Below are 281,202 nucleotides of genomic sequence, written 5' to 3' on the forward strand. Positions count from 1 at the left end.
ATGGTTTAATTCCCTAAATCGATTGCATGGTCCACACTAATGAGTGTTGAGGAAGTATGAAAAACACTTTAGGAACTTTTTTCTTTTTTTTTTTTTGAGATGGAGTCTTGCTCTGTCGCCCAGGCTGGAGTGCAGTGGTGCAATATCGGCTCACTGTAACCTCCGCTTCTTGGGTTCAAGTGATTCTCCTGCCTCAGCCTCCTGAGTAGCTGGCATTACAGGCACCCACCACCATGCCTGGCTAATTTTTGTATTTTTAATAGAGATGAGATTTCACCATGTTGGTCGGGCTGGTCTCGAACTCCTGGCCTCATGATCCACCCACTTCGGTCTCCCAAAGTGCTGGGATTACAGGCGTGAGCCACTGTGCCCAGCTGGCACTGTTTTCTTAAACAGGGAGTAGTGAGAGATAAAACCAATCGCATGCTTTGGAATGATAAAATTAAGTGGCAGCAAAAATGTTTAGGAAATAGACTGGGTAGCAGAAGGCAATAATGATGAATAGAGTGAATGGGAATGGAGAGATCATTTCAGAAGCTTTTTTTTTGAGACGGTGTCTTGCTCTGTCACCAGGCTAGAGTACAGTGGTGCAACCATAGCTCACTGTAGCCTTGAACTCTTGGGCTCAAAGGATCCTCCTGTCTCAGCCTTCTGAGTAGGTGGGACTACAAGTATGAGCCACCTTGCCCGACTTTCAGGCACGTTTTTAAAAGACAGAATATTCTGAACTGAGTGACCAGATATGCAGAGATGGAAAGAGCAGAACTAGAGAACACTGTGGTTTCCAGCCCAGGTGGCTGAGTAGATGAAGTGCCTGTTTTTAAAAAGGAATGGGTAAGTTAGGGAAGAGAGGCAAGTATATGTGTATGTAAGATTATCAATTCTATTTTAGACAAAAATAGTTGGTGGGATTTGGAGGGAACTGGTAGCAGGTAACCTGACTATGCACAGAAGTTGGGATTAGAACCAAAAGAAACAGTTTAACACCAGAAGGTGTAATTCAAGTTGTGAAGGAGGATAAGATGCCCCAGAAAAAAACAGAGAAGAAAAAGAATGAAGGTAGAACATCTGTGTAGTTCAAAAGAAAAAGGACCCAAGAGGGAGAGAAGTTCCACAAATGGGTGAATTAAGAGTTGCAGGCTGAGCCGGGCGCGGTGGCTCAAGCCTGTAATCCCAGCACTTTGGGAGGCCGAGACGGGCGGATCACGAGGTCAGGAGATCGAGACCATCCTGGCGAACACGGTGAAACCCCGTCTCTACTAAAAAATACAAAAACTAGCCGGGCGTGGTGGTGGGTGCCTGTAGTCCCAGCTACTTGGGAGGCTGAGGCGGGAGAATGGCGTAAACCCGGGAGGCGGAGCTTGCAGTGAGCTGAGATCCGGCCACTGCACTCCAGCCTGGGCGACAGAGGGAGACTCCACCTCAAAAAAAAAAAAAAAAAAAAAAAAAAAAGAGTTGCAGGCTGAGCGCAGTGGCTCATGCCTGTAATCCCAGCACTTTGGGAAGCTGAGGGGGGCAGATCACCTGAGGTCAGGAGTTTGAGGCCAGCCTGGCTGACATGTCAAAATCCCATCTCTACTAAAAATACAAAAATCAGCCAGGAGTGGTGGCACATGCCTGTAATCTCAGCCACCCAGGAGGCTGAAACAGGAGAATCACTGGAACCTGGGAGACGGAGGCTGCAGTGAGCCAAGGTCACACCACTGCACTCCAGCCTGGGTGACAGTGAGACTGTCTCAAAAACAAACAAAAGAGTTGTAGATGTGGCCAGGCATTGGTGGCACACGCCTGTAATCCCAGGGCTTTGGGAAGCTAAGGCAGGAGGGTCACTTGTGTCCAAGAGCTAGAGACCAGCCCATGGAACAGGACAAAACCTCCCCCAAAAAAAGTGACAGATGGAACTGGGATAGAAAGACGAGAGCTGAAAAAACAACACTCTGTCAGTGTGTGTGTGCGTGTGTGTGTGTTTTGAGACAGAGTCTCACTGTTGTCCAGGCTGGAGTGCAGTGGTGTGACCTCAGCTCACTTCAACCTCCACCTCCTGGATTTGAGTGATTTTCTTGCCTCGTTCGGCCTCCCGAGTAGCTGGGATTACAGACTTGTGCCACCACACCCAGATAATTTTTTTGTATTTTCTAGTAGAGGTGTGGTTTCTCCAAGCAGGTGATCTGCTGGCCTCAGCCTCCTAAAGTGCTGCGATTACAGATGTGAGCCACCGCGCTCAGCCTATCAGTGTTCTTTCACACTGGATTTGGTAAAAGTAAGAGGGCTGGGCACAGTGGCCCATGCCCAACACTTTGGTAGGCCAAGGTGGGAGGATCACTTGAGCCCAGGACTTCAAGACCAGCCTGGGAAACACAGAGAAAATCCTTCTCTACAAAAAAACTTAAAATTAACTAAACCTGGTGGCGCGTGCCTGTAGTCCCAGCTTCCCAGCTACTTGAGAGGCTCGACTAAGCCCAGGTTACAGTGAGCTATGATTATGCCACTGCACTCCAGCCTGAGTGACAGAAACAGACCTGTCTCGAAAAAAAAAAAAAAAAAAAAAAAGTACCTTGAGTGAGTGGTAGGAGAAGCCAGAAGCCAAATTCAAAAGGGTTAAGCAGTAAGTGATGATAGTAAGAAAGTGAAATAAATACAGGTTCATCCAGACACCTCCCTGATCTAGTCTTGTTCCAGAAACATTGTGGTAGCAGGGTTTTACATTTTATTTTGCGCTCCGTGGCCCTCCAGATAGTGATTTGAATGATTAAGTGAAACTCTTCTTAGGTTAAGTGTCCTAGTCCACGCTAAAATCATCTTGTTGGTCTCTCTGACGCTGTCAGCAACCAGTACCAGCGCCCGGCTTGTCCCGGCTGCCCGCCGCGTCCCTGGCCCGGATGTGGGAAGCGAAGGCAGTGAGCATTTCCACAGCGGTGAGATGAGCGCCGCGCATAATCAGGCGATGCCCGTCTCCTGGGGAAGAAACAAACGAGTCAGATAGGGAGGGACGGCAGGGCTGGGGCTTAGGGGCGCGCGGGCTGTTTGCTGTCCCCTCCTGCCCGTCTCTCCACCAAGCCCACCGAACAGCACGTCCACGCAGGGCTCGGAGCCGTCGTGCCTCACGTCCGCAATCACTGAGCAGTTGAGATTAGTGGAGCGGACCTTCTCGCTGCTCACCGCCTGGAGGAAGGTCCTACGGTGGAAAAACAGAGTGAGCGCCAGGCTGAGGGCTTAAAGCCCTGGCTGAAGGAAGGCGCACCACTTCCCGCTTCTACCCACTTCCCCTTCGTACCTCGTCGATTCCACGTTTTTCTCGAAGGGGCAGAATTGAACCCGAACCTGCTTTACAGGCCACAGACCAAGCCGAGCCAAGGCAGCTGCCATGGTGACCTCCACCCCGGAAGAGCTCGTGCAGGCGGAAGTGTCGCATAGCGTTAGGCCGTGAATGGCTGTGCTTCTGCTGGATAGAGACTTCCGGCCGTCGGCAGGCAAGCCGGCCTGCGAACCGCAGCTCAGGGCTCCCCAGCCCAGGCGGAGGAAGTCAGGAAGGAGAGAGGTGGTTTCGGCACAATGCATGGGGGAGCCCAAAGTAGGCGGTCAGCAAATACAACCTATCATTAATAGTCCTCTCATACGATGGTGAAAGCCATAAATAAATGGCGCCAAAAACCTTTTGGCACGAATATACGCCTGTTTTCTTCAGCTTTTCTCCTTCTGTACCCTGCTGGGCCAGATCTAGGCTAACTCGATCTGAAGTCCTGGCTCCTTCCCAAGAGAGAGAACTAACACAAGCCAGGATGACCCACACCAGAAGGTGAACACCATTCAGGTAACTGAAGATTAAACACAGTGAGCTCTGAATAGCCAAAGCTTCAGCGTGAAAGTACTACAGCCTAATATTCGTAAATGACTGAAAATAGTAATAGGAAGGGCAGTACAGGGTAATACAGTCCTTGGGGCTGATCCAGGTGTAGAAATGCCTATTACACCTCTGTGGTTCCCCATGAATTAGCCTGGCTCCGAGGACTTAAGTTGAAGTGCATTCTAGCCTGTTTTCTTTTTCTTTTTCATTTTTTTGAGACAAAGTTTTGCTTTTGTCGCCCAGGCTGGAATGCAATGGCGAGATCTCGGCTCACTGCAATCTCTGCCTCCAGGATTCAAGCGATTCTTCTGCCTCAGCCTCCTGAGTAGCTGGGACTACAGGCGCGTGCCACCACGCCCGGCTAATTTTTTGTATTTTTAGTAGAGGCAGGATTTCACTGCGTTAGCCAGGATGGTCTTGATCGGACCTAGTGATCGGCCTCCCAAATTGCTGGGATTACAGGCGTGAGCCACCGTGTGCGGCCGAGCACTCAACTCTTTATCCCTGAGATGTCTTCAGTGATGGAGAACTAGGCCTGAACCTCCCAAGGGTGCTGACCTTCAGGTTCCAGGCTGTGGTCTTGCTCTTTATTCTGGATTCCAGATGCTGGAGTGATCTTGTTTTTTTTTTTTTGGAGACAGAGTTTCACCCTTGTTGCCCCGGCTGGAGTGCAATGGCACAATCTCAGCTCACTGCAACCTCTGCCTCCCAGGTTCAAGCGATTCTCCTGCCTCAGCCTCCTGAGTAGCTGGGATTACAGGCATGCGCCACCACGCCTGGCTAATTTTGTATTTTCAGTAAAGACAGGGTTTCTCCACGTTGGTCAGGCTGGTCTCGAATTCCCGACCTCAGGTGATCCACCCGCCTCAGCCTCCCAAAGTGCTGGGATTACAGGCATGAGCCACCATGCCCTGCCTAATCTTGGATTCTTTTTTTTCTTTTTTTTTTTTTTGAGACAGAGTCTCTCGCTGTCACCCAGGCTGGAGTGCAGTGGCTCAGTCTGGGCTCACTGCAAGCTCCATCTCCCAGGTTCACATCATTCTCCTGCCTCAGCCTCCTGAGTAGCTGGGACTACAGGCGCCCACCACCGCGCCCGGCTACTTTTTTGTATGTTTAGTGGAGACTGGGTTTCACTGTGTTAGCCAGGATGGTCTTGATCTCCTGACCTCATGATCCGCCTGCCTTGGCCTCCCAAAGTGCTGGGATTACAGGTGTGAGCCACTGTGCCCAGCCCCTAATCTTGGATACTTAAGCCCAGGCTCTTTGTAGCTTATTCTCCAGTATGCTTTCCTCCAAGCTTCCAGTTCTAGGCTTCCTTAATATGTAATTCCAAATGTCTGGATTTTTCCAGCTAGAGATGGGGCGCTCTTAACTTTCTGGCTCCTGGTCCCAGGCTCCTTAGGATTCAGGACTAGTTCGCAGGCAGGAAAAAAATGGCAGGTGCCAACGGGGTCGCTGGTGTTGCCTGAGGGCAAGCCAGGCCTGCTGATTTCCCACTAGGTAGCCCTCCAGGCTAGGTCCCCCTCCCCCTAGTGTGCTTTGCAGCTGAGCTGTCTGGGCTGGAGATGTTCCAGGCTGGAGAGGGGGCTCCAAGCTCTCCAGGCTATTGAGGCAGCTGCTGGGCAATTCCATGGTCTGGACCTCCTGACAAGCACCTGGTAAGGCAGAAGCAGAAGGCAGGTGGCTGGTGGGGATATACCGAAGCCAGATCAATGGTGAGAATAGGGTTTGGGACACACAAAGCGGTGAGCGAAGGGGAGTGACTCACAGCAACAGGGGGGCCTCCTGTGGACTTGAGACTTGCTCAGGGGCTGCTGCAACAGACACAGCAGGGCTCCATCCAGCTGCTGGAAGATGCTGAGCATAAGAAGCGTCTGGCGGAGATCAGGGGAGAGGCTCCACTGCTCCTCTTCCAGCAACTCCCTGACCACTCCAAAGTCTTGTCTGAGCTGCAACGCTCCCTGCAGGCTGAAGGCAGAGGTACAGTATGGCCACTTGACCCTCCTGCCTCTCCCACTTATCCCCTTCCTTTTCCCTGTTCCATTCACCCCCTGCCACTTCCGCCTTTACTCCTGACCTGAACCGAATCCCATGGGTAAGAATGTGGTCCAGCCAGGCACCCACGATGGCTGTCAGTGCCTGACCGAGGGCAGGGGCCTGGGCTTGGGGTGGCAACCCTTGCAATCCTTGTAACACAGGCTCCAGTATGGTGCGGACCACTAAACCAGCATACTCACTAGGAGCACTGGGAAGTTCTGGAGTAGAGAAGACAGAATATAAGGCTGTGGAGATCCACTGAACTCCTAAATGGAGTGTTTGGGAGAAGAGGGTAGGATTTCAGGAGGGAAGGGAACAGAAGCTGAGGACAAGGATGGAGACAGTGGAGGGGAACTGGGATTTGGCAGGGCTGAGACACTATTACCCCCTTGGAACCCTGGAAGGAGAAGCTGGGATGAGGAGTTACCAGGACAGAGATGAAGCCGCCAGTACCGACCCCGTGGCATGTAGAGCTTGAAACCTTGCATGGCTTGTTTATGACATTCTTGAGAAAAGAGACGTAGTGACTCTTCAGGCAGGAGCTGTAGGGATAGGGAGAAAGTAAAAGGGGCTTGTCAAATTATGATGAACCTGCATATCTAAGGAGCTCTATGTCCAACTTGACATCCATAAAACCCCAGAATTGTTGCATAGTTGTGTATGCCTGGCCATTTTTTGAGGAGCAATGCCATAGTTGTCATTGGGTTTTCCAAGAGGTCTGGACTCAAATTATCAACAATTGTCCTAGGGTTACCTTGCTCTCCCCAGCTTGGTTCAAAAGATGGAAAATCCTTGAGGTTAATTTTATTATACAGGAGCTTTAAGGAAAAAGACATACCCTGCCCCAACCCCCACAACACACAGAGTACATGCCAGAGAGAGGGATTGTATGATCTGCAATGGGCCAGAGGTTGAGGGAAGAAAGGGGAATTACAATGACCTTTTATTTTTGAGATAGAGTCTTGCTCTGTTGCCCAGACTGAAGTGCAGTGGCGTGATCTTGGCTCATTGCAACCTCTGCCTCCCAGGTTCAAGTGATTCTCCTGCCTCAGGCTCCCAAGTAGGTGGGACTACAGGAGTGCACCACTGCACCCAGCTAATTTTTGTATTTTTAGTAGAGACAAGGTTTTGCCATGTTGGTCAGGCTGTTCTTGAACTCCTGATCTCAGGTGATCTGCCTGCCTCTGCCTCCCAAAGTGCTGGGATTACAGATGTTAGCCACTACACCCAGCCTACAATGATCTTTTGGTTATCACCTACAAAAGGAAGACAATAACTGTATGTAGACCAGAAGCAATGACTATTTGAATGTTCTGAGACTCAGGAAGTTTTGGAATGTCCTTACATTGAAGGGCATTATTATTATATATTATTATTCTTGACAGCCCACTCCAGAGCAATATAGCAAGAAAAGACCTATATGCCGGTTTTGTTTCTTTGGTTTGATAGATTGTTTTTGGAGGGAAAGAACACAGCAATAAAGCTGGTTTCTGCTCTACAGCCCATCTTGAGGGAGAGGAACCCTAATAAATGTGGTTAATGACAGCTGCTCTGTAAAGAAATGGTAGATGCCAGGGAGCCTGAAGACAGGATAGACCTGGGTGGGGGGTAGACATGGAGTGGAGCCCATATGGCTCCTGGCACATCTGACAACCTGTCTAAATCCAAAATCTTCTTCTCTTCTCCAGTAAATGCAAATCCCCTTCTCCTTCCTTATTTATGTCAAGGAAATTACCCTTTTGTCAATGGACTTTTGTTAGGAGCCTCTGTACTCAACACTAAGGGAATACAAGGTGCAGAGTATGTGACAGTCTCTCCCCGAACCACTGGGATCTTACAGTCCAAACAGGGAGAAAACTTATAATGCCTCTTTTTTTATTGAGACGGAGTTTCACTCTTGTTGCCCAAGCTGGAGTGGAGTTGTGCAATCTCAGCTCGCTGCAACCTCTGCCTCCCAGGTTCAACTGATTCTCATGCCTCAGCCTCTGAGCAGCTGGGGTTACAGGCACCCGTTACCATGCCCGGCTAATTTTTGTATTTTTAGTAGAGATGGGGTTTCACTATGTTGGCCAGGCTGGTCACAAACTCATCTCAAATGATCCGCCCATCTTGGCCTCCCAAAATGCTGGGATTACTGCCCTTCTGCTCTTACAATGTCACCCCATCACTCATGAGGTAAAGCCCAAATTCTTGGGCCTGGTGTTCATGCCTTCCACAATTTGATGCCAAATTGCTTACTACTTTACCCACACACCCAACCCCGGTGAACATACCCACAAAAGGAACCTCTGCTCTGGTAAGGCCACCTCTCTGCTACTCCCCCAAGGATTGACAAACTGCCCACTTCCAGTAACCCCAGCCACTCCTCTGAGGCTTCCCAGCCACCATTTCCAGCAGTAGGCCATGTATGGAGCCTTCTGTAAACCACATGCCCACTATAGCCTTCCTTCCTCAGGGCTCTATGACCGTCACTGTGTGCAGTACTCATGATGAGCCAGCTCTAGGGCATGTTGAGTTTAAGTAGATAGCAGTAAATTGAGGTAGAAATGCCCAACAGGCAAATGCAGATGTTTGACTAGAACTCTGGGAGCAGGCTAGGCGCGGTGGCTCATGCCTGTAATCCCAGCACTTTGGGAGGCCAAGGAGGTGGATTGCTTGAGCTCAAGAGTTCAAGAACAGGGCACATGTTTTCAGGATCTCCTGAGGCTGTGTCACAAGCCAAACTTTTAATTTAAACAAATATATATATTTTTTGAGTCTCACTCTGTTGCCCAGGCTGGAGTGCAATGGCATGCTCTCGGCTCACTGCAACCTCCACCTCCCAGATTTAAGTGATTCTCCTGCCTCAGCCTCCAAAGTAGCTGGGGTTACAGGCGTGCACCACAATGTCCAGCTAATTTTTGTATTTTTAGAAGAGACAGGGTTTCACCATGTTGGCCAGGCCAGTCTTGATCTCCTAACCTCAGATGATCTGCCTGCCTCGGCTTCCCAAAGTGCTGGGATTACAGGTGTGAGCCACTGCACCTGGCCAAAAAAGTTTCCTGTTTTGTTTTCTTTGAGACAGAGTTTTTGTTCTTGTTGCCCAGGCTGGAGTGCAATGGCACTATCTCGGCTCACTGCAACCTCTGCCTCCTGGGTTCAGGCAATTCTCCTGCATCAACCTCCCGAGTAGCTGGGATTACAGGCCCCCACTACCATACCATTACTTTTTTGTATTTTTAGTAGAGATGGGGTTTCACTATGTTGGTCAGGCTGGTCTTAAACTCCTGACCTCAGGCGATCCACCCACCTCGGCCTCCCAAAAAAGTTTTTTAAAAAAGTTCAAGACCAGCCTGGGCAACACGGCAAAACCTTGTCTCTACAAAAAAAAAAAAAAAAAAAAAAAAAAAAAAAAAAAAAAAAGTAGCTGGGCATTGGTTGGGCAGGGTGGCTCACACCTATAATCCCAGAACTTTGGGAGGCTGAGGCGGGTGGATCACCTGAGGCCAGGGGTTCGAGACCAGCTTGGCCAACATGGTGAAACCCATCTCTACTAAAAATACAAAAATTAGCCGGGCGTGGTGGTGGGTGCCTGTAATCCCAGCCACTCAGGAGGCTGAGGCAGGAGAATCACTTGAACCCAAGAGGTGAAGATTGCAGTGAGTGGTGATCATGCCACTGCACTCCAGCCTGGGTGACAGAGTGAGACTCCTTCTCAAAAAAAAAAAAAAAAAAGTAGCTAGGCATTGTGGCTTACATCTGTGATCCCAGCTACTCAGGAGGCTGAGGTGGGAGGATTGCTTGAGCCCAGGAGGTGGAGGTTGCAGTGAGCCAAGATCACATAACTGCACTTCAGCCTGGGTGACAGTGAGACCCTGTCTTAGAAAAAAAAAGAACTCTGGGACCCAAGACACTGTGGGTAAGCAGGAATACAGAGAGAAAAGCAGAGAGTTAAGGACTGAACCCTAGAGCCATGCCCCTATTCAGGGCAAAGAGGAGAAAACTGAGCAGGGAAACAAAAACCAGACATCTTTGACATAGGAACAGATAAATGTACAAAATGGGGAAGAAAAACTATAATGGCTTTATTCATAAATATATAAGAAAATGTTAGGAGAAACAGGCAAACATGGATGAAGGTTACTACTGTGAAACAGAAATCAGAGGTGAGTGAGGGGAAACAAAGTGCTATTTTTTCATTAGTTTTATAAAATAATATTCTGTTTCACTTTTTAAACTACAGACATGCATTATTTTATTTTTTGAGACAGGATCTCTCACTGTATTGCCTAGGCTGGCTGGAATGCAGTGGCTATCACAGCTTACTGCAGCCTCAGCCTCCTGGGCTCAAACGATCCTCTTGCCTCAGCCTCCCAAGTAGCTGGGACTACAGGTGCATGCCACCATGCTCAGCTAAATTTTTAAATTTTTGTAGAGATAGGGGTCTGTGTTGCTTAGGGTGGTCTCGCTATGTTGCCCCTGGTGGTCTCAAACTCCTGGCCTCAAGCAGTCCTCTTGCCTTGGTCTCCCAAAGCATTAATAAAAATACAAATTAAACTTCTAAGAGAGGAGAAATGTGCCGATAACTGGTAAGTAAAGAGAAAGATGCAATCATGTATCCTGAATTTTCTCTTTAAAATATACCTAAGAGGAACCAAATCATTCATGAAGGCAAGTTTTTCTTCATAGGAGTAATCCAACTCATAAATGAAGTAGGAATGATGAGAATTGAAATGTTACCCCTTTACAACCTCTAATGAAATAATGAATCGAGGCAATGATCTGCTGATGCCATCACAAAACGAGAGTCTGGCATTACTGGGGAGAGGGTAGGGGATACACAGATGAAATTGACCATGAGTTGATAATTGTTAAATGCTTGGTGATAGACATATGGGAGTCTATTATATACCTCTCTCTACATTTGTACATGTTTGAAATTTTCCATAGTAAAATGTTAAAGGGGCCAGGCATGGTGGCGCATGCCTGTAATCCCAGCGCTTTGGGAGACCAAGGTAGGTGGATCACTTGAGCTCAGGGGTCCAAGACCAGATGGGGCAACATGGTGAAACCCTATCTCTACCAAAAAAAAAATACAAAAGTTAGCCAGGTGTGGTGGCACAAGCCTGTAGTCTCAGCTACTAGGGAGGCTGAGGTGGGAGGACCATTTGAGCCCAGAAGGTAGAGGCTGCAGTGAGCTGAGATTGTGCCACTGCACTCCAGCCTGGGTGACAAAGTGAGACCCTGTCTCAGAGAAAAAAAAAAAGTTAAAGAGAACAAAAAATAAAAAATGAACAGAGCAAAAAAAGATAAACTTAGCAGAGACTCCAAGGAGATTCCAAGTTACTGAGATGCTCTACTCTTCCCACCCCTGATACTTGGCACAGAACACAGGGTCTTAAACTGCCCCTGTTAAGGCCCCTGTTCTCACCTGGATCTGTGCAGTCAGCTTCTGGATCTCCAGGCCCAGCTGCTGCTCCACTTCCAGAGCTAAGCTTTCCTCTGAGGCCAGGTGAGACAAAGCTTCTGCCTCATGCAATAGAGGCTTTGGGTGGAAACAGGAAGTGAGGGCTCAGCCTAGCTCAGGCTGCTCCCCTCCCTACTCCCCAGGCACTCACAGGTAAGTCCTTTTGGATCAGGAGCAGGAAGGAAGCTGGGTCCCATGCTGCCAAGTACTGCTGAGCTCTGCCCAGGAACCAAAGCAAGGTGGTCTGCAGGGTACAGAGACCTAGGGCGACAGGCGCAGGATCTGGGGATTTGAGCAGCAGAGTGAGTATCTTAGGGGTCATTGAGTACCTTTGGGAAGAGGCAGATTTCAGAACAAAGAAAAGAGATATCCTCAACTGCTTTGTCTCCCCAGCCCCAGCCCCTTGTCTCACCTGCAGGCTGGCAGAAAATCACTCGTAACCTGGGCTCTCGAAGGGCATCCAAGAGAGGAGGAAAGAGCTGCTGCAAAAGTTCAGCAGTGCGAGAGGATGTGGGAAGGCTGCTCTGACCCCCAAGAGCTGATCGCAAGGCCTGGCAGAAACCTGAGGATGAGAGAGTATAGTGTGGTGGGAAAGTGGTAACCTGGGACTTATGTCACCCCCAGTGCCCCTTTCTTCTCACCTTGGTCCCAGCTCCAGATAAGCGACTGATGAAGTAAGCTGTGACACAAGGAAGCCAGCTCCCTCTCACACTCCTGAGGCAGGGATGCTAGTGGGAGAAATGACTCTGGAGCCTGAAAACAAGGTCTCACTTTCCACAACCCCTGCCCACTCAATGATGAGGGAAGAAGGCATGCTTCCTCCAAGACCAGGACTGGGGTGGAAAGCAAGACTTCGCCTTGAAAGTTCAGAAGATACAGTCTGAACCCAGGGATGTTCATTCTAAAGGGTCTGCTTTTGCCTTCAGGATGGAAGGTGAGTGAGTTTGCCAGGGGGAAGGAAGAGACCCCAGCCTTCCCAAACGCCCACCCAAGCCCATCACTCACCCTGACCCAGTGCCTGACTCAGCTGTTGCGCTGTTGCCCTGAGGTCCCTCCAAGGTCCCAGATTTAGGTCCAGACTCTGAGCACAGGCTGCCCACAGCAGGGTCCAATATTGGCTCCACAAGGCTCCAGCCCCTCCAAGCCGTAGTTCACAGCTGGCTGAACCCGCCACGCCCCCCACCAGGCCCAGCAGCCCTGGTAGCAGATCCTGCTCCTCATGGCACTGCCTGCGGAGCTGGTCCCTCAATCCCGATCCCCGGAGCGCCTCGTCCAGCCGACTTGCCACCTGGCAACCCCGCTCCCCCGTCAAGAGGCGGAGCACACGGGACGTGGGGAAAGGACGTGCAGCCCCCGGGACGTGGCTCAAGGTTTTTCCCTGTAGCGTGTGATAGGCGGGAAGTGCCAGGAGAAGTTCGGCAAGTTGGGATGACAGGCCTGGGCTGGCGGGCTCCCGGCCGAGAGCGCGAAGCTGCATCTCGATGACAGCCTCCAGGCACTGGGCGGCTAGTCCGATGGGGCGCGCTAGCAGCAGCGGCTCGAGAGTCTCCCCAAGGCCGATTTGCAGGACTGCCCCTTGGGAAGGGTGCAGCTGCAGGTCGCGGCACCACTGGGGTAAGGGGCTAGGGCCGCCGGATGGCGAGCCAGGACTCAGGGTCTTCATGAGGCGCACAGCCGCCTGTAGGTGGCAGGCGCAGTCTCGGGCCTGGAGGAGCTGCTCCCGCTCGCGAAGCAGCCGCAGCAACACGGCCCGGAGACGCTGCAGCGCGGGAGGGATCGGGCCGCCACCTGCGGGCCCTCGCCTCCAGCCCGCAGCATCAGCCTCATAATCCTCGCTCACACCCGCCGGCGTCGGCCACCACGGCGTCCCTCCAGAAGTTCCGCCCGGCCAACCGTGAACCTCCCCGCGAAGAGCGCCTGTTTGCCTTCTCTCCCACTGCTCCTCCCCAGTGCCCCCGGGTTGCGCCCTCAGTGGGGTCACGATAACAAGTGGAGGCAGGCTACCAGAGCGAGACGCCCGAGCCATGGGGCGGCGGGTCCGGAACGAACCTAGCGATTCCCACTTCCCCGCACGAACCAACGCCCACGGTAGCTCGGACTTCGCCCCATTCCAAGAGCCGTTTTCTCCAGTCCAGGAGTCGCGGGGACCTTCATGGACCCTCTCGTACTCCGTAATGGGAGGCTTCTGCCCCTAACAAAGATGGCCGCCTTCTCTGTCCCACCCCGCCCTTTGGCTGATATCAAATACTAGACTATCTTTCACTTCCGGGTCACTGTAGACGCGATGGCGCCGATTCCGAAGGCTGTGGAGAGGATCAAGCTAGGTGAGCAGTATGACAAGACCAGAGAGGGTCTAGGACGGCACAGGTAGCCCCTCTTCGGTCCACCTGTGGTTTGAACGTTTCGAGTAGGATTTTATGCAGAGGGCAGAGGGCGGAGAGTCGAGGGTGGAGTAGGGAGGACTCAAGCCCATCTATCCCAAGCCCGCTGACGAGGCTCCGCCTTCCTTTCCTGTAGACTGCCCTCTGCGGCCCAGTTGCCCACTGGAGGTCGCTGCTGTACCCAAACTTTGCAAGGAATTTGGTCCAGAGGATTACCGCGAAGAGGTAAAAGCGACCCCCAGTTTCCCCCAGTCCTGCTCAATTTGGTCACGCCTTTTTAAAATCAGCTGTGCAGAAACCGGCGACGGGTGAGCGCCAGACGGGGCCCTGGAGGCTTTGGGGAGTTGTAGTCTCCGGCCATGCCCTTGAGGATCGTAGGCAAGTGAGGGGCAGGGGACCAGGAGGATGATCCTGCTGTAACAGATGCTCCAAGTGGATAGAATTGAGCAGGCAAGGGTCTCTGAGGTGAGGATTAGGGAGTGGGTACGAGTTCGTTGGGGAAAGATGTTATGGAGGCCGGGCGCGGTGGCTTGTGCCGGTAATCTCAACACTTCGGGAGACTGAGATGGGAGGATTGCTATTACCCACGAGTTCGAGACCAGCCTGGGCAACATAGTGAGACCCCCGTCTCTACAAAAATGTTTTTAAAAAATTTAGCCGCATGGTGGGTGGGGGATATCTGGAGCGCGAGAGGTCGAGGTTGCAGTGAACCGTGATCATGCCACTGCACTCCAGCCTGGGGAACAGTGAGAGTCTGTCTAAAAAAATTTTTAAAAAGTCAGGCCCAGTGGCTCACACCTGTAATCCCAGCACTTTGGGAGGCTTAGGCGGGCAGATCACTTGAGGTCCGTGTTTCCAGACCATCCTGGCCAACATAGTGAAACCCCATCTCTACCAAAAATACAAAAAACTAGCTGGGCGTGGTGGTGTTCACCTGTAATCCCAGCCACTCGGGTGGCTGAGGCAGGAGGATCACTTGAACCTGGGAGGCAGAGGTTACAGTGAGCTGAGATCACACCACTGTACTCCAGCCTGGGCAACAGAGGGAGAATCCATCTCAAAGAAAAGAAAAAATATTTTTTTATAGATGGAGGGGACGGTGTGAGCAAAGACAGTAAAACAAGGAAAAGTTGAGAGAACTTTACTAAAGTGAGACCAGAGTGGAGAATTTGGTTGGAACAGTAAAAGATGGGGCGGACAGATGGTTTGAAAGGCTTTGACTTAGCACAGGGATTTGGATGTTCTCAGTAGGCAACAGGGTTTTTTTGTTTTTTGGTTTTTTTGAGATGGAGTCTCACTCTGTCACCCAGGCTGGAGTGCAGTGGTGTGAACTTGGCTCACTGCAACCTCCACCTCCCTGGTTCAAGCAATTTTTCTGCCTCAGCCTCCTGAGTAGCTGGGACTACAGGCACATGCCACCACTCCCAGCTAATTTTTGTATTTTTAGTAGAGACCGGGTTTCACTATGTTGGCCAGCATAGTCTCGATCTCTTGACCTCGTGATCCGCCCGCCTTGGCCTCCCAAAGTGATGGGATTACAGGCGTGAGCCACCATGCCCGGTAGACAGCAGGGTTTCTGAAGGAGGGACAGGATCAGATTTGGAAGCCTGATGCGCTATACTCCCTAGAATCTCAAACTCAAGCCCAAAAGTTAATTTAATTAACTTTTGTTAACTTAATTTATCATGTTTGCAAATTGGTTGCTTTTCTTCTAATTCCAGTTTTGGTTAATAACACAAACTTTCATTTAGTTGTTTAATCTAGAAATCTGATAATCATTTTATATCCCTTTCCTTTACCTCACACATTTAGTCAGTCACTAAAATCTAGTTTTTGTTTTTGTTTTTGTTTTGTTTTTTTTTGAGATGGGGTCTCCCTGTGTCTCCCAGGGTGGAGTGCAGTGGCGCGATCTTGGCTCACTGCAAGCTCCACCTCCCGGGTTCACGCCATTCTCCTGCCTCAGCCTCCCTAGTAGCTGGAACTACAGGCGCCCGCCACCATGCCCGGCTAATTTTTTGTATTTTTAGTAGAGACAGGGTTTCACCGTGTTAGCCAGGATGGTCTCGATCTCCTGACCTCGTGATCCACCCTCCTCGGCCTCCCAAAGTGCTGGGATTACAGGCATGAGCCACCACGCCCAGCCTTTTTTTTTTTTTTTTTTTTGAGACGGAGTCTCACTCTGTCGCCCAGACTGGAGTGCAGTGGCGCCATCTCCACTCACTGCAACCTCCGCCTCCTGGATTCAGGCAAATCTGCCTCAGCCTACTGAGTAGCTGAGATGACAGACGCCTCCCACCACGCCCAGCTAATTTTTGTATTTTTAGTAGAGAGGGGTTTCACCATATTGGCCAGGCTGGTCTCAAACTCCTGACATTGTGATCCACCCGTCTCGGCCTCCCAGAGTGCTGGGATTACAGACGTGAGCCACCGTGCCAGCCACTAAAATCTACTTCTGAAATGTCTCTTGACAGAAGCCCCTCATTTCCGTTCCTGGTCTCACTGCCACTCCTTTAGATCAAGACTCCTTATATCTGGCCTGAACTAAACATTACATCCATAGCCTCATCTTCCCTCAGCAGTATTTCTTTTTCTTTTTCTTTTCTTTTTTCTTTTTTTTTTTTTTTGAGATGGAGTTTTGCTCTTGTTGTCCAGGCTGGAGTGCAATGGTGCAATCTTGGCTCACAGCAACCTCCGCCTCCCAGGTTCAAGCAATTCTCCTGCCTCAGCCTCCCGAGTAGCTGGGATTACAGGCATGCGCCACCATGCCTGGATAATTTTGTATTTTTGTAGAGACTGCGTTTCTCCATGTTGGTCATGCTGATCTCAAACTCCAGACCTCAGGTGATCCGCCTGCCTTGACTTCCCAAAGTGCTGGGATTACAGGCGTGAGCCACCGTGCCCGGCCACTGCGCCCAGCTGTCTCAACACTATTTCATTTGATTGTTTCATTCCCCAGATCAAGTCCACTGCTATCACTGACAAGATGAAGTCCACACTCACGGTCAGGCGCGGTGGCTCACACCTGTAATCCCAGCACTTTGGGAGGTTGGTGCAGGCGGATCATGAGGTCAGGAGACGGAGACCATCCTGGCCAACATGGTGAAACACCATCTCTACTAAAATACAAAAAATTAGCCGGGTGTGGTGGTGGGTGCCTGTAGTCCCAGCTACTCAGGAGGCTGAGGCAAGAGAATCGCTTGAACCCAGGAGATGGAGGTTGCAGTGAGTTGAGATTGTGCCATTGCACTCCAGCCTGGCGACAGGGTGAGACTCTGTCTCAAAAAAAAAAAAATTTACACTCACTGTCTCACACGTGTTTCTTCACACACAGTTCCTGGCTCTGTCTCTATTGGAATAGCCTCCTGACCAATCTCTTTGTTTACTCAGCACACACACAATACCACCTATGTACTGGACACTGTTGTAGGTACTGGGAGACAGCAGTAAACCAAACAGACAAAAATCTTTCTATTCAACAAATTAGGAGCATCTAATGAGGGCAGCCAGTAAACAAATAAATAAGCAACATAGTATGTTAAATATGAGAAGTACAAAGAAAAAGCAAGAAGGAGGATAGGGAATGCTAGTGGAGTTGGGAAGTTTCTCCTTCTAAAAGGAGTGGTCAGACCAAGTGTGGTGGCTCACGCCTGTAATCCCAGCACTTTGGGAGGCTGAGGCAGGCGGATCACCTGAGGTCAGGAGTTCGAGACCAGTCTGACCAACATGGAGAAACCCCGTCTCTACTAAAAAATAACAAAATTAGCTGGGCATGGTGGCGCATGCCTGTAACCCCAGCTACTCCAGAGGCTGAGGCAGGAGAATCACTTGAACCCTGGAGGCGGAGGTTGCAGTGAGCCGAGTTCATGCCATTCACTCCAGCCTGGGCAACAAGGGCAAAACTCCACCTCAAAAAAAAAAAAAAAAAAGGAGTGGTCAGAGAAGGCCTCTCTGAGAAAGTGACATTTACATAGAGATCTAAAAAGGACAAAGGGGTGAGCTGTTCACTGGGGAAAGAGCATTCCAGGCAAAGTAAAGTGCAAAGCCCTAAGATGGTAGCACAGTTGGTATGTTGTGGGAACTTCCAAGGACACTACTGTGGCTGGAGGAGAGTGACAAGATAGCAGAAGATTCACAGTGATATTGGGGGACCAGATCATATGTGGGGGCCATGTAGTGAATTCAAAGAGTAGCACAGACTGTGGTTTGGGGACAGGTAGTAGAAGGTCAAGGAAATACCTGTTTGTTTTTTTGAGACAGTCTCGCTCTGTTGCCCAGGCTGGAGTGCAGTGGCACGATCTCGGCTCACCACAACCTCCACCTCCCAGTTTCAAGCAATTCTCCTACCTCAGCCTCCCAAGTAGGTAGGATTACAGATGCGTGCCACCACGCCTGGCTGATTTTTGTATTTTTAGCAGAGACGGGTTTCACCATGTTGGTCAGGCTGGTCTCAAACTCCTGACCTCAAGTGATCCGCTTGCCTCAGCCTCCCAAAGTGCTGAGATTACAGGCGTGAGCCACTGCACCCAGCTTTTTTTTTAAATTTTATTTTTATTTTTTATTTTTAATGATGACTACACTGGTTTGAGAAAGAAGAGAGAGGAAATACAGTATATATTTGAGTGGCACATCCTGAGGAGGCTGCCTAACATGGGGCAGAGAACATACTTTATTGATTTATTTATTATTTATTTATTTATTTATGTTTATGAGACAGAGTCTCGCTGTGTCACCCAGGCTGGTGTGCAGTGGTGTGATCTTGGCTACTGCAACATCTGCCTCCCAGGTTCAAGCAATTCTCATGCTTAAGCCTCCTGAGTAGCTGGGACTACAGGCGTGTGCCACCATGCCCGGCTCATTTTTGTATCTTTAGTATAGGTGGGGTTTTGCCGTGTTGGCCAGGCTGGTCTAAAACTCTTGACCTCAAGTGATCCACCCGTCTTGGCCTCCCAAAGTGCTGGGATTATAGGCGTGAGCCACCGTGCCCAGCCATATTTATTTATGGAGACAGGGTCTCCCTCTGTTACCCAGGCTTCAGTGCAGTGGCATGATCATAGTTCACTGCAGTCTTGAACTCCTGGGCTCAAACAGTCCTTCGACTTCAGCCTCCCAAGTAGCTGGGACTATAGGCGTGTGCCACCACACCTGGCTTATTATTTATGCTTATGTTGCAGTTAGGAAGGCAAAACAAACCCACCAGGAAATTGAATTTAAGTATAGGACTGATGAAGGTGCCTAGCCGTATAAGTGGAGATGCTGTTAAGCCAGGACTGTCTTCGGAGGGAAGCCTTGGATCTAAAATTGTTTAGAAAATTGAGTATACCTCAATCATCTGAAGTCCTGCCTACAGCTTTTTTTTTTTTTTTTTTTTAGCATGCTGGAGTTTCTAAGTTTGTGGCTTCTAAATCAATAAATCCAAAAGATCATTGACTTCTAAGCTTCTCAGTCAGTCCTGCTCTGTTTAGGCCTGATTAGGCAAATAGGAATGTGATCATTCCTGTCTTTGAAGCTTATACTCCCTGAGGAAATGACTCTCATCAGAACCACAGAATGTGTGGGCCAGGTCTTAAAGAGTCTTGCCTTATTTTGTGAATGAGGGAGAGGTCCAAAGAAGTTAAATGACTTCTCCAGAATCAAACAGCCAGGAAGTGGCAGAGTGAAACTTGGACAAGCTGGGCATGATGGTGCACACCTGAAGTCCCATCTACTCAGGAGGCTCAGGCAGGAGGATCGCTTGAGCCTAGGTGTTTGGGTCTAGCCTGGGCAACACAGCAAGACCCTGTCTCAGAAACAAACAAAATATAGTTGGTCGGGCACGGTGGCTCACGCCTGCAATCCCAGCACTTTGGGAGGCCGAGGCAGGTGGGTCACTTGAGGTCAGGAGTTCAAGACAACCTGGCCAATGTGGTGAAACCCCATCTCTACTAAAAATACAAATGGCATTGTGGCGCGTGTCTGTAATCCCAGCTACTTGGGAGGGTGAGACAGGAGAATTGCTTGAACACGGGAGGCAGAGATTGCAGTGAGCTGAGATTGTGCCATTGCACTCCAGCCTGGGTGACAGAACAAGACTCCGCCTCAAAAGAAAAAATAACCTCAGATGCAGGTGGCTCCACTCCAGCACAATGCCCTTTGCAATTCCATGCTGCTTGGCCAATGAGGAGAGCAATAGAAAGCAATCAATAACAAGGTTCTAAATTGTGTAACACAGACCACGCAGGTGTAGATTAGTTGGAGGGGGCAGAGGTAATTGGAGATGAAAGGATCTGGGAAGGTTTGAAGGGAGATAGAATTTGAACTGGACCTTGCAGGTAAGGCACGATGTGGTGAGAAAGAAGCTCAGAGTTAGGAGGGATTGGAGAGCAGCTGGGGGAAGGCCCCAAGGCTGGAGGGAGCCTGGTGGTGGGAGGGAGGACAGCAGTGAAGCAGGGGAGGATTAAAAGGAGGGCTAGAAAGGTCAGTCTGGGAGCCTTTTGGAAGGCTCTGAATCCTAGGCCGAGGAACTAGGTTCAACGCTGCCTATGGCCTTGGCAGTGGAGGATTATTGGATGTCCCTGAGTAGGGAAGTAATTTCTTAGAGCTTAGTTTTGTGGAGAAACAGATGAGGTTCAGAGGAGCGGCCAGCCAGGAGCTGCTGTACTTGTTTAGGTGTGAGCTAACCTCAGGGTGGGTTACGTGGGGCTGTTCATACTGCAGATATGACAGGGCGCCTAGCTTAAAGAGCAGGTGGGAGAGCTTCATTCCAGGGGCTTCAGTGTGGCTAACTCAGGTTGAGGAGAGAAGATCCTGGATGGTGGAGAAGGCCAGGCTGAATACCATACTCAACCCTTGGGAAGGCGGGAGAGCAGCGAGGGGAGGTGATTCACTACAAAAGCCAGGGGCAGCAGATTTTGTGGTGCTGAGGAGGGAGAGGTCAGAGCCAGTGAGAGTCTTGGGCTGGATGGCTGGTTGGTGGCTGCCATGGTGGAGAGATCATGCCAGCGAAGCCCTCGCTCTCTCCAGGAACTGCCCCCAACACCAGCCTCCCCTCCCCTCCCCCTCCCAGGACATAGTGGATTTTCTTCGACGGCTTGTGGAGAGTGATCCCCAGGGCCTGCACCGGATCCATGTGGATGGGAGCAGCGGGCGGCTGCAGCTGTGGCACCATGGTGGGGAGTGCAGGGGCTGGGCCCAGGGATCGAGGCTGGTACCCTGGGAGGGCTGACCCTCAGATGCACCCCTGTCTCATGTTCTTTCTTTCCTGTCTCTTTCTCCCTCCTGACAGATTACCTCCTGGGCCACTTGGATGATGAAGGGAAATCAACTCGACAGAGTGACAGGGGCAAGGGGGCTGAGGGACTGGGCACCTACTGTGGTCTCCGCAAGTCCTTTCTGTATCCTCCCCAAGAGTCTGAGCCCTGCCCTCAAAGCCCTTCTGCCTCTGCCACCTTCCCCAGTGTCTCAGACAGCCTGCTTCAGGTGGCCATGCCCCAGAAGCTCCTGGTGACAGAAGAGGTGAGATTCTCAGGAGAGGGCTTTGCCGTCCCTCAGGGTTCTTTCAATCCCCATATTCCCATCCCTATATTCTCCCCTAATTGGTACCTTTCAAGATCCTTCTGCACTGCCTGCCCCCTTTCATGTTTGCTTTCCATTTCTCTGTTTCTCCCTTTTTCTGTCACCTGCCCTTCGTCCTTCAGGAAGCCAACCGCCTGGCTGAGGAGCTGGTGGCTGAGGAGGAGCGCATGAAACAGAAAGCAGAGAAGAAGCGACTTAAGAAGAAGGTGGCTAGAGCATAGCTGGAGGGTGCAGGGGAGCCAAAGGGATTTGGGAGAGGGAAAGAGGAAGCTTTGTGGGAACAGGAGAGAGCTCAAGATGGCCTGCAGTGGACTGTCTTGCCAGGAGGACACAAGGGGCCCAGGGACTGGGGGGTCTCTCACAGGCTGTCTGGTGCAGTGGTTCTGGAATCCTACTGTGCTGCCCAGGTAGGAATCTGCCTCCTTACATGAGGCTTCTGGCTGGTGTCTCTCTTGTCTGCTTTTTCACCTGCAAAATGAGGATAATAACGATGCCTGTCTCATAAAGCTGCAAAGATGGAATGAGAAATCTTAGCCCAACAGATGACGTACAGTAAGTGTTCAAAATACATCATTATTACCATTACTATTGCAGCGTCAAAAGGAACGAAAGCGACAGGAGCGTTTGGAGCAGTACTGTGGGGAGCCCAAGGTGAGTATCTATGTCAGGTACTAAGAGCACCAAATGCCAGGAAGGTGAGGGCCAAGAAAGCAGACAGCTCCAGGTGATCCCAGCTCTGTACCTGTCCACCTTTCTTCCAGGCCAGCACTACCTCAGATGGGGATGAGAGCCCCCCATCCAGCCCTGGAAACCCAGTTCAGGGACAGTGTGGTGAAGAAGAGGTGAGAACCCCTTTTTTCCCTTCTTGGTCTTTGCTTATTTTCCTCCTCCTCCTCCAGAATGTACTTTATCCCCACCCCCTCCCTAACTTTCCATTTTGTTCACAGGACTCACTGGATCTGTCTAGCACTTTTGTGTCTCTGGCTTTGCGCAAGGTTGGCGATTGGCCCCTCAGTGCCCGCAGAGAGAAGGGACTGAATCAGGAGCCCCAAGGCAGGGGCCTGCCCCTCCAGAAGATGGGTCAAAAGGAAGAGAGCCCTCCAAGAAAGGAGAGGCCCCAGCAGAGTCCAAAAGCACAGGTGAGGTAGCTGAAGAACCTTTTTCAGCTGGAACCATGGAAGGGGCACAAGGATCTGCTGGGGAGGCACAGGATCTAAGGATTGACGCAGGGTCCAGTGGGAGTTCTCTGGCCCTAGGGTCAAGAGACCTGGAGTCAGGCCCCGTCACTGTCACCATGACCCCGGGTGGTTTCCTCTCTAGGAAGATAGGGCTGATACAATCTTGTAGGGCTGTCATGAGGATTACATGAGTTGTGTAATGCTAATTATAGTGTTATCTGTTTAAACAAAGGAGAAGGATTTGGGGAGGCTGAGACCTCAAGGCCTGCTTGACTTTGCACCCTATCCCCAGGCATCTCCGGGACTGCTGGCAGCTGCCTTACAACAGAGCCAGGAATTGGCAAGTGAGATCCTTTCTCTCTCCCTCCTTACCCCATCCTCCCTGGGGTAGCCCCTTCTGAACCTTCTCACCCTCTTTCCTTTCCAGAGTTGGGTACCAGCTTTGCTCAAAATGGTTTCTACCATGAGGCCGTGGTCCTCTTCACCCAGGCCTTGAAGCTCAACCCCCAGGACCACCGGTAGGTGGAGGCTTGGCCAGGGCAGGGCAGTGTTGAGGACTCAGACATTTGACCACCTTCTATCTTTATCAGGTTATTTGGAAATCGTTCCTTTTGCCATGAGCGGCTGGGTCAGCCAGTGTGGGCCCTGGCTGATGCCCAGGTGGCCCTTACCCTACGGCCTGGCTGGCCCCGGGGCCTCTTCCGCCTGGGCAAGGCCTTGATGGGACTACAGGTAATAGGTCTGGGACTGGAAACAGGAGAGATTTGGGTGGGATGGAGTGGGGAGAGGGTCTATGTTGACTTTCTAGATAAGCTTCTAGTACCAAAATGTCACAATGGTTGTGGTACTAGGAACAGGGGCCAGTTTTGGAAAAGGTACTTTTAAGCTCCTTGACACCTTGACACCGAATCTTTTCTTTCTGATCCCTCTGGGACCAAAGCGCTTCAGAGAGGCAGCTGCTGTGTTTCAGGAGACTCTGAGAGGTGGGTCCCAGCCTGACGCAGCCCGAGAGCTCCGCTCTTGCCTTCTCCAACTCACACTGGTAAGGGGGCCAGTCCCACTGTCATGCTGAGGCGGGTATCAGGGAGAATTGGCTGGGATTGCAATACCAAGCCTCAGGTGGCTGAGGAGGGGGTGGGGAAGGATGGGTGGAATGAGAGGCATGGGCTGTCCTGCTTAGAAGAAGGATCTGGTGCCCTTCTCTCTCCCTTCTCAGCAGGGTCAGCGAGGAGGAATCTGTGTACCACCTCTATCACCTGGGGCCCTCCAGCCACTTCCCCATGCTGAGCTGGGAACCTCAGGCCTACCTTCCCTCAGGTGCCCTCGAAGCACTGCTCCGAGGTCCCCTGGCCTGTGTCCACTCTTGCATTATCCTCTGTGTCACCGAAGCCACCCCAGCCAGCCCCTCTCCCAGACTCAGAGTAGAAGGCCCCATCCTCTCCAGCCCCAGCATTCCTCAAAGGGCTGGGACATCCTGGGACTTGGGCTCCAGCATCTACCTCAGGCCAGATGAGGGGGCACCAGTCGCTGTATACATCCCCATGGCAGGGGACATAGTGTGGTGACAGTTCACTGCATATTTTGAGACCTTATTCTCTAGATCCGTAGTTAATGATGCCCCTGGCAGTCATTCCTCTTGCCATGGGGAAGTTTCTGATGAGAGAAAGGAGCCCCACATCCACTGAAACATCCTTTGGTTCTCAAGCAGAAGGCTTCTTCTGGGGGCAGTAAGGAAAAATAAAACCCAACAAGGCTCAAGAAGGGAACTATAGGAAAGTTCAGGTTTTTAGGCTATAGCAGAGACAGTGAGAAAGCATCTGGGCCTTGCTCTTCCTCTTGGTCCTGGGGCCCTCATTCACCAACTAGAGCTTGGTGTGCAGGAACAGGGTCACAATGCTGAGGGGTCTTGAGTCCCACCTTTCAGCTTAATGGATGCTCACCTCTTCCCAGCCCCAGTTCATGCCCTGTTTTTCTAGCCACAGCCCCCAGATTGCTCACAGCTCCTCATGCCATTTCCTGTCCAGATAGCTGTGTATGACTCTGACCTCTCTTGTTCAGTGGTCTGGTGCTCACCTCCTCTCACTGCTAGAATATTCACCAAGGGTTGCGTTCGGGAAGTCTCGTACCAGCTCCTGCTTAGAGCTGGTAGGGCCATACATGTCCGCACACCTGACTGGTGGCTGTCCTGCTGAATGGGGCCTCAGCAGGTGCCCAGGCTGCTACAACCTTGGCCACTCTATTTCTCTACCCCACCATTGGGCGTTGTAATTAGCCTTTCCCCATGTTAATTTATTCAGTTTTTCCAAGGGTCAACTGAATTCACCACTTCCTGTGTAAGAATCATGTTATTTTAATTTCACCACTAAGATCCTGGCAGCTTCCCCTAGCTGGTTCCTCCATAGTCCTACTGGGACTGTCAGCTCATTTAAATGTGGGTCTGCAGGAGGCTTTAGCTGTCCCCCAACCCCCTTGCCTTTCACAGAGGAACCATTCATCAGGATAAATGATTATTGCTGCCCTATGGGTCTTGCTCAATACTGTTCATACCTGGAGAGAGGAGGTATTGAAACATCTCCTTTGTGTGTAACTTTCCCAAATTTTAAAAAATTGTTTATGGTTTAGGCCCCTTAAATACTGTGTAGCAGGATGAAGTATACCATTACCAGCTGAGTCACCTTGGATGGGTCTGTCAACATCTAAGCCTCAGTTCCCTCGTCTATAAAAATGAGGGTAGTCCCTACCTCATAAGGGATATTGTGAGGATAGAAAGCGAAAGTGTGAGAAAATACCTCCCAAGTGCCTGGTACATAGTGGGTGCTAAATAAACCAGTTTTTGTCTGCAACTGTCCTACATAGTCATGCTTCCCACAGTAGGAAGAGAGGAGTATGGGTGAATTGGTGCTGAAATTCACAAAATCTGTAATTCTGGGACTGTGATTCTCAAAGTGTGGTTTCTAAGCTAGCAGCATCAGCATCATCCAGGAACTTACTAGAAATGCAATTTCTCAGGCTGGGCACGGTGGCTCACGCCTGTAATCCCAGCAGGAGAGATTACAGGGAGATTACTTGGGAGGCCAAGACGGGTGGATCACCTGTGGTCAGGAGTTTGAGACCAGCCTGATCAACATGGAGAAATGCCTCCTCTACTAAAAATACAAAATTAACCAGGTGTGGTGTCACGTGCCTGTAATCCCAGCTACTCGGGAGGCTGAGGCAGGAGAATCACTTGAACCCGGGAGGCAGAGGTTGCAGTGAGCCAAGATCGTGCCATTGCACTCCAGCCTGGGTAATGAGCAAAACTCCTCTCAAAAGAAAGAAAGAAAGAAATGCAATTTCTCAGGCCCCACCCTAGACCTTCTATGTCAGAAACCATGGGAGCAGAGCCCAGCAATTTGTGTTTCAATAACACTACCAAGTGATCCTGATACACACTGTTCGAGGGCTTAGCTGAGCAGACCTCGATCCAGAGGCCATTTTGGTGGGACAAGTTTGAGTTTTGTTGTCCAAGGCTTGAGTGTAAGAGGTGGCAGTGCTAGCTGAGTGAGAATTTGGGAAACCTTAACGGGGAGAGAGGTTATGACTCAAAGCCAGTTAACTTGACTGGAGCCTAACTAGAAGGATTTGCCGTGAGAGTTCTTTGCTCACCCCTGGTTGGGGAGCAGGATGGGCATAGGTTGTGTTTGTTCAAGGCGTGATTATATTATGGTGGTTCCATAAGAGGTCTGCTCATCTGGCTTTCCTGTTTTTGAGCAGGGACCTGCACGCTTTTGGGACTTCTGTAGGGCTCCTGGCCTCTCAAACAACGGCCACCCACCACTACTCAATGGTATTTTTGCCTTCCAGCTGAACTGGCTCCTTGTTCTAGCTTCTCAAGTAAATGTTCCCTCCCCAGTACCTTAGCCTGTCCTGGACTTCTAGCTTCTCCAAGAGTCATGTGACTCCTGACACTTTGTCCCACTTTCACCCTCCTAATTAATAGGGGTCTGACCCAATAGCCTGAGTTGTGAGTTCCCAGGACTGGAAAGTAGAGTGACCAACCATCCTGGTTTTCCTGGAACCGAGGGATGTCCTGGAATGAGGGACTTTCAGTGCCAAAACTTGGAAAATGCTGGGCAGATGGAAAAGAGTTGATCACTCTACTGGAAATGTTCCAGAGAGGCATTATTTAGAAGGTATGAAGGGAGTACTGAGGGGGCAATGCAGTTGCAAAGAGTTTTTTTTGCATATGCATAATGGCTGACAGATTCTTAGCTCTACACCAGTGGTCACTGTCTGTTTCCATGTTGCCATTTTTCTTCCAGTTGCCGACATTTGCTAGGTTGTCATTGACTCATGCAATCCTTAATCCCTGGGGCAATCACAGATTCCTCTTCTGTGACCACCTCCCAGCCCCACCTCAAGTCTGGCCCTGAGTTCTCTCTGCTGTTACCTTCTGCAGTGGCCAGAGATATACTCCCTTCCTCAGGTCTCTATCAGTCTCTGATCCACCCTGCGCCCACAGCCAGATTGGCCTACCCTAAACAATGGTCTCATGTCTCTCTCTCAAACCTCCAGGGACCATGCTCTAAAGTACAATGCCTAAGTTCCTACCTGTGGCCCTTTCTCCTCCCCTCTCTCTGTAAATCCTTTGCTTCTTTCCTTTAGGATCAGTCACCTTTATAGAGATCAAGAGCATGGGCTCCTGAATCGGACAAGCAAACAACTCAGTCCCTGTGCTACCACTTACAAATTGTGACCTGGCCAAGTTTCCTCAGGGTTCTGTGATTCAGTCTCCTTATCCTTAAAATGGGAAGAAAATTCTCTGTCCCGTTGGGTTATTTTAAGGATTAATACCTGCAAAGCACTTGGAACTGCTTAATAAATGGTAGTTAATTGTCTGAAAATGCCAGGTTCCCTTCTGCCTTCCAGCCTTGTTCACTCCCCAAGGAATATCCTCTCTTGGGCCCTCCACCTGCAGCTAAGGCCCTAGCTGACCCCCCTTGAACCCATGGAGCTTCCTTGAAAGTGGGGTTGTCACACTTAGGCAGAGGCAGGAGAAAGTCTGAAGAGAGCTGGAGGACTGACAGGAGAGAAGGGAAGCAGGAAAGACACCTGAGCTTGGTCTGTAGATTGGCTGGGACCATTGGGGAGGGGAAGGCTTGCAACTACTGAGCGTTCCCCCTCCTCTCCCCTCATACTGCAGGAGGGTGATTATCACCAGTGGAATTAATGAATGTCAGAAATGTCCACTGGCTGAGTTACGCTGGAATCCCTACCAGGCAAGGCCACTACTCCAAGCTTCACCCCAGGGGGCCAGGCCTTTCCATCCTCTGGCTGCTGGCACCATCATAGTGGGAACATTTCCAGCCCAGGGGCCTGGCAGAGGTCTTCCAGGTAGGGGTGTGGCCTCTCTGGGCACCCATCTCTTTGCCTGTGTCCCAGCGGAGGGTTCTTTTGGCAGGATGGGGAAAGGGTCAGGCACCCGTTAACAAATGACCTATGGGTAGGGAAGCAATGTCATCACTCTGGGGCCAACCTAGGGATTAGAATCAAGGTCCCCCAGGCACAGAGTAGGTGGGCCAAGACCCCACTGTCTTTCACTTAGGCCCGGTGACTTCCCCTTGGTAGACTGGTAAGCATCAGCTCTGAAGGCTGGCTGGATGCTGGGTCCAAAACCTGACCTTGGGGTTCTTACTTTGTAAAAATGGCGTAATTATTACCTACCTTAAGGGTTGCTATAAGGGCTAAAGGAAACATTGCATTGAAAGCCCTGGCACAGTGCCAAGTGCAGACTCTCCATAGCACTTTACAGATTTTACTGTTCTTTGCTCATGACGGGCGTCTGAATAGAGGCATGGTGCGGCAGAGTCTCGACTTTATTCTAAAATATTGGGAAAGGTAGCCTGGACAACATAGCGGGACCTACTCTCTAAAAAAAAGTTTTGAAAATTAGCTTGAGGTGGGGCTGCACGCCTGTAATCCCAGCTAGTCAGGAGGTTGAAGCAGGAGGATCGCTTGAGCCAAGGAGGTCGAGGCTGCAGTGAGTGGTGATTGCTCCACGGCACTCCAGCCTGGGCGACAGAGCGAGGCCCTGTCTCAAACAACAAAACAAACTTACAAAAAAAACCCGGGAAAAGGTGAGCGTCTGGACTGTGGGCCGGAAGAGGCCCAAGTGGACCTTCTTCCTCCACCCTGGAACTCGGGCAGGAGGCAGAGCATGAGGTGTAGAGTCCCGGACCCCAGAACCCAGGGTTGGCGGCAGCTTTGTCTTCAATCGTCCACCTGTATCTCTTCGTCTGACAGTTGGGGCCGGGAGTCAGGGCCGGCGGCTCCGAGGCAGAGGCTAGGATGTGGAGCGCCGTCGGGCAGTGCTAAGCTGCACAGGACCTCGGGGGACAGCGCGCGTAGCGAGGCGACGTCGGCGCGCATCTCCTCCACGTCGCGCTTGAGCTTGGCTCGTCGGTTCTGGAACCAAGTGACCACTTGCGCGTTGGCCAGGCCTAGTCGTGTAGCTAGCCCGTCTCGCTCGGACGGAGCCAGGTACTTCTGGAAGACGAAGCGCCGCTCCAGCTCCAGCACCTGTTGCGCGGTGAACGCCGTGCGTGACTTGCGCCGTTTGCGGCCGGCAGGGCCAGGGCCCAGCGCATCCGCGGCTGCCCGCCCTGCAGGGATAGGGAGGGGGTCAGTTTCCAGCCACCGGGAATCAGGCTGTGGCCTGGAAAGAAAAATTGGGGGTGGCGTTGTGCCGGTGGCGGTGGGGAAAGTAGAGGGAGAGCCAGGAAGGCGGATGGGGACCAGAACTGTGATCCCTTACCGGGAGTCAGGCCCAGGTGGGTATAGGGGGCGCAAAGCGGGCTGGCCACAACGGTACGAAAGGCAGCAGGCTGAGGGCGTATTGTAGGGGCAAGGAAGTGAAGGAAGGGACGGATGATTCAGAGGGGACCGGGTGCAGAGTCAAACCTTCTGGGGTGGAGCCTTTGAGGCTTTTAGGAGCCTCAGGCTGAGCAGGCTATAGGTTGAGGGTGACAACAGAGGCGAGTAAGAGTCAGGGCAGCCGACCCAGCGTGGCGGTGTTAACAGGACTTAGATCATGCCCTTCCATGGATCGGGTCCGGCATTCGGCTTACAGTTCCTTAGTGACACCAGAGCCCGCTCCTCGAGCCCAAAAGGGAAGATAATGAGGTACAGAGAGCGAGGAAAGGCAGAGTGCGGAGTCCCGCGCCCAATGCTGCGCCAAGGACTTTCTGGTCCTTGACTCCCCTCGAGAAGAGAGTGCCTTGAAGCGGAGCTTGGTCACGCGGAGAGACTCGACCCTCTTTCCAGCGCTTTCTGTGCCTCCCTTGCAGGCTCAGTCGTTTACCGCCTGCGGCTCAAGCCTTTTGTCTCTTTCTCTCCTGCCTTTCTCTATCGCGACTGCCCCGCCTACAGGGAACAGAGCAACTGGTAGCTCAGTTGGCGACAGTTTGCCCTTTCCCTGCGGTACTGGCGGCTTTCCGGAGCCGCCGCGGAAACTAGGGACTAACGGAAGAGAGGTGAGAAGTCGCAGGTGCGAGTCCTGGCATGTGGGCTGAGGACAGGGGACGGATTAGGGTGGGTGGCCTGGGGTGGGACAAAGGTTTGAGACCGGGAACCAGGAGGAGAGAGGTGGGGAAACGGCCAAGTCAGAGTCCGCGACCTTGCCGGCTCTATACCTTCAGAGGGCTGCTGGGCGCGCGCGTCAAGTCCGCGGAAAGTTTTACTAGTCAGCTCCTCCAGCGCGCACAGCGGCGACGTTGGACCCGGACCCGACTCTGGAAGCTGCGGCGCAGAGGGTGCTCGGGGGACCATGCCCGGGGCTAGGATGTCTGCGATGCTTAAGAGTGTCCGGGGTGTTCGGGGCTCGCGTCCCGAGTTCATGGTCGGCCGGGCTGGGGCGGTCCCGCTGCCCGCTGCGCTCGGCTCCGCAGCCGCCTGGGCCCCAGCGCTTGGCTCCCGATCCGGGCCCCTAGCCTCGGACCCGCCCCCGGCTCTGGGCCCGAGTCCCGTGTGCCCCTCCTCCTGCGTCCCCACCTCTCCACCCTGGGCCCTGGTGGGTTTGGAGCTCCTAGATGTCCGGGGAGGGTAATTCTACAGGCTGGGGCAGGCGCGGAGAGCAGAAGCCGACTAAACTACCCTTCAGAGCAGGGCCGCGGGGCTGCTCCGCGCTGCGGGGTGCTGCACCGTGCACAGTCAGGCCGGGCCATACCTCCAGACGCTGTATGCCGCCGACTCCCCGCCTAGCAGCCGCTCTGGCTCATAAACTCGTAGACGATAAAATTGCCTTCTCTGGCCCCAGCGGCTGGGATTTGAAAGTTCTGAGGAAGGCTATCAGGACTGACTGTGCTGGGATATCTGATCCCAGCTAGGACCTCAGTCTCCTAACCTGGCTCCCTCTTCCCCACCCCACCCCTGAGAAACGTTGTTTAAAAGGTCCTGGCGGCTGGAAGTGATTAGTGCTGCGTGGGTCGGGGGCGCAACACTTGGGAGGACCTGGCCTGGCAGAGCGACTGCAACTGGGAGTAGTGGGGATGCCACGAAGAAGCAAGCACAGGTGAATGGATTCGAGGCTGCCCCACCTGATGAAGTCAGAACACACAGAGAAGCTGCCAGGAGACCCGGCCGCAGGAGAGAAGACCCAGGGAACTCCAAACTGGTGCAACTGCCCAGGAGGGGTCTTTGTCAGTGAGGACTGGCAAAATCAGTCGATTTTGTCTGTCTTTGTCTTCTTCTTCTTAAGCTCCCATAGTTCAGGTATGTATGGTTTCCCCAGCCTGCGGAGGCTCAGAAACTGCCAACGGGAGCAAGGTGCCCTGGCCAGAGAGGGGTCACTCCCCATAGAAGAGAGACTTGAAGGGCAGACTTTGCGGACCCAACTGGATCTTGGGACAGGCATCCTGACAACGCAGGTGCTAACTCTGAGGCCTGGTGTATTCATTCCTATTTAATCTGGGTTTTATCTGCCACACTTATACTGGTTCTGGGCTCATACCTGAGTAAGCACCTGCAGCCCTCCTTTGTAGGAAGAAGGCAGCTCAGAGACAGCGATGCCTCAGCAGTGGAGACCCAGCAAGGTATGGGTTTTGTTCCTACATTCCACCCCAAACAGTTGGAGGATTCACAGCCCAGAGGCAGGGAAGCCCTGCCACTCCTGAGGAGCTTGCAGCTTTGCTGCCCAGGGAAGTTAGAAACGGATGTGCTTCTAGCTTTTTAAAACAGTGCCACGAAGAACCAGGCCAGTCCCTCCTGGACTGTCCATTATGTCACTTTCCTTGTAGACTGCTGCATCTCCCACCATCTGTGCAGTGTCCACCTGTCTATTCCCTGAGGCAACTGCAGCATGTAATTGGGGTTCCCTGAACAGGGCTTAGGAGATCCAAGGCACCTGGGCCAAAGACTCTTTGACAGAGATGGGAAGGCATCTTCATAGGGTCTTCTTGGTAAAGGGCTCACTCCAACAACCCCCCTCCCCCACGCGCAACATTCACACAATGCCCTCCTGGAAAGCTGAGCAACACACTTAAAGCCTGATGGGCCACTGCTGGATCAAAGAGCAGAGCCAGGCCATGGTGGAAAGCTGAGCTGCCTCAGGACCTTGTTAAATGGTTATTAATGGTGAGGGGCAGGGGAGGGCCTGGAGAGCTCTTCGGGCTACAGGCCTCAGCTCTGGAAACCATCCCAGTGGTTTCACTTAATGTGCAATAAAGCAGCTCTCTGGAGGCAGCAGAAACTGCCCCACTGCATCCCAGGCATGTCACCAAGCAGACGCTGCAACCTTCACGCATGCATCCTCTATGTGGCTTTTGTGTCTGTCTCTACCTCTGCTCTCAATTACTTGCGTGTGCCAGTGAGGAGTGTGGAGCTCTCCTTATGGGCCTGTGCCTTGCAGCCCCTTCCATCTCTCCCTCCTGGTTCTCCCCTCTGCAGCTGGGCTCAGGTACTGGGATTGGACAGCTCCCAAACATGAGTTTGGGGGAGGAGATGGAAGTGGAGACTAGCAAAGGGAGGAGGCCCAGGACAGCAGAGGCCCCTCTAAGGTCGTCATAGCGGCCAGGGACTAGTCCAGGGGATCGTGGGGCCACAGAAGGGGACTTTTCCCAGTACTGGAACTCGAGCTGGGGCGAAACCGGATCCACAGAGAGGGGTAGGAGGAGGGTGAGTGATTAATGAGGAAGATTAAGAGATTAAACCTTGTTCTAGGTTGGGGAGGGGACACTCACTCGGCTGTCTTATAGGCTACCCCCAACCCCAGCTTGGAAGCGCAGAAACTCCCGGGTGCTCGCCTCTTCCCGCCCGCGGGTGGAACCCTCCCTGTTCACGATCCTTCTCAAGAGATGCACGGAGGCCAGCCTTCACCAGTGGCCCCACGGGGCGGACGGTTTTCCTTCCCCGTCATCCTCAGGCAATCTTTCGTGTTTCCCACCTTCTCAGATTCCTTTTATTGTCCCTTCAGACATTTCGGGGCCCTGCACTCCATCCCCTTGTAGAGATCCCCACATTCCAAATTCACTCTCTTGGGAAGGCACCCCATTCCCACTTAAGGATGCTTCCTCACACCTCCCCTTTCAGTTTTCCCATGCTCATCCCCCAGCCCTACCCCCACCTTATCTTGCATCCACCATACCCCATCGGCGGGTTCCTCCACCCCGGGCTGGCCCTGCTCAACCCAGTTCCCCACTGGTGGCACGGAGGCCTGCTCAATAAACGACCTTTAGTCTCAGATTGCCTGGCCCGGACATTCCACTGAATTCTGTGAATGTGTAGGAGGGTTGGAGGACCCTCAGAATAACCCCCTGGGGAGGTGGACAAGGACAATCTCAGAGAAGAGCTTGCCCCTTTCCTCCCCATGCTTAGAAAACGTCCGTGAACCGGAGTGAGAGGGAAGTGGGAGTTCAGGGAGAAAAGTCCAGGCGGAGGAGCGTGAGAAGGGGCGTCCGTCCGTCCAGCGCACTTCTGGGATTGTTTTCTCTTTCAAAAAGAGCTGCTGCGGAGTGAACCCATCCTTATATTTTAGTTTTGTGACTTGGGGCGCGGCAGGCCTGTGAGTTGTTTTGCGCCCTGGACGTTGTTTTGCAAAGATCTCTGCGCGCCCACCGCCACCCTCCCGGGTGTGCGGGTGGGGAAGCAGCCAGCGGTGGGAAACTCCGACGCCCTCCCCGACATTTTTCTCCACCCAACTCCGCAATAATCACTTCTAGGGAAGTCCTTTTTCCCATCAAGCCTTGGGAATGATTGGCCAGGCTGACAGAGGGACCCGTGCTCCTCTGTGCCAAAGGCTGGAGCAAATCCTGGTGCTGTCGCCTCTGCGCGTGAGTCTTGGAAATGGCGGGGTTGAGGAAGGTGGGCAGAGGCAAGGTTTGGCCCCCAGGGGAGAACAGACGCCTTGTCCCGGAAGCGCAGCACGGCCGAGAGCGTCCGGGGGTGCAGCGCCCTGGGGTGGTCCTGCCGCCGCCTCTCCTTTGACTCCGGAGCGCCGCGCCGCGTCCGGGCGCGTTCTCAGTCGCTCGAAGCCAGAGAGGACCCTGGGCGTGATTCTCCCTCCCTAGCACAGACGGAGACCCGAGTGACCCCGGGGTCCGGGTGGGAGTGGGGAATGGACCCATGGGCCGGGGACGAGCGGCGCGGAGCCTGCAGCTGGCCAGCTTCAGCTACCTTGGGAGACGCAGTGCAGCTGCCGCTGCTGACAGACTAGACCAAGGCTCGGCGGGGCCCCACCCCAGATCCGGCCAGAGCGCCTTCCGCGCTGCTTGGCCTCAAGGCGTGAGTCACCAAGGTCCTCAAGTCCCGTGACTTGGTTCTCAGAATCTCCGGCCTCTGGCCCATTAATCTTCAAACCCGGCTTTTTCGACGCCGAGCTGCTGCCCAGCCCCAACGGCAGGGCCTTCCAGGGAGACCAAGTCGGACTGTTCCCCAATTCCCGCAGCTGCTCGGCCCCTGCAAAGCCCCCGGGAGCGTTTCTACTCTCCCTTGAGCCCATGCCACTCCCCTGTCACTCCTAGGAAACTCCTTTTTGCGCAGAAACTCCTGGAGAACAGCCCTGGCCGCCATGTACTCGCCCGGACTGCAAACCCCACAGAGCTTCAATTCGGAGGAAGAGGAGTGGGGAGCCCTGAGCTGGGGTGTTCCTGGAGGAGGTCGAGGAGGGGGCTAGTGGGGGAGAGGCATTCCCTGGAAACGTTTGGAAGCTTTGGTAATCTTGGAGACCATGTCAGGAAAGAAGCGTACCCATGCCGTCCGCGGTGTGCCCACCCGGGTCCCCATCAGTGCCCCACGCACTCGAGCTCTTCCTCGGCGTCTGCAGCCTCTTCATCCGCGCGGAGAGGCGGAGGTCTCCCGGATACCCAGTCCGACTGTGGCACCCCAGAGCGTCCAATGCGAGCTCAGGCCTTTCCCACAAGTCTGGAGTTTTCTTACCCAGTTGAGGCCGCCTTTGCTGTACTCACTCCCTACCCTCCCGCCCCATCCTCTGCCACCCTACCTCCATCTTTGATGGTTAGCGCCTTCAGCCCTCAACAGCTTCGCACAACCAACCCCCTAGAAGCCGTGAAGTCAGACCAGCCAGGGTGGGACCTAGGTTTTAACTCGGGTTCTGGCTACCCATGCTGCGCCTCCATACAGTTTGTCCCAGATTTGGCAGCAGGCCGGAACTCTTTGCTTTGGCCTCTGTTCCTGTCGCAGTTGGGCAAGTTTCTAGCTACCCCACTGAGAGGACCATAGAACAAGGACCCTGGCATGGCATACAGACAAGGAATGTTTCCTCAATTAATGGAGCTGGTGCCTTGCAGCTTCCCTCTTGTTCCCTGAAGTTGCCCTTGCTGTCCTCCACATCAGCTCCCTCTCCTCCTCAGCTACTTATTCCCCATCCTGACTTCTAGTCTCGGTCCCCAAGTACTTGTTGAATTCTGTATGGACAGCCAAGCATCCACTTCTGACAATCCCTGTGGCCCCACCCCATTTGTTTTTTAGACTTCTCCCTCCTTTTTGTCCCCATCCCCCAAGTTATAAAACTATAACACAATTCTTTGGATTTTTCTTTAAAATATCTCACTTGTTCAATCCTGCAGCAGCCACTGTCCAACTCCAGCCTTCTCACCACCGCTGAATTAGGACATCTCCTAAGAGGCCCGCACCCGCACTGTATGCTGCAGCATACAAGGACAGCTGAGAGCTTCCCTCTAGGAAGGCTTCCCATCAACCAAAAAGAGTGGTGTGGGAGGCCTGGTTTCACACATATAGGGATCCTCTACCCTTCTCCTTTGGCAAGACATTGAGGGCCCATGACCATAGAGCACAGGTCCTTCTTCACAATGAAACTCAGAGGATTTTTGAAGAAGGCAGGACACAGCATGAGTGTGAGGCAGGAAGAATAAGGAAGAGAGGTGCTTTTTAAAAGTTTTTATTTCAAAAAATAAAGCTGCAGTTCATTTCACATAAATATCTGGGGAGGGAAGGGGAGTGGGATGGGATGGGATGGGATGGGATGGGATGGGATGGGATGGGATGGGATGGGGTGGGGGCTTGGCCCCTACCTCCTCTTCTCTTTCACACTGTATTGTAAAAGCAAAGGGGATGGCTAAGGAGAGAATGAGGAAGTAGTAGTCAGTGGGGAGTATTATTATGTTATCCAAAGGGCCCCCTCAGCCTACCCTTCCCCTGGGGACTGTGGGTTGGTTGGGGGGAGTCTGAAGCGGGGTGAAGCCAGGGAGGGTGGCCTGGCTTACCTTGCCGAACCAGCGGGAGAGCCATATCTGCTTCATTGTCATGTGATCAGGGAGAACTTCATTGTCAAAAAGGAGCTGCACCTAGGAGGGAGATGGGGGTATAATTTTAGGAACTTTCTGGCAGGTCAAAAACTACCCTGGTCCACCCTAGACTCTGTCTCTCCTTTTTTAGCCCCTTCTCCCCTCCAAGAAACCAACTGTGAGACTACTCACATGCTGAGGGTTTAGCATCAAGCGGTGACACAGGACCCTCCGGAGATGGCGTACCTCAGCTCTAACAGAACATCGGACATACTTGTTCTGGGAGCAGGGAGGGGAGGGAAGAGGGCAAGGTGTGTGAGGGAAGGGCCATGGGAGGTGAGTCTCCTTAGAGAGGCCCTCCCCTCAGCCTTCTCACCTGCAGGATGCTTTTATTCTTGTCTTTGCCAGAACTGGGGGGAAATAGACACAGGTTAGGGAACCCTATCTTTCCTCCTCTCCCCTACCCAGAGCCATGATATACTCTCTTCAAGGGGATAGGCACTCACTCACTGCTTGGCCTCTCCCCCAGACCCTCCCTGGCTCTGGGTCATTGGCACTGTCACCTTCTGCAACCCCTGACCTTCTCCTACCTCAGCCGCTCCAGGCATAAGTTCAGCTGCTCATCATAGCGATAGTAGTGGGCTTTAGAGTGGTCAAAGCTGCTGAAGGGGAGGCCAAGGTTGCTCAGTGCTGGCTCTGAGAAAGATAGGGTAGTGAGGTGGCTGGTGGCACACATTCCATACTCCTCTTTCCCCAGAGAGCAAAACTGGGCAAGAAGAATGCTCTGGGGGCTTTACTCTCCCACGGCCAAGGACATACCTTCCCCACTGGGCTGGGTGACCCTGTCCAAACCTCGGGACTGGTAGAATTCCCGAATCCGTTTCTCTTCACCTAGAAGGTGAAATATGAGAATAAAGTATTAGCCCTTCCTCACTCTTTGTCCTTCCCTCATCTTTGGCCTTCTGCCTACATGATTCCTACCAAAGCCCCCCCTGTCACCTCAAGCTGCCACTCAGCAATTAGTCCTCAAGAAGCCCCTCAAAGTCAGGTTGGTCACTCACTGTCTTGCAAGCCAGGCACCAGCTTGTACACGATGTCCTGCATGACCCGGTCCAGTTTGAGGTTGAGCAGTGGCTGTGTCTCGTGGATCTTAATGTTGCACATGGGGCAGTACTTGCTAGTTTGGAGGTACTTCACAATACAACTCTTGCAGACTGCAGGAAAAGAAAAGCAGATTCTCAGGCCCTCTGGAAACTGGATTCATGGGCTGGGTGGGGTGCCTGGATTCGTGGGGCAGGCCGTACAGAAGCTGGCAGTCGGCTTGGTGAAGACTAGGGACTGGAAGAACTAGGCAGTCTCCAAGGCACTCACAAGTATGAAGACACTCTGTGATGGTGGTGGCATCCACGAAGTAGCCGGCGCATAGGCAGCAAACAATGTGTTCATTCAAGTCTTTGATCTTCACTCGAACTTCCTCCTGAAGATACACCCTCCGTCACCAACCATCCACCCTCAGCCCCCAACTCGTGCGCCTTCCCACTCTGGGGGGCGCCTCCTTCATCACACTCCACGGCCAAGCCCCGCGTCCTGCGCCATCAGCCGGGGATGAGCTCCAGGGGGCTGGCACTCCCCCTCCGCCCAGCAGAGGGCTCCGCGCACAGCGGGGGCTTCCCTCACGTGGACTCGCCTGACCCTCCTTTCCCAGGGGAGACTACACAACGTCGGCGACACAATGCGCAGGCGTCCTAAGAGGAGTTTGGCAACCCGATCGCAATCACGCAGGCGCACTGGGTACTCTGTCTCTGCGCAGGCGCACTGGGCGCCCGGCCAGCCACCGCCCGTCCTTTAGCCCGCCCCAGTTCGCACCGCTGGCCGACCACAGCAGTAACCCTGCCGCCCTTGCACCTCGTTCCGTAGCGGGTCCATCTTGTACACTGACTGGAGCTGGTTCCGAAGCCTCATCGCGATCGCAATCTGGCCCCCCTGAGGAGACGCCATCTTAAAGGCTGATCCCAGCCGGCCACTTCCGGTGCCGCCTGCAGGGCGGGACTTGTCTCCCAGCAACGAGGTTCTAGGTCTTTTCGGATTCGCTCACCCTCTGTAAGGCCCCGCCCACGTTCCTTTCTCCCCGTGTGCTCACCTGAGCCCCACCGGCCCCTCCCCTCCTCAATCCGTAATTAAGGAGTGGTGGGGGGGGGCATAGGGGAAGGGTCCTATCTCTTCAGCCTCCTGTAGAACTCATCATAATAGACCCTAAGCGACCTCAAGACTAACTTTTGGAGCCTGCGAAAGACTGCCCCCTCCTACCCCCAAAGGCCCGGCAGTCTTGTGCCTGCTACTCGCTCAGGGTAGTCGGTGTTCTGTGACGATTACCCTGCTGAAGAAGCCCCTCCTGGGTCCTCTCCTCGTAATGCCGCCCTGTCGGCGTCCGCGGAGCGGAGCTTCATCCAGATGGCGGGCCTTCTCCCCGCTCCACGGAGGGAGTTTCTCGGGCTTTGCAGAGTCTCGGAGAGGGTGCCGGGGGATGGGGAGGGAGAGACCCCCAGGGACTTGGTAGTGATCTTATCCCCCCTTTCTCCCCCTGCTGCCGGGGATGGGGGGGGCAGGCCCTGGTTAATGACGATGATTTAATCATCGGCGCCTGCGGAGGCCTGGGACAGACTAATGCAGAGCAGATGCCGAAGGAGGAGGGGAGGACGACTAGGACACTGCCACACACAGACAGGCTTAGGCAGCCAGCGCCTGTAGTAGCATAGGCCCAGCCCCGCACTTGGGGATTACGCGGGATGCTCGAGAGCTCTACACCGCCGGCCCTGGGTACTTAAAAAAGGATAAATTTCCTTTGAGGTATTAACATCAAATGTAACTGGAGATTCGAGAAGGGAGAGATTCCAATGGAGACCTCAAAAAGGCTTTCTGGAGAAAGTGGGACTTTGGGCACAATTTAGACTTGGGGGAGGGGGTGGAAGTGTGCTGAAATAGAAAGGACGTGGAGGGGAATGACCAGAGGACAGGAAGGTCAAGATGTAGATTTGAGAGTGGTAATAGAAAAAGCAGGGCCGTAAAGAGTTGCGATTTTTAGCCTGAGGGCAATTGGGAGCTAGCGGACTTTTTTGAAGGGAGGAGGTTTTCCTGTGAAAGCGACATTTTTGTTCATTTCTCTTCAGAGGGAGTTGGAGTGAATATGCAGCAAGAAGTTATGAGATTAGTGATTAATCAACTATTCATTACAGTCACTGTTTACCTACTTCCCTGGTCCAAGTCACTATCCTCTGTAGTGGCTTCTTGACTGTTTTCCTTGAGTCCCCCTTTGCGTGTTCTCAACATAACAGCTCAGTGCTATGTTTCTCAGAGCTAGTGATTCTGATAAAACATGAAACACAAAGGACAATTTTTGAGATGTGGATGTGTTTATTATTTTTATGGTGATGTTGGTTTCATGGGTATATACATATGTCAAAACTTATCAAACTGTACACTTCAAATATCTGCAGTTTATATGTCCATTATACCTCAAGAAAGCTATTAAAAATAAAGTTGAAACATTAGGTTGTTTCTTTTTTACTGTTTAAAACCTGTTGAGAGCTTCCCTTTTCAATCAGAATAAAAGTCAAAGTCTTACAGTGGTGTGCAAGGGCCTGCATATTCTCTTCAGATACACCAGGATATCCTTCCACTGTGTCCCCAACTTGAAATGCTTAGCTATCCAAAATGGCTCCCTCCTTCTTTCAGGTCTTTACTCATGAGGCTTCTGTAATCACTCTAGATGAATAACAACTCACCCACCCTTTCACTTCCTTGCTTTTTTTTTTTTGTTAGCATTTATTAGCATTCTTAGCATTTATTATTATTTAATATACATTTCTAATATATATTATAAATATTTTCTAGTTATTTTCAGAAAATATTTTCTAGAAAACATATTTCCTAATTTTTCATCTGCCTTTTCCACTAGACTATAAGCTTCTCAGTGGCAGGGATTTTTTTCCTCTGTTGTGTTCACAGATACAGCTCCAGTGCCAGCTGCATAGTTGGTGTTCAATAAAAATTTTCTGGATGAATACATGAATGAATCCAAGTGGTGGTGATGACAGCCTCGATTAGGGTTTTAGCAATGGCAATGGAAAGGAAGGGCTGTATCTGAAACATTTCAAAGGAAAGTATAATAGGAGGAAGTAGCCAGGAACCTGGCTTGGTAGGCCTGGGTAAGAGGGTGAATGAAGAGCTTTGGAGGGAAGCATGTCCTCCAGCCTGCTGGACTTAGGTGGCTCTAGGGAAGCAGGTGGAGCTTGTTAGAAGGCTAGAAGAGTGAGTGGTGGGGCTGAAGTGTCAGAACGAACTAGGGATGGAGGTCTCAGAGTTATCTGGCTGGATATGAGAGTTGGGACTTTTGGAATGGGTAAAACTTGAGCAGATGTAGAGATAAAGAAAGCTTAAGGCCTGGCGCAGTGGCTCACGCCTGTAATTCCAGCACTTTGGGAGGCTGAGGTGGATGGATACTTGAGCCCAGGAGTTGGAGACCAGTGTGGGCAACATGGTGGGACTCCGTCTCTACAAAAAGTACAAAAATTAGCCTGGCATGGTGGCGCATACCTGTAGTCCCAGCTACTTGGGAGGCTGAGGTGGGAAGATTGCTCGAGCCTGGGAGGTTGAGGCAGCAGTGAACCATGATCGTGCTACTGCACTCCAGCCTGAGCGACAGAGTGAGATCCCGTGTCTTAAAAAAAAAGAAAAAAGAAAAAAGAAAGCTTAAGTCTGAGCTCTGAAGAATACTCACAGTCTTCAGTGGAAGAAGCCAAATCAGTGGAAGAAAAACGTAAGCAGTGACTACGAAAGTCCAAAGATGTGGAATAAGATATTACAGAAGCAAAAAGAAGGGACACTTCAAAAAATAATTGATGACCAACAAAGTAAAACATGTCAGGGAAGTCCTGGAGAAGGGATACTGAACACTGGAGCTCTCTGAGAAAGGGTTACTATAATGAAGGCAGCTTGCACTGAGTTAAGAATAAATCATGATGAAATGGAGGCAGTACGCATGAAGTAAAAAGGAAAGGAAAAGCATGATCTCTTTTGAAGACTCAGGCCAAGATTCTGTCCAGATAATAAAGATCTGAGACAGTTGAGGCATAGGAAAGACTAAGTTGATGAGAGCCACGGACACACAGGACATGGTGAGAGAGATCCAAAGCAGTGTGTATGAGGGGGCACTCATTCCAGCACCTCTATCTTCAACATAAACCAGCAGGAACAATCCTTTACCTGTGAATCAGATTCAAGGAGGTAAGAAAGGACATTTCAAGCCAGGTTGGGGTGGTGGCGCACACCTGTAACTCTAGATACTCAGGAGGTCAAGGTGGGAGGATTGTTTGAGCCCAGGAGTTTGAGGCCAGTCAGCCAGCCTGGGCATCATAGTGAGACTCTGTCTCTTAAAAAAAGAGAAAGTCCTAGGACTGTGGTCTGAGTGACATAACTGGATGCCATCTGTTCTTGAAGTGGGGCACTAAAATATTTTTAAAACTCCCCAGAAGACTTGTATGAACTACTGAGTTTGTGACCATTCTTAAACGATTAGTCGGACAGTCTCTGGGTGGCAGTACCATCTGTGCTGAACTCAAAAGGCAGGGGTGTACGGGTCTGCATGATGTTGCCTTTTTTTTCATTTGTTGATTCACTCACTGACTCATTCAAGGATTTATTTAGGTTGGCTGGAGACACACTGGTTACCCTGCCCCCCTGCCCCCAGACTCACCCTTCAGAGCAGAGAAAGGGACTAGCAAACTCCTAACCTGCACACAGCTCCCCCATTCAGAGATTATATTTCTTTGCTGTCTCCCTAGGTTCCCTGTTCCCATCTGGGGGAATCCAGCCCTTGCTATCAAGGAAGATTTTTTTTTTTTTGAGATGGAGTCTTGCTCTGTCACCCCAGACTGGAATGCAGTAGTGATCTCGGCTCATTGAAACCTCTGCCTCCTGGGTTCAAGTGATTCGCCTGCCTCAGCCTCCCCAGTAGCTGGGATTACAGATGCCTGCTACCATGCCCAGCTAATTTTTTTGTATTTTTAGTAGAGACAGCGTTTCACCATGTTGGCCAGGCTGGTCTGTCTTGAACTCCTGACATCAGGTGATCCGGCCCCTCTTGGCCATCCAAAGTGCTGGGATTACAGGCATGAGTCACTGCTTCCGGCCTGAAGATTTGGACTAAACAGGTTCATGCTTCCTTGTAGCCCTCTCTACTGCTGAGAAAAGTGCATGGGTTTCTGCAAAGGGATGGGAGGTGATAATGTTGTTTGTCTTCTCCATTAAGATGAAAATACATCTGCTAAATTGGTAGGAGCCCCCACCCTCTTTCAGAACAGGCTGTGAGCAGGGGCTGAGGAGGGGCTGGACAAATTGGATAGTAGAGGTGATCAAGATGGGGGAGGTCGACACTTTTTTTTTTTTTTTGAGACGGAGTCTCGCTCTGTCGCCCAGGCTGGAGTGCAGTGGCCGGATCTCAGCTCACTGCAAGCTCTGCCTCCCGGGTTCATGCCATTCTCCTGCCTCAGCCTCCCGAGTAGCTGGGACTACAGGCGCCTGCCACCTCGCCCGGCTAGTTTTTTTGTATTTTTTAGTAGAGACGGGGTTTCACCATGTTAGCCAGGATGGTCTCGATCTCCTGACCTCGTGATCCGCCCGTCTCGGCCTCCCAAAGTGCTGGGATTACAGGCTTGAGCCACCGCGCCCAGCCAACACTTTTTTTTTTGAGACAGAGTCTTGCTCTGTCGCCCAGGCTGGAGTGCAGTGGCACCATCTCACCTCACTGCAAGCTCCCCCTCCTGGGTTCATGCCATTCTCCTGCCTCAGCCTCCCAAGTAGCTGGGACTATAGGCACCCACCACCAGGCCCGGCTAATTTCTGTATTTTTAGTAGAGACGGGGTTTCACCGTGTTAACCAGGATGGTCTCAATTTCCTGACCTCGTGATCCCCCCCCCGGGCCTCAGCCCCCCAAAATGCTGGGGTTACAGGCGTGAGCCACTGCACCCGCCAAGTTGACATTGTTCCCCCTACTGCCCTCTGTCCCATTTATGGTTCACCTTCTCTAGACATAAGGCTTTGGAGAACACTGGAGGGCTGGTAAGGCTGGTGGACAGAGCTCACTCTTCTTTCTCTTCATCTTCCTGCCCAGATGCCCAAATATCATTCCTGGTTCCCAGGGGAGAAGAGACCCCCTCACCCTGCCCCAGGCACCAGGCTGCCAGCCCATCTGCTGGGGAGAAAGGAGGGGGCAGAGTCCTTCCCAGGGGATCCTGAAGAATCAGTTTGAAGATCAGTGCTCCCAGGGAGATCCAGCTACTAGACTTACAAGGCATTTCGGTTCACACGGGAAACCAGCAGGATGGAGCTGAACAGCGGGGTGGGCTGGGGATGAGGGTAGAGGGCTGGCACAGCAGAGTAAGGTCCTTGCTACCACGTGTCAGAGGTAGGCTGAGCTGCTAGTTGGTGCCCACCCGCCATCGCCACCGCAGGATGGTAGAAGCGCCCCCCTCTCTGAGGCCAGTCTCACCGGCTCAGAGGCGCCAGGGCCCCCCCGGGGGCCGGGGCGGGCCGGGGAAGGTAATGTAATTCCGGCCCAGCTAACCCGATTACGGCGGCCTGCACCGGGCAGGGCGGCGGCGGGGGCGGGTCTAAGGCTCAGGGGCCAGTCCGGCGGGGGTCCCATCCCCGGGAAGGACGCAGAGTTCACACACTCCCAGCTCCTGGATCCACGGCCAGAGGTCACAGGGTCACCAAGCGGCTTGGGTCTTTCCCCACCTCCCTTCTCTGACAGCTCCAGGCCATTTTCTGATTTTGGGTGGGGTAAAATGTTTATGGGAAACAAGGCGGCCAGGATCCAACCAAGGCCTCAGTGAGGTCCCACGTGTCTCTTGTGGCGAGATTTCGCCCTCCCGCCGTTGAGGAGGAAGAGTGTGAGAACAGACTTCCTAGGCACAGAATGGAGGGGCAGAGTCCTGCACTGGAGACTCCCTGCACTTGGGGTCCAGGGTAGAGCGCCAGTCCCAAGAACCCGCCGGCCTGATTTGGCCGGGGTTGAGCCATGGTCCAGTTTACACGGATTTCGGAAAATCGAAATTCTAAGAAACACGGGACATCAATTACCGGTGCGCATGAACAGGGCTGGGGGGGACCTGCAGGAGAGGCCGGAAGGCGCACCACGGTCGCCGGCCCAAAGCGGCCGTTCCCCGCCCTTAGCCCCTGACGTCCCCTTCCCACACCTGTTCTCTTCCTGGGCCTGCAGCTCACCGGGCGCCGTTCCCCAGCCGCTTCTTACGCAGCCGGGAAACCACAACGAGATTTGGTCTTCGAGGGCACTTAGGCGGGGACCACAACGAATCCGGGAGTTGGCCAGCAGGATCCATCGACAGGCGAAGAGTGGGGGCTGGGGGAGGAGGCACCTGCGGAGGAAGCCGGTGAGGCGGAGGCAACCCAAAGGCGGAGGCCAGCAAGGATGGAGGCGCGGTGAGCATCTCCGCTGACTCAGCGGCCCATGCTCGGACCCCTCCCGCGCTGAGCCTGGTTCCTAACACCCTGGCCCCCTGTCCCCCGCCCCGCACATCTCCACCAGCCAGCCTTCCCCCTGCGCTTGGCGCAAACAGGCGTCCCTTCCCCTTTAACTGCTGGGCCCCGCCCCTGCCCTACCCCCAGCCCCCACTACCCACCCGGGCCGATCCTTCAGTCACTGCCCCAGCCGGAGCTGGCCAACCCTCTCCACCCGGGACTCGGGCAGCGGCCCCGGCAGCCCACCGTCTATTTGCGCTTGAGAGCCAGCAAGAAAGCTCCAGGGGCCCCAGCCGGCCTTGCTCCCCCGGGATGCAAGTCCCTGCGCGGACGCCCGGCAGCGGCTGGCACGGGCGCGGCTGCTCCGGGTGCACAGGGATGCTGCTGTTCTGGGGACCCCGGCGCCCTGCCTTGGCCAGCCCCGCGGGCCCCTGAGGCCACTGTCCGGAGCGCGCCGCCGCCGGACTTCTGGAGCTGCCTGAGGCATACTCCCCAACCACCGAACCTCCGGCGGTTCTTCTCGGCCCGGGCCGATGGAGCCGGGGATGCTGGGTCCACACAACCTCCCACACCACGAGCCAATCAGCTTCGGCATCGATCAGATCCTGAGTGGCCCCGAAACCCCTGGGGGCGGCCTAGGTCCGGGTCGCGGGGGCCAGGGTCATGGGGAGAGTGGGGCGTTCTCGGGTGGATACCACGGAGCCTCGGGCTACGGTCCCGCTGGCTCACTGGCCCCGCTGCCCGGCAGCTCCGGAGTGGGCCCGGGCGGCGTGATCCGCGTCCCTGCGCACCGCCCGCTGCCTGTGCCGCCGCCCGCGGCGGGGGCGCCTGCAGTGCCTGGGCCCTCGGGTTTGGGCGGCGCCGGAGGCCTAGCGGGACTCACCTTCCCCTGGATGGACAGCGGCCGCCGCTTTGCCAAGGACCGGCTCACGGGTGAGGTTGTCTGACCCCTCCAGCGTCACGCCCGACTCTGACCCCGTCTCCTCATCTCTTAGCTTTCTGCTCTAACTCAAGGACCCCTTTCACACCTCCCACTAAATCCTCCCAGGGGATCCTCCCCCAACTCGATCTCTGGGTCCTGCCTCCGAGAGGCGATGGGGAGGGAGCTGCCGTCGGTGCCCGCGCCCTCCTCTGCAGTCCCACTGTCCACGCGCGGGGAGGGTAGGGTGAAGTTACAGGGGACGCCTCCCTAGCATCCCAGGGGAAGGGCCTTTCTTGGCTATAGGGCTCGGCTGATGCTTAGGATCCGGGTAAGGACAGGGCGCGGGATCTCTGCGGCCTGGACAGCGGCGCGCCTTCTTAGTGGCACCTCGGGCCACCCTGCAAACCCTGCCCTGCTCTTTCTTCCTCCCGGTAGCTGCGCTCTCGCCCTTCTCTGGGACGCGCCGCATAGGCCACCCCTACCAAAACCGGACCCCTCCGAAAAGGAAGAAGCCGCGCACGTCCTTCTCCCGCTCACAAGTGCTGGAGCTGGAGCGGCGCTTCCTGCGCCAGAAGTACCTGGCCTCTGCGGAGAGGGCGGCATTGGCCAAGGCCTTGCGCATGACCGACGCACAGGTCAAAACGTGGTTCCAGAACCGACGCACCAAGTGGCGGTGAGGCGCGGTGCGGGCGAGGGCGGACGGTGTCCCCGGGCCGGGCCTGGTGAGAAGCGAGGCGGCAAGCGACCCCGCTGACCCCGCGTCTCCCTTCCCCAGGCGCCAGACAGCGGAGGAGCGCGAGGCCGAGCGGCACCGCGCGGGCCGGCTGCTCCTGCACCTGCAGCAGGACGCCTTGCCACGGCCGCTGCGGCCGCCGCTGCCCCCGGACCCTCTCTGCCTGCACAACTCGTCGCTCTTCGCGCTGCAGAACCTGCAGCCCTGGGCCGAGGACAACAAAGTGGCTTCCGTGTCCGGGCTCGCCTCGGTGGTGTGAGCGACGCCCGTCCGATCGGCGTGGAGCGCCGGGCCCGGAGCGGTGGAGCGTGCGGCTGCCTGAGCACATGGTCTGGTGGCAGCCGGGCGCGTGAGGAGCGGCAGGCCTTGAGGCTGTCGTCGAGGGCTCCCCCACCACCGGCCGACTCCCAAGCCAGCGTTGCGCAGATGCACGGTCCGCTCAGAGGCGGCCCTTCCCGCCATTTTTCACTTCACTGCCGTTAAGCCGCCGCTGGAACCTGAGGCGCCAAGAGGGCGGGACCTGCAGGACAGTAGCCAATGAGGTGCGGGGAGGGGGCCGGGCTGGCCAATGGGAGCTGCTTACTTGAGGGACTCGGAATTCTCCGGCGGGTGGTCGGGAGCTGGGGCTCTGAGGGGCGCTAGCGGCACTGCGCGCGGTGCAGGCTGGGTCCGTACCAAAGGTGTGAAGGAAGGAAGACATCTACCACGGCGAAGTCATGGAGGGGGTGCCGGAGCGCGAGAGGCTGGCTGATTGTGACCAGAACCAGAGGGTTGTCCACCCGGGGCATCTCATCCCTCAACTGTAAAATAATCGCTAAGGATTCCTTCCTGACTTTGAGCCTCACGTTGTCATGTGTGTTCAGCCTGCTGGCAACATCCTCCGGCAACACGCCTGGGCAGGAGGCGAGTAGGATACTTACACACCCAACGAAAGAGAAAATCTAGAAAGAAAATCTGGCTCTGGTGTCACATAGGGACAGAGAAGGGAGAGGAGGAAACAGTGGACAAAGTTAACGGGCCCAGTGGAGTTAGGGTGAAGAGAATTTTGAAAATAATTTGGAAGTGACAAGCTTAAGAAGAATCAAAGGTAATTCCAAGACTGGAAATGTGCAGCATCAGGAAATCAGTGGTGCTGTGGATGATGAAAGGGAAATTGGGAAGATTGGAGCAAGATTAACTATACAGGCAAAACTAAATGTTATACCTAGAGAAAATAAATCCTGGAGAAGTGCCTTTGAGGGAGATCAACTGACATCCACATAGAGGTGGACCTAGATAGAATGAATGAGAACAGATAGAATATCTGAGGGAGGGAACTCTGAGGAGAAAAGCCGAGTTCTAAGGACTAAACCTTTCCACCAAATTCGACAACCACGTTTGCAATGTGCAAGATGATGGAGAATACCTAAGTCAACAGTCCAAGGGCAGGTTGGGCACGGTGGCTCACGCCTATAATTCCAGCACTTTGGGCTGACGCGGGGGGATCACGAGGTCAGGAGATCAAGACCATCCTGGCTAACACGGTGAAACCCCCTCTCTACAAAAAATACAAAAATTAGCCGGGCATGGTGGCATGTGCCTGTAGTCCCAGCTACTCGGGAGGCTGAGGCAGGAGAATCGCTTGAACCTGGGAGGTGGAGGTTGCAGTGAGCCGAGATCACACCACTGCACTCCAGCCTGGGTGACAAAGTGAGACTTCATCCAAAAAAAAAAAAAAAAAAAAAAAAAATTCGAGGGCAGAAAAGGGGAAGGGAAGGAGGAGAACCTAGGAAGAAAGGAAAGCATGATGTCTCTGAAGTTGTTAGAAAGACTTCAGCTTGTCGGTGTGTTTGGGCTGCTGGGAAGCTTGTTACTAGAAAGTCTAGTTAGGGGATGGTTGCATTAGCCTTAAGGGTTAAAAAGGAATTGGATTTAAGTTGTATGAAGAAGGGAAGAATTTCTCTGATTCCTCTAGCACCCCCATCCTTTGTCCCCTGGAGACTGGTGCACTGTGACAGAGGGAAGAGAGGCCAGGCTAGAGACCAACTGTAGCCAGACAACTCAATGTGCTAGTGACAACTATGTTTATCATAGAATGAAGGCCTGATTGGAGATGGGAAGAGGCTGCAAACTATAGTTGGAGGAGCTGGCCCTGGTTCTTTACTGTAGTATCATCGCTGATTTATGGATGTTGTATATGGCACTGCAGGACCAAACTAAAAACTGGCATCATAGAAAAATCTTTTATAGACCACAAGGGAGTACAAGAATGGGTTTGGCAAAGTTGAGAGAATGGGGAGCATGTCAGTCCCTCTCCAATCAATAAGAGAAGGTTAAGGAAAGAATCCTTCCCTATGTAGACTGTGGTTTACCCCATTCTCTCCATTCCCAGCCTACCATTTCTTGGGACTCACTTTCCAGGGTTTATATTTAACCCTAAACTTTGGGCTTCTAAATCTATCTGGGTGCTTTGGTGCCACCCTGAGGGAGAATCTAATGTGATGAGATGAACCCAGCTCCATTCCATAGGCAGGCAGGTCACTGCAGGACACAGGGATCTCTGAACTCCTGGACTGAGGATGATTCGCTCCCTGCTGAAGAATCTGCCATTCCTTCCCTTAGCTGGTTCAGGAGGTCTCTGCTCTCACTGGGAGGCAAGTTACTCAGGAAGTATGGAGGGGCCAATTCCACCAGCCTAATAGAGAGAGTCGTAATTAGATGATCTGCATCTTCTCTTTCTCTGTCTCTCTCTTTTAGAGACAGGGTCTTGCTCTGTTGCCTGGGCTGGAGTTCAGTGGCATCATCATAACTCACTGTAGCCTTAGACTCCTGAGCTCAAGTAATCCTCCCACCTCAATCTCCGAAGTAGCTGGGACTACAGGTGCACATCACTATACCCAGCTAATCTTTTTAAAATAATTTTTGTAGAGACAGGGTCTCCGTGTGTTGCACTGGGTGGTTTCAAACTCTTAGCCTCAAGCACTCCTCCTGCCTAGGTCTCCAAAAGTGCATCTTCTCTTATGTTGCAGACTTTTAAACTTCTCACCAGCCCTTCCACAATTCATTTCTCTTCAGATCATGTTTTTACTAACCACTAAGATCCCTTCTTCTGTCTCTCTAACTCCCCAGCCATAATTTTGGCCCCAGGGAGAGGAATAGGCAGTGTAGGAGGATGTCAGGGAACTCACATCTGTGGTTCAATCTCAGAAACAATGGAAAGGCAGTTGTCTTTGGATATGGTGAAATTGTGGTAGAGCACCCACGGTGGGGGTCTGGCAGGAGCTCTACGACTTCGGTAGCAGCAGTATGAGGAGAGCTGGGCCACATGCTTATGGGTTAGGAGTAGGTAATTTCCAGTCCCGTCTGTGTCTCTGGCCACCTTATTGAAAGGCAAAAATATTGATGGAATAAATAGAAGGGAAGAGGCAGACAGTAGAAAAAAAGAAAAGGGGACTGATAAAGTAAGGGTGGTGCGAGTATTAAAAGTAAAGCATTACCTCTAGGTGTTGTCTGGTCTCTACTATACCTCATGGCATTTTCCATAGCCCCTTGTGCCCCAAATCCTCAAGGGAAAAGTCCTTTCTGGATCTAAAGAATCTTTTGAATGGCCACCTCGACGCTGATTTCAAAGTGGCTTACCAATATTTGTTCTCTTTGCCTTTTGCTCCTTTGATCATCCTCACCCCCACCCTTTCCTCTAACCTTGAGAAAGTATCCTGACACCAGTGCTTTCTGAAGGTCTCTGCGATTCTGCTCAGAGCCAAAGGCTGGTAGGGACAAGGGAAGTTCAATTCGTTGCATGAGTTCTAGGAGCTCTCCCCGAAGTTTATGGGCTTGGCACAATGCTGCCCAATTCAGACCTCGAGCCTGGCACCAAGCCTCATCTGCTCCACCTAGGAGAGGAAAGGGACCAGCTAAACTAAAGTCTTTGAGACCCCTGAAATAACCCAACCCTTAGCCAAAGGTCCTCCTCTTTCTGAGCATAGAGATCTGTCAGCTGGCTGCATAACATTTCCCATCTTTGGACAATCTGGGATTCTATAAGAGGATGCAGAGCTCACTTTGTATAAAGGCTTCATACACCTGGATCAGAGAACTGTGGTCACCATCCGTGTGTTCCAGGGCCCGACGCAGGGCAGCTTCTTCTGCACTGAGTGGAGGACGGGTAAACCCAGGGGCAGCTGGAGGCAGAAGAGCAGAAGGTAGAATCTGCCATTTGGGAAATGGGAAGGGAGAGTAGTACAGGTGGAATGCTGAAAAGGCCGAAGTGTCCCTTTGGGAACTTTATTCAAAAGACATAGGTAACTTCTAGGTGTTATGCACTTTATTAAACGTTGAGGATAAACAAATGAAATACAGTCTCTGCCATCAAGGAGCTTCAAGTCTGGTGGGAGAGACCAACAGGTAAGCAGACTTGATAAGCATGATAGGTGTTTGTGTATGGTACTGTGGAAACAAAGAGGAGGATAACTAATCAAGGCTTTAGGTGGTGAGCATGTGAGTGATGTAACAGAAAAGGATGAGGACCCTTGGGCTAGTATTTGAAATTTGAGTAGGAATTAGCAGAGAGGAGAAGGGGCAGGGAGTATGTTTTAGACTGTGGCAACAGCATGGCACATAAGTTAATAACATAGCATATTTGGGGAACTGCAAGCCATCTGGGATGGGTGGAGGGAATGAAATGACACGTTGCAGAATGGCAGGAGATAAAGCTGAAGAGGTAGATATAGGTAAGGTCATGAGAGGCTGGAGTACTGAGGAAAGGAACTATCTTCAAGGTAAAGAGTAGCTGTAGAGGAAGAGTTGTGTTTTTTTGTTGTTGTTGTTGTTTGTTTGAGACACGGTCTCACTATCTTGCCCAGGTTAGAGTGAAATGGCGTGATCATGGCCCACTGCAGCCTCAACCTCCCAGGCTTAAATGATCCTCCTACCTCAGTCTCTTCAGTAGCTGAGACTACATGCTACCACACCCGACTAATTTTTTGTTTTTATAGAGACAGGGTCTCACTATGTTGCCCAGGTTGGTCTCAAACTCCTGACCTCATATGATCTTCCCATCTCAGCCTCCCAAAGTGCTGAGATTACAGGCACAAGCCACCATGCCTGGCTGAAGAAGAGTTTTTTTTTTTTTTTTTTTTTGAGACGGAGTTTCGCTCTGTCGCCCAGGCTGGAGTGCAGTGGCCGGATCTCAGCTCACTGCAAGCTCCGCCTCCCAGGTTTACGCCATTCTCCTGCCTCAGCCTCCCGAGTAGCTGGGACTACAGGCACCCGCCACCTCGCCCGGCTAGTTTTCTGTATTTTTTAGTAGAGACGGGGTTTCACCGTGTTAGCCAGGATGGTCTCGATCTCCTGACCTCGTGATCCGCCCGTCTCGGCCTCCCAAAGTGCTGGGATTACAGGCTTGAGCCACCGCGCCCGGCCTGAAGAAGAGTTTTAAAGTAAGAGAGTCCATGTGTCTGAAAAAGTTCACATTAGTAGTTAGGAGGTTACTGAGGAAATCCAGCTGAGCAATGAGGAGGACCTACCATTGGCAGATCCTGCCTACCATATTCACTGGAAGTGAATATGGAGAAGGGCAGATGAGTGAAATAACCTGGAGAAAGACTGGTCTAGAGTGATGGTAGCAGAGCAGCAGGATAATAGTATTATCTGAATCTGAGACTCTAGAGAGAGGAAAAGATTTTGTGGTGATAGTGGCAAGGGAGTGGTTTAATAGAGCATTTGAGTTCAGTTCTGAGCTGAGGTACTATTAACTATTCTGGTAGAAATGTCCATCAGGGGCTGGGTGCTGAGGCTCAGGCCTGTAATCCCAGCAGTTCGGGAGGCTGAGGTGGGTGGATCACCTGAGGTCAGTACTTTGAGACCAGCCTGGCCAACATGGTGAAATCCCGTCTCTACTAAAAATACAAGAATCAGCTGGGTGTGGTGGTGCATGCCTGTAGTCCCAGCTACTTGGGAGGCTGAGGCACGAGAATTGCTTGAACCTGGCAGAAAAAGGTTGCAGTGAGCCGAGATCATGCCATTGCACTCCAGCCTGGGTGACAGAGTAAGACTTTGTCTCAAAAAAAAAAAAAAAAAAAAGAAAAGAAACGTCCATCAGGAATTGGGGTATACTCTCTCTCTGTCTCTCCCTCTCTCCCCCTCTCCCCCTCTCCTCATCCCTCTCTCTGTCTCTCTGTCTCTCAGATTCAGAAGAATGGTATTGGGTGAGAGATACAAGGCACAAGGTTTGGAAATGTTAAGGCTAAAGGTAGCACTTCAAACCATGGTTGTGGATAAACTTGCTCAGAGAGTTCAGGGAATGAAGACAAAAGAGGCAAGAATAGAACCCTGAGGACCAATTTACAATGGATAACAAGAGGACAAAGAGCTCAAGGAAAAGATAAAGGGGATGGCTAGAGATGTAGGATGAAAACCATGAGGAGCAGCATTACAGAGGCCTAGGGAGGAGGCAGTTTCAAGGTGAAGCGGTCAGCAATCTCAAGTATAAAAGAAGGTCATGAATAAGGGCTCAAAAGTATCCACTGGATTAGGTACCTGGGAGGTCACTGGTGAGTTGAAAGCTGTTGCACTGGCATGGTAGACCTGAAGCTGGAGTGCAGTAGGTGAGCAATACACCAGTTAGAATAGGATAGAAATCATGCTGCATAGCTGAAGGGGAGGATAGGGTTGAGGAAGAGGGGTGTGTGAGTTTTAGCAATAACAGATTAGGAGAGATTTAAGCATGCTGGGGGCAAGAACTAGCAGAGAAAAAAGGCTAAAGAGACAAGAGGGAGATAGGTGACTAAGCCCGGTTCTTTAGGCATTGTGAGGGGTGGCAACTGGAGCAGAGAGGAAAGGGCTAGCCTCAGGAGCACTGAAACCCAAGGGGAAGGGCTGAAGTGGCTGCAAGAGCTACAGATTTACAGCAGGGATTTATACCCGTGAGCATGGCAGCCAGGGTGAGCATCTCGTCCACACAGTCAAACTCGCATGAGGCCAGCAGGGCTTTGGCCAGCTCAGGGGCCAGAGGGAATTCTGATAGTATGACGCCTAGATCTGACAGGTCCCCATCATCATCCAGGGCTGCCAGATAGTCTAAATCTTCCAGGGCTTGCATCAATGCTTCTGGAGCTGGTGAGGAAACAGGGCTTACAGGATATGAAATTTCAGAACTGGGTGGTCAGATGGCAATACTTGGGCAGGAGAGGTACTCACCAGGCTGGTCCAGGAAGTGACACTCCCCTGGCTCTGCAATCTGTCTCCTTTTTAGTAGTAACACCAGGGAGCACAGATTCTCCTCACACACCCTAGGTTGGGGCAATGGTGGAGCTTCTAGTTCTAAGAAGGACTTAGGATACAGGCAGAGGCAGGATCCTGAGGGGAAGAAGACCTGGGAAAGACCACTGTAGATTTCTCAGGGCTTGCATGTTGGTGACTCTTGGGTTTTTTATTTCAGTGAGGGCAAAGGCTCTTACCTGGTGGGAACCCTCTTGCTCGCAGTCGTCTTGCCTCTGCCTGACACTTGCTGATTGGCCTCAACACTTGGAATTCTGCTCGGATCCTAGGATTGTAAACCTGTTGCCCGTGCCCCAACCAAGGCCAAGACAGATCAGAGTGGGCCATTTCTGTCTTTACTACCCCACCGCCATCTCTCTCTCACTCACACTTCGGAGCTCCAGTCCTGAGTCGATGACATGTTGGATGGAAGGGAGGGAGAAGGAGAAGTCAGCCAGCCAGTGAGTGACCACAACCTTTCGGGCATCCATGTCCTCATATACAGCCTGAACGGCTTGTCCACAGTCTGGGTGAAGGGGCAGTACTCGTGGTGGAAGCCTTTGGAGAGGCAGGGACTCTACCTCCCTGGACAAGGATTCACAGCAGAGGGAAATTTCCTGAGGAGAAGGGTGGGACATTAGGGCAGTTCTCACCTTTTTGGGGTCACAGATCCCTTTGAAAGACTGTTGAAAGTTATGGCCCTTCACTCTGAGAAAATGCAAATATTCATAAAGTTGAAGGTTTTATAATTTCAGGGGTTCACTGAATCACAAATCTCTGCATTAAAGAGAATAAAAAAGTGAGTGGTAAACCTCTTTACTCTGAAATCCTCAAGTTTTTCTCTGGGACCCCAGGGGAGAGTAAATACTGCAACTCTACTGTTCCTAACAGGCATTGCTCCCATTTGCATTCCCCAGGACTAGAAGATGATGGGTACCTCCTTTTGCAGGCTTTTTTTTTTTTTTTTTTTTTACCTCCTCACTGGGCAGGTACACTAGCACATCTCCTGGAGCCTCCTTCCGACACAACTCAAGCACTGCTTGGCAGGCAGCTTCCACTCGATCAGGGGGGATGGTGTCCCGATAGATGGGAGAAGGTCTCTCACCAGCCTCTCTGGGTATATGCACAATAGGAGGATTGCCCCAGAAAGCTCGGAGCTTAGGTTCAAGGGCTGGGTCAGTAACCACAACCACTCTGAGGTCCCCCGGAAGGTTTTCCAGCCTGGCATCTTGCAGTAGCCCCTGGAGTGAATCTGATGCCACCGACCGCTCCTGAGCCTCATCTAGTACCAGCACGCCCCAGACTCCAGTGCCCCGGGTCGAGGCCACCTCCTGCAGAAGCAGCCTGTCCCAGCAGAACCTGTTGACATTGGTAGTGGGCAGAGGAATCAGTGTGGACACTGACCAGCCACACAAGCTCAGGGGAACTTCTCCCCAAGGGACATAGATTTTGGTATTGAAGGTCAGAAAAATTTGCTGTGACTTCCTGAGTCTGTGGACCCATAACTGTGACCCCACAACCCCACTGAGAACACTTTGTTCACAAGGTATACTCCAACTGGGAAGTGACATTTTTCTGATGAGAGTTAGGCTGAATGTCTGAGGCCCCTGGCTGGGATTCAAGGGCTTAATTTAGCGATTGTACCACACACAATTTAGAGTGACTGGGAGTCAGGCATGGTGGCTCATGCCTTACACTTTGGGAGACCGAGGTGGGCGGATCACTTGAGCCCAGGAGTTTGAGACCAGCCTGGGCAACATGGCAAAAAATATAAAAATTAGCCAGGCGTGGTGGTATGCGCCTGTCATCCCAGTTACTTGGGAGGCTGAGGTGGGAGGATCACTTGAGCCCGGGAGGTTGAGGCTGCAGTGAGTTATGATTGTACCACTGCACTCCAGCCTGGGTGACAGAGTGAGACCCTGTCTCCAAAATAAATAAAATAAAATAAAAAAGAGTGAGTTGGGCTGAGGGAGGGTATGGTGAGATGCCAGAGGAATGGGTTTGTTTCTACGGAGTGAGGGGAATTAGATTTGGGAAAGGCCTGCAGAGGCCCCCACCTGAGCAGGGTGTTGGGCCCTGTGCAGTCCTCCTGAGGGATGCTGTATCCAACCTCATGACCCAGGGTCAGGTCCATCTCATCAGCAACCCTCAGAGCCAGGCTCCGGGCTGCAAGAGGGTAGGGCTGTGTGACAGTAACCTGTCCTTTCTGGAACCCTCTGGCCAGCACAAACTCTGCACACCACTGAGGGATCTGGGATAGAAGTAGGGAAGGACAACCAGTGAGGAAGATGTAGGACTTCAGTCAGAAGTGCTCAGCGAACTATGGCCACTTTAATCTTTCTATATTTGGGGAGTCCCCTGGTCTTTCACCAGCCTCCTGGGCCAGCCTAACCCATCCCATCTCTCTTTGTTCACCTTCCTCATGACCCCATGAAGCCCAGTACCCCCAGTGCCCAGGGAAAGGCCAATTCCCTAGCTCCTCCCTTTGTCCACTCCCAGAATCAGCCTGCCCCCACAACCCCCACCACACCTGGGTGCTCTTGCCAGAACCAGGCTCCCCAGACACCAGCACCACTCCAGTGGGGTTACTCTCCAACTGCTCCAAGAAGGCAAAGCGAGCAGCCCAGATGGGCAAGGCGTGGCGCTGCTCCAGCAGCTCATAGTAGCGGGAAGAGAAGGGAAGCCCATCAAAGGGGTTCACAGCCAGTTCAGATTCCCCAGCACTTGGGCCATACTCTTCTGCCAGCCTGAGAGGCTCAGAGGCCATGGTGGCTCTCTGGCAGGACCTGCAGAAGGCAGAGCAGCCAGTAAGGTCATATTTGGTGACTGACACCATCTTCCCACCTCAGCCCTGATCCTTAACCTCTACCTTCAGTTGATCATGCTCTGGGGCCCACCCTTCCCAGCATTTCCTGCGAGGAAACAGTGCTAGGTATTTTGATAAGGGGCTACTGAGAGTTAGTCGACAGTCCCTATAGTCAGGTAGTAGAGACCTACCTGATACTAGTACCCTGTCGGCAGGTAGTAGGAATCTTACTTAGGCAGGGATCCTCAAGGGCAGTAGAAATCATGTGAGACCTAGTAACCTGTGGGAAAGTCCTGAAGGGAAAAGGATAAAGAATATAGGGGGTGGGGAGAGGAACAGCAGTCCAAGTGATCCTGGATTCAAACCTGCTTGCAGCTCTAGGACGTGTCAGGACGGCAGCCAGCTCCAGACCCACGTAGTCACCACCAACTCTGACCGTGTGAAGTACAAAGGTAAATTCCGGCTCTACCTCAGGGCTAGGCTCAAACTTCAAATCCTGAAGCTTGCTTTTGGGGTGGGGCTATTTGCCCCACCTTATTTAACCTAGTCAGGAACCTATGGAAAACAGGCTTCAGCCACCACACTGAGCATGTGTGAACTCTACAGATGATGTGTAGTGTGCTTATGAAAGGCATGCTGGGACTTGTAGTTTTGCAGCAGCTTTGTCCAAAACCTGGGCTGATCACCCAAGCTGGGTCTTCAGTTCAGTTACACTTCCTTAATTTATCACTCATCGCTTGGCATGAGGAGTTGATTTTAGACAGTTGCAGTCTGACTACCCCCTTCAAATGTACAAGAAGACTCTCACCCCCATCCCCCCAAGCCAAGGAATAAGGAACCCACTCACAGGGCTTTTGAGACCCAGAGAGACAACATACACCTTGAATGAAAACCATGAATTTAATGTGATATTGGGGGAGCCTCATCCTTCCCTTTTTACCACCCACCCATCCAGCCTGTTGTGAGTTGGGTGAGGGCTGCCCCCAGTCTCCGTCCTGCGGCTCTGGGTGCTATCCTGTTCCTTTGAGCTCAGTCAGCCTCCTGGGCTTGTCTCTCTGTGAATCTCCTGTGGGACATAGGGAGAAACATTATTCAGGCTTTGCCATAGTAGCTCCATAATTCCATTCTCTCCCAACCTATTCATTGCCCTCTAACCCCCTCACCTTCTTGCGTATTCATATAGTGCTTGCTTGCGCTCCTGCAGGCTCTCCTGCCGGGCCCAGGAAGACTTGGCAAATGTTAGGGCTGTTGGCTGAGGGGTCACCGGGCCAGAGCTGGGGAACTGAGGTGATCACAATGTCAGAGGGCTTGCGGAGTCATCATCATTAAACACGCATCGAATGCCAACTTCGCAAGAGAGGCACTATGCTAGGGTCTCAGGATCAAAAAAGAAAGGTCAGGGATAAGGGAGTATGTAGCCTGCCCCCAACTCACTGCAAGACTTGGATCTGACCATTTCCTGGGTCTCACCTTGGGGGCAGAGGCTGTGGGTAGGGACTGAGTTCCCTTGGTGATGTCTTCAGGCATGAAAGCTACGGCTCCCTCAAGCAGATTAGTGATAGTCAAGTCTACACAGCCAGTCTTGGCTGAGGAGAAAAGAGAAGGGAGTCCACTCCTTGCTCACTTTCTTCCTTCACAACCCACTTTTCCTCCCTGTGCCCAATCTCCCGGCGTGGGGCCACCCTTTCCCATACCCAGGTCTCTCTGGATGACACCCAATGGCACATGGGGCAAAACTTCCTTAACTCTCTGAGCCAGAGTTGCCAGTTGCACATCAGGAGAAGGACCAGGGGAGGGAGGGAAAGAAGACTGGGCTGTAGAAAAAGAAAAAAAAAGAAATTCTGGTAAGCAGAGAACTAGGAGAGGCTAACTAGCACAGGAATAGGGGAGGAATCACAGTAGGGTGAAAAACAAAAAACTCCAAAGCTGTAATGTATAGAGACCACATACCTGACTGGGGGCGCAATCTGGGGTGTCTTTGTCGCTTCATGTGTTCTGCTTTGTCAGCTGGAGTGAGCCGTGTCCCTGTCTGGCCCAATTCCTTGGCCACCAGCTAGGGAGAATTGGAAGACTGGAAGTGTCAAGATCTCAAGCTTTCCTCCCTCTCCTCCTAAGCAGGGACCCCACCTCCACCCTGCCTGTGCACCCGACCACCTGTTGTACACGGAGTGCAAACTCCTCATTCGCTTCCCCTAGTTGGCGATGAACAGGACGAAGCCACCTGCAAAAAAACAATCCAGGGCTATGTTGTGGGCACCCAGGGTAGAGGCTGTCACCATTCCCCGCTTTGGTACCTCTTTGCATGGTGAGGGTGGGAAAATAGTAAATACTGTAAATACTTTGTGTTGCTTCTGTGGTAGAACTCTGATATAAAGATCTACAAATGGACAGGGCAGAGGCCACTAATTCCTTGACCTTGAGGTGAGCCTCTCCCCAGCGACCAAAATGTGAGGGCAGTTAATAATACCTTACTTGATACACCGTGAAAGGGACGAAAAGTGACCACAGCAGTTCTGAGACCCAGGAGGCGTCTGACACCGTCTGAGGGGAGGGCATGAAGTGAGGCCTAAGCCAGGGCCAGGGATGGGAAACTTCCCCTCCAAGCCCCAGAGATTCCTTGTTCAACACACACTCACCACAGAGACCAGGGGTCTCTGAACTTGCAGGGTAAGAGGCTGTACCACATCTTGGATAGAAAATGGCCAGGAACTACAAGAGGAAGGAGAAAGTAGGATGGGAATCCAGCCAGGCTAGTCAGCAGATCATAGGTGCCTTAAAACAGGCAACTGTCAAACTCTACAAGCACATAATTGAAAAAAGAAGGCATTCAGGAGAAAGAAGTAAAAGTGGACAGAAAGGAAATTAACTAGAGATGTTGGGGGCTAAGGGCCGAAGAAGGTTGTAAAAACTCAAGGGCCCACAAGCTTGACCACCTACCCAGTTGGCACCCGATACCTGTGCTAAACCCACCTGAAGCGCAGGAGCCCCTCCCGGCCATTGGTGGCCTCTTCCTCAGGGAATAGCAGCAGAGGAGTGGGGGGAAGCCTCGTGGAAGCACAGAATCTCTTGAGTGACTCCACCAACTCCCCCCGCCCATCCATCTCCATGAAGCCCCGAGACCAGCACACAAAGCTGGGGGGACTATTAAGTAGAGGCTGGGAACCAGAAGAGAAAGCAAGAAGAAAAAAATTGAGGAAAATGAAAAAAACTGACATGTGGGGTAGAGGATCGGGGTTAGGGGTAAGGCTCAGTATCCTCCATGGGGAACGCGAGTGGGGACAGGGGGGCCTTCAGCTGGGACCCAGGGAACCGCCCCGTGGCGCTCTCGGCCTCGTTCTCACTCACGGTGCTACAGGTGGTGAGCAAATTGACTATGTTGTGGTCGAAAGGTGTCACGTGGTTGGAAATGAGGACCCTGACACTGTGATCCCGGAGTCCGGAGTCCTCCTGCCGGGCCACGAGCCCCAGCACCGCACACATGGTCCGCACTACGAACCTGGGGACACAGGCGGTGGTGACTGTGTGGCCTCGGGCCAGGCCCTGCTTTGACACTCCCCGAACGCCCGCGTCGGAACCTGCGAAGGACGCTGTCCGGCAGCGCGCAGCTGACCAGGAAGACGTGAATCCCGAGAAAGAGGCGCAGGACGAGGAGGCAGAACCCGACCGGCGCGTAGAGCAGCAGCGCGAGCAGCAGGAAGCAGTCACCCGGGAGCCTGGGGGCGAGAGGCGAAGTGGTCGGGCGCCGAAGGCCGAGAGGACGCAGGGATAGGTCTCTTCCCGCCGGGTCTCTTACCGGTGCGAGTCAAAGAGCCGCTCCGGCCCCGGCCCTGAGGGAAGCTCCATAACTGCTGCTTCAGGAGCGCCTGGTCGTCGCCGCCGCCATCTTCGCGCCCGGCCGCAGGGGCTCCTGGGAAGGCGGAGTCTTTGGGCATCCGCCCGGGGTGACAGGACCCGAAGTCTTGAGGCGCGCCGGAAGGGCTAGCGGTCCCAGCATACCCTGCGGCCCCTTGGGCCGTCTCACAACTCGCGTCCCACGGAGACCACAATTCCCGGCATTCGCGGGACGGGGAGGAGTCGGCCTCCCGGAATCCTGGTTCCGACGTGCACTTCTGGAGGACTTCAGGTACCGGCGTGCCCCGCGTCCTACTGTCCGTCTGCTCGCGTCCTGGGTGCCGCCTCTGAGTAGGGCGGGCGAGGAGGCAGCCAAGGCGGAGCTGATGGCTGCGCCGAGGGCGGGGCGGGTTGCAGGCTGGAGCCTTCGGGCATGGCGGGCTTTGGGGGGCATTCGCTGGGGGAGGAGACCCCGGTTGACCCCTGACCTCCGGGCCCTGCTGACGTCAGGAACTTCTGACCCCCGGGCCCGAGTGACTTATGGGACCCCCAGTCTCTGGGCCCGGTTGTATGTTGGGGTCACTGAACCCCGAGCATGTCTGACGTCTGGGACCCCGGGTCCCCGGGCACAACTGACTGCGGTGACCCCAGATACCAGGACCCGGGAGGCCTCAGAGAACTCTGGAACCCGTTCGCGCGCTTGGCTGGCTGTGGCACTGGGCGCTGGGGGGGCAGTGCTGTTGTTGTTGTGGGGCGGGGGTCGGGGTCCTCCGGCCGTCCTCGCCGCCGTCCCTGGCCCGCCGCCCGCTTCTCCCCGGAGTCAGTACAACTTCATCGCAGATGTGGTGGAGAAGACAGCACCTGCCGTGGTCTATATCGAGATCCTGGACCGGTAATGGTGGGGGTAGACCGGGAGGCACTGAAGCCACGGGCCGGAGGGCGGGCGGGTAGGAGGGGACAGAGCCTCCTCTTATCCGTGCTTTCCCTCCATTCCAGGCACCCTTTCTTGGGCCGTGAAGTCCCTATCTCGAACGGCTCAGGATTCGTGGTGGCTGCCGATGGGCTCATTGTCACCAACGCCCATGTGGTGGCTGATCGGCGCAGAGTCCGTGTGAGACTGCTTAGCGGTGACACGTATGAGGCCGTGGTCACAGCTGTGGATCCCGTGGCAGACATCGCAACGCTGAGGATTCAGACTAAGGTGGGGGCTGGGGTAGGCCAGGTCTGGTTGGAGCTGCTTGTTTGCTCGCATCTCCAGATGACAGGTCTCTTATACCCATTCTCCCTTAGGAGCCTCTCCCCACGCTACCTCTGGGACGCTCAGCTGATGTCCGGCAAGGGGAGTTTGTTGTTGCCATGGGAAGTCCCTTTGCACTGCAGAACACGATCACATCCGGCATTGTTAGCTCTGCTCAGCGTCCAGCCAGAGACCTGGGACTCCCCCAAACCAATGTGGAATACATTCAGACAGATGCAGCTATTGATGTACGTCCTGATAGGAGAGAAATGACACATGATGGGGGAGTGGGGAGAGGCTGTGTGGTACAAGCACCAACTGATATATGGTAGATGAGCCTATATACAGAGCTTAGGCTGCAAAAATGTGGCCACTCATTCATGGGCTGAGAAAGAAGAGAATTTGAAGAAAGTACCTACATCCTGGTATGCCCCCAGACTTAGAATCCTCACATCTCTTTCATGTTTTCTCCTTGTCCTGCAGTTTGGGAACTCTGGAGGTCCCCTGGTTAACCTGGTGAGTGAGACATCCTTCCTTCCAAGAATCCCAGCCCCAGGTCAGTGTGGGAAGGGTAGGTTTTCCTTAATTCAAGGATGTTTGGTCAAGTTTCTGAGCAGTTCTTTGTTGGCTATCTCTCAACATCCAACCGGATCTCCCCAACACTTGCTGCAACTTTTGTTCGAGTGCCCCCATCCCCTACTATTTGTTTGGGCTAGGGAACGGGGGGATGTATCCCTGCAGGATGGAGAGGTGATTGGAGTGAACACCATGAAGGTCACAGCTGGAATCTCCTTTGCCATCCCTTCTGATCGCCTTCGAGAGTTTCTGCATCGTGGGGAAAAGAAGAGTGAGCCTGGCTTATGGGGAAATAGGTTTCTTTAAAGTGGTGGAAATAGGGGAGGGGCATTCATTGGGACTTCCTAGAGGGTGGTCTATTGGGAGAAGATGGCAGGGAAGGAAGGATGTAGCTGGGTGGGGCTTATTTGTCCCTCTGTCACAGATTCCTCCTCTGGAATCAGTGGGTCCCAGCGGCGCTACATTGGGGTGATGATGCTGACCCTGAGTCCCAGGTATGAGCTTTAGGGATAGTGACATGTAATGTGACCAGTGTAATCAGAGGTGGGCACCTCTATTGAGCTTTGTTCTCATTTCTGTCTTTATCTAAAATGAACTGTGTCACACTTGAAATAATCACAAGACCTGTCTCCCTTCATTATCTTGACTTTCTTATCCCACTCTACTTTGTATACCTGTCACCAGACTGATTTCATCCTGTTACTGCTTTGATTTCAAGCCTTCAATCCATTAACTTGGCATTTAAGGGCCATTTTCCATCTGTCCATAAATCAACTTTCTAGACCTGGCTGTAATACTTTCCTATATGAATACTCAGCCAACCTGATTTCCTACTCCCATGTTTTTTATTTATGCTGTTCTTGTTTTATATGGTTAATATCGGACCCATCCTTTTAGGCTCAGCTTAAGTTTTTTCCCCTTAAAGCTTCTTTTAGTATTCTAGAATGACATTAGTGCTATTGATTTAACACTGTTTGTCATTTGGTGCCCTCATGTGGTGTACATCTTTTATGTACATGTTACATTTTATTGCTAGAAGACAGAAAGTGAGTTGCTGTTGTATTTTGTAGTACCTAGCGCATGTCCTGTCCATATATTTGCCAATGTGTTGACGAGAGACTTGAGGTGGAACTCAGGATGGGGAGAATGCCTGGGTTTGGCTAATAGGGTGATCTGTGTACTTTCAGCATCCTTGCTGAACTACAGCTTCGAGAACCAAGCTTTCCCGATGTTCAGCATGGTGTACTCATCCATAAAGTCATCCTGGGCTCCCCTGCACACCGGTGAGGGAGAGGCTGCAGTGTGATATGGGGATGGGCGAGGTGTGCATGTGTCCTTGAACTAGGCTTTGTACTCCTTCTTTTCTCTCTGTCCATTTTTCTCTGTAGGGCTGGTCTGCGGCCTGGTGATGTGATTTTGGCCATTGGGGGGCAGATGGTACAAAATGCTGAAGATGTTTATGAAGCTGTTCGAACCCAATCCCAGCTGGCAGTGCAGATCCGGCGGGGACGAGAAACACTGACCTTATATGTGACCCCTGAGGTCACAGAATGAATAGATCACCAAGAGTATGAGGCTCCTGCTCTCATTTCCTCCTTGCCTTCCTGGCTGAGGCTCTGAGGGCGCCGGGACAGAGGGTTAAATGAACCAGTGGGGGCAGGTCCCTCCAACCACCAGCACTGATTCCGGGGCTCTAAAGAATCACAGAAACACTTTTTATATAAAATAAAATTATACCTAGCAACATATTATAGTCAAAAATGAGGTGGGAGGGCTGGATCTTTTCCCCCACCAAAAGGCTAGAGGTAAAGCTGTATCCCCCTAAGGTTAGGGGAGATACTGGAGCTGACCATCCTGACCTCCTATTAAAGAAAATGAGCTGCTGCCATCTTTTGTTGTGGGCAGTTAGTCAAGTGCTGCTCTTTGTGGTGTGGTGGGCTCTGCTCTGTTCTGCTCGGTGCTGGGCCTGGGAGCAAAGATTCCCATGCTTGGCTACAGGTACTGACAGCTGGCCTCTGAAGGAGGGCGAGAACTTCTGCTTGACAGTTCCACATCCATAGTGCATGGTCTGATGAGTGCGGTTGCTGACATGGGTTTCTTGGTAAGCTCCTGAGGTAATGGCAGCCTCAGACCCCTGCCATTAGGGGCCAGTGGTGGTTTGCAGAGGGCAATGGCACTTAGATAATCTGGTTGCTGGTCTGGCCAGGGTAGCGTTCAAACCTCCTGTTGGCCTCTTCACTGAAGGCATCACCTGCAGAGTGGACAGGCAATTTGGGAGGCGCCCTGCACAGAGGGAGGGAGACAGACCCACTGTGGAGAAGGATGGGTACAAGTGGAGGGACTGAGAGCTCCAGAGGAGGGTGGGAAGATGCAGAAACAAGTTACAGAAAAGAGAATGAACGTCTTTCCCTCCCATCCCCTAATCTTCCTGGGTTGCTCTTCCCATCAAATACCAATGTGGCAGTTGTGCACCCAGATTCGATGTCCATCATATTTGCAGTTACATTTCATTGCATTGTTGGTAAAGTCACTCTCTGCTACTTCAAAATTTGGGTTGATGACAACCTGTGAGTGAGAAAAAGGCCACTTAACCCAGCAACAATCCTCAAACTCAAAGGTGTCTTTAACGCTCCCCCCAGTCACCCATCTGGAAGCCCCAGACTCCAGGTACCTGGAGAATGTAGTTTCCTGGCTTCACATCCGTGATATCAATCCACTGACAGTCAATGTCATGCCGGTAGAGATCCCAGCAACCCACGGTGATGCCTTGCTCTCCAAAGTTGGCACACTCATATCTCTTGGAGACATCTGGAGGGATTGGCATATGTCAGTGTAAGGAGAGGCTGTGCGATGGATACCATGTGGTCCACTTCAGGCCCCAACTCACCCTCCTGACACTCAGTGTCTTCGAGACAGAAACTAGCTTTGTGGCCCTCAGCCACCTTGGTGCCATTTGGGGTGAGGATATCATAGTGAGTGAAGATGTCCATGCTGTGGTAATGCCTGTGGGGAGAAGGGAACTTCTGTTTTTTTCTCTGCCCCCAGAAGGTTTGCCCCATCCCCGTGGCCTTGCCTTTCTACTTGACTCCCTACCCTCTCACCCATGGCACTCGTGCCACACCCAGGAGTGGCGCCCAGCCTTGGGCCTGAAGTCAGCTCGTCCCAGGTTGTGGATCTGGGAGGAGAATCGGAGTAGACGCCGGTGACCATAGGGCCAGTTGGCTGAGCGGGCTGAGCTGGCCAGGCAGTTCTCTTCCGCAGCACAGTACAACATATGCAGGGGCCGGTCTTCGATATAGGCGGTTTCCTGCACCAATGCTGAGTGCAGCAGCAGATCTGATGCAGCTGCACCGATAAAGGAAGAGGGTGTTAGAAGTCACTGCTGACTTCACAGAGAGCGGTGCTTCCATCCCTCCCTAGTGTGTGAGACTGTTTTTTTTGGTTGTGGTGGTGGTGGTGGTTTTTTTTTTTTTTAAGACAGAGTCTCACTCTGTCGTCCAGGATGGAGTGCAGTGGCGTGACCTTGGCTCACTGCAACCTCTGCCGCCCGGGTTCAAGTGATTCGCCTGCCTCAGCCTCCCAAGTAGCTGGGATTACAGGCGCCTGCCACCGCACCTGGCTAATTTTTGTAGTTTTAGTAGAGACAGGGTTTCACCATCTTGGCCAGGCTGGTCTTGAACTCCTGACCTCGTGATCCATCCGCCTTGGCTTCCTAAAGTGCTGGGATTACAGGTGTAAGCCACCACGCCTGCCTGGTGAAACTGGTTCTTTTATGGGGAATGAGTGCCCCTCCAGATTACAGCCCCCGTTCCTTGCAAAGGGGGCCCAGACCCTCCCTTCCCTGGCATGCATCACTCCCTCCTTCACTCACTCTCAGAACAGATGACTCCAGCAGTGAAGCGGGTCCCTGTCCTCTTGCAGGTAATGTGGGTGCCATGATGGGCACACTGATCCAGGGTCAGCTCAGTCCCTGTGCAGCGCACTCCACTCATCACCACCTCTGTTATATTCCCAGAGTCCCAGTACCAGGTCTCCTGGGGATATATGCAGATGTTTCTGTAAGGCCCAGGATCCAGCATCTTGGGCCAAGGGACTCATTCCTCAGCCCTCTGCCCAAAACACAGGCTTTGAGACAACAGCCTCGGCTCCCCTCTCCTTCCCACTCACCTGCAGGCCGTGGTTGGCGTAGCCCAGACCCAGTTGCCTACAGGCCACCATGGCCTCCAGGGTCCCCCAGTCATCCCCACAGATGAGGCCCCAGCGAAGGGTCCCAGGTCCCCCTATTTGCACCTCGACTCGCCCCTCATGTTGGCTGCGGCCCCCACTGAGTCGGATCTGTAGTGACACAGAATGGAAGCGCTGGAGGAAGCTTTAAGGTGAGGTAGTGAGAGTCTGTAACATAGATGTAGCTGAAGCATGACTTAGAGGCACATAATGGGCTAGCAAGTGATGGGTCAGGTGGGAGCTGCAGGATGGCAGGGGCCAGTCCATGGGCTGGGGGCCATTGGACTGTAGATTGGAGGCCAGGCCTGGATAGGATGAAAGAGACCTCAACCAAGGTGGAGAGGATGACTGACCCTGGTTTCCGCCCCAGTGTAAGGTAGGTTGCACCGGACCCCGGCATCCTGGCTATGCGAACAATCCTCAGCTGTGATATTCTTGTGGGGACACTTCCAGAGGGAGAGCTCCTGTCCAGAGCAGCGAACTTCACTCAGATGGATAGCACCCATGCCTAGGACCAGATGGCAAAGATCAGGAAGTTGTAACTAAGCATATATTGTCTGCCCAGGGGACACCTAACCTTCCGAAGGAACGTGCCCCCCAGGAGCATGTACCTCCTTCCCTCTCCCTCCCACCTCCATGCCGCCTCACCCTGCCCCATGCGAGCACCACTCAGAGCTTCTCGAGCACTCCCGAAGCCCAGCTCCCGACACACCACGCTGGCTGCATGCAGGTCCCACTTGCGGTCACAGACTGTGCCCCATGTGCTGGCCTTCAGGACTTCTACCCGGCCCTCTCCAGGGTGGGCGCCGCCCTTTAGACGGACACGGGCCTACAGAACAGAGAAGTGCCCAACAGAGGCAAATGGCAACATCTGCACGGAGAGGGCACCTAGGAGATGAGTGAGACTTTGGTGGGAGGGAGTGGGTGGTATCAGGTCTGTGGCCCACCCCCTGGAAGGCTCCTCTCTGTCCTCAAAGGTCAGGGCTGTGCTTAATCAGGGGTTGCCAGGCTAGGGGTTCTCCACCTGGGGTGGGAAAGGTTATAGTCACTGTCTCACACACCTCCCCCTGAGGCTTCGACTGTTGTTGCTTCTTCTGGCCACTGGACGCTGCGTAGAGAGGGCCTGGCACACAGCTCACCACCGCAGGGCCCCCCCCAGGGCACCTGGCGGTGTCATTGGCACGATAGAACTCCAGGGAACAGAGGGAGAGGTGGGCCTCCGTGCCCACGCACGCCACCCCATGCAGACCAAAGGAGTGTTGCTGCCGCTGGGCCAGCAGCCTGGGGGGACAGGAGTGAGGTGCAGTAGGGTAAAACAATGCTCCTGCCTCTTGGCCCCACAACCATCCTCCCACTTCAAGCCTCCACCATGCCCCCCACCCTTTTGTGACCATTTATCTCCTGTTCTTCCCCCTTCTGTTTCCCTCTGGAGATACATGGGGATTGCTGCGTTTCCAGGCTGAAGGAGCCTCAACTACCTAGACAGGAGGGCCCTTGGGGACCTCCTGCAGTAGAACAACCCTAAGGGAAGGATGGCTAGTCTCGACTTGCCTGGAAGAAACTGTTCCAAGTGGTTTCAGGCTGCTGGCCCTAAAGGAGGCTGAGGCTAAGGCCTCAGGGAAGGGGAAACCAGGACTTTCCAGCTGGAAGAAATGGCCAGGAGGGAGTGGCTGACACAGGAAGCCTGAAAAGCCAGGGCGAGCAAGTCCTTCTGTGATGCTGAGACTGGAATAACTGAGTAAGTCAGGATGCAAAGGACTAAGGAAGTCTCCCATCTACATGGCTCCGCAGAGGCCAGAGACTCTGCAGGACAGATTAGGAGGGGCAGGTGCAGCAAGAACAGACCAGCAGGTAGACGCAGGAAGAACTGGGACTGGCATATGCAAGAATGAAGATGTATAAATGCAGGACAGGTCAAAGTCTGAGGGAATAAAGGACCAGAGAAAGGAAGTGGATGTGAACAACAAAATGGCAGAGACATCCCAGGACCTGTGCTGTGTAAGTCTTTAAAAAGGCAGTCCATGCTTCTGCAATTTCAACATAACAGTGTCCCAAAGCCATCTGAATAGGATAATGGGGCTGAACTATAGATGCTAAAGCTTGGAAATGCTGCGGAGATGTTTGAGAGAATGGGGGAACTTGTTTATTGATACCAATAGAATGAGAGGCTGCAGTGAGGCATGTGCCTGAGTGAAGTACACTCTGCCCAAAACAGTTGGGTCAAGCCTGCAGAAAAAGGGAAGAAGATGAGGTCTGGTGTCAGTGGAATGGGTCTGTGAGGCTGATGTGGTCATGCATTATTGCAGTAATGTGCCCTATCACCTGATGTCAGAGGAAGGATGGAATATGATGACTTGAAGCCATTGGCTAGGAAGAGACAGAAGGAGGAAAAGTTTATACACAAAACAGACAAAAGAAGCCTGGAGACTTTACAGAACACCTCTGGAAGCTCAGGATAAATGGATCCTGAAGATCTAGAGATCAGGCAGTCTCCCAGAGTCCTGTTTGGCTGAAAGTAAAAAAGAGCCCATCACAGGAAAAAGACATCTATCTTCTAAACATCCTCATCCCCGTTGTCTACAATGAACAAAATAAAAATGGCAGTGTGTACTTTAATGTGGGGGGTCAGGGAAGGCTAGAGTGTGGCCATGTTGGGCAAAGGTGACCCTAAGCTAGAAGGGCACTACAAGAACATCCCCAAATTTCTGAGATTCTTTGAAACCACCAGAGAAGCTGGGGAATGAGGGCTATGAGGGGACCACTGGGTGAGACTAGAACTTGTTGAGAACAGGAGAGGAGAAAGGGATGAATTATCAATACTTCAGTCCCTGTTGAAGTTATCAGGGAGACTTTTAATGTGCAAACTGCCTTTTGAAGACAAGTTAGATGTAATCACAGGGGTTGGAAGCTTCCCACTTCGAGTTCTAAAGGAGCCCAGGAGGAAGATTAGGGAAATGGGAGCCTAATTGTGGAAAATGAGCCAGAGAGGCAGGGGCTGTCAATCTGTCCGCATTCCTGGTAAAGGTTCCAAAGGGGACCCTGAGTTTCACTCCATCTTGAGTAAGCTGGTAGCACTTATTTTCAACAACTAATCAAATAAAGCATTTGATTTGGGAACACTGATCCTTTAGGCAAATGTAACCTCTTACAGGAGAGGCAAGTATGGCGTCTGAAAGAGAAAAGCACCAGGTTGTCTCCTGGAATTCACCAGGGGAAGATAAGTAAGCATGTAGAACGAGGTAGTCAGTGAGTGAAAAAACCAACAAATCCTGGGATGAGCATCATTCCTGAGACCAAGGTAAGGACCAGTCTTGCGTAACACTTTGGTTAAAGCCCTGGAAGGTGATTTCTAAGAGCTGCTGCTGCTCCTCTTCTTGGTCAGCTCTTTCAGCCACACAGGCCTCCTGGACCCCCTCCCTCCCTGGGCACAGCCGGGTAACTCCGTGCTCCCTCTCCTTTCCACCCAACCTGAATTTTATTTACCTCTTAGTCGGCCCCCTGCCCACTCGGGGTTTGGGTTTGACTTTAAGCTTGGTGATTGGTCTGCAAAAAGGAGAAGGAAGTTGGTAGAGGTAGTGGTTACATATGTGGCACAGGAAAGGTAGAGGGTTATTTTTCTGTTTCTGGGAAAGACCCTTTGTGGGCAGCATGGGGACAGGAAAAGTGAAGGACGGCCAGATTTTCCGCATCCACCGTCTGCCGAATACCACTAAACTGCATTTCAGAACTCATGCTGCTCTCTGGATTCAGCAACAGTAATGGGAAATCTAGCGATGTCAATCCAGGTGGCAGAGTTGGGAGGAGGAGGAAGGAAGAAGAAAGGTGGAGAGGGGAGAGAAGTGAAGTGATGGAGGGGGCAGGAAGGAGGAGGAATGAAGGTGGCTGAGGTTGGAGTCCAAGCTATTTGGGGGACATGTAAAGATGGCAGGCTTCTTAGCCGCTCCTACATTACTTCCTCCTTGTGTTCCCTAAGATCAAAGCTTGCCCAACCCCATGCCTGCTCCCTTCACCTCCCCACAGGAATAGCCATTTTCCTCACATGCCTAATCCATCAGTTTGGGTTCTGGGATGGATATGGATAGGCTGCCATCCATCCATCCATCCACCTCCTGGGGCCACAGGGTGAGCAGGAGGTCCCAGGGCTCTTGCCCCATTACCTTCCAAGGGACTTGGGGCATCGGGTTGAGACCTTGGCCGCTCGCTTCCTCAACTTTCTGTGAGGATAAGACAATAGTAGTCAGGGTCAGTGCAGAACCAAGTGGAAAAGGCTGGTGCAACTAGGACCAGGGGCAAGATTTCTCTTCTAGCAGTCAGAAGGCTTCCTGGTGGCACGACATTGTAACAGCAGACAAGACACTCCTGAGACCCGAGTTTGCTTGCTTTCTTTTTTTTTTTTGTATTTTTAGTAGAGATGGGGTTTCACTATCTTGGCCAGGCTAGTCTCAAACTCCTGACCTTGTGATCCATCCATCTTGGCCTCCGGAAGTGCTGGGATTACAGGCGTGAGTCACTGTGCCTGGCCGAGACCCGAGGTTTCATGGTTGCTTGGCCTCATCAGCACATGACCAGGTGGGTGAGCAGAAATGAAGGCCGTGGACTCAGGACAGTGTCCCCATGCCACCACCCTCAGAAATTAGCTAGGGCAGATGGCAAGTAAGGACTCCTGGGTCCAGATGTTAGTGCTAAACCTCAGTGGAGGCCTAAGGGGAGCATTGTTAGGATTGTTAGGATTGCTAGACTGACCAGGCTAGGAGGGAGAACTAGCCTGAGTCAGGCCTAGGGAGGCTACTGTGTCTTTTTTTCCTGGATGCTGTCTTTGAGAAAGAATTCTGGCATTGTCCAGGCCTGAGGCTGCTGGACCAGGACCAAGAACCAAGGCTGAATATCCAAGGGCGTTAACTTGGTTTGACTGGGGAACACAGGCCAGGCTCCTCACAATGACACCACCCTTCCTGCTGAAGTTCCAATCCCATATGCTATGGTCATTCACAAACTGAGCTCATCTCCCTAACTTCCAGGGAAATAAATCATTTTTCCTTTTTTTTTTTTTTTTTGTTTTTGAGACAGGGTCACTCTGTCACCCAGGTTGCAGTGCCATGGTGCAACCATGGCTTACTGCAGCCTTGACCTCCTGGGCTCAAGTGATTCTCCCACCTTAGCCTTCTGAATAGCTGGGACCACAGGCATGCACCATCATGACTGGCTAATATTTTTGATTATCATTTTTTTTTCTTGTAGAAGCAGGGTCTCACTATGTTGTCCAGGCTGATCTCATCTCAAACTTCTGAGCCCAAGCTATCCTCCTGCCTCGGCCCCCCAAATTGCTTGGATAACAGGCATGAGCCACTGAGCCCAGCCTTAGTTGTCCTTTCTTTGAACATGTTCCTGCTCTGCTGTTTCTCTTGAGGAGTCATATTTCAACACAGTACAGCTGGCCTTCCATATCCATGGGCTCTGCATCTGTGGATTCAACTTGCATCTGTAATGAACACGTACCAACTTTTCTTCTTGTCATTATTCCCTAAGCAATAAAATATAACAACTACTTATGTAGCATTTACATTATGTTAGGTATTATAAGTAATCTAGAGATGATTTAAAGCATACAGAGGATGTGCATAGGTTATATGTAAATACTACAGCATTTTATATCAGGGACTTGAGCATCTTTGAATTGTGGTATCCTTGGGAGGTTCTGGAACCAATCCCCCATGGGTACGGAGGGATGACTGTTTAATGTGTGAAGACACCTTGGGATTTAAATATATGTATATATTTTAAACCAGTCAGAAGCTGTTTGATATTTCCTGCCTCAGCTTCTTCGTGAGGATGTACTTAATTGGTCTCTTTGTCAAAGTGTCCAAAATGTTGGACATTCTTGGCAAAGAATATACAACTTTCAGGTCCCTTTACTGAGACATTACTAGTAGTTAGACTCCTTCATCTTATAAATATGGTGTGAAATTTTTTCTTCAAATATATTTTTCTTAAACATGTCTAAAATGTCCAAAATGAAATACACTTGGCCTCTTCACCAATCAACCTGGAGAGATCACCTTGATCTCCAGAGTAGTACTCAAACATTTTGGTATTGTCTAGAAATTTAGAAGTACCTCTTCTCTAAATTATTTAAGGAGATTATCTATATGTAATCTTATTTCATATTTATATAAAAGTTTAGACCCTTTTATCTTATAAATATTTTATATATAAAATTATATATAAGTTATGTTAAGGACTCTGTCTTATTGAGGACCAGTGCTGTTATTTGTCTTGATTTAAATTTCTTCATTCACAGATGTGTTTGTTTCCACCTACCATTTGTTCATTCCTTCAACCATCAAACATAAAAACCTATGTATAGGCCAGGGGCAGCGACTTATGCCTGTAATCCCAGCACTTTGGGAGGCTGAGACAGGAGGACTGCTTGAGCCCAGAAGTTTGAGACCAGTCTGGGCAACATAGTGAGACCTCGTCTCTACAAAAAATTTAAAAATTAGCCAGGTGTGGTGGCTCGAGCCTTTAGTTCCAGCTACTCAGGAGGCTGAGATGGGAGGATTGCTTGAGCCCAGGAAGTCGAGGTTGCAGTGAGCCATGATGGTGCCATTGCACTCCGGCCTGGTCAACACAGAGAGACTATATCTCAAAAACAAAGAATCAAACAAACAGAAAAAAACCCAAAACAAAAACCTGTCTATATTTGCATATCCTCTTCTCATTCCTTTCAACTATCTTTCTTCTCTAAGTCTACTGTCCCTAAATGTTTCTAAATTCCATCTCTTACAATTTCTGTGTCCTGCATACAATTTATTTTTCTCTACTGAATCCTTTTAAACATTCAAATCACTCCTACACACACACAGACACATATACACACACACACATACACACCCTCTACTCATCTCTCCTCCCCTTCACAGTAACATTTTTCAGGAGCTGTCCATACTTACCATCTTTATATCTTCTCTTCGCATCTTTTTTTTTTTTTTTTTTTTTTTTTAAGACAAAGTCTCGATCTGTCACTTAGGCTGGAGTGTAGTGGTGCAATCTCGGCTTACTGCAACCTCCGCCTCCTGGGCTGAGAAATTCTCCTGCCTTAGGCCTCCCAGGTACCTGGAATTACAGGCATGCACCACCACATCCAACTAATTTTTGTATTTTTAGTAGAGATGGAGTTTCACCATGTTGGCCAGGGTGGTCTCAAACTCCTGACCTTAGGTGATTCACCTGCCTCGGCCTCCCAAAGTGCTGGGATTACAGGTGTGAGCCACCACGCCCAGCCTCCTCTCACTCATTCTTTAACCCACTTCCTCTGGTTTTCCCTACCTATCACTCTGCAAACTTCTATTTTGTTAAATCCAGCAGACATTTTTCAGTCTTTATCTTACTGACCTCTTTGCAGTATCTGACTGTCCTCTCTTTCCTTGGCTGCTATAACACTACAATATCCTGGTTTTATTTCTAATTCTGCTTATTATTATTATTAAAATATTTTTAATTTCCGGAGTGGCGCCCCAGGGAGCAGGGCTGACTCCTAGGCAGTGTGCCCAGAGCCGCCTATTCCTAATTCTGGTTGCTCTTTCTTGGTCTTCTCTGCAGGCTCCTCCCCTATCTGGTCATTAAAATTTGTGGAGCTCTTATCTTAGGCATTCTGTTCTCACTTCATATAGGGCCCTCTATATGGTCTAATTCACACCATAATCTAATACACACAATATAAAGTGTATTCATAATCTTATCTATTTCATTGTCTTCTTGATGTTTCTAGGTTGAGATCTGAAAGTAATCTAAAATGTAATGTAGGTCCCCCCACCAAAAAAAAGAAGGGCCGGGCGCGGTGGCTCAAGCCTGGAATCCCAGCACTTTGGGAGGCCGAGACGGGTGGATCACGAGGTCAGGAGATCGAGACCATCCTGGCTAACATGGTGAAACCCCGTCTCTACTAAAAATACAAAAAACTAGCCGGGCGAGGTGGCGGGCGCCTGTAGTCCCAGCTACTTCGGAGGCTGAGGCAGGAGAATGGTGTAAACCCAGGAGGCGGAGCTTGCAGTGAGCTGAGGTCCGGCCACTGCACTCCAGCCCGGGCGACAGAGCAAGACTCCGTCTCAAAAAAAAAAAAAAAAAAAAGAAGAAGAAAGATAATTATCTCAGCAAAATCCACTCCAGAAACCTAGGGGTAATCCTGACTTCTCCCTTTCTTGGATCCCAAAGTCAATCAATAACCAAGTCCTGTCAATTTTACTTCCTAAATCTCTCTAATCCATATATCTTGTTCCTCTCCCGACCATTCTCAGAAATAGAGTCAAAGGCCGGGCGTGGTGGCTCACAGCTGTAATCCCAGCACTTTGGGAGGCCAGGACAGGCAGATCACTTGAGGTCAGGAGTTCAAGACCAGCCTGGGCAACATGGAGAAACCCCATCTTTACTAAAAATACAAAACAAAAACAAAAACAAAAACAAAAACAAATTAGCCGGGCACGTGGTGCGTGCCTGTAACCCCAGCTACTTGAGAGGCTGAGGCAGGAGAACTGCTTGAACCCGGGAGGCGGAGGTTGCAGTGAGCCAAGATTGCACCACTACCCTCCAGCCTGGGTGACAAAGCAAGGCTCTGTCTGAAAAGAAAAGAAAAAGAAATAGATTCAAAATGATCCTTTGGGGTCACAAACCTGATCATGCCATCTCACAGCCCTCCCCATTAAAACACTTCAATGGGCTGGGCGCGGTGGCTCAGGCCTGTAATCCCAGCACTTTGGGAGGCCGAGACGGGCGGATCACGAGGTCAGGAGATCAAGACCATCCTGGCTAACACGGTGAAACCCCGTTTCTATTAAAAATACAAAAAACTAGCCGGGAGTGGCCGCGGGTGCCTGTAGTCGCAGCTACTCCAGAGGCTGAGGCAGAAGAATGGCGTGAATCTGGGAGGTGGAGCTTGCAGTGAGCCGAGATCAAGCCACTGCACTCCAGCCTGGGTGACAGAGAGACTCTGTCTCAAAAAACAAACAAAGAAACAAACAAAAAACACTTCAATGGCCGGGAGCGGTGGCTCAAGCCGGTAATTCCGGCACTTTGGGAGGCCAAGGTAGGCTAATCAACTGAGGTGAGGAGTTCAAGACTAGCCTGGCCAACATGGTGAAACCTCGTCTCTACTAAAAATACAAAAATTAGCTGGGCGTGGTGGTGGGCACCTGTAGTCCTAGCCACTCGGGAGGCTGATGCAGAAGAATCACTTGAACCTGGGGAGGCGGAGGTTGCAGTGAGCAGAGACTGTGCCACTGTACTCCAGCTTGGGCAACAGAGCCAGACTCCCTCTCAAAACAAAAAAACAAAAGAAACCCAAACATCAATGGCTTCCCAATCCTTTTATTATAAGGACCTGAATCCTTATGATGGCCTATAAGGTCTTCTATGATGTGCAGCCTAATAACCTCTCTTGTCATTTATTCACCTTTGTATTCTCAGCACCTTGCACAGTACTTGGCAAATAGGAGTTCAATAAACATCTGTCAAGCTGAAATGAACTAGAAGAGTGACTTCTTAAATAGCACTGAAGCTCTTAGAGCCTCAATTTCATTACCTGTAAAAGAGCAGTAAATAGTTCAATTATCTGTACATTCTTTTCTTATTCTAAAGTACTACAACTTTTACATGTTCTAGGGTAGAACTACCAAAACAAATTGAAAAATGTTTAATACATCAGGTTTTGATTTTCTCATTCCCTAAATCTTACTTCCTCTAAAAGCTAGCAGATCCATCTTTTTTCCCCCTAGGGAGGGGAGAGTTGTTCACAACTATCTTGCCTATCTTTCATAATTGTATCACCTGCGAGAATGCTCCCTCTGCTGGGCCTGACCTGTGAAGGATCTAGATCATAGCCCCATCACAGAATCTCCCAGGGCTCCCCCAATCTCTTTCCTCAAGAAAAATGGCCTCTGTGCTTTAGTGTATCTCTTTCCTCAGCCTTTATATCCCAGACTTAGTATGAGATTCCAATATGTCCAACAAATATTCCTGATCTCTAAAAATTATTTCAGCTTTGCATACCTGGGGACAATTCCTGCGTCTCAAACTTTCCAAAGACGGCCCATCTCTAAAGCTAGTTCATATTAACCTGAAGCCCAGAGATGGCTGCTGGTACCATCCTTCTCTCAGGCAGTGTCGGAATCATTTTAGGTGTCTCTTCTCCCATTCTCTATGTTCTGTCAGTCATCCTACATCTATTCATTTTCCTCCATCTTTGTTGTTACCCTCCTGATAAGCTTCAATTTTAGAACAAACTCCTGACTGGTTTTACTGCATTGAGACCCTCCACTCCTCATCCACTACTATCAGGCAAACTTTCAAAAACACTGGCTTTATTCTTGTCCCATACAAATACTTTTATTTGTAATTCTTCCATAAGGCAAAGGCCAAGCTCTCCAATTTGGCACCTAAAGCATTCCATTTTCTGGCCTCCCTTTATCTAGATCTTCCACTATTTCTCAGTATAAACCTACTCTTGCTAACTTACTATCTTCCAAATACAAGCCATTCATTATCATCTCTGTTGGGGACAACAGTGACTTCCCTGTTGCTAAATCCAGCATTTGTTTCTCAGTCCTCATGTTTTTAGGTCTGGGCAGCACTGACTCAGCTGGTCTCTCTCTCCTCTTTGAAGCACTTTACTTGGCTCCCAGGCCACTACACTCCCCTGGTTTTCTTCCTACCTCACCTCACTGTTTGCATTTCATCTTATCTTCTGACTTTTAAATATTTAGTCTCCCCAAGGTTCAGTCTCTGGGCCTCTTTCTCTGTCTTTTAAATTTACATTCACTTCCTTGGTATGTTGTCCAGTTTCAGGACTTTATATGTTTTACTCAACTGAACTCCAGAGTCCTATATTAAATTGCCTAACTTAGCCTCACCACTTCAATGTCTTAAAGAATCTTAAATTTAACAGGTCTAAAACCAAGTTCCTACCCTCCACCCCCAAGCCCATCTCCCAAAAAAACATGCTCCATCCACTATTTTGCTTGTCAGGTGAGGCCAATTCCATACTTAGCTGAGGTCAAAAACCTGGAGAGCCTTAACTCCTCTCTCTCACATCACACCTATCTATAAAACTTGATCATTTTTCACCACTTTCACTGGTCATCATCACCTTTCACTTTCTTTACGTGGGTTTCAGAAGACGATAACCCCATAACTAGCCACCTGACTTCTTGCTTCTACTGCATCCCTTACAGTCTATTCCTAATAAAGCAGTGAAAGTAGTACTGAAAAAAAATGAAAGCCCAATGTCATAACCCTGCTCCAAACCCTCCAGTGGTTCCTTATCTCCCACAGAACAAAAGCCAGCCTCTCCCAGATGGCCCACAGGATCTGGCTCCCCATTCTTTTCTGATCACCACCTACACTGCATGTCCTACCATTTTCCTCTTTTTCACTCAGCTCCAGCCAGTGGCCTCCAGGAGGACAAGAATGCCTTATCTCATCACCCACTACACACACACACACACACACACACACACGCACACCCCAGAATATTTTCATTTTTGATACCTCTTCCTGGAAATGTTTATCTAGAGGTCTGCATAGCTTGTGCCCTCACCTCCTTTAAATCTTTTCTCAAGTGATGCCTTCTCCAAGAGGCCTTCCTTGACCACTTATTTATTTACTTACTTTATTTATTTTATTTTTATTTGAGACAGAGTTTCGCTGTTGTTGCCCAGGCTGGTGTGTAATGGTGCGATCTCAGCTCACTGCAACCTCCGCCTCCCGGGTTCAAGCGATTCTCCTGCCTCAGCCTCCCGAGTAGCTGGGATTACAGTCATGTGCCACCATACCCGGCTAATTTTGTATTTTTAGTAGAGACGGGGTTTCTCCATGTTGGTCAGGCTGGTCTCGAACTCCGACCTCAGGTGATCCACCTGCCTCAGCCTCCCAAAGTGCTGGGATTACAGGTGTGAGCCAAAGCGCCCGGCCTTAGTTAATTTATTTTTTGAGACAGTGTCTTGCTCTGCTACCCAGGCTGCAGTGTAGTGGCATAATCACGGCTCACTGCAGCCTTGACTTCCTGGGCTCAAGCAATCTTCCCGCCTCAGCCTCTCAAGTAGCTAGAACCACAGGTACGCACCACCATGTTCAGCTAATTTTATTTTTAAAAAATTATCTGTAGAGACAGGGTCTCACTATGTTGCCCAGGCTGGTCTCGAATTCCTGGGCTCAAATAATCCTTCCACCTTGGCCTCCCAAAGTGCTGGGATTACAGGCATGAGCCATGGCTAGCGTCTACAACAGTACCTGGCACACAGTAAGATCTCAGTAAATAAATATTGGGTGAATGGATCTCTACACCTTTGTTCATGCTATCCTCTTCACTGGAAATGTCTATTTAAATTCTATGCATCTTTCAGAACATGGGGTTTAAATTAGGGAAGGTAAGCAGCACAGAGAAGGAAATGCAGCCCCAAGATGGATGAAAGTAAAGAGGCACAGCACATGTTTGTTTTAAAGTGGTTTGAGTGTCCAAGCCAGATAAAGTACTGAAAATCCTCAGTACTGAAAGACATTTCAGATGAGCCTCAGAGCCAAGTCAAAGAAAGTGTGAGCAGGTATAGAAAAGACTGGAGACTGGATAATATCCTGACTTTCAAAAGAAAAAAAAAAGGAGAAAAAGGATTCCTCAATTCCTCAATCTACACATAAGTAATATTCTAGAATAAATTATTAAATAGAAGTTTGTGAGCATTTAGGAAAAAATAAGGTGATTCTTAGAGACCTAAAAGGATTTCAGTAAAAATAGGCTCAAACTACTATGATTTTCTTTTTTGACAGGGTTACTAAATTGGAAGGCTGGAGAATGACTGTGAACATAGCATTTCTGGATTTTTTATCAAAGACTAACAAAATCTCCCATGATTTCATTACAGATAAGAAATATATAGATAGATCAGGTGAAATGTGGGTTATGTCATTGAAGTGTTCTGTTTCTTCCCATTTGGTGGAAGGAACATATTTTACAGCTGATGATTAGAAGCTTGATGAAAATCTGCAGGAACATTTGCAAGAAGAGTTAGACTTTGGTTTAAAACATTTTCACAACAACTTTTAGCCATTTGGATGAAGCCAGAAGGCAAAGCTGCCATGTCTGTTCAGCAGAGGAGGCTGAGAGGGATAACAGATGGAAAGTCACATCAGGACTCAAGATAATCTCATGGGATCATCATGGCTTTTTTATGGCTTCTAAATTATGTATCAAAACAAATGTAATAGGGTAAACGTCACCTATACCTGGGTTGGAAAAGGCTGCTCTATCAGTAGGAAGCATAGGGAAGACCTGAACTGGTTTTAGGTGATGACAAGTTCAGTATAAGCAGTGGGAAGCTGCCGCAGTAGGAAGACAGTGTAATTCGAGCATGCTTCAGTCGGGGTTGAGGATTTCTACAGTGGCTGGCCGCATCAGACCCCATCTGAAGTAGTGTGCCCGCGGAAAGCTATCCGGACATCAAGAGGTCTTTCAGCAATACTGATCTAGGGAACCACTGAAGAAAGGGAGGATTTTTGACTTGCAAAGTAGATTACCGAGAGAGCGTGTAAAGATTTCCAAATAAATATCTGGCTGTCAATGGCAGTTTCTCAAAAAGATCAAAGTAGATGCTCCAGGGAAGGGAGACGCTAAGCACAGACAGTTCCCAGGGTGATGCGTTTCCCTGGAAGCCGGACTGGACCCCAGGGCTCCAATGCAGGTGGAGGGGTTGGGTGGGCCTCGCCAAAAGAGATTCTGGGAAACTCCAGGACTTCCAGGAGTCCCGAGGGCTCGAGCGCTCACACACGCGCCCGGGGACGGCCCAGGCAGAGAGGGGGCGCCGTGTCTCCTGGCGCCCTTCGGCCACCGTGCGCCGCCGTCCCTGGGTCCCCAGACCCTGGGCTCCCAGCCCGCGCGGGACACACCCAGGCGCCGCCTCCCAGGGGCTGCCGCGTCCTTGCTGAACTCGGAACTCGCTGGCCGGCGGCGCCAGCGTTGGAATCGCCCCAGGGCCTGGGAGTGGCCTCGCGAGGCTGGCGCGCGCCCGGGGCCAAGGAATCCGCCTACCCACCCAGGCGTTGACCACGAGAGAGCGGGACCCTCACTGGTCCCCATTTCAGGTACTCCCTTGGGGCACCTTTCGTGGTCCCACAAGATTTCCCAACTCTCCAGCTTTGCACCGGCCTCCATATTTTCCCGCACGTCTCGACCCCCGGGTCCTCTGTGCCCCGGACCTGCTCAGATGTCTCCCAAGGCTATTCATCAGGGAGCACCCCAATCCCGGCCCGCTCCGCCCGGTGCCCGCGGCCCCTCACCTGTAGAAGGCCGCGTTGACCCTCTTTTCGCTGGGGAAGCCCAGCATCCCGCAGACCACGTGGCTGTTGTGGGCGCTCCAGCCTTTGTCGCACACTTGTGACCAGCCGTCAGGAAGCCTGACTTCCACTAGCCCCTCCGTCACGGGCAGGGGTCGTCTGCCCCACCCAACGGCGGGTCGAATTCGCACCTCCTCCACTTGCAGGTGATGCTCTACCTGGGGGCGGGGCCACAAGCAGGGAAAGAATCCCAGTGGCACCTTTCCTGTGCCCTGCCACTCTTAAGGAACCCTGCTTGGTGCGCCTGCTGTAAACCCAGTGGCCAGATGGGCCCGAAGGGGCACTGAGAGAGCGGCCACAATGGCCGCAGTCCGCGGTGTGGACTCTCTTGCAGTCAGCAGCGCAGGGGATATGCTTGCTCCCAGAGAGGATTCAGGGCACTAGGAAGGAGCACCTCCCTGTGCCTGGAGCAGGAGGGCGCACTTCAGAGAGGAAATGGCTTTGAAGGATGAAAAAGTCAGAAGGAAGATGTCTCAGGAAAGCAGGAACCTTTGAGGAGAAGGAGAGCACCAGGTGTCCCGGGGTGACTAGGGATGAAGCTGGAGAGGCTCATGCCAGGTGTAGCCCCTTGAATGCGAATGCTAAAAATCCTGTTGGATTTTACAGCATCTGGGAGCTCTATCATTTGCTTTTCCAAGCCTCCCACCAATCCAAATGATCCCCCAGTGGTAACTACTTTCTAATGTCTCCCGTAACCACCCCACAGTCCTCTTGGCTATCCTGGGTGGTATATGTGTGTATGTCTAGGAACTGCAGACCTCAATGACATTGGAGTCTGAGAAGCCAGGGAGGCGCTGGTCCTTGCAGATGACCCCAGCATCCTCATCGTGCGTACAGTCACTGTTCCCCCAGCCCCGGGAGGCACACTCAGTCACACTCTGCTCGGTCCCACTGCAGCTCAGGTTGTCCAGCCAGATGCGGCCTGTGGAAGGGGAGATGAAGGGACAGAGAAGCTTGGGGAGGGAGGATGGGGGAGTAATGGGGATGCTGGAAAGAGTGAGTGCTGATGCCTCCCACTTGGCCATGATGATCCCATCTTTCTGGTATGATAAGGGGTGGAGAAGGGACAGGGGACCCTGGCAGGGAATAGGAAGGGGGCATAAGATTGAGGGAAATTTGGTGTGATCTGGGGATATTCAAGAACCTGATAGGGTGAATAAAAAACCAAGAATCAACCCTGATGTTCTGATTAGTCTCTACCCATTCAATGATAGCTACAATTAATCAGGTACCTACTGTGTGCCAGGTGTTCTGCCACGGTGTGCACATATGTGATCGTTCTTACAGCTGCCAGAACACCGTTTTATATAAAGAAACTGGAGTTTAGAGAAGCTAAGTAACTTGCTTAAGACCACACAGCCAATACATGAGGGCTTAGGAGTTTGACCTATCTGTGAGGCTTGGACATCCAAGATCCTTTCATCACATCCTTGCATTCTCTTGTGTGCCTGCCCTGTCTGTGCTGTCCTTGTTCTTCTCTCTGTCTGAAACCTGATTTTTTTTTTTTTTTTTTGAGACAGAGTCTCGCTCTGTCGCAGGGGCTGGAGTGCAGTGGCCGGATCTCAGTTCACTGCAAGCTCCACCTTCCGGGTTTACGCCGTTCTCCTGCCTCAGCCTCGCTAGTAGCTGGGACTACACGTGCCCACCACCTCGCCTGGCTAGTTTTTTGTATTTTTTAGTAGAGACGGGGTTTCACCGTGTCAGCCAGGATGGTCTCGATCTCCTGACCTCGTGATCCGCCCATCTCGGCCTCCCAAAGTGCTGGGATTACAGGCTTGAGCCACCAAAGTGCTGGGATTACAGGCTTGAGCCACCAAAGTGCTGGGATTACAGGCTTGAGCCACCAAAGTGCTGGGATTACAGGCTTGAGCCACCGCGCCCGGCTCTGATTTTGTTTTTTAAACGAAGTCTTGTCCTGTCGCCTAGGCTGAAGTGCAGTGGCATGATCTCGGCTCACTGCAACCTCCGTCTCCCAGGTTCAAGCAATTCTCCTGCCTTAGCCTCCCAAGTAGCTGGGACTATAAGCGCATGTCACCATGCCTGGCTAATTTTTATATTTTTAGTACAGACAGGGTTTCACCATGTTGGCCAGGCTGGTCTCGAAGTCCTGACCTCAGGTGATCCACCTGCCTGAGCCTCCCAAAGTGCTGGGATTACAGGCGTGAGCCACCGCGCCTGGCCTGAACCCTGTGGAGTATCACTGACTTCCTCTCAGAATTAGGCACAGCCTCAAAGGTCATCTGTCCTAGCCAATGTTCAAGGTCATCAAAGTCCTTGTGACTCTTCATGACTCTCCCCCACCACATCTGATTCAGTCCTTTGGTGCCAACTAGAAAAATCCCTCAGCCACACGACTGTCCTTCCCATATTTGAAAACAACCATTATGTCATTGCTATGCAAGGCTTTTACTTTCCATATCAATTCCCTGATTCTTCAGCAATTCCTCCTTGAAACTTGGCTTCTGAATCTTTCACATCTAGGCAGCTCTCCTGTTAAAGTATTTCCATTTTCTACTGTCCCTCTTTTTTTTTCTTTTTTTTTTGAGACGAAGTCTTGCTCTGTTGCCCAGGCTGGAGTGCAGTGGCCAGATCTCAGCTCACTGCAAGCTCTGCCTCCCGGGTTTATGCCATTCTCCTGCCTCAGCCTCCCGAGTAGCTGGGACTACAGGCGCCCGCCAACTCGCCCGGCTAGATTTTTGCATTTTTTAGTAGAGACGGGGTTTCACCGTGTTAGCCAGGATGGTCTCGATCTCCTGACCTCGTGATCCGCCCGTCTCGGCCTCCCAAAGTGCTGGGATTACAGGCTTGAGGCACCGCGCTCGGCCCTCTACTGTCCCTCTTAAAACACAGCATCTACAAATGACACTTAATTCCACAGGTGGTCTAGCCAGTGGGAACTGGGGGATCAGCTGCAGGTTGCACCTGCTTCTGTCCATCAATCCCATTGTGGGTTCATACCATGGGCACAGTCCTAGGCCTCAGCTAGGGAACTGCTCTTAAGCCTCCACCCCCCACACTCATACTTGTCCTAGATTTTATACTTCTTCCTTAGACAGTACCACCTTGTTAATTTTAGCTCTGGCCTATAGCCTGATTTTGTTAACTGCAGTGTCTGTGACCCCTTATGACTTTGGAACATCCAGATATCATTTACCTGCTCTTAGCGTCCCATGAAACCAACTGTACTTTATTTGTACAGGGCTCACCTGTATCTGGGCTGTTTTGCGGGTGGCTTTGTAGGATCATACTTTTGGAGCAGAAAAGAACTTAGACATCATCTAGTCATTTTGCACACAGGGCATCCAAGGCTCAGAGAAAGCACCAACTAGCCTAAGGTCACACAGCTCTGAGAAGTAACTATGTTGCTTGGTTTGTCACCCATGGGTTTACTCAATGCTGGCTGTTCTTGGTGTCATGCGTCCCAATGGCTGTGCCATCCTGGTGTTCCCTTTCCCTGCACTTCGGCCACACTTAGGTAATACCTAGGATATGCCTGGATCATTGCTCACCGGTTCCAGGGCCATATTTGGCACTGTGGGTCCAGCCTGTGGCCTCTGTGAAGCCCAGCTCTCGGCAGAGGACATGGGCAGCCTGCAGCGTGAAGTCATCATCGCAGATGGTGCCCCATTCACCAGCTCGCTGTATCTCCACGCGGCCCTCGTAGGGCTTCCTGGGGAAGCCAGCCAGCCGGAACCGCAGCCCCTGGCTCCCGACCCTCTTCTCAGGGTCCGTGGAAGGGGACGGAGACCCCAAGCACGAGCTGCACAGCAGGCACAGCAGGCACAGCAGCAGCCCCCAGGGGCTCCACTGCCAGACACTGACAGGTCGCATGGTAGGGAAGGCCTGGGTGCCCCAGAGACAAAGTACGTGTGAGAGAAACTGAGATTGAGTGGGTCCCAGAGTCAGAAAGAGAGGGAGAAGTTACGAAAGAAAAACGACACTGAGTAAGACAGAGACTGCGAGAGACAGCAGGAGAGAAAGAGCCCCAGGGACCAAGAGAGACAGGGAGAGAAGCACATTAAATAAGGGCAGAGGCACAGGTCATAGAGGCACAGCCTGAGAGACCCAGAGATAAGAGACAGCTATGAGAGATCAAGAGTCAGAGAAGGGTCAAGAAAAACAGAGACTGAGCAAGAGACACGCAAAGAGGAAGACCAGACAGACAGGATGTGAGAGGAAGGGAGACTGTGGGAACGAGAGAAAAACAGAAAGACACAGAGGAGAGAGACAACAGATAGAAGGTGATAGGAAAAGAACCAAGCACTCAGTATAGGGGAACGAAGCAAGCCGTGGGTGAGGAGGAGAGAGATTGACAAGAGCCAAGGGGCGGACGTGGGAGGGATCCAGATGACCCCATTTACCCAGAGGGAGGACAGACAGCTGTACTGATTGTGCAGAGAGGCACGTAAGGGGCCCTAGGCGTCCCTGGGATCACAGATCCCCTGAATGGGAGCCCAGAGTCCTAACCCAGCAGATTCCCAGGCAGGGAAGGCTGGCACCAAAGCTCACCTGGAGAGCCTGCTGCATGCCCTCCCCAGTACACAGGCTCTCAGATGCCCTGCAGGGTCAAGAGGCCCAGGAGGGCCAGGCCTTAAGGCTGGGTGGGGGATGGGGTAGGGTTGTCCAAGCCTCCTGCCAACACCACCATCGCTGTCACCGGGCAACGGGAGGCCAGGCGCTATGGCTCCTCAGCCAAGGCCTTCTCTGCCTAGGGCTGAGAACAGTCCCTCTACAGCAAGCCCCCGTCAACATGCTTCCCCCAACCCAAACAATTAATCCAACAAGGCAGCTTTGTTCTGTGGACATTTTGGCTTGGGAACCCAAGGGTAGGGCCTCCCAGAGGAGCCCCCTCCCTTAGGGCGCGCCTGGTGGCCCTGTTCCGAACACCCGGAGCCCCCGCCTCCGGTATGTGCCTCCTCTCTGTACTCTGTCTCACATGCCCTTAGACAAGAATCAAATTCTCAGTTTGGTGGCTTCCCCTCGACTCCATCCCTCCCACACCACCCGTTTTCTCTGGTCCCTCCACATCCTCTCCATCCCCTACTCTCTCCCTCTGCGATTAGCGTGACTCCCCCTACCTTGGCCGAGCAGGACCCTAAGGGCTGGGAGAAGAGTGCTGATCCTGGAGATCAGTCCTAGGACTTCCAAAAAAAAAAAAAAAAAAAAAGATCGGCCAGGGGAGACTGGACCCCCCTCTCTCCCCCTTCTCAGTTCTTCCCTCCCACATCCCCCTGAGCCCTCCCACATTCCGCCTTCTCCCTCCATTCCTCCCGGCCAGTTCCCTCCTCTCCTCCTCTGGGTCCTCCCTCCCCGTGGAGCTGGCCACTGCCGCGCCCCCTCCCCCTCCCCGGCCCTCCCGGCCTGCTCAATGAAGCTTTCTCTTCCCGCGGCATGGAGGCCAGGCCTCTGCGGTCAGGGAGCTGACATGCAAGCGGCCGCCGGGCGGCGGGGCGGCCCCGGTGGTGGCGGGAAGCGGTTCAACCCCAGCCCTCCCTCCGAGTCCCGGGTCAGCGGAGTGTAAACAGCCCGGCTCGGGCGGGGCTGGGGGCGGGCCCGCCCAGGGGAACTGAAGCTCTGAAGGCCCGTGTGGGTCTCTCCGGTGCCTCTGGGTGCTTTCGGGGTGAGGTCATGGCTTTCACTCTGATGTCACGTTGGACATATGACGTCACGCACAGCCACCACGCCCAGAATCCTCGCGCCAAAACCGAGGACTTTCGGTGGAGCTACCGGCGCGCCCCTGCGACGGCTGGTAGGGGCCTGGGTAGCGCCAGGCTAATCCGGGAGCCTCCACCCTTCCTTCTCGCTCTTCTCCCTCAACCCACCGCGACCCCCCAGCGGCTGCCGGCGGGGGCCGGGGAGGGGCGGAAACACCTCCAGGGAACCCGGCCCCGCCTCCCGCCCCGCCTCCCGCCGCAGGGCCAGGAAGCGCGGAAGGAACCGCCGGGGGCCATGGACGGCGCAGTGATGGAAGGGCCGCTGTTTTTGCAGAGTCAGCGCTTTGGGACCAAGGTAGTCTGGGGCACGGATGCCGAACCTTATCCGGGCTAGTAGTGGGTGAGAGAGCCCAGAAACAGGGAGAGGTGGGCAGCAGGCTGGAGCGCGGCGCGGGCAGTTGGAGAGCCTGTGACTGTCCCGCGAAGTTGCTTTGTACGCTCCCGGGAAGCGTCTCTAGTCTCGGGGTTCTGGTCCTGGGGAGACGGAGTGGCATCCTCTTTGGGAAACTTCGCCCCCCCGTTTGGAAGCCCCAGACCCCAAATCGACCTGCGCCGCTCCCTCCTTCCCCGTCGGGACCCGGGCCGCCCGCGCACGCCACTCACTCTCCAGCCCTCTCACTCTCTCCCTAGAGGTGGAGGAAGACCTGGGCGGTGCTCTACCCGGCCAGTCCTCACGGCGTAGCGCGGCTCGAGTTCTTTGACCATAAAGGGTCGAGCTCTGGGGGTGGCCGAGGGAGCTCGCGCCGCCTGGACTGCAAGGTGATCCGTCTGGCTGAGTGTGTGAGTGTGGCCCCTGTTACCGTGGAGACCCCGCCTGAGCCCGGCGCCACTGCCTTCCGCCTGGACACTGCTCAGCGTTCGCACTTGCTGGCGGCCGACGCGCCGTCCAGTGCAGCCTGGGTGCAGACGCTGTGCCGAAACGCCTTTCCGGTGAGGAGCTGCGGCGATGCGGGGTGGGGGCAGTTACAGAGGCAGAGAAATGGGGCTCATACCGACACCCACTCCCCGTTGAGAAAATTACAGGTTTCTCGATGCTCTCTCTTTACTACAGAAAGGCAGCTGGACTCTGGCGCCTTCCGATAACCCACCTAAGCTTTCTGCCCTGGAGATGCTGGAGAACTCCTTGTACAGCCCCACCTGGGAAGGTAGACGCCTAAGCCCGGGCAGGGATGGAGTGAGGAGGAGGGCCTTTGGAAAGTGGGTGGATACCCAGGGGCCCATGGGGAAGTAGGAAGGCCCTGAGATCTGGCTTCCAAGTGAGTGCTTGGACATTACGCTCATGAGACTTCTGGGTCCCCACTGCTGTCCCCGCCCCTCTCCCAGCAGCTGTCTAATCGTATATGCCTTCCAGGATCCCAATTCTGGGTAACGGTGCAGAGGACTGAGGCCGCCGAGCGCTGTGGCCTGCATGGCTCCTACATGCTGAGGGTGGAGACTGAGAGGCTGACTCTCCTGACCATGGGGGCCCAGAGTCAGATACTGGAGCCACTCCTGTCCTGGCCCTACACTCTGTTGCGTCGCTATGGCCGGGACAAGGTGCAGGGGCTGTCCGGGAGGGCTTCCTGGGTTGGGCAGCTGTGGGAGGAGTGGGGCAGGACAGAAGGTGGGAAGCTCTGACCTTTGGATCCCCCTTTCTTGCCTACCCAGTGACCCCAGGTGGTCTCTTCTTTGTAGATACCCTAACTAGTGCAGGCCTGTGACTCACTTCCTCTGATGGCTCCTGGTAATGTGTTTCCCTCTCTACCCTCCTCAGGTCATGTTCTCTTTCGAGGCCGGCCGCCGCTGCCCCTCAGGCCCTGGAACCTTCACCTTCCAGACGGCACAGGGAAATGACATCTTCCAGGCAGTTGAGACTGCCATCCACCGGCAGAAGGCCCAGGGAAAGGCCGGACAGGGGCACGATGTTCTCAGAGCTGACTCCCATGAAGGGGAGGTGGCAGAGGGGAAGTTGCCTTCCCCACCTGGCCCCCAAGAGTTCCTTGACAGCCCCCCAGCCCTGTACGCTGAGCCCTTAGACTCCTTGCGAATTGCTCCATGCCCTTCCCAGGACTCCCTATACTCAGACCCCTTGGACAGCACCCCTGCTCGGGCAGGAGAGGGAGTGCAACGGAAGAAACCTCTCTATTGGGACTTGTATGAACATGCGCAGCAGCAGTTGCTGAAGGCCAAGCTGACGGACCCCAAAGAGGACCCCATCTATGATGAACCTGAAGGCTTGGCCCCAGTCCCTCCCCAGGGCCTTTATGATCTGCCTCGGGAGCCCAAGGATGCATGGTGGTGCCAAGCCCGGGTGAAGGAGGAGGGCTATGAGCTCCCCTACAACCCTGCCACTGATGACTATGCTGTGCCACCCCCTCGGAGCACAAAGCCCGTCCCTGCTCCCAAGCCTGAACCTGGTACTGCAACTGGCAGTGGCAGCAAAAGCTACAACTCAGCCCTGTACAGCCAGGTCCATAAAAGTGGGGCCTCAGGGAGCTGGGACTGTGAGCTCTCTAGAGTAGGGACTGACAAGACTGGGGTTAAGTCAGAGGGCTCTACCTGAGAAGGAGGGCAAGGCTGAGGTGGCTAAGGAGGACCATGGGGAGGTGGCACTAGGGATCTAAGAAAATGGTTAGAACCAGCAGAAGCCAGAAGGTGGGAGGGGCCGTGCTGTGTGAGACCAGGGGACCAGAGGGATAGGGGAGTCAAAGGAAGGACAATCCCAGGAAGTCCTAAAAAGTGGGGCAGATGGCAAGGCTGAGGGATGGGCTCTGTATCCTCCTAAAGCCGTCCCTTCTCCACTTCCCCAAAGGAAGGGACAGCTGCGGGACCAGGTCTGTGGAAAGTGGTGCATGGTCAGAGTGGGTGCAGTTTGAGGGGCCCATGTGGAGGCCTCAGGGAGATGTTGGACTGTGCCTGGATTTTTACTCCTGCATTGTTCTTTGCCAGAGACCTATTTAAAAATTTTAAAATTCTCATTAAAGTCAGCTTGGGTTTAAGAAGTTTATGTGTGTGTGAACAGAAAAAGAGGGGACACAGTGGTTGGGTTGGGTGTGGTGGGGATCAAGAGGAGAACAAGGAATGTGTTGAGAGTCACGGAGAGGAAAGGCATCCAGGAAGGGAACAGGAGTGTGGTGGTTTGGTGCCTGGGGAGTCAAGTCAGGCTGCCCTGGGCTAGACATGAGCTCTGTGGCCCTGGGTGAGTTGTATAACATCTGCAACCCTCAGTTTCCCCTGTGCTCCTCTGTAAAATGGGAAAGCTATAATGGGCCCTACCTCACAGGGCTTTTTGTGTGAAATTAGACACATTATAAGTATTTAGTGTAATCTGAAGCACAGAGTGGTTTTTTTTTTAAAAAGTATTTTTTATGTAGAGATGGGGGGGAGGTCTCACTGTGTTGCTCAGGTTGGTCTCGAACTCCTGGCCTCAAGTGATCATCCCACCTCAGTCTCTCAAAGTGTTGGGATAACAGGTGTGAGCCACTGCTCCCAGCCCAGAGTAAACATTTTATAAATGGTAGCTATTATTCTGTGGATGGAGGGAGCAACAGGAAGGTTGGTACGTGTGGGGAGAGAGTAACAGGAAAGGAGTAGGTCTTTTTTACGCCATCCTCTCCCCTGTTCTGGGCTGTATGGCAGCCATCCCACCCCGCAACACACACACTTTGCATGTAGGCACCAAGCACTTGTCTTTTTGGAGGCTCACGCCTGGTGGTGTAGCGGGAAGGGCACAGGCTCTGAAATGAGGCTTGGATTTCAATCCTACTTGTTTTTTATGAGCTTTGAAAACCTCATCCTTGTTCCTGAGGTCCTGTTTACCAAAGGTGATATGACCTCATCCACCTGCTTACACAGAGCTACAAGAAGAAATTCTGGGTTAGGAATGCTCCTAACAATGGTGGAAGCTTACTGGGTGTTTAATCTTCACCTGTGTAAACAGTATCAAATGATTCAAAAGAAAATGAGAGTCCTTGCTGGAGAAGGGACAGGCTCAAGTGTCGCTTCCCGACTTGAGGAGTGGGACAGCACTGAAACAGAGGAGGGGAAGGCCGCTGTTTCCCAGTCAGCCCTCACTCACAGAGGCTCAGGTGGATAGAAAGCAGGTCTGACCACACACAGATAGCCATTATGTGAACCTGAGCATGGATGTGGTTAAGCTGGGCAGCTGGGCTCTGGTGCTGGTGACTTAGGGCCCTGAGGGATCCTCCTCCCACTCTGAAGGCAGAAAGAAGGCATCTGAGGAAGATTTGCTGACTGCTGGCATCTTGGAGGCTCTGCCTGGGACAGGAGTTATAGGCAGGGGGGCCACAGTGGCTCGAGCTCGGTTGGTCTCCAACTGCCCAGTCTGCAAAGAGAGCAACCAGAGCCTTCTCTGAAGATCAGAGTTTCTGAGCACCTATCCCATTCTCTGTTGGGCTTCCTGTCCTAACTCTTTCGTAAGTCCCATCCCCGGAGTGACAGCCTCAAGGCCCAGGACAGTGATCTGGAGTCCCTTGAGCCCAGCCTCCACAGTGCCTGTTCCTTGCCCAGTGTCCTACCTCTGGCAGCTTGCCCAGCAGCTAACTTGTGGTAGCCCCTGCTCCTACCTCTAGTTTGAAAATGTCCTCCTGTAAGACAAAATGATTTTTTTTTTTTTTTTTTTTTTTTGAGACGGAGTCTTGCTCTGTCGCCCGGGCTGGAGTGCAGTGGCCGGATCTCAGCTCACTGCAAGCTCCGCCTCCCGGGTTTACGCGATTCTCCTGCCTCAGCCTCCCGAGTAGCTGGGACTACAGGCGCCCGCCACCTCGCCCGGCTAGTTTTTTTTTTTTTTTGTATTTTTAGTAGAGACGGGGTTTCACCATGTTAGCCAGGATGGTCTCGATCTCCTGACCTCGTGATCCGCCCGTCTCAGCCTCCCAAAGTGCTGGGATTACAGGCTTGAGCCACCGCGCCCGGCTTTTTTTTTTTTTTTTTTTTTTTTAAGACAGGAACTTGCTCTGTTACCCAAGCTGAAGTGCAGTGGCACAGTCTTGGCTCACTGCAGCCACAACCTCCTGGGCTCAAGCAATCCCCCGACCTTAGCCTCCCAGGTAGCTGGGACTACAGTGAGCACCACCACTCCCGGCTAATTTTTTGTATTTTTGTAGAGGCGAGGTTTTGCCATGTTGCCCAGGCTGGTCTCAAAGTCCTGAGCTCAAGCGATCCACCTGCCTCGGCCTTCCAAAGTGCTGGAGTTATAGGCATGAGCCACCATGCCTGGCCCAAAATGAGAATTTTTCCAAAGGCTGTGTTACTAAGAAACTGAGAAAAAGTTAATAAGGGCAGAAGGAAGCCCAAATATTATGTAGAACATGGGTCTCATAAAAATATTTCTCCATCCTCAATCATTCGTCCCTCTTCAACCCCAGCTGTCTTCAATCCCAGTCATGGGAGTCCTCTTGAGTTACTAACCTTGGTCAGCCTCCTTTCCTCATCTAAAAATGAGCAAACACTTACCTTGCAGGGATGCTGTGAGGATTAAATGAGAAAAATATATGAGCAAGCACTTATCATAAAACCGGGCAAATGACTGGTGCTCTATAAATATTAATTTCCCATCCCTTGGGCATTTCTTTTTCCACCTTTCCGTCAGCCTTTTCTTTCAGGAGGACTGTGGTTGTAGTTCCTGTGTAGCCAGTTTGCTTAATGGGACAATAGTCTGTTAAATGACTAATGAGTTATCATAAACACTACAATTAAAACACCTAAACATTATCATATGTAAATGCCCTAGCAAACAGGCCTCCCTACCCAGTAAGGGTTCTAATTTTCCCTTCCACCAGGGGTGGGATCCAGGAGGAGGGCTACTCCCTTGGATGGGGGTGGTGGTGGGATGGGGAAGGAGGGCTTTCTAGGACTCTGGGCGTGAAGGGGAGGGAGTGGAAATAAGGAAGAGGAGGGAAGGAGGGGAGTGGTACCTTTCTCGGGGCTCGGCTCTCCCAGTGTGGGTGGAGCCGCCCCTGAGGCTTGGCATAGATGTTGCTCAGGTGTGAGTACAGGTGGCTCTGAACCTGCAACGGGTTGTAGGTGGGCTCCAGCTCCAGGCTATCCAGCATGCGCTGAGGAAAAGAGAGGAGGGGCCTTACCCAGGGAACTTGAGGTCACAGAACACAAGATGTCAGGCAGTGATCCAGGAGTGTGAGGGGCTGGAGGAAGTGTGAAACCCCAGGGCTGCCATGAAGGCTGTGAAATAGATGCTGTCCCACTGGGTGTTCTGGCCTGAGGTCCAGTGCTTGTGATGTAAGGGCCAGGCATGGGTAGGAGAAGTAGGAAAAACCCTAAGTGGTTAGGAACACTGAACACTCTGGCCCCAGGACGCATGTCCAGGGGTTCTGAGGGGGCCGGCGCACATGAATGCTACAAGGGATCCACTGTGAGCACGGAGGGAGAGTGTGTCAGCGGGCTACGCAGCAGGGCGGGGTGCTCACAGCCTGCAAGGCGAGTACATGGAGTTCTCAGCCTAGAGGTGAGCTGAGCTGAATGGAAAGGGAGGAGGGGATACAGGAGTACAACATTCCTGTGCAGTCAGGTTTTCCGGCCACAACATCCTGTGCCAGGAACCACTGGCCCCAAAGTGAGACGCTGAGCGGGCCATGACCATTTGTGCCCACCTCTCTCTGTGTCTCTGTGGCCGCCAAGCCAAGAGTACAATCCCAGGCCTTGTCCTTGCTGCGTTTAAGCCGGTGAGCCAGCAGCAATGTGGTTCCAGTTCTCCCTACCCAGAGCCATCCCTCCCACCCTTAGCCTGGGGAGACTAGCAGAGCAAATGTAGAGAATCCAGATCCCAGGAGGAGGAGGAGGAAAAAATGGCCTTCGCATCTGCATCCATCTCATCTCATTTTGAAGCCCTTCCTATTTTGGACACCTACATTGGCTGCCTTTTCCTCCTTTTCTCAACAAACATAAATGAGCGCAACACAGGTATACACATATGCACACATGCAATGCAGAAAGTTAGACCCCTAAGAACACACCAGCACACAGATATGCACAGGCACATCTACACCCACTGCCACCAATTTGGAGACCCAAGCACAGACACACTCAAAAAATAAACACACAAAGACACGAAAACCCATACAAAGAACGATTTTTTGGGTCTCCTTTTACACCCTTCTCCCTTCTTTTTTCTTCTGCCTTCCACTGTGTCTTCTCCTTTCCTTTCCCTCCCAATGTTCTGCTCTCCCTTGTCTAACATCACAATCTCCTCTCTGGGGAGGAGGTGGGGGCAGGAGAACCAGTCTGTGCAAAGACAAAACTGACAAAACAAGTGTCCAGTGCATCCCCAGGAGCTGGAGCTGCCGGTGCTATGGCTTCCTCCCCTGCCTCCCTGTGCCCTGGCCTGCCATCAGGCTTCTACTCTGTGATGCTCCCTTTTCTCCTTCACAGCCACCCATTCCTCAGATTTCAGGTCCGTGTGCATGTCGTGTGTCCTCTAGGATGACTCTAATTCCCAGTCATCACTGATGCCAATATCCCTTTTCTCTCCCAGTTTTTTCTTCTCAAGTCCCATTTCCCTCAACCCAGCCTCCATTCTATTTCACTCCTTACCCTGCTGCCATCATCTAAGTGTTTACTTCCTTCTTCTGGCATCATTGCCTATTCTTGCTTTCTCTTCTTACTGTCTTACCACATTCCTTCCTCAGCTCCCCATCCATTCCCTCCTGGGCTCACTCCTCTCCCTCCTCCTTTTCTCAAACTCCATTCACTTCTAGATCTGTCCCATGAGATCTGGGCTCCACTTGCCTCCATATTCTTAAGACTGTCATCACGTGGGTCCTCAGGTAGCAGGGGGAAGGTGCTGGGAAGCATCAGTTCCCGTGTGGCCACCGCCTTCACCAGCAGTGTGAGGGAGCATGATGGCATGATCACATAGAAGGTGCTGGCAGGAATTCTCTGGCTGTGTCCTGGGCCCAGTGGTTCCCCCTTGGCTAACAGCAGCCATTCTCTTTTCTGAAACAAGGACATACAGAAATACTGGTTCATCTTTAGTCTATGGCATGATTTGAGGATCAGTCCCAATTGAAGTTTCCCTGACTTCCAGGGGTGCTGAGGGGGCAGAGCCATTTAACTTTGGCCCTGGTAGGGAGGGACTTCCTGCTTGAATCATCAGTATCACAAGGTACTACTCTTCCTCCCTGGTCTGTGATATGCCAGAGAGAGTACATAAAAGGCTCAACAATGGAGAGAAAAGTTAAGAAATACCCTGTAACTTGAAGTAGATGTTCATCCCAGAGGGGCCTACCATATTCAACAGTACATGTGGACTTTTAAGAATTATAATTCTTAAAAACAGAGTCTTGAAGCCCATGGTACGTGACTATACTCCTAGCTACTCAGGAGGGTGAGGTGGGAGGATCCCTTGAGCCTAGCAGATCAAGGCTGCAGTGAGCCATGATTGTACCACTGCACTCCAGCCTGGGTGACAGAGTGAGACCCTGTCTGTCTCAAAAGGAAAAAGAAAAAAGCAGTGTCTTGAAACCAAGACTTGTATGAAGTGTTGTCTGTTGTAGAAATTCAGTTCTTCTTTGGAGGGTAATAAAGTCTGGTTTGCTAACAACTGGGATTAGAACGGGCTGACTGGGGAATATCCCTGGAATGTCCAGAGAGTGTACAAGGTAGTAAGGCCAGATGTGGTAGCTCACATCTGTAATCCCAGCATTTTGGGAGGCCAAGGCAAGAAGACTGCTTGAGCCCAGGAGTTCAAGACCAGTCTGTGCAACATACCAAGACTCTACAAAAAATTAAATAAATAAAGATAGATAGATGATTGATAGATAGACAGACAGATAGAGAGAAGGCAGTGAAAGCAGCCTGCAAAGTGGGAGGAGAAAGAGAGAGCAGGGCCGGGAGCGGTGGCACACACATGTAATCCAGCACTTTGGGAGGCCAAGGCGGGTGGATCACCTGAGGTCAGGAGTTCTTGATCAGCCTGACTAACATGGTGAAACTCCGTCTCTACTAAATACAAAAAAATTAGCTGGGCCTGGTGGCACATGCCTGTAATCCGAGCTACTTGGGAGGCTGAGATAGGAGAATCGCTTGTACCTGGGAGGCAGAGGTTGCAGTGAGCCAAGATTGTACCATTGCACTTTAGCCTGGGCAATAAGAGCGAAACTCTGTCTCAAAAAATAAAAAAAACATAAAGAAAGAAAGAGCAGAGGGAGAGGTGGGTGGGTGCAGGGCCCTTGAGATCATCTTAGCTGATCACAGGACAAGAAGAGTCAGGACGCTGGGGGCAGTGCCGCTGTGGATGATGGGTATTATGGAACAGAGGGTGGCACCTTGCCATGTGCCATGGAGATGGCAGAGGTTAGGGCATGAGTAAGAATTAGAGACAACCAGACTTCTGAGAAGATTTCGTAGGTGTATCCTTTTAAATGAGCCATGAAAATGAGGCAATTTTTTGTGGTAGCTTTTCAACAAAAACCACAAAACTTCAGGAAATATGGAGTTAGAACTATTATAATCATCTCAAACTGTGTCCTCTTACTGGGGGTGATCGTCAGTTACATCTGGTACAAACCATAACAACCTCCTTGCTACATAAGATGGAAGAAAACACATGAGTTTTGGCTACTCTTATATGAAAAGTTGAGACAAATAAAAAAACAGGAAAGGCAAAAAGGGGGAAACGATTTTCAGAGAAAGGAATATCAGTGTCTTGGGGAAAACAAATAGAAAGAGACACAGTGAGACAGAAAATACTTGCTGTAGCATTAGAGTTAGACCCCAGCGGGGAGGTGCTGGGGTGGTCGTAGGGGAGGCTCTGCACTTTAAAGCAGTGTCATCATTCTGTGCAGTGTGGAGCTCTGAGGAGGTCTGGTAGGCATAGCAAGTGGTAGGAAACCTCCAAGAAAAACAGGTATGTACCATTCCTGTGGTTGCTGACCTCTTTATGGGGTAGGACTTGACTGATAATTCGGGAGGCATGATGCATCCTCAGAAGGTTTTGGGGGTGGGGCAGATGATTTGGGCATGGGAAAATTAGTCATAATCATAATTACAAACTTTAATGGACTGCTTATCAGGCACCAGGTACTGTGCCAAGAGCTTTATGCATGCCTTCAGAAGTTCATGCTTGCTTAGCGTTTTGCTTCTATCTAGAGATGTGCTGTCTTCCTGAAGAACAAATTCAAATGTGCAGGAAAGTCAGCTTGATGCTTAGAATCCATCACACTGGAAATAAATGGTACAGAAATCATGGTGTGTGTGTATGTCGGTGGGCCGAGGGGAACTGCCACTGCTCTGAGGACATGGCCTGTTTAAGCCTGGAAGGGATAGTAACCAGGAAGTTTCAGGGGACTCCATTTCAGTTAGCTTAAGTAACTTCTGATGGGGCTCAGGGGCTCAGGATTTGGATTATTAGTATTGTTTTAAATCTTCTATTTTTACATTGATTCCTGCATTTGCTTGTGAATTTTTTGTCTATTAAGAATTTATTGGCCGGTCACGGTGCCTCACGCCTGTAATCCCAGCACTTTGGAAGGATGAGGTGGGCGGATCACCTGAGGTCTGGAGTTCGAGACCAGTCTGACCAACATGGAGAAACCCCATCTCTACTAAAAATACAAAATTAGCCGGGCATGGTGGCGCACGCCTGTAATCCCAGCTACTCCAGAGGCTGAGGCAGGAGAATGGCTTGAACCTGGGAGGCGGAGATGGCTGTTGGCTGAGATGGTGCCATTGCACTCCAGCCTGGGCAACAAGAGCAAAACTCCATCTAAAAAAAAAAAAAAAAAAAGAATTTATTGACTGCCTATTATGTTCCAAGCACTAGGTGTGGGTACACAGGACCATGCCAGAACAATGACATCATGAGAAAAGAAAACTATAGATCAGTAGCTCTTATTAATAGAGATACAAAAATCCTAACTACATATTAGCAAATCAAATTTAGCAACATATAAAATGAATTATATACTACAACAAAGTGGGATTTATCCCTAAGGCTGGTTTAATACCCTCAAATCAACCGATGTAATATACTATATCAACAGAATAAAGAACAAAAACTATATGATCATCTCAATAGATGGAGAAAAAACATTTGGCGGCCAGGCATGGTGGCTCACACCTGTAATCCCAGCATTTTGAGAGGCCAAGGTGGGTGGATCATGAGGTCAGGAGTTCAAGACCAGCCTGGCCAATATGGTGAAACCCCATCTCTACTAAAAAAATACAAAAATTAGCCGGGCGTGGTGGCACGTGCCTGTGGTCCCAGCTACTCAGGAAGCTGAGTCAGGAGAATCGCTTGAACCCAGGAGGTGGAGGTTACAGTGAGCCTAGATCATACCACTACACTCCAGCCTGGGCAACAGAGTGAGATGCCATCTCAACACACACACACACACACAAACACCACACACACACACACACACACACATAATTTGGCAAAATCCAACACCCTTACATAATAAAAATGCTCAGTAAACTAGGAGTAGAATGCAACTTCCTCAACCTGATAAAAACCTCTATAAAAAAATCCACAGCTAACCTCATACGTAGTGGTGAAAGAGTGGATTCTCTGCCTCTATCATCAGAAACAAGGCAGAGATATCTGCTCTTGCTACTTCTATTCAGTATTGTCCTGGGAGGTGTGTTGAAGACCAGAAGGCCGTTCCCACATTTTCTGTACTGTGTTAAGCTCCTTGGATTTTGGGTATGATCCTAGGGGGAGAGGCACCCATAAAGATATTGAGTGTGTCAACATCCTGGCCCTTGGGAACCAATGTTTTCTAAATTTGATTTAGAAAAAATATAGTAATGTGACATTTCTCATATCAGAGAGCTATGGTGCAAAAGGTCTAGATAGATGTGGCAACAAGTACATGGGTGTGGAAAGGCAAGAAAGATGAATGGAGACAGGCTGTGGTGGAGGCAAGAAAGGCTTCGTAGTGAAATTATTTAAGCAGCATCTAGAAAAAAACGAGTAGATACTTGTCAGGTGGACAGAGGCAAGAGGAAGGGAACAGCATGAAAAAAGGCATGGAGGTGTGAAACAGATCAGCATATTTGGAGAACATTTAGTCATTTATTAGTGTGGCTGGGGTGGAGGATGCGAGCAGCGTAGGTGAAAGATGAAGCAAGAGAAACAGACAAAGCTGGGTCACAGGAAGCCCACTGACTCATGCTAGGCTGCTGTTCTAGCACCTGTCCATCCCCTGACCCGCCCAGATGCTACACTCTAACTTCATTCTGTTCTCGAATGGCTCCTGACCTGCCATCACCCCACTCTCAGCTTGGATTCTTGGTCTTGAGTCTTTGCCTATTTAACCAAGGACTTTCCGTTTCCCCACCCAGTTATAGCCCAACTGGCTCATTGCCTGTGTACTTAGACTCCTGCTGAACACATCATGGCTTGAATCCTGTAACTTCTGTGGCCAATTAGGGCAGACATGGACTGTAAAGCTCTGGAATGTGTCTCCAGAGACTCTGACATTTTAAGTAGGAAACTGAAAGACCTAGGTGGTATTTTCATTTCTTTTTCTAGCTCACACAGATATGACTGTAATTGAAATGAGGATGTGGAAAGTGAGTCACTAGCTACATAACTGGGACTATACAGCAAGATTTGGTAATAGAAATGATATTTTCCTGGCAATGGATAGATTGATCTCATAAAGACTTGGAAAAAATTAATTTTATTTATATATTTATTTCCTACCACATTCCACAAAACAGCTACGCCAGTTTAGAAAAATGGAACAGCATAAAAAGATAAAATAAATAATTATGGGGACTGGGCAAAAAATAAAATAAAATAGGACAATAATACAGCCAGGATTAGATAAGCTCACAGAAATACAAGACACCCACTTTTGCTAGAAGGGAGCCCCATAGCTTTTCCTGATATAAAATGTGGGTGAAGCTGTCTGTGGCTTATTGAGTAGTGAATATATTTCAGAGCACTCCTGCAATCAATATGCTGATAAATTTCACGTAGCTGTAGAGTGGTGTAGAGTTTGGGGCCTGAAGCCAGCCTTTCAATCCCGACTCTACCATTTACTCTCTGGGCCTCAGTTTCCTCATCTGTAAAACAGGGATAATAATTCTTACTTCATAGAATGGTTATGGGGATAAAATAAGTTAGTAGCTGTGAAGTGTTTAGAACTGTGTCAGGTACATGGTAAGCACCATGAAGTGTTAACTTTTCAAAATTAAAAATACATTTAATTATGAATGTTTATTTAACTTGGTTACATTAAAAATACTTGAATAATTCTTAGATATAGATCTATAAAAGCTCCAAAGAATGCTGCCAAAACACATAGCTCTCTTGTGGTCTGTATTAATCTAAAAGTGACATTTATGGGAGTGGTGGACAATACATATTTTTCAGAAAAGACTGGGAAAAGTCTTGCCTATCTGATGAAGTGATCATTTTCTGAGGAAAAGCAAGGAAATACCTGAATACAGCAAAATAATCTATGAGGAAGACAGAAAAAATTTTCAAGTGAAAAATCAGGGAATGAAATAACAAGGCTGTGACTGACGAAGGCTGAGTATGTGTAAAATGTAATTTGAAAAGTTACACAACATTTATAGTCGATGAGGACTGGTGGGTTGGCAGTAATCATTATGACTTAATTATGGCAATGTGAACTCTGTTCAGAAGAACTGCTCAAAAAAAAAAAAAAAAAAAAAAAGCACAAGTGAAGAGGCAGTGGTTGAATAAACTGAGCTATACCCACACTTGTAAGGAAATCCACGAGCCTGAAAATGAAAACGTGGTGAAGCCAGCCAACTGGCTAAGAGGAACTTAGAAGATGTGCTGTATGTCTGAACAGATAGCAAAGGGGGAATAAATGAGCATTTAATAAACACCTACTTCTGCATCTAAGTGGGTTGGAGTGGCCAGAGGCAGACTGGTTCTCCTGCCTAGAACAATCAGAAAAGCTGGATAATTTGTTGGAAGGCAGTAAGGAGTTGCTGAGGCAATGAGATCTAGAGGTAGAGGTAGCTAAGTCTCTAGAGAAGGAAGAGTCCACAGAGATGAGGGAATTATTGCAGCTGCTTATATCCTGGGAGTATATGTTGATTCTGGGACAGAGGGCATGGTGGTAGTGTTGGCTGGAGGAGCTGAGAATCCAAGACTTCCACCTGTGGAGGCAAGTATAGGAGAACAGAGAAACTAGCAGATTTTTTGGTGGAGACCTGGTGGTGGGAAGGGATGGGAATCAAGTCAATTTTCCCCCAAACACATTTGGCAAATATTAGGGCTGCATGGAGCAAAAGGCAAAAACACTTAAGGAGAAAGATTCCAAAAAGTAGAATGTTTGAGCAGACTTGGGAGCCAGTGATTAGAGGTGGGACCTTCCAAAGGGAGGGGATACACATAATACACCAGGCTTTCAGTGGAAAACTCTGGAGGGCCAGGAACAAACCCTGGATAGATTGAGCATTAGCAGGACTGCAGCCCAGCCTTGACTCAACACAGTTTCTAGTGAAACAGGATGCTCAGCCACCACTTTATCTGCCTAGTGTGGGAAGGGTGAGCCCTCTCTAGAGAAAGCTAACACCAGCTGGAGTCTCTACAATTTATTTATACATGTTATTGCCACGTGTGACAAAAGACATGTGACACATGTCTGAAAACCAAGAGAAAAAAGAGACAATAGAAACAAATACATAAGTGATCCAGGTATTGGGGTTAGGTGACAAGAACCTTAAAATTACCACGATTAGTATATTTAAGAAATTAGCTCATGCCTGTAATCCCAGCACTTTGGGAGGCCAAAGTGGGTGGATCACGAGGTCAGGAGATCGAGACCATCCTGGCTAACACGGTGAAACCCCATCTCTACTAAAAGTACAAAAAATTAGCCAGGCGTGGTGGCAGGCACCTATAGTCCCAGCTACTCAGGAGGCTGAGGCAGGAGAATGGAGTGAACCTAGGAGGTGGAGCTTGCAGTGAGCCGAGATCACGCCACTGCACTCCAGCTTGGGCAACAGTGCAAGACTCTGTCTAAGAAAAAAAAGAAAAGAAAAGAAAAAAAGAAATTAGATGAAAATAAGGAGAATTTCTTCAGAGAATTAGAATCTACAAAAATAGAAACAAACGGAAACTGTAGAACTGCTAACCAACCACTGTGTGGAAATCATGTGGTAGACATGTGCTGGGTGCTTTACACACACAATATTTAATCATCTTAAAAACCACATGAGGTATATTTTATTGTCTATATTTTATATGTGATGGGACAAGAGTTACCAATGTGTGTGTCATGCACCTTCTCCCTTACTCTACTTTTTTTTCTTTTTCTTTTTGAGATGGAGTCTCACTCTATCATCCAGGCTGCCAGGCTGGAGTGCAAAGGCATGATCTCGGCTCACTGCAACCTCCGCCTCCTCGGTTCAAGTGATTCTTATGCTTCAGCCTCCCAAGTAGCTGGGATTACAGGCATGCACCACACCACCAGCTAATTTTTATATTTTTAGTAGAGATGAGGTTTCACCATGTTGGCCAGGCTGGTCTTGAACTCCTAACCTCAGTTGATCTGCCTGCCTCTGCCTCCCAAAGTGCTGGGATTAGAGGCGTGAGTCACCATGCCCGGCCCTCCCTCACTCTACTTCTTTTTTTTTTTTTTTTTGAGATGGAGTCTCGCTCTGTCGCCCAGGCTGGAGTGCAGTGGCCGGATCTCAGCTCACTGCAAGCTCCGCCTCCTGGGTTCCCACCATTCTCCTGCCTCAGCCTCCCGAGTAACTGGGACTACAGGCGCCCGCCACCTCGCCCGGCTAGTTTTTTTTTTTTGTATTTTTTAGTAGAGACGGGGTTTCACCGTGTTAGCCAGGATGGTCTCGATCTCCTGACCTCGTGATCCACCCGTCTCGGCCTCCCAAAGTGCTGGGATTACAGGCTTGAGCCACCGCGCCCAGCCCCCTCACTCTACTTCTATTGATTAAAGAAGAAGCTTTCTCAGCGTTAGTTCTTAGTATTTTAAATAGGTAGAAGGAGACAGGACCTGAGAGAGAGGAGGACTACATTATGTCAGAGAGGCTAAGTCAATTTATAATATACGGCTGAGAGAGGGAGGAAGAGTATTGAGAGAGAACAGGGACTGAGGAGGTATATTTTGTGTACGTATGTGTGTGTGTGTGTATACCTGTGTGTGTGAAAGCTTCTAGGAACAGCTTCAGGTTAGAGATAATTGGGTGGGGGAAGAAAATTTGAGAAATGTCATTGTGGGTTATGAACTAGATCCTCTTTGCTGTCCTTTGAATACACAAATCACTTTAAAATTTACTTTTGGGCATCTGATAGTGCTTCCATATATGCCATTTGTGCAGAGACTAAGCCACATAGGGGCCATTACATTTGTTAGGGTTACCAATAGATAAATACCCCAATGCTTAGTGAGGGCAAGCAAGTTACCTAAGTTCACACAGTTGGAAAATGAAAAAAGCTGTCAGGAACCTAAGGCCATCTGATTCCACAGTCCAGGATTTTCCTGGACAATACAAATTATATTTTACTACAACATATTAGAAAACTGCCTTGCCTTGACTCCTCCAAAAAGAGAAGTAAGAAAGGGGGAATTTCTACTCTGGGCCTAAATTTGACCAAAGCCTAGGAATTGGTTAGTAAAGTGGGGAAGTGGTAGAAAAGGCACTATGTCAATCTGGAGTTTGGGTAGTCAAATTATATCTTTGACTTTAATCTCAAACATAGGATCATATATTTAAAAACCTACTTGAAATATGCTTTTCTCCAAAAAGAAACAGCATACAAATGTCTAATGACAAGTGGAAGAAACTGGAGAGCTCTCATTCAAGAAGTACCACTTGAGCTTGGTCTTTCAGGATAGGGTAGGATTTGAACACACAGAAATGAGAGAAAGGTCAACATGAACAAAGGCTCAAAGGTAGAAAAATTTAAGGTTTTTATATTAATTTGATTGGAGTGTATGGTTAACGAAGGGGAATAATGGGAGATAAAGTGGGACCTTGAATATTAGGCTAAGGAATATGGACTTTATGGATGAACAATAGTAAGCCACAAAGTATTTTTAAGCTGAGTAGTGGCAGAATCAGTGCTGAATCAGACTAATCAAAAGATTAATCTGTTGGCATTATGTGAAGTGGACTAGGAATGGGAAGCACTAAAAGCATTGAGACAAGTTAAGAGATTATTGCAGTATTAAAGGAAAGGTTAAAAGGGCTTGAACTAGGATAGTGATAACAGATGCTACAGGGATAGAATAGGCAAGGTGTAATACATGATTGAATATTGATAACATAGAAAAACATGTGATAGGGGAATGCTTCAAGGAAATTAAGCTGGCGCCAATGTGCAGGGAAAACCAGAAGAGAGAGAGATCGGAGGCAGGGAAGCCAGTTAGGAGTTTACTGAAGAAGTCCTGGTGAGACAAGCAGTGGGAACAGGAAGTAAAGGAGAGTTACAACTCATGTTATGAGTGGAAAATTGATGTGACTTAGTGATGAAGTAGGTGTAAAGGGTGAGATGGCTGAAAGTGACTGAGGTTTCAAGCCTGGGTGACTAGACAATGGCGGTGCTGCTATTAACAGAAAGGCAGAAGTTAGAATGAGAACTTGGCTGGAGGGGAACGTCACAATGAAAAACAGAAGGCAAGAGAGTTAAATAGGGAGCTGACCTGAAGTCAGATTTTAAAAGAACATATGAAAAAGGTGTATGAAAGAATAAAAAACCAAAGATGGAGTTAAAGAAGCATGGCAAACTTGTAAAAATAGGCTTAGGAGGTTAAAACCCTAAATAAATCTTTTTTTTTAAAATTATAACCAAATGTGTGATTTATTTTGGGAAGAAAATAATTAAAACTGAGGCCTTTTTCCAAAAAAGGGGAGAAATAACAATAGCAGATAATACCCTGAAAACCCTAAATAAATCTTGTCACACTTAAAAATATTCATGTTGAATTAATGAGCTGAAGTTTGTGAAAAGTTTGTACTCTATAACATACTGCCATTCAGGATTTTTGCTGCTTGGAGAAAATGTCATGTGAAAAGCAAGAAGGAAGAGGCATTTAAACACTGTTTTGCAGCCAGGCGCGGTGTCTCACGCCTGTAATCCCAGCACTTTGGGAGGCTGAGGCGGGTGGATCAACTGAGGTTGGGAGTTCCTGACCAGCCTGACCAACATGGAGAAACCCCGTCTCTACTAAAAATACAAAATTAGCTGGGCGTAGTGGTGCATGCCTGTAATCCCAGCTACTCGGGAGGCTGAGGCAGGAGAATTGCTTCAACCCAGGAGGTGAAGGTTGTGGTGAGTCGAGATTGCGCCATTGCACTCCAGCCTCGGCAACAAGAGTGAAACTCCGTCTCAAAAAAACAAACAAACAAAAAAAACTGTTTTGCTTCTCTTTTTTCCAGAATAGGAGAGTGGTCTTTAATCTAGAGGAGGTGGACCAAACAGAGTAAAAAGAACAGCAGTACAAGATGGGTAAGCAGCTGTTATGAGTACTGTGCCATTTTAAGTGAGTTCAGCTCCGCTGAAGTACAGAAGCATAGGGTGTAAGCGAAGGGAGAATTAGCTTCAGTGTTATAGTCTGTATTTATCTGGCTACATCCAGAGTAGGGAATTTAGCAAATAAATTAAAAACATGGGCTTTGTAGTAAACAGAACTATGTTCAAATTCTTTTTTTCTTTTTTTTCCCCCTCAGACAGGGTCTCCCTCTGTCACCCAGAGTGCAGTGGTGCAATCATGGGTCACTGCAGCCTTGAACTCCTGCGCTCAGGCGAGCCTTCCACCTCAGACTCCCGAGTAGCTGGGACTACAGGCATGAGTCACTGCTCCTGGCTAATTTCTTAATTTTTAATAGAGACAGGGTCTCATTCTGTTTCTCAGGCTAGTCTTGAATTCCTGGGCACAAGTTATCCTTCTGCCTTGGCCTCCTAAAGTGTTGGGATTACACGTATGAGCTTGGTCCTCAAATTCTGACAACACTATTTTGGCAGCTGTGTGACCTTTGGTAACTCACTTGGTCTTTTTAGGCCTCAGCCTCCTCCATCTGCAAAAGTTGGGATAACGATCCCTACTTCACAGAGTATTGTGAGGATTAAATGAGGTAAAGAATGCAAAACACCTGGTTAAGTGACTACCACTTAGAAAATGCTCCAAAATATGGGTATCTACTAGTGACAGGTCAACTACATCCCTGTCCTTTTCCATGACAGAAGACTAATAAAGAGGTCTCAGCCAGGCACGGTGGCTCACGCCTGTAATCCCAGCACTTTGCGAGGCCAAGGCAGGCAGATCCTGAAGTCAGGAGATTGAGACCATCCTGGCTAACACGGTGAAACCCTGTCTGTACTAAAAATACAAAAAATTAGCCGGGTGTGGTGGCAGGCGCCCACCACAGGAGTCCCAGCTACTCAGGAGGCTGAGGCAGGAGAATGGCGTGAACTGGGGAGGCGGAGCTTGCAGTGAGCCAAGATCACGCCACTGCACTCCAGCCTGGGCAACAGAGCGAGACTCCGTCCCCTCAAAAAAAAAAAAAAAAAGAAGAGGTCTCTTCATCCCTACAACAGTGCTTGGCACACAGTGGTCAGTAAATATTTGATAAATAGCTAGACAGATAAATACAGATCCTCAGACCCTGAGTTTAGTGGCAGGGAGACTCTAATCTTGTGTAGGTAAGCCAGGATGGAAGGGAATACTTTTTCCCATCCTTATTATTACTTTTTTTTTTTTTTTTTTTTTTAGACAGAGTCTCACACTGTTGCCTAGGCTGGAGTGCAGTGGCACAATCTCGGCTCACTGCAACCTCTGCCTCCCAGGTTCAAGCGATTCTCCTGCCTCAACCTCCCAAGTAGCAAGGATTACAGGTGCCTGCCACCATGCCCAGCTACTTTTTTATTTTATTTTTAGTAGAGACGGGGTTTTGTTATGTTGGCCAGGCTGGTCTCGAACGCCTGACTTTGTGATCCACCCACCTCGGCCTCCCAAAGTGCTGGGATTATAGGCGTGAGCCACCATGCCCGGCCTATTGTAACTATTTTTTGAGACAGGGTCTTGCTCTGTCACCCAGGCTGGAGTGCAGTGGTGCGATATTGGCTCACTGCAACTTCCGCCTCCTGGGTTCAAGTGATTCTTATGTCTCAGCCTCCCGAGTAGCTGGGATTACAGGGGCGTGCCACTATGTCTGGCTAATTTTTGTATTTTTAGTAGCGATGGGATTTCACCATGTTGGCCAGGCTGGTCTTGAACTCCTGGCTTCAAGTGATCCACCTGCCTTGGACTCCCAAAATGCTGAGATTACAGGCATGAGTCACTACACCAGGTTATAGTTCCTATAACTTTCCCCCTACTTAGGACATTTGAGTTGTTTCCAATTTTTCACCATTGTAAATAACACTGAGATGAACATGCTGGTACATATATCTTTGCTCCCTTTCCTGACTGTTTTCTTGGGCTACATTCCCAGCAAAAGGAAAGGGTATCATTTTCCAGAAAATTTACACCCTCTCTAGCAGTGTATTAAAATGTCAATTTTTGTTTAAACTATCAAATACTGTAAGAATGTATTGAAGCCACCTGGGAGAAATTCTTCCCAAGTGATGTATCATCTCAGATTCTGAGGAACTGGGTGGAGTAAATAGTAAACTGAGCTGTTGGGCACTAACAGTTACAACGGCTCCGTTGTCTCTGCTCTGCAAAGACAGGAGATGGGTGTTCTTCAGACAGGAAACAGGAACTCAGTGGGTGGACCTAAAAGGGAGTGTGGGCTTTGAAACAGGAAAAAAAGAAGTCTGCTTCTGATAGTGAAAGAGATGCATTGCTGTGCTGTCCTCATCATCCTACTAGGTCAAACCTTCATTCTATATCTGTCTTTGCATTCTATTTGCAGTTGTTTTAATTTTGCTAAGTGTTGTGTTAGTTTCATGTGACTGCTTTTATTTTTTCCATTTCAGGGAATGACATCCATCTAGTTCAAGTCAGAAACCGGGCAGTTATTTGATACTTCCTGTTCCTCACTCCCTATATCCAATCTCTCAACCAAGTTCTGACAATCCTGTCTCTGAAATATTTCTACACTTGGTCATAGCCAAAAGGCCAAGAAACAATTCTAAAATATTTCTCTAATTGGTTTGCTCATCCTATCTTGACTTGCAATGTTCTAGTCCGAACCACCACTGTCTCTTGCCTAGTCTACTGCAATACCCTCCTATCTCATTTTCATGTTTCCATTTTTGCTTCTGCAAGTTCATTTCCAAATTTCTGCCCAAGTAATATTTTAAAAACTTAAATAGTTATTTCTCATGATTTGTTTCCCTAAGTCCAAATCCTTAATTTGGCCTACAAAGCTTTGCATGATTTGACCCCTGCTCACCTCTCCAACCCTACCTTTTGTCACTCTCTCGCTTCCTCCCTGTTTCAGTCACAACGGCTTTTCTGTTCTTGATTTTTCTCTCAGCTCTTTCCAGCCTTAGGGTCTTTGCACATGCCTTTCCCTACACCTGGAATGCTCTTCCTGCCACCCTTCACCTGGTTAATTCTCACTTATCTTGTATGTCTTAGTTTAAATGTCACTTTTATAGACAGGCTTTCTTATAGCAGCCTCTTCTTTTCCTTTATAAACTTCTCATAATTAAGAATATATACATTTCTTTTTTTTTTTTTTGAGACGGAGTCTTGCTCTGTCGCCCGGGCTGGAGTGCAGTGGCCGGATCTCAGCTCACTGCAAGCTCCGCCTCCCGGGTTCATGCCATTCTCCTGCCTCAGCCTCCCGAGTAGCTGGGACTACAGGCGCCCGCCACCTCGCCCGGCTAGTTTTTTATTTTTTTTTATTTTTTATTTTTAGTAGAGACGGGGTTTCACCGTGTTAGCCAGCATAGTCTCGATCTCCTGACCTCGTGATCCGCCCGTCTCGGCCTCCCAAAGTGCTGGGATTACAGGCTTGAGCCACCGCGCCAGGCCAAGAATATATACATTTCTGTTTCTTCCATTGGAGAGTGGGTTTCTTGAGGTCATAGGTAATGTCTTTTAGGTCACTACAGAATACATATCTAGGGCTTGACACAATGTCTGGCACAGACTAAGTGCTTTTCATTTAAATGAACCATAATGTCTATCACAGTGTTAGGAAGGAAGTAGGTTTTAAAATACAGGTACTGTATTTTAAAATTCCCTGTTGCCATTTAAATGTTAAGCTTACAAATAGGGGATTTTCAAGTTTAGTGTTGTATAACATGAAACCAACAAAAGGCAAGTCATATTTACTCCAAATTTCAGAGTATATCCAGTTTTTTCTGTCTTCTTGAGGGTTGAGGCAGATTTAGGATTGGGCAGAGTTAGTTAGGTGCTTTTCTGTGGTTGGTACTTTAAAAATGATTCTTCTTTTTCACCTGGGGCCATGGGTACTCACCAGCAGGCTGTGACACAAAGCATGGAAATGTTGCTGATTTGTCTCCAGCTCATCCCAGTCCAGCTGCCAACAGCTTGTAGGTCTGAGGATGAACGGGAGTCCATATGTCAATGACTCACAGAGCCCGCTAGATTTTAAAGCCCTAGGAAGAGATAATTACAGTGAAAGACTCCTTCAATTCAATTCAGCTTAACTCTAAGATGCTACTGTGAAAGCTTTTAAATTAGTGTCTGTGAATTATCCATCTTTGTATGACCAGCATCTAGCATAGTATCTAGCACACAGAAGATCATCAAAGTTCAGGAACCTTTGCATGGGCACAGTGGTAGGAACTGGGAAGAGGTGAAGTGGACTCTGCCATCATTGCTAATTCATTGTGTGTGTGTGTGCCTTTTTTTTTTTTTTTTTTTTTCAAGATAAGGGCTTGCTCTGTTACCCAGGCTGGAGTGCAGTAGTCCGATTATAACTCACTGCAGCCTTGAACTCTTGGGCTCAAGCGATCCTCCTGCCTCAGCTTCCCAGAGTGGCTGGGATTACAGGCATGAGCCACCATGCCTGGCCTGCTAATTCTCTTCTACAATTGGTTCTCCTGGAAGAAGGAATTCTAGTAGAGAAATGGGAGGGGGCAGGGGTAGATCCTATGTACCACTTACTCCTTGAAGGTTGGATCTCTGTCCTGATGCTTATACAAAGTAGTTATTCAGTAAACATTTACTGAATGGATAAACAGCTTTCTAATGAGTCAAAAGAAAAACAATCCTCATGCAGACCTCAGCGTGTTCTACGGTAGCGCCTCTCCCACCATCTGCACATTTAGCCTCCACATGCTGAGTAGCCTGTCTTTGCTTCCTCATGCCGTAGCTGTAACTACTACTTTGGAACTGACTCTCGCCTGCCTGATACTTAAGAGATACCATCTATCTCTGGACCTCCTAGTCACAGAACCACGAAGAATAGCATTTGCATGGATTGGGGAGGTTCCCTTGGACCATACTTGATCACTTGGAGCTCGTAATGAGAGGTCGATGACTGGGAAGCCATCTGATAGAGTGTGATGAAGTCTCCTTTGGGGTCATCCATTCTCAAGGAGCCGTCAGCTGTGCCAGGGAGTAGGGATGGGCTGAGCAGTCGCTCTTGGAGATCACATTTCAGACACACTACAATAAAAGCAGCATTGGAGGAAGGACTGTGAGTAATAAGTTACCTTAGGCTATGCCATTAAGAGACAACATCTGCTATCCATTCCATCTCTACCAGGCAAGCAAGGAATAGGAGGAGGCAGGAGAGTGGGAAGAGGAAAGTCTGACTGGTTTGGGAAAGGAAAGCAGGTCTGGAACCTATAGTATCTCTATCGCTCTACCCAAGAGTTAACTTATTTTCAAGGGTCTGACATGATTTTTACTTGTTTTACTTCTGAGCTGGCTGAGGAGTTGTCTCATAGTGAGACATCTGGCTTGTGATCCAGTCTGAGGAACATGCATCCTCTGTGGAGGAGGTAGCTAATGCCAAAATATGCAGAGGCCCTTTGGCAATCACAGAAGGAAATCTTGCTTCTGCTGCTTCCTTGTGGCTAAGCTTTGGCAACAGTGCAGGTCAGATGAAGGAAGAGCAGGAAAGCAGAAGTCAGGCAGTCAGATGACTGCTACTGTTTCTCTGTGGGCTCATTCAGGGACATTCCGGGTGGGGGGAAAAGAATAAGTTCCTGAAATAGCTTATTTTTTAATTCCCCCAAGGAAACATGAATTTAGGACTTTCTGGGCCTTGGAGCATCACAGTGGCATCAGACAATTCTGAGGAGTGCTTAGGCTAGGTAGGAGTTACTCATCTCGGTATTATACTCTTCTGTATTAAGCTTCTGCTCTAGTAGGGAACTGCATATGCCATAGTGTATGATGATCTGTTGCACAAGCTTGAATCCTTGATATTACAAAGTTCTTCAATAAAACGTATACCTGGTTCGAATACTGATAACAAACTTGTGAATATACGAATGTTAAGTATTTCTGAGAAGGCTGGTAGTTGATGTTAGTGACTTGTGAAATGACTGTACTAACTGCAACATGAGGTAAAAAAACAACATAGAAAAAAATAGAATGGCAGAACAGATGTCAGATCCAGCTGGCCCTCCTGGGCCCCATGAATAAGACCTAGACATTAGGTCTTATCACATTAGACATTGTTAATAAGACACTAATTCTGGGTGAGACAGCCCTCAGCCTGACATGTCCCAGAGCACAGGAAGTCAGTAGGAGGGACTTTGCCTAGGACTCCAGCTTCCTCTCATTTCCTCTGTGCCTGACTTCTCCATTTCCAGTCCTGAGGCTTTAGGACTGGATAGCTGTGTTCATCTGGCTGAGGTTTTCAATTCTGGTTGCAGTAAGGATCATCTAGGGCAGCAATCCTCAATCATTTTGCCATTAGTGACTGGTTTCATAAAAGACTGGTTTTTCCACGGGGTGGTGGGGGATGGTACTGTTCCACCTCAGATCAGCAGGCATTAGATTCTCATAAGGAGTGCACAACCTAGATCCCTTGTATGTGTAGTTCACAATAAGGTTTGGGCTCCTATGAGCATCTAATGATGCAGCTGATCTGACAGGACACGTAGCTCAGATGGTAATGCTCATTCACCTGCTGCTCACCTCCTGCTGATCCAGTTCCTAACAGGACACAGGGGTTGGGGACCCCTGATCTAGTAAACTTGAAAAAGATACTGATGTCTGGGCCCTACCCCAGACCAATTGAATCAGGGTCTCTGGGGGTGAAGCCCAGACACTGGTATTTTTTTTTTATACTTTAAGTTCTAGGGTACATGTACAAAACGTGCAGATTTGTTACATATGTATATATGTGTCATGTTGGTTTTCTGCACCCATCAACTCATCATTTACATTAGGTATTTCTCCTAATGCTATCCCTCCCCCAACCCCCCACCCAATGGCAGGCCCCAGTGTATGATGTTTCCCGCCCTGAGACACTGGTATTTTTTATAAGTTCCCCATGTGATTCTTATTGCAGCCTGGATTAAGAACTACCCAAACTGTGGTCTCAGCAGAGTGTCCCAAAGCTGGGAAAGCTATTTTAGCAGGGTTTGTATCTAGAAGCAGGTGTGCTTCTCCCACCCAGAGCCCAGATGCAGATGTGGCAGACACAATACCTAAGAACAAGAAAAGAAACTCATGTGTAGCTCACCGTGTGCTCTGTCAGAGGAAGGCCTTTCTAAGGGAAGCACCTAGAGATGGGGTGAAGGGCCCTAGGCAGTCAAAGAAGCAGGTGGCATCAGATAGAGAACCTTGTAAGGAGTCAGAGTGAACATCTGAGACACACAACCCAAAGAGTCTAGAGGAGGAAAACTTGGGGTTTTTGTTTTCTTTCAGTTTTTGTAGTGAGCCATAGTCCAGAAATCTACATGTGTGGCAATACATAAAATTTTTAAAATAATAGTGACAGCATAATCTTTTTTTTTTTTTGAGACGGAGTCTCACTCTGTTGCCCAGGCTGGAGTGCAGTGGCCGGAGTGCAGTGGCCGGATATCAGCTCACTGCAAGCTCCGCCTCCTGGGTTCCCACCATTCTCCTGCCTCAGCCTCCAGAGTAGCTGGGACTACAGGCGCCTGCCACCTCGCCCGGCTAGTTTTTTGTATTTTTTAGTAGAGACGGGGTTTCACCGTGTTAGCCAGGATGGTCTCGATCTCCTGACCTCGTGATCCGCCCGTCTCGGCCTCCCAAAGTGCTGGGATTACAGGCTTGAGCCACCGCGCCCGGCCCGCATAATCTTTATTGTGGTTAAAATCTCACATCCACCCTAGAAGAGGCCTAATTTCCCCAGACCTCATTCCAGCTGTGCCTGAACATCTAGATTCCAGTGAAGACCTCCCCAGCAGAAAAGCTGACTGCATTCTGGATCTAAGTTCCACTCTGCATCCTGCAGACCTACAAATTTCTGAAAAAATGATTATAGATGGAGATAAATATTCTGGCTCTGACCCTGGTGCTGAAAGCTTTGGAAAGAGAGAGGGGAAGCCAGAGAAATTCTGATTAGCACTATCACAAATGCCATGTGATAGTGGAAGAAAGGCTGGTTACAGGAGTTCTTGGCCTCTGAGGGTCCCAGCCCTCCTAATGAAAGAAGTGAATCTCTAGCCCCTTTGTTCAGAATTGCTTAGCACGAGGCAGGTTAATATAGTAGATAAAAGCCCAGGTTCTGGAGGAAGACAAACCTGGATTTGTTGACATTGTCTGGGCTGAGAGTGTCAAGTGTACAAAATATAGATTTCTGATCCTAAGGGTTAAGAGTGGGCCCTGTTGCCTGACTTCAAATCTTAGCTCTGCTACTAATTTTCTGTGCAGCCCTGGGAAAGTGTGTTTAATTTCTCTAAGTCTCAGTTTTCTCATATGTAAAATGGGGGTAATATTGTATTTAATTGATTCTAAGACACATTTTTTTTCATCTCTGTGTCTTACAATTGCCATTGGCCAGGTAGGCACTCTAAGTCCTTACTTACTACTCTAATCTAAAAGAGCTCTCTCAATGCAGGTAAAATACTACTTCTAAGTGACAAGAAAGAGCTGTGTAATGTTTAATGGGCAATGTCTTCTTTCTTTTTTTTAAGAAAACTTTATCATTAGGAAAATTTTTTTAGAGACAGGGTCTCACTCTGTTGCCCAGGCTGAAGTGCAGTGGCTCCATCACGGCTCACTGCAACCTTGAACTCCTAGGTGCAAGTGATCCTCTTGGCTCAGCCTCCTGAGTAGCTGAGACTATAGGTGCATACCACCGTGTCTGGCTAATTTTTTATTTTTTGTAGAGACAGATCTATGTTGCACAGGCTGTCATTAATTCCTGGCTTCAATGGATCCTCCCACCTTTGCCTCCCAGAATGCTGGCATTACAGGAGTGAGCCACTGCACCTAGCCTGTTTTCTTTCTTACTGGTACATAAAATAGTGGTGTATCTTACAATTGATAGCATCTTAGATTCAATGACATATGGTAACAGTACCTGCCTCATTGTGTTACGTGAAGATAAAATGGGATAATGCAAGAAATGAAGTTAATTTAGTGCTTGGCACAGAGGACGGGCTTAATAATGTTAGCTATACACTAGCTTCTGTATAAAGGTGCTAGCTGCCTTAAATAGGGAAAACAGATAAGTGAATTCCAGAGGATGGGACAGGGAGAAATTGGTACTATCAGCCTTGGACAAAAGGGGTGGAAAGGAGGTTCTGGGAAGCATATTTTACACAAAGAAAAGACAGATTAAAATCAAGTTAAGTTGGCAAAGGCATCCTGGGCACTAGGTTGAAACGGGGGAGAGAGGAAAAGACTTGACGGCCATTCTTAGACAGAAAGGGTCTTGGGAAGCCTTAATCCTGTGTAGTAACACTTCCAAAAGCCCTTCTTTGTCCTAAAGAAACAATGGTCATAAAGAGTTCTATTATAGCTGAAGAAAAGGAACATATATAAAAACTCAAATAGACTGCCAATGGCCAAGAAACAGCTCTCAAAGGAGGCAGTAACCCTAGTGAATCGTGTCAAAGCTTAGGAGAAGGGCTTTGGTAAACATCATATTCAATCCATTCTTCAACCCTCAATGATCTCTGTAGCCATTACCAGTATTCTGTTCAATGAGAAAGATAGGTACAACTCCCAGCCCTAAAGAAGATATACTTTGGTCATTTCTCTTTGGAGCTGGTCCCTGAGGACTCAGCTTTCCCAACCTCAGTGTGGCTGATTAGACTGATAGATGGGCCCATCCATCTGCAGGCCCAGTCGCCCCAGGTCCTGCCTGAGCCAGCCTTCCGAGGAGATGGGAGAATGGAAATGGCCTTATTCCTGCCATCTAGTGGGACCTGGAATGAAGTATAACTGCCAGGCAGAACAGTATCTATTATCCAGGATCTTTCTGGCGTGCCCAGAACACTGGATTGATTTCTTGGTTGCAGTAATTGCCTGAACTGCTTTGTGAACATGGTCTTGAGCACTGGTTGTCCTCCCTGGGGCGTATCTCTGTAGGTTCTTTAGTTTTCCCCCATTAGCAAATGCCTCCCCAGTGAGATCTTTATTTAACCTTGGTTCTCTTCCTCTTGCCACAGGCCACATTGATATTGCTGAGGTAGCAGCATGCTCCAAATTATAATGTCAATTATATTTATCACGTTAAACATAAGAATATTGAGAAATGTGATCCACTGTGTTCTTACGTAGTCTAGCCAATTCTCTGTCATTGAGGTGTCTCAGACTTTGCCCCTAAACTAACTGGCCCTTGCTGGTTGGGCTTAATTAAGTTCAGCTTTCTAACTGTGATTGCTTCTTAGAACTTCTCTTCTTATTCCTCATGCTTATACTGGACAGCCTCATCCAATCCTTTTCCAGTCCCTAAACCTCAACAATGCTTTATTCCACTGACTCACCAATCTAGAGTCCTGATCCCAGATAAGAATAATCATAGCCTAAATATCTTTTGGGGGTTATGTACTTGGATTATCTCTGGGTCTGGAAATGTTGCTGAAACACTGTGAAGAAAGAAGAAGATGGATTTGTTCTTGGTCTGTTCCACTGTTATGTAGCCAGGCTTTGAAGAAAATCTCCATGCTGACAATATCATTGTCTATAGTCTGAAGGTCAATGTCAGTTCCCAGAATAGAACTCTCTGCAAAAGAAAGGGAAATAAAGTGTTCACTTAGATTGTAAATTTTGAGTAATATAAAATTTTAAATACATCCATCTTTTCTTTTTTGAGACAGGGTCTCATTATGTCACCCAGGCTAGAGGACAGTGGCTGTTCACACGCGCAGTCATTGCTCACTGCAGCCTCCAAATGCCTGAACTCTAGCAATCCTCCTGCCTCAGCCTCCTGAGTAGCTGGGACTACAAGCACTCACCACCAGGACTGACTAATTTTTTTAAAAACTATTTTTTAGAGATGAGGTCTCACTATGTTGCTCAGGCTGGTCTCTAACTCTTGGCCTCAAAGCAATCTTCTTGTCTCAGCCTCCCAAGTAGCTGGGATTAGCTGGGATTATAGGCACTTGTCACTGGCCCGGCTTCCATATCCATTTTTTGATCCATTGACTGTACCTCTAGACATCTAGCCTAGAGACATTCTTGTGTAGTACACAAAGAGACATATGCAAAGATGTTTGGTATAGCATTGCTGTAATAACAACCAAAACCCCAAACAGGAAGCAACTCAAATCCCCTCAATAGGGAAATATTTAAATTATACACACTGAAACTATGTAGTATTATGTGTTTGTTAACAAAGCTAAATGTACTGACATGAAAAACTAGGAGATAGTAAGTAAATAAAGGAAGTTGTAGAACAGATATAACACGATCCCATTTATGTAAAAATAAAACTATCTACATATAAATATATATATACGTAAATGCATTTTACAAAGCTCTGGAAGCCTATCATCAAACTGTTAACAGTGGACAGGAAGTAGAAATAGGGCAGGGTTCTGAGATACTTTCCCTTTTTACTATTCATACTTCTGTACTGTTTTAATTTTATTGGCATCGTGCATTTCTTGTGTTAAAAAAAAATTCTAGGTCAGTCATGGCGGCTCACACCTGTAATCCCAGCACTTTGGGAGGCCGAGGCAGCAGATCACTTGAACTCAGGAGTTCGAGACCAGCCTGGCCAACATGGTGAAATCCCGTCTCCACTAAAAATATAAAAATTAGCCAGGTGTGGTGGCGGGCGCCTGTAATCCCAGCTATGTGGAAGGCTGAGGCACGAGAATTGCTTGAACCTGGGAGGCAGAGGCTACAGTGAACCAAGATCGGGCCACTGCACTCCAGCCTGGGTGACTCTGTCTCAAAAGAAAAAAAAAAAATAATAAATAAAATAAATAAAAAATAAAACAAGGGAGAAAGAAATTCACTGTGAAAGCAAACAAACAACCCCAAAATATTCTAGAATATAAAAACAACCAAAAATTATACAGCAATGCAAATTAAATATTTAGTTTAACAAAGGGGACTTCAGCTTCATGTTGTTGTTTTACAGTGAAAATGTGTTCTGTTACTGCTTGTTATAAAAAATGAATTTGAAAAAACTAAAAGGGCCGGGCGCGGTGGCTCAAGCCTGTAATCCCAGCACTCTGGGAGGCCGAGACGGGCGGATCACAAGGTCAGGAGATCGAGACCATCCTGGCTAACCCGGTGAAACCCCGTCTCTACTAAAAAAATATAAAAAACTAGCCGGGCGAGGTGGCGGGCGCTTGTAGTCCCAGCTACTCGGGAGGCTGAGGCAGGAGAATGGCGTAAACCTGGGAGGCGGAGCTTGCAGTGAGCTGAGATCCGGCCACTGCACTCCAGCCTGGGCGACAGAGCGAGACTCCGTCTCAAAAAAAAAAAAAAAAAAAAAAAAAAAAAAAAAAAAAAAAAAGAAAAAACTAAAAGAAAAAAAGATGAATTTTTGGGCATCCCCTTATAGTAGAGAACCAAGCCTGGAGCATCAGTCATTGGCATACTGTATCTCACCCGTGTGGTTAATAGTAAAGAGGATGGGGAGGGTCTAGTGGAGTGTGATTTAATTCCAAATCTGAATGAATGGAGCTGGGTAGGAGGAGTAATGAGGCTTTGCTGGTGTACTTCCAGCTTCAGGCAACACTAGCTAAGGAACTAGGGTCTGGGTCTGCAGGTAAAGGTCATCAGTGAAAGCCAAATATGAGGTGGTGGAAGAAGCACAGAGCAAATAACAGAAGAGCTAGAAAGGAGCTGAGGGGGAACCCTACTTTCCTTGCTTCGTCAGGAGGGATCTCTGAAATACTTTTACAAAGGGCCTAAGAAAAGCCAGTTGCTCCAATGAATTAGCTTCTGTGTATGACTCACAGACCCCAGGGAGAAGGCTGGATTATTTCTAGAACGACATTCCTGAGGACAAGTTTGCAGAGGTGGCAGACTTTCCACAGGGAACAAAGGGGCTTCAGTCCAACATACTTGTTCCAACACAGGGGAACTGTGGTGAAAAATGACTTCATGTCATATTTAACAACTTATCCTGCAGCTGAAAAGGGGTACAAAATGCATTTCTCTATGACCAGAATGATGAAAACTCTGCCATCTTCCATGAATAATTACAAAGATTCATTAGTTAACTAGTCAGTTATTTCATTTATTCCATCAGCTATAACTGACACTCTGTGCCCTTAAGGAGTTTATAAAGCAACATGAATCTTGACCATTTTTCCCCAAATTCTCATCTGCCTCATTATGTTTTAGGGTACTACCGTGATATATATAAAGTCATTGTCAAAAAAACACTCCTTGTAAGTAAAGAAAAATGTCTTTTAAAAAAATAATGTGAATTTTATTTTGTCACAGGCAAAACAAGAAGTAATTTAATTTTTCTAGGCCTGAAGCCTGTGCTTTGCTTTGAGTAACAAGTATGAAAATGACTGAGCAGCTTCTCCTCAGTGAGGCAAAACAGTTCTTAAAGCATAAAGTGGCAGCTACTAAAGCAATGCAATTGACGCCAGGCATGGTGGCTCACGCCTGTAGTCCCAGCTACTTAGAGGTCTGAGGCAGGAGGATAGCTTGAGCCCAAAAGTTCAAGACCCACCTGGGCAACATAGTGAGACACTGTCTCAGTTGCAAAACAAAAACAAAAACAAAACAAAACCAAAAACAAAAACAAAACCAGAATTGAGCAAAGGAGCTAAGAAAGTAGAGAAGATAAAATTGCTTAGAGTTGAAATGACAGAATTTTGGGGAAAAGAAGTGTTTCTTTTCTTCCCCCCAGGGAAAGGGTGGATGATTAGACACTCCTACCACAGACAATGTGAGGGAACAATGCAGAGCCATCTCCCATCAAGAATCTGGAAGTAAGGAAAATAAAGGTTTCCTCAGAGAGTTAAACTATAAAATCAACCAGAATGGTGAGGCCAATGAAAAAGTTACCCTAAGAAGGGAGAATGGCTTATTGTCCAGGGCAAGATTTGACTGTAGCCGTATTGATTTATTGATGTTATGGGCGTGCGTGTGTGTGTGTGTGTGTGTGTGTGTGTGTGTGTGTGTGTGTATATATTTTTGAGATAGGGTCTCACTCTGTCACCCATGTTGGAGTGTAGTGGTGTGATCTCAGCTCTCTGCAACCTCCACCTCTTGGGCTCAAGTGATTCTCCTGCCTCAGCATCCCAAGTAGCTGGGAATACAGGTGCGAGCCACCACATCGGGCTAATTTTTGTATTTTTTGTAGAGATGGGGTTTTACCGTGTTGCTCAGGGTGGTCTCAAACTCCTGAGCTCAAGAAATCCATCTGCTTCAACCTCCCAAAATGCTAGGATTGCAGGTGTGAGCCACCCTGCCCACCCTATATTGGCATATCTAAAGAATGAATGCATCTATTGGAAGAGGAGAGGGTTAGCCAAAAATGCAGAGAACGGGAACAACAGGGATGCATGCTGGCAGTACCCACCTGAGTGCAGCTCAGAGAAGACCTGCAGACTCAGTGATGTGTCCCAGTGGCAGAGATGTGTTTTTCAAGTCTCTGCTCTTTTTTGTGATTATGGTTATGCTTCTCCCTCTAAAACATTCTGGCTTATCCTTTAGTCTTGAGCTTAGGAAGGTGTGTGTCTTTAAAAGAGTGCTGGCAAAATTAACTTTCTGATCCTGCAGAGCTAAACAACCAGGCTTTAAGCACAGCCTCTCTATGAAGGAAAATGTCATGTGGTTAGGTCCTCCTGGCAGCCAGCCAGGCAGCAGTCTTCCCTGCTGTCACCCATTAATGTTCTGACATTCCTTTCTAAGTCCTTAACCTACATGTTCTTGGAAGAGCCATGGAGCAGAACTGCTTTCTTGAAAAAGTTCTCATATAATCTCCATAGAGGTGCTGTGTCTCAGGTTTGAGTTTTCAGTTCTGCAGTTTCAGAAGGGATTGAACACTCTCTTGGGGACAGACTTACATTATCCAAACTAGAGACTTAATGTGTAAACCAGAACATTTTAGAGGCTAAACTTCTTTTCCATTTTCTTTGTCACTGGTCTAGGCATTCATTTCCTTGTGCTTGGATTATGGCAGTAGCTTCTTAACTCTCCTAGCAAACTCCATTTCTTTCCTTCCATTACTTATTATTACTACTACCAGTCACTTTTTCTGAAACATGGTTTCATCAGATCCCTCCTTTGCTCAAGAGCACATACTGCCTTCTTGTTGTCACTCACTCATCCTGTATCACTTGGTACTACTCATGATTCTACAAGTACCTTACTCTTTCCTTCCTCTGTGATGGCTCAGACTATTTCCTCCTCATCACTACCTGTTGAGATACTGGCATCCTTGAAGACCAAGTTCAAATGTCACCTCCTTCATGAAGTCTGCCATTATTGTATTCCCTCCATTATTATAGCCCCACAGCTTTTGGTTTACATTTGTAATATAGTTCATATTACATTTTACCTTGGTACTATTGTTATTTGGGAATACGTTTGATCTCTCCCATCTAAATGTGAATTAAAAGGTAGAAATTGTTTCTTTTCACTTTTATCCTCCCTATCAGTGCCTTGCATAGAGCTGAAGTTTAGCAAATGCCTGAGTTGAACAGTGGCTCCCTCCTCCTCAGCTCTCATTACTTTTTCCTGTAACTCTTGAGCTTCGTCTAAGTTAGTTTCCTTGCCACATGACTTCCTTCCTTCCTTAGTGCTTTCATTACTGTCAGCCCATGGCCTGCACCTCTTCCAGAACTCAACTCTTTGTCCAAGAAGTTATGCTTAACTATATCCTCCCTTATCTAGCTTTAATTGCCATCCCTGGGTATCTGTGGGCTTCATTTGGGCAATATTAATCACACTGCTGATTTTTTTTTTTTTTTTTTAAGGATTTTCTTCTCTTTTCCTGAGTTTATGAAAGGCTTGATGGAAAGATCAGGGTTTGACGTGAGGCTTAAAAGTTGTTAGCAGCCAGGCACAATGCCTCATGCCTGTAATCCCAACACTTTGGGAGGCCAAGGCAGCCAGATCACCTGAGGTTGGGAGTTCAAGACCAGCCTGACCAACATGGAGAAACTCCATCTCTACTAAAAATACAAAAAATTAGCCGGGTGTGGTGGTGCATGCCTGTAATCCCAGCTACTTGGGAGGCTGAGGCAGGAGAATCGCTTGAACCTGGGAGGTGGAGGTTGTGGTAAGCTGAGATCGCGCCATTGCACTCTAACCTGGGCAACAAGAGTGAAACTCCGTCTCAAAAAAAAAAAAAAAAAAAAAAAAAAGGTGCTAGCTATGTGATTTTGGGTGAAGTGGAATAGTACAACCTATTTCTTAATAAAGCACTAAAAAGCAAGATGATTATCTATAAATGGCATCCAGTAGGTCCAACAAATATAATTTTCTTCCTTTTCTCTCATCCACAAAATGATGAACTCTTATATGATAATAATATGTTTTCCTTTTTTTTTTTCTTTTTTGAGACGGAGTCTCGCTCTGTCCCCCAGGCTGGAGTGCAGTGGTGCAATCTTGGCTCACTGCAAGCTCCGCCTCCCAGGTTCACACCATTCTCCTGCCTCAGCCTTGGGAGTAGCTGGGATTACAGGTGCCCGCCACCACACCTGGCTAATTTTTTTGTATTTTTAGTAGAGACAGGGTTTCACCGCGTTAGCCAGGATGGTCTCGATCTCCTGACCTCGTGATCCACCCGTCTTGGCCTCCCAAAGTGCTGGGATTACAGGCGTGAGCCACTGTACCCGGCCATATGTTTTCCTTTTTCAATGCTTTTTTCCCCCTTGGTCACTGCTTTCTACTCCTAACTACCATACATAGAACACCAACAACTAGTACGTATTATGTTCCTCACAAATACAACTAAATGTGCTAAATCTGGGGATCGGGGAGGAGACTTCTCAGATGTTGAAAAATAGCTCCCTCACTGGCAGGGGAGCAGGGCATCCATGCACTAGATGAACAGGTCACACCAATGTCATGAAATGGAAAGGTTACAGGAGTGAAACGGTGGCCCTTCGTGTTAGGATAGTTAAAGCAGTGAGGAAGGCCTGGTTCACTGCAGCCCAAGCTGTAGCCAGCATTCACATTGTTTTTGGACTTATTCTGCCCTCCTGTGGCCACAATGGGAAAAAACTAAGAAAGCCAAATGATTGAAGATTAGGTAATACCTGAAGTAGACCCTCTCAGAAGACAGCTTAAAATAGGCTTATAAAATTAAAGTGTGTTTAAAATAGGAGACTTTAACACACATACATGCATATACAATGTCTGTATTTCTCTCTTCACATAAAATGTCAAAAGTAGAGGCCCAGGAAAAGGTGCTTTTGCCCAGTCCTCCACATCTTCCCCTGTGCCACAGGGCCCTAACCTCTAGGCCTGACCTGTTCCTTTCTGAATGACATTCATGAGGCCTGTACTTGGATGTCATGGATGGGCTTCAGACATTCTGAGAACTCCTTGAAATTATATATAATTCATCTGTACATGCATAGATGTATTTTGGTGGGGTGGGGGAAGGGGGAAAGCACCTAGCTTTTATCAGATTCTCAAAATAGCTCTATGACCCCCAAAAGGTCAAGAACCACTACAGAGACTATAGAGTCACAGCATCTTAGCCTGCCTGGGTCGATTTACAATTAGCTGTCTACTCTCTGAATACAGGATAGTTATAGGATGTTAACAACCAGGGTAAATAATCACAGCAGATAAAGCTTAGTCAGGAACAACAGTGCAGCATCATCCAACCATTGTCTTTAAATCAACACAACATGAGAATAATCTAGCAGCTCACAATGGTGAGGCAGTTGAGCTTGTCTTTCTAAGCTCATTTACCCTATTTGTGGAAGTGATGCTTGGACCCTAGGAAAAAGGAGAAGCCCCTTGAAAAGAGGTGGCAGGGGTGGTGGTAGTGGTTATCAACATGCGAACTCAGTGCAGAGAGGTGAGTGCAGGAATGGACCTAGCGGTGACTACCTTCCTGGAGCCCCAGTCTGTAAGAGGATCAAAACATCACCATAACTGTAATGAGATAGAGAAAATTTATATCCCAGAACTCTTTGCAGAGAGAGAACTGTTGTCATTCATTCATTCATTCGCCTAGTCATTCATTTATTTAGTTTGTCATTCAAGCACTTATTAGTTTACTGTCTTTTATGAGCCAGGCGCTTATTGATGTCATCAAGAAAAGAGACAAATTGCCTACTTTCGTGACTTACATTCTAGTGAGAGAACAGATAATAAGCAAATAAAATAGAATACAATTTCAGACAATGATAGATACTATGAATAAAAATAAAGGGGTGTGTGTGTGTGTGTGTATGTGTGTGTGCGTGCATGCTTGCACGCATGTGAATTTTTAGCTTGGCTGGCCAGGGAAGTATTCTCTAAGAAGGTGACAGTTGGGCAGAAACTTGAATGAAGTGAAGTGAGTCATAAAAACATTTGTGCGAAGATTGTTTCTTACAGAGAGATGAGCCAGTTCAAAGGTCTTGAGATGGAAATGAGTTTTTTCTTTTGGGGGATTAGCCAGAAGACTAAAGCAGAATAAAGAAGGAAGTGAGGATGAGCTAATAAGCTGCTGGGGTGAAGGACAGGACCCCCAAAGTGGCACACTCACGTATCAACAGGGTTCACTACACTTGCTTTGAAGAAGGGTGGGTTCCATTATTTGGTATTGCTCAGGAAGTGTGCAAGAATGGGGCAAAGTAAAGCAAGTTCCTTTTTCTTTCTCTTTTTCTTTGCAGCTCTTAGCTTCTAAACAATTGCTGAATTAGCATTTTAAAAATATTTGTTTCAAGGTGTGCCCAAGCTATCAGCTTGTGTGAGGTGCCACATGTCCCAGCCCAGCCTTACCGCTTATGCTTTCCTGTTGTGTGGTGCTGGCAGGCAGTGGGGAAAGAGGGAAGAGGAATCTGGGAGTTCGATGAGCAGAGCTCAAGCAGAGATCCTTCAGCTTGTAGTGGACATGCCTCTATCCCAGCTCTGGTCAGCTACCCAGGGAATTCTGTTGTTAGCAGTTGTCCATTCACCTGCCCTCATCAAGCTAATATAGTCTAAGGCAGGCTGAAAAAAATAATTGACTGTTAACTAAAGAACAAATGGTTCACAATGGATGATTTATATTAGGGATGTCCAATCTTTTGGCTTCCCTGGGCCACACTGGAAGAAGATTTGTCTTGGGCCACACATAAAATGCACTAACACTGAAGATAGCTGAGGAGCTAAAAAAACAAATCTTATAATGTTTTAAGAAAGTTTACGAATTTGTGTTGGGTTGCATTCAAACCCATCCTGGGCTGCATACGGCCTGCGGGAAGCAGGTTGGACAAACTTGATTTACATCATTTCTGACTAGGGAATAGTGGGTTCTGTTTGGGCTGCTATCACAAAATACCATAAACCCGTTTTTTTTTTGTTTTTTTGTTTTTTTTTTTAACCAAAGCCACTATTTCTCACTGTTTTGGAGGCTGGGAAGTCCAAGATCAAGGTGCTGGCAGATTCAATGTCTGGGGAGGACCTGTTTTTGGTTGATAAACGGCCCCTTCTCACTGTGTCCTCATATGGTGGAGGCGGCAAACAAGCTCCTTAGGGAACATTTTATAAAAGCACTAATCCCATTCAGGAGGATTCTGCCCTCCCTCATGACCTAATCCAGCATTCAAAGGCCTCACCTCCTAATACTATCTCATTGGTGATTAAAGGTCAAAGATTAATTTTAGGGGGGGCGGGATACAACATTCAGACCATAGCAGACTCCCTTAGCTCTAAGATAGGTCTCAAATACTATAGTTTCAAATGTAGTATTTCAGCCTTTAGTAAACAGATGAATTGGGTAAGAAAAAGTTTAGAGAGTGTTTTGGCTGGGAGAGTAGCCTTTTTAGAATCTCTTTTTCTTAGGCTTGTGTGTTTCTAAGAGGGCAGAAGTGGGGACTGCCCTGTGAGAGAAGCTGCACTGCACCCCTCACCTCTGGAGCCACGTAAGTGTTCCTGGATTGCCAATCCCACTTTGAATTGAGTGACTTGCTCTGCCCTGGACAGCCCAGAGAGAAGATATTGCAGGTACGGGAGAGAAGGGCCCTGGTTAAGGCAGGGTATACCTGCCTCTGGCACCAGTTGTAGCACCTTATCTACCTCTGTACCCACTGCACTAGCACAGTGTTTAGCATACAACAGGGGCTCAGTAAACGTTATCTTGAACAGAAGAAACTAGCCAGCCTGGTGCTTACTTTCTCTGTGACCTTAGGCCAGTCACTTCATCTCTTTAAGCTCAATTTCTCCATCTGTAAAATGGGAATGATAGTAATACCTAGGCTAAGGGTTTACTTGAATATGAAATAATGACACTTGACTCCTGAAAGCAATTTGTGGACTTTAAAGCACCATGCAACTATAAGGGATGATAGAGTATAAAGCTGCCTCCCAGCTTTCTATGTAGTAGATATGAACATTTTATTCACTAAAAGCCAGTGCCATTTCTTTTGCTGAAAATTTTCTCTTCAACAAGTATCTAAGTTGCAGGAAAATATATTTTATCTATGGGTCTCAATGGCTCTATTTTCATTTTATTGGAAAAATGCAGCTTATATGCAAAAGAGATGGATCACTATTGATTGAAATATTCCAAAGTCTAAAGTATTTTTTGATGTGAGAAACACTAGACTTAGAAGGTATTTTAAAAGTCTTCTTTTTCTACAGAGACTAATACATATATTCTATAAACCAAAAAGCATTTAATGTAAATTGCAATGCAAAATTGAAAAGCTGGGAAGAAATGTTGTCATAGGCACTGTGGTGGGGGAGGGAGCAGGGGAAAGGGTTATTTAGAAGTTTGAATCAAGAAGAAAGCAGAGCTAGGAAGGCATTACGTCTTTTGACATGACCCAAGAATCACACCAAGCAGTTGTGACTCCTTAATACCTAAGGGAACTGAAAGAAAGAGCTGCCTTGAGGTGAAAATAAAAGTAAGTGGAGCCATGAAAGAAAGGACTTACGTGGGGGAGCTAAATAGAGTAAGGAAAAGCTAAAGAAGACACTCAAATCAAAGAAAGTCATAAGACATACTCTTTTATTTTTTTTGAGACGGAGTCTCACTCTGTCCTCTAGGCTGTAGTGCAGTGGTGAAACCTCGGCTCACTGCAACCTACATCTCACAGGTTCAAGTGCTTTTCCTGCCTCAGCCTCCTGAGTAGCTGGGATTACAGGTGCCTGCCACCACGCCTGCCTAATTTGTGTGTGTGTGTGTGTTTTTATTTTTATTTTTTTTTAGTAGAGATGGGGTTTCACCATGTTGGCCAGGCTGGTCTTGAACTCCTGACCTAAGTGATCCACCCACCTCGGCCTCCCAAAGTGCTGGGATCACAGGCATGAGTCACCGCACCCAGCCCTAAGACATATTCTTAAAAAAATTGTAGATAGACTGTATAACAGCTGTGCAAGAGACTCTGTGTATATATATGCATTTTTGTAGATCGGCGGGTGTATCTTCAGGGTATTACATTCCTAGCAGTGGGGCTGGTGACTTCTAGGGATAGAAGTAAAACACATATGTAATTTTGTGTTTAAAAATAAACACGTGCATCACGCACAGGGGCCTATCATGGGGAGGGGGGAGGGGGGAGGAGGGAGGGCTTGCATTGGGGAGTTATACAAGATATAAATGATGAATTGATGGGTGCTGACGAGTTGATGGGTGCAGCACACCAACATGGCATAAGTATACATATGTAACAAACCTGCACGTTATGCACATGTACCCTAGAACTTAAAGTATAATAAAAAAAAAAAATAATAAAAAAAAAAAAAAAAAGAAAATGACAAAAAAAAAAAAAAAATAAACACATGCCACTTTTTTTTTTTTTTTTTTGAGACAGAGTCTCGCTCTGTCGCCCAAGCTGGAGTGCAGTGGCCGGATCTCAGCTCACTGCAAGCTCCGCCTGCCGGGTTCACACCATTCTTCTGCCTCAGCCTCCCAAGTAGCTGGGACTACAGGCGCCCGCCACCTCGCCGGGCTAGTTTTTTGTACTTTTTAGTAGAGACGGGGTTTCACCGTGTTAGCCAGGATGGTCTCGATCTCCTGACCTTGTGATCCGCCCGTCTCGGCCTCCCAAAGTGCTGGGATTACAGGCTTGAGCCACTGCGCCCGGCCAACACATGCCACTTCTACTGGTGTTATACTTTTTAACTTTTGCCAATCTAATAATGGGTAGGAAATAATATTTTGGTATAGTATTAATTATCATTTCTCTAATTATGGGTGAGGTTGAACACATTTTCATGTTTAAGGACCATTTAAAAATCTGTTTCTGAATTATGTGTTAATGACTTTTGTCCATTGTTCTCTAGTGTTTTTGGTCTTTTACTCCTCAGTTTTAAAGTGTTCTTTATATATTAGTGATATTTGCCTTTTTTTTTTTCCATGGCATAAATTGCAAATACTTTCTCCTGGTTTTTCAGTTGTCTTTTGACATTCTTTATGGTACTTTTTGCCATGCCAAAGATTTTTATTTTCATATAGTTAAATAAATAAATCTTTTCTTTATTGTACTTGGATTCTGAATCACAGTTAGATGACCTTTATCTATGCTGAGATTATAAAGAAATTCACCAATGTTTTCTTTTAATACTTTTAATATTATTATTTACATTTGGATTCCTGGTCCATTTGGAATCTTTTCCAGATGGCTAACCAGTTGTCCCTGCATTACTTTTTGAGCAAGTTCATCTCTGCCTTAGTGATTTGAGATGTTTCCTTTATCCTATGCTAAATTAATATCTATATTTGTGCCTCTTTCTGGACCTTGAATATGTATATAGTTGTGTCCCAATCAATTCTTGCACTGTACTAACTAATGCTCTAGTGCTGGGTATATGATGGGGCTGGTTTCAGACAGAGAAGTGGCCAGATTGTCCCCAGATTGGGTAATGGCAACATAAGTCATTTGCCAAGTAAAGCAGTGGTGTCAAGCATGTTAGGGGATCGGGAATGAGGATAGAAGAGGTGAGATTTAATCAGAACTTCTTTTAAGCAAAAATCTCCTAAAGAGAGAGAGTGAGAGATATGATAGAGAACTTGAGCTTATTGAGCTGAAGAGAAGGCAGAAAAGGAGGTAAAAAGAAAGAGCCAAAATGAAGAAGAGTAAATAAGGGAATTCCAGTCTGGTTAGGTTCCAGTACCCAACAAACTGATTTTCTTGTAAAAAAAACAGCTATAAACTCTGAACAATATTTATTTTATTTCATTTATTTTTTTTTTTTTTGAGACAGAGACTCATTCTGTCACTCCGGCTGGAGTACAGTGGTGCAATCTTGACTTACTGCAACTTCCACCTTCCAGACTCAAGCGATTCTCATGCTTCAGCCTCCTGAATAGCTGGGACTACAGGTGTGCACCACTGCATCTGGCTAAGCTTTGTATTTTTAGTAGAGACAGGGTTTCACAATGTTTGCCAGGCTGGTCCTGAACTCCTGGCCTCAAGTGATCTGCCTGCCTCAGCCTCCCAAAGAGCTGGGATTACAGGTGTGAGCCCCTGCGCCTGGCCTGAACAATATTTAAAAATCAACTACCTGAAGGCTCTGCAGAGTGAACAAAAGTAGACAGACTTTGGAGAGGAGTTGAAACTTGAAGTAACCAAGTAAACCAGCAAGGAATGAGTTCCCCATTTTCTGTACTTTCTAAGAGTGACTGCAGTCACAATAGTGTGGAGGAAGCTAAAAATTGGAAAGGAAAGCCTTTGTCTTTCACTAGCATTGCCAGGGTAAGGAGTCTGGGGCAACCAGGACCTCCAGAGAGTGAGGAAGAAATCCATGAAATGAGAGAGCCAGAGCCGGAGTGCCCTAAATTATGTGTTTAAACTTGGCCTAGGTAAATAGCTGATTGGACCTTGCACTGTACACATGTGGGGTGAACTGAAAGCAGCTTATAGTTTAGGCTTAAAGATTGAGACTAAGATCTGAAGTCCCTGCTCACTGCAGGCACAACAGGTTGTAGTTTGAGTTTAACTGAGTTAATTGTCTGAAAAATAAACATTTTTCAGAGCAATATAATAGAATCCAGAGTCTTTATAACGCAATGTTCACAAAATACAACCCAAATGTTTTGGCATACTGAGACAGAAAACTATGACTCAGTCTCAAAGGAAAATATAAGTTAACAGATGCAAACCCCAAGATGACAGAGATGTTGGATTTATCAGGCAAGTATTTTAAAATAGCATAATTAGAATTTTCTCAAGGAAGAATGGAAAATATGTTCATAATAAATGAAAAGATAGGACAATACTAACCAACCAAGCAAAAAGTCACAGTCTTGGGCTGTGCAGAACAATTTAAAAAGATTTAACATTTGGGTAATTGAAGTCCTAGAAAGAGAGAGAGAAAGAATGAGGCAGACAAAAAACAAAAACAAAAAAAAGGCAGAAAATTTCCTAAGTTGGGTTAAAGATATAAATTTACAGGCTGGGCACAGTGACTCATGCCTGTAATCCTGGCATTTTCAGAGGCCAAGGCGGGAGGATTGCCTGAGCCCGGGAGTTTGAGATCAGCCTGGGCAACATGGTGAAACGTCATCTCTACCAAAAAAATTACAAAAATTAGCTGGGTGTGGTAGCACGAGCCTGTGGTCCCAGCTACTTGGGGGGCTGAAGTGGGAGGATCACCTGAGCCCAGGAGGTAGAGGCTGCAGTGAACTGTGATCACACTACTGCACTCCAGCCTGAGTGACACAGTGAGACCCTATCTCAGAATAAAAAAGATAATCAATTTTCAGATTCACAAGGCTCAGGGAACCCCAAATAGGATGAATTAGAAGAAATTCACACCTAAACACATCATTGTCAAGCTGCTGAATAATAAACGTAAGAGAAATTTCTTGAAAGTGCTAGAAAAAATTATCCTTTACATACAGAGAAAAATGAGTTAGGGACTGCAACTTTTGATCAGAAACCATGAAAGGCCAGAAGACAGTGGAACAACATCAAGCAGTTCTCCCACCTCAGCCTTCCAAGTAGCTGGGACTACAGGTGTGCACCACCACACCTGGCTAATTTTTTGATTTTTTGTAGATGAAGTCTCACTATGTTGCCCAGGCTGGTCTTCAACTCCTGAGCTCAAGCAATCCTCCCTGCTTGGCCTCCCAAAGTGCTGGGATTACAGGTATGAGCCACCATGCCTGGCCCTCTTAAGTTCTTTAAAATATGTTCTTTAAGTTCTTTAAAACATGTTTGCTTAAAGGTAAAAACTTTTTTTTTTTTTTTTTTTTTTTTGAGACAGGGTCTTACTCTGTCACTCAGGCTGGAGTGCAGTGGCGTGATCATGGCTCACTGCAACCTTGACCTTCCAGGCTCAAGTGATCCTCCTGTCTCAGCCTCCCGAGTAGCTGTGATTACAGGTGCACACTACCATGCCAGGTTAATTTTTGTAATTTTTGTAGCGATGGGGTTTCACCATGTTGCCCAGGCTGGTCTTGAACTCCTGAGCTCAAGAGATCTGCCTGTCTTGGCCTCTCAAGGTGCTGGGATTATAGGCTAAAGCAAAGATTTCAACACTTTCTTGTGGAGTTTATGTAGATGTAATACACATGACAATTTAACATGAAAGATAGTGTATGTGAATGGGAGCAGTAAATGGACTTAACAGCAAGTTTTCTATATTTTACATGAAATGGTACTATATATATTAATTCTGAGTAGGCTGTAAAATAGTTTTTAAAATACATTTTAATTCCCACAAGGTCTTTATATTTTATGTGAATATTGTAATCCTGAGGTTTCTATATTTTATATTAAATGGTATTATATTGACTCTAAGTAGACTGTAAAAAGTTAGGTATATATAATGTAATCCATAGGGAAACCACAAAAATTGCAAAGATGAATGGCTAAATGACAATAGACAAATTAACATGAAATTGAAAAATATTTAAATAATCTAAAAGAAAGCAGGAAAGCAGGGAAGAAAAATGAAAAACAGGACAAACAGAAAATGAAATGGTAGACCTGAGTCCAACTATAAGAATATGTATGGTAAATGTTAATGGACTCTACATTCTAAATAAAAGCCAGAGATGATCAGAATAGACATAAAGCAAGACCCAGCTATATGCTGTCTACAAGAGAGAGACTTTAAGTATAAAGACATAAATGAGTTGAAAGTAAATGGATGGGAAAAGATAAACCATAAAAACAGTAAGACGGCAGGGTGCGGTGGCTCACGCCTGTAATCCCAGCACTTTGGGAGGCCAAGGCAGGCGGATCACGAGGTCAAGAGACCGAGACCATCCTGGCTAACATGGTGAAACCCTGTCTCTACTAATAATACAAAAAATTAGCTGGGCGTGGTGGTGGGCGCCTGTAGTCCCAGATACTCAGGAGGCTGAGGCAGGAGAATGGTATGAACCTGGGAGGCGGAGCTTGCAGTGAGCCGAGATCACATCACTGCACTCCAGCCTGGGCAACAGAGTGAGACTCTGTCTCAAAACAACAACAACAACAAAACAGTAAGACCCAAGATAAATAAAAACATATATCCACACAAAGATTTGTGTACAAACATTCATAGCAGCTTTCTTCACAACAGTCAAAAACTGGAAGCAATAGAAATATCCATTAATATGTAAATGTTTAAACAAAATATGACACATTCATGCAATATACCACTACTCAGCAATAAAAAGAAAACTCACTACTGATATAAACATGGACGAATCACAAAATCTGAATTAAAAAATATAAATACAAAAGGTGTGTGTACTTCAGGATTCCACTTACACAAAATAGAGACTAATCTACAGACAAAAAGCAGATAAGTGGTCTTACCTGGGGCTGGAGGGATGGATGGAATGTAAAGCGGCAAGAAAAATCTTTTTTGAGGATGAGAGAAATGTTCTGTATCTTGATTGTGATGATGATTTGTGGGCATATACATTGGTCAAAATTCACTGAATTGTATACTTTGAATGGATGCAACTTATGGTATGTAAATTAATCCCCAATAAAGGAAGGAAAGGAAACATTTTTTAAATTCCAATTTTTAAATAATTTTATATTTTCTACTGAACTCAAAAAATTATTTAACTCAAGTTTTAAAGAGAACAATTTGCTATTTTTCTGAGACCATGACTTCTGTTAATGAAATAAACAAATATCTCTCTGTATTAAATATCTTTAGGTAATAAATACAACAGTGGTTCTAATTTAGTCTTAACACCAGAGGGAAATGACTTTAATGCAGTTATCAAAGGCAGACACAATGAAGATACCGAAAGGGAGAAAATCAATATCTGTTCTGACAATTGCACTGAAGCATAGAAGAGGCTCCCTACTTGCCTCCAGCCCTTTTTTTTTCTGGCATTCTTTAAGAAGCAATAAATTTTTATCTTCTATGTTTGGGTTGTTAACATTTGGTGTTTCCTGAGAACACATATGGAGAAAATACCTTTCCAAAAGAGCTTGACATTGATCCCTGGCAAAGTCTAGGAGGAAATACTAAACAGATGGTTTGCGAGCACTTAGAAAGGGAACCTGATATCCTTGTGTATGACTGAGAGATATAGACTAGCTGACAGCATCATTAGGTTGATTTGTAACTGGCTGAATGACTTACATACCCAGTGAGTGCAGACTGCTGTCAACCTGCACAGATGCCCTCTGGATGCCAAAGTTATCGATCTCAGTGGCTATTGTAGTTTTGGCATATTTATTACCTAGTCATTCTTCATAAAACTATTGTAAAATTTTTATTGTATGCAAATACATGCAATAAAAATGTAAGCTATGAAGCACAACAACAAAAGCGAACACTCATGAATCCTTTATTTAACTTCAGATGTAGAACATCATTAATACTCCTGAGATATCTACATGCTTTTCCCTAATCTTCTCCAGAAGAAATCTTGCCACACTGACTTTTATTTTTATCATCTTTTTTTTTAAAAGTAGTTTTGTGGCTGGATGCAGTGGCTCACACCTGTAATCCCAGCACTTTGGGAGGCCAAGGTGGACAGATCACTTGAGGTCAGGAGTTCAAGACCAGCCTGGCCAACATGGTGCAACCCTGTCTCTACTCAAAATACAAAAATCAGCCAGGCGTGGTGGCATGTGCCTGTAATCCCAGCTACTCGGGAGGCTGAGGCAGGAGAATGGCTAGAGCCTGGGAGGCGGAGGTTGTGGTGAGCTGAGATTGCATCACTGCACTCCAGCCTGGGCGATAGAGCGAGACTCCACGTCAAAAAACAAATAAATAAATAAAAGTACTTTTGTTACTTTAAATAACACTTTATAATTTTAGTTTTGAGCTTTATAAATAAGTGTCATACAGTATACACTGTATCTGTTTTTTTCCTCAATATTGAAAAGATTCATTCACATTGTTATGTATGGCTGTGGCCCATTTGTTTTAAAAAATGCATGCTATTCCACCAAACATTCCTTGTAATATTTATTCTGTATATCAACTAACTTTTTTTTTTTTTTTTTTTTGAGACAGAGTCTTGCTCTGTCATCCAGGCTGGAGTGCAGTGGTGTGATCTTGATTTATTGCAGCCTTGACCGCCTGGGCTCAAGTGATCCTCCTGCCTCAGATTCCTGAGTAGCTGGGACTACAAGTGCATGCCACCATGCCTGGCTAATTTTGTTTATTTTTTGTAGAGATGAGGTCTCACTATGTTGTTGAGGCTGATCTTGAACTCTTGGGCTCAAGTGATCCTCCTGCCTTGGCCTCCCAAAATGCTAGGATTATAGGCACGAGCCACCACACCCAGCCATTTTCATGTATATTTTGATGAACTGAAATTCTTCATTTTAATGTAATTATACTTACCAATCTTTTGTTATAAGGGCCGGGCGCGGTGGCTCATGCCTGTAATCCTAGCCCTTTGGTAGGCCGAGGCGGGCATATCACCTGAGGTCAGGAGTTTGAGATCAACCTGGTCAACATGGTGAAACCCTGTCTCTATTAAAAATACAAAAAATTAGCTGGGCATGGTGATGCACACCTGTAATCCCAGTTACTTGGGAGGCTGAGGCAGGAGAATTGCTTGAACCCAGGAGGTGGAGGTTGCAGTGAGCTGAGATCATGCGACTGCAGTCCAGCTTGGGTGACAGAGACTCCGTCAAAAATCTTTTATTTTGTGATTAGCAAACTTCATGTCTCATTTAGGAAATGCTTCTTCCTCTTCCCCAATCCCTGTCATGAAAATTTTCTCCTATACTTTTTTTTAAAGTTTTACATTTTACTTTTCACATTGAAGTCTTTAATCCATCTAAAAACATTATTATAAATGGTGTGAGGTAGGAATATTTTTTCCTATATGGAATATTGATAGTTTCAATATGACTTAATGGCTAAATCCATCCTTTTCACACTGCTCTGCCACGTCAGCCAAGCCACATATCAAGTTTTCATGTGGCTGTTTCCGGACTTCTCTAATCTATTCCAGTTTGGACAATTTGTCTGTTCCTATGTAAATACGACATTATCTTAATTAGAATAGCTTTATAAACCATCTAAACATCTGGTAAGGCAAACCCCTAGCCTTAATATGTATCTTTACTTCTAATATATAGAATATATATTCTCTCTCTATATATAATATATAATACACACAGACACACATACACGAATCAGCTTGTCAAGTTCATCTAAAAACTCTGACAGGATTTTTTTTTTTTTTTAAGAGACGGAGTCTTGCTCTCACCCAGGGCTGGAGTGCACTGATGTGATCATAGCTCACTATAACTTTAAATTCCTGAGCTCAGGAGATCCTTCCTCCTCAGCCTGCCTAAACATTTTTTGTAGAGAGAGGGTTTTGTTATATTGCTCAGGCTCAAACCTCTGACCTCAAGCTATCCTCCCACCTCAGCCTCTCAAAGTGCTAGGATTACAAGTATGAGCCATCACACCTGGCCCTGAACTGTTGATCTCTATTGCTCTTTTCAACTGAAGCAGTATAGAGAAGAGTTAAGCATGGGGGCATTGGAGCCACACTGCTTGGATGTGAATCCTTTTCTGTCTCAACTGAAAAATCCTGGGAAAGTTATTATAGACAAGAAAATATGTCTTAGTTTTTTCATCTAGATAAACAAGGATTAAATAAGATAATATGTAGAAACTATTTGGAAGAGAAAGTATTTGAACAGTAAGTATTCAATAAAATGTTGCTGTAATTATGATCTAAAAACAAATGTTAGAATATTAAGAGACTGTGGCTTTAGTTCACATATCTTTTCCTCAAGGCTCAGAATTTATTTAAAAACAAAATAAGTTAGCAGCATTATTCCCATGATTCATGGCTCTTCTATGGGGTTAACCTTGGTTGCTAGAATTGGCAGGTTCTCCTCTATCCTAAAATATATGATCAAGATCCAGCATTAGGGATCTGCTCTAGGGTTGTAGGGTTGGCTTATATGTAAAGAGGACATTTAAGGACAAAGAAAGCATCTGGCTTTCCCTGTGAGAGGTATATCTCTTCTTATCTCTATTTCTTGAACCAACAGTTCCTAGTTCTCCTTCAAGAGGAAAAGAGGAAAGAGGAACAAAATAGAGAATGAACAGCAAAGAAAGGCTATAAGAACTATGGAAAAAGTTTTATAATATTATGTTACATGAAAACAAAAAATTATATACATGAATTATAACTATGTAACATAAACATGAGTGAACAACTGAGCAGCAATGTGCAAAAATAAAAGTGCAATGAGATGGTGAAATGAGTAATTTTAAATTAAAAATTATAGTCATATTCTTAATAAAATATGAATTATTAGAGCTTGAAATTTTCTCAGTAAAAGGCATATATAAGAAGGACTTCTACTACTATTAATATCAGTAGATGACATTTATTTGTTTGTGCCAGGCACTCTTATAAGTGCTTTCTTTCCATGTAAGTTGTATTTAATCATCACAAAAACCCCATAAGGTAGCTATTATTTTACAAATGAGCTTTATAAAATAAGCTATTTTATAATGCTCTATTTTATAAATGAGAAATTTGTGGAATAAATAGTTAAATTAACTTGTTCAAGATTACATAGTTCTAGAGTAAAATGTAAAAGCCCAAAAGGATAGTTAAATAAATGATGATTAATTCATACATTGGAATATTTCATAGCTATGACAAGGAAGGTATTGGATCTCTATGTGCCGATATGGAAAAATCCTAGATAAATAGCTAAATGTAAAAAAAGCAGAGCAGTTGGTATGGTATAGTCTCATTTTTTGTCAAAGTAAAAAATATCAATAACAATGTTACATGTATATCAGTATATGTGCATGTGTAAGGAGGGCAATTCGGTAGAATGTGTCCTGTATACAGTGTTGATGGTAGTTATCTCTGGAGGCTTGAATTTTGGTCATTTTGAACTGTTTCTATTATGCCTCTATAATGTTTACATTTGTATAATGCACAATAAAAAATATTAAAATAGCCAGGCAAAAGCTACTACAAACAGCACTGGACAGGATCTTTCAGCAAAATTTTAAAATAAAGAATAAAATGAAAAAGACCAGGAACAAATTAAAGGAAGTCCCATTTATACAGTTAGAAGAAAATATATAATAGGTTATATGGTTAAAATTTACAGAAAACCTTACCTAATGTGGATGCAATTTAAAGTTAACCTTTCCATATTAGACCCTGTTAAGGAACTTTCTAAAATGTGAGTCTACTTTCTTAATTTCTAAATTCATTCTTTTTTGATGATCCTGGATCTTGCAGGGTCTCTAAGTAATTTTTGTGATAATTAATTCTCACTGTGCAGAACTATACTAAAGTAGGCAGAATTTAGATTGATCAAAGGACATATTCTCATAGTTATTTTATAAATTAATCAGCAATATCAACATTTGCTTTTGACTTAGTTCTCTCTGAAAAGTGGAGTATAGATAATTTGTATTTAGTGGATGATCATTGCTATTGGAGTAAAAGAATTATAACTGGGTTAAGAAGTGTTTGAATCAATTCATGATATTCACAAGTTATTGAGGGAAGCTATGGTTGTTTGGGACATATCCCTAACTATTTTAGCTGATGTCACAGAGGTTGACCCCAACCACTCACAAATCATTTGTTGTTTTTTTTTCAATCATTCATGTGTTTTGTCAAGAAATATATATATTTTTTTCCAACATGTATTTTTTTTTTCTTTTTTTAATTATACTTTAAGTTCTAGGGTACATGTGCATAACGTGCAGGTTTGTTACATATGTATACTTATGCCCTGTTGGTGTGCTGCACCCATCAACTCGTCAGCACCCATCAATTCATCATTTATATCATGTATAACTCCCCAGTGCAATCCCTCCCTCCTCCCCCCTCCCCATGATAGGCCCCAGTGTGTGATGTTCCCCTTCCCTAGTCCAAGTGATCTCATTGTTCAGTTCCCACCTATGAGTGAGAACATGCGGTGTTTGGTTTTCTCTTCTTGTGATAGTTTGCTAAGAATGATGGTTTCCAGCTGCATCCATGTCCCTACAAAGGACGCAAACTCATCCTTTTTTATGGCTGCATAGTATTCCATGGTGTATATGTGCCACATTTTCTTAATCCAGTCTGTCACAGATGGACATTTGGGTTGATTCCAAGTCTTTGCTATTGTGAATAGTGCCGCAATAAACATACGTGTGCATGTGTCTTTGTAGTAGACTAATTTATAATCCTCTGGGTATATACCCAGTAGTGGGATGGCTGGGTCATATGGTACATCTAGTTCTAGATCCTTGAGGAATTGCCATACTGTTTTCCTTAATGGTTGAACTAGTTTATAATCCCACCAACAGTGTAAAAGTGTTCCTATTTCTCCACATCCTCTCCAACAACTGTTGTTTCCTGACTTCTTAATGATTGCCATTCTAACTGGTGTGAGATGGTATCTCATTGTGGTTTTGATTTGCATTTCTCTGATGGCGAGTGATGATGAGCATTTTTTCATGTGTCTGTTGGCTGTATGAATGTCTTCTTTTGAGAAATGTCTGTTCATATCCTTTGCCCACTTTTTGATGGGGTTGTTTGCTTTTTTCTTGTATATTTGTTTGAGTTCTTTGTAGATTCTGGATATTAGCCCTTTGTCAGATGAGTAGATTGCAAAAATTTTCTCCCATTCTGTAGGTTGCCTGTTCACTCTGATGGTAGTTTCTTTTGCTGTGCAAAAGCTCTTTAGTTTAATTAGATCCCATTTGTCAATTTTGGCTTTTGCTGCCATTGCTTTTGGTGTTTTAGACATGAAGTCCTTGCCCATGCCTATGTCCTGAATGGTACTACCTAGATTTTCTTCTAGGGTTTTTATGGTATTAGGTCTAACATTTAAGTCTCTAATCCATCTTGAATTAATCTTCGTATAAGGGGTAAGGAAAGGATCCAGTTTCAGCTTTCTACTTATGGCTAGCCAATTTCCCCAGCACCATTTATTAAATACGGAATCCTTTCCCCATTTCTTGTTTCTCTCAGGTTTGTCAAAGATCAGATGGCTGTAGATGTGTGGTATTATTTCTGAGGACTCTGTTCTGTTCCATTGGTCTATATCTCTGTTTTGGTACCAGTACCATGCTGTTTTGGTTACTGTAGCCTTGTAGTATAGTTTGAAGTCAGGTAGCGTGACGCCTCCAGCTTTGTCCTTTTGACTTAGGATTGTCTTGGCAATGCGGGCTCTTTTTTGGTTCCATATGAACTTTAAAGCAGTTTTTTCCAATTCTGTGAAGAAACTCATTGGTAGCTTGATGGGGATGGCATTGAATCTATAAATAACCTTGGGCAGTATGGCCATTTTCACGATATTGATTCTTCCTATCCATGAGCATGGTATGTTCTTCCATTTGTTTGTGTCCTCTTTTATTTCACTGAGCAGTGGTTTGTAGTTCTCCTTGAAGAGGTTCTTTACATCCCTTGTAAGTTGGATTCCTAGGTATTTTATTCTCTTTGAAGCAATTGTGAATGGAAGTTCATTCCTGATTTGGCTCTCTGCTTGTCTGTTACTGGTGTATAAGAATGCTTGTGATTTTTGCACATTAATTTTGTATCCTGAGACTTTGCTGAAGTTGCTTATCAGCTTAAGGAGATTTTGGGCTGAGACAATGGGGTTTTCTAAATATACAATCATGTCATCTGCAAACAGGGACAATTTGACTTCTTCTTTTCCTAACTGGATACCCTTGATTTCTTTCTCTTGCCTGATTGCCCTAGCCAGAACTTCCAAGACTATGTTGAATAGGAGTGGTGAGAGAGGGCATCCCTGTCTTGTGCCAGTTTTCAAAGGGAATTTTTTCAGTTTTTGCCCATTCAGAATGATATTAGCTGTGGGTTTGTCATAAATAGCTCTTATTATTTTGAGGTACGTTCCATCAATACCGAATTTATTGAGCGTTTTTAGCATGAAGTGCTGTTGAATTTTGTCAAAAGCCTTTTCTGCATCTATTGAGATAATCATGTGGTTCTTGTCTTTGGTTCTGTTTATATGCTGGATTACGTTTATTGATTTGCGAATGTTGAACCAGCCTTGCATCCCAGGGATGAAGCCCACTTGATCATGGTGGATAAGCTTTTTGATGTGCTGTTGAATCCGGTTTGCCAGTATTTTATTGAGAATTTTTGCATCGATGTTCATCAGGGGTATTGGTCTAAAATTCTCTTTTTTTGTTGTGTCTCTGCCAGGCTTTGGTATCAGGATGATGTTGGCCTCATAAAACGAGTTAGGGAGGATTCCCTCTTTTTCTATTGATTGGAATAGTTTCAGAAGGAATGGTACCAGCTCCTCCTTGTACCTCTGGTAGAATTCAGCTGTGAATCCATCTGGTCCTGGACTTTTTTTGGTGGGTAGGCTATTAATTGTTGCTTCAATTTCATAGCCTGCTATTGGTCTATTCAGGGATTCCACTTCTTCCTGGTTTAGTCTTGGGAGAGTGTAAGTGTCCAGGAAATTATCCATTTCTTCTAGATTTTCTAGTTGATTTGCGTAAAGGCGTTTATAGTATTCTCTGATGGTTGTTTGTATTTCTGTGGGGTCGGTGGTGATATACCCTTTATCATTTTTTAAATTGACAGACCGCTAGCAAGACTAATAAAGAAGAAAAGAGAGAGGAATCAAATAGAAGAAATATTTATTGAGAATCTACTGTGTGCCAGGTGGAGTGATAAGCATTAGTGATAGAAAGATATATAAGACACAGTCTTAGTTCCAGGTAACTGAGAGTTCACTTGAGACCTGGCCATTAAAAACAAATCTCAGAAATATAACAAACCATCCATATACAAAAATTTTCAAAAACATTAATAAAGTATAGCTAACTTTTATGGAGCACTTACATGATCTCATTTAATTCCCACAACTACTACATGGGGTAGGAATAACTGAGGCTTAGTGAGGCTAAATACCTTGTCCAAAGTTGCACACCTAGAAAGTCATAGAAACTGCAGTTTAGACTTGGGCAACCTAATTTTGGAGCACCCATCCTTCTGAGAATGAGAGAAGCTGCTGTTGCTAATGTCTTGATAACAACACCAAGATGAATTAAAACACTAAGGGAATAAAATAATTAATTATGAGGAAAGCACAGGCAAACTAGGAAGATTTTGAGCAATGAGTCATATACACTTAACCCACAAAGAGAAATTACAAGCTATTTATGGGAGGATGCATTATTCAGAAGCAAATGGGAAGTTACTGGAAGAGTCATTGGCACTGACACAGGTAGAAAGCTGTTTTCCTGCATTTAAAAGCTCTTCTATACAATGCTAGCCACTAACCATTCTAAAGAAAGGCATCAGGCAGCCTTAGTGTACTCTAAGCTCTATGCCATTAGAGACATAACAAGTTCTTTCTGGTGACAGTCACAGAAGGCAGAAAAGAACATAGTCCATGCCTGATCTGTCATTGGCCAAAGAGAGAGAAAAAGAGCTTCTCTCTCACAGATTCATTTTGAGAACCCAATGAGAAGGGCTTTGACTGGTGGCCTAGGGAACTATGATTGCCTCAACCTGCGTCATGACCCATTCTGTGACCAGGAAGGTGGAGGTGTTACCGGAGAAAGGGGATATAGAGGATGCCAGGCTGACCAAGAGTAGCCTCCATGGGTATCAAAGTCATTGATTCACTCAACAAATATGTACTGATAATGCAGGATATACACCAGGACACAGAAATGAGTAAGACAAGTTCTAATGCCAAGGTGCTTACAGTTTAATGTAGAGGGAAAAGATATCAAGTAGTTTACAATTTAGGTGAGAAGACGCAATTATTGCACAAATAAAGCAATGGTGAACGATTCTACATGCTATATAATTAAGTGGTAAATTGCATGGTAGAGAACACAAGTGATGTGGTTGTTCTAAGAAGTGATGTAGTTGTTCTAAGAAGAGGAAAATCAATACAGTAGTAATGAACTTGAATTTGGATTTAAGGAATGAGTAGGGTTTGTCTGGAAGAGAACAGAGGAAGGAATTCAGAGGGAAGAAGAGGGAATTCAGAGGAAAAGACTGCTATGAGTACAGGGATGGAGATAGAAAGGTCAGTGAAGAGACAGGAGTGGACACAGTGAGAGCTCACGAATCACACGGCTAAGGCTGGTTGCCTTCCCTCCCCTGCCAGAACAATGTCAGTGGCTGCATGATGGTGGAAGGATCTACATGTGTCAGAATCTGACAGGAACCACACCCTTAGTTACCAACCCTCCCTCCTACCTAATTAGAGGGAGATGAGATAGGAGGGGGAGGAAGAGTGAAGTCATCCGCATGGGACCAGAAAGAGATCGACGGTATCAGAACAGTGGCCACTTCCATGTGTGCACAACCATGGAAAAGGCCAGTACAGCCCAAAAGGACTGAAGGAAGGTGAACTGTAACTTTAGTGTTGGATGAATTAAAACTGGTCCAAAAACCTTTGAACTCCATAATTTAGAGATCTCTACTTGACTTTGTGACTAAAATATTTTCATACATTTCCACTGCCTTAGAATGAAATACAAATGTTTTAGCATGGCAGAGATGGTCATTTTCATCTAATCCTTGCCTACCTTTAACCCTCACTCACACCTCTGCCTGACAGGCTCTGGTGTAGGGAATCATGGGCATTTCTCATGGGCACATCTTGCTTTTCATATCTCTGGGTCTCCTTTTTGAGTGGCCCTTTTCCTCTTTCTCTGCTTAGCCAATTCCTACTTGTCTTCCAAGACAGTGGTCCCCAGACTTTTTGACATGATGGGCTGGTTTCATGGAAGACAATTTTTCCACAGATGGGGGGTGGAATGGTTTTGGGATGAAACTGTTCCACCTCTGATCATCAGGGATTAATCAGATTATCATATAAGAAGCACACAATCTAGATCCCTCACGTGCACAGTTCACAATAGGATTTGCTCTCCTATAAGAATCTAATGTCACAGCTGATCTGACAGGAGGTGGAGCTCAGGCAGTAATGCTCACTTGCCACCACCCTTCCCTCCCCTCCTGCTGTGTGACCCGGTTCCTAACGGGCCACAGATGGTACCAGTTCATGGCCTGGGTGTTGGAGACCCCTGCTCTAAGACACAGTTTGAATATTTCTTCTTCTAGGAAGTGTAGGATTGTGGGTAACTTAGATTTACTTATTTGTGCTTATTTGCAGTTTTAATTTGTAATAAACATGAATATTTTTTAGTACGTAAATATCAAGGAAAATGTCATTAAGGTAAACAGAGTGACTGGAACAAGGGGAAAGACCACTATGTAGGACCACTCCACACTTTTTCTCCAAAGAAATCCTAGGAGGTAATTCAAAAATAAAAGTCTGGCCAGGTGTGGTGGCTCACGCCTGTAATCCCAGCCCTTTGGGAGGCCAAGGCGGGTGGATCACCTGAGGTCAGTTCGAGACCAGCCTGGCCAACATGGTGAAAGAAAGTCAAAACTAGGAGACTTTTTTTTTCCCCCATGGGGTTAGCAAAGATAACAAAAACAAACAAGGATAATTCCTAGTAGGAAAGTCTTATTTACTATTGGTGGAAGTGTGAATTGGTATGATCTTTTTGGAGAGTTTTTTTTGGCAATAACTGTCAAAAATGCATATATTGTTTTACCTCCTAGTAACTTTATTTCTAGAAATTCATTCCACAGAAAACATCCTCACAAATGCACAGTTATACACATAAACAGGAAAGGCTACATAATTTGTGGGCTCAGAGCAAAATGAAAATGCAGAGCCCTTTGTTCAAAAAGCAGGAAAAAAGTGCCATCGACAATACTAAAATATAAAACTTTTTCCTTTTCCTTTTTCCGATGATCTCTTTCTTAAGACATCATGGTGTGTGTGTATGTGTGTGTGCGTGTTGTTTTTTAATTGTGGTAAGAACACCATGCATGAAATCTACCCTTTTAACACATTTTTACATGTACGGTAGTACAGTATTGTTAATTCTAGGTATAATGTTGTATAGCAGATATCTAGAACTTATTCATCCTTTTCATCATGACATGGTTTTTAAAAGTTTGCTGCCGGGTATGGTGGCTCACGCCTGCAATCCCAGCACTTTGGGAGGCCGAGGCGGGCGGATCATGAGGTCAGGAGATCGAGACCATCCTGCCTAACACAGTGAAACCTTACTAAAAACACACAAAAAATTAGCCAGGCCTGATGGCAGGCGCCTGTAATTCCAGCTACTAGGGAGGCTGAGGCAAGAGAATGGTGTAAACTCAGGAGGCAGAGCTTGCAGTGAGCCGAGATAATGCCACTGCACTCCAGCCTGGGTGACAGAGTGAGACTCCATTTAAAAAAAAAAAAAAAACAAGTTTGCTATTAATATCACACTTCCTCAGCTGGCACCAGATACTTTCCAAGCAAGTGCAGACCCTCACAAGTGTCTGGGCAACTCAACACAAAAGGAAAGTGTGCTGGACCTTGACCCAGGTGTCCAGGCCTCTGCCCAGCAGGGGGAACAGAGGCCAGCAGTGGTCACTGGATGGCTGGTAAGTTGGCAAATGAGTGAGGTGTCCACTATGGAGTGGTGGGAAGGAAGCAGGAGGCAGGGCATGTGTGAGCCAAGGCTCAAAGCTCCTGGTGTATGCTCCATTGTTCCATCAAACTGCACAAATTCAAAGATAAAATTATTAAGAATTTTAAGACAGAAGCTACAGGACATCAAATCTCAAGCATGGGGGTCTTTCTGTACTTAGGAGCCTATGTGACTCCCCTGGTCATTAGCCCATGAAGCCAGCCCTGCATATGAGTCTGTTCATACAGCACTATTTATAATAGCAAAATATAATAAACCAATTGTTTACATTAGTGATTAAACAAATAAATTATGGTAAAATGACACAATAAAAAACCAGGTAGCCATTAAAAAAATGAGTCTGATCTATAAACACTGACACAGCTGTCCAACACACATGAACAAAGAAGGTTTCAGTAAATTAATTGTGTATGTGCATGTATGTATCTATAAAATATTAAGGTTGTTAATTAAAATATTGTGTGTGTGTGTGTATATATATATATATATAGATATAAAAATGTTAGAAGGGCTAGCCCAATCCCCTCAAAGTGATTAGGGGAGAAAGGAATTTTTACTTTTTATACCCATAAAATTTTAGTTTTCATTATTAGGATATATTGTTTCTGAAATAAAATGATTATTAAAAAATTCAACTCCAACATCTAGAAACATCTGTCTGAACCTCAATGAAATCTACTGGCTTCATTTACCATTTAACAACACAAAAAGACCATGGAAAATAATCTTTCTGACTTGTAAAAGACTGCTCATTAAAATTCTTACCATTCTTTTTACTTTGTTAAAAAAATTCTTACCATCATTGCTGGGATCCTCAACAGGAGACACTGAGTCCACATGCTCTAGGATTCCCTTTGTGACCTCAACGACCTGAAGCCTCCTGACTCTGGCTAGGTCTGTATCTTTCAACCCTTCCTCCAATTGTTTGACCACCTCTTTTCCAGGCTGAGAAGTCAGAATAGTAATCTGAAAATAAATCCAAGAATCAATGTGTCTATTCTCCCTGATGTACTGAGTGAGGAACATAACAGTTCCTACCTGGAGGATAAATACAGCATAAGTCTGTGGTGGTGGCTATTGTGTTTAATGCAAAAAGGATTTGGTTGTAACTTAAAATCAAATTTTATCTGACAGATTCTTGTGGGACAGGTTATCACAAGACCTTTCCAATCAGGCTGAGCTGACCCCAGAAAGTGACTGGTGAAACCATATTTGTGTTTTAGTCTTTTAAGACTGCTTGAGCCACTAGGAGCCTCTCATGGCTCAAAACACTTAGATTTTACAAGGTGATGAAATAAGATTCTTAAATTTTACACACTAAATGTATACCAAATATTAGAGAGCCTATATGCTCCTTTCTCTTAGTGATGCCTCCATCTCACATTCTCAGACTGATTTATCTCCTTGCTGGATCCACTCGAGCTATTTCTTTTGCTCTTTTGACTCTAAAATGTACTTATCCTTGACCAATATATCTCACTTGAAGGAATATTCAGGTGTCTGTATACAATTTGAATGTTTTATTCTATCTGAATGAACACAGTATATATATACAGTCCCACTCTGTTTCCCAGGTTGGAGTGCAATGGCGCAATCTTGGCTCACTGCAACCTCCGCCTTCCAGGGTCAAGTGATTCTCCTGCCTCAGCCTCCAGGGTAGCTGAGATTACAGGCACGTGCCACCACACCCGGGTAATTTTTTATTTATTTTTAGTAGAGACAGGGTTTCACCATGTTGGTCAGGCTGGTCTCAAACTCCTGACCTCGTGATCCGCCCGCCTTGGCCTCCCAAAGTACTGGGATTACAGGCGTGAGCCACCATGACTGGCCCCTCTATATTATTATTAGCAGTTTCCTCTTGAACTTTTAAACTCTGGAAGGTAATCATTAAACGTATGCAATTCTCATTTGTAGTTAGACGTTTTTGATCCATGAAGAGGGATGTAGATTAAAGCACTATTACTATTATTTTAAAAGACTTTATTTTTTTGAGAAGTTTTAGGTACACAGCAAAACTGAAAGGAAGGTACAGAGATAGCCCATATACCCCTTGTCCCACATATACATGGCTTCCCTCATTATCAGTATCTTCCACCAAAGTCGTTGCAATTGCTGAACCTATACTGACACATCGTAATTACCCAAAGTCCACAGATTACATTAGGGTTGACTCTTGGTGTAGTACATTCTATGAGTCTAGACAAATGCATAATGACATGTACCCATCAGTATAATAAATATCATATTGAGCCTTTTCACCACCCTAAGAATCCTCTCTGCTCTGTCTATTCATCCCTTCTTCTCCTCAACCCCTGGCAACATTGATCTTTTTACTATTGCCATAGTTTTGCCTTTTCCAGAATGTCATATAGTTGGGGATATATATGCAGCCTTTTCAGACTGGCTTCTTTCACTTAGTAATATGCATTTAAGGTCCCTTCATATCTTTTTGTGGCTTGATAGCTCATTTATTTTTAGTGCTGAATAATATTCCATTGTCTGGATGAATCATAGTTTATTTATCCATTCATCTACTGAAGGATATCTTGGTTGCTTCCAAGTTTTGGCAATTACGCATAAAGCTGCCATAAATACCCATATGCAGGTTTTTGTGTGGACAGGTTTTCAACTCCTTTGGGTAAATGCCAAGAAGCATGATTTCTGGATTATATGGTAAATATATGTTTAGTTTTGTAAGAAACCATCAAACTGTCTTTCAAAGTGGCTGTGCCATTCTACATTCCCATCAGCAATGAATGAGAGTTCCTGTTGCTCCACATCCTCACCAGCATTTGGTGTTGTCAGTGTTCTGGAATTTAGCCATTTTAATAGGTATGTGGTGGTATTTCATTGTTGTTTTAATTTGCATTTCCCTGATGACACATGATGTGGAGCATCTTTTCATGTTTGTTTACCATTTGTGTACTTTCTTTGGTGAGGTGTCTGATAAGGTCTTTGGTCCATTTTTAAAAATTTTATTTTGTTTTTAATTGACACATAATAATTGTATACATTTACGGGTACAGTGTGATGTTTTGACACATGTATACATTGTATAATGATCAAATCAGGATAATTAGCATATCTATCACTTCAAACACTTCTCATTCATTTGTGATGAGAACATTCAAAATCCTCTCTGCTAACTATTTTGAAATACACATTATTGTTAACTATAGTCATGCTATTGTGCAACAGAACACCAGAACTTATTCCTCCTATCTAATTGTAACTTTGCACCATTGGCCAACCTCTCCTCATCCACCCTTTCCACCCTTTCTCCCTACTCTCCTCAGCCTCTGATAACCGCTATTCAACTCTCTACTTCTATGAGATCAATGTTTTTAGATTCCACAAATGAGTGAGATTATGCAGTACTTGTCCTTCTGTGCCTGGCTTATTTGACTTAATATAATGTTCTCTAGACTCATCCATGTTGTCACAAACAACAGGCTTTTATTCTTTTTTATGAAGGAATGGTATTCCACTGTGTAGAAATACTACATTTTAAAAATCCATTTATCTATTGACAGACACTCAGGTTGATTCCATATCTTGGCTATTGTGCACAGTGCTGCAATAAACCTAGGAGTGAAGATATCTCTCCAACACACTGATTTCATTTCCTTTGGATATATACCCAGTAGTAGGATTGTTGGATTATATGGTAGTTCTGTTTTTAATTTTTTGAGGAACCTTCATATTGTTCTCCATAGTGGCTGTACTAATTTGCATTCTTACCAACAATGTAAGGAGGGTCCCCCTTCTCCACCTCCTCACCAATATTTGTTATTTTTAAAATCTTTTTTATAGTAGCCATTATAACTGGGGTGAAGTAATATTTTATTGTGGGTTTGATTTGCATTTCTCTGATTAGTGATGTTGAGCATTTTTTCACCTACCTGTGGCCATTTGTATGTCTTCTTTTGAGAAGTGTTTATTCAGCTCTTTCAAATTATTCATTTTTTCCCTATTGAGTTGTTTGAGTTCCTTATATATTCTGGATATGAATCCCTTGTCAGATGCATAGTTTACAAATATTTTCTTCCATTCTGTAGGCTCTCACTTCACTCTATTTTTTTTTTTTTTTTTTTTTGAGACAGGGTCTCACTCTGTTGCCCAGGTTGGAGTGCAGTGGTGCGATCATGGCTCACTGCAGCCTTGACCTCCTAGGCTCAATTGATCCTCCTGCCTCAGCTTCCCATGTAGCTGAGACCACAGATGCATGCCACCATGCCTGGCTAATTTTTGTATTTTTTTTTTGTAGAGATGGGGGTCTCACCATGTTGACCAGGCTGGTCTGGAACACCTAGACTCAAGTGATCCTGCTGCCTTGACCTTTCAAAGTGCTGGAATTACAGGTGTGAGCCACTGCACCTGGCCCACTTCATTTTTTTGATTGTTTCCTTTGGTGTGCAAAAGCTTTTTGGTTTGATTAAATTCCATTTGTCTATTTTTGCTTTTGTTGCCTGTGCTTTTGAGGTCTTATTAAAAAAAAAAAAACTTGGCCGGGCGCGGTGGCTCAAGCCTGTAATCCCAGCACTTTGGGAGGCCGAGACGGGCGGATCACGAGGTCAGGAGATCGAGACCATCCTGGCTAACACGGTGAAACCCCGTCTCTACTAAAAACTACAAAAAAAAAAAAACTAGCCGGGCGACGTGGCGGCGCCTGTAGTCCCAGCTACCCGGGAGGCTGAGACAGGAGAATGGCCTGAACCCGGGAGGCGGAGCTTGCAGTGAGCTGAGATCCAGCCACAGCACTCCAGCCTGGGTGACAGAGCAAGACTCCGTCTCAAAAAAAAAAAAAAAAAAAAAAAAAAAAAAACAAAAAACTTGCCCAGACCAATGTCATGAATTGTTTCCCTTATTTTAAGTCAGGGTCTTGCTCTGTTGCCCAGGCTGGAATGCAGTGGTATGATCATAGCTCTCTGTAATCTTGAACTCCTGGGCTCAAGGGATCCTCTTGCCTTAGCCTCCTGGGTAGTTGGAACTACAGGCATACACCACCACTCTAAGCTAGTTTTTCCAAAAAGTTTTTTTTTTGTAGTGGCAGGGTCTCACTATGTTGTCCAGGCTAGTCTTGAACGCCTGACCTCAAGTGATCCTCTTATTTCAGCTCCCAAAGTCTTGGGATTACAGGCATGATCTACTGCACCTGGTACTTGTTCCAGATTTTAGAGGAAAAGCTTTCACCTTTTCCTCATTCAGTATGAGTTAGCTGTGGGTTTGTCATATATGGTCTTCATTGTGTTGAGATACACTCTTTCTGTACCTATTTTGTTGAGAGTTTTTATCATGAAGTGATGTTGAATTTTATTGAATGCTTTTTCTGCATCCATGAAGATGATCATATGGTTTATGTCTTTCATTCTGTTAATGTGATGTGTCATGTTTATCGATTTGCATATGGTGAACCATCCTTGCATCCCTGGGACAAATCCCTCTTGATTATGCTAAATGATCTTTTTGATGTGCTATTGGATTTGGTTTGCAAATATTTTAAGGGTTTTTGCATCTATGTTCATCAGAGATATTGGCCTATTCTTTTTTTTTTTTTTTTTGTGAGACGGAGTCTCGCTCTGTCGCCCAGGCTGGAGTGCAGTGGCCGGATCTCAGCTCACCGCAAGCTCCACCTCCCGGGTTTATGCCATTCTCCTGCCTCAGCCTCCCGAGTAGCTGGGACTACAGGCACCCGCCACCTCACCTGGCTAGTTTTTGTATTTTTTTTTTTAGTAGAGATGGGGTTTCACCGTGTTAGCCAGGATGGTCTCGATCTCCTGACCTTGTGATCCGCCCGTCTCGGCCTCCCAAAGTGCTGGGATTACAGGCTTGAGCCACCGCGCCTGGCCGGCCTATAGTTTTCTTTTTTATTGTGCCCTTGTCTGGTTTTGGTATCAGGGTAATGCAGGCCTTGTAGAATGAGTCTGGAAGAGTTCTCTCCACTTCAAGTTTGTAGAGTAGTTGAGAAAAATTGGTATTAGTTCTTCTTTAAATGTTTGGTAGAATTCAGCAGTGAATCTATGAGGTCTGGGGCTTTTCTTCAATGGAAAACTTTTATTACTGATTCAATCTCATTACTCGCTGTTGGTCTGTTTAGGCTTTCTATTTTTTCATGATTCAGTCTTAGCAGATTGTATATATACAGGAATTTATCCATTTCTTTTAAGTTTTCCAATTTGTTGGCATATAGTTCTTCATAATAGTTTATAATAATCCTTTGTATTTTGTGGTATCAGTTGTAATGTCTCCTTTTTAATCTCTGATTTATTTGAATCATCACTCTTGTTTTCTTAGTCTAGCTAAAACTTTGTGATTTTGTTTATCCTTTCAAAAAAACAGTTCTTTTTAGTTCAAGACCAGCCTGACCAACATGGAGAAACCCCATCTCTACTAAAAATACAAAATTAGCCAGATGTGGTGGCACATGCCTATAATCCCAGCTATTAGGGAGGCTGAGGCAGGAGAATTGCTTGAACCCGGGAGGTGAAGGGTGCAGTGAGCCGAGATGGCGCCATTGCACTCTAGCCTGGGCAACAAGAGTGAAACTTCATCTCAAAACAAACAAACAAAACAAACAAAAAACAGACAAAAAACTAGTTCTTTTTTAATTGAACTTTTATATGTGTGTGTGTGTGTGTGTTTGTTTTTGTTTTTGTTTTTTAAAGAGACAAGGTCTTGCTCTGTCACCCCAGTGGTATAATCATAGCTCACTGCAGCCTCAAACTCCTGGGCTCAAGTAATCTTCCCACCTCAGCCTCCCAAGTAGCTAGTACTACAGGTGTAGGTGTGTGCACCATACCTGGGTAATTTAAAAGTTTTTTTTGTAGAGATGGGATCTCACTATGTTGCCCAGGCCTGTCTCCAACGCCTGGCCTCAAGCGATCCTCCTGCCTTAGCCTCCCAAAGCGTTGTACTATTTTTTTTAGCCTCTATTTCTTTTATTTTTATTCTGATCATTACTATTTTTTCCTTCTATTAATTTTGGGTTTAGTTTATTCTTGCTCTTCTAGTTCCTTGAGGTGCAATGTTAGGTTGTTTATTTGAGATCTTTCTTCTTTTTTGATGTAGGCATTTATTGCTATAAACTTCCCTCTTTTGCTGTATCTCATAGGTTTTGGCATATTGCGTATTCATTTTCATTTGACTCAAGAAGATTTTAAACTTCATTTTTAATTTCTCCATTGACCCATTGGTTGTTCAGGAGCATGTGGTTTAATGGTGTTCTCTGAGCTTCCTGGATCTGTGGTTTGGTATCTGACTTTAAGAAATTCTCAGTCATTATTGTTCAAATGTTTCTTCTGTTTCTTTCTTTGTTTTCCTTCTGGTATTCCTGTTACATGTAAGTCATACCTTTTGTAGTTGCCCCACAGTTCCTGAATATTCTATTCTGTTTTTTTTTTCCAGTCTTTTTTCTCTTTGCTTTTTCAGATTTGAAAGTTTCTATTGATACATCCTCAAGCTCAAAGATTCTTTCTTCAGCCATAAGTCTACGAATAAGTTCATCAAAGACATTCTTCACATCTATTACAGTGTTTTTGATCTCTAGCACCTTTTTTGATTCTTTCTTAGGATTTCCATCTTTCTGTTTACATTGCCCATATGTTCTTTCATTCTGTCTACTTTATCCATTAGAGCCTTAGCATATTAATCATAGTTGCTTTAAATTCTGCGGTCTGAGAATTCCAGTGTCTCTGCCATGTCTAGTTCTGATGCTTGCTCTGCCTCTTCAAACTGTGTTTTTTGTCTTTTAGTATGCTTTTTATAGTTGTACATGATGTTCCAGTCTAAAGGAGCTGCTATAAGCAGGCCTTTAGTAATGTGTGGTAAGGGATAGAGGGAGGGGAAGTATGATTAGGTCTCAGTCTTTTAGTGAACCTATGCCTCTGGACTGTGAACTTTACAAGTGTCCCTCAGTTTTTTTCTCTCCCTACTTAGGTGGGACAGGATGGGTAGAGTGGGCTGAAGGTGAGTATTTCCTTTCTGCTACATTGAAGGACACAGCTGGGTGTAGTTTGGTATTTCCCTTCTTCCAGGTCATTTAGACTCTGATAAAATCCCAGGAGGTTAGGGGTTAGGTTCTGTTTAACTAGTTTCTCCTGAGTAACTACCTGTTAGGGTAGTTTCTTTATACCTGTTAAGAACAGAGTGCTCTGGTATATTTCAAAATGGTTCATTTTTCCCTCTCCCTGTCAGAGGCATGAGGGAATTTTCCCCTCATGTTCACTATGACAACTTGGTTGAGCTCCTGGAGGTAAAACTCACAAAAGCGTGGAGTGGTAGGATCATAGTTCAGTGCAACTTTGAACTCCTGGGCTCAAGCCATCTTCCTGCTCCAGCCTCTCAAGTAGCTAGGACTATAGGTGCACACCACCAAGTCTGGCTAATCTTTATTTCTTGTGGAGATGGAGTCTTGCTAAGTTGTCCAGGCTGCTCTTGAACTTCTGGCCTCAAGGTGATCTTCCTGCCTTGGCCTCTCAAAGTGCTGGGATTACAGGTGTGAGCCACAATGCTCATCCTCTCCTAGAATTTAAGACTTGTCCACACCTAGCCTGTAGCAATGTCAATGACAGTTTCCTATTCTAGCGCTGGCTCCTGTGGAGGTTTCTATTCCAGTATGTTGTGATTCTCTATATTTGTCTGGTTGTCTCTCCCATTTTGGAGGCAACAGTTTGCCCTGTGACCTCACTTCTCAGGGATCTAAAAAAATATTGTGGATTTTTTAGTTTGTTAAGCTTTTTACTAGTTGTTAGAATGGAGTGGCAACTTCCAAGCTCCTTACATGAAGAAATGGAAACCAGCAATCCCACACGATTATTTTTTGTCCTGTCTGTTTGATCCCTGAGGTTACAAGAGATCAAAACTGTCTTAACTCGCACTTGCTCATGTGCCCAATGGAGTATCCAGCCACGCCCTTATTTATATTTTTAAGATTGGCTCAGTCTGGCACTCTTGCATTTGCACACTTGCTAATCCCAAGAAAATTTACTCAATTTGATGCCAAGATTTGATTAAAAACAACTGTAAATTCCTAAGAGCACCAAGGTAAACATAAATACAGCTACCAATGTAGGCAGTTTAACATTTGCTTTACAATTTCCGAAAACCCAGAGGCAGATGGCATATTCAGATTTTATTTTGATTTCAGTTTTTCCTTATAATTCACTTCAGTCTATGTTTTTAGAGCTCTTCTCTATAACTATCTCTACATTAAGAACTGTACAGGTTATAGGAAGAAGAGAAACATGTCCTCTGCCTGTAGTGAGCTGAAAATCTAGCTTTGAATATTACATCCAGAGTGAATCAAAGAGAGAACAACGTAAGGATGATAAACAATGACCTATATGGACTGAAATCAGAACACAGCTTGGAGTCAGTCCTAAAGGCCAGCATCACTTACCTCCAGGGAGGTATAGGTCAGAGCTGCCCTTGTGGTCACATGTGTGCTGTATTGTTTGAATTGCTGGAGCCCATCTTCTACTGCCAGCCGCAGAGAAGCGCCTTGTGATCTGAAACAGCCTTCTCTCTGTAACATGCGGAGCTCTGAAATGCAGGTCTGCAACCTAGGAAAGTTCCCTTTCACTTGCTGCAGAGAAAAATGAATCAAAGACACAAGTCTTTAGGGACCAGGTTTCAGATTAATTGGCAGTCTAAATTTATTATAAATAACTAAATTTATTATAAATAATTCCTCAGCAGTTCCTTCCCTTCCTGAAAATTTGTTTATTTGACCAACATCTACTGAATGCCTACTGTGTTCTAGGCACTGCACCAAAATCTTCCCTACACCAGAGGAAGGAAAATTTGCAGCCATAAAGGTTTTGATTATGTAGAGTTACCAGAAACATGAAAGGAAGTGTTTTAACTCATTCACTCACACAAAGGGAAATCCAGTTGTGTGAATGCTTAGTTTTACTTTGGGGTGACCTGCAAACTGCAGGCCAGACAGTGTTTACCATAGACTTTATCTTCATTTCTTAGTCAGTCTAGGCACCAAAAGCTTCTCTATTTAAAAATGATGTTTTCCCAGAAGTGAGAATTTTGATGTGGTTGATCACTTCAGAATTCATACGTCCTATCTGATACACTCTTTAGGATAACTTCAGTAAAGAAGAGATACTTGGGTTAGTCTGCAGTCAGCTTAAGGGGCCAACATGTTAACCTAGACAAGCAACCTTTTGGTTCTCCTCATCTACCTTTATAAGAACTTGCTCTTACGAGTCAACTAATTTAATCTGATACTAGATCAATGTTACTTCTCCTAAGGATATATGCATTTTGATAAATGTGGACTGAAGATTTGTGACATCATTTGAAGGGATTCCATGCATCAATAGTAGGTGGAGGGTGAGGAAGAATTACATTTTGGGACACGGACAGCTTCCTGACCAAAGAGCAGAACTGAGTGATATCTGCAATGCACATAAAATCCATGAACATGAGCTGTAAACCTGCCAGAATACAAAGATGGCTTAAGTCACCCCCTTCCTGGGCTTAGCTCCACAGTTGCTTACATTCTTCTCTCCCCAAGTCTTTGGGGTGAAAACACAAGAAATTGGATATAATTCTTGCACAAAGAAAACTTGTAATGTAGATAGGAAAATAAGAAAACTGAGAAAGAAATGAGAAGAAATCACACCACAGGTGTAGCCTAGTAGGCTTTAAGCACTTCTTCTCATGTACCCCATAAAAGAATCTGAAAAACAATGTACCCCCTTATACATTTTTAAGTGAACATCTATATTTTAAAATTCCAACTTTATAAGTGGTTGCTAAGGATGTAACTTCCAGCATATTTTAAATATCAACATTTAAAAATAAAAATATAATATAACTCTTCAAAACAGTCCAATTGAATCTAAATGCCATGGTGATTTGATACTTACCATTATTCAATGTTAAAAGTACATGAACAAGCTCTTTTTTCCCCCAAGAGATAGAAATTTAGATTGTTCCTTTTTCTCCTTGAACCCATATTTCCATTTCACTTTCCCTGAGAGTTTTATCATAATGTAAAAGAAATTTTATGCTTGGCAACCTTTTATTGATTATCCCATCATACTTCTCTGCATCAAAAATAGCTATATTTTGCAAGAATTCTAAATTTCCTATGAGCATAAGCTCTAAGGGGCACTCTAGATTAAGTTATTATTAGAATTATCATTCATATACAGTTTATTAAAACAACATGTATATACCAATTTCAAGAAATAATTATTGGCATTAAACATAGCTTTAATTGGAAATGTTCCTCTTGATAATTGGAAATGTTCCTCTTAATGGCATAGACAGGCTGGGATCTTCTTTCAATTAGCTCAGGTTTATGTGAATAAATAAAATAATTACTGCTCAAATGATACAACATTCAGTATCAATTTTTATTCCTATTTTATTTATTTGGTGGCCAAAATGTGTTGAGCTTATTGCATCACTGTAAACAGAGAAAAATCTTGTTTTCTCTTGACCAGATACCCAAAAGGCTATAAAAGAAATGTAACTTAACTCCAATTTGAGAATATGTACTAAAAATTTTAAGCCTCACCTTGGTATTTTTAAAAGACTAAATGTGATACCCTATACGGCATTTCCATGTCATAAATTCATTCTATTACATCTTATATATAAAAATGCTGCACATTGTTCTAATTATGTGTCTGCAGTTGTACTGCAACTATAGGACAGTCACAGAATGATTCACAATGGCTGGAATCTAAGCCTTACTTCTCAGTGATCAGGGCAGTCCAGCCTGGTGATGCCATATAGGGTGTCATTATTAGATGACACCTAGAACCAGCCACAACTTCAGACCGAGCTTGTCTGTGTCTACAATTGTGATGACATATTACTATGGATTTAACAATAAAAATTCCAAACTAACGCAGGAACAGAAAACCAAATACTGCATGTTCTGACTTATAAGTGGGAGCTAAATGATGAGAACACATGGACACATAAAAAGGGACAACACACACTGGGGCCTGTCAGAGGGTGGAGTGTGGGAGGAGGGAGAGGACCAGAAAAAATAACTAATGGGTAGTAGGCTTAATACCTGGGTGATGAAATAATCTGTACAACAAACCCCCATGACACAAGTTAACCTATGTACCTGCACATGCACCCTTGAACTTAAAATAAAAGTTAAAAAAATTCATACCATTTGTTTTACGAGTAGCTGGGGAAAAATAAGCAATTATTCCATTTTATGTCCTTCTCATGTTTTAAAATAAGCAATGTCCTATATTTCTATTACCTAAGGTTCTGAAGTAAAAACATTATAATAAATATACATATCCTTGAAAACTCTTAGCAGTTCTAGTGTTTAATACTCCCACTTCTTTGGCAATGTCGAATCTGCAAACTGACTGCTCAGTCTGGGCACATGTCAACCATGGAGAATGTGCAGGTCCCGTGAATTTCAAATGGTTCTCTGGAGTAAAGCAAGATATTGACCCATATTTTAAAGCTAACAGCAAACATTTAACCACAGGAACCAAGGACTCAAATTCAAAGCTACCGTCTTATTCTGATTAGCCTCTATGATGATATGGCTGGGGGAAATCTAGTAGCAAGTGAAGGTCAGGAGAAGATGTGGTACACGGAAGGCAAGTGGGTAAGCGATATCAAGTGAGAGATGGGTGAAGGAATTCCATGATCACGGATGTAATCAGCAGCCACAGTAACGGACCTGTCTGCCCCGCTCTGCAGAGGCCTCATATGGAGCTCCCACCCCACATGCAGACAGTTAACTCCAGGCCAAGAGTGCTCAGCTTGCAGGGCCATGCTCTCCCACCAGACACTATTTGTACCTGTCAAGTGCCACCAATTTAAACTGAAAATGCAAGTCAGTGAATCCTCTCTGTGTGAAGAAAAAGAAACAGAACAGAAAAATGTTTTTAGCAGGTGAAAATCTAATGCTCTTCAGACTGTAGCAGGGCCTTTGAACACCTTCAGTCACAACAGTAGCTTCTGAGGTGTGGGTGTTGTGGGTCAGAAACAATCCTCGATCCTCAGGCCTCCCCTGCACACCTGTTTCCAGGCACTTCTGTCAAAGTCAGCAACAGTAAGTGTGAAGGGGATTTTATAGTTTATCTTTAACTGTAATTAACAGTTGGATTGCTGTCATGTTGCAAAATGACAAGTGCACTTGACAGATTAGTGTCTTTTCAAAAATCAATTCTTTTTTTTTTTTTTTTTTTTTTTTTGAGACGGAGTCTCGCTCTATCGCCCAGGCTGTAGTGCAGTGGCCGGATCTCAGCTCACTGCAAGCTCCGCCTCCCGGGTTTACGCCATTCTCCTGCCTCAGCCTCCCGAGTAGCTGCGACTACAGGCGCCCGCCACCTCGCCCGGCTAGTTTTTTGTATTTTTTAGTAGAGACAGGGTTTACACGGTGTTAGTTAGGATGGTCTCAATCTCCTGACCTCGTGATCCACCCGTCTTGGCCTCCCAAAGTGCTGGTATTACAGGCTTGAGCCACCGCGCCCGGCCTCAAAAATCAATTCTTAGAAACTTCTATATCCTGAAAGTTCACAGATGCAAATGTGCCAAACCCCAAAGAAGTCTTCAAAATGTTTCTGAAAGACAAGGTCCCTGGTTAAGAGCTCAGTGGAAATCTAGCTGTCATTGTTCAGTCTTACAGCTCTTGTCTGAGTAGATTTTCTTGTCTTTGGGGAAAAGCATCATTTCCTCTGCCACTCTTGTGACAATGTCTTCATCTATAGCAGAACCACGGGTCCTCATCTCTGTCTTCATGCATATTTTCACATGTCTGTACTTCACTGGCAGAAAAAATGTAAAGTAATTGATTAAGGTTCTGTTGATCAGTCCATTGCACCACAGACCACTGTGCTTGCTATTGAAGACTATCAGACAGCACAGGTTCCAGGTCCTTCAGCTAAATGTCTTCTCTCTTTCCTATCAAAAGTCAAGAGCTCTCTCAGTTATGAGATCCCTGCCTGTGTTTCTGGGAAATATGAAGATGGCTTTTTGGTAAAAACCTTTTGGTAGTGATCTAGAAACAGACTGATTGTGTTGATAACCCTGGGGGTGGAATTTATCCATCTTGTCAAATATGAAAACAGCTGGAACATGCACTCATATTACCATGAATCCACTTCTGAAATTGGTCCTAGACCAACCATAAAAGATGAAATAGGATGGGGAGGCTCAAAGGACGCTCTGAGGGAGCAGAGACACTATGCTGCTCTTCATGCTCTAAAAGACTTAAGATCAGAGCTCCCTGGGGAAGAACTCTAGGAAACTGCACACTCACTTCCATTCAGTGGGTAACAGTTTTTTTCAAAACTTTATCTATACAAAGTTGAAATTGGCAGAGAGATAGATGCTAAAATGCAAGAAAGTTTTTTTCTAACTCAAATGACATGTTAAATGTGACTTTTTAAAGGTATAAGAGACACAAGATACATAAATATTTATCATTCACTGTTAACTAATCCATAGTGTTCATCTCACTGTGAACTGAAATCTCAAGTTAATATTACCAGACATACTGAGGAATAAGGAACTAGATTAAGACTTGCACAGTGCCCAAGACCAATGCCTTGTACTGATGGAATGAATGAAGGAGTTGACCTAGGTGACATTTCATGAAAAGCATTTGTTCTGACACATTCTTGGAACAAACAAAAAGACACCCAAGCGACAAGCTCTCAACCTCATAATGTAAAAAGGTGATCAGGAAACTCCCCCAGATACATCCTTATTTATTTTACTATATTTCTAGAGATTTATGGAAAAATGTGAAAAATAAGAAAATTATTCCTGATTTTGGCAGTCTTCTCTATCTTACAGTTTGTGTGGCAAATACTCACTTTTACTTCTTTGTTAAGTTTCTGTTTCTTATTTCAGTCCCCACCTAATAGTGGGAATATTAACCTTGATAAGGACGACATTCATTTGAATGAGAATGAACCCTCCTAGATAACGTAATATAAATTAAATGTGTAAAGAATATCTGAAAAGGAGAAACAGTGTCAATGTTCAGTTCTTTGAGGTTGTCTTTGAAGAAAGCAATGCCAAGGACTCGAAAGATGAGAGGATCAAAGAGAATAAAAGGAGTTTAGGAGAAAAAAATTCCTCTAATCTACATTGCAACATGCAGAGGCAAGGCTGAGGCTGCATCATAAGTGGAGAGCATTAAATGACTCCATGCCCAAACAACCTGCTGAAGAGTGCTCCACCTAACACCAAGTGCTCTGCTGGGAATGTTGAGTGCATTCATTCATTGCAGAATGTGACTACCATGTAAACTGGGAGTTGAGAAATTTGGGTTCAAGTGTGCCTTAACTCAATGGAGCCTGGGGCTATTGCAATGCAAAGAAAAGAGAAGCAGAGGCCAGAGTTAGTGCAGTTTGCCCAGACAAGTCCAAATGGCCTGTGAACAAGATAATACTGGGTTCTCCTGCCTGGTACAGTTTTATCTTTTGCTCATGAGGGAAGTACAGAGTTGGTACAAATAGGTGGACAGTTACTCTTCAGGCCTTTTGAGTTAAGATGTTCAGCCACAATTTGGCTGACAAAATTCTTGCTTATACCAGCTCAGCCATGTAAGGAAAGAACTAGTGGTTTCTAGGGATTTCTGTTGCTTCTGAAGCCAGTCAGTGCCTTGAGAATCACTTCCGTGGCAACATGCTGTCCAGTCAGCTTCTCCTTCAAAGTCAGCCTTGAGGGTTCTAGAAGCCAGCTCCAGAATAGAGAAACACACCCTAAAAATGCAAAAGAAAGGCCGGGCCCAGTGGCTTACGCCTGTAATCCCAGCACTTTGGGAAGCCGAGGTGGGCGGATCACGAGGTCAGCAGATCGAGACCATCCTGGCTAACATGCTGAAAACCCGTCTCTACTAAAAATGCAAAAAAAAAAAAAAAAAAAAAAATTAGCCAGGCGTAGTGGTGGGCGCCTGTAGTCCCAGCTATTCCAGAGGCTGAGGCAGGAGAACGGCGTGAACCCGGGAGGTGGAGGTTGCAGTGAGCAGAGATGGCGCCACTGCCCTCCAGTCTGGGTGACAGAGCAAGGCTCCGTCAAAAAAAAAAAAAAAAAAAAAAAGGCACCAGAAAAGCAGCACTTTCCCAGCTGGCAAAGTGAGAGGCACAGATTAACAAGTGATCCAGCAGAGCCTCTGTGCAATATGGCAGCCACTAGCCACCTGTGGGTATTATCTGAGACGTGGCTACTCCAATCGAAGGTTTGTTGTCCATGTAAAATACATACAAGGCTTTGAAGAGTAGCAAAAAATATAATATTGGCCGTGCGCAGTGGCTCATGCCTGTAATCCCAGCACTTTGGGAGGCCAAGGCGGGCGGATCATGAGGTCGGGAGATCGAGACCACAGCCTGGCTAACATGGTGAAACCCCGTCTCTACTAAAAATAACAACAACAACAATAATTAGCCAGGTATGGTGGCAGGCGCCTGTAGTCCCAGCTACTCCAGAGGCTGAAGCAGGAGAATGGTCTGAACCTGGGAGGCGGAGCTTGCAGTGAGCCGAGACCACGCCACTGCACTCCAGCCTGGGAGATAGAGCGAGACTCCGTCTCAAAAAAAAAAAAAAGAGATAATATTGGCTGGGGGTGGTGGCTCAAGCCTGTAATCCTGGCACTTTGGGAGGCAGAGGTGGGTGGATCATTTGAGGTCAGGAGTTCGAGACCAGCCTGGCCAACATGGTGAAACCCCACCTCTACTAAAAAAAAAGAAATACAAAAATTAGCCAGGTGTGGTTGTGCACACCTGTAATCCCAGGTACTCAGGAGACTGAGGCATGAGAATCACTTAGATCTGGGAGGCGGAGAATGCAGTGAGTTGAGATCATGCCACTGCACTCCAGCCTGGGCCACGGAGTGGGACTCCATCTCAAACTAATAATTAAAAAAGATAATATTAGGGGTACGCCCAACATGGCCGAATAGGAACAGCTTCAGCCTCCAGTTCCCAGCGTGAGTGACACAGAAGATGGGTGATTTCTGCATTTTCAACTGAGGTACCGGGTTCATCTCACTGGGGAGTGCCAGACAATCAGTGCTGGTCAGCTGGTGCAGCCCGACCAGCGAGAGTTGAAGCAGGGTGAGGCATCGCCTCACCTGGGAAGCGCAAGGGGGAAGGGAATCCCTTTTCCTTGCCAAGGGAAACTGAGACACACAACACCTGGAAAATTGGGTAACTCCCACCCTAATACTGCGCTTTACCAAGGGTCTTAGCAAATGGCACACCAGGAGATTATATCCCACACCTGGCCTGGAGGGTCCCACGCCCACAGAGCCTCCCTCATTGCTAGCACAGCAGTCTGAGATCTAACTGCAAGGCGGCAGCGAGGCTGGGGGAGGGGCGCCCGCCATTGCTGAGGCTTAAGTAGGTAAACAAAGCCTCTGGGAAGCTCGAACTGGGTGGAGCCCACCACAGCTCAAGAAGGCCTGCCTGCCTCTGTAGACTCCTCCTCTGGGGACAGGGCATAGCTAAACAAAAAGCAGCAGAAACCTCTGCAGAAGTAAATGCCCCTGTCTGATAGCTTTGAAGAGAGCAGTGGATCTCCCAGCACGGAGGTTGAGATCTGAGAATGGGCAGACTGCCACGGAGGTTGAGATCTGAGACCGGACAGACTGCCTGTTCAAGTGGGTCCCTGACCCCTGAGTAGCCTAACTGGGAGACATCCCCCACTAGGTGCAGACGTACACCTCACACCTCACATGGCGGGGTACATCCCTGAGATGAAGCTTCCAGAGCAAGAATCAGACAGCAACACTCACTGTTCAGCAATATTCTATCTTCTGCAGCCTCTGCTGCTGATACCCAGGCAAACAGGGTCTGGAGTAGACCTCAAGCAATCTCCAACAGACCTACAGCTAAGGGTCCTGACTGTTAGAAGGAAAACTAACAAACAGAAAGGACACCCACACCAAAACCCCATCAGTACATCACCATCATCAAAGCCCAAAGGCAGATAAAACCACAAAGATAGGGAAAAAGCAGTGCAGAAAAGCTGGAAATGCAAAAAATCAGAGCGCATCTCCCCCTCCAGAGGAACGCAGCTCATCACCAGCAAAGGAACAAAGCTGGACAGAGAATGACTTTGATGAGATGAGAGAAGAAGGCTTCAGTGGATCAAACTTCTTAGAGCTAAAGGAGGAACTACGTAACCAGCGCAAAGAAACTAAAAACCTTGAAAAAAGAATGGATGAATGGATAACTAGAATAATCAATGCAGAGAAGACCTTAAAAGAACTGATAAAGATGAAAACCATAACACGAGAACTACGTGACAAATGCACAAGCTTCAGTAACCGACTTGATCAACTGGAAGAAAGAGTATCAGCGATTGAAGATCAAATGAATGAAATGAAGCGAGAAGAGAAGCATGGAGAAAAAAGAGTAAAAAGAAATGATCAAAGCCTCCAAGAAGTATGGGATTATGCGAAAAGACCAAATCTACGTCTGATTGGTGTGCCTGAAAGTGATGGGGAAAATGGAACCAAGTTGGAAAACACTCTGCAGGATATCATCCAGGAGAACTTCCCCAACCTGGTAAGGCAGGCCAACATTCAAATTCAGGAAATACAGAGAATGCCACAATGATACTCCTCGAGAAGAGCAACTCCAAGACACATAATTGTCAGATTCACCAAAGTTGAAATGAAGGAAAAAATGTTAAGGGCAGCCAGAAAGAAAGGTCGGGTTACACACAAAGGGAAGCCCATCAGACTAACAGCAGATCTCTCAGCAGAAACTCTCCAAGCCAGAAGAGAGTGGGGGCCAATATTCAACATTTTTAAAGAAAAGAATTTTCAACCCAGAACTTCATATCCAGCCAAACTAAGTTTCACAAGTGAAGGAGAAATAAAATCCTTTACAGACAAGCAAATGCTTAGAGATTTTGTCACCACCAGGCCTGTCCTACGAGAGATCCTGAAGGAAGCACTAAACATGGAAAGGAACAACCGGTACCAGCCATTGCAAAAACATGTCAAAATGTAAAGTCCATCGATGCTAGGAAGAAACTGCATCAACTAGCGAGCAAAATAACCAGCTAATACCATAATGACAGGATCAAGTTCACACATAACAATATTAACTTTAAATGTAAATGGACTAAATGGTCCAATTAAAAGACTCAGACTGGCAAACTGGATAAAGAGTCAAGACCCATCAGTCTGCTGTATTCAGGAGACCCATCTCACATGCAGAGACACACATAGGCTCAAAATAAAAGGATGGAGGAAGATCTACCAAGCAAATGGAAAACAAAAAAAAAAGCAGGGGTTGTAATCCTAGTCTCTGATAAAACTGACTTTAAACCATCAAAGATCAAAAGAGACAAAGAAGGCCATTACATAATGGTAAAGGGATCAATTCATCAGGAAGAGCTAACTATCTTAAATATATATGCACCCAATACAGGAGCACCCAGATTCATACAGCAAGTCCTTAGAGACTTACAAAGAGACTTAGATGCCCATACAATAATAATGGGAGACTTTAACACCCCACTGTCAACATTAGACACATCAATGCGACAGAAAGTTAACAAGGATATCCAGGAATTGAACTCAACTCTGCACCAAGCGGACTTAATAGACATCTACAGAACTCTCCACCCAAAATCAACAGAATATACATTTTTCTCAGCACCACATCACACTTATTCCAAAATTGACCACATAGTTGGAAGTAAAGCACTCCTCAGCAAATGTACGAGAACAGAAATTATAACAAACTGTCTCTCAGACCACAGTGCAATCAAACTAGAACTCAGGAATAAGAAACTCAATCAAAACCACTCAACTACATGGAAACTGAACAACCTGCTCCTGAATGACTACTGGGTACATAATGAAATGAAGGCAGAAATAAAGATGTTCTTTGAAACCAATAAGAACAAAGATACAACATACCAGAATCTCTGGGACACATTTAAAGCAGTGTGTAGAGGGAAATTTGTAGCACTAAATGCCAAAAGAGAAAGCAGGAAAGATCTAAAATTGACACCCTAACATCACAATTAAAAGAACTAGAGAAGCAAGAGTAAACACATTCAAAAGCTAGCAGAAGGCAAGAAATAACTAAGATCAGAGCAGAACTGAAGGAGATAGAGACACAAAAAAACCCTTCAAAAAAATCAATGAATCCAGGAGCTGGTTTTTTGGAAAGATCAACAAAATTGATAGACTGATAGCAAGACAAAGAAGAAAAGAGAGAAGAATCAAATAGGCGCAATAAAAAATGATAAAGGGGATATCACCACCGACCCCACAGAAATACAAACTACCATCAGAGAATACTATAAACACCCCTATGCAAATAAACTAGAAAACCTAGAAGAAATGGATAATTTCCTGGACACTTACACTCTCCCAAGACTAAACCAAAAAGAAGTTGAATCCCTGAATAGACCAATAGCAGGCTCCAAAATTGAGGCAATAATTAATAGCCTACCAACCAAAAAAAGTCCAGGACCAGATGAATTCACAGCTGAATTCTACCAGAGGTACAAGGAGGAGCTGGTACCATTCCTTCTGAAACTATTCCAATCAACAGAAAAAGAGGGAATCCTCCCTAACTCATTTTACAAGGCCAACATCATCCTGATACCAAAGCCTGACAGAGATATAACAAAAAAGAGAATTTTAGACCAATATCCTTGATGAACATCGATGTAAAAATCCTCAATAAAATACTGGCAAACCGAATCCAGCAGCACATCAAAAAGCTTATCCACCAGGATCAAGTGGGCTTCATCCCTGGGATGCAAGGCTGGTTCAACATACGCAAATCAATAAACGTAATCCAGCATATAAACAGAACCAAAGACAAAAACCACATGATTATCTCAATAGATGCAGAAAAGGCCTTTGACAAAATTCAACAGCCCTTCATGCTAAAAACTCTCAATAAATTTGGTATTGATGGAACATATCTCAAAATAATAAGAGCTATTGATGACAAACCCACAGCCAATATCATACTGAATGGGCAAAAACTGGAAGCATTCCCTTTGAAAACTGGCACAAGACAGGGATGCCCTCTCTCACCACTCCTATTCAACATAGTGTTGGAAGTTCTGGCTAGGGCAATCAGGGAAGAGAAAGAAATAAAGGGTTCAGTTAGGAAAAGAAGAAGTCAAATTGTCCCTGTTTGCAGAGGACATGATTGTATATTTAGAAAACCCTACTGTCTCAGCCCAAAATCTCCTTAAGCTGATAAGCAACTTCAGCAAAGTCTTAGGATACAAAATCAGTGTGCAAAAATCACAAGCATTCTTATGCACCAATAACAGACAAACAGAGAGCCAAATCATGAATGAATTCCCATTCACAATTACTACAAAGAGAATAAAATAACTAGGAATCCAACTTACAAGGGATGTGAAGGACCTCTTCAAGGAGAACTACAAACCACTCCTCAATGAAATAAAAGAGGACACAAACAAATGGAAGAACATTCCATGTTCGTGGATAGGAAGAATCAATATCTTGAAAATGGCCATACTGCCCAAGGTAATTTATAGATTCAATGCCATCCCCATTAAGCTGCCAATGACTTTCATCACAGAATTGGAAAAAACTGCTTTAAAGTTCATAGGGAACCAAAAAAGAGCCCTCATTGCCAAGACAATCCTAAGCCAAAAGAACAAAGCTGGAGGCATCACGCTACCTGACTTCAAACTATACTACAAGGCTACAGTAACCAAAACAGCATGGTACTGGTACCAAAACAAAGATATAGACCAATGGAACAGAACAGAGCCCTCAGAAATAATACCACACATCTACAGCCATCTGATCTTTGACAAAACTGACAAAAACAAGAAATGGGGAAAGGATTCCCTATTTAATAAATGGTGCTGGGGAAATTGGCTAGCCATAAGTAGAAAGCTGAAACTGGATCCTTTCCTTACTCCTTATATGAGAATTAATTCAAGATGGATTAGAGACTTAAATGTTAGACCTAAAACCATAAAAACCCTAGAAGAAAACCTAGGTAATACCATTCAGGACATAGGCATGGGCAACGACTTCATGTCTAAAACAACAAAAGTAATGGCAACAAAAGCCAAAATTGACAAATGGGATCTAATTAAACTAAAGAGTTTCTGCACAGCAAAAGAAACTACCATCAGAGTGAACAGGCAACCTACAGAATGGGAGAAAATTTTTGCAATCTACTCATCTGACAAAGGGCTAATATCCAGAACCTATAAATAACTCAAACAAATTTACAAGAAAAAAAAAACCATCAAAAAGTGGGCAAAGGATATGAACAGACACTTCTCAAAAGAAGACATTCATACAGCCAACAGACACATGAAAAAATGCTCATCATCACTCGCCATCAGAGAAATGCAAATCAAAACCACAATGAGATACCATTTCACACCAGTTAGAATGGCAATCATTAAAAAATCAGGAAACAACAGTTGTTGGAGAGGATGTGGAGAAATAGGAACACTTTTACACTGTTAGTGGGACTATACACTAGCTCAGCCATCGTGGAAAACAGTGTGGGGATTCCTCAAGGATCTAGAACTAGAAACACCATTCGATCCAGCCATCCCATTACTGGGGATATACCCAAAGGATTATAAGTCATGTTGCTATAAAGACACATGCACATGTATGTTTACTGTGGCACTATTCACAATAGCAAAGACTTGGAATCAACCCAAATGTCCATCTGTGACAGACTGGATTAAGAAAATGTGGCACATACACACCATGGAATACTATGCAGCCATAAAAAAGGATGAGTTCGTGTCCTTTGTAGGGACATGGATGCAGCTGGAAACCATCATTCTCAGCAAACTATCGCAAGAACAGAAAACCAAATACCTCATGTTCTCACTCATAGGTGGGAATTGAACAATGATTCACTGCAGCCTCAAACTCCCAGGCTCAAGCAATTCTCCTTTCTCAGCCTCTGGAGTAGCTGGGACTACAGGCATGAACCACCACACCTGGCTAATTTTTAAAGTTTTAGTAGAGACAAGGTCTTGCTATGTTGCCTAGGCTGGTCTCGAACTCATGGGCTCAATTGAACCTCCCACCTTGCCTCCCGAAGTGTTGGGATTATAGGCGTGAGCCACCACACCTGGCCTATAATTTAAAAAATTAGATAATGGAATCAGCAGGCATAGTATTATCTCATTTATTTAAAATTTAAGTCTTTTCTCTGTCTATCATCTATCTATAGGGTTGTCTTGAAATAGGTTGACACTCATATCATTGTTGGAGGGATTGGTCACAAAGGCATAGGCTGATGCTAGATCAGCATAAGTCAGTATTAAAGTAAAGGTGAAGAGGATTTCAGAGGCTGTAAAGCTGTGGCACATTCTAGTTGGTTATCAGAAAGTCAAGTTAGAGAAATAAGGGATAAAAAATTGATAATATTGGGTAAACTCCAGGAATCAGTAGACATATATTATTGACCTAGAGCACTTGAGTATGGCTAATACTTGTTGAACATCATGTAAATGCCTTGGCTTGACAAAATCTTCAAGAATTCTATTTCTGGGCTTTCATATGTGAACTTTTTTGGGTTATCCTATAGATAATATGGCCCTAGGCAGTTAGGATAACTTAGATTGATGTTTCATTGGAGGTCAGGTCAAGAAACCAGAATGCAGTTTAGGGAGGGGATTAAAAATATTTAAAAAGAAAATCAGAATTCCCTTTATAAAAAATAAAATCTTACAAAGACTCCTTATATAAAAATTGGCATTTTATCAGCATAAATGTATTAATATTTATTTATGTATTTTGAATACATACATTCGTAGGATTTGAAATTCAAAAGGATATGTAATTTTATCATTTTTCTTCCCTAAATAGAATTGACGGCAATACTTTTCTGTATCTTGCTTTTGTTGATTATTGTATTTGAGCAATCATTTCACATCATTATAGAGTATTCCATTAATGGATGAACCATGATTTTATGTAACCAATCCCCTATTAACAGACATTCAGTTTGTTTCCAATCTTTTGTTACAGCAAACAGTGCTGAAATAAATAATCTTGTACTTATTTTGCACATGTGCAAATACATATGTAGGATAAGGTCCTGGAAGTGAATTTGCTACGTTAAAAGATATGTAAATTGTGATACTATCACCAAATTGCCCCCTATAGAAATTATGTCAATTTATACACTGACAAATGGTATATAAGCATGCTTATTTCTTCAAATTCTCGTGACAATGTGTCATAGAAAATTTTTGCCAATCATATAGGTGAAAAGTGACATCTCTGCATATTTGAATTTCCTCTTACTATGAATGAGGTTGATGTATTTTCATGTCTCAATGTCATTTACATTTTCTTTTCTGAAAACTGACTGTGTATATCCATCCTCATTTTCTTTTTCTTTTCTTTTTTTTTTTTTTGAGACGGAGTCTCGCTCTGCCGCCCCGGTTGGAGGTGCAGTGGTGTGATCTCGGCTCACTGAAAGCTCCACTTCCTGGGTTCATGCCATTCTCCTGCCTCAGCCTCCCGAGTAGCTGGGACTACAGGCGCCCGCCACCACGCCTGGCTAATTTTTTGTATTTTTTTAGTAGAGATGGGGTTTCACCTTGTTAGCCAGGATGGTCTCGATCTCCTGACCTCGTGATCTGCCCGCCTTGGCCTCCCAAAGTGCTAGGATTACAGGCGTGAGCCACCGTGCCTGGCCCATCCATCCTCATTTTCTATTGAGTTACTGAATGTTTTTTTCTTACTGAGTTGTAGTTTTCTATGTATGTAGAAAATTAACCCTATGTGATATGAGAAGCAAATATTTTTCCTCATATTGTTATTTATCTTTAGAATTTGCATGTGTATTCTTTGCCAAGCATACATTCTGTTTTTATATATTATTAATCTTTTATTTTTAGATTTTTTTGGTTTTATATTATGCTTAGAAAAGCCATTCCTATTCTTTTTTTTTTGAGACAGAGTCTCGCTCTGTCGCCCAGGCTGGAGTGCGGTGGCCGGATCTCAGCTCACTGCAAGCTCCGCCTCCCAGGTTTACGCCATTCTCCTGCCTCAGCCTCCCGAGTCGCTGGGACTACAGGTGTCCGCCACCTCGCCCGGCTAGTTTTTTGTATTTTTTAGTAGAGACGGGGTTTCACCATGTTAGCCAGGATGGTCTCGATCTCCTGACCTCATGATCCACCCGTTTCGGCCTCCCAAAGTGCTGGGATTACAGGCTTGAGCCACCGCGCCCGGCTCATTCCTATTCTTATATTATTTTCTCCCCATGGTCTGTTTATTAATTATTAATTTACTGCTTCTCAACTCCAAATTCATCCTTCAATACATGCTCTGTGATAAATTCCTTTAAGCATTTCTGTTTTACAGTGAGCACAATGTTAAGTTTTCTTAGTAAAGGGCACTGGAGGCACATGAAGCGGCTCTTCTGTTGTTACATGCAGCACACTGTGGGTCAGCTGTGGGGTGTAGGGATATCTAATGGTCACCCATCCATGCATTCAGAATTCATAGTCTTTCAGTGATTTCATAGCCCTGCCTGGCCTAGTAATCACCTTTCTGCAGCCCTTTCAACATGGACACCATATGATTCAGGCCTCTTGCCTGTACTAATGCCTAATTCCCTTTGCTCACTTGTCCCTCCCCGTGAGAAGTTTGTCTGCTGTGGCCATCTCAATGCTACTGCTCTTCCAACATGGAGAATACACATTCTGGGCATCCTGCCTGCATTCTCTCTGCATGACTGTACACCCAGCCATCACTGTAGCTCACTTATCACTGGAGAGTAGCTTCCTGCTTTCCCAGTAACTGTAGACCAACTTTAGCCTTGACAAACCAGTGAACTTCTCTGCCATCCAGTGGGTTACAAATACACATTCTGCAATTTGGTGTGAACCCCAGCCTCGGGAAGGGACTCCTCTTTTCAAGTTTGACTTTCCTTAGGATCTCTCCCTTAGCCCTAGGGTACCATATAAATTCCCTTATATCTAATAGGTAATCTATTATCATAGTTTAATATGTTAAGCTATATTTCAGTTTTTTTTTTTTTTTTTTTTTTTTTTTTTTTTTTTTTTTTGAGATAGGATCTTGCTCTGTCACCCAGGCTAGAATGCAGTAGTGAGGAAATCATAGCTCATGACACTGGGCTCAAGGGATCCCCTCGCCTCAGCCACCTGAGTAGCTAGGATTACAGCTGCAGGCCACCATGTCTGGCTAATCTTTTATTTTTAAATATTTTGTAGAGATGAGGTCTCACTATGTTGCTCAGGCTAGTTGTGAACACCTGGCCTCAAGCAATCCTCCCACCTTGGCCTCCCAAAGTGCTAGGATTACATGCATGAACCAACATGCCCAGCCTGTATTCAAGCTTTTTACACAAACTTTCCTTGTTTAAATCACTGTGGTTTGTTTCCTGATTATACTCAGACTAATACAATCTGTTCTAGTACTTGTATAGTTTATTTTTATACTTTGTTCCATCAGGAATCTATGCTGGTATATGCTGTGAGTATGGATCTAGCTTTATTTTTCCCATATGGCTATCCAGTTGATCCAAACATTTATTAATAGTCTTTTTCCCAACTCATTTTAAATGCTATCTTTATATATTATATATATATATAAAGATATATATTATATATATATATAATATCTATATATTAAGTTCCTACATGTATTTTTTTAAATGAACTTTAAATTGTATTCCATTACAATCTGTCTTTTCAATCTCCAGTATCACATTGTGTTTAATATCTGATAGGAATAGTCCCTGGATAGTCTTTCTTTTAAAATTTGAACTTTAGCAGCAGAATGTCTAGTTCTCCTGTTGGAAATTTTATAATTTTTGGGAATTGCATTACATTTGTACATTAGGGATAATTGACATCTGAGTCTTCCCAAGAACTAATAATTTTTTATTTGTTCAAGTCTTTTTTTGTGTGTGTTTCTCAATAGTATTAAACAATTTTTTAATTGGCAAAAGGAAAACTATATACATTTATGATGTATAACATTATTTTTAATGTAAATATAACAATAGTATTTTAAGTCATACAAATCTTGCATATTTATTGTTAATTTCTTCATAAGTATTTGATCATTTTGGTTATTGTGATGAAAAATTTTCTTCCATTATAACTTTTAACTTGTTGCTCTTAGACATATAAAGAGTACAAATATCTGCTGATTTTGTTGTGGATTATTTTATCATTTCAAATAATTTCCTAGTTGATTCTCTTGGGTTTTCTGGATACATAATCAAATAATCTGCAAATAACAATTTAATCTCATCTTTTCTCATTTCATACCCTAATTTCTTTTTCTTGTATCATTACATCAATGAAAATCTCTAGAATACTTCTATTTTTATTTTTATTGTTTTAGTGGTAAAAGATAGATTTTATTAGCTCAAGGTCCACTGAAGAGCTTTCAGGAAGTTCTAAAGAAAAATCTGGCCATCTTTTCTGTAAAATAAATAGAATAGCAGGAATCTCTGGGTATCCCTTAAACATAAACTATGATGATTCCATTCATATTACCTGGGCTGTAAGTAAATGAATTCTTAACAAATAAAAATAACATTTTAGAAACTAGTTAATACCACTAGCCCTAATTTGGTTTTCACTTGCTTGTATTTGTCTAAGAAATTTCTCCATGAAGTACATATTAAAATCTAACAATTATTTCTCATTTACACTTAAGTCAAAGTACTCACTCTTACCCTGGAAGCAAAACTTACTTCTGAAAATAATCTACAGAAATAATATGTAAACACATAGAGCTTTGAGATAGACTAAGAACAACCTCCTATGTTCTATGGATCAAAATGCAAAGGTCTCCATTATATATGTAAATAAACTCTTTCATTAATTTGGGATATATTGATATTACATGACCACGTGCATACCTATGACACATACATACACTACAGAACAAATCTTGACAATGTTTCTACTGCCAATATACTTTCCAATCCCAACTGCTGGAAAGGAAATAAAAACAAAACAAAAACTACTTTTCCTTTCTATAAATAGTTTTTAAGTGGAAAAACAAAGCCAACCATCCTCATCGAGATATGGACTAAGCTCCAAAAAGTTCAGAGTCAAGAATCTGTTCAGTTGTTCCCCAATGTAACAAAGCACATAAGCTTTCTCTATTCATGAAGCTTCTCTGATCATCTCCAGTGTTTTGTCTTAAAAACTGCTTTACAAGATACGAGGTAGCCATGTTGGTTAAATTATTTCTGCTGCCCACCTTACACCTGATGTAACCATATAGGTTGGCATCTGGTAGCACTATACCCATAATAACCACTGCTAACCAGTTTACCCTGAAGGAGAACAGGGCACTAAAGGCAAATATCACCCAAAGCACTGCACAGGCTATAAGTCCCAATCAAAAGATTCTTGATTCAGCTTTTGACACAGTTTTATTCTCTTGAGAGGATGCCTTTCTAGATTCAAACACCCAATGGCTCTTTCCATCTTCATCTATGTGACTCCACCAACATGGACCAACCATTAGTCTACCTGTGACATTCTTTGCTGTCCAAAAGTCACATGACAACAAGATAACTGTCATCATACAGGCAATAAAGCTGCTGCTGAGTAACTCACAGAGAAGACAGATGATGAATGTAGACTGACTTGAAAGAATAAGTGGAAAAATGATACCACTGAATATCTGATTTTTGGATTTTTTTGGTTGTCTCAGTTGTCTCCTCTTCTGTATCAAATAGTGAAACATCTGCAGTGTCATCGTTACTATCCTACTGCTTCAAGGCCCAGAATACTTCTAAATAATGGTGATGATACTGAACTTCCTTATCTTGCATGGGAATGTCTTTAGTGTTTTTCCATTAAGAACAATACTAACTCTTGAATTGAAAAAGTATTATGCTACAGAATAGCTATCTGTTTCTGTTTTATTAGAGTTTTTACAAAACAAAATTGGATGTTGAAGTTTATCAAATGCTTTTTCAGAAGTTACAGGGATGAACATGATCATGTTTCTTCTCCTTAGATATGTTAACATAGTAAATTATATTAATAGATTTCCTAATATGAAATCATATTTGAATTTTTGGTATATAATTCTTTTAATGTGGCACTGGATTATATTGCCAATACAGGTTGAACATCCCTAATCTAAAATTCTGAATTTGAAATGTTCCAAAATCCAAAACTTTTTGAGGGCCAACATGAGGCCATAAGTGGAAAATTCTACATCTGACCTCATGTGATGGGTTACAGTCAAAACTCTGTTTCGTGCACAAAATTATTTTTAAAATATTGTATAGGCTGGGAATGGTGCTCACGCCTGTAATCCCGCCTCCATGAGGCAGGTGGATCATGAGGTCAGGAGTTTGAGATCAGCCTGACCAAGATGGTGAAACCCTGTCTCTACTAGAAAATACAAAAATTAGCTGGGTGTGGTGGCGGGCACCTGTAATCCCAGCAACTTGGGAGACTGAGGCAGGAGAATCGCTTGAAACTAGGAGGCGGAGGTTGCAGTGAGCCGAGAACGCGCCACTGCATTCTAGCCTGGGCGACAGAGCAAGACTCTGTCTCAAAAAAGAACAACAAAAAAATGTATAAAACTACTTTCAGATGGTGTATATAAGGTATACATGAAACCAATGAATTTCATGTTTGGACTTGGGTCCCATCCCTAAGTCATTGTGTACATGCAAATATTCCAAAATTCAAAAAAATCCAAAGTCTGAAACACTTCTGGTCTCAAGTATTTTGGATAAGAGATTCACAAACTTTTTTTTTTTTTTTTTTTTTTTTTTTAAGACAAGTCCTCGCTCTGTTGCCTAGGCTAGAGTGCAGTGGCACAATCATGACTTACTGCAACTTCAACCTCTGGGGCTCAGGTTATCCTCCTGCCTTATACTCCTGAGTAACTGAGACTACAAGTATGCACCACCACGTCTTTTAAAAAACTTTTTCGTAGAGATGAGGTCTCACTATGTCGCCCAGGCTTGTCTTGAACTCCTGGGCTTATGTGATCCTCCTTCCTTGGTCTCCCAAAGTGCTGGAATTATAGGCATGAGCCACCTCACCAGGCTAGTATATAGGTATTCAAAACTGATATATTTTTAATAGCCTCCCCTTCCAACAAGCCTTCTATGCTAAATATCTTCAATACACCTTTAAAAAATTGTATTTTATTTTAGGTTCTGGGATACATGTGCAAAATGTGCAGGTTTGTTACATAGGTAAATGTGTGCCATGGTGGTTTGCTGTACTTATCAACCTATCACCTAGGTATTAAGTCCCACATGCATTAGCTATTAGTCCTGATGTTCTCCCTCCTCCTGCCCCCCCAACAGGCCCCAGTGTGTGTTGTTCCCCTCCCTGTGTCCATGTGTTCCCATTGTTCAGCTCCCACTTATGAGTGAGAACATGCGGTCTTTGGTTTTCTATTCCCGTGTTAGTCTGCTGTGCCTGACGGCTTCCAGCTTCCTCCATGTCCCGGCAAATGACATGATCTCATTCCTTTTTATGGCTGCATAGTATTCCATGGTGTGTATGTACCACATTTTTAAAAATCCAGTCTATCACTGATGGGCACTTGGGTTGGTTCCAAGTTTTTGCTATCATGAACAGTGCTGCCATAAACACATGAATGAATGTATCTTTATAATGGAATGATTTATATTCCTTTTGGTATATACCTAGTAATGGGATTGCTGGATCAAATGGTATTTCTCAGTGTGCCTTCTTGATCACTCTGTACTCTATTCTTTTTTGCCCTAGCATTAAAGTGCCATTCTTAGTTTCATTTAATGCATTTTGCTTCAAATTCAACCTTGTCTACAATTGATCATAATTCTCTTTGTTTAGTTCACCTTTGCCTAGTATACGTTTGCCCACCCTTTTATTTTCAACCTTTCTGAATCACTTTGTTGTAGCTGTGCCTCTTGAAAACGACAGATTTGCTTTGTGATCAAGTCTGTCTGTAAGTTCTAAAAAGCATCTGATATGACAGATATGTTTGTTTTTAGTTATATTATTTTATGGTATACTCTTTATTTTTATAGCTTTTAGAAAATCACTTTACCGTATATTTTATTTTCATTTTTTCTGTATGTTTGTCTTGTCATGATTAGGAAGGCCTGTATTTCTGCTTTAGTGACTATCTTTATAACTCTGTGTAATTCCCTTAAGTTAATCTTTAGCAGTATCTATTAATTCACCACTAAGGAAACAACAAAATTAGTGTATTTCCTTTTATTACTCTTACTCTCCCTTTACTGCAGCACTAAATTATAGTTTATTATATTATCTTTCTTGGGGTTTACCTTTATGCTGTTTAATATATTATATCTCTATTATTTGTCACCTTGAAGTGATTCCATTTGAATGCCAGCTATTAAGAATGAGAAAATAAGTATTATAGCTAAATTAGAATACTCTGAGTCCTAATATCTCATTGTAGATAACATATGATTTAAATAAGTTTTTTATTATGAAAAAGTAAAAGAATTGGGAAGATCTTCACAATAAGGGCATTCTTCTGAAACCCTGTTTTGAGGGGAAATGAATCATTCTGGTTGGAATTATTTATATTAAGGGTGCAATGGATATAAAAGGAATTTTAATATTAATTATGAATCTCCTGTCATGACTCCTTATAAAACATTCAGAATTATTTGATTATACTCAAAAATTAAATATGAGGATATATTGAGGTATTCATTCTGAGTAAGATTTCCCACATGCTATCTTTCTCCATTTATATTTTAAGCTGCTTCTGCAGATAGAAAATGTCAGATATTTATACAGGTCAGTGACAATGGATTTAAGGTCATGTTTTTCTGTAAGTAAAGATTGGATTGTTCTACACATAAGGTAATAGCACTGTTTCAGCAATTTTCTTGAGCTTTTAACTAGGGTTGAACTTACTGTTCAGTTGGAAAGAAATTTTGGCTTTCAATTTTTCCTGAGAAACCAGTGAGGAGTCTGATCCTGGTTAAAAATCTATGTGTGATTTTTTTCAAGCCTGACCATAGGCAATTACAAATAATTTACTTGGCAGGCCTCATGGGGGAAAAGCTGCCTTTGCCACACCAGACTTGGTACACAGCCAATCCACTGCATTCTCTGAAGGGAGTTGCAGTCAAGGATTCAGAACCCCTGGCTGGTCATGTTCTTGGAATATTTGTATTCCTAGCTCTGGTACTTTCATTTCTAGCTCTCTTCATCTGAGGCCTTGGGCCAAGTCTTCCTTAGGCCCTCTGTCAAGACCTCCTTGTGGGGGAAGGGAGAAGGAAGCCTTAAGGACACTTTTCCCTACTCTGAGTCAGTACTCTGTACTTTTCCACGCCTAGCCTTCCCTCCTTTCCCTCCCATCAACCCCACGGTGCATAAAATTGCCAGAGCCTTTTGTTTGGGACTCCTTCAACAGTGAAACTATCCCCATGTCTGCACTTATCCTCAACCAGAGCACAGTTTCATGGAGGAAATGGAAAAGGGGGAGTGGGCACTTTCTCCAGTTTAGATTCTTGCTTATACTATTACTGGAAATAAAGGCTTACCCTTTCATTTGTGTCTTGATGTCGTTAATCAGCTACTATGACAGCTCAGCTCTTTCCCAGCTTAGTTGAGCTTCTGACAAGTCAATGGTTTCTAGTGTAAAGCTATCTGCCTTTTCTAGTGATGTGATTAAAAGATGAAGGGATTCAACTAGGTCCAAATGTACCGAGGAGTGCCAGAGGGATATAACATAGCCACCTGGGGAGTAAAAAAAATCATTTTACCCTTGTTTGGGACATGGGCTCATTTCCTAAGAAATCTTTTATACTGGTTATCTTCCATTTGCCCTTCCAGATCATTCTCTACTTTTCTCTACCCTATTTTGTGCCCTAGGAAGGTGATCCATAGGGACTGATTCAATGAGGTCATTCACACTCTTGCTTCCAGCTGGCTTTGGCCAATGGCAGGCACCAGCAGGAGATCTGCATGTGGGAGGAAAGTGAGGTCAGGGTATTTCATCTCCTGGCTTCCTCCTCACGAGATTGCCACAGGATGGCTGCGTCCTTCTTCTGAAGGCAACATGATTCTTTGCTTGACCAAACTTTAGTCAGGCTTCTAAACCTTTTCTTAGGCCCATCTGTGCACTTCCTTATAAAATTTAGTTTTAGCAAAGAACCCTGCTAAGTCAGTTTGGCGAGAATCCCCTACTCGTAATGTCTGATCATTCTCAGTATCTGGCTGGGTTCCTCATCCTGCACTATCCCCCAGGTGATGTCTGATCACCCTGGCCTGTTTTCAGCAAGAATCCTGTAAGTCAGTTTAGCCAGAATTCCCATTACCCCTGATGTTTCCTCTTAGTAATTATCTATCCACTGATCCCCATACGCTCCTTGGCTATATATTCCCACTTGCTTGTACCATATTCAGAATTGAGCCCAATCTCTCTTTCCCATTGCAACATTCCATTGTCATGGTCCTTATACTCATCAATGGATTTCCAAGGGATCAATGCTATGGTCCCTTTATTTAGGATCATAACAACATACCTATCGTGTTCGTCCTCAATAAGGTATTTCTTACCATAATTTAACAAGTGTCGTGAATAACTTTTTCTTTAATAAAGGCCAAAGATCCTGTCAGGCAGCCCTCTTCAGACAGTTCGCTCCTCTTCAGTCCTAGAGGTGGTATGCCTATTGCACAATCTAAACTCTCCCCACACCTATGTAAATATTCCCTTCTATATTTCTTTGAAAATTATTTGGTTTGAATGTGCCATCTATCTGTTTCTTCCTAGCAATTTGACTGACTTAACAGCTCCTTATATAAATACTCAACTACAAAGGAAAATAAAATCCAAAATACTTTTTAAAGTTATAAGCTAAAAGATAACAATAGATTTTAAAAACCACATCAAATACATACATCAATAAGCAAACATATATTAGGATAAAAGTGAAAGTCATGGAAAAAACATTTAGCATGATGCCATGTATGCAGTAAGCATTCCATAATATCTGCTTAATGTTATTAACATATTAGCAAATAGAGCGATTTCTCTGAATTGAGTGTCTGAAAATGACCAACAAATGTCTTGTATATTTGTAATAAGAGGGTTGGTGGTTACTATCGAGGCAATTTCGTAAGGGCAAAACTACCAATGGGAATTACCTGAGGATTGAGCTCCCTCTCAGAAATCCAGGCTCTTACCACGTGACTTAAGGTGTTGGTATATCACCAGAAGGGAACCATGGTGGTTTTAAATATGTTTACAAATTCTTTGACATACTTCTCCTCAAAGGGTAGTACAAAATTCTTTGGATTTTCTAAATAGACCTTCACATCATCTACAAATAGGGACAATTTTATTTCTTCCTGTCCAAGCTGCATGCCTTTGATTCCCTTTTCTTACCTCATTGTGCTGCCTAGGACTTCTAGTACTATGCTGAGGAGTACTAAGAGCAGACATCTTTGCCTTGTCTCAATCTTAGCAGGTAAGCATTCAGTCTTTCACTATTAAATATGGCATTAGCTGTAGGTTTTATCATGAGTGGATATTGAACTTTGTCAAATGCTTATTCTACTTCAATTGATATAATCACATGGTTTTCTTCTTTAGCTTTTTAATATGGTGTACTACTTTGGTTGATTTTCAAATATTGAATCAATTTTGCATCCCTGAAATAAGTTCTACTCGGTTATGGTGTATAATTCTTTTTAATTGCTGAATTCTATTTTTTAATATTTTGTTAAGTTTTATGTGATCTATGTTCATGAGGGATATTGGTCTTCAGTTTTCTTTTTTTGTACTGTCTTAGTCTATTTTTGGGATAAAAAATAGCCTCATAAAATGAGTTGGGAAGTATTTCCTTCTTTTATATTTTCTGGAAGAGATTATGTAGAATTGATGTTATTTTTCTTTAAATGTTTAGTAGAATTCTTCAATAAAACCATCTGGGTCTGAAGATTTCTTTTTCAGAAATTTAAAAATCATGAATTCAATTTCTTTAATGGTTATAGGGCCATTCAAGCTATCTGTTTCATATTGGGCAATTGTGATAGTTTGTGCTTTTCAAGGAACTGGTCCATTTCATCTAAGTTGTTAGATTTATGTATGTAAAGGTATTTGTAGTATTCTCTTATTATCCTTTGGAATAACAAGGGCCTATAATGACACTCCCCTGTTTCATTCCTGATATTGGTAATTTATATTTTCTTTTTCTATTTTCCTTGTCATTCTTGCCAGAGGTTTGTTAATTTTATTGATCTTTTCAAAGAATCAACTACTTTTCATTAATTTTCTCTATTTTATGTTTTCAATTTCACTTATTTTTGCTCTTCACTATTTCCTTCTTTTTGCTTGTTTTGAGTTCATTTTGCTTCTCCTTTTCTAGTTTCTTGAGGTGGGAGTTTATATTACTGATTTGACTTTTTTCTTTTCTAATGTAAGCATTTTAGTGCCATAAATGTCCTTCTCAGCACTGCTTTAGCTGCATCCCACAAATTTTAATATTTGTATTGTCATTTACCTTTAGTTCAATGTTGTTGTCTTTTAAAATTTCCCTTGACATATTGCTTTTTGACCAATGGATTATTTAGAAGTGTGTTGTTTAGTTTCCAAGTGTTTGGGGGAATTTTTCTGTTATGTTTCTGTTATAGATTTTTATCTTGATTCATTGTGTCAGAGAATATACTATGTATGATTTCAATTTTTAAAATTTAAGTTTCTTTCCTTCATGGCCCATGGTATGGTCTAGTTTGGCAAATGTTCCATAGGTGCTTGAAAAGAATGTGCATTCTGCTTGTTGTTGGGTGGAGTATTATATAAATGTCAATTAGATCCTGTTGGCTGATGTTTTTCTGTATCCTTATCGATGTTCTACAATTGTTGAAAGAGGGACACTGAATCTAACTATAATTGTGGATTTACCTATTTCTTCTTTTAGATCAATCAATTTTTGCTCCACATATTTTATAGTTTCTGCTGTTTAGTGCACACACATTTAGGATTTCTGTATCTTCTTGGTGGATTGACCTTTTCATCATTGTCTAATGTCCCTCTCTGTACCTGGTATTCTTCGATCTGAAATCTGTTTCATCTGATATATTAGTAAAGCCACTCCTGCTTTGTTTTGGTTAATGTTTGCATGATATATTCCTTTCCATTCTTTTACTTTCAGCCTACATTTATTGTGTTTGAAGTTAGTTTCTTTTAGACAGGATATAGTTGGGTCATTTAAAAAATTAACTCTGCCAAGCTCTTTTAATTGACGTTTTTAGGCCACTCACATTTAATGTAACTATTGATATGTTAGCCTGCCAATTTATTTGTTGTTTCCTGCTTGTTCCCTCTGTTTTTAGTTTTTTTGTTTTCTTTTATATACCTTCCAATGGGCTATTGGAATATTTTTAAAATACTCTATTTTGATTTATCTATGGTGCTTCTGAGTGTATTTCTTTGTATAGGTTTTTTAGTGGTGGCCCTAATTATCATATTGTACACAGAAACTTAACAAGAGTCAACTGGTGTCAACATTTTACCAGTTCAAATGAAGTGTAGAAACCTTAGCTCCCTTTATATCACTTTCCCCTCCTTTGTTTATAATTGTCTTAGGTATTTCCTCTACATATATCTCAAACTCCTGGGCTCAAGTGATCCTCCTGCCTCAGCCTCCCAAAGTGCTAAGATTATAGGTGTGAGTCACCATGCTCAGCCTCAAGATATCATCTTTAACAATAGTTTTTATATGATGTGCCATAATGTAGTTTTCTTTATGTTTCTTGTGCATGGCATTCAATGATTGCTTAAATTTGTGGGTTTGGAGTTTTTTTATCAAAATTAGAAACATTCTGGCCATTTTTTAAAGGTATTTTTTCTGTCCCCTGTTCCTCTCCTTTGGAGACTTTAATTACACATATATTAGATGGCTTGAAGTTGTTCCAGAGCTCAATTATGCTCTATTCATTTAAAAAAATGATTATTTTCTTTCTGTGTTTCATTTTGAATAGTTTCTATTCCTATGTCTTCATGTTCACTGATCTTTTCTTTCGTAATGCCTAATCTGCCAATAATCCCATCTAGTGTATTTTCCATGCCAGAAATTGTAGTTTTCCTCTCTAAAAGTTTGATTTGGAACTTTTAAAATATCTTCTATATCTCCACTTAGCTTTTTGAACACATGTAACCCAACTACAACAATTGTCTTAATGTCCTCATTTGCTAATTCTAACATTTATGTTACTTCTGGGTCAGCTTTGATTAATAATTTCTTCATAAGTCATAAAATCCTGCTTCTCTGCATGCCTATTTAAGTTTTAATTGAATGCCAGACAGTATGAATTTTACCTTAATGGGTGCTAGATAGTTTTGTATTTCTATAAATATTCTTGAGCTTTGTTCTGGGATAGTTGTTACCTGGAAACAGTTTGACACTTAGGATCTTGTGTTTATGTTAGGTAGTCTTGAGCAGTACTAAGTCTTGGGCTATTTTATGCCCTACTACTAAGGCAAGATCTTTTTGAGTCCTCTACCCAATGTATCATGAATTATGAGGATTTCCAGCTTGGCTGATAAGAACAGGTACTATTCCAGTTGTGAGTATCAGGCACCATTGTCTCTAGTCTTTTAGGGTGGCTCCTTCTTTGGCCTTGGGTAGTTTCCTCATGCACATGTACTGATCAGTACTCTGCTGAATACTCAAGGGGGACCCTCTTCGGGTCTTTATAGAGTTCTGTATGTAGCTCTCTCCTTTCCTCTATGTAGCTCTTTCTCCTCTAGCTATTAATAACTTGGTCTCCCTGAAGTCCCAGATCCATATCCTTGACTCAAGGAAACCACTGGCACCCACCCCTAGGTTCTCCCTCTCTGCATTGTGGTTTGGAAACTTTCTCAAGGCAGTAAGCTGGGACAATTCTTTTCTTTTTTTTGAGACGGAGTCTTGCTCTGTTGTCCAGGCTGGAGTGCAGTGGCACAATCTCGGCTCACTACAACCTCCGCCTCCTGGGTTCAAGCGATTCTCCCGCCTCAGCCTCCCAAGTAGCTGGGATTACAGGCAGCCGCCATCATGTCTGGCTAATTTTTGTATTTTTGTAGAGGCGGGGTTTTACCATGTTGGCCAGACTGGTCTTGAACTCCTGACCTCAGATGATCTGCAAGCTGGGACAATTCTAAGTCCCACCTCATTTACTTCCTGTCTCCCGGGGGCTTTGTTCTTTGCTGCGTGATGTCTACTGTTTTGAAAAGTGTTTTTCATAGGTTTTATCTAGTTTTTTTTTTTTATTGTTTTAGGCAGGAGAGTAAATCTGCTTGCAGTTATTCTATACAGGGTGGAACAGTGACTTGCTTCCAATGAACAGAATGTGCAGGAAGTGGCATGTTACTTTTGAGACTAAGACAGAAAAGATATTTTGGCTTCTTCATTGGTCTCCCTCTCTTTTGGATCAGTTGTTCTGGGAGAAGCCCACTGCCACAAATTAAGGACATTCACGCAGTCCTTTGGAGAGATCTGAGTAGTCAGGAAATAATAATTTCTGCCAACAGCTAAGTGAATATGCCATCTTACAACTGGATCCTCCAGCCTCAATCAAGCTTTCCGATGACTGACATCTTGGTTACAACCTCATGAGGGACCCCAAGCCTGATCTACATAAGCCACTTATGAATTCCTAACTCATAGTAACTATGAGATAATGTTTATTAATTTAGACCACTACATTTTGGGATAATTTGTTACACAGCAATAAATAGTGAATAGAGGTACCAAATTATGCTCAAACCGTAGAAAGGATCAGTTGAATTTCTTAAATAATTTTATCCTTTTCCCATCCCCAACCCAGCCTAAGTAACAATGCACAGACAAAATCCCCACACTTAGCACTTGGAGCATTTATACTCAAAACTTTCCCTGTGTGACTTTTGTCAAGAAATAAACCGTGAGTTGTTGTAAGCCTAAGGTTGTGTCAAAGCAACCAGGGTATGTTCTAACTCAGGAAGCATAGGGTAATATATATTATTTTCATTCTTTATAGTATCAACAGAGATGTTATCATTCCACTTCCAATGAGGGAAACTAAGGCATTAATCAAAAAATAAATAGATTCCAGTCATATATTATTTACATAATTCAGCAATGGATTTATGAAATTTCCTCTTTTGGAAATCTTAAATAAGACTACATCTGTTTGATAACATATATTAGCAGCAAGGCTACCTCAAGGAAGGAGATGCATAGAACCTCTGGAAGTCTTTCTCATCGCTATGATTCTGAATTTTATACAAGGGAGAAAGGGAAGATTGAAATTTTGAGGAGGAGCATAGATAATTGTTTATGTATAAAGGAGCTTTGTAAAAACACTGCCCCTGGCCCAGTGATTGCCTTCCATAACCCTAGGGGGCAGTTTCACCTGAGTCTATGTGGAATGTAGAAAAAATATTTTCATGTTTTTGCATAGTTAGGGCTTTCTGAGCAAAGAAAACTGGTACCTGGGTTAAAGGGCAAGTCTTGGAATTTAAAAGATGATTGAATAGCCAGAGACCTCAGAAGAGATTTAGAGGCTTCCCTCTTAGTGTGTTTACATTTCAAAGGGCATAAAAGGAGTCAGTTGTTTACATTTCAAACGTGTGTCAATGCCAAGGTTTCTCTCCCTCTCTCTGGAGTGGAAAGGGACAGCTTGTAGCCTATTTATACTCCCAGATTAGTAATTTTGGGGTTTCTCTTCAACAGTGCATACCCCTATATATGCAGGATGTCCTCTGGCTCTCATGGTGTCACTTGGGGGCTACAGTGTGTGGAGAAGTAGTGGGGTTATCGTTGTAAGTATTAATAACTGTGATCTCTATTCCAGAAACCTTACCACTGTATTTCCTTTCAGGATAAAATGAATAAATATAGATATACATACCACAAAAGGGAGGATGCACTCATGCTGATCTTGTACCATGTACAAACTGAACAGGGACATGCGGCTGGGGCCCATCAAGCTGCAGGCTAGAGAGAAGAAGTTCTGCAGAGCCTCACAGAGGTTGGCGCAGATGTCACCCCAGGACGGTAGAGCAATGTGCACAATGAGAAGCCGTGGAGGTTGCTGGTCAATCTGAGTGTGAGTGGAGGGCCCTTTACCAGTAGTTCGCCCAGGATGCATGGCAGCAAAACCAGAGGCAGAACTGTAGCCACCAGCTGGATATTGTTTACACCTATAGGGAAGGAAAGAGAAACCACTGGTTTTCAAACTGAATTGTGTGTGCTCTGTTGAAATATAAAACGCAGGTTGAGGGAAACAATCCAGAAAGGAGTCAGATTGGGTACTAAAGCTTGTCCAGGCCATCCTTTTTTTTTTTGAGACAGAGTCTCCCGCTGTCACCAGGCTAGAGTGCAGTGGTATGATCTCGGCTCACTGCAACCTCCACCTCCCAGGTTCAAGCAATTCTGCTTCAGCTTCCTGAGTAGCTGGGATTACAAGCACATGCCACCACGCCCAGCTAATTTTTGTATTTTTAGAGATGGTGTTTCACCATGTTGGCCAGGATGATCTTGATCTCTTGACCTCATGATCCACCCGCCTCGGTCTCCCAAAGTGCTGGGATTACAGGCGTGAGCCACCACACCCAGCCCAAGTCATCCAATTTTAACAGCTCCCAAGAAATCTAGATGTCTGCCTATAATGTAAGCCTGAGAATTTCAATGCTGAGTGGAACTAATCAAAAGTTACACCAAAAAACTCAAGCTTCTGTCTCAAAGTAAGCTATCCGCCCTCATAAACTTTGTTTCTTTATTAGCATTTATTGCACTCTATTATAATTTGTTTCTATGACTCCCTCTCCCACTATATTGTAACCTTTCCAAGGGTAGAGAACCTGTCTTGTTGATTTTATTCATCAATGCCTAGTATATGTGTGTTTAGTACCTAACGAATAATTCTTAAAAATGAAAATATGACTACATTTCTCCTTGGTTAAATTCTTTGGTTGTCTGAATCTCTTATAAGGTAAAATTTAAACTCTCTTTAAGATCTGTCATTACTTTATTGTTAGCCTCATTAAAAACTGTTTTTCACCTCAAGGTTTTCATGGAAATAATACCAAATATATTCACTTTAGTGCATTTGCTCATGCTGCTTCTCTGCCTCCAATACTCCTGCCTTCTTTCTTTACTGGCTACTTATACTTATCCCCAGGACTCAGATTAGGAAGTGAGAACAAATGAGAATGAAGAACCAATATAAGGAATGAGAAAGGGACATCATTACAAATGCTCAAACATGAAAAGGGTTATAAGAGGACACAATGAATAGCTTTATCCTAGTAAGTTTGATAAAATGGACAAATTCCTAGAAAAATGTATCTAACCAATACCAAAGAAATTTTAGAAACCTAAATACTCTATAACCATTAAGGAAATATAATCAGTAATCAAATATCTTCCCACAAAGTAAGTCAGAGGACCAGATGATTTCACTGATGAGCTCCATCAAACTTGCAAAGATCAAGAATTTCAATTTTTTTTTTTTTTAAGAGATGGGGTCTTGCCATGTTGCCCAAGCTGGTCTCAAACCCCTGGGCTCAAGTGATCCACCTACCTCAGCCTCCTGAAGTGCTGGGATTATAGGTGTGAGCCACTGTGCCCAGCCAAGAATTTCAATCTTAAACAAATTATTTTAAGAACAGAAGAAGGAGGCCGGGCGCGGTGGCTCAAGCCTGTAATCCCAGCACTTTGGGAGGCCGAAACGGGCGGATCACGAGGTCAGGAGATCGAGACCATCCTGGCTAACATGGTGAAACCCCGTCTCTACTAAAAAATACAAAAAACTAGCCGGGCGAGGTGGCGGGCGCCTGTAGTCCCAGCTACTCTGGAGGCTGAGGCAGGAGAATGGCGTGAACCCGGGAGGCGGAGCTTGCAGTGAGCTGAGATCCGGCCACTGCACTCCAGCCCGGGCGACAGAGCGCGACTCCGTCTCAAAAAAAAAAAAAGAAAAAAAAGAACAGAAGGAACACTCCTCAATGAATTTTTTTTTTTTTAAGATGGAGTTTCGCTCTTGTTGCCCAGGCTGAAGTGCAATGGCATGATCTCGGCTCACTGCAACCTCCACCTCCTGGGTTCAAGCAATTCTCCTGCCTCAGCCTCCTGGATAACTGGGATTACAGGCATGTGGAACCATGCCTGGCTAATTTTGTATTTTTAGTAGAGACACGGTTTCTCCATGTTGGTCATGCTGGTCTCGCACTCCTGAATTCAGGTGATCTGCCCGCCTTGGCCTCCCAAAGTGCTGGGATTACATAGGCATGAGCCACGGCACCCGGCCTCCTCAATTAATTTTATAAGGTTAGCACAACCTTTGAAAGTGAAACCAGATAAAGGTGTAATAAGAAAAAAAATTATAGGATAATCTCACCCATAAACTTGTAAAAATGCTAAATAAAATAGAGAGATTGAAACTAATAATATATAAAAAGAATAACAGCAGGACCAAGTTGAGTTTATCCCAAGAACATAAGGTTGACATAACATTAGAATATCAATCACATCATTCATCACATTAAATAAGTAAATGAGAAAAATGATATGATCATCCCAATAGGTGCAAAAAAACAAAGCCTCTGTTTAAAACCCAACATTTGTGCATGATAAAGACTGAGTAAGAATAGATGATAGGAATAATCTGATAAAATGTATTTACAAAAATGGAGAGCAAACATCATTCTTCATGGTGATATGTTGAAAGCTTTCCATGCAAGAGAAGGAGCATGCTATCATCACTTCTATTCAGCATTATAGTGAAGGCAGTAATGAGGTAAGACAAATAAATAAAAGGCATTGCAATGGAAGAAAGAAAACTGTCATTGTGTGCCAATGACTGTGTACATAGAAAATCTAAAATAATCTACAGCTTTATAATTTTTCCCAAAAGATCTCCTTGTCTGTTGTCAAATTTTAGTCTTAGGAATCTGTTAATTTTTAAATATTAATTTACATTTCAAAGAACTACTGATGACAAAGTTTCTCTCCCTTTCTCATCTTTTTAAATTTCATTTTTAGGGCCAGGCGCGGTGGCTCAAGCCTGTAATCCCAGCACTTTGGGAGGCCGAGACGGGCAGATCACAAGGTCAGGAGATCGAGACCATCCTGGCTAACACGGTGAAACCCCGTCTCTACTAAAAAAATACAAAAAACTAGCCGGGCGACGTGGCGGGCGCCTGTAGTCCCAGCTACACGGGAGGCTGAGGCAGGAGAATGGCGTAAACCCGGGAGGCGGAGCTTGCAGTGAGCTGAGATCCGGCCACTGCACTCCAGCCTGGGTGACAGAGCAAGACTCCGTCTCAAAAAAAAAAAAAAAAAAAAAAAAAAAAATTCATTTTTAGTTTGTTGCTAATGTATAAAAATATAATTAATTAAAACAATTTTTTATAGAGATGGGGTCTTGATATGTTGCCCAGGTTGGTCTTGAACTTCTGAGGTCAACCAATCCAACCGGCTCTGCCACCCAAAGCGCTGGGATTACAGGCATGAACCACTGTGCCCAGCTATAATTAATTTTTGTATATTGATTTTATATTTAACAAACTTGCTGCACTCTTACTAATTATAATAATTTATCTGTAGAACTTTTTGGATTTTTTTGTTCTTAATCATATAATCTTTAAATAATCATATATACCAGGATACATGAAAAAAAGTCAGATCATAGCAGCCAAAGACTATTAGTAACAATCTTATTCACAATTGCCCAAAACTGAAAAAAACACAAATGTCGATCTACATTAAAATGGATAAATCATAGTATATTTCCACACACAGCAATGAAGATGAATGAACTACAGTTGCATGTGGCAACGTGGATGATTCTAAGAAACATAATATTGAGTAAAAGCAGCAAGACACAAAGAATACATACACATGTAGCAAGATTTCATCTACATAGATTTTAAAAATAAGCAAAAGTAGCTATATTGTTTAGAGAAGCATACACAGTGATAAAACTATAAAGAAAAGCAAAGAAATTATTATCACAAAAATGACAGTAGTGCTTTTCCCTAGGAAGCAATGAAGGCATTATGATGAGAAGAGACAAAAGAAGGGGGTCGTAGGGTGTTGGTAATGTTCACATTTTTTTTTTTTGACACAGTGTCTTACTCCATTGCCTAGGCTGGAGTGCAGCAGTGGCCCAATCTCAGCTCACTGCAACCTCCACCTCCCAGGCTCAAGTGATCCTCCCACCTCAGTGTCCTAAGTACCTGGCACTACAGGCATGCACCACAATGCCTCGCTAATTTTTGTGTGTTTTTTTTTTTTGGTAGAGACAGGGTTTTGCCATGTTGCCCAGGCTGGTCTCAAACACCTGGGCTCAAGCGATAACTCCCACCTTGGCCTCCCAAAGTACTGGGATTACGGGATGAGCCACTACTTCCAGCCTAATGTTCTATTTCTTGATCTTTATTGTGGATATTGGGTGTTCACTTTATACTATTAAACTATACATTCATGTTTTATGACATTTTCTGTATATATGTTATATTTAATAATAAAAATATTTTTTAAAAGAACATTAGGACAATCAAAAGAAAACATAAAAGAAACATGATAAAAAAGATAGCTAAAAAATATGTCCCCACCTCTGAGAACTAAAATCATTCTATATAATTGTTTTTAGCTAAAGAATGTAGGGAAAATTAAAGCTTCTTTGATTTCCCCTGTGACCAAGAGAAAGATAATTACGATAATTTTCAGAAACACTTTGGAATTTAGAATCTTTAAAAATGATCTAAGAATACATAGATAGATGTATTTCCCCAGATGAATCTGTGAAGTTATTCACTTCAAACTTCCCTTTTTGAATGGTGGAAGTCAGCATTTGTTCATTCAACATTTTTAAAAATTGAGTTCCAATTATGTGCTGGATACAGCTAGAAAAATAAATGAATGAATATGCTAATCTGTTGAAAGTTATCTTGAACCAGAAATCCAAATCAATTACTAATGTATTTACCAAGAAAGCACATATTTTTAAACTGTACTTTAAGTACATGGGGCCAATTTCTACATGGAATGCTGAACTTGAAGCTGACACAGAGAAATTCACACAAATAGGCAGTTAGAGGCCTTATTTAATGTATAATTAAATTTAATTATCCATCTCCATCTCTCACTTCTGAAAATGCCATTTTAAAGTAGAGGCAGTCCTCATTTTGCATGGTTCCAGTATATAGATTTCAGTTACTACAGTTTAGTTAATTAACACCAGTTCTCCAACAACACAGTTCAAATTTCAGTTACCATGGAATATTAACTTATCTAGCTCTTCAGTTCACAAATTATTATAGTTATCAGTATCGATAGTATAGTATACTGATATCGTGTACTGATATAATATAGTGATCAGTGCATCATGATCAGTAATTAATTATATGACTTCTTTCAAAGTCTTTTGGTGACTGGTCACTGCAGATCCGTTATTCGGTTAAAGCGCAGACAGCAAAGTGCATAGTTGTGTCGCCTCCTTGTCTCCTAATGATAAGCCCATGTGATATTTTACAAAAATGAAAATTGAAGGAGGAAACCAGCCAATAAAAAGTGCAGCAAAGAAATAAAAAATGAGAATGCTGAGAGTGAAATCTGAATCTAACGTAAGTGGAGTTAAAGGAGAAACAGCTGACTATAAGAGTGTTGACACTGCCTCCATTTGATAGACTCTAGAGAAGCAGCCAGAGGAATTTTGAGAAGGCAAACTTATCAACCTGCTTGAGGAAAGTCATTGTGATGAAAAGGATGAAAACGTCCTACAGAAAGGTTCACTGGCAAAAAGCTTCATTATTAAAGAAACTTTCAGAGATATTTTACAAAATTTAAGGTACAAAGGATAAAATGTAGGAAACCGACCCAAACTTAGAAAGAAGTATGACAGTTTGCCAAGACACAAAAAATGTTTGCTCTCACAAGTTTTACTATGAGAAGCAAATAAGTACTGTTCAAACTACTCTTGATAAGTTTTTTTTTTCAACAAAACACTTTAGCTCTCAACGTTTCTAATGTTTTAAGTTAGTGTATGAAAGTTTTACTGTTTTACATTTCCCTATACATTTAGTAAGAAAGTTTTAGTGTTTTGACAATTTTTCAAGGTTATAGAACAACTGTAATTTTTCCCATTGGTGTTTAAGATCTCTTTGAATGGTTTCAGCTTGCAGTCATTTTTCAATCCCACACTAATGTGCAATTGGAAGACTGTATTTTAAATGAGGTAAGAGGCAGCTGTCTTCCTTACATCCTCAAACATCATCAATTCATGCATCTGATGTGTCTGGGCATAGTACTAAACAGGATGGGACCTTATTTTGACCCCACACTCTCCACTTTTGCCAAGAACACTCGCTTAATGATTTCTCCCTGCAAACTGGTTAAAACTGGAACTGGGCCTTGAACCACCCAAAACCACCAAGTTACACCCAAACTAAAAACCCTCCAAGGACTTCCAATTACACCACTGGAAACAAAATCCAAATTCTTTACCCTGGCCCTAAATTTCTGCTTGTGCCTTCTGCCCAAATCTCCATCCTCACGCCAGGCCCTCCCCTGCCCGCAACCAGGGAGATCCACCTCTCACAGATCGGCCTCTCGCTGTGTCTCCCTCGGTGTCTGTTCTGTTCCGTGCTGAGCTTTCTAGGTTAGGGCCCCTTTACACGCCCTCGTTCACTTTGTCACGTGATAAATGATTCAATGGTTCTCCCTCTGGCAGGGCCCCATTAAAGATTTCGTGGGCCCCTTCCTCCATTAAAAAAAGATTAAAAGAAGTTAATGGATTTTGTAGGCCCTAAAAATCTCATTTTCCCCTCCTGATGTGAGAAAAAAATCAAAACACTTTATTTGACTTTACGCGTTCACTTTAAAGGAAATGAAAACATTCTCGTGGCCGGGCGTGGCGGCTCAGGCCTGTAATCCCAGCACTTTGGGAGGCCTAGGCGGATCACGAGGTCAGGAGTTCGAGACCAGCCTGGCCAACATAGTGAAACCACGTCTCTACTAAAAATATTAAAAACTAGCAGGGCGTGGTGGCGGGAGCCTGTAATTCCAGCTACTCAGGAGGCTGAGGCAGGAGAATCGCTTGAACCCGAGAGGCGGAGGTTGCAGTGAGCCGAGATCACGCCATTGCACTCCAGCCTGGGCGACAAGAGTGAAACTCCGTCTCAAAAACAAAGCAAAACCAGAAGAAAAAAAAATATCGTGGCCCCCTGAAGCCTCGTGGTCCCTCGGCATGGGGCCTACCGTGCCTGACGGATCAGCAGCCTGGCCCTCGGGCCTGGGGGTCCCGCGGAGGAAGCTCCCGGCCCAGACTCCGCGCAGGCCTGGACGCCCAGAACAGTATGCGGAGGGATGACCCGACAGCGATTTCGGAGCCTCTCTCTGGGCGTCAGTCCTGCCCCAGCACTCGTCACTGCCCGCGCAGCCAACACCTGCCTGAGGACTGGCCCGAGCTCGGCCCACGCCCAGCCTGCGAAGTGGTGCCCGCTGCTCTTGGCTGCCCTCAGCTGCCCTCCCTTCCCGAGGCGTGGAGAAGCGGCCCTGTCTTCGGAAGACTGAGGCGTCCTCACCTGGTCCTCCCGGCTCTCAGCGTGCGCCTGCGCGTTCGGAGGCGCCCCACTCAGGCCGGCGGGGCTGGGTGGGAGTCTCACTGCGGTCAAGGCGGGGCCCGGCCGCCTCAGGGTGCGCTTCAGGTGATGCTTCAGGAAAACGGTCTCCAAGTCCCTAGACGCCCTGAGAACAGTCCTTCTTTGTCCCTTAGGTAGAATTTTGTCTATTTGTTGGAAATACTGTGCTAAACCTGACATTTTTTCTTTTTCTACCACTTCCCTCCCTGAAACATCCCAGTAGCGCCCCCACCGACCGTGTTCTTGGTTTTAACTTTTCTCTTCCACATCATTTCCTTCAGCCAGGCGCTATTTTGTTCACTGAACATCTGTGGTGTGCCGTGCGCTGTGCTAGGACTGGAGTACAATGGATGTACAGACGATGGTCCCTGCCCTCATAGAAGTTATAGGCTACCTTCAGAAAGTTCTTTTAAGTCTTTTCAAACTCCTGTATTCCAAGAGGATCTGTCCCTCTCTTCATATTCATTTTCGCTTATTTGAGGTTGATTCCCATAGTACCTTTGACGAACTCCAGGTGGGGTAGAAGCGTCCTGGTCCTTAACAGCTGGTTGGTCTGGGTCTTCAACTCTGGTTAAAAAGGAATTCTCTGAATTAGTCCACAGGAGAGGGAAAGATAATGCTAGTTCCAAGCTAGAAATGTACAAGCAGTTTTCCTTGTTTTCTTTATTATTATTATTTTCTCAATTCATTGCCTAGATGCAGGATGGAGGTAGGGTGGGACAGTATTTCAATGAGTGGCACAGGATAGGTTACATGTTTCAACAGGAAAAGAGTCGCCTGCTTGTATTCTAGCCCCACTAAACCATTTTGCTCCTATCAACTGTTCCTCAGGGTAAGAACAGAACTATTTAACCTGTGTCCTTTTTTAAACACTATAATCTAATATACAAGAGAGTTCCGTGTTCCTGTTGAAAGGGTAGCTTCTCAATCGCTCTTTCCCCCCATATAGTCCAAATTAGCCTTCCTGTCTCTAATCTCCAGATTATCCTTTCCACTGATGTTATAATTGTCCTTGTAAAAATATTTTGATCATATTCTTTGTCTTAAAAACGGCTTATGTTTCCTTTTTGGTTAAAGGGTCCATTATAACTGACCCCACCTACCTTACTAGGCTCAACCCCAACATTGACTGTCTTACTCCCCTTTGTGTTGCTATGCCAGAATACCACAGAACAAGTAATTTATAAATAAAGGAAATGTATTCTTAAATTCTGGAGGGTAGGAATTCCAAGGTTGAGAATCCCACATCTAGTGAGGGCATTCTTTCTGTGTCATCCCATGGCAGAAAACAGAAGGGCAAGGGAGTACAAAAGAGCAAGACAGCAACAGGGAGCTGAACTCACTTTTACAACAAACCCACCCTTTCAGTAACTAACTCACTTCCAAGATAATGACATTAATCTATTTATGGGGGTAGAGCCCTTATGACCTAATCACCTCTTATTAGGCCCCACCTCTGAACACTGTTCCATTGGGTATTAAGTTTCCAGCAAATGAACTTTGTGGGACACATTCAAACTTGAGCACTAGCCTCACTCCAAACCATACCACCTATTGCTCCTACCTACTATTAATTTCTTTCTGTACCCTCTATAGCATTTATTAAAAATATACAAAGAACTGTACCAGAAATGGAGACTATGACATAAGAATTGTTTTCTGAGGGTGACAAACTATAATGGTCATGAGAAAGCACCTTGCAGACTTTAAACTACAAGGAGTGTAACTGACCAAGGGCATCAGCTGCTGCCTTAGAAATCTACTGCCACATTTCCATGGAGGCCCTCTTCCCAGCCACTGACTGAATGTGGTCAAGATACTGAGGCAGACCCATTCCTGGGAAACAATGCAGTCCTCACACAGCACTCCTCTAATGGGCAACATTGGCTTGATGATTCCCCAACAGTCTTGCTGAACTATACTCCAATCTGGAGTATAGTATGTGGAAGAGGGGTAGCAAAGATGAAGCAGTAGAGTTAGGCAAAGGGCCAGAACATATATCATCTGTGGACTATATTAAAGATTTTGGATCTTATCTCATAGCAAAAATGGAGTGGGCTAGAATGGGGAGATAAACTGAAGTGTTTAAGCAGAAGAGTGACATGATCTGATTTGTGTACTGGCGAGAACGTTCTCCCTGCCTTTCCTGACTTAAAAGGAATGGATTGGGGGCTAAAATTGGGGTGGTGGCAGCGGGGCACAGGGATAAGACTAGGAAGTAGCCCAGGCAAGAGAAGATAGTTGCTTGAATTAGGGTGTTGGTAGAGGGGACGCAGAGATGTGGGAGGAAATATTTAGGAGTTAAAAATTAACAGGCCTTTGTGATTGATTCGATTGATTAGGAGGAATCCAAAATGACAGGGCCTAGAACACAGTAGGCATTCAATGAATACTTGTTGAATAAACGAATGCAAAGTCTCTGGCTTAGACAGCTGGAAAGACAGTAGTACTATGTATAGAGATGGGGAACATTCGTTTTAGCATCCACACAATTACCAGGATGCTATGAGGTTGGGGATGACAGTTCAGTTTTGGGCATGTTGAAATCAAGGTGCCTGTGGTTACACTGTGTGGAAATGTCCACTAGGCTCTTGGATGTGTGTGTCAGAAGCTGAAGAGAAAGACATTGCCTGGAAATGTAGATTCATAAAATCATTATTAACTAAATTAGTATGAATGAGACTACATAGAACAGTGAGTTTTTTTTTCAAAGTGGGGATCTCAACTCGTTAATGAGTAGTAAAATCAATGTAGTGGGCTGCAACCAGCATTTAAAAAAATGGAGTAGAATAAAATGCAACATGATAGGAAAAAAAAAAAGAGAACTTAGCTCCTGAAGTAAAGGTAAATATAATGTAAGTATGACTTTGCTAAAAATTTAACTCACTAATATGTACATTAAGTACGTGAATGCGTGTACTTAAGTGTGATTAGGTTGCAATGTAAAATGAAGCTCTTATTGTATGTTTTTTCATATGCAAAAAAATTGGAAAAAGATTTTTGAAAAAAATCAAAAGACAACCAATAAATGATGTTCAGAGAAAGGACTAAGGCCTAGGCTAGACTGATGAGAAGCAGCTTAGGAAAGGCATATAGTGGTGCTAGAGGAAGAAACTCAGATGGGGTGCAGGGGGGTGGACAGGGGCTTCCATTGTGTTGAGGTTGGTTTTAGAAAGAAGATTTCAGAGAGAAGATTTGAAGTGCTGATCCTAAATGCCTGATTTTCCCTCTAGGCTAAGCAACTTGAAATCAGGGACCAGGTCTTATTTATTTATTTATTTATTTATTTATTTATTTAGGCAGGCTGGAGTGCAATGGTGTGATCGTAGCTCCCTGCAGCCTTGAACTCCTGGGTTCAAGTGATCCTCCTGCCTCAGTCTCCTGAGTAGCTGGGACTACAGGTGTGTGCCACCAGGCCTTGCTACTATTATTATTTTGCAGAGACAGGGTCTCACTATGTTGACCTGGTTGGTCTCGAACTCGTCTTCAAGTGATGCTCCTGCCTCAGCCTCCCAAAGTGCTAGGATTACAGGTCTGAACCACCATGCCCAGCCAAGGGACCATGTCTTAATCTTCTTATCTCTAGTACTTAGTAAAATGCCAGGCACATAGTAGGCCCTTAATAACTGTTGAAAGAATAAACTAGGACTAGTACTTGCACTTTAGAAAGATTATCCTGATGGCACTCTGGAAGGGGAGGGATTGGAGGTAAGGTTTTTGTTTTTTAAATGAACGATCACACAGTCCAGGTGAATGATGATGATGTACTGAACTATGATGATAATGGAAAGAAAAGGATGGATTTAAGTTATTTTTTAGTCAGATTTATAAGGACATAGTGACTTCTTACATATGGGCATGGTAGCTAGTCTCCAAGAAAGGAGGCTGAAATCCTTGTTCCCACTGAAATCCCTGTATACCACCTGATGAAGTCCCCTTTCACAGTGCATCAGGGCTGGCCTGTGTGACAAGTAAAATATGGCAGAGTGATTGCGTGTTACTTCTGAGGCTAGGTCACAAATATATCATTTGCTCTTTTGCCTTGTTCTTTTTGATCACTTGCTCGGAGGAAGTCACCCCATTTTGTGAAGACATTAAAGCAGCCCCATGGAGAAATGCATGTGGAGAACAACCTTCACTTACTGCCAACAGCCACTACCAATTTGGCAGGCATGGAAGTCAGCCATCTTGGAAGTGGATCCTCCAGCCCCAGGCAAGCCTTCAGTGGACTGCTGGCCCATTTGATATCTGGACTGTAATCCTGTGAGAGACTGGGAGTCAGACCACCTAGCTAAACTACTCCTAAATTTCTGACGCAGAGAAACAGTGAGAGATAATAAAAGTTTATTCTAAATGTCTGATTTTCCCTCTAGGCTAAGCAATTCGAATTCAGGGACCATGTCTTTTGTTTGTGTTTGTTTTAAGCCACCAAATTCTGAGGTTAATTTGTTCATTTGTTTTGCAGCCTAGATAACTAATACAATGGGGGTGAAAAAGGAGAAAGCAAAGATTACCTGCTAAATGCAGACTAAGTGCCTGAAGAAGGAGCTAGGGTTGGGATGGAGGAGATAGTGAGTTATGCTCAGGACCTATGCTTGCCTTGTTTGTAGGATATCCAAGTGGATATGCCCAAAGGCAGTCTTTGTTCCTCGCCCTCAAAGTCCTACCAACCCTAGAAGACTCAGTTCAAATGTCACCTCTTCTAACCTGGCCCTTCTGCACGTTATTATAGCAAACATGCATTGCTTCGTATTGCAATTATCTATTTGCAGTTATTTGTTTACATTTGGAAGCCCCACTACAGTGTGGACTCCCTAGGGCAAGGGCCGTGATTTTTAGTATTTTCTGCACAATCGTGTGTGTGTGTGTGTGTGTGTGTGTGTGCGCGCGCGCGCGCGCGTTACTCTGTGCCTGCCCAGCACATAGGCAGCTGTCCTTAAATGCTTGCAAAGTATTAATTTTGAGAAACTTGGTGCGTGTATCCACGTCCTCTTATTAGTAAGTTTTCCTTATTAGTACAGCTATGGGCATTTGAGTTTTTGGAGTGGCCGGAGCAGACTCGCTACTCGAGGTCCCTGAGTGGCAGCCCCAGCCGACTGCCGAGGCAGAACTCCCACCTTCACCTGGGTCTAGCTCCGCCTCTGCCTGGGTTAGGCCTGTCCTCCCCTCAGCCCCGCCTCCACTCAATCCCGATTGACTGGAGGAAGAAGGCGGCCCGACCATTGGCCCCTTTTTGAGGGGGCGGAGCCGGGCTGTATTTCATCCCTCAGCCCCAGGCCCAGCCGGACCGTGCCTAGGGGACCCGAGTGGGGCCGAGGCCGGTATCCCTGCGGCCCTGAGCAGAGGCAGTAGCTTGCCCCGCACCCACGGCCAGGCGGAGCCAAAGATGCCGGCCTCTGATGCGCGGCCCCGCCCGGGTCCCGGGCCGCCTACAGCGTCGCCCTTCCCTCTGCTGCTACTGGCGGTGCTGAGCGGCCCGGTATCCGGCCGCGTCCCCCGCTCGGTGCCCAGAACCTCGCTTCCCATCTCTGGTAAGGCGCGGGCGCCCACGCCCTCAGCCCTTCGCGCCCACACCCACACCCACCTGCTCCCCAGACCGCGCGGCGGGACCCGGGCCTCTCAGCCTGGTGTATGGCGTTCCACGCCGCCCACGCCCCGCCGGGACACGGGCGAGACCTTCGCACTTCACCGCATCCCCTCTGCATCCCCGCCGGGCCCCGCAGCTCCGCATCCCCAGCCCGGGCCTCGCGCCTCGGCTCCCACGACACGCCCAGGCTGCCCCAGCGGGCCCTATTCCCAGAACCGCGGTAGCGTCCAGTCCTCACCGTACAGACACTGAGGCCCAGAGCTCGGGTGGGGGCTGCCAGAGGTCGTTCATTTCGAAGTTCCGTCTCCCTTAGTCCCCTGTTTCCCCGCACACACACCTGGGTCCATCATTCCAGCTTGACGCCAACTCTGCTTTCAGACCCATCAGTCTTTCATTCTACTCCAGCTTTCCATTCCAGTCCCCAGCTCAGCATTTTCATCTTCTCCAATTCATTTCCCTATCAGTTCTACACATCATCCGAGCCTCTTGTCCCTTCTCACAGCCCTAATCTTCCTAACCCTCCTCCTGCTCCCCTAACATCTCTGACACCAGCTCCCATTCTCCCATTATTGGATCTACGTGAACTCTCCTAACTTCCTCAAGGTTCCTTGCTGCCTCTGCCCATTCCCTACATTGAATATTGGTAAACCATTCAATGTGTTGATGTAAAGTTCTGCTTAAATGGTTTTTCAAGTCTTCAGAAGGAAAAATAGAGAAGGGGGATATGATCCTTTGAAAAGATGTGGAAGAAGCTAGGAGACGTCACAAGGTTAAAAGTGATCATTGGGGCAATTCACATTTTAGACTGCTAAGGTGGGTATGAGCGTGGCCATGGATCTTGTTTTCTCAGTGGGGATTGAGTATTATCAGCACCTTGGGCAGACAGAACCAGTGAAGCCAAGAGTACCACCTGTTGGCAACAACTCTGGACTGGTTAATAGTAGTTTAGAGTTTAAACTCAGACGAGTGCCATATAGGAATGCTGTGATTCCAGAAGGCGAAGTTGTGCAAGAGCCTGGGGTTTCAGTTTGCACAGAGCAGTAGCCACAAAGTAAGTTGAGATCGCCGGGCTGAGTTGACGTGCAGGCATCCAGAGATGTCTAGATGGCAAGCAAGGTGAAGCGGAGTTGAGGATATGAGGAGAAGTTAGGTGATCCAGGGCTTATACTGAGCATGACAGAGTGGGCAGGATACAGCACAGAGGTAAGTATGGGTGTGGGAGGATGGAGTGGGTGGGACTCACATCAGCACATCTAGGAATGAATGGGTTGGTGTCCATTCTACCCTCTTGAGGGTACTGAGCAGAGGAAGCAGGTAGAGCAGAGCTGTATTGGTGCAGGGGTAGGGTCCCTAGAACCAGAGGTTGAGCTAGGAAGGTAAATTCATGCCAACTTATTCCAATCTTTAAATAGATAATAATTTTGAATGCTGATATGAGGTTTAGATTTTTTTTTTGAAATGGAGTCTTGCTGTGTCACCCAGGCTGGAGTGCAGTGGCGTGATCTTGGCTCACTGCAACCTCCGCCTCTGGTGTTCAAGCAATTCTCCTGCCTCAGTCTCCCAAGTAGCTGGGATTACAGGTGCCTGCCACCATACCCAGCTAATTTTTTGTATTTTTAGTAAAGATGGGATTTCACCATGTTGGCTAGGGTGGTCTTGAACGCCTGACCTCAAGTGATCCACCCACCTCAGCCTCCCAAAGTGTTGGGATAACAGGCGTGAGCAACCGCATCTGGCTAGTGCTCTGTTTTTATAGAAAAAGCATACTTACCCACTGGATTGTGTGCTAAATATTCTGGCCTCATCTATCTCTGGTTCACTTGTCAAGGCTCTGTTTCTCCCCCATAGCTGCTAAATAAATGGTACTTGGAAGAAAACAAAAATTGGCCCCTTTGGTTTTGCTCTTGTGGACTTGACCCTTAGGAAACAATGGCTAACATCACTTTCTCCTGTCTTCCTGCCAGAGGCTGACTCCTATCTCACCCGGTTCACTGTCCCTCAGACATACAATTACTCTGTTCTCCTTGTGGATCCTGCTTCCCACACACTTTACGTTGGCGCCCGGGACACCATCTTCGCTTTATCTCTGCCCTTCCCAGGGGAGAGACCCCGCAGGGTGAGAGACAAGGGAGGGAAGGACCCCTGACCCCGTAGCATGTGATTAAATCTATGATTTTATGAGTGTGTGTGTGGGGGATTTCACAATAACTAAAGATGTAACAGCAGGGGTAGTAGGAGGGGGTGAGTTGGGAGACATCATCCACTTTGTTTTCTTAGCTAAGTGTATGGGGGATCAGGGTGACTGGGGAAGATGTGAAGGAGGTTCATGATGATGGGGAGGAGACCACAGTGACCAGGTTTCAGGTGACAATGGGCAGAGGGATCATTAAAATTACAATAGGGAAACAGCTTTCAATTTTTTTGACCATTATTAAGAACTATACAGTTTGAGCATCCCTAATCTAAAAATCCGAAATTCAAAATACTCCAAAATCTGAAACTTTTTGTGTGCCAACATGGCACTCAAAGGAAATGCTCATTGGAGCATTTTGGATTTTGGATTTTCAAATTAGGGATGCTCAACCAGTATGTATTCTGCGAATATCCCCGAATCTGAAAAAATGTGAAATGTAAAACACTTCTGATCACAAGCATTTCAGATAAGGGATACTTGGTGTGTACTGTGTATTGTGGCCCAGTACACAATTATGTACTGAAAGAAACCTTTCTTGAAACAATACCTACTCTCTTATATTTTGATATATTCTATTTCATTAAAAATGATGTTGGTCATGATTTCAGAATTGATTTTATTACTCATTAATGGGTGGGGACCTCCATTTGAAAAACAGTGCTCTAGGGGGACTTTTGAAGTTCCCAAACTGATGGAGGTTTAATCTCCTCTAACATTGTGGGAGTTTGATGTCAGGGGAATCTGGGTGAAATGATCACTCCTCCTTTCTCAGATTGACTGGATGGTTCCTGAGGCTCACAGACAGAACTGTAGGAAGAAAGGCAAGAAAGAGGTAGGTGTAAATCTGAGTCTTGTCTTGAGTGTCAGTTGAGACCTTGGCCCAGCCCTGACTCTCAGTCCCCTGTAAAGCTTCCATCCCAATGGGCCAAGGCAGAGACTCTTAACACCATGCCATCACCCATCATCTCTGATCCCAAAGCTGCATCTGACTGTTCTGACATTACCTTACCCTTCCTTGTACCTGCTGCTTCTGATTCTTTCTAACCATCTCTGACCCCCAGGACGAATGTCACAATTTTGTCCAGATTCTCGCCATTGCCAATGCCTCTCACCTCCTCACTTGTGGCACCTTCGCTTTTGATCCGAAGTGCGGGGTTATTGTGAGTGACAGGGGTGGGAGGAGAGGGAGAGGGTGCCTGCACCAGTGTGAGTTACTTGGGGTGCTGGTGGGAGGATGGGAAGGGTTTTCTATGAGCTACCATGATGGGGGCATGGTCAAGGCAACCATTGTGCATGATAAGCATTGGGTGTAGGGGCTGTCCTCATGGGATGAGGGTATGTATAAACCACTGAGGGAGGGAAAGGGAGGTTGTCTGGAGAGGGTAAGATATACAAAGTGTAAAGAGAGATGTAGTGGGATAGTTAAAGAAGTTAGGGATGCTGGTTGGGCTGGGGAAACAACAAATCCAGGGAGAGACTTCAGAAACCAGAAACTCATGTTTCCCTTGCCCTGTGCATGCTTTGTCCAGGCGGCCTGGGTTCATTTCTTAACTAGTGCAGCCCATTGCCTGTTTCTTCCTTTCATAGCATGTGACTTCCTTTCATAGCATCTTACCACCTTCTCTTACTTCCACTGCCAACCTCATTATGTAAGGGCTGTGACTCTCCTCTCATGGCTTCTGATGTCACTTCCACTAATGTAATATCTGCTGGCCCCATATTCTGGATCTTGCCTTCAGGGCGGGCACTCTGTCAATCACGTTTTCTTATAGATCTTGTTAATTGCTGCTGAAGGTCTGGACATCACCACCCTCAAACACAGGCAGGCTTGGGACATGTGTATCCCTAATCACATCTAGGCTAGTCATAATCTCTGGGACTGATGACTGTTTCTGAACTCTCAGCTTTTCCCATCAGTTACACAGTAGTCAGCACTGGTCTTTTGGCAACTCACATTTGTGACAAGCCCCTGGGGTGAGTCAGAAGCCTCACATATCCTTTATATCCAGTAGCTTCCCTTTCTGCTCTGTAGAGCCATAGGAGGGAGTATAACAGCTCCCTTTTTTGACCTAATCCTTAACTGTAGATCTTGTCTTGACTCTTCTGCAGTCCTCAGTAATCCTTGCCACCTAGATCGAGTCAGTGTGTATCTCTAAGCCCCTCTTTGTTGCATACCACCCTCATATCTCTGGCTTAGGATGCTAATCATAATCATATGCATGACTGCTCCAGTTAGTCCCCCTGGGCTGCCTTGGGGTGGGTTGGACTTATGTTGAGTCCTTTTCATAATGCAAGTGATACAGGCTCCCTACCAGCATCTGGATAGCTCCCTCATTCTGGAAAGGTTCCCAGTTCAGGGTGGTGTTGAAAATCTCTGTATTCCCTCAGGTAACATTGAGGTCTGATTTCCCTACAGTTTTCCTTAAGTTTATAAGGTAGCAGAGGTACTGCCATTGCCATATTTGTCCTTTTCCATTCTGCCAGGCTTGGGGATCCCATGGGTATGAATGCCAGAGCCATGGCTTATACACAGTGTGATTGTTCCAAGTTAGTCTCCTAGGGCCTTTAATTCTTCCTTGTTTCTCTGAGGTGGGACTCTAGTGGTTGTTATATAAGGTATATAGACAGAAAATGTTCTTTCTGGACATACCTATCAGGATTGGTGTGACTTGGATGCCTATCTCTTCTCGAGGAACATCAGCAATGAAGAGTGAAGCCAGGGGTCTATGTCCTGAAGTCCCACAAATTCAGCTCTTTCCCTGAACCCTCCTGTCTAGCAGGCTTATAAAATGAGGGCCCATCCTTTGGTCAAGGCTTGTCTGAAGGAGAATATAGAGACTAGCCCCAAAAGGTCAGCTCTGGTAACCCTTTGATATACATCCTGTCTGCTCTGTAGACATTTTGAAAGTTCTCTTCTGCCTTAACCTGTCTTATCCTGCTACCCAGCAGCCCCAGTCTGCTTGACCAAGTTCTTCCTTTATCCTCACGGCTGAACCTCTCAGGATGACTGATGACTTTGAGACTGTATATAAACGATTATCTGAGAGCTTTGTTGCGGACTCAGCAACTTGCTCAAAGTTGATTGTGGAGAAATGAAGGTTCTTACAAAAAGGAAGTTCAAGCATTGGATCTAAGGGCTCCCACAATGTGGAATGCTGTCCTTCAGTGATAGCTCATTGAACATTGGAGGAAAATATCGTAGTTTGTTTTGTTGAGGGACCTCCGGCAGTTAACAGAGAAAAATGTTAGACTTCTAACAACAACAACAGCAAACAACAACAACAAGAACCATTCAATTGAGTGTCTGCTTTGATGAAGACTTGGTATTAGGTACTTTACATTAAGGATTAAATTTAATTCTTATCACCACATCATGATATTTAGGTATTATTTCCATTTTACAAGTAAGGAAACTGAAGTTCAGAGAAATTAAGTATTGTGTCTAAGATTGTATAGCTAGCAGAGGCAGAATCAAAATTTAAACCTGTGTTTGTCTCTGGCTCTGTTCCACTATCCTGTCCCTTAGTCTAGCCTGCAGCCCAGAAGACCTTATCTGTCTTCAATTTCTTGTGGCATTTGATGTGTTTCATGTACTAGGAACCATCTTTCTTTTCTTTCATTTTTTTCTTAGCCGCCTGGGAAAGGTCCTTTCTATGCCTTGAACTCCTCTTGGCCAAGACCAAAGGACCAGTTCCAACCCATAGCTCAGAGAGAGCCTTCCTGTCTAGCTCCGGCCTTCAGCTTCAGGGACTTTGCTTTACCACAGCTGATTTTGAGAGACTATGCTGCTGACTGACACAATGACAATACAATGAAGAATCTCAACATTCAGATAGAGAATGTAGTGGAGTGGTCATGTCTCTTTCAGACCCGAGTTAAGTGTCATTTAGACCATGCAATAATCATAACCTATCTAGTTAATAGGAGGCTCACTTCCTCAAAGGTTGGAAACCTGGATGACATGATGATGCCATTGGGGAAAACTAAAAGAGAATTAGTTTCGACATGTTGAGTTTTAAGGGGCAGCTAGGAAATCTCTGTGAGGAAGTCCAGTAGTCAAATAAAAATATGGGCTAGAGTTTGGAAGATACCAGATTTGGAGAGTTTGGGGAATGATTTGCACAGAATATCTGGCTGGAAAGAATGAATGAGATCTTTGAAGCATATGTGAAAGCGACTATGGATAGATTCTTAGGATACACATGTAGGAGCTAGAAAGAAGAAGAAGGAAATAGAGAAATAACAGATAGGAGGGATTCCAGAAGGGTAGAGTTTCAGGAGAGTCAAGGAATAGAATACTTCAAGGAAGGGCGTGAATCAAAAGTATCCAATGGCACATAAAGGTTAAAGAGAATGAGAACTGAGAAAAAGTTCATCCCTTTTGTCCTTGGAGAAATGTAAGACAGTAGTTTTAGGCATAGAAAACATAATTTATAGGCCGGGCGCGGTGGCTCAAGCCTGTAATCCCAGCACTTTGGGAGGCCGAGGCGGGCGGATCACGAGGTCAGGAGATCGAGACCATCCTGGCTAACACAGTGAAACCCCGTCTCTACTAAAAAATACAAAAAACTAGCCGGGCGAGGTAGCGGCGCCTGTAGTCCCAGCTACTCGGGAGGCTGAGGCAGGAGAATGGCGTAAACCCGGGAGGCGGAGCTTGCAGTGAGCTGAGATCCAGCCACAGCACTCCAGCCCGGGTGACAGAGCGAGACTCCGTCTCAAAAAAAAAAAAAAAAAAAAGAAAAGAAAAGAAAACATAATTTATTTTCCAGGAATAACAGGTGATCTGGTTTGGATAGAACAAAGGTCATTTTGAGAAGTAGTTGAAAATAAGTAGGTTTGGCTAATGAGGTTGTACTCCAGGCAATGCTGGGCTATTTTCTCATTCTCTTGCACAAAAATTTATTATTAAGTCAGTGACCAATACTTCAGAAGATTAATCTTGGGTGGCTATTAGAATAACTTGGTTGGTGGGGGTGGCCAGATGATGTGGAGAAAGGAGTTTACTGCCATGGTTTAGGTGAGAGGTAAGAAGGGAAGCAGCAGCAGGTACATACCACATCTCTAGAGTGCCTAGCCATTTTGTTAATCTCTCACCAAATCCATCTTTCTCCTCAGGTGAGGATGCTCCCACTGTCACACAGCTGGAGTGCTGTGCCTCTGTGGAGCCCTCCGTTCCAGCAGACTCTTCTGACCCAGCATTCCCTTTTTGGGGACTTCCAAAGTTTTAACAGGCCTTCTTCAAGACTCTCAGTAAAATAGAACCTTGTTTGCCATCTAGAGCAAGAGATGAGCAATTGGAGTGGGCTAATAGTACACTTATGTTCAGGGGATATATATTGATATTTCTGCAACAGCTACCATGGAAGTAATTAGGCTCCAGTAACACCATATGCCTACCCCAGTTTGTGAACTAAAGATACAATACAATACCTGGCATTTCCATGCCATAACTTTGACTCCCAACCAGCCACTGTTAACTTCCCTCTCAGTCCTAGGTTGAGATCATCCTTGTTTTCAGATGTTATCTTGAAGCCTCTCTTAGTGCCAAATACTAGACTAAGGTAACTTCTGGCTGGCCCTGATGAAGTTCTTACACCTCTTGTTCCTTGCCCAGGTCAGTCCCTCTGGAGTCCCTGGGTGAGGAAGGTACTTATCTACCAAACTCTCACATTCTGACCTGAGCTTCAGGTCATTCTTTACCGACTTTGCAGGTTCCCCCATCCTCTGCCCTTGGTCGTATGATGCAGCTCTTTCATACTTGGGGTGGGGAATAGAAGGAGGATGGCCCTTGTCTCTCTAGGCCTCTGTGTTTCAGATAGTCCTTTATCAGCCTGTACTTTTCTTTGTCCTTTCTAAGGTTTCCAGTCCTCAGGAGGCCTGCTTTCTTCCTGATCCTTCTTGTCAGGTAGCATATTCTCCAATCAGTTACAAACCCTAGAGTTCAGTAGTGTTTCAGAGGAAAGACCTACCTTCAGCCTCTTAAGTGCTTCTTGGGCTGTCCTAGGAATTTCTTCATCAGGGCATGTGGGTGTTGGCTACTGGAGGAATTGAGGGAAGAGGAATAAACTGATGAACAAAGGATAGCAGATATGAGAAATGCAGGAGTAGATGGGGGCATCAGGAATAGCTGACTGGATATATGGGGATGGTAGTTGGGGGTGGGGAGTGGAAGGGGAGAGGAATGGGAATTGACCTTTTCCTTCATCTGACCATCTTTGTAATTCTCACCATGAACCTGCCCTGTGACCCCTAAACCAATTGCCCCCTTCTGGTCTATAGGACGTGTCCAGTTTCCAGCAGGTTGAAAGACTTGAGAGTGGCCGAGGGAAATGTCCTTTTGAGCCAGCTCAGCGGTCAGCAGCTGTAATGGCTGGTGAGTGGGGAGAGACAAGAACCTGTAACTTCTTGCTCTAATTGCCTCCTTCCCCACCCCTGCTGTTAGAATTTCTGTGTTCTTTCTTACCTTGGAATGTCTATTATTCCCATGTCTCTTTTTAGCCTTTCCTGTTCTTCCCTGAGTGCCTGTGTGACCACCTGCTTTTTCCCACCTTGTATGATATCCCCAGGATTCTCTCTACAGAATGTGTCCTCTGCACCTCTAGTGTAATGTTTCCTCTCTTAACCTTATTTTCTTTTCTCATAGTGTTTTTTTTTCCCTGTTAATAAGTGGAATATACTACAATGCATATTGTAATAAATTTGGAAAAAGTATAAAGAAGAACATGAAAAAACTTTTAGAATAGCACTGTCCAAAAGAACTTTATGTAACGATGGAAATGTTCTAGATCTGCACTGTCCAATACAGTAGCCACTAGCTATTGTGGCTATAGAGCCCTTGAAATGTGACTAGCGTGACTGAAGGAAGGAATTTTAAATTGTACTTAATTTTATGTAAATAGCCCTATGTGTCTAGTGGTACCATATCAGTGCAATTCTAAAATATCTCTATTTAGAAAATTATTGCTAATATTTTAGGATATTTCCTAATATCCTGTATTAGTTCATTTGTGTTGCTATAAAGAAATACCTGAGACCGGGTAATTTATAAAGAAAAGAAGTTTATTTGGCTTATGGTTCTGGATGCTGGACATGAAGCATAGTGCTAGTATCTGCCTCTGACAAGGGCCTTAAGAAGCATACAATCATGGCAGAGGGTGAAGGGGAGCCAGCGTGTCACATACTGAGAGAGGGGGCAAGAGAGAGGGAGAAGGTGCTTTTTTAAACAGCCAGATCTTTTGTGAACTCAGAGTGAGAACTCACTCATTACTGCTAGGACAGCACCAAGCCATTCATGAAACATCTGCTTGCATGACCCAAACACCTCACACAAGGTCCACCTCCAACACTGGAGGTCACATGTCAACATGAGTTTTGGAGGAGACAAAACATCCAAACCATATCATATCCTAGATGGATATTAATGTGTGTGCACAGCCATGTACATTCATGCACATACATTTGCTGGCCAGTCTTTTGTTGCTGAGGGGAGTCAGTAATGACTATTAAATAAATTCCTGCTAGTACTTTTTTTGAACAAGCTGTCTATGATTGCTCAAGTGTGAAATGGTTCTATCACAAACCTAAACCTCTTCTGGAGAATGACTAATTTGTTAGCAGCCACACAGCAAATTGTTTTTGTGCCACATAGCCTGAATTTTAGGTCAGACCACCCAACATACACCCTCCAAATTCAGCGAAAAGCCATTTTCTTGTGATGGTGTAAAACAAGCAGGTTAATAGAAATTTTATGAGCATGTGCACATTATAAAACTTTTAAATGTCATGCTACATGGATGTAATTTTGAATTCTTCATGTAACTTTATATCATAGGCATTTCTATGTAATTTAAAAATTCATTATAAAGATAATGTTTAATGACATGTTACTCATTCTGCTAACATACCACAAATTAAACAATTCCATATTATTTATATAAATTTAATTAGTTCAAAGATTTTGCTGTTACCCATATTGCTATAATGAACATCTTTGTGCATACATTTTTGCTCTCATTTTAGGTTGGCCTCTTAAGATTCCTAGAAATGGATTACTGTTTCAAAGGGTGTGAGCACTTAATGGCTCATTATCTGTTGCTAATTGAGTTTCTAGAAAGAGTATACCAATTTACACCCTAAATCAGCAGTGAATGAGAGCGGCTTTTTTTTCCACATACATTTCACCAGAATGTATTGTTCTCATTTTAAAAAATCTTTGCTATTTTGAGACTGAAATTGGCACCTTGTTTTTATTTATATTTCTTTGAATATTAGTGAAGTTGAACATTTTTCACGTTTTAGTACTTATTTTTATTTATTCTTTGGTAAATCCTCTGCTCATGTTCTTGGACCAGTTAAGAGGTAGGATATTAGCTTTTCAATTACGTATCTTTTCCTTTGTGATTGTATATAATTTTTAAGCTCAATCCTTCATTTAAAGAGCAGATAATATTTTTTCTTAAAATTTTTTTCCCAAAGATATAACTCTTTGATCTATTAATATTTAGAGTTATTTTGATGAATCGCATGCGAGGGGGATCTAAATTAATTTTTCCCAGCTAGCTAATCAGTTGACTCAGCATCATTCATTATACTGTTTTTTTCTTTCCTTGTTTTTTTTTTTTGCCAACTGTATCATAAAATTAATTTTTGCCTATATTTTTGGGAAATATTTTATATAAAACAAAAGTTGGGACACAAGATCTAATGATGAAAATTTTTTCCTATGCATAACTTTATTTTTTAGGGAAAGTCTTAAAAGCTGTACAAATTACATCACTCTTTTTTTTTTTTTTTTTGAGACGGAGTCTCGCTCTGTCGCCCAGGCTGGAGTGCAGTGGCCGGATCTCAGCTCACTGCAAGCTCCGCCTCCCGGGTTTACGCCATTCTCCTGCCTCAGCCTCGCGAGTAGCTGGGACTACAGGCGCCCGCCACCTTGCCTGGCTAGTTTTTTGTATTTTTTTTTTTTAATAGAGACGGGGTTTCACCGTGTTAGCCAGGATGGTCTCGATCTCCTGACCTCGTGATCCGCCCGTCTCGGCCTCCCAAAGTGCTGGGATTACAGGCTTGAGCCACCGCGCCCGCCCTACATCACTCTTTAGTCGTATAGTTAATGACTTACCTTTTTCTGAAAAATAAAAGTTTTTGAAAATGAGCATAAAGTATATATTGACTAAATACAATATTTTGAGTTGTCATGATTATCATTATCTACTGTTGAAATTGATGAGACTTTCCTTATACTCATACATGTTTGAATAAAACAGTTTAGTTAATAGTTTATTTTTATAGGTTTTTTATCAACATCTTTGGCAAAACTCTGAGTCATTAAGAAAGATTTCTGAGTTTTCATGGTTGTGATGTCTCTTGAGTCTATAAAATTGTTTATCAACAAAATGACTTACTTGCAGCAATCTAAGAAAATCGTTTATCATACTTTTGTTTCAAGCAGTAATTTTTTTTTTTGAGACGGAGTCTCGCTCTGTCACCCAGGCTGGAGTGCAGTGGTGCCATCTCGACTCACTGTAACCTCTGTCTCCCAGGTTCAAGTGATTGTCCTGCCTCAGCCTCCTGAATAGCTGAGATTACAGGCCCCCGCCACCATGCCCGGCTAAGTTTTGTATTTTTAGTAGAGATGGGGTTTCACCACGTTGGTCAGGCTGGTCTCAAACTCCCGACCTCATGATCCGCCCGCCTCGTCCTCCTAAAGTGCTGGGATTACAGGCGGGAGCCACCACACCTGGCCTCAAGCTGTAATCTTTAAGCATGTGCAGCCCTCTGTGAGTAATTTCTCTTTTCTCAGTCAGCAAGTGAATTCGTATTAGAATGTGGTTTAAGAATATAAATTTCCGGCCGGGCGCGGTGGCTCAAGCCTGTAATCCCAGCACTTTGGGAGGCCGAGACGGGCGGATCACGAGGTCAGGAGATCGAGACCATCCTGGCTAACACGGTGAAACCCCGTCTCTATTAAAAAAAAAAAATACAAAAAACTAGCCAGGCAAGGTGGCGGGCGCCTGTAGTCCCAGCTACTCGCGAGGCTGAGGCAGGAGAATGGCGTAAACCCGGGAGGCGGAGCTTGCAGTGAGCTGAGATCCGGCCACTGCACTCCAGCCTGGGCGACAGCGCGAGACTCCGTCTCAAAAAAAAAAAAAAAAAAAAAAAAAGAATATAAATTTCCAGTTTTAGTATATGTGCTGCTGAAGCGAGCATAAGAATACAAATTTCATAAAGAAGATCATTGTGAGACGAAGTGGGAGGAACATTTTCAAAAAGGTTTTAAGTCTTTTTTTTTAAAATAAAATTCAGTGTTGCCTTTCAGTTGATAATTGATGGAGGTGATCAGAACTCACTTCCTTTTTTTTTTTTTTTTTTTTTGAGACGGAGTCTAGCTCTGTCGCCCAGGCTGGAGTGCAGTGGCGCGATCTTGGCTCACTGCAAGCTCCGCCTCCCGGGTTTAGGCCATTCTCCTGCCTCAGCCTCCCGAGTAGCTGGGACTACAGGCGCCCGCCACCTCGCCCGGCTAGTTTTTTGTATTTTTTTAGTAGAGACGGGGTTTCACTGTGTTAGCCAGGATGGTCTCGATCTGCTGACCTTGTGATCCGCCCGTCTCGGCCTCCCAAAGTGCTGGGATTACAGGCTTGAGCCACCGCGCCGAGTCAGAACTCACTTCCTAATGGCTTCAGTTAATGTGGAAACTCTGTCTCTAGCTATCTCAGACCCAAATCATAGTCAATACTAATATTATACATTTTCTTCTGCAGTTATTACTTTACAGGGTTACAATTTAAAAGTTTTTCCTGGTCTGACCTAAGGGCTAGCATCTACTTGGGGCTTTCTAGAATGATTCATTATGTCTTACTTTACCTCTGTTTTGAAAATAGCAGTGTAGAAATAGTGGTAACATTATATAAGAATTAGAACCAAAATTCCCAATTAGGTTCTAAAAAAATGTCCTTAAAGATAATAGCAGTATTTTGAAATGAAAAGAGCTTTTAATAATGAAAATACGATTAGAATATAATAGGAGTATTTACTTAAACTTATAAAAATTACACTGTGCATTGTAGAAAATTGAGAAAATGTAGAAATATATAAAGAAAAAAGTAAAAATGTTATTTGTAATTCTATCATTACCAAGTAACCACTATTATTATTTTGGAGTATTTTGAGTGTTTTCTTCTACTGTGTCTATGTGTCTGCATATTTATTATAACTTGGAATTATGTATATTTCATTTACTATTGTATACTGAGCATTTTCTCATCATAGAAATTGTTTCTTCAAAACATGATTTTTAGCAATTGCATACAATTACATAAATTGTACTGCATACGTAGATGGATATAGCATTATTTAATTATTTCTATGTAATTATACATTCAAATTTTAAAATTATTGTTTTTATAAATAATGCTGTAGCAGGAATCCTGTTACATAATTCTTTGCATTAATCTACTTAATTGCATATGAGTCAATCCAAAAAGTGGAATTGCTAGGTGTAAAAGTGTAAATATTTTGATGGTGCCTGATGGATTTGGACAAATTAATTGCTCTCCAGTTAGTCCTACCAGCAGTGGCTAAAGGACCTGTCCCATTGCACTCTTGCCAGTCCCAAGTAATATGTACAAACAGTGACCTCCTACAAAGTCCAGTATGATATTTATATATTTTGATTGGCATTTCTGTTAGTGAGGTTGAACAATTTTTCATGTGTTTATTGGTATTTCTGTTTCTTTTGGGAAAGCCTCAGAAATCTTATTTTCAAATATGAAGTTTATCTGTACTGTACTTAGATACAATTAAGAAAATGATCTCCTTGTCTTTATTTGCACTGTTCTAATTTGGAAAAATATGAACATTTTGACATTCCCATTAGCATAAGAACATCGGTGATTCCTTCTCAGTCTTCTTGATAGGGCTTTTGTCTTCTGCTCATTCTTAAATGTTGGAGTTCCTTGGGCTTCTACCTAAGAGCCTCTTCTCTTCTCACTCTATGTAGTTGTGATCTCAGTGAGCCCCATGGCTTCTGTTTCCATTGCATTCTGTTGGCTCCCAAATCTGCATCTGCCTCCTGGACATTACCTGGAGGTACAGACCACACATCCTACCGCCTTCCAGACATCTTCAGTTGAATGTCCCACAGGAATCTCAAAATCATCATGCCCCAAAGTGAGTTCATCATCTTTACTCACCTCCCGCAAACCTGCCTCTCCATCAGTCTTCCCTCCTCCGAGTGTATAGTGCCATACTCACTCAGATACCCAAGCTAGGGACAGCAGTCAGTCGTCTTTCGGCCTCCCTATCACACCATATAATGGATAGGGTTTCTATCAAGAAGAGCAGAAGACTTTGCTCTTTCTCTTTGGGAACCCATCCTGTGTTTTTATCGTATGGTTTTGGTGTCATTGCATCTTGTGATGAATGCATCTGCCAAGGAGCTCTGCAAATGTTCCAGATGCACTGCATGCTGCCAGCATTTTGAGGCCAAGTCTACCTCTTAAATCTCTGAGACTAGCATTCACACATGAAAACAAGACGGTTACAGAAATCCTACATGCCCGACAGAGGGAAAGGTAGAGTCAACACTGCATCTGTAATCATCTAATTATGCCCAATAATAGGCTTAAAAAAATTTTTTTTAAAGTATCCAGCTGGCTCAATCCTTAAATAAGGAAAAGACTTTTTGAGTAGGAGCTGTCTATCCTGAAAAATGTCTGACCATGAGAAGAAAAGGGAGTGGAAGAAGAAAGGAGGCCAGGGCATGTAAAAAATCCATTTTTTTTTTTTTTTTTTTTTTTAAAAAAACAGAGTCTTGCTCTCTCGCCCAGGCTGGAGTACAGTGGCATGATCTTGGCTCACTGCGACCTCCACCTCCTGGGTTCAAGTGATTCTTCTGTCTCAGCCTCCCAAGTTGCTGGGATTACAGGCACGCATTGCCACACCCAGCTAATTTTTTTGTATTTTTAGCAGAGACAGGGTTTGGCCATGTTGGCCAGGCTGGTCTCTAACCCCTGACCTCAGGTTATCCACCCACCTCGGCCTCCCAAAGTGCTGGAATTACAGGCATAAGCCACCGCGCCCAGCCAAAAAAAAAAAAATCAAAATCAGCTTTTTAAAACTAATGTACAAGGCTAGATGTGGTAGCTCACACCTGTAATCCCAGGAATTTGGGAGGCCAAGGTGGGAAGATTGCTTTAGCCCAGGAGTTCAAGACCAGCTGGGGCAACATACTGAGACCCTGTCTTTAAAAATTAAATTAAATTTAATTGATTTAAAATTAATTTAAAATTAAATTTAATTTTTTAAAGACAGGGTCTTTAAAGGCCCTGTCTTTAAAAAAGACTCCGTCTTTAAAAAAAAAATTAGCCAGGCATAGTGACGCATGCCTGTGGTCCCAGCTACTTGGGAGGCTGAGGTGGGAGAATTGCTTGAGTCCAGGAGGTTGAGGCTGATCACGCCACTTCACTCCAGCCTGGACGACAGAGTGAGACCCTGTCTTAAAAACAAAAAGTAGGCTGGGCGTGGTGGCTCACACCTGTAATTGCAGTACTTTGGGAGGCCGAGGTGGGCAGATCACGAGGTCAGGAGTTCGAGACCAGCCTGGTCTACACAGTGAAACCGTGTCTGTAATAAAAATACAAAAATTAGCTGGGCATGGTGGCGGGTGCCTGTAATCCCAGCTACTTGGGATGCTGAGACAGGAGAATTGCTTGAACCTGGGAGGCGGAGGTTGCAGTGAGCAAGATAGCGCCACTGCACTCCAGTCTGGGCAACGGAGCTAGACTCCGTCTCAAACAACAACAACAACAAACCAAACAGTAACAAACACACACTAATGAACTGATAATTCCTATTGTAAATCTCCTTTAAAAGGAAGCATTTTGATGCCAGAATGGAAATTTTAAACCCCCAGGCTGTAGAGAAATATTCACTGCCATGACACATGTTTACAGGCTTTCCATCTGGCAAGCTGGGATCTATTTTTACACACAATTATGATTTTTCTTTTAGTGTGTTTCTTCGTCTTTTGTGGCTTTCAATGTCTTTTTTTTTTTTTTTTTTTTGTATTTTCAAAATGAAAATATCTTAGTTTTTTTGCACTATAAAAGTAAAAGATGCTAACTACAAGAAACAAGGATTATTCAATGAATAATCTTTCCCATGCTTGCAGGCATATATACATTTTTTAAAAAAATAAAAATAGGGTTGAATTATTCCTGATGATGTTTTCTAACCTGCTTGTTGAGCAAACTCATCACTGTGGGAATTACTCGCTTTTGCACATCATCTTTCGCCAATGGCAGATGTGGCCTTGATCCATTCAGCAATAATTTGCCAAACAGTTGTATGGTCAGTGTTATTATATAAACAATGTATCACAATCACAATGTTTGGAATTGAGAGTGTCCTGAAGAGTCCAGGGCATGTGGTGATCTTGTGGACTCCTATGCTCAATATTGTAATGGTTGCTATTCCTTCTGCTGTGTAGGGGTGCGTGTGTGTGTCTGTAAGATGTGCTGCAAGCCCCCTTGTACTCTTAGGGCACCTGGAGCCCTGCTACTTTCTCCCAAAGTGTCTGATCCCTCCTGCTGATCCTTGGCTGTTCCACTCTGAGTGACTGAGCACTTCTCAGTATTTCTGGGCTCCAGTGTTGCTGATTCCCCCACTGGTCACTTAGGAAGTTTTGTGACCTCCATCTACTGTTGAGTCTTTGCATAGTTATCTGTGGTCCTTTACTGTTTCCAGAATATTTATGATTGTTTTTCTCCAACCCTACATACCAAGTCATGATCCCAGCATCTGCTTTACCACATCTCCTATTCTTAGGGTATCCATGACAAGGCTTCTACCAGGGTTTTGATTTTAGAGCATTTAATGTGTCATGCTCTTAGGGAACATTTTCAAACTCTGGCCTCTGTGTCAACTTTTTCCCCCTTGGAAGTACAGAGGGTTGGCTCATTTGCTGTTCCATTTTCTGCCAGGACCTTTGACCAATACTTGGTTTTTCTTTCCTGAAATTTTCTAGAAGGGAATGGAATATCTTTGTATAGCTTCCCCCTCTTCTGGTGGCAGATCGAGCATACGGCCCTTTGAAGTTTCATAAGGAGCTAACATGAATGAATGTCAACCATGTGCCAGGCCTTAGCTAGGGCTCTTTATTTATCTTATTTAACCCTTAGCGCTATTCTGAGTGGAAGATGGCATTATCTCTATTCTGCATTTGAGGAACCTGAGGCTTCGAAAGTTGCTTTGCCCAAGATCATAGTACTACTACGTAGTCAGGGTTCAAACCCAAGTCTTCCTGGCTCCCAAACACTTGGATTCTTTTTAAAATTGCAAATAATGGAATAGTCTCATTTCCCCACCCCAAAAGAAGGCTTTCAACCCTGCACTGCTGCCCTTGTAGGGCTCTGGCCCTCTTGTTCTCTGCGTAGAGTGTTTCTTCAGTGCTGGTTACCTTTCTGGTGCCTGAGACATGCTGCTTCTCTGGAGCATCTGTGACCCCAGGATGATCATGCTTCCCTCCAAGTGGCCCCCCACTCTCTACTGCTTCCCCTGGTGTGCATGAGCCCTGTGGTTCTGGCTGAGCTTTCATGCACCCGCTTCCAGCACATCAGCCTGTCTTGCTTCTCTAGCCTCTCTGACTTGACCTTCTCAGTTGCCTTTGGTAGCTCTCCCCTTAAATGGGAGTGTTCCCCAGGGCTCTCATCTGGCTTTACCGTTTTCCCTGGCTATGACTTTCATGTCATGACTTAAGCATGAAGTGTGATGACTCCCAAGTTGCTGTCTTTGGCCCTGTTTCCCAGGCCTTTCCCTTAATTGCTTTCCAGGATCTCTGACTAATATCCTGAAGGCACTTCAGCCTTAGGATGTCCAACGAGTGGACTCATTTCCTCTCCAGCTGCCTCTTTTATGGGCCTTGTTCTATCATTTGCTGTCTTGGTTAATAATGTCACCACCAACTATCATCAGTCTTATAAGCTAGAAACCTTGAGAAACATTGGTTTACTCCATTCTGTCTCATCTCATATTCAGTTGATGAATTTCAAATCCTGTTAATGGATTCTACCTCAGAAATACCTTCCAAATCCAGCCCCTTTATTTCCTCTGCCTCTGCCTTACTTTGGGCCTTTCACTCTTGCCTGGACTGTATGAATAGCCTTTTAAGTAGCATTATCTTTTTTAAAAACAAAACTGTTTATATCACTTTCCTCCTAAAAAAGTCTCTGCAGTTTTACGCTTACCTGCAGGGTAAAGTGCATATCTGCTGGCATGGCAGAGCAGACTAACCACAGAGTGCCCATCCCCACACCTCCAGCTTCTTCTCTGCTCACTGGCCCTGCCTAGCAGCCCCTCTGCCCCCACATGGCTGAGCATGGCTCCCCTCTTCGCTGCTTGCTTGTCTTCCTCCCTGAAGTCCTCCTTCCATCTGGCAAATTTCTTATTCCCATACCCAGCTCACATGTTGCCTCTGAGATGCTGTTCCCTCAGGTAGATATAGCTGGGTCCCCCATGTGTGTTAGTCTGTGCCTCTTGGAATCTGATTACACACTTGTCTTCCTGACTCACATGGGGGTTCTTGGGTCCAGGGATTTACTTAGCACCCGGCACAGTTCCTTGTACGTAGTAGCTGGTGAAGGCATACCACCTTGTTCTCTCCAGAGTGCCTCTGATACTCAGCACACCCCCAGGGTATTCATGACTTGGTACTACTCTCTGATTCATTTTCCTCCTACTCGTGTCAGACCCCTTGGTGGTGGTACTCAGAGTGGCTACAGTTCTCTCCCATTCAACCCACAGAGCTGAACCCCCCTTCCTTCCCAGAGTGTCCGTGATTTGTCTCTTGCTCAATCCCTACTATCCCTGGAGCAAGCACCTTTGCCCCTCCACTATACTAGGAGGGAGGACCTGATTCCTTGTTGCCTTTCCTGGCTGCCTGTGAAATCTCCACTCATCTCCTAGCCCAGTATCTCTCAAAGTGAGGTCCTGAATCACCTGCATCCGATTACTCTGATTGCTTCTTCGAAATGCAGGTTCTTGAGCCAACCCCAGCTCTACTGAATGAGAATTGCTGGCCCAGGTATCTGCATTTAAATCACTTCCCCAAGTGAGTCTAGTATTCTCTAAAATTGTGACTTGTTCTAAAGCAGTGTATGCCCACTAATGTTCAGAAAGAACATTCTTTCCCTGAGACATTTACCAGAGTGGGACAACTTAAATAAGATGGGGACCTGTTACGAAGCAGATGCCCCTTTTGGAGAGTCACAGTACAGTTAGCACATTACAGGGTTACTGAAACAGCAACAAAAAAGCCCAAGAGAAACAAACTTGATTTTTATGAGGGACGCCTTTATTCTCATACACATGGACATTTCCGCACAGTATTTTCTTAATGCTGGTTTCCCTGACTGCCCTGGAGCAGTTTATGTCTAGATTTCCTTAATTGCGATAATGCCTTTGATGTGCTCAGCAGTGTCTGGCACTCATGGGTGCTTAGTCCCTGAGAGTCGCTGCCCTGCTTTATGCCCTACTCTGCCTGTGACCTCTGTTGCTTCCCTCAGTGGGTCACTGATATCCCATCTCCTCCCTGTCGCCCTGCAGGGGGGGTCCTCTATGCTGCCACTGTGAAAAACTACCTGGGGACGGAGCCGATTATCACCCGAGCAGTGGGTCGTGCCGAGGACTGGATTCGGACAGACACTTTGCCGTCCTGGCTGAATGGTGGGGAGAGGGAGAGGGGTCCTCTGGGGGGACCAATGGGGTGGAGTCTGGGAAGTCCCAGGTTGTGTCTGTGAGGATCTGAGGCCACTGGTATTCCCAGCCCCAGCCTTTGTCGCAGCCGTGGCCTTGAGCCCAGCCGAATGGGGGGATGAAGATGGAGACGACGAAATCTACTTCTTCTTTACGGAGACTTCCCGAGCATTTGACTCATACGAGCGCATTAAAGTCCCACGGGTGGCCCGTGTGTGTGCGGTGAGACCCCATTCCAACTGTCTGTTTGTCGTCTCCTGGTCTGTCTGTCCCCCTGTCTTATCTTTTCCTCTTTGGGTCTCTGTCTTTAAATCTCTCCTGTGTCTCCTATTTTCTCTGCCTTGACTTCTCTTCTGGGAGCTTGAGGAATGTGAGAGAGAGGCTTTGGCCTCTTTGACACCCACAATTACCCTTCTGACACACTGTCTACAGGAGGTGGACTAGTGTAGAGGTTAAAGGGAGGAACTGGTAACAGACCAGGGTTCAAGTCCCTGCTCCACCCACCACTTAACTGCCTTTGCAACTCTGTCCAGGTTCTTTAGTGTCTTTGAAACTTGTCTATAAAAAGAGGATAATAATGATGCCTGTCTGTGAGGGCTGTTTGAGTATTAAATGAGGTAACTTACGTAAAACACATAATGTAGTACTTTATAAGTGCACAGTTAACTTAGTCACTGTCATTGTTATTGTGACCCCTTCACCCCCGTATCTCATTATCCCTGCAGCTACTCTGTGTGGCTCCCTGTCCTTGCATTTGTATACATCTGTCTCCGCATCTGTCTATGTCTGCCCTGAAGTCAGAAGGAAACTTAAATTGGTTTCCATGCTCCTTGCCCAATGATGGTCATCTAAAGAGAATCTCCCATGTGTTCGTCACCCTAGGGGGACCTCGGGGGCCGGAAGACCCTCCAGCAGAGATGGACGACGTTTTTGAAAGCTGACCTGCTCTGTCCAGGGCCTGAGCATGGCCGGGCCTCCAGTGTCCTGCAGGATGTTGCTGTGCTTCGACCTGAGCTTGGGGCAGGGACTCCCATCTTTTATGGCATCTTTTCTTCCCAGTGGTGAGGGGTCTTGGTGTGGAGGAGAGTTACAGGGTGGGAGATATGTGGGGTTGGCACAATGTCAGTGTTGTCTCTTCCAGAGGGGGCAGGCTCTCCCGCCTTTGGCTGCATGGCTCGCTGTGTGTTTCTCGGGGGTTATCTCATTTGACAAGGGATAAGTTGCTGTCCCCCAGACCCCTCCAGATATCCAGCTCCAACCTGTGAATTCCAGGGAGGGGGCTGCCATTTCTGCTGTCTGTGCCTTCCGACCACAAGACATTCGGACAGTGCTGAACGGTCCCTTCAGAGAACTAAAACATGACTGCAACAGAGGACTGCCTGTCATGGACAATGATGTGCCCCAGCCCAGACCTGGAGAGGTGAGGGGGCAGATCTTCATTCTAGGCCTGAAGTAGAGAGCTGCTATTAAGGCAAGAGCCCCACCAAGCATCACTGGCATGTCCTGTTCCTGGGAAACTTTGTCACCAGCCCTGTATTTCCTCTAGTGCATCACCAACAACATGAAGCTCCGGCACTTTGGCTCATCTCTCTCCCTGCCTGACCGCGTACTCACCTTCATCCGGGACCACCCACTCATGGACAGGCCAGTGTTTCCAGCTGATGGCCACCCCCTGCTGGTCACTACAGATACAGCCTATCTCAGAGTCGTGGCCCACAGGGTGACCAGCCTCTCAGGGAAAGAGTATGATGTGCTCTACCTGGGGACAGGTATATTTAGTGGTCAAGCAGGTTGCCTACCTAGTGCATACACATTCTCGTCACAGAGAGAGTACAGTAATACATATATGTCTGAGTCCCAGGCACAGGGGCAATTATGTCATTATTATTGTTCCTTTCCTGTCCCCTAGAGGATGGACACCTCCATCGAGCAGTGCGGATCGGAGCTCAGCTCAGCGTTCTTGAAGATCTGGCCTTATTCCCAGAGCCACAGCCAGTTGAGAACATGAAATTGTACCACGTGAGTTGTAGATTTTGGAGAATCTATTGGGGAGACATCTGAGTCCAAAGCCAGTTTGTGACCCTGAGGTCTGGGAGATCCAGTGTATTCCCCTTCCCCACTCCCTTTTTGTAGAGCTGGCTCCTGGTTGGCTCCCGTACTGAGGTAACACAAGTGAATACAACCAACTGTGGCCGTCTCCAGAGCTGCTCAGAATGCATCCTGGCCCAGGACCCAGTCTGTGCCTGGAGTTTCCGACTGGATGAGTGTGTGGCCCACGCTGGGGAGCACCGAGGGTGAGTGTAGCTGCCTGGATTTCTTGCTTACTGTGCCAGGGCTCTATCCCATCCATATGTCTATGTTTCTCATCTGTTAATGCTGCCCTGCCAGAGGCTGTTTTCTTTTTCTGTCTGTTAGTGTCTACATCACTCGTGTGTCCTTCTGTCGGTCCATACTAACTCATCTGTTTGTCCATCTAGTGCCACCTCATCAATGTCCTTGCCTCTCTGCTGGTCCTGCCTTGACCTGACAGTGTGCTATCTCTAGTGGACGCTTCTTAGTTTTCATCTTACAAGAGCTCTTGGAAGTGTTTTCACAGTTGTCCACTCCCTCTTTCCTTGAAATACTTTACTCTTGCTCTCTATGACTCTGCATTCTTTAGTCTCCTTTACTTTCCCATCCAACTACTGAATGTTGATATTCCTCAGGGTTCAGTCCTGCACCCATTCTCTTTACACTTTCATGCTCTCTCTAGGCAGTTTTATTCTCATTACTTTCAATACCATCTGACTGCTAATGACAACCACAAATATATCTAGTTGAACTGTGGAACTCCCCATCCAACTGTCTACTTGATATTCCCTTTGGATGCTTCATAAGCAACTCAAATTTAGCAAATCGAAGTGTGCGGTGTTGTTTCTTCTTTCTCTCACATGCCTCTCCTCTGGTTTTCCTCATTCCAGTAAAGGGACCTCCATGCATCCAATTGCTCAAGCCAGCAATTGCCCACATTGTATTATGATTTTTACTGATTCTAGCCCCCAAACGTCCTTAGTCCACCCTCTTCTCTCCACCTCTACTGCTACCACTCTAGTCCAAGCCATCATCGCTTCTTAACTGGACTACTCTAATAATCTAATTGGTCTTCTTTTGACCATTTTGGGCTCCTACCATCCATTTTCCACTTAGCAGCTTAAAAGCATATGTCACATTGAAGCAAATCCCTGACATCATATCATATTCATCTTAAATATTTCAATATGTATCTCTACTAGATAAGGACTTTTTTTTTTTTTTTTAAGATGGAGTCTCACTGTGTCGCCCAGGCTGGAGTGCAGTGACGCCATCTTGGCTCACCACAACCTCTGCCTCCCTTATTGAAGCGATTCTCCTGCTTCAGCCTCCCGAATAGCTGGGATTACAGGTGCCCACCACCACGCCCAGCTAATTTTTGTATTTTTAGTAGAGATGAGGTTTCACTGTGTTGGCCAGCCTGGTCTGGAACTCCTGACCTCAAGCAATCCACTCGCCTTGGCCTCCCAAAGTGCTGGGATTACAGGTGTGAGCCACTCCGCCTAGCCCAGGACTCTTAAAAACATCTTATTGTGGGAAAGTTCAGTCATATCCAAAAGTAGAGAGAATTGTGTAATGAATTTCCATACATCCATCCCTCAGCTTCAACAACCATCAGCTCCTGGTCAATCTTGTCTCTTCAGTACGTTTACTCATTACCAACCATTTTGAAGCAAATCCTGAACATCATTTCACTTCATCCATAAATCTTTCTGTCTGTATCTCTAACATACAAGGGTTTAAAAAAAACCATATTACCATTATCATACCAAAAACTTACTTTCTTAATGTCATCAAATATCCAGTCAATGTTCTGATTTCTTCAATTGCATATATTTAAGAAATAGTTTATGTCAGTATCCAAATAATGCTTATTAATTGTAATTGGTTGATATGTTTAAGTGTCTTTTAATCATTGAGATCTTCCAGCGAAGTATTTTTAATCACTTGATTCGGAAGTGTTTTTGCAAACTGACCTTGAGATTTCCTATTTTGAAGTCCAGTTAATTTATAGCATATTTGTATACTGCAGAACCTCAAGTATATACAGAACCCCAGAATATTACAGAACCCCATGGCTACACATTCTTTAGAGGTAAAAGTATTTGTCTTTTGGAATAAAACAGATTAATTCACACATGTCAAAACAGTGAAATGTTTAAAATGATAACTGATCTGTAGGGCTAGATATGAAAGAAAAAACTGACATATAATTAGAATAGTCATAACATTTAATTTTGTTTTTCTGATATTTGTCTTGAATTATAAGTGTAAAATCTTATGCCATCTCTTGATCAGATTCTTGACTTTTTGCCAGTTGGGGATACAAAGTAATTCTTGGATGACAGGCTTGGCCAGCTTTGCATTTTTGGTTAAGAACTTTAACCTGGTCTTTTAGTTTTCTGGGGGAGAATTTTTAAACATCTAAGACAAAAGCAAGGGCTTTTTTCTGTCCTTTATTGTTTTAATTTCCATTAAAATAAGAATTCACTGGTCTTAGATATCCTCTATACTTGAGCTTCAAGGATTCCCTTAAGGTATACGTGAGTAGGGGGAGGGGGGAGAGTGTGGGGTGTGTGTTTATGCCAGTGTTCTGGGTTGTTTTTGTGTACATTTCCCATACCTCAGTTCATCCAAGGGAGAAGAACATAGACTGTGAAGTTCCTGTGGCAACAGCTGTACATGTGGTCTTCCTATGTTCCTCACTCTCAGCTAGACTAATCAACCTTGGTTTTACCCAAGAAACTTCCATCTATTCATATCATTTCAGGGACCTCAATTCATATTGAAGGATTTCCTACTCAGATGAGTCTGTGTTTGATTGAGGCTTTGTGTGTTCAGACCTTTTACCTGGCCTTCACTGACAACCCTAGTAGGGGTATCATTGACTTCCCGGCCTCTGGGAGTGGTGCCAGGGAGTTCAGCAGTGAGCAGTCCATCTTGCTATCCTCCATCAGATATAGTCCACCCAAATCCTGGAAGTACCAGGACTGTGCTATTTGAAACAGATCCATTCAAATAACATATAGGCCAGTATATATCAACCAGTATTGAAGAGTTCCTTTGTAGAGACAAGCAGCTTTTAGGAAACAAAAAATCACCTCACTGACCCTAAAGGAATTTTGATTAGCTTCTACAGAAAAGGAGTTTGCTCTTTCTCTTAAATAAGAGAAAAAAAATCCCTATAGTTTTTATCCTTTTTTTTTCCCTGGAGAAATCTTGTGGTTGTGGAGAACCAAGTTCATTTCTTAGAAGATTCTGTTTCTTTTAAAGCACCCCCACTAAACATCTTTCCAACAGACCTAGTGCAAATTTAGCTATCCATGGTCTGCTAGAAAGATGCATGCATGAAATGTCATGAGTAATATTAAGAGGTGTTGGGGAAAAATTTGGTGATGAGGAGAAACTTGACTGATAATTTCAGGAGTGATTTCTGGGATGATGGGAGATGTATTGAATGAGGGAGTCTTCAGTAATACTGAGGAGGGTTGAAGGGAATGTTGACACTGGATTTACCAAGCATTCTCTTCTTTATAGGTTGGTCCAAGACATAGAGTCAGCAGATGTCTCCTCTTTGTGTCCCAAAGAGCCTGGAGGTCTGTGTGGTCGGTATGGCTTAGGGAAATGTGGGTGGAGTGGATGGAAAGGGGTTAGAGAGTTGTTCGTTTTGGAACCATTCAAACCTTGGATCTTGGAAGATGTGGCAGCCAGGTACCTTGGGCCTTAGCCTCTTTGGGAATTCCCTTTTTAGCTTAATCTCCATAGCCCCTTCAAATGATTGACATCACCCCACACTTTTCTTCATCACACCTCCAGCCTTTAGCCTCACCTCCTTTTGTGCCTTTGCTGTCTCTCGCAGAACGTCCAGTAGTGTTTGAAGTTCCCGTGGCTACAGCTGCGCATGTGGTCTTGCCGTGTTCTCCAAGCTCAGCATGGGCATCCTGTGTGTGGCACCAGCCAAGTGGAGTGACTGTACTCACCCCCCGGCGGGATGGACTGGAGGTGGTGGTGACCCCAGGGGCCATGGGCGCTTATGCCTGTGAATGTCAGGAGGGTGGGGCAGCCCGTGTGGTAGCAGCTTACAGCTTGGTGTGGGGCAGCCAGCGAGATGCCCCGAGCCAGGCCCACACAGTGGGGGCGGGACTGGCTGGCTTCTTCCTGGGAGTTCTCGCAGCATCCCTAACTCTCCTTCTGATTGGTCGGCGTCAGCAGCGACGGCGACAGAGGGAACTTCTGGCTAGAGATAAGGTGGGCTTGGACCTGGGGGCTCCACCTTCTGGGACCACAAGCTACAGCCAAGACCCTCCCTCCCCCTCTCCTGAAGATGAGCGGTTGCCCCTGGCCCTGGCCAAGAGGGGCAGTGGCTTTGGTGGATTCTCTCCACCCTTCCTGCTTGATCCTTGCCCAAGCCCAGCCCACATTCGGCTAACTGGGGCTCCTCTAGCCACATGTGATGAAACATCCATCTAGAGCTGGGCAAATGACCACTAGTGTATAAGTGATCACTGGAATGGAGGGACCACTGAGATGCTGGGGGTCACTAGGCCTGGAAGACCATCCCAGCCTCTGAGTTCTCTTTGAGTATGAGTGATTACTTGGACTTTAGTGTCTGTTCTCTCTGAGTCTGGATGGGCTTGGGGCCAGACCTTTGCCTGATTCCCGATTGCCATGAGAGATCAGAACTGCTTTCTGCAGCAGTCAGGGCTTCTGCCCAACATCTGAACCCCTGTGACCCTTCATCCCTGGCCCCCTATCTTGGGCCCATTAGTTTTGGGGATGGGGCACAAGGCATAGCTATGACTTTGCTTTCTGGTTGGAGCCTGGCCAGAAGGAAGAGCCCTGGAGGTGGTTGGGGGCGAATGTGCACTGAGTCCTTGGGGTGGTTCTGCTTATTCTTCAGGTTTATCTGAATCTCTGTGGGGAGTGCATGATCCCCATGTTGTGACATGAAGTCTCTGCCCTGAGATCTTCCCCATCTCAGTTTTCCTCCCATGAATGAGTGCGTGTAAATACATGGTGTTCATAGGAGACCTGGCCACATGTGCATGAATGACTGGGCTGATGCTTAGGAATATTTATGAGGGATGGGGAGGGAGAAGATTGGAATAGGGGTATTGCCTGCAGAACTTTAGACCCTGTAGCCATAGAGGGAATGGCTTTCCTTTCTAAAAGGAACTGAAACACTGCCCATCTCCCCATTGCCCCACAACCTTATTCTAAATTTGAGTAGAGAAAAGCTCCTAAAGTGACTTTCCCAGTGGGAAGGGCAGCAGTACACATGACCTCATCTTTTTCTTTGTTTTTGCCCTTTGGCTGCCACCACTGCCATGTCACAGCTGCTTTCTCTGGCTAGAGTGTAGGCTGTACCCCACTTCCTTGGCTCCCATTGAAAATTAACAGCATTCTGATGATTAGGGAACAACAGAAGGGGAATGGTCATAGATACACAAGCAGTATAAAGATAGGTTCACAATCAGTGACTTTACTCAGGGTAACACCCTTGCCCTAAAGCAGGAGTCCCCCCTACCTGGGGTCCATGGACTCCCTGAAATTGTATGCAAAATATTGTTTGTACATGTGTGTCTGTATGTCTCTGTGGGGGAGGTTTTATGGCTTTTGTCAGATTTTCAAGGCCTTAACTAAGTTAAAGGACCACTGCCCTGAGGTCACTGCACTAAGATCAAGCTAGGATGGCGTCACTCTGTGGCAGCTCTCCCTGGCCTTGCCCTGCCTGGAACAGGGTGATTGCTGGAATGGAGTTACCACTGAGATGCCAGAGGTTGCTGGGTCTGGAAGACTTGTTGCCTTTCAGTTCTCTTTGAGTCTGACTGACTGTGGCCAGTCCCTGAACTGATAGTTGCTGGAGGCCTTCTTGTTTCTCCAGTCCCTGGAAGCTGAGCTCTGTGTTTATTTGATGACATTGTCAACTCTCACCAAACTTCAAGACCTCTTCCTGCTTGACCACTCGCACATGCTCTAGGCTTCTCCTGCTCAGTACTGGTCTTGGCCTGTGAATGTGCCTCGTTCATCCCTGGTGCTTGAGCCCCTCAAGCTCCAGTCAGTGATCCAGTCCTGCCCCTTTGAAGTTTTCTCCTCTGCTTTCCTTGGCAGCAGCCTGTGAACTACTCAAAAGAGTCCCCTTGGGTTTGGAATTATCAGTGGCTTTGCCATTAATAAATGTGTGATCTTCGGCAAGTAACCTAACCTAGGGACATCAGTTTACTCATCTGTGAAGTGGGGATAATAAAAACCTACCTCAGGGTTGCTACAAGGATTACATGAGAAAATATGTCAACAATAAAGACCTGTCTGTACCAATATATGTTGTTATTGCAGAAATGGGCTTATTCATAATCATGTAGCTTAACTATATGATAACCATGACACACGCAATCACATTAAGCCTCACTCAGTAAAAGGACAGTCATTACTTCACTAGATGTCCTGTTCTGGGTCACCTCTGTACAGCTCATAGCTTCTGGTTTCTAGGTTTTGGGAGGCAGATCTATGATTTTTATAATCCTCAGCTCTGTCTCACCTTAGTGGCCTGAGATCCCTTTGTATAGAATGGAGGAAGGCTGTGCGTTCTTTGGTTTACCCTCAGCCTATCTTTCAACCCCACTCACTTGAGGTTATGGCGTAGTTCCTCTTTGGGGGAGGAAGGAAGGTGGGGAGATGTCAAAGGGGACTGGGCTTCCTGTGGGGAGTGGGAGAGAAGAGTTTTTCAAGGAGGAGAGAGACCAGGGCTCTTATACTCTGAGCCACTATCTCCCTGCCCTAATCACCTAGGGCCAGGCACCAGACAACTAGGGATGGCCTCTACTCCAAAGCCTGCTGAAATTACTCAAACTAGCCAATCCTAAGTCTGCCTACCCTGCCTCACTCATTCCTTACAATGGAAACCACAATAAGCACTCCTGCCCACGATTCCCTGCTCCCTCTGCATCCTGAGTGACCCTGGTGCTTCTCCATGTGGCCCCTGCATAGTGTGCTTTGCCTCCTGTTTCTGGGGACCTATGAGTATAAACTTCCTCGATGACAGTCATTTCTGTGTCTGTGTGTCTTCTTATACCTTATTAAAGCAAACCTGGGTACATTTTTAAAACAGCAGGGATTCTCTGAAGATTAATGATTGAGAAGACTGATTGGATCTGTCTACAGGGAGGCTGAGGCCTCAGGCCTTCATTAGGCACGTTGCATGTCTGTCAAGTAAGGGCCACTAATCCCCTCACATGGGTTCATCTGAACTCTGCCAGCCCAAAACACGAGGACTTGCCACCCATCCTTAGCACTCTCAAGACACACTTAAGTGTGTTTGATACGTAAGCTCCAATTCCTTCCTCCATAAGAAGTGAGAAGGCAGAAGTGGCCTTCCCTGAGGTGAGGATGGGGATGGGTGTTTTTTCTTTGAGTGATGTAGACCTATGCCCTGCTTCCATGCCACTTCCTCAGATGTGACAGACCTCTGCTGGGATGGAATATGTGTTTGCTGGAGACAGCTGTGGCATAGAGGATTGTGAGAAAGGGTCCCCATGCTTGGTGTGGAAGGAGGGAGCTGCTCACCCTCTGTATGGACTTGGATGAGGAGCTTCTCAGCAGCAGTCATAAAAACTAGAGGATCTTCTGCCCTTTGATGGGAGCCACATGAGCCCCCTGGATTCATGTGGAATTCTAGGGAGAGGGATGACCACCCTCCAGATGGCTGAGATCAAATATCTCGTCAGATGACTGGACACTTAGAATTGGGTTAATTTGATTAAATAAACAGAAATAAAATAGGTTTTTGTACCTATAAGTTTGTGGAGAAAAATTCCTGCCCACTATACTAATATCAGCATTTCTAAAATGATCTGTCTGGAGCATATGTGTGATGAACCTACCTACAGATTGAGCAGAATAGCTGTAGATAGGGTGGAGTTGAGTGAGCACCAAGTGCCCAAAATGAAGAAAGAGGACCTCCCTCCAACCTTTTGTAGGAACCATCCTCCTAATGCAACTTCTCCCCACAGATATCCACCAAATTAACTTTTTTTTTTTTAACCAGACTCAAAGTCTATGATTTCATCATAACAATATAGGTCATCATAGATTGAGATTACCTTGTAATTCCTAGGTAAATGTCCTTGGAAAAAAGGAATAGGAACCTACGGGATTCCAGTCAACAAAATAAGGTGTCCACATGCTACCTTACAGTTGTCATTTGGATCTTTGCTAGATAAGGTCTTATTCTACTTTGGGTATTTATTGTGTTACTAGCCAGGGCAGGCTTTGCTATGATGCAATAACAACCCCACACTCTCAGTGGCTTAAAACATTTGTTACTCATGCCGTATGTCTATCCTTGGTAGTCACTCAGGAACCAAGGCTCAGGGAGGTTCCATCTTGACACAAGCTTCCATGATTGTAGAAAAAGGAAAAGGGAACTTGGCTAGCCATAGGTAGGCACCTAAAGTTTTTGTCTAGAAGTAACATGCATGATCACATTTCAATGAACAAAGCAAGCCATGTGACTATGCAAGTTCAAGCAGATGGAAAAGGGCTATGATAGCCTTGTGCTAAGACCACAGTACTAAGCATTTGTGCCTGAAGTACGGCCACAGGGCCAGCGAGGTGGTTCACATTTGTAATCCCAGCACTTTGGGAGGCCAAGGCAAGCAGCTCACTTGAGCCCAGGAGTTCCAGAGCAGCCAGGGCAAAATGACGGAATCCTGTCTCTGAAAAAAATACAAAAGTTAGCTTGGGATGGTGGTGCATGCCTCTACTCCCAGATACTTTAGGAGGCTGAGGCGAGAGGATGGATTAAGCCTGTGAGCCTGGGAGGTGGAGGCTGAAGTGAGCCATGATCGTGCCACTGCACTCCAGCATGGGTGACAGAGCGAGAACTTGTCTCAAACAAAAACAAAAACAAAAATTATGGCCTCAGACCCTTTTACTAGGACCAAGAGCTGCTGATGTCCTCTTTGTTTCTTTATTGAAGAGAAACATATACTAAATCTTTGTACTCATAATCTCACTCACCTCTCCTACTGAGCACCTGCTGCTTTCTCTCCTTTCTTCCGTCTCCCTGGAGTAAAGTGAATTTCCTCTTAGAGAAATGGTGACTGGATATTTTTTAAAATACCTGGGTAAGAAGGGCTGTTACGTTAGAGAGGGTTCGTGGTGACAGGGTTCAGTAAAGAGAGAAACTTAGTGGCTCACTTAGTAGAAAAGATAAGGAGTAGGTATTCCCTAGGATTGCAAGAAGGGCCTTAGGAACTGAGGCCTTAGCCACTGGAATCAGGGTTAATGCCACCAGGATTTTTTTTCTCCCATTCGTCTGTCATCTCTGCATGTTCTGCTTGCTGGAAATGGACATATTCCTAGAGCTATAGATGGCTGCCATTTTTCCTTCACATTCTCTCAGCTTTGTACCGTAGAGGCAAGGCTACTTCTTTAGCTCCAATCCAGGAATCCCAGGGAAGGACTCTGATTGGCCCAGCTTAGATCACATGCCCACACTGAAGCAATGACTGTGTCCAAGGAAATGGGATACTGTGATTGGTCAGGCCTGAGTCAGGTGTGTGCCCAGGGAGGACAGGATTAAATTGTCAGAATGAGGGACATGGTTAAGTTGGCTGGGCAAATAAAAACCATAATTACTTCAATTTACTATAGCTGTCTTAGAGTTTGATATAGACAGTGACCTTTGAAGACTAAGATTGGAGAAAATTTTTGCAATCTATCCGTCTGACAAAGGGCTAATATCCAGAATCTACAAAGAACTTAAACAAATTTACAAGAAAAAACCCCATCAAAAAGTAGGCAGAGGATATGAACAGACACTTCTCAAAAGAAGACATTTATGCAGCCAACAGACATATGAAAAAATGCTCATCATTACTGGTCATCAGAGAAATGCAAATCAAAACCACAATGAGATACCATCTCACGCCAGTTAGAATGGTGATCATTAAAAAGTCAGGAAACAACAGATGATGGAGAGGATGTGGAGAAATAGGAATGCTTTTACACTGTTAGTGGGAGTGTAAATTAGTTCAACCATGTGGAAGACAGTGTGGGGATTCCTCAAGGATCTAGAAATAGAAATACCATTTGACCCAGCTATCCCATTACTGGGTATATACCCAAAGAATTATAAATCATGCTATTATAAAGACACATGCACACATGTTTATTGCAGCACTATTCACAATAGCAAAGACTTGGAACCAACCCAAATGTCCATCAGTGATAGACTGGATTAAGAAAATGTGGCACATATGCACCATGGAATGCTATGTGGCCATAAAATGGATGAGTTCATGTCCTTTGCAGGGACAAGGATGAAGCTGGAAACCATCATTCTGAGCAAACTATCACAGGGACAGAAAACCAAACACCGCATGTTCTCACTTATAAGTAGGAGTTGAACCTCCTTATAAGAACACATGGACACAGGGTGGGGAACATCACATACCGGGGCCTGTTGGGGGGTGGGGGGCTAGGGGAGGAATAGCATTAGGAGAAATGCCTAATGTAAATGATGAGTTGACGGGTGCAGCAAACCAGCATGGCACATGTATACCTATACTGCATAGGCGTACATGTGCACATGTACCCTAGAACTTAAAGTATAATTTAAAAAAAAAAAAAAGAAAAGAAAACTAAATAAAACAATGTTGTTCCTTCCAAATTAAAACCTTCCCATCACTTCCTGTTACAATTAGAATAAAATCCAAATCCTCCGTTCTGATTTAGAGCCTTACATGTTAGGACCTCTGTTCATCTATCTAAACTATTTTTACTTTCCCCTCATTCAGGGGCAACAGCCACACCAACCTTCATTCAGCTTTCTAGATACACCAAGCTTGTTCCCAACTAGGGGGAACTAGTTGTTTCCCCTGATCTTTGCAAGTCCTTCTGGTCAGTCAGGCTTTATCTTAAACGTTGCCTCCATAAAGAGGCCCACTCTGATTACTTCGTATAAAATAGCTCCCAGTTACTTCCTATCACATCCTCCTATTTTAATTCTCAGCATAGCATATCATTAATTTGTATTTTCTTGTTTGCTTGTTTATTTAAATTATTTTCCTTCTTGTTAGATTGCAAACTCCATGAAAGCCTGGACTATGGCTGTTTTGTTCACTGTTGTATCCCCAGTGCTTAGAACAGTGAACAGTGCCTGACACATAGTAGATGCTCAATATTTATTGAGTGAATGAATATGGCCATTGCCGAGCTGACACACCAGGTAATGGAAAGAATGCAGGTCCTGCTGAGAGGCCAACACCATCCACTGGTCAGTATTCCTATAGGAGACCACTTAGCTCCCAGCTCTTGTGGTTCTGCAGTACCAAGTGGCAGCCCCTGGGATCATGGTTTTCAAGGGCCAGATTTAGGGTGTCCTCCTAGACTTCAAACGACCTCTCCCTTTCTATGTTCTGACCTCCATCCTGGACCCTTCTTTGCTTTGGGCCCTAATTTGTGTCTGGTTGTCCACAGGTAGGGCCTCTCCGCTCTTTCTTTCAGAGTGAAAGAATAAAGGTATCCCTGGAAGGCACAACACCACTTTGCAAGCATAAATTCCTTAATCATAGTTGCCTTTAATAATAATAATAATAATGCCCTAAAATATAATAATGTACTAGATATGGTGTGGGCATTGAGCTAAACATTTTATACATCAAGCTCAATCTCAGAAAGACTGGTGTTGTTAGCCACATTGTCGGCCAGTGAAACTGAGGCTCGAAGGAGAAATAACTTGCTCGGGGTCATACAGTTAGTTTGTAGTTGAGTTGTGACTAAAACCCAGGTCTTTCAGATTCCAAAGCTTGTGCTCAGAACCCCTGCAGTTACAAAGTACCCAAATAGTGCCCATTAGGGATCAACTTCCAAGAACTGGGTCTTGCCTTCCTAGAGTGGAGCGGTGTTCCCTCCTTTACTCATTGTTCATTTCATATATGTAAAACAGAACATGATCATATTTCAATATGTAACTTCTGCACAACCCAACATTAAAACACCACAGTAAAATAAATGAGAAAAACATGGTATTTCATTTGCAATACTTGAAAAAATGTTAACCTTCTTAATCATAAATGAGCTCTTAGAAATCAGTAACAAAGAGACTAACATTAAAGGGGAAATGAAAATAAAAGAAACAGAGGAAAATGAAATAATGCAAATGATTAATAAGGTGATATGAAGATGATGTAGCTTAACATTAATAGATGAAAAAGCAATTTCTTTGTAATATTACATTATCAATGATCACAAATACAGAAATCTAACATTTGTATAGAATACTTGGAAATAAGGAACTCTTAAACACTGGGAAAATTTACTCCAGTTTTGGGAATTTTTTTTTTTTTTTTTTTTTTTTTTTTTTTTTTTTTTTGAGACGGAGTCTTGCTCTGTGGCCCGGGCTGGAGTGCAGTGGCTGGATCTCAGCTCACTGCAAGCTCCGCCTCCCGGGTTTACGCCATTCTCCTGCCTCAGCCTCCCGAGTAGCTGGGACTACAAGCGCCCGCCACCTCACCCGGCTAGTTTTTTGTGTTTTTTAGTAGAGACGGGGTTTCACCGTGTTAGCCAGGATGGTCTCGATCTCCTGACCTCGTGATCCACCTGTCTCGGCCTCCCAAAGTGCTTAGATTACAGGCTTGAGCCACCGCGCCCGGCCAGTTTTGCGAAATTTACTCAAAATTTAGATCTTGTATATACTTTGCCCTGGCAGTTCCAATCTGTAGGAATTATTCCAACAGAGTAGTTGGACAAATTGAAATTTACGTATAAGTATGTTTCTTACATAGAAAATCTATAGCTAATTTATCACCCCCAACTACTTGTGTATCAATTGATTTTTAAAAAATAGATTGGGGGTGTTCATTAAATATTAATTTAGGTCTATTTAGGTCAGGTTCTGGGCTAGATTCTGGAGACACAAAAGTGAGTAAGACATAGTCCCTGTCCCCTTAAAGCTCATAATTCAGGGGTAGGCAGATGAGTAAGCAGACAGCAACACACTTTGAAAGGTGCTATTGTTAAGGTGTGTTCCAAATCTGAGGAACCCAAAGATACCTCATTCTACTGACCTCTCTTCTTAACTAGCAGCTTGAGAAACAGGTTTGAGATGCCAATCAAAGCATTTGTACCACCTAACCAGACTCCCCTGAAGCTACTGAGACAGTCTAATGTAGTGTAGTCTAGTGAGACATATACATGCCTCATTTTGTCTTTTGTGTGTATCAAATTTTACATAATAAAACACTTTAAAATAAGATGTTTTTCTCTCTATGGAACCAGAAAAGACAAGAAAAAAAGGTTGGTGACTTTGTGTGCTCCCCAAATAAGGATTTGTGGAGAGTGGGTATTCTATACTATTGTTGGAAATGAAATTAGTACACACTCTATGGAGGGCATTCTGGTAATATCTATTGAAAACTTTAAAGTGTATATATTGTTTGATCCAGTAACTACACTTTTAGATATTTATTTTAAGGAAATAGCAGTATAAGTGTGCAAAGACCTACTTCTAAAGATTTTTATTTTATATTAATTATAAGCCTGAAATGTTGGGAAAAAATCAATTATTCAACAATAGAAATTTGGTTAAATTAGCTTCAGTATTGACATGAAAAAATGTCCACATTGTTAAGCAAAAAAAGAGAAAACAATAAGAAAGAGAAAAGTGGTCCCTGACAGATGGGAGTTGGCCTGACACTCATAGCCTCAGTGTTTTCCTGTTGAACATAAAGGATTTCATAGAACACCAACATCAGATAAGGACACTCAGTGCCGATGATAGATGAAGAAAAAAATGAGATCACTCTGTAATCACATGTGAATGCAGGCAAAACAGGAACATTGTCCAGACCACAAAATGACCGAGCAGCCTCCTGTCCCGGCTAAGAGGAATGACTGCTGCTTCTTTACCAGTTCTTCACTGGCTTTAGCTTTGCAGCAGTCTTCCCTCCTTCCGGATGAGAGTTGTTAAGATACCCACCCACAGAATTACCCTGCTTCCTTAAATCCTTCTGCAAACTCCCTAGCACAAGCCTGAGTCCCATAATAAGTTCTTTCTAGCACCCTCTTACTGAAACACCCCACAGTTCCCCATGCCATGCATTCTCCCCCACAGCAAAGAGTAATAACCCCAACTTGCTTGACTACAGGTGTGTTCCCAGTGATCTTTGGCTGGAGAGCAATGACAACCAGTACTATCTTATAATAGTTTGTAATAGATATGTATTTCCATGGTCATAAAATTGTGTGGCATAGCACACAACAAACTGTTAGCAATGGTCACCCCTGATGAGGGGTTTTACTTTTGATTTACTATCTTATTTTTTATTTTATTTTTAACAATGTGCATGAATTGAGATGGAAGGAGGAGGATGATGAAGAGGTGGGGAAGGAGAATAAATGAAGGAAAAAAATGGAAGAATGAAGAGAAATGAAGATGGCAGTGGCAGCAGCTCTAAGACATGTTTGATAATGATGTTATTAGAGGATCTTTGTGTTCTTCTTTAAATATCTATAATATGCATTATACTTGAATATGAAACATTTATTTTTAAATGAAAGAAGATTGTCATTGTTCCGGAGAAATACAGTATGACTATTTCTAATTTTTTATTTTTGCAATAGTGAAGTAGGGATCTCATGCCCGACTAACGTTGAACACAAGTTTGAAGACTTGGTTTTCTGTGTCCAATGCAGTATAGTTAGATGCAGTAGGTGTCGCTTTTTCCCCAAGAATAGCCTGTTGCTACTGCTGGTGGAAGTCCGCTCTGAGCTGTGCCCAATTCTGTGAATTGTCTGTCTTCAAGATTTGCCTAATCTCTAACCTTTGAGTAATGTGTACTTGGAGTTTTCCTTCCTTCTGTAATTTAGATGCATGATCCAATCTAGATAAGGGAAATTACCACACATTCTTTATTCTTTTCTGTAGAACTTTCACATAGCCATCCTATTAGATTTTCATGGTGTTCCGAAGTGCTTCAGGCAGGTATTATTGGCTTCATTTTAGAGATGAGGAAGGCGAAGTTCATCAGAAAACTGATGTCATTAACAATTAATTGGTCAAGATTTCTTTCCCCTCCGTTAGCTAATTCAAGAAACAAGGATATAGGCAGCAAATAAAGCACTATTTGTGCTTTAAATATATGAATATATATTTACTGTTGTAAGTATATCAACCTTAAAAATGCATTCCCATCTGTTTCTGAGAACTGCAGTACAAACTATGAGAACTGAACGTGCTGCTCGCGTACTGTGATTATGCAAAAGCTTCGGCGGATGCATTACATGGGGAAGCCCTCTCAACTTTGGACAGGGTATGCAGTCTTCAGAGGTCTGGGAGTTGTTTGGAAACACCTAGGCATCCTCGGGGGGCATGCTGAAGGTGACTCATGTTTGCACATGCGTGACTTGGGGTTACGTTATAAACATGAGGTTGTGTGCTGAGTGGTAATATCAGATGCAAAGGACTGTTTGCTCCCTCTTTTGGAGGTCTCATACTTTTCCAAACCTTGCATGTTATCAACTGTCAGGCAATCATTTCCTGAGGCCTGCCACATAGCTGCTGCTTTCCCTTTTTTCTAGTTTGCTTTTCCTAAAATGTTTTGGAGTTAGAAATCAAATAACCAAGCTAGGTGGAAATGTGTATAACGTAAAGATTTCCCAGGTTCAAAGCAACTCTATTTGAAGGCATTTGTATTTGTGGATTAATTCCTGGTTCATAACTGAATTATGGAAAGGAGACACTTTCCATAATGGTTCTGGATAGATGAGGGATAATTATGCCAATATTTTTCAGAGTACCAAGATGATCAAGGCCAGCTTTGATCTCAGTCTACTGAGTCATGCTGGACATATATATGGCTTGGTCACTCCATTGCTGCAGCCATGGGAATGCTCCTGTCTGGGGTGATGGTGTCCAGCCTTACGGAGCGAGTCTGACCACCCTCCAATGGTGTGGTGGGCAGTGGGCCAGGAGGGAAGCTGGTGGGGTGTGGGTCAAGTACCAGGCAAAAGAAGTACCAGGCTCTGGGGGCAGGCTGCTGGATTATGACTCAAGTTGACACAGGAAGATAGCAAATCCAGTCCTCTCCCCAGAGGAATTGAGACCTGATGGGGGCCTTCTCACAACTTCAGGGTGCAGGGTGGAGAATAAATGAGGATCAGGTGCACCACACATACCAGCAGCTTGTGCCTGGCAATGTTCCTAAGATGAGATGGGGAAAGGCAGACACAGGGTTCGTGAAATGTGGCCAACAGAAACGAGGTAACAGAATGCACCCAACCAGCCGTCTGAAATACAAGGCAGGGACCCAAGGGAAGAAATACATATATGGGACATTTAAGGTCCCAAGAGACCTGAGATGAGGTGACAGGAACTGGTATGCTCTGCCTATGACCTTCAGCCCCATTGTGGGGCTAAGAAGCCTGGCATTTGGAGGCTTCAGACTGCCACAGGGATCTCCAAATTCACCCACTGGGGAGGCAAAGGCTTCTGTTGGATGTGTCACCAGGAGGACACATCTTCACTCAGGCAAGGTGGGCAGGCTTCAGAAGGCTGGGGGTTCTTTGCAAACAGCTAGGATAGGGCTAGAACTAGGTATAGGTACTGAGGACAGGGGCCATGGTTACCTGGGGAATTGAGCCCAGAGTAAACTTTTTTGGAGTCCACAGATCTGAGGCTTCCATTCAGAGGTGCAGGGACCAGGCAGAGCAGACCAGCTTGGTTTTTCACAAAGGTAGGAGTTGGAAAGTGGCCTTAGGTCACAAACACTAACCACTTTAAGAGAAATGCAGCTCATCCCACTGACCTTGAAATGAGTTTTGCATGTGCACATACGAGTGTGTGTGTTTGTGGGTGAAAGAAATTTTTCTGAAAAATTACATACATATGCTCATAATAAAGCATTTAGGACATGCTGAAAAATATATAAAAATAAGAATCACTTCAAAACCCATAGGCCAGAGATACAATCTCTGAATATATTTTGGTGGATTTCCTTTCAGACTTTTCTCTAGGTATATATTCAACATAGGGATATAAATAGATACTTTAACTAAATATAGTATGATACTATTTTGTAAACTGCTTCTTCCATTTGATACTATATCTTGGATACTTTTCCATCATAAAATGTTATTCTATATTATCATCCTACAGTAGGATTCTATTGCTTGATATTTCTTTTTTTTTTTTTTTTTTTTTTTTTTTTTTTTTTTTTGAGACGGAGTCTCGCTCTGTCACCCGGGCTGGAGTGCTGTGGCCGGATCTCAGCTCAGTGCAAGCTCCGCCTCCCGGGTTTAAGCCATTCTCCTGCCTCAGCCTCCCGGGTAGGTGGGACTACAGGCGCCGCTACCTCGCCCGGCTAGTTTTTTGTAGTTTTTATTTTTTTATTTATTTATTTTTATTTTATTTTATTTTTTTGAGACGGAGTCTCGCTCTGTCGCCCAGGCTGGAGTGCAGTGGCCGGATCTCAGCTCACTGCAAGCTCCGCCTCCCGGGTTTACTGCCATTCTCCTGCCTCAGCCTCCCGAGTAGCTGGGACTACAGGCGCCCGCCACCTCGCCCGGCTAGTTTTTTTGTATTTTTTAGTAGAGAAGGGGTTTCACCATGTTAGCCAGGATGGTCTCGATCTCCTGACCTCGTGATCCGCCCGTCTCGGCCTCCCAAAGTGCTGGGATTACAGGCTTGAGCCACCGCGCCCGGCCGATATTTCTTTTTTTCTTTTTTTTTTTTTTTGCACCAAAGGCATCTCCTAGCTTTATTAACGGGACCGCTCTGCAGAGTCAATATAAAAACACAAAAAGTCCCATCAGTTTCATAACAATAAAAAAAAACCCCAAAAGTGGAAAACTGAGGGGGCAGGGGAAGAGACTCCTGGGCCAGGGGCACGAGGAGCCCTGCTCATGGCACCAGGCCTGGCCGCAGGGTCCCCCGGTATTGCTGTTGCTACGAGGTCGGGGGGCAGCGATTGTCCTGTGGGAGCCACTGTTCGCCTGGGTTGGGGACCCTCACTTCTTCTGGGGTGTGCTCAGCTTCTGCATGCCCCGGATCTTGTCCGGCAGGCCAGAGGTGAAGGCCTCTGTGGGTCTGTAACAGTCAACCAGCAGCCCGGGCATCATCACTCTCCATGTCCAGGAGCTCATCCACATCAATCTCCAGTTCTGGGATCTCCTCTTCCTGGCAGTCGTAGAGGCGCGTAAGCTGCTCCAGGATCCACTTCTCTAGGTTGAGGCGCTTCCGTAGTTCCTTGAGGTCATACTGGACGGTGACCTTCCCTTGGCGCCTCCCTGGGCCCTCAGCGTCCGTGCCGCCCGGGCCCTCTCCTGCGGCCCTGCGGGGGCTCTGAAAGTAGATGCGTGGTCCTGGGCCGCCACTGCCCGGCCCGGGGGCCAGCCAGGGCCACCAACGCCGCGCCCCGCGCCGTGCAGCTGTCCGCTGTGGCCCCTCCCTGCGCCGCCGCCTCCGGGACGCCAGCAGGCTGGCTCGGGTTAGCTCGCCGGCTCCTCTCCGCGCGGCTCAGCGGCGGGGGCGCCGGCGGGGGCGCCCGGGGGCAGCTGCAGCTTGCGGAGCCCCCGGGCCTGGCCTGGCCGCGCTCCGCCCCTTCCCCGCAGATCCGCCCGCCCTTTGTTCCCCGCGGCCGCCCTGCTTGATATTTCTTATTTTAACTAACCTTCCATTGATTAACATCACATTATTTGAAAATAATACATTTGTTTTTTTCTTCTTTTCCTTATTTCAGCATGTTGGCTGGAACTTCCAGAACTGGCCCAGACAGAACTCATTCTTGACTTGAACCTGATTTTATAGCGCGCATTTAGTATTTCAGCATCGTTTTTCACACTTCCTCTTGGTTTCTAATAGGTTTGTAATACAGAGGGAGTCTTTGCATTACCTCTAACACTAATAGGGTTTTATATTTTTCTTTTAAGAGGATAGGATGGATGCTGAATTATGTCAAATATCTTCCTAAGCAGCCAGTAAGATGATGGTATAGTTTTTCTTCTTTAGCCCGTGAATGTCCTAGTGCTGAAGCCGCGTTGGTTCCTAAGGTCAGCCCTGTGTTGGTGGTTTTGCAGATCGGGAAGGGGAAGTTGTCGCTCTTGAAAATATTGCAGAAAAGGTAGCATGCTTTATAACCTGTGCTCCACCTGCTCTTTTTAACCGTAAATCAAGGAAATTGTCCTCTATCAGTTCATGGGGTGTTTCCTAATTTTTTTTTTTTTTATAGCTACAGAATGTTCCTTTGTGTGGTTGTGTCTATAGTTTATTTATTCAACCAGTTCCCTAGTGATAGATATTTGAGGTGTTTCCAGTCTTCTGCTGCAGTAAGTAACCCCATAAATCCATTATTTTGTAGGTGTGTGGATATACTTTAAAATAAATTCTCAGAAATGGGACTGCTGTGTTAGAATGAACTGGAAAGCTTTCAGCCTTTTAGAGATAGATTACTAACAGATAAGCTCTGATGGACTCAGATAAACAAGCGTTTAGACAACTTGGCTATAATATATTCCTATGTTTGATAAAACATATGCAGCCAAGACAGTTGAGCCTGGAATTGTTGCACGTGTGTGTGGGTGTATGTGCATGTGTGTGTGCGTGCTTCTTTCATACCTTTTATGCTTCCTTCTTGATATTCATGCTTTCTCATAGGGATTCACATCCTTCAGTCTCTCATTTTTTTTTAATTGCACTTAGATTTTCCAGCACATGATGGAAGCAAGGAAGGTGATAATCATTGTTAGACACTGAGCAGCTTGGGGCCAAACACCTTGGCAGGTGCTCTGAGTATATTATTTCAAACTGTCATTTCAACCACACCAAGAGCTCTTTTGAACTCTTTTTATAAAATGAGGAACCCAGAGCTCAGTTTGCTCAAGGTCCCCAGCTAGAAAGTAGTAAATGCAGAGTTTGAAGCCAAGTCTATCTGCTCCACAGCCATATCCTCTTTATTAGCCACACCCATCCAGGATTTACCCCCAGCATTCCCATTCCCAGTCATTTCCAGCTAACAATGAGCTGGGAAAGACTGATGCATGGCGACACAACCTAATAGTTAAAAACAATACCATTCAGTTTCTGGCTTATTCTTTTAAATAACAGCTCTGTGTTGCCCTCTTCATTTTGATGCCAATCAGGTAAAATTAACAAACACTTGTGGGACATCTGTGAGGTGGAAAGCATGGGGCTACTTTCTGTAGGGAATATGGAAGTGTAAGTCAAGACTCATGCTGGACAAGCTGAAGCCTAGTCTTGCCAAGCAATATGTACATTGACTGGTTAACCTATAAAGAACTGCTCCTATGGGATAATGCGACTAAACTGACTTCCCAGGGTAGAGACTTATACGTTGTGAAATAAATACAATCAATCAGTCAAGACTAGTTTACTCTTTCCGGGGGCCATATACCACACACCAAATTAAACTCCGTCTCTGTAAGCTTATTAAACCTCTAAATCAAGTTGTGGAAAAACTAGCAAAGATTAGAGTATTCATTTCTATTGTGGAGGAATAACTTTGTAAGAATGAAGTCTAGAGAAAAAAATGGTAAAGAAAAAAATTGATAGATAGCAATGAAAAATTTCAAAAAAGAACTTAAAAATACAGTGGATTCAATGAATCAATGTGATAGCATTACTTTTAAAATAAAGATAATGGTTATGATAACTTAAATCAGAGGTATAAAAAGCTTATTAAAATACATTTTAAAATGAAATCTTGACCCCAAATGATGGCCAAGAAACAAAAAGTGCTCTGCCTAAATGTCTTAGTAAACTTCATGGCTGAAGATAGGATAAATTTGAGAAAGATAAAAAGTAAGAAAGTAATGAAAACATCTGTCATGTTCATATACTTTAACCTAGTTATGCTTCCCTGGAGAATTCTTTTTTTTTTTTTTTCTATTTTTTGAGACAGTGTCTTGCTCTGTTGCCCAGGCTGCAGTGCAGTGGCACAATCTTGGCTCACTGCAGCTTCTACCTCTCAGGCTCAAGCAATCCTCCCACCTTAGCCTCCCAAGTAGCTGGTATGACAGGTGCACACCATCATGCCCGGCTAATTTCTGTATTTTTTGTAGAGATGAGGTTTTGCCATGTTGCCAGGCTGGTGCCAAATGCCTGTCCTGAGCCTCCCAAAGTGCTGGGATTATAGATGTGAGCCACCTCGCTTGGTGCTGATAATTCATTTTAAAGAAATTTTTTTGAGGATAGGAAAGCTAAATATATAAGAAACTTTAACATAATAGGGAAATAGTTAACTAAATTACAGTGTATGTATGCAACGGAACATTATTCAGTCATTAAAATAATCATTTTGAAGGCTTTCAGGCCACAGGTTTATAAAGTAATATTAAATGAAGATATCAGAAATCTACCTACAGAATTATTCTATTTCTGGAACAATAAGTTTTTATGATCAGGGCCTGGAAGTAAACACAGAGAAAAAAAAAAGAATTGTGTTTGGGTGAGAGTAATTAGAATTAAAAAACAGACTTTATTTTGTAGAGCAGTTTCAGGTTCACAGCAAAATTGAGAGGAAGGTGCAGAGATTTTCCGTTAACCCTCTGCCTTTATATAGGAGGCAGTTGCGTAGCCTTCCCCATTATCAATGTCCTTCACCAAAGTTTGCATATTTGTTAAAATTGATGAACCTACATTGACACATCATTATCACCCAAAGTCCATTATCACCCAGAGTCCATAGTTTACATGAGGATTCACTCTTGGTGTTGTACATTCTATGGGTTCGGACAAATGTATAATGATATGTATCCACCATTATAATATCATACTAAGTAGTTTCATTGCCCTAAAAATCATCCATACTACACTTATTCATCCTTCCCGCCCCGCTAGTCCCTGACAACAACTAATCTTTTTACTGTCTCTGCCTTTTCCAGAAGAATGTTTTATAGTTGGAATGGCTGGATGCGATGGCTCATGCCTGTAATCCCAGCACTCTGAGGGGCCAAGGTGGGAGAATCACTTGAGGCCAGGAGTTTGAGACTAGCCTGGCCAACATGGCGAAACCCTGTCTCTCCTAAGAATACAAAAATTAGTGGGGTATGGTTGTGCATGCCTGTAATCCCAGCTACTTGGGAGGCTGAGGCACGAGAATCACTTGAACCCAGGAGGTGGAGGTTGCAATGAGCTAAGATCGCACCATTGTACTCCAGCCTGGATGACAGAGGGAAACTCTGTCAAAAAAAAAAAAAAAAAAGAAAAAGAAAAAGAACATTATATAGTTGGAATCATAGAGTATGTAGCCTATTAAGATTGGCTTCTTCCACTTAGTAATGCATTTAAGGTTACTTTATGCATTTTCAAGGCTTGATAGCCTGTTTCTTTTTAGTGCTGAATAATATTCTATTGTCTGGATGTGCCACAGTTTATTTATCCACTCACCTCCCAAAGGACATCTTGGTTGCTTCCAGGTTTTGGCAATCATGAATGAAGCTGTTATAAACATACATGTGCAGGTGTTTGTGTGGATATGTTTTCAGCTCCTTTCGGTAGATACTGAGGAGTGTGATAGCTGGGTTGAGAATTAGTTTTTTAATATGAAATTTTGTTTTTGAACAAAAATGGTTTTTAAGGAATGAAAAGAGGAAAATTGTTGTGCTGGGATCTCTGGGTGTCTCAGCAGGTTATACCAACACTGTCCACACCAGCATCAGACACCCAGCCAGATGTGAGAGTTGAGTTGCCTCCCAAGTAGCTGGGAGCAGACTCAATTGCAGAGTTGGTGTCTTATACTCGTAGAGCTCCTCTATCCTCCTTGAGCCTTCAGCCTCTGTCTCCATGCTTCTCACTCAATTATCTCCTTTGCACAACCTCAGAGCACAACAGTGCTTCTGTTCTGCATAGAGCACTCCCCTGTCTGTTTTTTTGTCATCCTTAGCCTTGCCCTTTTCTCCCCAAACGCAGCAGAGCAGTTGGCTGACCTCATCTTCCATATCCTCTACCCATGGATTTCTGTTATCCCTACTCCCTCATCCCTACAACCCTCAATAGAAGTAATTCCAAATCAATGAATAAAACAACTGGACTTTGTCATATAGAGGGTAATTGCCCAATAAACAGGATGCTGTATTAAACTCTTTCAAAAGAGTAAATGAGTTACCTTTTATATGACCAAATTGCTTTCTAAAAGGACTAATCCAAGTTAAAGTGCAAATTTAAAAGCCTCTGAATAAAGCCTAAGGGAAAAGTACATGGCATGGACAATTGACAAATATAATCCAAGAGCAGGAAGTAACCAGATATGAATTGTGAGATGCTGGGAATTCTCCCGTAGTTGGTGCCAAACATGCTCAGTCAACTTGAAACTGTCTGTACAAACGAAAGGGCACAGAAGGGAGCAGTAATATAACACAGGGTGCGATCCAGGAAAATATCTTATTTATAGAAGAGCAGGGCTGTAAGGGACTGAGAGCATACAGGGCCACCCTAGTCTTACAGCTGAGCAAATTCAGGGAAGCCAGGGCCCCACCCAAGATCGAATCTGAACCTCTGCCACCTAGTTCAGCACTCTTTGCCCATTTAGAAGGCATTCTGAAGTAATTTTGAAAAAATCTTTATTAATTTCTTTTTTGCAAAGTTAAAATATTTACGTTAAAAAATATATATTATATATATGTTTGTATACTGAAAAACCTCTCTCCTGCCTCTTTTTTTTTTTCTTTTCTTTTCTTTTTAAATTGAGATGGAGTCTCACTCTTTCACTCAGGCTGGAGTACAGTGGTGTGATCTTGGCTTACTGCAAACTCCACCGCCCAGGCTCAAGCGATCCTCGTGCCTCAGTCTCCCAAGTAGCTGGGACTACATGTGCATGCCACCATGCCCAGCTAATTTTTTTGCACTTTTAGTTGAGATGGGTTTTCACCATGTTGGCCAGGCTGGTCTCAAACTCTTGACCTCAGGTGATCCACCCGCCTCGGCCTCCCAAAGTGCTGAGATTACAGCCATGAGCCACCGCACCCGGCCTGCCTCTCTTATCAATTTCTTTTGTACACTTCTAGTGTTTCTTTGTGAAAATACAATCAAATATAAAAATGTAGGAAGGGGGTGAAGGATAAAAAAACTACAAATTGGGTTCAGTGTATACTGCTCAGGTGATGGGTACACCAAAATCTCACAAATCACCACTAAAGAACTTACTCATGTAATCAAATCACCATCTGTTCACCAAAAACCAATGGAAATAAAAAATATTTTTAGAAAAGAAAGAAAAAATTAAAATGTTAAAATGCATTCTTATTTCCATTATTTTTTACATAAACAATATATCAAGGAGATCCTTCCACATCAATGCATAAAAAGTATCCTTGTTCTGTTTTAAGGTATGGTGTTATAAGGCTGCATCACTGCCGGGCGCGGTGGCTCAAGCCTGTAATCCCAGCACTTTGGGAGGCCGAGGCGGGCAGATCACGAGGTCAGGAGATCGAGACCATCCTGGCTAACACAGTGAAACCCCGTCTCTACTAAAAAATACAAAAAACTAGCCGGGCATGGTGGCGGGCGCCTGTAATCCCAGCTACTCGGGAGGCTGAGGCAGGAGAATGGCGTGAACCCGGGAGGCGGAGCTTGCAGTGAGCTGAGATCCGGCCACTGCACTCCAGCCTGGGCGACATAGTGAGACTCCGTCTCAAAAAAAAAAAAAAAAAAAAAAAAAAAGGCTGCATCACAGTATATTTAACTAATCTCTATTTATGGAGCCTGGGGCTATTTCTAATCTTTTGCTGTTACAACCTGTGGTGTCATAACTAACTTTGTACATGCGTCATCTCATAAGAATGTATATCTGTGGATTCCCAGAAATGGATTTGCAAGGTCAAAGAGTAATTGCGTGTGTACTTTTGATGTATATTACCAACATACTTTCCCAAAGGCCTGTACCATTTTGCATTTTCATGAACAGAGTAGAAGTGTGCCTGTCTCCCCACAGCTAGAGTAAGCCCTTGTTGGAGATCTGTCTTCCCAGATTATAGTCTGCTTGGACTAAGATTAAATTCTTTCATCTGTTGAGTACATACTGGGGGGCATTAGTCCTGAGGCATGCTGGGTGACATGGAAAACCAGCACTGACTCAAGAATTTGGCATGGCTAGAGCTTAATGTGTAGTCCAGAGTATCAGTGTCTGTAACCCCAGATTAGCTCTTTCTTGCACTACTCTTTGAGAGGCGGTTGCTTAGAATAGCCTCAAATGTTGGGCAATCAGGTGATCAATTCTAATTTTATCCTCAAAGTAATCCTGGGGAAGTAAGGGGGCAGTTATGACTTCCACTTGATAGATGAAGAAGCTGAGGCAGAGAGGGAAGAGATAGCACCGTCTTACTGCCCTCTTCCTCTTCTGAGATGAGCCCCAGTTGTAAGATTGGGGTCTTGATGAACTGGAGAGCGTTTTAAGAGGGCAACCCTTTGAGGCGGGGTTGCCTCCTGCTGGGGAGGTGCAGGTCATTCAGAGGGAGTAGAGAGCAGCACATTGAAGGCTGCTCCAGGCTCTGGGCTTTAGACAGAAGAAAGAAACAATCTTCAGTTCAACTTCGATCCCTGGTTTACTTGTGTTCTTGATGTTCCTTTGGTCCAGCGACTGGATCTCATTCATCTTCATACCTGGAACCTCTAGGATTAGCCAGGCCAGGGCAGGAGTACAAACAGAGGATCCCAGCCCCCGGTATTCCCCCTTCTCTTCCTGGCCTTGGCTCCATCCTGCATCTCAAAAAGCCCTGTGCACTGCCCTCAGCCAAGCCTCAGGCCTGGGAGTTCACTCACAGACAGCAAGGTCCCCTCTCCAGACCCAGAGGAACTGCTTGTCCAGGCCCTGGAATCAGGATAAGGACTGTTTGGACAGGAAATTCCAGGGTCCCAGTTACCTGCAATATGACCCAGAAGGAAGTTTGGACTCCCGATGGGCACATCCCTTAGGGACCATAGATTTCCCCAAAGAAGAACCCTCTAAAACATAGGTCCTAGGTCTAAGGGTGATGCTATGGGAAAGAATCCAGTTAAATCATCTATCCAAAGGGACTAGGCAGAGCTGGAAAATCAAGATACAAAAAAGCCAGAAGCAAGTCAGAGAAATCTGTTCATAAGAAGGTTTTAAATGGGGAGAAAGGAGGCAGAGGTTGTAGGAGCCGCATAAGAAAGAAAATATAAGTATGATACATATTATGGGATGGGATGGCCCAGGGATGGGCAGGGATGGAGCTGTCATATAGTTGGGGTACATTGTCATATAGATGTGCATGGAGCTGGCTGTAAGTGGGAGCTATCCTTTTCCAGACAGCAATGCTTGTCTTCTGTTTTCTACTTAGAAGGCAGAGGTATCTGTAGACTCAGTCACAAAAGTCCTTCCCAGCCTGGTTGTCAGGCCATTTTACTCCACCCAGATTCAGGGACCCTGCCTCAAAGGATATCTGGTTAGGTTTGTTGAAACAGAACCTTAGCACAAAGGCCCTACTATAATACAAGTCATGCCAAATCCATATCCACTGAGGGGTTCCTTACAAATATAACTAAGTACAAATATTTCCAAGAAAGTCATGGCATGGTGAGTTTTCCTTTGACTATCAGTCCTTCCCACTTGAGAGCATATTCAATTTCTTCTCTTCTCTCAGGTATCCTAAAACATCCCTGTTGTTATTTCCACTTCAGAGGGTCAGAGCCCCCACCAGCAAACCAATGCCCAATTAATAAGCAGTAGTAGTACCAGGTTTCACTGTATTTGGTCAAATTTGCATAAGCTCCATTTTGCTTTCTCACAGAATCACAGACTCCTGAAGTTTGAGAGATTTTTTTTTTTGTACAGATGGTGTCTCACCGTGTTGCCCAGCCTAGTCCCTAACTCCTGGCCTCATGTGATCCTGTTTCCTTGGCCTCCCAAAGTGTTGGGACTACAGGTGTGAGCCACTGTGCCCTGTCTTACTGAGGGAGTTTAAAGCCTGGTGCTTTAATGCTGTCAATAACTGAGGTAACTTACAAGGTAGCCAAGTTTACCTTTGAGCCACTCTGACTTCCAAAGGGTCTTCTTTAGGTTCAGCTGAAATCTGTCTTTTCCAATTTTCCAATCATTTGTCCTCATGTCACCCTTTGGGGTACACACAGAATATCTCCAGCTCCTTTCCCAGCTGACCCAGACTGTGGTCCATTTTACTACCATAACCCATCTGAGTCACCTCTGTGGATCAGATACCTCCTAGGTTTTCAACCATCCTCCACATGATATGGTTTCGGGAACTATCCCCTAACACCCACATGCTGAGTTTGCAATGCCTCAGGGGGACCTCCAAGTGAAGATGCCACATAGGCTGTTGGATAAATCTGACATTCAGAGGAAGGACTAAGATAATGGCTATAGATTTGAGAATCTTTAGCTCACGTTGGGGGTGGTTGAAGGTAGTTGAGGTCACCTGTGGAAACTGTAAGATGAAGAGAGGGTGGAACCTGGGGGAAGATGGATTGTTCAAGGGTAGGTGGAGGAAGATAGAGGAGCACACAAGAGACATAGAGAAGGAGCGGTCAGAGAGGCAGGGGAATGACCAAGAGAATGTTACCAGAGAAACTCAGGGAGGAGAGTGTTCAAAATAGGGATAGCAGTGATGTCTAATATAGCGGAGGCCCAGGCATTTGTCAACTTCTCAGGAGAAGTGAGAATGAGAACTTGAGAACATAGGGCTGAGGAGAGAATGGGAGGGGAGAAGTGGAGGCAGGGAGTGAAGACAACTTTTTGAGATGCTAGCTGGGAAGGTGGAGTCAAAGGAGTGCCATTTGTTATCAGGGTGGGAGAGACCTGATCTTGTTTCAATGCTAATGGAAGGGGCCAGGAGGAGGATGAGGTGGAAGATATGCAGAGAGTGGGTGGAAGATATGCGGAGAGTGGGAAGAACACCACGGCTAAGGTGGTCTTGAGGAAGAGCATTGCAGGCACGAAAGGGCAGTGGAGGGAATTATTCTTAAATCATCTTAAATAATCTTCAGAGAGAACAGATGATTCACAGAGCGGGAGGAAAAGCATGTGGATGGGCTTCAGAGCAGACATCTCTGAATGAATGTAGGGGTAGGGTGGAGGGCAAGATGCCCAGTTTTGCCTTGACGTAGTAGATGAGGTCATCTGTTGTCAGTAAAGGGAGCAATGGTAGAGTAAGGGTCTGAGAATAAATACCACATTTTGGAATAGATTCCCCTGTTCCTCACTAAATGATATGTCTCCTGCCTGACCCTGAGTAGCACCATGGCTCGTGCTGCCCCCTACCCCATCCATGGCATTGGATTCAACCCTTGGCCTGAATGGGACCTCAGTTTATTATCTTCAGTCTTGCAGGCTAGATTGCTGATTAGTACTCTTGTTGTCCAAACCTTTCTCTTAGGTAAGACAGAGCCTGGGGATGTGGGAGGGATTCTTCCAAGTGCTTTAGAAGTATCAAATCATTTATTCCTCAAGCAATCATACAAAGTAGGCACTAGTGTTATCTCCATAAAAAAACTGAGGCACAGAGAGGGTAAGTAACTTGCTCAAGGTCCTTCAGTTGGAAGAGCAGAGCTAGGATTCAAATCTCAGGCACTGGTTCCAGAGACCATGTTCTTAACTTTCTTTAGTAAGAGAAAGTGAAGGTAACATGCAGAACAAAGGACAGAAGGAAGGTGAAGAGACAGTTCTAATGGTGTTTCAGTTCCTGGTTCTTGTACTTGAGGTCTCTGGAGATTTCCTGGTTCCTGCTTTCTTGAGGCTTAATTCTTCAGTTACTCCTTTGATGCTATGAGATACCCCAGTGTCATTCTAGTAAAACATGAAATTGGAGAGATTCAGCTGGAGGTTCTGAATCATTCCTGGGACACTCAGCCTTCAGTAGCCCTTGATATTTGGGGATCTCTGATGGGTGGGGTATGGCTTAGCCAGAGGGGAATGTGTAGCACCCCAGCTGCCTTGCTTGTGGGATAGGATGAGGCTGTTCAGTTTACTGAGCTGGACCGGGCACGGGGGTGTCAGCTGCACTGGTCTCCATTGTTCTGGCCTTGCCTTTACTGGATTCCCCCACACTCCATCCTATTAAGGTGATCGCTGGTTCACCAGCAGCCTGTCTGAGATGGGACACTGTTTATCAGTTCCTTCTGGGTTTCCCTTCCTTCTTTACCCAGGCTGGGACCCACTGGCTGTTTCACCTACATTCTCATCAATGACTCCCACCTTGCTCTCCCTGCACACCTGTCAGGCCATCTCCCAGTCCTGAATCAGCCCTACCATTTATTTTCTCCAGTTGAACTCAGCTAGAAAAAATTCCACAGCCAGGTTGACTGGTTCCAGAACAAATTTATGATTTCCAACCTCAGCTGTGTTTGCAATGCTGCTAAAAACATCTTTTCATTCAGTCAGTACTTTTCAGATACCCCGTGTCAGTTGCTCTGAGCTCTCGCCGTGCTCCGTGAGTCCCTCCCCCAACCTCAGCACCTCTCATTGTTTGTAACCTCTAACTTCACAGCTGGGGGCAGGGGTGAGATGCACATTGACTGAGTAGTTGGTGAAGTGGTACATGCTGTGCCCAAAGTACGAAAAGAAATGAAATTGGAGGATCCTCATATCACACTATGAAATCTGTGTCACTTGTTTCAGTTCAGAGATAGGCAAAGTCACTGAAAAGAAGCAAGTTGGATCCCAGGCCTGGAGTATGGCTTTAACCTATCTAAAAAGAATGTGTCCATTTACAAGTGCCTTGGGCAGCCTGGAAGCCCAGGAAAAAGGTAATCCCAGAGGTCAACCATTCCAGCCACTGAACAATTGCAATTGATCACACATACACTCATGGAGTTCCAGTGGGACCCCATGAGAAAGGCATTGTGGTAAACTTGAGCTTCATAGTGCCGCAGCTGCAGCAATTTGGGGAGCACTGAAATCTCTCCATGGCTCTTCCGAGCCTCTCAAAAACATTTAACACGATCATCAGGATTAGGGACCTGACAGCCAGGAGGTAAATTTGGCAGCCCTGAGGCATTTGCTTTTAACAAGCTCTCATGATGATGTCAACTCCTCAATTTATATCTCTAACCCTCTTGCTTGAACTTCAGACTATTGAGAGCTGTTTATGGAACATCTGCTCTTGAGTGTTGAAGTGACATCTCAAATTCAAGATAACCAAAACTTAATTCCTTCCTCTGCCCTGAAACCTGTTCTATCTGCAGTTGTCTCCACTCAGTTCATGTTTATGGTACAGCTAAAATTGTTCATCAGCATCTAATGAAGCAACGAAGCAACTTTGTCAATCAGAAACTGTTGTTTTAGTTTCTTTTTCTTCCATAAACTTACTGTATGCTGGTTCTTTGGTTACTAGTGGACCTTGAACGCTTCCTGGGCATCTCCAGACCTGGTCTCTCATCAAAAGGCTGGTCTCATCTAATTAGGGCCTGAGGACTGCAGGGGAAGAAAGATCACGGGGAATCCTAGAAACCTGGATTCCGTTCAGGCAGGAAAGCAGATTGATGATCAATGGCCTGGGTTCACATCCTAGCTCTGCCACTTACTGCTTGTGAGACTAGGGAAGTTACTTACTTTCCAGAAGATTCATAGATCAACCTAGGAGAGGGGGTGTTGACTAAATGAGAATATGTATAGTCACTGATGCATAGTAAAAGCTCAGTTAACTACTGGTAGTAATGCTTTATCTTAGGATATTCTGAGCTAGAAATAAAGTAAAAAATGAAATTGATTTGGGAGCCTAAATAAATTATCCTGAAATGCATAAAATACTCATTGAACACTCATTGAAAAGTTGAAATGGAAGAGGGTCATTTTCCCATAGATATTGGTGGTTCATTTCATAATTCTTTCTGAATTAATCCTTTAATTCAGCATGTATTTATTGAGCATTTACTATATGTTAGGCATTGCTCTAAATGCTAAAGAAAAATCAGTGAGCAAAACAGGCGAAAATCCCTACATTTCTGAAACTAACCTTCTATTGAGGGGTCATATATTGAACAAAATAAATAATATTACAGGTTGGAGGAAAGGAGATGATTCGTTTGGAGTTTTTGAGTAGAGTGATCTGGGACCATAACGTCATCTTCTGAGCTGGGAGAAGATACAAAAAAATCTTAAAATATAGTCCCAGCCCTCCAGAAATGCACATTTTGGTTAAGGAAACAAGACAGCATTCACATGCCAATTTTGGTGGCAGAACAAACAACGCATTATTATGTACATGGAGACAAGCAATGTTCTAGAAGGTCAGAGAAGCTGCGGAGCAGGAAGGGATGCAGCTCAAGGACTTGTTGGCAGGAGTGGTCTGGAAAAGTCTCCTGAAGGGAGTGGAACTTAGCCGGGAAATAGTGAAGCAAGTTTTCTTCCATCCTTCCCTCCCATTAGCTGCTGGGAAGCAGCTTGTATTGCAGTGGGTCAAAATGAAACACTAATCTTGGCCTTTTCCAGGAAGAGGCTGTCATGGGGAGATGCTGTAGCAGACACAGAAAAATAATCACAATAGCTTCAGTGGACCCCCACACGACCTGGTCAAATTGGCTGGAGAGGGAACAAGTCTTTCAGGTCAAGCTCAGGCTTTGGACTCAGTAGGAACCAACTCCTGCAGACTCAGTAACACCTTCTACTTCCAAATCTTTGTAGCATGAAAATCCAAGGGGGCCACAGATTGCGCTGTTAACCACCAGGAGCTGCCAATAGGAGGGTCCTCCTGCATCTCTTTCTTAAGGCTTTGAGTTTGTACCTGTACTCTAGAGATGCGGCCAAGCCCCACTTGTGGTCTGTGTTAGAGAAGCCCCAAAGAACACAGACATGAACCTTGGGGATGGCAGCCAGGTGCAAAGTAGGGCTTGAGAAGATTGAGTTCCTAGTACCCATTTTAGATTAGACTGCACAGGGGAGAAGGCAGGCAGGATGTGTGAATCAGGAAATAGATTGGTTCTTTGGGCCTAAATGAGTGTCAAATCTCCAAAGAGTCAAGTACATTAAATTCATTAAATTCATGAGGTAGGTGCTAAGTTTTTCTAACAAAGTAGATGTTTGAATAATTGGGGCCTTATATAAGTCACTAGTGTGGACTGGGTATGGAGAGGGGCAGAATTATTGATCTCCTTTTCCTCATTCTCCATGTAGAATTGCTACTAGAGTCTTACCTTTATTTTCTCATGGCTATTTGGCCTTCAACTTGAAATATCATCTAGTATGACTCATGGGTTGGATAAAGATGTCAGCCCTGGTAAAATATTGCAATTACTTTGAAAAAAAGCTGGAGTTCTCATCTAGGATCCCTTCTTACCAGCTATGTGGCCTTGAGCAAATTGATGCACGTCTCTCAGGCTGTTTTCTTATCTGTACAGTTGGCTAGTGTAAACTTCATGAGGTTATTGTAAGGGTCAAATTAGATAACGCATGTAGAGTATAGCACCTGACTCAATAACTGTTTATTGTTATTACTTTTATTATCTAACCAATTGGAAATGAGGAAAAGTAATTATTAGGGGACAAATATTGTATAACGAGCCAACACAAGAGTAAGTGAAAACTGTAACTTGCCTACCAATGCGGGCTGGATTCACACTCAGCCAGACGTCTCCAATAATGTTCCCAACCCTAGCAGAGCCCCAGTTGCCTTCCGAATGGTCACTGGATTTGTCCCTTCCTATCTTCTCTCCTTCTCCAGGCCTGGCCCCATAATCCTGACCTTCATTTCTGCTAGCCCTGGAGTCCTATGATTTGCCCTGCTCTTCTTCTGTTCCTCCTAACACTGCGGATATCTTTGTTCTCCTATGCATTTGGTCCTCCTCCTGCCCCTCAATCCAAGGGTCCATCAGTTTCACGCAAATTAGGATCATATTGTCTTCATGACCACTCACCCTAGAAGGGCAAAGCTTGCAAATTGCATATGGGTTTGGCGTGAGGTCAGGATGGACAGAGAAGTGCATTTATTCAGTCCAACATTTTCTAAATACAAATTACATTTTTTAAAAAAGGAAATTAAAATAACAATTGGATACCATTTCCCCATGGCAAAGGCAAGAAAAGAATGACCGTATACCCTGAGTAGGTGAGGAATATAATTTGATAACATCTTTCTGGAGAGCAATTAGGCAATGTATTTCAAAAGTGTTAACATTTTCACATTTTCTTTATCCTAGCAATTCCACTCTTAGGAATTTAATTGAGAATAAGAACAAAGATTTACAAGCTTGTTCATCACAGTAACTGCTTGGAAATAGTGAAAAAATTGCAGATGATCTAAGTATTCAAAAATAGGGGATTGGTTGAGTAAGTAGAGACATCCCTGTACAGGTTTACTCTGTAGCCATAATGGATAATATTGAGAAATCTATTTATGGTCAATGAAAGATGTTGTCAAATATTATCATATAAAAAACAGATTATAAAGCACTATGTACAGTATTTTACAATGAGTATTTTTAAAATTTTTATTTTTATAGAAACAGGGTCTTGTTCTATCACTCAGGCTAGAGTGCAGTGGCACAATAATAGCTCACTGACGCCTCTGACTCATGGGCTCAGGTGATCCTCCTGCCTCAGCCTCCTGAGTAGCTAGGACTACAGATGTGTGTCACCATGCCCAGCTAATTTTTAATTTTTTTGTAGAGATGAGATCTTGCTATTGTTGTCCAGGCTGGTCTTGAACTCCTGGCCTCAGGCAATCCTCCTGCCTCAGCCTCCCAAAAGCACTGGGATTATAGGTATGAGCCACTGGGCCTGGCCATATTTGCACATTTATAAAGTTTCAATAGATATGTATCAATTTATACACTAGTACCTTGGTGCTTGGGGGTTACAAATTATTCTGTATTTTCTTTTTGCTTTTGTATATTTTCTGATTCCATTATGGTTAATGTGAATTAGTCATGTAATTACAAGCCATTTTAATTTGCATTAAATTACTAGTAACACATTTTAGGCTTTGGGAATTCAGAAAATGAATAAGAGAAGGAGAAACAACAGTTATTGAATTTTTTTTAACATTTTAGGCAATGAACTGAATCCTTTGCATAATTTAATTCATTAAATTTTTACCGTAATTGCATAGGATATTATGTTTCCAGTTTACAGATAAGGGAACTGAGGCTCATAGGTTAGAAACTAGCCTAAGATTGTACGTTCAGTGGGATTTGAAACTAGATCTGACTCCAAAGAACTTATCATTATTCATACAGGTTTAAAATTTTTCCATGACACCACAGGAGCTTGCAGTATTAGCGGGGCTCAGAACCCACAAATCCGAAGACTTCAGGTCCAGGCAGACCCAGATCAGTGGCTCATGAGTGAGACAAACATAGGGTCATGGAGATGCATAAAGGGGAGATCTGGCTGCATAATCAGGGAGGGAGATCTGATGTGAACTTGATGTCAGATTTCAGGAATCAGCAATTGAAACTAGAGCTTTTCCCGAAAGCCAAAGAATGTGGGTGCGGTGGCAAGGAGGAAGAGGAAGGAAGGAGAAAGGGTAGGGACAGATGGGTTGTCTGGAGTAGAGGTGGGGAAGTTTCTGACACAGGCAGTACTGGACTAGGTTGCCTGTACGAGGTTTGCTGACTCATATTTCACGGTTAATCTCTTTGCATTTATTTATTTTATAGCATTACCACTTTTGTGTCATTGATTTTCACTTCTGAGTTTGCCTATTTGTTTGAAATCTCTTCATTTCATTTCTATTAGTTTTTATACACCACTGAGCACTTCTCAGTGAGTGAGCGTTTTCACTTCACACTCATCAAGGAGCCAAATGAGGAGAGGAGACACCCTAACTGCAGGGATTAGGTAGCAGGCTTCACAGGCAGTGACCAAGCAGGATCCCTGGTAGGCCACTCCCTCTCCTCTGCTACCTAGAAGCAGAACAAGGCTGGATCTCACCCCTCTGCTACCTGCATTTAACTAACTAGAAAGTCATATGGGTTATATTTTAAAATATATTTTAAAAATATGTATCTGACAAATAAATGCATTTCATGATCCTAGATTGGATTCTGGGTTGGAAAAAAAATTACTATAAAGTACATTAGTAAACTTTGAATGTAGACTATATATTATATAATAGTTTGTTATCAATGCTAAATTTTCCAAATTTGTTAATTATACTGTAGTTATATAAAAGGATCCTTGTTCTTAAAAGACAGATGCTGAAGTATTTGGGGTTAAGGAGCATGATGTCAGCAACCTACTCTTTTTTTTTTGAGACGGGAATCTTGCGCTGTCGCCCAGGCTGGAGTGCAGTGGCGCTATTCCGGCTCACTGCAAGCTCCGCCTCCCGGGTTCACGCCATTCTCCTGCCTCAGCCTCCCAAATAGCCGGGACTACAGGCGCCTGCCACCACGCCCGGCTAATTTTTTGTATTTTTAGTAGAGACGGGGTTTCACCGTGTTAGCCAGGATGGTCTCAATCTCCTGACCTCATGATCCACCCACCTCGGCCTCCCAAAGTGCTGGGATTATAGGTGTGAGCCACCATAGCTGGCCAGCAACCTACTCTTAAATGGTTAAGCAAAACCAACAATAATGTGTGCATGTGTGCAGATTATCTATCTATCTATCTATCTATCTATCTATCTATCTATCTATCTATCTATCCATCCATCCATCTAGAGAGAAATAAAACAAATGAGACAAAATATTAACAATTTGTAAATCTAGGTTAAATGTATGTAAATGTTCATTGTACTATTCTTGCAGCTTTTATGAAAGTTTTATTTTTTTTTTTTAAAAGTTAACAATTTCTCTAGAAGACTTCTCCTTCTGGCCAAGATGGAGTAATAGGTTCAGATTTGCCCTCTTGCCTGAAACAATAACAACACCACCAAACACAATAAAGATATATGAAAGAATGGTTTTCAAGACATGGACATCAGGTAACAAACGACAGTGATTCCTGGGAGGTGAGGAGAGTTTTACAACTGCTCCAGCTTACAGCCCTGAATAAGTTCCTAGGCCACAGTTCAGGAAGGTGGAACCCAGGTGGAGCCTGGAAAATGCTCTGAGTTGAGGAAACAGAGATAAGAGTCTGGGGAGACCAAAGCAACTAGAGTTTGCAGGATAGATGATGGAGAGGAGAGAGGTGCACAGAAAGAGCCCAGGAGATCCTCAGGGGTCTCCTCAAGATCAGTTAAACTAAGTATCAATCAGCACATGTGTGTGAGGAAACCACCTGTGAGGATTAGAAGCAACACTGTTCAGTGCTCACACAGGGCTGAGAATAGTGCCTGTTCCCACCTGCCGGACTGGAAAGTCCCATGATTCCTGGGGCACTCAGTAGTTTGTACAGAAGAGCGTTGCCTCAGAAGTGGGCAATAATAGCCCTAGACTGAGCACTTCTCAGCACCCTTGAAAAAAAAAACCATAAAATCAAAACCTGAGGATCCAACTGTTTCCAAGTAGTTTAACTTACCCCAGAGAAAAGTTCAAAAATATGTATAGGAATCCAAAAATATTTAACACCCAACAAAGTACATTTACAATGTCTAGCATCTAAGCAAAAATTACCAGGTATGTGAAGAAGTAAAAAAATATGACCCATATAAAAAAGGAACCTAGGCTTTTCCCCTCACCCAGCTGTAATGAGGCACCCCCACCCTTCCTTGCTGGCATGATGTGCCCTGTAATGACCTTCTCAATGATTATGTCAGTGAAGTCCATGTGGGGACCTGGAACTCTCACCCTCACCAGCAGTAATGAGACACCCTACCCCAGTGGAGTGTCCATGGAGGCCAAGTGAGGACTGTGGACTTACACAACCACCTGGCAATTATGAAGCAGCAACCCCCTTTCCTGACTGGCACAGTGTCAGACAAGGCCTGCTAAAACAGGAAATTTAAATGAGATCTAAAGTCTTACATAATTCCTCCAAAGCCCATGAATTAATAGAAAATCACTCATCTTGTCAAGAACCAGGAAAATCTCAACTTGAATGAGAAAAGACAACAGATGCCGATGTTGAGATGACACAGATGTTGACAAAAATTTTAAAGAAACTATTATAAAAATGCTTCGATGAGCAGTTATAAACATGCTTAAAACAAATTAAAAAATAGAATGTCTCAACAGGGAAACACAAGATATAAAGAGGAGTCAAATAGGCTGGGTGTGGTAGTTCACCCCATTAATACTAGCACTTTGGGGTGCCGAGGTAGGAGGATCGCTTGAGCCCAGGAGTTTGAGACCAGCCTGGGAAACATGACAAATTCCCGTCTCTACAAAAAATACAAAAAGAGCTGGTGTGGTGGTGTGTGCCTGTAGTCCCAGCTAACTCAGGAGGATGAGGTGGGAGGTTGGCTTGAGCTGGGTGGCAGAGGTTGTGGTGAGCTGTGATTGCATCATTTAAGAAGCTAATGAACCCCAAACAGAATAAACTGAAAAGAAATCCATGCCAAGGCACATCATAATCAAACTTCTGCAAAACTAAGACAAGTCAGAATGAGAGAAATGACACTTTGTACAGAGAGGGAAAATAATTTGAATGACAGAAATTTCTCATCAGAAACTGTGGAGGCCAGAAGGAAGCATCACACATTTTTCAAGTCCTGAATGAAAAGAACTGTCAGCCCAGAATCCTACATTCGGTGAAAATGTCATTCAGGAACAAAGGGGAGATTGCCTAGCTGTATTAAAACATTATAATTTAACCTAATGTAATTTTCTAGGCAGTTTTAGTCAGGTTTTTACTACTGTCTGATGTTCAAGATAGAAAAAGTTATTTTACAAGCAAGCTGAACACAAAATAACGGAAATAGTTTGTAAAACCAGTATATATTATATGCCTACATTGCACATGTTAAAGCACTCCATTATAATATTCAATTACAGTATGTAATCTAATGTTTTTGAACAGTTTTGTTCAGCATTTGGCTATTTAAAAAAATTTTATAAAGAGATTTATTTCTTCCAGTTCTGGAGGCAGGAAAGTCCAAGGTTGAGGAGTTCACATCTGGTGAGGGCCTTCTTGCTGTGTCATCCCATGACAGAAGGTGGAAAAGTAAGAGAGCATGTGTGTATATGTGTGAGGGGGTGGAAAAGAGTGAGGAGGAGAAAAACAGAGAGAGAAGTAAGAAGACGAAAATCATCCTTTTATCAGGAACCCTGTTTTATTTGGGAAACATAACAGCATTAATCTGTTCATGAAGGCACAGGCCTCATGATCGAACCACCTCTTAAAGGTCCTACCTCTCAACACGGTTGCATTGTGAATTAAGTTTCCAACAATATTTGGCTCTTAAGTAGATTTTTGTTGTTGTTTCCATTTAGAATTTCTTTTCTAGAGCTTGCTTTAATTTTATTCATTCAAAACTTTGAACTTTCTTTCTTTTCCTATATTTATTTCCTTTTTAGGTTATGAAGCTTTTTGAGGCAGAACCAACACAATTCTTGGATCCAAATAAGCATTTGATTTAAGTTATCTTTGAGCTTTTAATAACTTAGTGAACATTCTAGCTATTCTATGGGAAACGCTTGAGTTTTTCATTTGCTTATATTTTCTTTATCAATTTTGTGTCTTTGGGTAAGTAAAGGACATAAAGTATGGAATACTTTAATAAGACAGTGAATTAAATCTATTCCTCTGATTTAACCATGAAAAAAGTCAATAATAAGAAAACAATCTCCCCTTCCCCAAATAATACAACTATTTGAACAGCTATTCAACCAAAGACAATAAATGGATTGGCGATAAGAGGATGCTCAACGTCATTCATTAGGGAAATACAAACTAAAGCCACAATGAAATATTACTGATTACCTATTAGAATGATTAAAATTAAAAATACTGACCATATCGGCCAGGCGTGGTGGCTCACGCCTGTAATCCCAGCACTTTGGGAGGCTGAGGTGGGTGGATCATGAGGTCAGGAGATTGAGACCATCCTGGTTAACACAGTGAAACCCTGTCTCTACTAAAAATAAAAAAAATTAGCCAGGCCTGTTGGCGGGCGCCTGTAGTCCCAGCTACTAGGCAGGCTGAGGCAGAAGAGTGGTGAGAACCTGGGAGGCAGAGCTTGCAGCGAATCAAGATCACTCCACTGCACTCCAGCCTGGGCCACAGAGTGAGACCCCATCTCAAAAAAAAAAAAAAAAAAAAAAAAATACCGACCATATCAAGTGTTGGCAAGGATATGGAGCAACTAGAACTTTCATATATTGCCAGTGTAAAATGGCACAGTCATTTTGGAAAACAGTTTGGCAGTTTCCTAAAAACTTAAACATACACCTACCATGTGATCTAGTCATCCCATGCCTAGATATTTACCTAAGAGAAATGAAAGCACATATCTATACAAAGAGTTTATATGAATGCTCATAGACACTTTATTTGTAATAGTAAAAAACTGCAAACGGGCCTGGCGCCGTGGCTCACACCTGTAATCCCAGCACTTTAGGAGGCCGAGGCAGGTGGATCACCAGGTCAGGAGATTGAGACCATCCTGGCTAACATGGTGAAACCCTGTCTCTACTAAAAATACAAAAAAATTAGCTGGGCATGGTGGCGGGCACCTGTAGTCCCAGCTCCTCAGGAGGCTGAGGCAGGAGAATGGCGTGAACCCAAGAGGCGGAGCTTGCAGTGAACCGAGATCGCGCCACTGCACTCCAGCCTGGGACAGAGCTAGACTCCTGCCTCAAAAAAAAAAAAAAAAAAAAACAAACTGGAGATGACCCAAATGTCCATCAAAGGATGAATGAATAAGTATCTATGCAATGAAAAAGAATGAACTATTGACACATGCAGCAACATGGATGAATCTCAAAATGTTTAAGGTGAGTAAAGAAGCCAGACAAAAAAGAGTACATATTGTAAGCTTCCATTTATATAAAATTCCATAAAATCTAACATAATTTATAGTGATAGAAATCAGATCAGTGGTTGCCTAGGTGTGATGGGGTGTGGGTTGCAGGGAAAGGGATAATAGAAGGCCACGAGAAAACTTTTGGGGTGATGGATATGTTTATTATCTTGATTGTGGGGCTAGTTTATCAGGCACATTCATATGTGAAAACTTATCAAATCATACACTTTAAATGGGTGCATTTTATTGTATATCAATTACACCTCAATGACGTTGTTTTAAAAACTTTATCTTTAGGAAGAATATGAGCTATAAGTCAGTCACACATTAATTAACGTTAATTAATTTTCTTTCTTTCTTTTCTTTCTCTCTTTCTCTCTTTTCTTCTTTCTCTCTTTCTCTCTTTCTTTCTTTTTTTATGGAGTCTTGCTCTGTCATCCAGGCTAGAGTGCAGTGGTGCGTCTCGGCTCACTGCAACCTCCGCCTCTTGGGGTCAAGCAATTCTCCTGCCTCAGCCTAGCAAGTAGCTGGGACTACAGGCGCACACCACCATGCCTGGCTAATTTTTTGTGTTGTAGTAGAGATGGGGTTTCACCATGTTGCCCAGGCTAGTGTTGAACTCCTGAGCTCAGGCAATCCGCTCGCCTTGGCCTCCCAAAGTGATAGGATTACAGGCATGAGCCACTGCACCCGGCCCCAGAATCTGCATTTCAACAAGCTCTTCTGATGGTTCCTCTGCATCTGGGAGTTGAGTTCTTTCTCTATGGCCTCTGAAGTTGCTTCGAATCCCACTGCAGAATCTTAACCCACTCCTCTGCCTTTTCTAGTCATAGTTACTTTTCCTTAAGTGCCACATTGGCATAAAGGCATTCTGTGTTCCACTGTCTCTCCTGCAGGTGTTCAGCACATGATTGGTGTTTTCTAGGGTCTGCCATGGGGCTTACTAATTATTTGGAACTAAATGTAACAGAAAACGAGTTTGGAATTCTTAAAAAATCCCTTAAAAGCCTTTTAAAAAAATCTTGGATGCAGCAGCTGTGAATGGTCTGGGCCTGCCTGTGCAATTATTGCTGAAATTACTGGGGCTGTTGAGTATTTGGAAATCAAATCCCAGAAGTGAATTGGCTGTGCCGTCAGTTGTAAAAGGATCTGGCCCTGGGAGGTTTGATGGGTAGGGGCAAATGGGGACATGGGAAGAGGGTGGGAGGCTTCAGGACTGCATAAACTGAGTGGAAAGATTTGGCCTTTGGGGACAGGAGCATGCAACAGGCAGTTGTTCCCTGTGACCTGGGCATCTGGGACTTACTGAGGGAGAGACGTGATCTTGGCCTAGCTGACCACCATTGAAACCACTCATCGGAGGCGTGGATGCAGTTTGCTGGGAAGATGAGCGCCGATCTGTCTGGTGGTCACATGGAGGGTTTTGCTGATCTCTGACACTGGATATTTCCCCTTGCCCTGGTGCCAGGGACTAGGGGAGAGATCACTCTGGGCTTGAGTCAGGGACAGGGATGCCAGACACAGCGAAAGAAGATGGCTGTGGTACAAACCCAGTCGATGAAGTGGAAAATAAATAAAAGAGAAGAAATCAAGCTGGTTCATATAGGAAGCATGCACACACTCATCCCATCCATTGTTCCACATCGGGCACCTCCCCTGAGCTAGCTGCCACTCCTGCTGCATTCTGCCACTCATTGGCAGGCAGCACAGGGCAGTGGTTAGAGCCTTCTCTCTCAGTGTTAGACAGGCCTGGGTTCAAGTCCAGGTCTGCTACATTACTTACTAGCTGGGGGATGCTGATGAGCCCAAGTTCTCTCTTAGCCTGCTTCTTGATCAGTAGAATGAGAATGATTAGCGTACCTAGTATATGGAGTTGCTGCAGGACTCGAATGTGCCAATACATCTAACATGCTTAGCATAGGGCCTGATCATGGTTGGCATTTGATAAGTGCTAGTTGTTATCATTATTAATATTACTAATCATCAAAGAAGGATCTTCACTTGGATATTTGGGCAAAATTATGAAATTTATCCCTAATCTCTTGATCTACAGATTGGTATGGATCTGTTATTAAGTGTTTTTTTTTTTCCGTAAGTCATCTTGTTTCCTGACTTCTGAAGTGAAGAGTGTTTCTTCTCTGCATTTCTTAAAGAAAGAAAATTGAAAGAACTTTTAGAGAACTGACATGTTAGACACAGTCTTGAGCTTCATAGAGATCACTGTCAGGGAAGAAAGAGGATGAAAATAAGCAATTTCACTACAGGGGAGGAACATTTCAAAAGGGGAATGTGGGGTGCTAGGAAGGAGGGAGATGCATGAACTTAACACACTTGTCACTTCTGAGCCACTGGTACTTCCAACAGCCCCTCCTGCTGCCCCCCCACCCTTCCTTCTGAAAGCAACACCTAATAAGCCATTAATAAATCATGAAGAAAAGGTTTGCCATGAAGAAAAGGCTCTAAGTATATTTCTTTTAGTTTCTTGAAATTTTCAAGTCTTATTTTGGGAAGTTGCCATAACTTGAAAAATTTCAAACACTGCATGGGCATCTAGCAAAGGCTTGTAAAATAAAATAGGTGCTCATCACATTTAGAGAGATTTTTTTTTTTTTTTTTTTTTTTTTTTTTGAGACGGAGTCTCACTATGTCGCCCGGGCTGGAGTGCAGTGGCCGGATCTCAGCTCACTGCAAGCTCCGCCTCCCGGGTTTACGCCATTCTCCTGCCTCAGCCTCCCGAGTAGCTGGGACTACAGGCACCCGCCACCTCGCCCGGCTAGTTTTTTGTATTTTTTAGTAGAGACGGGGTTTCACAGTGTTAGCCAGGATGGTCTTGATCTCCTGACCTCGTGATCCGCCCGTCTCGGCCTCCCAAAGTGCTGGGATTACAGGCTTGAGCCACCGTGCCCGGCCACATTTAGAGAGATTATAAAGGCAGCTGTGATACAGGAAAAAGAGCCCTAGTCTTGGACAGTATGTGCCCTGGTTCCACGTGCTGTATGATGATATCAGGCATGACACTAAACTATGATGAGCCTCAGCTTCTTCATCTGTGAACTGGGGATGAGGACACCTACCTCCCAGGATGGTAGAAGGATTACATATGATTGTACTAGATACAAAAGTAAAACAGTGAACAAACAGATGAAGATTGTTTACCTGGGAGTTTAAAACCCAGAATCTTCCAAACAACAGAATGCTGGAAAATAGTAAAGACTAGCTAAGGTTTAGAAGACTAGTATTTATTGAATCCTTACTGTGTCTAAGCATGGAAGACATTTTATCTCATTTAATTCTCATAAATAACCTGTGAGACAGATACTCTCATCATCTGCATATTTTACAGGTGAGAAAACTGAGGCACAGAAAAGTGAAGTAATTTGTCCCATATTCCCAAACTAGCTAGTGTCAAAGCCTGACTTTTTGACACTGGATGTTTAGAGCTTAGAGCACCTTTTTTTTTTTTTCTTGGACATTTTGAGCTTAGGGCACATCCTCTTTTATGTTATATTCCTGTGCTTTTGTGTATCATCTCATTTAAAATGCACAGTCCTATGTGGCCTGTGTATTATTCCCATCAGTATGTGTGGAAACTAAGTCACAGAGAGAAAAAATAACTTTCTTAAGGTCACCAAGGCGCTTTAACCATAATGCTAATGGAATTATTCTAAAATGATTTTAAAAACAATCATTCATTTTCAAAATCATGGCATTGGAATGCCTGAGAAAAGACTTCCTATGGCACAGAGAACACTGTAATAGGTAACCCGCCAGGCTAAGAATGACCCATATATGACCACTGGTTATGGCACACGGCCCTTTCTGAGCAATACAGGCAGGGCAGAGCCTCCCATGATGGAAATCACAGTATCATGGAGGTGGCGCTGGTAAAAACCAGCTCTGCCCGATGTGCATCGATTACAAGCCTTGGTGGCGAACATCTGTTTTACGGCCCTAAATTGCATTCGTGCAAATATTTATCATCCATCCCCTGCCAAATCCGCATAATGGAAAAACAAACCAAAGGAAAACTTCCAGAGGATATGGAGGCTAGATCAAGTCTCTTGTTAGTTGTTGTGCTCTTTGGGCTTAATATATCTAAATCTTAGTAATTCCAGGATTTCCAGTAATCTGGAATATCTGCTACCCTGTCCTGAAAGCCCTCCTCCAGGCGTGGGTCGCCCAACTTGAGTTCGCTCAATTTCCCCTTTCACCTGCAGGTGGCAGCACGAGTGCCGATCGCTGTCGGGCGAGGGAGCTCAGGGGTGGGAGCCGAAGAGAGTAATTTAGGGATAGAGGTGAGAACGGGGTTAGACACAGAAGTAAGATCACATGAACTCCGACTTCGGATGGAACACGTCATCCACTTAAACCCTCGAGCCGAGCTCAACTGGAAACTCCACCTGAGTAAGCGTCGTGGGCCCTGGAGCCCCGCGGAGCAGGGCAGGCCGGGGCGGGGCGGACGCAGCGCGGTTTGCCAGCCTGTGCGGAAGCCTCCGCAGTCAGCGGCGGGCAGGGCTTGGGGCGGTCTCCTGCGTGGGTGTCCGTCCCCCCGCGGCCGTACTGCCGGCGCCAGGGCCGGCTCTGCACGTTTCGTAAGGCCTTACATGGCTGCATCCCCAGCCACCGAGGACCCGAGCCCGCCGGCCGCCCTCCCGCGCTCTCCCGCCTGGGAACTGCGAGGCCCGTGCTGCACCTCCAAGGGGGTTGCCTGCGGACTCTACCAAGCTGGCTTCACCCGTACTGCAGGCCCCTGGACCCGGGTCTGCAGGCGAGGGACAGAAGGTTTCTTTAGACCTGACAGGGTGCGGGTTATTTTGCCCCTCACCTTTCCTGCTCAGGGACCTGTCTTCATCCCTCTCGTTCCTTGCCTTCTCTCCTCCTCTTAAAGGATGCTAATCACATTCAAGCCAAAAGATTAAAGACTTTTCTGTGGCCTTCTTCAGGAATGCTTGCATTTGTAAAGAAGGGAACTGGATACAACTTCAGGAGATATAAGGGTGTATTTTCAGACATGCGCGTTTCTTTCTAGGATTCGTTAAATTACACCTCAACTTACAATCAGCTCATGTCTTACAATCATCTGTGACTGAGAGGCAAGTCGGACTTCCTGGTAAACCCTCTTCTCTTAGGTGAAGCATAGAGCTGTGATCTTATTAACCTGAACAGCAATTGGGAGCTTGAAAATAGAAAAAGCAAAACTCAGAAACGTTTATTTATTGTTCAGACAGAGTCTCAGGCCGGGCGCGGTGGCTCACGCCTGTAATCCCAGCACTTTGGGAGGCCGAGGTGGGCGGATCACGAGGTCAGGAGATCGAGACCATCCTGGCTAACACAGTGAAACCCCGTCTCTACTAAAAATACAAAAAAAAAAAAAAAATTAGCCGGGCGTGGTGGGCGTCTGTAGTCCCAGCTACTCGGGAGGCTGAGGCAGGAGAATGGCATCAACCCGGAAGGCGGAACTTGCAGTGAGCCGAGATCGTGCCACTGCACTCCAGACTGGGCTACAGAGCGAGCCTCCATCTCAAAAAAAAAAAAAAAAAAAAAAAAAAAAAAAAAAAAAAAAAGAAGAAGAAGAAGAAAAGAAAAAGACAGAGTCTCATTCCATCGCCCAGGCTGGAGGCAGCGGCACGATCTCGGCTCACTGCAACCTCCACCTCCCGGGTTCAAGTGATTCTCATGCTTCAGCCTCCCGAGTATCTGGGATTACAGGAGCCCACCATCACGCTTGGCTAGTTTTTTGTTTTTTGTATTTTTTTTGTATTTTTAGTAGAGACAGGGTTTCGCCATGTTGGCCAGGATGGTCTCAAACTCCTGGCCTCAGGTGATCTGCCCGCCTCGGCCGCCCAAAGTGCCGGGATTACAGGTGGGAGCCACCATGCCTGGCCAGAAACGTCGTTAATCAACATTGATTCTCCAGGAATAGCAGTTGTATAATAGAGAAAGCAGCACCTGAGTGGGGACTTAGAGTGTAGAAGGTGCTTTCAGTTACAGGCTTGGGAGACACCCATTACTCATCTGGTTTTCGATAGGTAAATATTAATCCCTGGTGTTTGTAGTCATGATAATTACCACTTGTGAACAATGTAGCTGGTGTCCATTGTCCTCCACCAGTACTCCAAGACAAAGAGTCATTAACTAAGTAGATGACACGCTTCTCTTAGTTTACACTCCATCCCTCTTTCCCCCCACCTCCATGAAAGCAGGTATGATTATTCTCCTGTAAAATTATTTTTCCTCCTACTTTCCTGAACTGAATTCAACTGTCTGCTCCACCTTCTGGTGAAGATTTCTGCCTCCGCCCCTCCCCATCTCACCTTCTAATTCCTACAGACTCCTCCCTAGCTTGACCACCCGGGAATAACTGTCTGTCTAGATTATACATTATGAAATTTGATTATAGTTGATTAAACACATTGTTAAATATTGCCCTGACTTGTTTTCATTCTAGTTTCTGAAAGCATAATCTGAACTAGCTGTAAGCTTTGAGAGAGCAGGAACCATATTGATTAGTCCTAGGCTTAATAAGATGTATTAAAAAGAGAATAAATATTTAACAGATGAGTATGAAGATGAAACTTTATTGATGAGAAACAGGAAATGTCGTCCACTCAATCTTTCCATTAAAGTTTCCTGAGTTTCAGCTTTGTGCCAGATCCTGTGCTGGACAATGTAGAGGAAATTAAACATGAGGAAGACATGGTCCTGCCCTGATTTGTAGGAGATAAAGCATTCACACAGCTCACCAGAAGGCAGTATAAATGCCTCAGAGTGCTGGAAGCAGAGCCCTACCATTCAGAGGAGCAAGAAGAGAGCTCCTGTGGCTGGTGGTCAAAGAAAAGTTCACAGAGAAAGCAGCACCTGAGTAGGGCCTTAGAGTCTAGGAGGTGCTTTCAGAAGGCAAAGATGTTGTGTCAAAGTTAGGCAGAGGGAAGAGTAGGAGCAAAATTAGGAGGAGGGGAAATAAGTCTTAAAATTTATATGGGAAAACCCAGCAATTCAGTTTGACTGTAGTGATGTAATAAAAGTAGTAAGTGATATTTATCAAGAACCTACTGTATGCTGGATATTATATACTTTATATATATATTTTTCATCTTATCCTCATAATCACACATGAGGTAGATGCTGCTAATACTACCATTTTATGGATGGGGAAGCAGAGGCTCAGATGACTTAAATAATTTACCCAAGGCTATAGCACTACTAGGTTGGGATTCGACTCGGGAGCCATGCTATTCCCCCTCCAAGACATGTATGGGAAGAGGAGAGAAGTGAGATTAGGGAAATTGTTTGGCAGGTCCTATTAAATTGTACCTTAAATGCCAGAATTCAATTTGGTTAAGTAATAGGGAGCCACTGAAGATTACTGAACAGGTAAGTCACCTAACTAAAGTCAGACTTTAGGAAGATTGATGGGTAGGATGGATTGGAAAGAACAGAGACAGAGGAGGAGGAGGAAAGACCAAGTAGGAGGTGAATGTAAATGGGAGATGAAAATTGTTGACCCCATTCACAGTCTGAATGGAGCAGTAAGAATCCAAAGTAAGAAATTGTCATGGGAGACATGTCAGAAGTAGATTCTTTAGGGCTTGGTGACTTGGTGAAATGGAGGGTGAAGCAAAGGGTTGGTAGTGACTCCAAGGCATTGAACTGAATCCTGAGGAATGCAGCATTGTGGTCAGGTGGGAGGAGGCAGGCTGAGCTGCTTCTGGATAGCTCCTTTTGGTTGCTGAGTTGTGTTGGTGGGACTGCACTGGACTATATTTTGGCGAACATGTACAAGGGACAGGGAGATGCAGGTCTGGAACACTGGGAAGGGGTTAGGGATGAAGTTATAAGATCTGGGAATCCTTCACGGTGAAGCCAAGGGAGAAAGAACCCACCTAGGGAATGAGAGTAAAGAGAGGAAAAGAAAGAATCTAATGGAACCTTGGAGAGGGATTTTATTCAGGGAGCAGGAGGAAGACAGGTCACAGAAGGCAGGAGAATGACCAGTCAGAGAGGAGCGAGATTGAGAGGATATCAGGAAAGCCAATGAGAGTATATTTTAAGGCAGAGGGTGGTCACTAGTGTCAAAGTACTTTAGAAAGTCAAGGAGGATGAGGGCTGAATTGCTTTGGCAACTAAGGGGTCACTGGATCTAACATTAGGGGATGAGATAAATACATTATGGCTCATGTATGTGACAGAATATTCCACAGACATTGAAAACTAGGTTTTCAAAGAAACAGGGATTTGGCGAAGTGTTTATAATATCATGTTAAAGAAAGAATGAGGAAAGAAAGAAAAAAAAAATTAAAGCATGAGAGAGGATACAATTATGTCTGTAAAACATCATTCCAAGTTTATTTTGTCTGCCTACCTTTTTTTTTTTTTTTTTTTTTTTTTTTTTTTTTTTTTTTTTTTTTTGAGACGGAGTCTTGCTCTGTCGCCTGGGCTGGAGTGCAGTGGCCGGATCTCAGCTCACTGCAAGCTCCGCCTCCCGGGTTTACGCCATTCTCCTGCCTCAGCCTCCCGAGTAGCTGGGACTACAGGCGCCCGCCACCTCGCCCGGCTAGTTTTTTGTATTTTTAGTAGAGACGGGGTTTCACCGTGTTAGCCAGGATGGTCTCGATCTCCTGACCTCGTGATCCGCCCGTCTCAGCCTCCCAAAGTGCTGGGGTCTGCCTACCTTTTAAACACAAACAGAATATTGACATATACTAGGGAGTTTTCCTTTGTTCTCTGCCAGGCTTTTGTGCTTTTATTGAGTGAGGCAAGGTTATGAGCAGAGCCATCGAATTAGAAGGTTGTGAGCAGAGCCATGGAACTAGAATTTGAAAGACTGGATTGCTTCAAATTAGAAAGGGCCTGGAGCTACTTGCATGAAGGATCCAGGGAAGATCAGGAAGAGGGTAGCAAAGGGCAAGAGTAAAAGGGTCGCAAAGAAGGCCAAGAAGGCGGAACAGCCTGGGTAGGGCAGAGTTTGGGAGTGAGTCAGACAAGGGAAACATTGGCTGGGTTAGTGAGACCTGGAGGACTCAGGTAGATATAAAAGGTCTTTTGTGCTGGTGTTTGCCAGACTTAAACGATGTAATTCTTTGTGCTATGTATTTGAAAAACTAAGGCAAAAAAGTTTAAATTTATTTTTAATGAAACTAAGGCAAAAAAGTCTAAATTTATTTTTAATGACTTTGAATGTTGAATGGATGATTCATTTTTTAAAAAAGCATTCATAATGGATAATTTCAAAACATACACAAAAGTAGAGAAAATGTTTTAATGAACCTAATTCACTCATCCTTTGACTTTAACAATTATTAGTGCATGGCAATCTGTTTCACCTCTACTCCCACCTATTTTCCCCACCCCATTACTTTGAAGCAGTCATTCCATCTACAAATATTTCAATAGCTATATCTAAAATAAATGTTCCTTTTGTAAACATAGTAGTATTATCATGCTTTAAAAATAATAATTTCTTAGTATTACTAAATAAATATTCAGGATTTTTAGTTTCCTGATTGTCTTATAATTTTTGTACAGTTTATTTAAATTGGAATCCACACAAAGTTCACCTTTTGCAGTTGGTTGATCTAGCTTGTGAACATCTTTTTAAGTTACAGATTCCCCTCTCATCTCTTATTTTTCCTTGAATTTTTTTTTCTGAAGAAATCCACAGTCTGGAGCCGGGCATGGTGGCTCACGCCTATAATCCCAGCACTTTGGAAGGCTGAGGTGGGCAGATCACCTGAGGTCAAGAGTTGGAGACCAGCCTGACCAACATGGAGAAACCCTGTCTCTACTAAAAATACAAAAATTAGCCGGGCATGGTGGCACATGCCTGTAATCCCAGCTACTCGGGAAGGCTGAGGCAGGAGAATCGCTTGAACCCCAGGTTGCGGTGAGCCAAGATTGTGCCATTGCATTCCATCCTGGGCAACAAGAGCGAAACTTCGTCTCAAAAAAAATAATAATAAATAAATAATAAATCCACATCTGAATTTTGTTGATATTTCCATGGTGGTATTTAACATGTTCTGTCCCTGGTATGCCCTGTAGATTAGTAGCTTTATCTCTGGCCAGATTGTGGGTGGTTTTTATTTTCTTCTTTATATCTTTTCATATTTTCTAAATTTTCCACTCATTATTCCTTAATTTTATATTCAGAATTTATGAAGTAAAACAAAGTTTAAAATGACTTTAGTAGAAAGCTTTTTTTAAAAGAATGGCTTTAGAAATTAACAGTAGGACAATTGGTGAAATTCTAATAAAGACTATAGTTTAATAGTATTGTCTGAATGTTAATTTCATGCTTTTGATAAATGTCTTATGGTTATATAATTTGTTAAAATTTGGGGAAGCTGGACAAAGGATATATGGGAAATCTCTTCACAGTTTTTTGCAACCTTTTTTTAAAAACTGAAATTTCAAAATAACAAAGTTAGAAAAAAGAAAGAAGAATTTTAGTGGAGTGATAGAGATTGAAACTAGATTGTAGAAAGTTAAGAACCAAAGAGGAGAAAGAAAAGGTAACCTGTTGGAAACAGTGGCCATTTAAAAAATGGAAAGAGATCAGGAAGTAGCTCAAAGAAGTGGTATGATTAAGATTATTTTTTTATTTTTTATTTTGTTTTATTTTTAAGCCTGGAAGAGATTTGAGCTTGCAAGAAAAATAAACCAGAGAATTTTGAAGGTACAAAAAGTTAATAAAATTATGTGTATGCATTTAAAATGCTCTGTAAGAAAATTTTTTTCAAATGAGATTATTGGTATAATAAGAAATGGGACCCAGAATAGAGATGGGTTTGTCTGGACAAGGAAATTTTTTTGTTTTTTTTTTTTTTTTGAGACAGAGTCTTGCTCTGCCACCCAGGCTGGAGTGCAGTGGCCGGATCTCAGCTCACTGCAAGCTCCGCTTCCCGGGTTTACGCCATTCTCCTGCCTCAGCCTCCCGAGTAGCTGGGACTACAGGCGCCCGCCTCGTCGCCTGGCTAGTTTTTTGTATTTTTTTTGTATTTTTTTTTTTAAGTAGAGACAGGGTTTCACCGTATTAGCCAGGATGGTCTTGATCTCCTGACCTCGTGATCCGCCCGTCTCGGCCTCCCAAAGTGCTGGGATTACAGGCTTGAGCCACCGCGCCCGGCCTGGACAAGGAAATTAAAACACCACCTCTTCCTCTGAAATAGGAGGAATACAGAAAAGGAATGATGTTAACACAGAGAAACTCCAAAGTGGAGAGAAACAGAGTTGAGGTAGTAGATCCCTGAAGACTTTTCACTTCACCAGAAAATTGAAGTGACATCCTTCACCAGATAATTGGCTGATGGTAAGAGGCATTGGGATGGAGCTGACGACTCATGGAGCCTAGAGAATTCTTTGCAAGGGCTGGGAGGAAAGCAACAGGAAGCTAACTCCAGATGGATAACCATGGAAGCAGGAAGGGCCCGGATAGGGTTGTGGAGTGGGATACTTAGGGGGTCCTGTGGTACAGTAGTGACATTTTTTCTAGCAAAGCTTGGCAATCCTGGAGTGAGCAGGTGGTGGGTGATCTAGAGTGAGAGTTGCCACTGGGGACACTGACAGCTAAAAGGGCCAAGTGTCCCCAGGATGTTAGCAAGGGCAGTGCAGAGTAGCTGGTGTGGGTCCAGACTGAGCAGGACAGTGAGGGAGGCCGGGAATGTGCTTGTGCTTGGTCCCATGTGGTTATATCAGCCACCATGACATTGACCTTCATATATTGGGTTCTTGGAAATTCTTTGTTTAGCCAAGGAAGATAGTTATTTCAGCATAGGCCAAGCCACAAAATGATAGAATGAGGGTTTACCTTTTTTTGTAGATTGTTTCTCATCTTGCAGCTCTAACTTATCTGGATGAGCCACCAGTGGGACGGTAATGGCTCCAAAGAAATGAGTCTCCCTTCTCCTCTGGGGGTTTACCCACTGTCTGACATTCTTGGCACCAATTCCTTTCTCAAGTGGGGAAAATGTGAAGTACTTCTCCTAGAGCTAACATCTTTTCTATTCAGCAAAGTCCAATCACAAGTCAGTTCTTTGATATCTCAGGTGGGTTCTGGGAGCAAACTGGCCAAGGACTCCAAAAAGCTACCCTACACTCACTCCTCCAGTACAAAGGCATCCTATAATGTTAGAAGCACATGCTTCACTCTGTAACCACTGCTTCTAGCCCTCTCAGGAGGGTGGCTTTGAGAAATCATTCCTCAAGAGAAAATGAGGAAGAGGTAATTGAAGGCAGGAATGTGTTTCCAAAAAGATAGTGTATTACTTTCCTATGGCTGCCATAACAAAGTACCACAAACCGAGTGATTAGAAGTTTATTGACTTACAGTTTTGGAGGCCAGAAGAGAGAGATCAAGTTGTCAACAGGACCAGCTCCTCCTGTTAGCTTTGAGGGAAGGATCTGTTCCAGGCATCTCTGCTTGGCTTGTAGATAGATAACCATTTCTCCCTACTTTCCTTTTCATCATCTTCCCTCTATGCCTGTCCATGCTGGTGTGTCCAAAGTTCCCCCTTCTATTAGATTAGAGTCCACCCTATGACCTCATCCTAACCTAACCCTAATTATATCTGCAATGACTCTATTTCCCAATAAGGTTATATTCTGAGGTACTAAGGGTTAGGAATTCAACCTATGAATTTGGGGGATACATAATTCAATCCATGACAGATGGATTGGCATAGTCTCTTCTTTCTTTTCCCTGACCACTTACCTCCTATAGACTCTCATGACCATCTTTGTGAAGTATTGAAATTTCCTCCCTTGAATCCCTGTCTCATATCCTTCAGCCTCCAGTCCACCTTGCTTGAGCCACTGCGCCTGGCCCAGAAGCCACTGTATTTAAAGAGTGGTATTAAGTAAAAGTTCACAAGTTGAGCAGGCTCCCCTCCTTACAGTGCACCATCATCAGGAATACCTAAGACAAGAAACAAAGTTGCCGGGCGCGGTGGCTCAAGCCTGTAATCCCAGCACTTTGGGAGGCCGAGACGGGCGGATCACGAGGTCAGGAGATCGAGACCATCCTGGCTAACACGGTGAAACCCCGTCTCTACTAAAAAATACAAAAAACTAGCCGGGCGAGGTGGCGGGCGCCTGTAGTCCCAGCTACTCGGGAGGCTGAGGCAGGAGAATGGTGTGAACCCTGGAGGCGGAGCTTGCAGTGAGCTGAGATCCGGTCACTGCACTCCAGCCTGGGCGATAGAGCGAGACTCCGTCTCAAAAAAAAAAAAAAAGAAAGAAACAAAGTCACTTCTAGCTGGAGAAACTGACAAGGCTAAAAGAAAATACTGACAGAAAGGACTCATCAACAAAATTGCTGGGTCCCCACCTAGTCATCCTATAGCAAGGCAAGACCTGACAATCAACCAGCCCTGCCCACATGCACTGAACTGTCAGTCAGCCTTTTGGTTTCTCACTTTTGCATATGAGTGAACAGTCATGGATCACCAGAGACCACAACAAACAAAAACCACAGGAAAAAAAGGAAAGTCCTAAAGTCCCAGAGAAACACAAAAAAGAAAAATAGGATACATAGAAAGGAGTGAGAGGCCGAATAACATACGACTGACTTTTCAATAGCAATCTGAGGAATTAAAAGACCATGGAACAATACCTTCGATATACTGAGGAGAGTAGTTTCAACTTAGATTTTTCTTACACAGACAAACCATCCATACAGTCTGAAAGTAGACAAATTCAGATATGCAAAATGCTTATCTCCTGTGCATTCATTCTCAGAAAAATATTGGGGAATGTGAGCCTCAAAAATGATTAAACCAGGAAAGAAGAAGATTGGGATCCAGGAAATACGGGATTCAACACAGGAGAGGACATTCAGAGTAATGTTGGGGAAGGGAAGTTCCAGAACAGCTGTGTAGCAGGCCTCAAGAAGAAACAATCCAGTCTGCAGCAGGAGAGGTAGAGGGCTCCATGGGGAAGGAAAACAAAATAACAGATGGATCATCAGATACATTTGAATATGTGGAAAATTGTATCAAGAGGCTCTTAGAGAATAGGGGAAGAAGTAATCTTAGAAACAAAGAGGCTAAACATAAAAACACAAGAGACAGAGGACTGCACTGAAGCATGTAGTCATGAAAAAAAATGAGCTGATAGTTTCCTGATGTGTTTCACTGTATTGAGAAGAGTTTTATGTGAGAATTTGGGGAATGAAATTGAGATGAAGAAAGAGAGGCAATTATTAAATCCTGGAAAAACAGAAAGTTGTACAAGAAAGGAAATGTAATCATTGTACACCACATGACTCAGCTGCAAATAATACTCTATATTAAAAATAATGTAAAGAATAATATAAATTTGCCAGACGCGGTGGCTCAAGCCTGTAATCCCAGCACTTTGGGAGGCCAAGACGGGCGGATCACGAGGTCAGGAGATCGAGACCATCCTGGCTAACACGGTGAAACCCCGTCTCTACTAAAAAATACAAAAAACTAGCCGGGCGAGGTGGCGGGCGCCTGTAGTCCCAGCTACTCGGGAGGCTGAGGCAGGAGAATGGCATAAACCCGGGAGGCGGAGCTTGCAGTGAGCTGAGAACAGGCCACAGCACTCCAGCCCGGGCGACAGAGCGAGACTCCATCTCAAAAAAAAAAAAAAAAAAAAAAAAAAGAATAAATTTAAACAAAAATGGAAATATAACTATATTGGGAAGATTAGTGCAGGAAAATTGAGTGTGTGTGTTTCAGTTATTACACTGTTTCTCAGCCATCAGCTCACCTTTTTACACTCTGCTCTGTGATACTGGGGCTGGAACTCTGCAAACCACATTTTTTTTTTTTTTTTTTTTTGAGACGGAGTCTCGCTGTGTTGCCCAGGCTGGAGTGCAGTGGCCGGATCTCAGTTCACTGCAAGCTCCGCCTCCCGGGTTTACGCCATTCTCTCGCCTCAGCCTCCCGAGTAGCTGGGACTACAGGCGCCCGCCATCTCGCCCGGCTAATTTTTTGTGTTTTTTTTAATAGAGACGGGGTTTCACCGTGTTAGCCAGAATGGTCTCGATCTCCTGACCTCGTGATCTGCCCGTCTCGGCCTCCCAAAGTGCTGGGATTACAGGCTTGAGCCACCGCGCCCGGCCGCTGTATTTTGTGGTTTCATACAAATTTTTTTTTAATTTCTCTGAAGAATGTCATTGGTCTTTGGTACAACTTGCACTAAATCTGTGGATTCCTTTGGGTAGCATGGACATTTTAACAATATTAATTCTCCCAATTCATGAACATGAGATATCTTCCCATTTATTAGTGTCCCCCTCGATTTTTTCATTAATGTTTTATAATTGTAGAGATCTTTCATATTCTTGGTTAAACTTATTGCTAGGTTTTTCTTGTAGCTATTGCAAATGGGATGGCTTTATTGATTTCTTTTTGAGGCGGAGTCTCACTCTGTCGCCCGGACTGGAGTGCAGTGGCCAGATCTCAGCTCACTGCAAGCTCCGCCTCCTGGGTTTACACCATTCTCCTGCCTCAGCCTCCCGAGTAGCTGGGGACTACAGGCGCCCGCCACCTCGCCCGGCTAGTTTTTGTATTTTTAATAGAGACGGGGTTTCACCGTGTTAGCCAAGATGGTCTCGATCTCCTGACCTCGTGATCCGCCCGTCTCGGCCTCCCAAAGTGCTGGGATTACAGGCTTGAGCCACCGCGCCCGGCCTTGTTTTGCTTTTTATTGGATATGTTTGCTTAGAGATTCTTTGTAATTTATCAGTTGATTTTCTCTCTTCTGTTTCCACTGCTAGGTTGCTGCCTCCTTTTTGGCACTAAATGGTGCCTTAAGCCTGGATTTGCCTTGGTTCTAGTAAACAACCAGAGTGCCACCAGTACTGAATGTGGCAGGTCTCAAGGGGGATATCCTGGTAGTATGGAAAGGCTGGTTAAGAGTTTATGCCCAAGGACATGTGGAACAAACCTACAGTGTGGTGCTGCTGAACAGCCACTCTAATTTGGTGTCTTCTTTGGCTGAGAGCAGTTTTCACAGCTGGAGATGGCAGTCCTGCCTCCTCAGTTTCCTTAGCGCGATTTCTCCTTTCAAGCACTCCCCATACATCCTGTGGTTTGAGGCAGGGACAGGTCTCCTGACAGGGAACCAAGAGGGTAGGCAAGCTGGTTGTCCACCCCAACTCACTTTTTCCAGTATAGAAACCATGTGTCAGGGGAAATTTTCCATGCATTTTGTGCTAGGCAGATTGGGGAAAGGGGTGTCACAGATATGGAAGTCCAAGTCTCTTACCATCTGCTTGGAGTTTTTTTAACTTCTCTGAGGCCAGGAGAACTTTCTTATCTTCATATTTGGATCATAATATATTGCTAGTGATAATCTCAGCACTGTATATCTGATTTTGGTTTTCTTTGGGGGTGAGTGAAGCCAGCTTGTTTCTACACCAGCTTGTTTCTACACCAGCTTGTTTCTACACTTGTTTCTGGTTCTGCCATTTTAGAACCAGAAGTCTCCACAATTTTAAATAGAGTGGTCTGTCTGGGTAGACTTTATTGGGAAGAAGACATGACAAAGAGGAAAATCTGAGCAAAGATTTGGCCTTAAATGTGAATAGACTTGGCACATTTGGGGAATGTTTCAGAGACCAGTGTGGCTGGACTGAGGGAGAGAGGGTGAAAGAAGTGAGAAAGCTGAAATTGTTTGCTGTTAGAAGGAGAAAATTAGAAGTAAGGAGGGTTTGGGCAGAAGACTGCTGTTCATAAGTCATGTATAATCATTTCCTTTTTCAATAGTAGACATGTTAACTTTTGTAAAAATAGAGCTTAAACTTAAAAATTATAAATCACAAAATGCAATGTGATATTCTGAATTGGAACAGAAAAGAATGCTAGTGGAAAAACTGGTGAAATCTGAATATAAAGGCTAATCATAATGTCCTTTTTTTTTTTTTTTTTTTTTAAATAGCAACTGTACCATGTAATATAAGATGTTAACATTAGGGGAAACTAGGTGAGGGGTATATGATAATTCTCTGTATTATCTTTGCAACTTTTCTGTAACTTATGTAAAATTATTCCAAAATAAGTTTATTTTTAAAAAACCTTTAAAACAACCAAAAAATTGAGTCAGCTGATAAAATGCTGCCTTTTCCCTTTCCCCAATTCCAAGCCTTGTACTCTTTCCTGGGTTTTAGCAGTTGGTCATTATCAGGTAGGAGGATGTGATTTACCTGTGGACCTAGGCTGATCTCCAGACGGAAGGAAAAGGGCCAGCAGGGAAGGCTCTGTACATCATATCTGTGGAGCATCCAGCTCTCAGCTTCTTGGTGGGTGACATTCAGAAGCTGAGAAGCAGAAACCAAAACAGAGGCATTTATGCAGGGGAAAACCAAAACCAAAACCAAAAACATTAACGTGTAATTCCCATAAGTTCTTTTGTTTGTTTGTCTGTTTGTTTTTTGAGACAGAGTCTTACTCTGTTGCTCTGGCTAGAGTGCAGTGGCCTAATCTCGGCTCACTGCAGCTCCACCTCCCGGATTCAAGCAATTCTCTTGCCTCAGCCTCCCAAGTAGCTGGGATTACAGGCACCCGCCACCAGGCGCGGCTAATTTTTGTATTTTTAGTAGAGATGGGGTTTCACCATGTTGGTCAGGCTGGTCTCAAACTCCTGACCTCGTGATCCACCCGCCTCAGCCTCCCAAAGTGCTGGGATTACAGGTGTGAGCCACCGCGCCCGGCTCCCATAAGTTCTTAAGAAAGCAGAGTAACAAATATATCCTTGTAGGACTTTACTTCTTAATCTCTGTCTCTAGAAACCTGTAGTTATTTCTAATAATGAGTAATTTCAAAGTAGAAATAACCCCAGATCCTTGATTGAATAGCTTTTTTCCTCTCTGCAGAGCTTCCTAAATCTTTTTGGTGGGGGTGCCTGTTCAGGTGCTTCTGCAGTTGATGCTAAAATATTTCCTTATGTTAATGTTTTCCATGTATAATTTTATATTCTTCAATGTATGAATTACTAGAAATGTGCTTTAAAAAGTTTTACATAATTCTTTAGTGTGGAGCTAGCAAAAAAAAAAAAAAAGGTGGTGAGGAGAAGAAAAAAGTAAAGAAAAATAATAAAGACAAAGCTTAATTTTTGGTGACTACTACCTCCTACTCCTCTTGCTGGCAAGTCTTTTTTTGAGTTTTGAGGAAATCCTTTTCTGTTCATGCTTTTTCCACATATTCTACCTTCATCCTCAATTATTCTCCCTTCTCTATTGTTTAGGCTCTTGGGATTAAAATCCAGGAAGGAAAGTATTTTGCATACTATTTTTATATTCTACCCCATGACATACCTCCTCTGAGATGGAGCAGACTACTTCTTAAAGTGGGGTGAAAGAAAAAGGGAAAAAGAAAATGAGAGAGAGAAAAAAAAGGATGGACATTTCAGCATATTATCCAGCCACATTTAGTCCACTTTTCTTGCATCTAGGAGTCTGCCCAATGTATTTTCTGGGATTGTTAGCAGTTAAGTGATCAACAACGAGCACTCTGAGTTTGTTTTGATTTTATTTGTGTTCTTCATGTTCTTCTTTTAAAAAATCGCATAAGAAATATATTTATCGTACATCCTGGCTAACATGGTGAAACCCCATCTCTACCAAAAAAAAAAAATTAGCCAGGCATGGTGGCGGGTACCTGTAGTCCCTGGAGGCTGAGGCAGGAGAATGGCGTGATCCCGGGAGGCAGAGGTTGCAGTGAGCGGAGATCATGCCACTGCGCTCCAGCCTGGGCGACAGAGTGAGACTCCGTCTCAAAAAAATAAATGAATAAATAAATAAAAAGAAATATATTTATTGTAGAAAACAAAAAAGTGATAGCAAAATTATTAAAATAAATTAAAAATCACCTGTAGTCTCAGAAATACAGAAACATTCATCCTCGTCCAACATACCACCAACCACTCAGTGCCAGAAACCAACACGTGCAGAGAAATAGAAACAAGGGATGAAGCCCTGAGCGCGTGACCCTGAAGCTACAGAAGCTTCTGAGACCCAGCTGGCTATTCTTCTTTTGGCTTTGTGGTTTCACGTTTTCCCATCACGTTAATTTTCTGTATTGAATGACACTCTTTGGGTTGTGACAGAAACCCAACTCGAATTTATTTATTAAAAAACAAATAGAAGGCCGGGCGCGGTGGCTCACGTCTGTAATCCCAGCACTTTGGGAGGCCGAGGCCGGCAGATCACGAGGTCAGGAGATCGAGATCATCCTGGCTAACACGGTGAAACCCCGTCTCTACTAAAAATGAGCTGGGCGTGGTGGCGGGTACCTGTACTCCCAGCTACTTGGGAGTACAGGAGTGGCATGAACCCAGGAGGCAGAGCTTGCAGTGAGCCAAGATTGTGCCATTGCACTCCAGCCTGGGTGATAGAGTGAGATTCTGTCTCAATAAATAAATAAATAAATAAATAAATAAATAAATAAATAAAATAAGTAAATAATCGAAACAGGGTGCCTGCTCAGATTGCGTAAGTTTGAATACCACCTCCACGTGGTCTTTGGCATATTAACCTCTAAAACCCTATGCTTTCTCATCTGGAAAATGGTACCTATGTTCTCTGGAGATTGTTATGGGAATTGAATAAGATAAGAAACGGGCCTAGCACATGTTAATCACTTAATACAAGGTGTTAGTCTAAGCAGTAATTGAGTAGTATCTGGTCACCCGAGTGGAAGAAGTTGTGTTGTTAGCATGTTATTCCTAGAGGAAGTTGGAAGGCAGATAACAGAGGGAGTAAGGCAGGCCTTTTCTTTCTCACATGTGCACACCTGTGAACTCCACCATGACCTGCTGTAAGAATTGCTGGTGTAGACAGCCATGCTACTAAAAACCTCCTCCACCATGATTCCCCCCAGGGAGCACAAGAGGCCCTGACTGACTATTTCTTGACTGACTATTTCTTCTACAGTGTCAGGCCACTGTAGCCAGAGTCCAGGAGAACCTCAAACTTCATCAGTAATGAGGGGAGATTTTTTTTGCCACAGGTTATCTGGGGGAGCCAAGCGCTCTGCAGTTTGAGATAGTGGTTTCAGATCTGTGGAGACACAAAAAGTCATGTAAGATAAGTCTGAGAGTTTAGGTCTGTTCATTCCACTGAGGGTACAATTGCACATTGTATTTATGTCCTGTGCCCATCTTTTCGTCTTTTTTTTTTTTTTTTTCCAAATCAAATTCATTTTGAGGGGGATATTTAGCATCTGGTTAAAAAAAGGTTATGAAAAACCAGCCAAAGTCCGGCAAAAAAAACCTCTTTGGAAATGACAACCTTAATCTCTGGTTTGTAGATCTTCATTGCTCTTACTAAATGTTCAAAGGGTTTTCTGTTTTTGTTTGTTTGTTTGTTTGTTTAGAGATTAGTATGCACACATGAATTAGGGAGTATTCCTCAAATCAGGAAACAGGAGGAAAGCAGGATTGGGCAGAGGGAGAACTTGGCTCTGATGTTGTTACAAAGCCCTCAATGAATCCTATAGAGAGTGATGAAGCTAGACGTGACTTTCAGAGTTGTGCAGAGCTGGGGTAAGAAAGCCAGGCCTCAACCCCTTCACACCTCAACCCCCACACTACCTAACTGGATGGACATCAGGTGTGATGTTCAAAGGATCTTAATGGAATAGTTGTTGAAACAGTTCTGAGATGCAGTAAATTTTGGTGTGCAGAACCAAGTCAACATTGCCTCAGTCAGAATTTGTGATGAACAAATAGATCTGGCTTGAGACAGCCTAGTTTGAAAATATACACAGGCTCAGAAGGGACACGCTGTTTCTCACCAAGTCCTAGGTTAGGCGATGCCACTGTAAGGTGATTGCTCCCAGGCACCAGGCCTGTAGCCCAGGTAAAGCTGCCACTTGTGTGAATAGCAAAGGCTGGCTTTTGGACTTACGATCCAAGCAGACAGGTTTTTCCCAAGTATGGTTAACTGAGTAATAAACTATCACATCCTGTATAACCCACTGTGTTTTTTTCTGACCAAAATAAAACTCTCCGTTAAAACTGAATAGCAATTAAAAGATTTCTAATTTCCACCTTACACACAAGGCAGCCTGCAATTTAGAATAAGATTTAAAGAGATAGAAACATCTCTTAGTTTTTATTTATTTATTTATTTATTTTATTTTATTTTCCCTCCCCCCGCCCCCCAACCGATCTGCTTCAGTAGCTGGAAATCTTTGTTTAATCTGACTCCAGGTCTTTCTTTATGTTTGAGAAAACATTCAGACTGCATCTTCTGTGGCTTCTCTATGTCCCGGTTGCAACTTCAAGAACCCTGATCAGTGCCGTCAAAGTTGTAATTTAAAGCTCTTGGGAGGCCTAGGCTTTCTCTGTAGTAGACAGTTATCAGTCCTCATTATCAAACCACTCATCCCCTTTGTTGCTCTATATAATAGAAAAAGCAGCTTCCTGCTTCTGGTGACTTGGCAAAACACTGAATAAGAGAGAGAGATTATGGCCGTAGCAGGTGTGCACAGCAGGGTCCTTCCCAAACCTCCTCTCCTCTGAGCCTTCTCTAATCAGGAGTCATTGGTTTCCCTTTTCAAAGGAGCCGGTCTAGTTGGCCTCATCCCAGGGTCTACTTGGCCTCATCCCAGGGTCAAGAGTAGCTCAATTATTAAATTCAGTGACAGAATGTAGCAGCTCTTCCTGCTGGAACGTTTCCAGACTACTTCCACCACAGCCATTAATTTCTTGAAATTAATTTTTCCTTTTATCTAAGCAGTACACACATAGCTTTAAAAGTTAATGACAGAAGTCTCCTATGAAAAAACAGCAGTCTCCTGCCTCATCCACTCCTTAATTCAATTTAAGTTTTTTTCTCTGCTGTTTATCTATATAATATGTGCATACCATTGGTTTGAGGCATCAATTTTAAACTTTATCTTTTGGCTTTCTCATGAACTACAAGAGATATAACTTTCTTTCTGTTCCTCACCCCCATTTCCTGCCCTGCTTTCTGCCAATATAGCTATACTATATTGTTGCTTTGATTAAATCTGATTTCAGATTTGTATTTTGTATATATTATTTTATTTGATTATATTATTTTATATTATATTATTAAATGTTGTATTATTATGACTATGTAAATATTGTTTATTGCAGAGCAAAGGAGTATATTATAATGTTTTATTTATTATAATGTATAAATTTTTGGATATTCCTAGGGTTAATCATTGCCTTTCCACCCATTTGCTGAAATTACTTGGTTCCTTTGGGTAGTATCTGAATATGATTATTCCCATTGTTAAATAACTTACCAGATAACGTTCCTGACTCCATCCTCTCGCTTCAGGCTGACTTGTTGCTCTTGGGAACAGCTGTGCAGCATGGCTCTGGGCCTTCCCTTCATCAACATGGAAATCCCTTTTGACTCTTACTTGTGTTTGATCTGATTTCCTGAATCCTAAGTCTTTCTCTTTTTTGATCCATTAACCCTCTCATTTTCATGGAACATGTTCTTAAATAACTATTCCTGAGAGAGAGTGCATGGAAGAAAAGTTTTCTGAGATCTTTCAAGCCTATATTTTTCTTTGTCCTCATGCCTCATCGATAATTTGGCTGGGTATAGAATTTTAGACTGAAAATAAATTTTTCCTCTTAGAACCTGGAAAGGAGTGCTTTATGTTTTCTAGCTTTTTCTATTACAGTTAAG

General features: G+C 45.3%; 13 protein-coding genes and 3 pseudogenes across 32 annotated transcripts; 5 read left to right on the forward strand and 11 right to left on the reverse strand.

Annotated features, from left to right (window-relative positions):
• Positions 1 to 2,684: 2,684 nt before the first annotated feature.
• On the reverse strand, positions 2,685 to 4,505 carry MRPL53 (mitochondrial ribosomal protein L53). The gene is made up of 3 exons (XM_010379252.2): positions 3,275 to 4,505; positions 3,063 to 3,175; positions 2,685 to 2,955 (listed from the first exon to the last, which is right to left on the reverse strand). The coding sequence occupies exons 1-3, from the start codon at positions 3,556 to 3,558 to the stop codon at positions 2,822 to 2,824; spliced, it is 531 nt and encodes a 176-aa protein (XP_010377554.1). The 5' UTR covers positions 3,559 to 4,505; the 3' UTR covers positions 2,685 to 2,821.
• Positions 3,540 to 13,553, reverse strand: CCDC142 (coiled-coil domain containing 142). 4 transcript variants are annotated; one of them, XM_010379251.2, is made up of 9 exons: positions 12,333 to 13,553; positions 11,969 to 12,055; positions 11,740 to 11,889; positions 11,479 to 11,588; positions 11,292 to 11,405; positions 6,309 to 6,423; positions 5,922 to 6,099; positions 5,613 to 5,812; positions 3,540 to 5,499 (listed from the first exon to the last, which is right to left on the reverse strand). In XM_010379251.2, the coding sequence occupies exons 1-9, from the start codon at positions 13,351 to 13,353 to the stop codon at positions 5,243 to 5,245; spliced, it is 2,232 nt and encodes a 743-aa protein (XP_010377553.2). In that variant the 5' UTR covers positions 13,354 to 13,553; the 3' UTR covers positions 3,540 to 5,242. The 4 variants fall into 4 exon arrangements, with proteins under 4 accessions (XP_010377553.2, XP_010377552.2, XP_030777548.1 ...); XM_010379250.2 differs by having other exon boundaries at positions 11,479 to 11,609; XM_030921688.1 differs by having other exon boundaries at positions 4,943 to 5,499; positions 6,339 to 6,423; positions 11,479 to 11,609.
• Positions 13,504 to 33,135, forward strand: TTC31 (tetratricopeptide repeat domain 31). Of its 7 annotated transcripts, none has more exons than XM_030921690.1 (14): positions 13,504 to 13,651; positions 13,845 to 13,933; positions 20,751 to 20,853; positions 20,970 to 21,199; positions 21,382 to 21,465; positions 21,854 to 21,910; positions 22,021 to 22,101; positions 22,207 to 22,398; positions 22,670 to 22,781; positions 22,865 to 22,955; positions 23,028 to 23,169; positions 23,378 to 23,479; positions 31,455 to 31,505; positions 32,667 to 33,135. In XM_030921690.1, the coding sequence occupies exons 1-14, from the start codon at positions 13,612 to 13,614 to the stop codon at positions 32,916 to 32,918; spliced, it is 1,626 nt and encodes a 541-aa protein (XP_030777550.1). In that variant the 5' UTR covers positions 13,504 to 13,611; the 3' UTR covers positions 32,919 to 33,135. The 7 variants fall into 7 exon arrangements, with proteins under 7 accessions (XP_030777550.1, XP_030777553.1, XP_030777554.1 ...); XM_030921693.1 differs by having other exon boundaries at positions 22,730 to 22,781; XM_030921694.1 differs by lacking the exons at positions 31,455 to 31,505; positions 32,667 to 33,135 and adding an exon at positions 26,417 to 28,361.
• On the reverse strand, positions 28,275 to 35,443 carry LBX2 (ladybird homeobox 2). Of its 2 annotated transcripts, none has more exons than XM_010379253.2 (2): positions 33,455 to 35,443; positions 28,275 to 29,078 (listed from the first exon to the last, which is right to left on the reverse strand). In XM_010379253.2, the coding sequence occupies exons 1-2, from the start codon at positions 34,032 to 34,034 to the stop codon at positions 28,687 to 28,689; spliced, it is 972 nt and encodes a 323-aa protein (XP_010377555.1). In that variant the 5' UTR covers positions 34,035 to 35,443; the 3' UTR covers positions 28,275 to 28,686. The 2 variants fall into 2 exon arrangements, with proteins under 2 accessions (XP_010377555.1, XP_010377556.1); XM_010379254.1 differs by lacking the exon at positions 33,455 to 35,443 and adding an exon at positions 30,108 to 30,482.
• A 374-nt stretch (positions 35,444 to 35,817) lies between these two features.
• On the reverse strand, positions 35,818 to 38,197 carry PCGF1 (polycomb group ring finger 1). Its single transcript, XM_010379255.2, has 9 exons — positions 38,079 to 38,197; positions 37,545 to 37,650; positions 37,235 to 37,387; positions 36,993 to 37,064; positions 36,764 to 36,869; positions 36,550 to 36,583; positions 36,366 to 36,452; positions 36,153 to 36,233; positions 35,818 to 36,004 (listed from the first exon to the last, which is right to left on the reverse strand). Exons 1-9 carry the CDS (start codon positions 38,169 to 38,171, stop codon positions 35,957 to 35,959), a joined length of 780 nt encoding a protein of 259 aa, XP_010377557.1. The 5' UTR covers positions 38,172 to 38,197; the 3' UTR covers positions 35,818 to 35,956.
• A 6,691-nt stretch (positions 38,198 to 44,888) lies between these two features.
• TLX2 (T cell leukemia homeobox 2) lies at positions 44,889 to 47,200 on the forward strand. The gene is made up of 3 exons (XM_010379256.2): positions 44,889 to 45,645; positions 46,070 to 46,307; positions 46,410 to 47,200. Exons 1-3 carry the CDS (start codon positions 45,246 to 45,248, stop codon positions 46,624 to 46,626), a joined length of 855 nt encoding a protein of 284 aa, XP_010377558.1. The 5' UTR covers positions 44,889 to 45,245; the 3' UTR covers positions 46,627 to 47,200.
• Positions 47,201 to 48,570: 1,370 nt separating this feature from the next.
• On the reverse strand, positions 48,571 to 57,165 carry DQX1 (DEAQ-box RNA dependent ATPase 1). 2 transcript variants are annotated; one of them, XM_010379257.2, is made up of 12 exons: positions 56,775 to 57,165; positions 56,134 to 56,389; positions 55,661 to 55,854; positions 54,578 to 54,962; positions 53,993 to 54,220; positions 53,804 to 53,903; positions 53,544 to 53,702; positions 53,268 to 53,459; positions 50,408 to 50,527; positions 50,049 to 50,239; positions 49,535 to 49,725; positions 48,571 to 49,041 (listed from the first exon to the last, which is right to left on the reverse strand). In XM_010379257.2, the coding sequence occupies exons 2-12, from the start codon at positions 56,368 to 56,370 to the stop codon at positions 48,885 to 48,887; spliced, it is 2,154 nt and encodes a 717-aa protein (XP_010377559.1). In that variant the 5' UTR covers positions 56,371 to 56,389; positions 56,775 to 57,165; the 3' UTR covers positions 48,571 to 48,884. The 2 variants fall into 2 exon arrangements, with proteins under 2 accessions (XP_010377559.1, XP_030776638.1); XM_030920778.1 differs by having other exon boundaries at positions 56,134 to 57,165.
• A 123-nt stretch (positions 57,166 to 57,288) lies between these two features.
• AUP1 (AUP1 lipid droplet regulating VLDL assembly factor) lies at positions 57,289 to 60,383 on the reverse strand. 3 transcript variants are annotated; one of them, XM_010379262.2, is made up of 12 exons: positions 60,203 to 60,376; positions 59,985 to 60,122; positions 59,755 to 59,905; positions 59,380 to 59,564; positions 59,046 to 59,118; positions 58,877 to 58,950; positions 58,564 to 58,630; positions 58,360 to 58,462; positions 58,104 to 58,223; positions 57,880 to 57,995; positions 57,573 to 57,691; positions 57,289 to 57,475 (listed from the first exon to the last, which is right to left on the reverse strand). In XM_010379262.2, exons 1-12 carry the CDS (start codon positions 60,250 to 60,252, stop codon positions 57,439 to 57,441), a joined length of 1,233 nt encoding a protein of 410 aa, XP_010377564.1. In that variant the 5' UTR covers positions 60,253 to 60,376; the 3' UTR covers positions 57,289 to 57,438. The 3 variants fall into 3 exon arrangements, with proteins under 3 accessions (XP_010377564.1, XP_010377563.1, XP_030776642.1); XM_010379261.1 differs by having other exon boundaries at positions 59,755 to 60,122; positions 60,203 to 60,383; XM_030920782.1 differs by lacking the exon at positions 59,985 to 60,122 and having other exon boundaries at positions 60,203 to 60,306.
• Positions 60,028 to 63,943, forward strand: HTRA2 (HtrA serine peptidase 2). Of its 2 annotated transcripts, XM_010379259.2 has the most exons (8): positions 60,028 to 61,132; positions 61,237 to 61,441; positions 61,531 to 61,725; positions 61,961 to 61,993; positions 62,219 to 62,324; positions 62,478 to 62,547; positions 63,241 to 63,336; positions 63,442 to 63,943. In XM_010379259.2, the coding sequence occupies exons 1-8, from the start codon at positions 60,627 to 60,629 to the stop codon at positions 63,605 to 63,607; spliced, it is 1,377 nt and encodes a 458-aa protein (XP_010377561.2). In that variant the 5' UTR covers positions 60,028 to 60,626; the 3' UTR covers positions 63,608 to 63,943. The 2 variants fall into 2 exon arrangements, with proteins under 2 accessions (XP_010377561.2, XP_010377562.2); XM_010379260.2 differs by having other exon boundaries at positions 60,465 to 61,132; positions 61,961 to 62,324; positions 63,442 to 63,941.
• LOXL3 (lysyl oxidase like 3) lies at positions 63,746 to 85,818 on the reverse strand. 3 transcript variants are annotated; one of them, XM_030920776.1, is made up of 15 exons: positions 85,732 to 85,789; positions 85,163 to 85,367; positions 84,163 to 84,496; positions 81,412 to 81,575; positions 80,597 to 80,811; positions 67,339 to 67,558; positions 66,926 to 67,106; positions 66,631 to 66,785; positions 66,221 to 66,388; positions 65,925 to 66,087; positions 65,155 to 65,398; positions 64,941 to 65,056; positions 64,725 to 64,861; positions 64,507 to 64,618; positions 63,746 to 64,304 (listed from the first exon to the last, which is right to left on the reverse strand). In XM_030920776.1, exons 2-15 carry the CDS (start codon positions 85,178 to 85,180, stop codon positions 64,231 to 64,233), a joined length of 2,301 nt encoding a protein of 766 aa, XP_030776636.1. In that variant the 5' UTR covers positions 85,181 to 85,367; positions 85,732 to 85,789; the 3' UTR covers positions 63,746 to 64,230. The 3 variants fall into 3 exon arrangements, with proteins under 3 accessions (XP_030776636.1, XP_010377565.2, XP_030776637.1); XM_010379263.2 differs by lacking the exon at positions 85,163 to 85,367 and having other exon boundaries at positions 85,732 to 85,818; XM_030920777.1 differs by lacking the exons at positions 67,339 to 67,558; positions 81,412 to 81,575; positions 84,163 to 84,496; positions 85,163 to 85,367; positions 85,732 to 85,789.
• Positions 85,819 to 86,025: 207 nt separating this feature from the next.
• Positions 86,026 to 89,348, forward strand: DOK1 (docking protein 1). 3 transcript variants are annotated; one of them, XM_030920779.1, is made up of 6 exons: positions 86,026 to 86,402; positions 86,570 to 86,662; positions 87,000 to 87,297; positions 87,419 to 87,512; positions 87,719 to 87,903; positions 88,121 to 89,348. In XM_030920779.1, the coding sequence occupies exons 4-6, from the start codon at positions 87,476 to 87,478 to the stop codon at positions 88,907 to 88,909; spliced, it is 1,011 nt and encodes a 336-aa protein (XP_030776639.1). In that variant the 5' UTR covers positions 86,026 to 86,402; positions 86,570 to 86,662; positions 87,000 to 87,297; positions 87,419 to 87,475; the 3' UTR covers positions 88,910 to 89,348. The 3 variants fall into 3 exon arrangements, with proteins under 3 accessions (XP_030776639.1, XP_030776641.1, XP_010377566.2); XM_010379264.2 differs by having other exon boundaries at positions 86,230 to 86,662; positions 86,998 to 87,297; XM_030920781.1 differs by lacking the exon at positions 87,719 to 87,903 and having other exon boundaries at positions 86,221 to 86,662; positions 86,998 to 87,297.
• A 967-nt stretch (positions 89,349 to 90,315) lies between these two features.
• On the reverse strand, positions 90,316 to 190,249 carry M1AP (meiosis 1 associated protein). Its single transcript, XM_030921722.1, has 11 exons — positions 190,145 to 190,249; positions 183,462 to 183,753; positions 153,019 to 153,204; positions 144,419 to 144,587; positions 115,189 to 115,362; positions 109,706 to 109,868; positions 108,712 to 108,853; positions 94,111 to 94,317; positions 92,283 to 92,423; positions 91,822 to 91,833; positions 90,316 to 90,691 (listed from the first exon to the last, which is right to left on the reverse strand). Exons 2-11 carry the CDS (start codon positions 183,699 to 183,701, stop codon positions 90,533 to 90,535), a joined length of 1,593 nt encoding a protein of 530 aa, XP_030777582.1. The 5' UTR covers positions 183,702 to 183,753; positions 190,145 to 190,249; the 3' UTR covers positions 90,316 to 90,532.
• On the reverse strand, positions 157,218 to 169,253 carry LOC115894288 (annotated as a pseudogene).
• On the reverse strand, positions 171,661 to 176,362 carry LOC104674837 (annotated as a pseudogene).
• A 6,187-nt stretch (positions 190,250 to 196,436) lies between the features above and the next one.
• On the forward strand, positions 196,437 to 225,112 carry SEMA4F (ssemaphorin 4F). Of its 2 annotated transcripts, XM_010379266.2 has the most exons (14): positions 196,437 to 196,724; positions 198,745 to 198,896; positions 199,747 to 199,806; positions 200,036 to 200,134; positions 205,254 to 205,347; positions 216,573 to 216,692; positions 216,793 to 216,944; positions 217,605 to 217,783; positions 217,995 to 218,142; positions 218,269 to 218,491; positions 218,632 to 218,741; positions 218,856 to 219,016; positions 222,330 to 222,388; positions 222,652 to 225,112. In XM_010379266.2, exons 1-14 carry the CDS (start codon positions 196,580 to 196,582, stop codon positions 223,260 to 223,262), a joined length of 2,313 nt encoding a protein of 770 aa, XP_010377568.1. In that variant the 5' UTR covers positions 196,437 to 196,579; the 3' UTR covers positions 223,263 to 225,112. The 2 variants fall into 2 exon arrangements, with proteins under 2 accessions (XP_010377568.1, XP_010377569.1); XM_010379267.2 differs by lacking the exon at positions 200,036 to 200,134.
• Positions 225,113 to 236,626: 11,514 nt separating this feature from the next.
• LOC104659111 lies at positions 236,627 to 244,399 on the reverse strand (annotated as a pseudogene).
• Positions 244,400 to 281,202: the final 36,803 nt, after the last annotated feature.

This window comes from Rhinopithecus roxellana, chromosome 17 (assembly GCF_007565055.1).
Source record: "Rhinopithecus roxellana isolate Shanxi Qingling chromosome 17, ASM756505v1, whole genome shotgun sequence".
In the NCBI taxonomy this organism is placed as follows: Eukaryota; Metazoa; Chordata; class Mammalia; order Primates; family Cercopithecidae; genus Rhinopithecus; species Rhinopithecus roxellana.

Bases quoted from the DNA above. Each gene is read 5' to 3' on its own strand.
- CCDC142 (XM_010379250.2), bottom strand. From the start codon at position 13,353: ATGGCTCGGGCGTCTCGCTCTGGTAGCCTGCCTCCACTTGTTATCGTG. The intron at 11,890-11,968 runs GTGAGAAGAAAG...TCTCATCCTCAG, and splicing joins TATCTGGAGCTGGGACCAAG to GTTTCTGCCAGGCCTTGCGA. The intron at 5,500-5,612 runs GTGAGTCACTCC...CTGCCTTACCAG, and splicing joins CAGGAGGCCCCCCTGTTGCT to GTGCTTGTCAGGAGGTCCAG.
- LBX2 (XM_010379253.2), bottom strand. From the start codon at position 34,034: ATGGGTCCATTCCCCACTCCCACCCGGACCCCGGGGTCACTCGGGTCT. The intron at 29,079-33,454 runs GTCACAAAACTA...CTATCCCTGCAG, and splicing joins ACAGGCCTGCCGCGCCCCAA to GGCGGGCAGCCGCGGATGCG.
- AUP1 (XM_010379261.1), bottom strand. From the start codon at position 60,341: ATGCCCAAAGACTCCGCCTTCCCAGGAGCCCCTGCGGCCGGGCGCGAA. The intron at 58,951-59,045 runs GTGAGTGTGTGT...CCCTCCCCTCAG, and splicing joins AGAGACCCCTGGTCTCTGTG to ACGGTGTCAGACGCCTCCTG. The intron at 58,631-58,876 runs GTATTATTAACT...GTTTTTTTGCAG, and splicing joins TTCACGGTGTATCAAGTAAG to GTGGCTTCGTCCTGTTCATC.
- PCGF1 (XM_010379255.2), bottom strand. From the start codon at position 38,171: ATGGCGTCTCCTCAGGGGGGCCAGATTGCGATCGCGATGAGGCTTCGG. The intron at 37,388-37,544 runs GTGAGTGCCTTG...CTTTTCCTGCAG, and splicing joins CACAGAGTGTCTTCATACTT to TCTGCAAGAGTTGTATTGTG. The intron at 36,234-36,365 runs GTGAGTAGTCTC...TCTCCCTCCTAG, and splicing joins TGATGCTAAACCCTCAGCAT to GTGCAGCTCCTTTTTGACAA.
- TLX2 (XM_010379256.2), top strand. From the start codon at position 45,246: ATGGAGCCGGGGATGCTGGGTCCACACAACCTCCCACACCACGAGCCA. The intron at 45,646-46,069 runs GTGAGGTTGTCT...TCCTCCCGGTAG, and splicing joins TGCCAAGGACCGGCTCACGG to CTGCGCTCTCGCCCTTCTCT. The intron at 46,308-46,409 runs GTGAGGCGCGGT...TCCCTTCCCCAG, and splicing joins AACCGACGCACCAAGTGGCG to GCGCCAGACAGCGGAGGAGC.
- SEMA4F (XM_010379266.2), top strand. From the start codon at position 196,580: ATGCCGGCCTCTGATGCGCGGCCCCGCCCGGGTCCCGGGCCGCCTACA. The intron at 200,135-205,253 runs GTGAGTGACAGG...TCTGGTCTATAG, and splicing joins ATCCGAAGTGCGGGGTTATT to GACGTGTCCAGTTTCCAGCA. The intron at 219,017-222,329 runs GTGAGTGTAGCT...TCTTCTTTATAG, and splicing joins CACGCTGGGGAGCACCGAGG to GTTGGTCCAAGACATAGAGT.
- DOK1 (XM_010379264.2), top strand. From the start codon at position 86,282: ATGGCTTTCACTCTGATGTCACGTTGGACATATGACGTCACGCACAGC. The intron at 87,513-87,718 runs GTAGACGCCTAA...TATGCCTTCCAG, and splicing joins GTACAGCCCCACCTGGGAAG to GATCCCAATTCTGGGTAACG. The intron at 87,904-88,120 runs GTGCAGGGGCTG...TACCCTCCTCAG, and splicing joins GTCGCTATGGCCGGGACAAG to GTCATGTTCTCTTTCGAGGC.
- TTC31 (XM_030921690.1), top strand. From the start codon at position 13,612: ATGGCGCCGATTCCGAAGGCTGTGGAGAGGATCAAGCTAG. The intron at 22,399-22,669 runs GTGAGGTAGCTG...GTTTAAACAAAG, and splicing joins AGCAGAGTCCAAAAGCACAG to GAGAAGGATTTGGGGAGGCT. The intron at 31,506-32,666 runs GTATGGGTTTTG...GCTGTCTTATAG, and splicing joins AGCAGTGGAGACCCAGCAAG to GCTACCCCCAACCCCAGCTT.
- LOXL3 (XM_030920776.1), bottom strand. The intron at 81,576-84,162 runs GTGAGCAATGAT...CCCCTTCCACAG, and splicing joins CAAATATGGCCCTGGAACCG to GCCGCATCTGGCTGGACAAC. The intron at 67,559-80,596 runs GTGAGGGGCCGC...CTGTCCCCCCAG, and splicing joins GTCAACGCGGCCTTCTACAG to GCTGCTGGCCCAGCGGCAGC.
- M1AP (XM_030921722.1), bottom strand. From the start codon at position 183,701: ATGCATCCTGGGCGAACTACTGGTAAAGGGCCCTCCACTCACACTCAG. The intron at 153,205-183,461 runs GTATGTATATCT...TTTTCTCTGCAG, and splicing joins AGTGCATCCTCCCTTTTGTG to CAAGTGAAAGGGAACTTTCC. The intron at 144,588-153,018 runs GTAAGTGATGCT...ATTTATTTTCAG, and splicing joins TGACCTATACCTCCCTGGAG to ATTACTATTCTGACTTCTCA.
- HTRA2 (XM_010379260.2), top strand. From the start codon at position 60,627: ATGGCTGCGCCGAGGGCGGGGCGGGTTGCAGGCTGGAGCCTTCGGGCA. The intron at 61,133-61,236 runs GTAATGGTGGGG...CCTCCATTCCAG, and splicing joins TATATCGAGATCCTGGACCG to GCACCCTTTCTTGGGCCGTG. The intron at 62,548-63,240 runs GTATGAGCTTTA...GTGTACTTTCAG, and splicing joins ATGCTGACCCTGAGTCCCAG to CATCCTTGCTGAACTACAGC.
- MRPL53 (XM_010379252.2), bottom strand. From the start codon at position 3,558: ATGCATTGTGCCGAAACCACCTCTCTCCTTCCTGACTTCCTCCGCCTG. The intron at 3,176-3,274 runs GTACGAAGGGGA...TTTCCACCGTAG, and splicing joins AAAAACGTGGAATCGACGAG to GACCTTCCTCCAGGCGGTGA. The intron at 2,956-3,062 runs GTGGGCTTGGTG...TTTCTTCCCCAG, and splicing joins CTGCGTGGACGTGCTGTTCG to GAGACGGGCATCGCCTGATT.
- DQX1 (XM_030920778.1), bottom strand. From the start codon at position 56,439: ATGGTGTCAGTCACCAAATATGACCTTACTGGCTGCTCTGCCTTCTGC. The intron at 53,460-53,543 runs GTGAGTACCTCT...TTTCCTCACCAG, and splicing joins TCACTTCCTGGACCAGCCTG to CTCCAGAAGCATTGATGCAA. The intron at 49,042-49,534 runs GTGAGTTCCCTG...TCTCTCTATTAG, and splicing joins TCTGAGATTGAACCACAGAT to GCTGGTGGAATTGGCCCCTC.